Genomic DNA, 288358 nt, shown 5'->3' with positions numbered 1-288358 from the left:
TGTGTTGCAATTACTTAGTACGTTTTTCTTAATTTTTCACTTAAGCTGGTACTTAACACTAGAATTACCAGAGCCAACGAAAAAACTTGTAGATCCGGCCCACCTAAATCCCATCGCACCTCTCCGTCAATGTCTTTTGTCCTGTAAATTGCCGATAAAGACAAACAGCAAGCAGCCTACTATTCCATCCCTCCACTGCCGCATACCGTGCACAAAGTTCTCCCAGCTCATTCCTTGATTATCTGGGAGTGAAGTGCTGGAGTTTTAGAGTGGAAATAATAGTTCTTTATTTGGAACACATGCATTTCATGTGTGTTCCGTTTCTACAATAATCTGTGTAAACACATTGTTAAAACAAAAATGTTTTTCATAATTTAGTAGTAAATGACAAAATGTTGGCATAAACTATATAGTGTGTGAAACCAGAAGTCCAAAGATCAAATAAACACTTTCACAAAAGGTTCACAGATGCTACAACAGCTTCTGTGGCATAGCAGTAAGATTTGCTGACTTGTAATCAAGAGTTCCTGGTTCGATCCCGACTGACTCCTACATTTGCCATTTTCAGTAGTGAGCTTCTCTTATTGTTAACATTATACAGTACACACATACATTTGGTTTGCGTCAGATGGTGCACATTAATAGGACTTGTAAAAGTTACCTTTTTTTTTTCACTTTTATTCTCTCAGTTACGATCACATATACATACTACCGCCCCCCAGGGATCTGACGCTGTTAGGTTTTATTTGCAACTGGGAATATATGTAGATGTGAGTGATGTTTTGAGGCAATGGAACTGGACATTCTCTGATCTGGAGGGATAAAAGCTGACACACAAACGCTGGTGAATCTGCCTTCTTCGTATCTCACCGTCGCTCAATTTTTTTATTGCATGAGCAGGAACACTCAATAAAACTGAATAAAAAAAAATCAAGTTACAGTGAGATACAAAGAAGGCAGATTCACCAGCATTTGTGTGTCAGCTTTTATCCCTCCAGATCAGAGAAAGTCCAGTTCCATTGCTTCAAAACACCACTCACATCTTATTTTATTCATCCATCCATCCATTTTCGAACCCGCTGAATCCGAACACAGGGGTCTGCTGGAGCCAATCCCAGCCAACACAGGGCACAAGGCAGGAACCAATCCTGGGCAGGGTGCCAACCCACCGCAGGACACACACAAACACACCCACACACCAAGCACACACTAGGGCCAATTTAGAATCGCCAATCCACCTAACCAGCATGTCTTTGGACCGTGGGAGGAAACCGGAGTGCCTGCAGGAAACCCACGCAGACACGGGGAGAACATGCAAACTCCACGCAGTGAGGGCCCAGGAAGCGAACCCGGGTCCCCAGGTCTCCCAACTGCGAGGCAGCAGCGCTACCCACTGCGCCACCGTGCTGCCCATTTTATTTTATTCATGAGAATACTTTTACAAGTACAGTAGTCCCTCACTATATTGCGCTTCGACTTTCACGGCTTCACTCTATCGCGGATTTTATATGTAAGCATATTTAAATATATATTGCAAATTTTTCGCTGGTTCGTGGGTTTCAGTGGACAATGGGTCTTTTAATTTCTGGTACATGCTTCCTCAGTTGGTTTGCCAAGTTGATTTCATACAAGGGACACTATTGGCGGATGGCTGAGAAGCTACCCAATCAGAGCTATTACGTATAAAATAAAACTCCTCAAGTATATTGTGAGCAGGGGGGCTGTTCACACCCCTAGAGGATACGGACGCTCCTCAAAAAACGCTGAAAGACTACCTTCACATTGCTCCCTTCCTTGCTGGGCTTATTTGTGGCAGCTTTGTCGGGCGATATGCCTCCCGCACGGTGCTTCGCATACTTAAAATCCCGAACAGCACCTATTGATTTTTGATTGTTTGCTTTTCCCTCTCTCTCTCTTGCTCTGACATTCTCTGCTCCTGACGGAGAGGGTGTGAGCAGGGGGACTGTTCGCACCCCTAGAGGATACGGACGCTCATCTAAAAAATGCTGAAAGACTACCTTCACATTGCTCCCTTCCTTGCTGGGCTTACTTGCGGCTGCTTTGTCAAGCGATATGCTTCCCGCACGGTGCTTCACATACTTAAAAGCCCGAACAGTACCTGTCGGTTTTTGATTGTTTGCTTTTCTCTCTCTCTCTCTCTCTCTCTCTCTCTCTCTCTCTCTGACATTCATACTTAAAAGCCCGAACGGCACCTATCGGTTTTTGATTGTTTGCTTCTCTCTCTCTCTCTCTCTCTGACATTCATACTTAAAAGCCTGAACAGCACTTATCGGTTTTTGATTGTTTGCTTTTCTCTCTCTCTCTCTCTGACATTCTCTGCTTCTGAGGCACACTCCTTTGAAGAGGAAGATATGTTTGCATTCTTTTAATTGTGAGATGGAACTGTTATCTCTGTCTTGTCATGGAGCACATTTAAACTTTTGAAAAAGAGACAAATGTTTGTTTGCAGTGTTTGAATAAAGTTCCTGTCTCTACAACCTTCTGTGTTTCTGTGTAAATCTTTGACCCAAGTGTGACAATATAAAAATAACCATATAAACGTATGGTTTTTACTTCGTGGATTTTCACCTTTCACGGGGGGTTCTGGAACACAACCCCCGCGATCGAGGAGGGATCACTGTACTATAAATGTACACCGTCTGTTACAGACGCAAACCAAATGTATGTGTGTACTGTATAATGTTAATAATAAGAGCAGCTCACTACTGAAAACGGCAAATATAGGAGGAAGTCGGGATCGAACCGGGAACTCTTGATTACAAGTCAGCAGATCTTACCGCTATGCCACAGAAGCTGTTTTAGCACCCATGAACCTTTTGTGAAAGTGTTTATTTGATCTTTGGACTTCTGGCTGCACACATTATATAGTTAATGCCAACATTTTGTCATTTACTACTAAAATAGGAAAAACATTTCTGTTTAAACAATGTGTTTACTCAGATTATTGTAGAAACAGAACACACATGAAATGCATTTGTTCCAAATAACGATCTATTATTTCCACTCTAAAACTCCAGCACTTCACTCCCAGATAATCAAGGCATGAGCTGGGAGAACTTTGTGCATGTTCTGCGGCGGTGGGGGATGGAATAGCAGGCTGCTTGCTGCTTGTCTTTATCAGCACATTTACAGGACAAAAGACGCTGAGGGAGAGGTGCGATGGGATTTAAGGTGGGCCGGATCTACGAGTTTTTTTGTAGGCTCTGGTAATTCTAGCATTAAGTCTTCAATCTACATCAAGAATGATTTAAGATACCAAGAAGTAGGGGAAGTGATGGCGAAGGTGGTAGCGATGTGAACAGCGCCCGTACGCATGCGCTGCACGACCGCCATGCTGCACTCTGCTGAGAGTTGATTCCACAATAAAATAAAATAAAAATAAAAAGAGTAATAAAAATCATCACCCCGAAAGCGAACAGTAGAGGTCATGTAGTATATTTGCACCAAATTTTATATCCATAGGTCAAATGGTTTGCGAGCTACAGGTGATTTAAAATCCTGGACAGACAAACGGACTGCCACGGTAGCGTATTATATAAAAAGATTATTATTTCACAGGGTCTCATATGTTTTCTGACTCTAAGAGGGCCCTTTAAAATTTGTTTTGATTGGCGTTCCTCTACGTAATGTAGCTAATTCTTACGCATTCTGCCCTGCACTGGCTTCCATTACTTGGATCCAGCATGCAATGCCAAGATTCAAAGATTAGTTTGTGCAACTCCTTACTGGCAGTTAAAATATGCTAATCAGTAATCCTCACCTGACCCACAGAGCCATAATTGCAATGACCTGTACACTTTGTGACCGATGTACAACCAAATGACATTTCCTAAATGAAGCTGTAAGTTTGCACATGACTATATAGTATTACTTAGTTATCTAGTTATTTGTTCTAATGTACAAAATGTCAAATAATTATGCACTTTTACATTGCTGTGAATCTGTGTTAGCATTCACAGCTAGTTTTCAATGAAGAGAGCTGCAGTATATAGAAATAAAGTAAATTGAGTTAAAGTGAATTTACCGTAGATACTCGCGTATTAGTCGATCTCGCAGATAAGTCGAGTGTATTTTTAAGCCGAAAATTACGAAATTTCTTATGACCCATGTATAAGTCGAGGGTAAAACTTGACAGCTAGAGATAGAGGGCGACAAATAGCTGTTAATGGTGACAAAACTCACTGTCACGTCACAGGCATTCCCTCTGTGCTTGGAGAAATGCTAGACTCGTTGACAAGGCAACTAATCCTTGCGTGTGCGTGAGCTGCGAAATGTAAACAAAGGCAAGATGGCATCGACATGTCACAAGGGAGCGAAGTGAGTGCAGAAAAGAAAACACTCAGCAGACGATGTTTTGCACATTATCGCTGAGTCGGACTCTGATTTTTCAGAATCAAATTTTATTGACAGTGATCAGGAATCGAGCAAGAGAGTGAGAAGCCAGCATCAGCTGATCGAACACCAGCCGATGCCGCACAAGCTGATCGGCTGCCAGCTGAACGCATTCGCGCAGCCGATGCACCTACGGCAAGGTTCACGTGGGAGGAATCCCCAGACATTGATCCGTGGGAGCCAAACTGGCTACCGGACTTCACAAGACTGCATGGGTAGCTGTTGGACACGACAGATCACCCACTGCTGGACTACTTCAGGCTTCTCTCTCCTGATGCTGCTTTTCAGCTACTGTCAGACAAGACAAACAGGTAGGCAGAGAAATTTTTTGAATTGCGGGCTGCGCTTGCATCGCATTGATAGCGTGCGTTGCCTTGGTTCTTTTGATTCCAAATCTGGTTGCATGTGGCAGCTAATGGTACGTTTGTTATCCTAAACCTGCAAAAGCTAATGCTCAAATTCAAGTATTTCACAGTTTAAAGAATTATTTAATGAAATTAGAAAAAAAACTAGCTAATTAGCAATAGTATTGCTGGCTTATAATTATAATTATGACTGGTGACTTAACACCGTGAAGCGTTGAGTGTACAATGTCATTACCGAAATTCTATGAACAATTGTGTTGCCCCGTGGGTAAGTCAACCCTGTTTTTTTGAATGAATTTTAAGGCATAAATTTTTCGACTTATACGCGAGTATAAATGGTACATCTGTTACAGTCAATAAGTTTTTGCCAGCAACCGTTTGCCTTTTCATCAATACTGAAGGAACAATTTCAAAAGTTAAATATCTAAAGCGTTTTTCAGCCCAGTTAAGTTTGGCTGACGCTCCCCACTAAATGCTGAAAAATGCACAGGGAGTCAAGATTTATGTTAATAAGTACTGAAAGAATTTTGAAAAGATTGAAACAAGTTGCAGAAAAAATGTGACTTAAAAGAAAGATTTTACACTTTAATATTTAATAAATAACTATTTATATTTGCCTTCCAATAAATAAACTTTCATAAAGTCTTTTTCTAAAAATTTATGAAATAAAAAATTTTGAGAATAAACTCTTTGATGAAGTCTTCATGTCGTGTAATTTTCTAACCTGCTTAATGCAGACCAGGCTGGCGGGGGGGTGCTGGAGCCTATCCCAGCCAGCATTCAGTGCACAAGGCAGGAACAAACTCTCGACAAGGCACCAGATCATCACAGGATGAACAACACACACACAGCACACACTAGGGCCAATGTGACATTGCCAATTCACCTTACTGCAAGGCATCAGTGCTACCATTGTGCCAATGTACGACCCATTGTGTGACTACAAAATTTTAAAATGCTCCAACATTCAAACCAACTAACCAAGTTAACATGCACACCCGAATGTGACATCATACGTACATTTTCTTACTTATTTAGTTATACTAAATAATATGTTTTACCACTGGAGCTTCACCAAAAGTATTAGATATTACTTGTACTCATTATTCTCTGTTTTATAAAGTCCAAAATAAATTATTTTACATCTGTTATAACTATTGGTACACTAGCAGATTAGGTGAATTTTTCATTATCGTATTGTTAGCTAGTACTGTGACAGAACCAGTCTAACTATCATTCTTGTAGTTTTCTCACCATTGCTTGTAAAAGGAAAAAAAACTGCTTCATTTTAGTAGCTAAAGACTCTTCCATAGTGCTGAATTCTTGGAAATTCAATAAAGAGCAATCAAAGTAGCCTGGTCAAACCTGATACTGCTGAATCCATATCCCAAAGTACAAAGAAATTCAGGTCAGATGATCTGGTTTACTCTTAGGCTTGTTGTGCTTACTATAGAATGAAAGGACCAATTTCTCAACTCTTTTTTTCACTTTTCAATTTTAGCTTTGAATTAGGCCAGTGGTTTTGCTAAATATAGTCTGTAACGAACTGTTATTCCTGCTAGATCCAGCAGGTTTAATTTTAAACTACATTTACATTTATTTGCTTGGCAGACTCTTTTATCCAAAGCGACTTACAACAGAGGTAAACATAATCGAGAAACATTAGGCTAGGGCTTGTTTGTTCAGCAAGTGTAACAGGACAGGTAACAAAAGTTGATTGCTACAATTGAAGAGATGTAATAACTAATAATTTACAATCATAGATTACAATCAATACAACAATTAAACAATAAATTAATCAACAATATAAAATACAGTAATCCCTCCTCCATCGCGGGGGTTGCATTCCAGAACCCCCCGCGAAAGGTGAAAATCCGCGAAGTAGAAACCATATGTTTATATGGTTATTTTTATATTGTCATGCTTGGGTCACAGATTTGCACAGAAACACGGGAAATTGTAGAGAGACAGGAACTTTATTCAAACACTGCAAACAAACATTAGTCTCTTTTTCAAAAGTTTAAACTGTGCTCCATGACAAGACAGAGATGACAGTTCCGTCTCACAATTAAAAGAATGCAAATATATCTTCCTCTTTAAAGGAGTGCGCGTCAGGAGCAGATAATGTCAGACAGATAGAAAGAAGAAAGCAAACAAATCAATAGGGCTGTTTGGCTTTTAAGTATGCGAAGCACCCGGCACAAAGCTGTTGAAGGCGGCAGCTCACACCCCCTCCGTCAGGAGCAGACAAAGAGAGAGAGAGAGAGAGAGAGACAGAGAAAAACAAGCAAGCAAAAATCAATACGTGCCCTGCATGCTTTTAAGTATGCGAAGCACCCTGCAGCATGTCGCTTCACGAAGCAGCTGCACAGAAGGGAGCAACGTGAAGATAATCTTTCAGCATTTTTAGACGAGCGTCCATATCGTCTAGGTGTGCGAAGAGCCCCCCTGCTCAATCCCCCTACGCCTGGATCAGAGAATGTCAGCGCAAGAGATAGAGAGAGAGAGAGAAGTAAGTTGGGTAGCTTCTCAGCCATCTGCCAATAGCGTCCCTTGTATGAAATCAACTGGGCAAACCAACTGAGGAAGCGTGTACCAGAAATTGAAAGACCCATTGTCCGCAGAAATCCGCGAACCAGCAAAAAATCCGCGATATATATTTAAACATGCTTACATATAAAATCCGCGATAGAGTGAAACCGCAAAAGGCGAAGCGCGATATAGCGAGGGATTACTGTATAACAGAGTAAAGATATTTTTTTCTTGTTAATTCAACAGATGTTCACTGAACCAATGAGTCTTCAATTGCTTCTTAAATACATTGGGAAGTCAGTAGTAGTACGGATGGAGTTGGGCAGCTTATTCCACCAACTAGGAACTACACAGGAAAAGGAAAAGAGTCTGGATTGAAACTTGACACCATGCGGAGGTGGCATCTCTACATGCTGTTCCCTGGAGGATCTGAGTGAGTGAGCAGGTGTATAGTACTTCACCAGTGTCTCCATATACTCAGGTGCTGACCAAATGACTACTCCATAGGCAAGCATTAGGAATTTGAACTTAATGCTGGCTGCTACAAAGAACCAATTTAGCGACTTGAAGAGAGGAGTGACATGTGTCCGTTTCAGCTGGTTAAATACAAGATGGGCTGCTGCATTCTGGGTCATCTGCAGTGGCTTGATAGCACATGCGGGTACTCCTGCCAGAAGCGAGTTGCAGTAGTCCAGATACAGCAAGACCAAAGCCTGGATCAGAAGTTGTGTTGCCTGCTCTGTCAGATAAGGTCTGATCTTGTGAATGTTGTACAGCATGAATCTGCATGAACAACAGACAGTAGAAATGTGGGCAGGAAAAGATAGCTACTTATCAAACACCACCCCAGGATTGTGTACAGACTTGGCAGGTGTTAGTGACAGTGAGCCAAACTGTAGATTGATGGGGAGTTGAACAGACTGCCTGGCCAGGATCACAAGAAGCTCTGTTTTTGCCAGACTGAATTGTAGATGGTGGTCCTTCATCCAGGTTGAGATATTGGTATGGCAAGTAGAGACTCTAGCTGATACCATGTTGTCCTCTGGTGGGAACAGCAGATACAGCTGTGTATCGTCGGCATAGCATTGATAAGAGAACACCTGGGATTTGATGATGGAGCCCAGTAAGGTTGTGTACAGAAAGAAAAGTAGAGGACCCAGCACTGTTCCTTGGGGTACATCTGTGCTTGTCTGGTGTACCCTTGACAATTCTACTCGCCAGGGCACACTGTAGGATCTGCCTGAGATGTAGGACTCAAACCATCAGAGAGCATTTCCAGTGATGCCAATGTCAGATGTTGTGGATGTTGTGGTTGTCTATGTCAAAGGCTGAAGAGAGATCTAGCAGGATCAGGATTGATGACATGCTTGTAGTTCTAACAAGTTCTACCTGGTCGACCACCATTAGTAAAGTTGTCTCAGTCAAGTGTGTTCCTCTTGAAGAGGGACTGGTAGGTATCAAACAATCCATTCTGTACAAGGAAGGAAGAGACCTGGTTAGAAACAGCACGCTCAAGTGTTTTGGAAAAAAAGGAAAGGAGAGAGACAGGCCTTTAGTTTTTAAGTTGCTAACTAAATCAATTGAATTGTTCTGGCTGATGTAAAAAACAGTGCATTATTCACTAGTGCTGGACATATTATAGGTACTTAGTAACCTCTTAATATAATTGAAACAGACAAATGGAAGCTTCTAAACATAAATGTTGATCTATATAATTCCGGATAACTAAATATTTATGGGCAAAACGAACTCTGCAGATTAATTTAGAGGTCTCTGTCAGGGTGGATAAAGTTGAAAATAAGAAGCCTAATTATGTATGGTTCTCAGATAATATCTGAGTTTGTCATCAAAGAGTTTTATTAAAATCATGAACCAGCTGTGGTCATGCTCTAGGTCCAACGCCATTTTAAATCTTTTGGACACACATGGCATTGAGGGGCCGGGAAAGAGCACAGCTTGATGTCATACTCACGGAAGCTCATCATTTGCAACTTGGAAGCTGTCCAATCCACAGAGTTTTCTCCTTTGCCTAAGGGAGATGCAAGTGCTTTAATTTTAACCCTAAGGTCATTACGTTATGAGTAGCAAGCAGCAAAACCAAAGTGAATTGCCAGACTAACACCAATGGTGTCACGACCACAGATTTTCTCTGGCATAGATAGGACCAGTGGGCTGGAAGAGAGCTCAGCCTGACATTGCACACACATAAGTGCACCGCTCACAGCTTTCATTTTTCTCATTTGGCTCAGGCAGATACAAGAGCTTCTGTGTAACCTGAACTGGTAAGCTGTGCTTAGCTGGCAAGGCCACAAAGCAAATTCCTGTACTTAGATACCACCTATCTGTTATCTTTACTCACTTTGTTCAGTTTGGGTTTGCAGGGGCCAGAATCAAAATACTGTATACTGTTAGAATGTAATAAATGTTTAATTCAAAACCTAAAATTATTCAGAACCATGACAGTGTAATTATATTATGACTGTCATGTACAGTATATTAAAATAATATGGACTATGTTTAGAGATTACTTTTTTTGACTGGTACCATTATAGAAAGTTCAAAAAACTTGTTTAATTGCGAGAAAATTATAGCTGGCAAAAGTCAAGGAATAAATGAATAAGTGAGGTGATTATTCTTTGTGGAGGTTTTTTTTTTTTAAGACTGCAATGAATTATGATTTTAAAGTGTCTTTTTTGAAGGTCACCAACATGCTGAGCAGCATGTTTAATGCTGGCTTCATTTTTGTGATCAAAGATGGATATAATGTGCCGGTCTTCAACGCCTGCATCACTCAGGATGTGACAGCATACAGCACAGATCTAGTGATTAATATATGACTTGAGGAAGGAAACAGCCTTGGAGATTTCATTCATGAGTTCCTTGATATTTTTGTCCGTGTACTGGGTGTTTCTAGTCTCAGATGTCAGTGACTATATCAGAATTTCTTAATACGTGAAGTGATGGGATGAGAGGCTGTTCAGTTAAAAATGCAAATTAATCACCAGTGGGTGTTACTTTGTATATAATTTTAATAGGCATTTTCTGAACTTTTTTTCACACTGAATGCAATTGTCCATTGGGCCTTCATGTAAGGAGCATTTTTTAAATGTACTTAATCAAAATATTTGTACATTTTCAACACTATGCTAATAAATGCATATCTTAAAGAAATTATTACAAGAAACTCAGACTGCAAGTTTGTGAGACTCAGGGTGTGTGTTTCTGATATGAATGTGAACAACGGTGGAGCAACACAAGGAACAGTCCTGTCTCCTTTTCTCTTTATCTTTACTCTGTACACCTCGATGTATAAATACACCACCAGGTCATGTCACTTTCAGAAATTCTCAGATCACTCTGCACTTATGGGGTGTATTGATAAGAAGGATGAGACAGAATATAGCAATCAGGTGTTTATTTCTTGATGCAGAAAAAGTTGTCTACATCTTAACATCAGCAAAATCATGGAACTGGTTAATTACTTTTGCTGCACCAAACTGCCTCTATGTCTAATCACTATTCAGGGAGTGGATGTAGAGGTGGTGTGTTCCTACAAGTACTTTGAGGTCCACATTAATGACTGGTTGACTGATCTCAGAACACAAAAGAGCTATATAAGGAAGCACAGAGCGGGCTCTTTTTTCTTAAGACTATTTTAATGTGGGAAATGACATCCTTCACATCATCTACAACTTTGTGATGGGAAGTGCAAGTTTAAACACTGCAGTATGCTGGGCTGGTAACATCACTTTAAGAGAGGCCTACTGACACACTCAGGACCCTGTAGAGGTAGTATCAAAGGACAGAATTAAAACAAAACTGAGTGCCACTATGAAAAATGCTGTACATCCACTCTCTGACACATGTGGTGAGTGGATGGGGGTGGTACCCAGCCAGGACGCCCAGGAGGACCGGAGGAAAGCTTACGCCTCCTCCAGACCACAAGGGGGAGACCGCCCTGGTGGCTTTGGGGACCACGGGAACAGAGCTTAGAAGCTCAACCCTATAGGGGCCCATGGTCCCCACCAGGGGGCGCCCCAATGCCTAAAGAGCCTTGGTTCACAGCACTTCCACCACACCCGAAGTGCTGGGGGGATGAGGACCAGGAACACCCGGAGTGCTTCCAGGTGTGCAGCTGGTACTTCCGCCACACTTCGGAGTGCCAGTGGAAGCTAATCAGGAGGCACCTGGAGCACGTCCAGGTGTGTATAAAAGGGGCCGCCTCCCTCCATTTGATGGCTGAAGTCAGGAGGACGAGAGACTAAGTCTTGGAGGAGAGGAGTGGAGGCGGACCTGAGGAGGCAAAGGCATTATGAGGCCTGGACTTTGGGGGAGTTTTGGGGTTGTGTGTGCACTTTATTGTTGTAAACATGTATAATAAACGTGTGTTGGGTGAACCATCTGTGTCCACCTGTCTGTGTCCAGGCCAGCTTCCACACACACTAACACTGAGGACTTTCAGCCAATGAACCATTCAGCAGAAGCGTGTCAGGAAACGCGACAGGATCTACTTTATACCAAATATCAATAAGCCTGCTTAATACCTCACTGTGACTGTGACTGCCAAGTCAAAAGTTTTCTTTCTTTTTAAATTTTCTTCCTTTTTAGTCATTCTGTTGTGTATGTTCGTGTGTACATGTGTTCTGTAAAAAGACTTCCTAGCTTTGCTTTCTCCAGGTAAAAATAAAAAACAAAAACTTTAATTTTTAAATTTTTAATGGTGACTCCTGGTTGTGCTTTGCATTCGTAGGTAACTGCCTGAGATGGACAGTTTATACTTCTTTCATGCTGATTTTCAAAATTAATTGTATTTTTGGGAAGGGGAGGGGGTTGTATGTTTTCACATACTATACATTCCCTTTGTGAGGTCTTACCTTATGCCTATTGTTCTGCAGGCTTTATGAAGCAGCTATTCTATTTTCCAAAGGAGAACCATGACCTTAGAGTTGGAGGTGCTGATCCTCATCTCTGTCGCTTTACACTTTTGTCAGTGAATCATGCATGCCAAAGGTCACAGTCAGATGAGGCAAAGACGACAATATCATCTGCATTAAGCATTGATGCTAACTCAACAGAAAACTATTCCTGCAGAAACTTCCACAGCACATGCTGGAGGGCTCGGTCATATGCTTTTTCCATCTCAACAAAACACTCGCCCTCCAGCAACTGCACCAAGGGAGAAGAGCTGGTCTACTGCTCCACGGCCAGAATTGAATCTACATTGTTCCTCCTGTAACTTATGCTCAACCATCGGATCCCTAAATGTATACATTTGTCTTCTATAATCCTTGTATTATGAATAAATGTAATTCATTTGTTGATTAATAAAGAGCTTGAGTGGGACATTTATTTAATGTATGTCTATTACCAGTACAAACTACAGAATAGGTAAATTAAGATGTTTTTGTACTCCTTCTTGTATCAGCATATGTGCTGCTGGTTATTGGTATTACGCCAATTTATGCACATTGTTCATAAACTAAAATTTGTCTCTTCTCCACAGAGGTTGACAGAAAGAAGACATATAAATAGCCAAACCTAAAATTCAATGAGAATGAGAACCCACTCCTAATTGTTCACCCACCATGACACAATCTTCTTTTATTGTAAGGTAATTTATTTTTCATTTCCCTTCGAACATGTATGTCTTGTAAATGTTACTGTCAATATTCAATTGATTTCTGGGAAAAATAAATGGTTTACTGAGATGTCCAGAAGAATTATAAATCAATAATCATTTATTCTGATTTGTCCTTTTTGATACACTTACTTTAAAGGAACACTTACATTCTATTTGAGTTTCAGCATATACTGTATAATACATGATACATCAATATTTAATGTATTTAAAATAAGTTCTAAGCAAGATTAACAATGCATGTAGTCAATGTTAATTATGTAAATAAGATTTAGGGCTTGCAGTAGAGCCCTCATTTATTTTTGGGAAAGCCTGGTAAGTCAGAGTTACATATTCATTTGAATAGGTATACTTTTAAATATTTAAAGCAATCTTAGCTCATCTGCTAATGTTTTCCCAAGTCCTTGTTGCAGGCCAGTAGAAATCTGATGAATATTTGCTTATAAAAGAGAGATTCTAAACGCACTAATAAAGGATCCTCAATGGTCCTTATAAAGGACTCTTCTTCTCTCAAGTTCAACTTTGAAATTTCTGCTTCACATTTATGAAAGAGAAGATGGTCCTTTATTAAAAAGGGCATTTAATGACAATAACCTGCTGCACACAATGCTGGGATCATAGAGAGACTGTTATGCACAAGTATGACTCTTTCTACAACCTAAAAAGAAACATAACATGATTATTTTTTGCTACTTTAGAAAAACATTTTTTCTAAAGCAGCATTAACGCAGGTATGATTGCTTACTGAAAAGAATCGTCCTTTCAATAATGTAAAACTCGAAATAATTTATTACTGACCTTGACAACTGCAGAGTGAGTACAATGTTTGATACCTAACATTTTACGGGACAGTTTTAACTGCCATTCTGTAAAATGTTTTAGGGTTGCTGCCAAGGCTCCTCAAAACGGATCCACCTCCTTTATTTTACATTCTTGTCCTCCTTATCCGAGAAAAGACAAAGTGGTTCACCGGTGGCCACATCAAAAAATGTCACTTTGACTGCCTTTGCTATATTTTTTAATAGGTACACTGGATTTGGTACACTTTTTTCAATTTTTGTTCTGACTGAAGTGCCATTCACACTGTCATGCATGTCTTCATAAAATACTATAATAATCCACAAGATGGATGGCACCTAACCTAGAGACCAAGCATTGCAACACTACATTTTTCTCCTGTATATTTTGGTGATTTAGAGCCATGAACCTACATGCTAAAGCACATATTTAGCATTTAACTGCCTTATTTCCTTGAATTTCATATTTTATCAGTTATATATCCAAAAAATAGTTAAGATGACCTTTTTTCACATTCCCTAATCTGTAATACCTAGCAAGAATCTCACTAGAAAGATGCATGGCAGAAATCCTTCCATAAAAGTAGTACTGACTACTGATGTAGCATTCCCTATATTGGTTACATTAAAATATATTATACATTCATTTGTTTACTAAACCTGCTTAATTTGATGGGCAAACAATGCCTGCCCCCGTAGGTAAGGATTTAATGTAAGCCTCAAAGCAAAATACGTAGCAAAGGATGGCATAGAAAATGATAAAATGAAAATGAGTTTCATTTTTATGTTCCAAAGATGGCCAATACTTACATCAGCTTTACGTTTTTGTAAAGAATGCATTTTAAACTACAGGCTTTGGGGAGCAGTTATTATAATGGCTTTATTACACAGCACTGACAACTTTAAAATACAAACCATTAAAAAAATTGTATTGTGCTTTTTCCCACAGTTTATTGTACATTCAGAAATGAACTTACAACAAAAAGCCAGCTTTTCCATTCAATTTTGAGGTCACCAATAGAAATAAAGTGCATTACTTTATTTGCACTCTGCTTTGCACTTATGCAGACACAAATGAGTAATCCACCATTAAACTAACATATTATACCCTAACACAAATATATTTTTTTTCTAATAAATAATACAAAATACCACAGAAATGAAGGATAGCCATGCCCAATGGAACAGAAGTACAAAGTGATTTACTTTTAAAATGTGTGAAAGGGGACCTTCACCCTGAAATAAAAAGTTTCTCACCAATCGTAAGTAGTGACCAATGCAAATGCTTCATTAGTGTTTTGAAATTGTTCAGCAGAATTAAAGTCAAGCTAGGTTGTTGCCAGCATTCACAGAAACTAATATCAAATGCAAGAAAAAAGCCTTTAAATACATTTTAAATACATAAATACATGTATTTAAATACAGTACATAATACATATATTTGTAGATTTTACGCTATGTTATGAGCCAAGATTCCTAAAAGCAATAATAATTTTTATTTAAATATATGGTTACATTGTTGAAGATTACTGATCAGTGGACATTTTATAGATTCTTAATAGCAGTTACTTTTAAAAAGTTTCCCTTTCCATTATCAAAACAACCTAAGTGATTTCTTTTCAGTGTAAGAATCGTATTTTAACCTTATATTTACAAAGTTCCAGGATTTATATACCCCAAGCTCACTTTCACAATCCAATGCATGACAAGCAAATTCCAGAATGTTTGAGAATGACAACTTGGAAAATATATCACAATAGTATTGTTAATTCTGTGACCAACGTCTATAAGTACACTCCGTTTAGTTTTGTCTCCAAAATTAAAGTCTTTCTGTTAAATGTATTTTCTCACCATCATTCATAGCTACTCTCATCACCACAAATGTGCTGAATACCTTTTATACTTTGAAATCATTTGGCTAGCTGCAAGATAACTTTGGGCTGAACTTTATTGCTGTGTTTTGTGTCAGTGATATAAGTGCTCTCATACTACCTCATTCAGACTGTCTCTGTAAATTAAAATATGTGGGTCCTTTCTGCTTAGAATATGGATCACCATACATTTGCTGAAAATCGTTTGAAGTAAAAAATAGAGGAGATATACAGGATCTTGAAATATAGGAACATATGGTGCAGTCCTGTCTAGATTGTCACCAAATTTAACAGATGAGTGCTTGTGTAAGCACATTTTTAGCTAGAAAAAAGTTGGTTACAGATAAACAAAAAACTAGAGATAAATGTGTCACTGTGTTTTGTGAGCCGGATTTCAATGAATGCAAGTGAGTTTCTTTTAAATGCATATGTGATTATATTATTTTAGCAATACAGCTTACATTGTAACAGCTGTGAATGAGGACGTTTTAAAAAGGATAATACAAGATTTACTAACGTGTAGTATTGGTAAGCAAAAAATATATTCTTTAGGAAAATAAAGGTTGATAGGATGGTCAGCAGATGAAACATACTGTAATGGTCAGCAGAAACCTGTGCTCTTATTTGATTGGTTATTTTCAGAACAAAGAGACTCCTCTAAATATTTAAAAAGTGAAATAGCAAATTGAATTTCAAGCCCTACCTATGAATGGATTGAAGACATCTGCTGTAGCCCATCCCTATGAAAATTCCTCCACCCATATAATTGATGAAGCACCCAGCGGAACACCATAACATATTTTTATTGTGCCATGGGCGTCCTTCAGTTATCTGTACTGTATAGGAGTTAAGGCTGCATTTAAAATCAAGTTAAATAAATTTGTCCCTGTTTATCTGATTTTTCTTTATCCGATTTCACACCACAACATCTCCTGTTTTTTAAACTACATAATCAGTTTCCAGTTTCTTTGTTATAAGGCACATTTTATCTGACAAACCTATGAAAAAACTATGGCCATTTAGCCTTGTGATGTGTCACCTGCATGTGCAGGAGCGCTGTCTCTCTCTTTTTCTCTTTCAGCATATTCTCAAGCGTTCTGCCAATCAAAGTGCCCACATGCTCTTAGCCACCTGCTATTAGTATCATGCCTTTAACTGCTTTGTTATGGCACACTTTTGCATTTATCACTAGATATCTGCGTATCTAAGAAGCATACCACTTGGAAAAGGTTTTGCTAAGAGTACTGGAATGAAGATTCAATCCAATAGCTGAACTGCACGTTCAGGAAGAACAATGTGAGTCCTGTTCTGACTATGAAACAGTGGACCTGCACAGGTATATGAGGGATTGTGGGAATTCATCAGTCCTGACTATACTTTATAAAGTTAAAAAAAGGTTATAACCATTTACCTAGGGTGTTAAAATACAGCCAGGATAAACCTGATTACTTTGTATCTGAGTGTGATTTGGTGTGATAGGGTATGGATCAGAATCATTAAAATTTAATGCTATGTTTTGTTCCACACCTGTTATCATGAGCACTGTGTAGGGAAAAAAAGATAATTGTTAATATAATATAATAAAAAATACTAAAATATATACATGATAAAAGATAATTGTGAACTTCTCCAGGCTGGTGGTAAGGCTGTCCTGCTTGCACTGCAAGCAATCTTTGTTTCAATTTAGGAGATGGGCATCATCCCAACTGACTGGAAAATAGGTCTGTTTCTCCATCTGGAAAGGGAAGGGTGATCGCCTAGATTGCAGAAATGATGACGATAATGACATGCCAGGTAAGGTCCTTGCTAGGGTCATCTTCAATAGCATCTATGATCACTTGCTCACCTACCAGCGATGTAAGCAGTCTGGATTTACACCTAAGAAGTCTACCATCGATCACATCCTGGCACTGAGAATTCTCATGGAGTGCAAATGCGAATATCGGCAGAGTTTTTTTGCAGCCTTTGTCGATTTATGCAAAGCATTAGACTCAGTTGATCAAGCTGCCCTGTGGGACATCCTGAGACTTTGCGGGATTCCCCCGAAGTTGTTGGATATCATGGCCGGCCTGTACACTGGTACTGTGAGTGCTGTGCAGAGTGGAGGCAGAACCTCTGTGTTCTTCCCAGTTGATTCTGGGGTGTGTTCTTGCTCCTACGCTGTTCATTGCTTGTATGGACTGGGTGTTGAGCAGGGTGTGTAGCTCTCCCAATATCTGTACAAAAAGATGAAGGTCCAAGTCTTTAGATTCCTGGTGCTTCCTGTTTTGCAATATGGTTGCGAGACATGGACATTACCCAGTGACCTGAGTTGAAGACTGGACTGCTTCGGTACTGTGTTTCTTTGGAGAATTCTTGGGTACTACTGGTTTGAATTGTGTTGAATGATCGGTTGCTCACGGAATCAATCCCAAATGAGACACATTAACTGAATTGTGGGGTTAGTTACAGCACTACAGCCATGTGGCGCAATTCCCTGAGAGTGATCTGGCTCGCAGGATATTCATTGTTGAGGACCCGAGTGGCTAGACCAGGTCAAGGGGACACCCATGTAACACTTAGCTGTGGCAGATAAATGGTGATTTGCAGTGGGTGGGACTGGACTGAGTGTCTCTCTGGTGAGTTGACAACTGGGATCCCAAGCTGTTTCGTTGTGTGGTGGGTGCGGCAAAATGCTGTACCAGTGCAGGCTCCCCATCCTGACCTGACTTGGCCTGTGAATACAAGGTGCCTAAAAAAGGTTCCTGTTCAGGGTTTTCAAGCTTAGTCTCTGGGATGGAATGAAGATACAACTATACAGAAGAACCACAGATTAGAACTTTTGTTTCTTTTGATCAAATCTGAGGTGGTTTGGCCATACAGTAGGGGTGTCCTCAGTTGCCTTCCAAGGCATGCACATCATTTACAGGTTTGCAGAATGGAATGTAGAGATAAGTCCCAGTTGGCATTACAACTGAGTATCTGTGAAGAAGGAGGAAGATTTTGTTGGAAACAGATGTGCTTTAACGTGACAGCTCTGTGCATTTCCGCCAAAGCATTCACCAATACAACTGAGTGGGAAACGAAATTAATTTATCTTAAAAAAATAAAAAGTCATTTCACATACATTTTCGTAGCTAGCCTAATACAGATTTTTATTAATAGTTAGCTAAAATACAGTGAAATAAAATCAAGCAGCAGTAAATAAGAATAATGTAGGATAAACATTTACTATTAATTACTGTTTTTTTTTTCTTAGTCATTTGAAGGACCTGCTGTGAAGTGACAGTAGCTGAGTGCACGTTGGAGGAAGGAGCAGATCTTTTCATGTAGTTGTTTAAACATACGTTTTACAAAGACATTTATTCCTTTTCTGTGTTAAAACAGCTTATTATGTTACTTGGCTACTAAAAAAGTACTTTTTCCCTCAATGCTTTTGCATTTAGACACAAATTACCTAAATATTTTGATAATTAGTTTAAGTAGATGGTGTGAAAAGCAGTATGGTTAGTCTAGAGTTTTAAGAAAGCTATGTAAGGAGTTGTCTTGGCTATGCATGTTTTTGCTGGTTAGAGATTAAAACTGGTTTAAATCAATGTGTTTTAAGAAGAGGCTGTTTCTATATTAAATAACCATACCATATATATGAACTCCTGATAATGGTAAAATTGCCTTAGGAAGCGTGGCCATACTTAAGTCTACCTGTATAAGATCAGGCAAATGAGCTGATCAGAGGAGAAGAATGGGAAAGTCAAACCAACTGTCAAGACTTGCCCCGCTTGGACATCACACACACATATTGAATGTGTTGCTGATATTCTTCCAGTTACAGAACTGCAGGATAATCCAGGTGGTACGGCATGAATTGATACACTCTGGGTCTAGCTATTTGAATAATACTTACTGTAAAATCAAAACTTATTAAGTTTGCTCTCCTGCCTGTACATTTGCTCTAGTCTACTGCTGGGGGCTAAAAACTGAGTTTCTTTCTCACCTAGATCAAGCAGGGTTTCTGCAGGACTATTCCAATAGGCTACAATGACAGTCATACCTGGGAGACGGAGAGGACTGAAGGAGCTATACTGACATTTGTTAGTGGACTGTAGTCCTGGGTGTAAGTGCATTGCAAATGTGAACTGTTTATCTCCAAAGTTTGTAAGTATAGGTACTGTATGGTTGTAGGTATAGGTATTGTAAGTATATGAATAGGTGTTATGTAGTAAAATTTCACATAGGGCAAAAAGACACTGAGGCCAAGAAAAAGACCATAAATCAGGCCAGGATTTTTACTGGTCAACCCAGAAGAGGCTAACTTCAGACCAGCTTGCCCCTGTCCCAACTATCTGCTGGCTTCTGGTCTAGCAGGTCCCAAGGTTGAAAGCTGGCTTTGAAAGTACAAAAACATTATAAAGTCCCAGAATATGCAAAAATTCCTTATAAGGGAGATAAAACCTGGCTTGAAAGACAATCCCAAACTGCAATCTTTACCAACTGAGAGATGCATTAACAAAAATAATAATTAGGGAAAAAATACTCAATAAACCAAAAAAAAAACCAGAAAGGGATTTTGCTAAATAGGCAATCCAGAGCAAACAAGTGCCAATACACAATCCATTACTTAAAAAACAAATGCAGAGCAGAAATAATCAAAAAAGCCAGTATATCCAATAATAATAATAATAATACTTATTCTAAAGTTCTTCGCATGTCAATAATCACCTGCTGAGATTAAATAGCCAGAGAGAGTTCCCAGCAGCAGTACCATCAGGGTGGCCCTGCCTACTGGGGTTCAACTCACAAAGTACATAGAAGGGAAGCAGAACTGCAGTTAAAGTCTTCAACTAGTAAATCATGGACAAACAACAGAAGTTAAAAAAAAAAACATGAAAAGTAATAATTCATCAATAACAAAAACAACAATAAAATAGTAAATAAACACAAAGCCATGCTAAAAACCCTGGCAGTAACATAACTATAGGCAAAAGAAAATAGTGACAGACAATTAATCACTACACTGTTTGTCCACATTAAAAGAATCTGTGTAGGTAAGAGAATGTATGTTTTCAGCAGGGATGTCCCCAAAAGCCTTTCCACGAGGGTTTATTTCTGACATAATAAAATAGTGGAAGTCCCTTACTTATAATGTTTCTTGAAAATGTAATTTATTCAAACAAGCTTTTCATAAAAAATATATGTAGCTCACTAAAATAAAAAGATGTAAACAAGCAAAGACTACACTTGTAATATTAAGTTACTTCTGTTCCATCACTGCCTAAGCCCGCTCTTTCAATATCATCAATATTTCTCTTTGACAAGTCTTTTATTACATTATAGTAGGACAAGTAATCATCTTGATTCTCCATACAGAAGTTCAGTCAATGTGGTTGTGTTGAAGCAGTTCAAGTGGGGAACCAGAAATTAGTGTCAAGAACCTTCAAGGTCCAAGACTAGAAACACCTAAAAACTAAGATCATCTTAAATTGGGGAACCAGAATCTTTAATGGGGAATGTGTTGGAGTCAGTATCAGAAATGATACAGTATCAGAAATGATACAGTTTCCATGCTGCATGGTGTTGAACCCATATATTTTTGGGTGCATATCATCAGTGTATAGACATTTATTTTCTTGTTTAAGTTACTAATTTATGAGGATTCCACAAGATTTTCACATGAAGAGTAAGCAATTTATTTTGGTAGCAAAATAACTGAGGAAACAAGGCAGCCCTTCTAAGTGTTAGATCTTTGGGAATATGTTTTAAGCCTATACTATAATAATGATCTGATATATGATGTTGCTTTAAGTTAAAGCGTAAATGTATGAGTAAAATAAGTAGTTCCATTCAACTCTGTCAAATGCCATTTCCAGTCCTGCGATAGTAATAACTCAGGGGATTCAATTGCAGCGATGTATATATTACATTGAATATGCACTGAAGATTAGAGAAATGAGTGGGTTCATTAAGAGACAACCTAATACACAGCATTATATTCTCATGTATATTTAACAGAGAAACTGGAATGTAAGATTCACAGTTTAATGGACTTTTACTTATCTTGAGAAAGTCAGACACAGTTGCTTAACATTGAGTTTTAGGGATGGATCCTTTTACAATCAAAGAATATAACACTATTTCTGTGATTGTAATATGAAAAATGCAATATATGTAATGCTTCCTTTTAATCTCTTGTATACCAGTGACTGAAATTTATCTAAAAATGAGCCTTTTCATGGAGAGGTATAAGACTGGTGAAAGGAGATGCTCCTTTTCAAATTAAGAAATAAGATTACTCACTCTCTTATCATTCTGTGTTTTCTTGGACACATTTGATAATTTAAAAATTATTCCTTAAGGTATTTATGTTAAAAGGTAGTCATAAAATATTTAGGGTGGATTTCTTTCATTCCTTTAAGATATGGATCCTGATGTGAGATGTGATGTAAATTGTTTTTTACTAACGTGATTTTATAGTGAGTAATATTGTATAGAAAAGCTTTATTTTGCTTAATCAAACCATCCAATTAGGCCATTTTATTCCTGGTGTTTAATCATGTTATCGGATTACATAATAAGAAAAGTAACAACTAAACTCTTAGGTTCTTTTTTTATTGGGGATGGAAGAAATGTCAAAACCAGGTATTCAACTGTTATATGTAACCTTTTATCTATGTCACTACCCATCATCTTCTTTTTTCTGCTGCTCCTGTACCTAAAGTTGTCAGTCCTAGAGACCTCTAACAGTAGGGTGCTTGCTGACTGGGACTGTCTTTACTTACAAACCTTTACTTCAGCCCAGTTTTACCACCAATAGTGGACTTCAAAAGAAGCATCCTCAAGTGTCTTTAATTGACTGCGGCTAGACTAGGAATGAACAGTCAAGCTTTCATCTCACTAGTAAAAATATGGTGTTCTACAGGACTCTGGAACAAACTACTGAGACATGTAGTTGAAGCAGAAACCTTGACAAACTTTAAGAAGTACCTGGAAGAAATACTGGCTCAGCTCAGCTATTAGATAAAAAAACTGGCTTGATGGATTGAATGGTCTCCTCTCGTTTGTTCTATGTTCTACTCAGTAAATGAGAGATTCCAGTTTTTGCTACTAAATTTTTAATAAATTTGTGACTCTTTCTGAAAACATTTTCACTTTGTCATTATGAGTTATTGAGCATAAACTTAAAAATTAAATCCACAACACAATAAATTGCAGAAAGTGAAGGGGTCTGAATACTCACTAAATTCAATGTAACGGTTTTGTATAACTGGCTGCAAAATAAATAGCAAAAAGAAGGATAGATATTTCTAATCAATCAGCAAATCAATAAGGTTGTTCAAAATATAACTGCAAAATAACACTAAAATATACATATACTTAATGAGGCATGCTAATAATGCCTATTAACTTCACCAATCAGTGTGAAGTTAATATTACTGATTTATATTGATAATAACTATGAAAGACCTTTCTTGTTGCATTACAACATAAATTAAAGACAAGTCTTTAAAATGTGTATCAGCAACTACTGAGTAATCATTAATGATAAAACGAGAAATGCCATGTCTTATATAGAACCAAAGTAGGATGAGGTTAAGGGAACTGCTGTAGGTCATTCATTCAGTACCTGTATAAACATATTTGAGAAGTAAAGAAGAAAATGCAGAATTTTATACATACTGTATGTTTTTACTTTTTTATTTATGATAGCTGATTATGAGTAATGGTATTATAATATATGTAGAATATTGTTCCTTTTATCTAATAAACTTGAATAAAAACAGAAAATACAATTTGGTAAAATCAAATGAACATTACATTATATTACAAGTACAGGGAATACATGAAGTGAAAGCAAAGTAGATAGATTTGTTCCAGGAGGGAAATTTAGCTTTTTACAGAAGCTCAAGAAATTAATCTTCTTCTTCTTCTTTCAGCTGCTCCCATTAGGGGTTGCCACAGCGGATCATCTTCTTCCATATCTTTCTGTCCTCTGCATCTTGTTCTGTTACACCCTTCACCTGCATGTCCTCTCTCACCACATCCATAAACCTTTGCTTAGGCCTTCCTCTTTTCCTCTTCCCTGGCAGCTCTATCCTTAGCATCCTTCTCCCAATATACCCAGCATCTCTCCTCTGCACATGTCCAACCAACGCAATCTCGCCTCTCTGACTTTGTCTCCCAACTGTCCAACTTGAGCTGACCCTCTAATGTACTCATTTCTAATCCTGTCCATCCTCATCACACCCAATGCAAATCTTAGCATCTTTAACTCTGCCACCTCCAGCTCTGTCGCCTGCTTTCTGGTCAGTGCCACCGTCTCCTACGCATATAACATAGCTGGTCTCACTGCCGTCCTGTAGACCTTCCCTTTCACTCTTGCTGATATCCATCTGTCACAAATCTCTCCTGACACTCTTCTCCACCCATTCCACCCTGCATGCACTCTCTTTTTCACTTCTCTTCCACAATCCCCATTACTCTGTACTGTTGATCCCAAGTATTTAAACTCATCCACCTTCGCCAACTCTACTCCCTCCATCCTCACCATTCCACTGACCTCCCTCTCATTTACACACATGTATTCTGTCTTGTTCTTACTGACCTTCATTCCTCTCCTCTCTAGAGCATATCTTCACCTCTCCAGGGTATCCTCAACCTGCTCCCTACTATCGGTACAGATCACAATGTCATCAGCAAACATCATAGTCCATGGGGACTCCTGTCTAGTCTCGTCTGTCAACCTGTCAATAATGCAAATTAGAAAGGGCTCAGAGCCGATCCCTGATGTAATCCCACCAACACCTTGAATGCATCCGTCACTCCTACTGCAGACCTCACCACTGTCACACTTCCCTCGTACATATCTTGTACAACTCTTACATACTTCTCTGCCACTTCCTCATACAATACCACAGCTCCTTTCGAGGCACCATGTCATGTGCTTTCTCCAGGTCCACAAAGATGCAATGCAATTCCTTCTGGCCTTCTCTATACTTCTCCATCAACATTCTCAGAGCAAACATCGCATCTGTGGTGCTCTTTCTTGGAATGAAACCATACTGCTGCTCACTAATCATCACCTCCCTTCTTATCTTGTTTCAATACCAACTCTATAGGAGCACTCTGACCGATTACCTGATCTGAGGTGAAAGCAGCACATGTGCTGATTCTTCCCTCTGTTGGAGAATCTAGTCTACGGACAGGAAAACAACAGTACATAGCGACACTTGATGTCTATCTCTGCTTTTGATACTACATCACCATATTTGGGAAGATGCAGGCTATGGACAGGTAGCACTACACAATATACTGAGTATTTCTATACAAACTCTATAGGAGCAATCTGACCAATTACCTGATCTCAGGAAAAGGAAGCAAATGGGTTGGTTCTTTCCTCATTTGCAGAATCTAGTCAACGGAAAACAACACATATTGATACTTGGTGTCGACAGACATATAGATGAACTGTATACAGGTGTCACACCTGGCACAAACATCAATGGAGTGTACCTGGAGGCCAAAAGTCAACATCTATAGTGTCCACCGATACGTTTGAGGAATCCTTCAACAAGACATTTCCATCCAATTTGAAAAAGGCACGGGCCACCATGACAGTCCCATACTGCAGTACACAATTGGCCTGTCATCACAAAACGGATGCAAGATGTCGTTGGCATCGTTTTCTTTTTTTCCAATCAAGCTCAAGAAATGAATAAAAGGTTAATAAATAAATAAATAAATAAATATTATAACAAACAACTACTCCACACAAATACACACCAGAATTGCTAAAAAAGAAAGAAAACTTTATGAAATGGCTAAATATAAAAAGAGCAGTCACTGCAAAAGACCCGCTATTCAGCTGCAGTTGTTTCCTGATTTGAACCCTGAATATTTTCTACAGGTTGCTATTCACTACACATCCTATAATCTTTTAGTATAACCTGTCTGTCTGTAAAGTCCTGAGGAGACTGGCCCAAGCACTTTTGTTCTGCCCTGGGGTAGATATCCACCAAAGAGCTATTGCATCAGCAGCAGGATTCATCATATCATATATTTATTCCATTCCAAGAACATCTCTGAAACGTAATCACTGTGCGTACTTACGAAGTGGGTGTTTTGTCCGTATAATAAAATGTAAAAGTGATGAGTGTGTATATCTATTGCTATTGTTAAGCAATTTTACTGTATGTTATTTCATATTCATTTATTATATATCCTAAGAAAAAAGAAGCCTGCTCTGCAGATTCTCTTACAGATTCTCTTATACATGCTCCTATATGCTGCCCTTATGAGGTGAGCTCCACATACCGCAATAATCACAACAAGCATTCACCAAGATGTTATGCAATAAAGGCTATTAATGTATAGATGGCTTTTGCTATGTTTTTAAAATAATCCCTGTTGCTATGAACCGGGGTCTGTGTTGGTTACTATTTTTGATGAATATCATTAAATAAAATATGCCAATGTAAGAAATGCAAATAAGCATCCAAAGACAGGAAAATTATACAAATGTATAATGTAATTAAAATGTAATTTACTCTATTTTATACTTTAATGTGCCCACACATAAATAGCAATATATAAAAACTCAAAAAATAGAGAGGTATGAAAAAGAAAAAAAAAAAAAGAAAAATACATGGGTTTAGTACTGAAGGAAGCATTAAGTTACAGTAAAGAAATGCATAGTGTGTGTTAAATAAGGTCAGAATGACAGGCACATTTAACATGAAATGTAAATATATAGAGAGCATGCTGTTTTACTATATTGGTAGCAGAAACTGAAAAATAGAATTAACCATTGCCCAAAAAATGCCCACTAAAGCAACATGTAAAAAAACCCAGATATTTGTGGTTCAGAAAACCATAATATTAAAATTATCAAACGGCTTCTGACAGATAAAAAGGTCAGAATAAAGCAGTGGTGCAACTGGCAATGTAAACTCATGAAGTTTTTGGCATGTTATACTCATAATAATTAATGCTTTTAGATTTATTCTGTTTCTTTAAATGGTGTTTTTCAAGGATATACAGCAATCCAAGCGCAACTTGACTTATGAAGTGACCTAACTCATGCATTATGCATTGCTACATTTTAGTGGTATGTGGTATTGTTGAATGGTGTGGATTATATTCTTTCTCTTCTTCAGGTGGCCAACTGAAGACATGTACTGTATATTTCCAGAGGGCCAGACAGAAAATTATGAAATTAAATAGCTCCCCAAATTAATATTTGTTGTTTAGAGGTGTGCTCCAAAATAAATAAATCACTTTACAACACTTTACAAAAAAAACAGAAATGTGCTGTATCATAACAAACCGTTCCATCAGTTTTCTAATGCCATAAACCCTACTCATACAGTATGTTTATAATTAAGTCCAAGAAACTGAATGAGAGGCACATTTCATGTTTAAATTTTGCAAAGAATGAATTTTTTGTGAAGGAAGAAATTCCCATCACTGGCATTCATGTATGCGTTCAATGTACTTGTGAGGCTGTTAGCAATATTAGACAAATGACAAAGCATTTAAAGATGGATAATATTGGATAATGATGACAAAGTTAATCACAAAAGGCTTTGATTTTTCAGTCTGGAATTCTTTAGGTTCATACATGCAATAGTCAATATTGAATGTAAATTAATGAGATAAGAGAAGTGGTTAAAATCCACATTGAAATTTAATTGCAGAAGATCTATAAATATTTTGCCAGAAATCTACCCAGGGAGCATGTTGGACCAATCTGTCTGAAAATGACTAATGATGATTAATATTAATAGAATAAATGTTTCTCAGGATCTTGATTGACTCTTTCTGTTTTCCCATTAAATTCACCATGATAAGCGGAATTAAATATTTCAAGGTAAGTAATTTGGGATTCACAATGTGAGAAAACTGAAGATAAAAATCCATGTAAATGGAAAACTTCATAAACACATATGTCATCAAGTACAGAAACAGTAGTGTGTCATTTTAGGAGAAATAGTGGAATGTTTTAGAAAATTATCATACCAGATTCTTAAAGCCTTTAGAGAGTGGTAGATAAGTACGGTAAAGTGAGGTCCACGGCTTATTGGCATCTTTTTCAATAAATTATTGGCATCATGGTAGGAGGAGGCGTGGTAGCGTGGCACAGGTATAGTTTCATCCATAACCCTAATTGGTGCTGGGAGGTGCTAATCTACACAGCTGAGCCATGTCCCATTTTTTAAAAGGAGAAATGTGAATGCGAGAGGGAAAAAAAAAAGGACAGAGAGGCAGAGAAGGAGAGTGCAGCATTAGGGTGGAATGAGGGAGGCAGAGAGAGAATGAGCTAGCCAGCTAGACTGGAAAAAAGGGTCAGTGGTCCCACGAAGGATCAGCGTTGTAGGGACGGATCGTCTACACTGAATGTGTAGAGGAGTGGGTGCGATCAAGGTGGCGTCCTCTCCAGGGATCCGAGTTATGCTGAAGCAAGTGTGAAGGAAACCGAGAGAACAACTGATCCCTGAGCGGTCTGGTGACGCAACTCAAGGAAACCAAGATGGGGGGTCGGGATGGAGAGGACTGCGGCTGCTGAAGTCTCCACCTGAGCGAGTAATGGGTGAGCTGGGGAGACTAGGAGGGAGTTGTGCTTGGCTCATTCCAGAATGGAAGCAACACACTGAACCAATGACTGTGATGGTTTTTATTCTTATTTTAAGGATTGTTTTTAATCACATGGATTTTCATTTTTATGGATTGTTTATTTGTGAATTTTGAAGAACTGCATTTTGTTTTTAAACACTTCTGAATTGTTTTAAATAAAAACACTGAACACTTTGGCACTTGCTTCATGTGGTGTCCTCATTTGTACAGCTCATCCCAGTCATGACTATCAACAGTGTCGGGTTCAAGAGGCTCCCCAAATGAAAAGACGGAGCACAAAGCCGGACCCGCACCATCACAGTAAGTTTAAAATGCATACAGATATTTGTCTGGCTTTGTTAACAGGGAAGTTCATGGGTAGCAGTGAATTGATTTTTCTCTATTACATTTATGACAGGCTTTGACATGGTTGTTGATATCTTTGTCTAGAATGTGCCACCAAAAGTGACATTCACATCCTCATTTTCATAGTGATTCACTACTTTATCTGCTTTAGTATTTTTTATCACTGGCAGGAAAACCACAAAATTAAAGATAGTGATGAACAAAGCCTAACTAGCCTGACATTTATTAGTGGATTTTAAGCTAGTCAGGTTTTCATTGTTAATGTAAATTATGAATGGTACTTGTGCACCATCCAGCCAGGACTCAAAAAGTTCTAATGTATCTCAAATGATGCATAAATGACTGAAAATCTGTGGCAATGTCTGCAAATCACAAAATATTTATAATGAACAAAGGTGCATTTTTTTTTTATAATTTTCTATTCATCACCTTCATGAATTCTGATAATATTTCATTTTTATAAAAATAGTTGAATCAAAGACTTGATTAAACAGAGAGGAAATTGACGAGAGAGGAAAATTGTTCTTTCTGGTAAACTTTTTAGTTCCTTGTAATCAATGCATTGTCAAAAAGAACTATACACTGCTGCTCTCATCAGCAACTTAATCGAGCACACCTATTCTCAATGTAGCAAGAGTTCTAATGATTTATCTTTGGTGTTTTGGAAATTGAAGTGTATGTGATAAGAAATTTACAGCTGCATCAGCTATGAACTACTGTTTACTCATGTAAAGGGAGAACTGCTTTCATCTAATCTGACAGCTGCCAAATGTCTACCCCAACTCAAATGAACAGTCATCCATCTTTAAGACACTGCAGAATATTAGAGTTAATTTAAGAATTTGTATGACATGTGCAATATTTTCATAGGCATATTTAGTCTTAAATTGATGCTAATATTGTAAATCTTTTGGGGTTATTTTCAGGAGGATTTGTTACCATTACAATATTCTCAAAAAGTTTTTTCTAAAAACACACTTATCATTGAAGAGGTGTTTTCTTGGGTTTAAGGCTCAGGTTTATGATATACAGATTGTCGGTTTGCTTCTTTTCTCTTTGGTCTTCCCGACACCAACTGAAGTAGTTTGAAGTATTTTTGAGGTTTATAGTTGATTTAGGAAGTCTTCAGGCCCCTTCAATTTCTGCATGCTTTACTGTGTTGTAGATTTAACTTTAAATGCACAAATTTGCCATTTTGCCCATCAATCTACACCTAATAACACACAATGACAAAGTGAAAACATGTTTTCTGAAAGGTTTGCAAATTTGTTAAAAATCAAAAATGGAAATCTCTCATTTGTATAAATATTCAGACCCAGTGCGTGAAGTAGAAATCAATAAGTTCCAGTACACTCTGTTTTGTCAGCTTCTTGGTTCTCCTCCTGATGTGCTGAAAATTTTATTGATGTCTTAATCGAGTGGGAGTGCAGTCATTTGCTCTCCCTTGAAGCTACGGGTAAGTGCAGTGCCATTCGTACATTAAATTGGGATGGCCCAGTCCACTTTAGGTTCTGTTCAGACCCTTAATTCAGTATTTTGTAGACGCCCCTTTGGCTTAGGTGGGAAGCATCTGTAAATTATCATCTTCGGGTCTCTCCATATGTGTTCTATGGGTTTTAAGCCTGGGCTTTGACAGGGCTACTCAAGGACAGATGTTTGTCCAGATGCCTGTCCAGCGATGTCTTGGCTGTGTACTTCAGATTATTGTTGTGCTGAAAGTTGAACCGTCACCCCAGACTTAGGGTTGCATGGACTCTGGAGCAGGTTTTCCTCAAGGACCAGTCTCTATATTTCACTGCATTCATCCTTCCATCAATTCTGACCAGTTTCCCCATTCCTTCCAATAAGAAGCACCCCCATAGCATGATGCTGCTACCACCATGCTTCATGATAGAGATGGTATTAGGCAGGTAAGGAGCACAACCTGGTATTTGCCATACACCGTGCTTAGTGTTTTGTCCAGACAGTTTAATTTTTGGCCTCATCAGACCAGATAAACATTTTCTGATTGCTTTCAGAATCCTATAAACAGTCATATGTCTTTTACACAAGAGTGGCTTTCATCTAGGCACTTTGCCATAAATGTCGGATTGGTGAAGTGCTGCTGAGATGGTTGTCCTTCCAACAAGTTCTCCCATCTCAGCAGTGGTGGTTTGAAACTTTTTCCATTTCCCAGTTATTAAGGCTGCTGGACAACTGGTTTTATAACCTTTGCCCTGATCTATGCCTCACCACAGGCTGATCACAAAGGTCTACAGAGAGTTCCTTAGAACACATGGCTTGGTTTTTGTCCTAACATTATTTGTGGGACATTAAATACAGACTTGTCTTTTCTAAGCTAGATCCAATCAATTCAGTTTGCCAAAGGTGGTCTCCAATCATGTTCTAGACACATCTCAAGGATAATTAAAGCAAATAGGATATCCCTGACCACAGTTTGGAGTGCCACAGCAAAAAACCTGAATACTTATATAAATGACAGATTCCAGTTTTTGTTTTTTGACAAATCTGCACACCGTTATGAAAACATGTCACTTTGTCATTATGGGTTACTGATTGTGAATTGATGAGCAAAAATGGCCAGTTTTTCCATTTAAAATTAAATCTACAAAACAATAAAGTATAGAGAAAGTGAAGGGGTCTAAACACTTTCTTATTTCACTGTATGAGGACCACACTTTGTCCCTTGGAATGAGCTTTCATCTCTGACCTTAAGTATTATATTTAAGGTTTCATAGTAATAACATTACTACATTTTAAGGTTTCACCAATATTATGCTGATGCTGCACAAACAGTCTGAGCTTGAATGTACAATTTGAAGACTTAGAACTTTGTTTTCTGGATTGCATATCTATGCATTTTTATTAATTGTTTTTATAACTTCATTTATTTTTACTGTACCTGTAGATAATTTTGAATTTGCAATTGCCATAAAATTGCCATTGCCATTGATAATTATAATTATATTTTTTTTTGCCATTGCCATTGATAAATGAAATTGCCATTGCCATTGATAATTATTGTAATGTTTGACTGATTATTTCACTGTTATTTTTGGAATGCTTTAATTGGTATAGCCATTTTTTTGTGGACACATGCATCTAAAGTTTATGATCAGATCTGGGCAGGTCCCCCTGGTGCCTTCAGTGGCCAACCCCCAGTTGGGGCCACAATAGTAGTAAAATCTGTAAATTTACAAAAGAAAAATTATTATTTATTGGAGTCAAAATCACGAAATTCTATAAATATGTAAGAGAAAAATTTGTTATTATTTAACGGAGTAAAATCATGAAATGAGAATAAAATATTTACTCTCTTACCGATTCCCGTTAAACTGAGGTCCACTATGCTCGATGAGTATTTATAAGAGACTAAATAAACTATCATTTCGTTTTAACGGACTTTCTTATAAACCATGACTTTCTTGATATTTTAGTTTATAATTAAAAAATGGAATAAGAATCTGAAAATCTAACAACATCGGATTAAAGTTTAATAAATTCTGAAAAGAATGATACCAAACATATATATGTAGGTTTTAAAATAAGCTCGATTTAAAACGTGACAAAAAAGTCACATAAAATTGTTGCACAAAATCGTTGCACTTTTAGGTTTAGGATTTTATACATAGAGAGTAGATATTTATATATTTTTAAAAATGTGAATATTTATATATATTTTTTAATTAGGCTTTAGATTACATGTAATTCATGTTAAGTTAGCTGTCTAACCTTTGACGTTTTATTTTAAAGCACACCCTTCAGCAATGGTTATTTAGGTAGCATATTCTAAGTTAGTTAAGTAGCATACAAGGTTTTATTATAAAGCACACACTAATTAAACAGTGCTTAAAGTCTAAGGTTACATATGAAAAGCTACTGTTGGCCATAGTCAGATTGTTTACTGTGGTTCTGTAAGTGCTAAAAACTATAGTAAGCCATACTATCCTAAAAGTGATAGTAAGTTATAATAATACATCAGAACAAGACTGAGTTAGGCTATTAGACTAAAAGCGATGTTGGAGTCAGATTAATGGTCTACCCTCCTCTTCCATATTTGATTAGAAAACATGAGTAAAATTGGCTGAATTAGAAATAATCAATATCTGTCTAAGCTCATAACAATATAAAATGTGTGCAGATAAATACAAAAATCCAGGAAATAGAAGCGAATGGCTGATATAATACAGCTACAGAAAGATCTCCATATAAAATCAATACAGTTCTTAAAACAAGCAGGACTCCATGTAATTAGTTCTAGTCAAACTTCTCTAGACAAAGATCAGACTATGTTGGGAAAGCCAAGGTTATCTAGCTGATGCATTTATTATGTTACAACCCAAATGTAATTCTGATTGGTGCGTTTGTTTTATTTAAATTTCCAGAATCAAACAGTTCAATTTTTTTAGTCAATTGTTTTAACTTTTATTTTCAACTAGCGATTGTTAGAATTTCTATTACGTCTTGCCTAATTTTTCATTTTTGTGTTTTTTTGTTTTCCCTCACTCACATATTGCTGTTCTGTTTTTATTTTTCCTTCTCTTAGTAATTTTGCCCAAGTCTCTTACCTTCAATTTTATTCCCGGATCGTCTTGTTTTATGTTTGTTATGTAGTGCATAGTGATTTTTTTTTGAAGGTCCCACTTTTAATCAGCTGGTTATTTAAAGCACATAAAACCTGTCTGTGGGTACGAAACACAGAGCTCTGATTTAATATACCATTTTTACAACAAGTATTAATCTCCAAGGGAAGATCTTGATTTAAGTGTGGTATCCAATTTTGGGACTATGAAACAATATAATGTACAATTTGAAATCTGTAACTTTGTTTTTCAGAGAATTTGGTGAACCTAGAGTTAGGGTTCTTGGATGTTATGGTTAATTGCGCCAAAGTTATCTGCTTCTTGGTACGTCACCAGTTTACTACTGTGTTCTTCGGCTCGTCTTTTTGTTCTTCCTCCTCCCATTATACCCTTTGTGGTCTTCCTTTAATTAAGTTTTTGGATTTCCTAGCTTTAACTTTTGGTTTTACCATTTAGGACTTTGGACTTTGTAGAATTTTGGATTGAAGATCTATTCTTTTTTCCCTCTGTTTTTAAATTATGAATTATAGTCTTCAGATTTTTAAGGTCTTAAATATAAGTTATAGCCCCACCTGAAATGTAATAAATAGATTTGTAGCCACATCTTTTCTTCTGATTCATCAAAAACTGCACAGAATTACTGCATAGCTGAAGGTACAGTAGTTGCTTTTAATGATATACCTCAGAGCAGTCAATAAGTGTTATTTTACAGAAAAGAGTCAATTTATTGGGCAACCTTTCTTACATTGAACAAAACTAAAATTATTGTCAAGGAACTTCATTAAACTAGTAGCACTAAGCAAGAATATTTTCTTTTATTCTTTTACAGTGAAAAAGTCTTTCCTTTATTTATACATACTGTAGAGATTGTCCCTGCAGTCTTTCAGTCTTAAATAATATATAGTGGCTGATACTATCAGCAGAATGTTCCTAGAAAAGAAAATGCAACCCAAAAATAGAAAACATAAAAAACAATAAATATATTTGATTTAACTTAAACAAAGATGCATTAAGCCTGCAAAGGACACTTTCCTATTATGGTTCTATGGATTATAATTAGTCATATACTATATAAACGACAGATCTGTGTGTATGTGTGTATATGGAGCAGTCCACTCTGGAGCATGCACTTTTAAATTTTTTCGGTACATACATGCATGAAACACCTCCATGTTGTGCTAATGACACAGATGAAGAGACACACTATTCAAAGGAAGCAAACACCATGGCTCAGCAATGTGTAAGTGAAACACCTCAGCAATGAAGGACAAGTCTTGAAGTTTTCACTAAAAACATTGTCTATCTTGAGGTATTTTCTCGAGACAAACATTAATACGTCTTATATACCAGTGATACGACTAAGAACTAGAATTGCAAGTATTTTCTTTCAAAAGCCATTGGGGCAGCAAGCACTGGTGGGTCCACGTCCTCTTCCCTGGGTAAGTCTTAAGAGTTAGCTGACGCCTCTCCAAGTTCACCGATATAGTAAAACTGCTAGGGAGTCTTCAGGTTGTTTTTTGTCCCAAAGACCACACGCTGCTAGTGTTATACTAATCCTTTCATATGTTTCTTTGCAGTCAGATTCTTAATTAGATGTTAGTTCCTGCTTTCAAATTAAATTCTTCTGAACTGGATTGGCGCCCTGTCCAGGTGATGTTCTTGCATTGCACCCAATGATCGCAGGGATAGGCTCCAGTTGCCCTCTGACCTTGCTATGGATAAGAGGATTAGGGCAATGGATAGATGGATGGGAGGATGTATAGTTTGTTCTCTTGCGTTAGCTTTTGTCAGTTGTCTTTTCTGTGGTTTACTTTACAAAAGAGAAATAATGTGCACTGTAAACTATTTCACTTATTCATGAAATTCCTGAACCCCATGGCCTATTGCAATGCAAATCAAGAAGTAATCCCTAGAGAGGCTGCCAGTTTATCATAAGAAACAACCTAATTTGTTCATGTGTGTCACTTAAGCATAATAAAATAAAATCAATATGAAAATAGTTAGTAAGTAAAATGCAAGTTTTTAAAAGTTATAGCCAAAACACACTTTCTTAGAAAATCAGAATGCACGTTTTTGTGTTCTGTTTCTGATCTTACAGTATATGGGCAGTAAATGATTGTTTAGATAAGGCTTGTCCTGTAATTTCAATTGACTTATTTTACCTTGCAGATTTGATTTTGTTATTTTTTTAATACTGGTAGTGCTAGTCAAAACTAATGAGCCAGCATTTTTAAATTAATAAAAAAATAACTTAAACCAGAATGCATATCATGATAATTTGTAATTCAAGAAGAGATGCCTGCAGTTGTCACCACAGTCTCACAGGAGGGCAGATAAATACCAGCAATATGTAAGAATGACAGGCTGCTTTTCTTAATCAAATACAGCTTGATAATGTGTTGATGGCAACAAACCTTTATTTATGGACAAGGTGAATGAATGATGTGCTTTCAACCTGGCTTGGCAGAACCAGCGTGACTTTTTTATGCAGCTTTGTGTTATATATGTGTAGTGAGGGATATTGATTGATGAATAAGTATGTTTACTGTCAGTCCTTTGAAATCGTTTAGCATATTCCACTTTAAATTTTGATAAGTAACATGGCAAAAACTATCTTATGAAAGTATAAATATTTACATTTTGCAAGCGGAAGCTGTATTTCATTTTATGTGTATTTGTGTGTCATTTTTTTAAACGAAACAAAACATTTAGATACATTTTAATTTACAAAAACAATAAAATGGTTTACATGACAATTAACAGACGTTTCTGAGGAAAACACGTTTTTAAATTGTCTGCTAGCAAACAATATAACAAATAAATCTAAAATTTGAAGTCTTTAAAAGCTGAGCACATTATAGTTTTTTGTGAACAAATTCTGTAATATTCTTTGCAAGACTAGGCAGTACAAATATACATATTACAATGAGCATGCATTTCCTCATTTATAGAATTTTTTGTTTGTCCATGTCTAGGTGAATTTTTCTCTGGTAATTGTGTTGATTTTTTTTCTCACAATCCAAAACAAGCATGTTATGTTCATTTCTGGTGCATTTTTGTCCCTATATTAACAGTAGAATTACCAGAGCCAATGAAAAAACTCGTAAATCCGGCCCACCTTAAATCCCTTCGCACCTCTCCGTCAGCGTCTTTTGTCTTCTAAATGTGTCAATAAGCCCAAGCAGCAAGCAGCCTGCTGTACCCTCCCCACCCCCCACCCCCCCTTCCCCAATCCCGCTGCCTCAGAACGGGCAAGAAGTTCTCACAGTTCCTGCCTTGATTGATTATCTGGGAGTGAGCTTCCCAGAATTGTAGGGGGAAATAATTTGATTTGTGTTTTGTGTCTACAACAATATATGTAAACACATTGTTAAAACAGAAAAGTTTTTCATGTTTTAGTAATAAATCACAAAATGTAGACATGAACTGTATAATGTGTGAAGGCTGATGGCCAAATATCAAGTAAACACTTTCACAAAAGGTGCAAGTAAAATACAACAGCTTCTGTGGTGCTGTGGTAAAATCCGCTTACTTATAATCCGGAGGTCATGAGTTTGAAACCAGCTCCCTGGCAAATTTGCCGTTTTGAGTAGTGAGCTGCTCTTATTGTTAATATTATACAATAAAAACATACACTTGATTTATGTCTGTAAAAGCCGGTGCAAATTTACAGTAGTTGTAAAAGTTAGCGTTTTTATTTCACTTTTATTCTCTCAGTCACGATTACGATACCACACCCACCCCCGCCCCAGATCTGAATCGGTTACTTTTTATCTGAAACTAGGAATAACTAGATGTGAGTGGTGCTTTGAGATAATGGAACTGGAAATTCTCTGATCTGGAGGGATAAAAGCTGACACACAAATGCTGGTGAATCTGCCTTCTTCACATCTCACCGTCACTTGAATTTTTTTTTATTCACTTTTATTGAGTGTTCCTGCTCACTCTGAATTAGTATGCACCTTATGGTCCATGATGTCAAAGCCGCACTGACAAAAAACAGAGACATGGTTATATATGATATTTGAAATAACTCATTTAATGTCCTGTATAGTACATTTCAGAAAACATTGTGGCACTGATGCAACATTATTCATATTATTCATATTAATTTGCACGCCTTCTTGCTCTTGTAATCAGTGACCGCGTTCTTTTCTTTTTCGATCATGCCAGTGTCCACTTTTGGGTACTGTTTCTTTTGTACTCCAGGACATGCAGAGGAAAGAATAGTACAGAGAGGTCAGTTTCCGCGCTATATGCAATCATCAGATTCAAATGTTAACAATTCACACACATCCAAGGGCCGTTGTTTCTATATTTACAACATGTGTACCTGTTGCAATGTATGCACTTCTCTCTGTGCTGTGGTTACTATTACACTGAAGGGGCTGGGGGGTTTAGCGGTCTTGGAACAGAATCTTATCGATGTTGCATCCTCTTTTGTTTTATCCATTGCTATTCTTGTAAGAAGTGACAACAAAGCTCCTCTGCAAGGTGAGCCATGGTCACTCTTCTTTTCTCAGTGCCCCCCATGCATGCCTTGTACAGTACATGTGCGTTGATCGCCTTCAAGTCAAGCGTTTTATAGCACAAGCAACCGGCCACCTGCATGCTCCTGCCGCACTGAATAAGCTCACGCCTTCTGGTGCATGATGTCAGCACAGCACCGGAAAAGAAAGAAAGGGACAAATATATGTGACCTGAATAGTACCAATCAGAAAGCATCATCTCACTAATGCAATATTATTTGAAAACGAACATGTACACACATTCTGTTAAAAATGGCAGGGGTGAGTTTCTCACCTGCTGCAGTCATGCAGCCAGTGATGTGGGAGGGATGTTAAGTACTGCGTTGTCATGCACTGCAACAGGACTTTTAGACACTGCATTTATGGGCAGGTGAACCTCCTAGTGTGGAGCTGCACAAGTAGCAGTCTCTTTGCTGTCTTTCTTCCTGAACTAAAACTGCAGTTATTATTCCAGCTCTGAAGGTCGGCTTCAAGACTCTCCATCAATAGCTTAAAAGGGCGTAGCAAATGTATTGTTGGATCTGTATGCACTCTGAGTTGGATCATAGGTCTTCACCTGGTCTTCTCCTTGTCCCATTCCTGACAACTCCTGATATCAATGTTGCAGTCAATGGTACTTGCCAATACCGACCCAATAGATTTTTGGTCATTTCATTGCTTTTTTAGGTAGCTGACTATTCTTTAATGGAATGCCCCGCTTTAACCAAAGGTATTTGTTTGATATGTTACTTACCCCATGTGGTTGTATTGATGGTCAAGAAAAAATGTATATCATGTTTTCATGAAGGTTAGAGACAGCAATGTTTCTGACAGAATGGGAGCCTATGGTGATTGTGCTTTTGAACTGAAGACCCACCTCTCCCCCTCATTCATTGGACAAATCAAAAGTGTAATTTAACAATAGTTTTGCAAAAAATGCTGGTGGTTTACACATTGTGACCAGTGTGTCACAAAGTCCTTTGCCAGGTTAATGGCAGAACTTTAAAAAGCACTTGTGGAACTTTATCTTACATACTTCCAGGTGAAAGTTCATTCTTTGTTATTTTTCCGTTCCTTTGTTTACTTACTGCATGTTGTAAGATCAGCTTGTCCTTTTCTCATATCACTTTACAGTAAAGTTGTGCAATCTGATCGTGTCTTCTGCCTTTCGGACTTTATCTCACCCGCATTTCCTGGACCAGCCTGCCATACATAGGCCAGCCCTCACTTACATTGTGGATTATACAACACAAGTTACATAAGCTCACATTAGGAATCTATTATATGTGCTCTCCATTAAAACATGTAATTAAAGATTTTTCTTGGCAATCACTACAAATCACTATTTAAATATGGAACATCAGCTCATACTGCTGGAGATTTAGTGCTGATGTCATCCAAGTCCAATGCAACATTCAGCACCATTATAATACTTAAAAAGGCTGGCATAATATTTTGAATTAAGGCGCTCATCATAAAATAAAATGCATAATTATTTCCTAATTAGAAAAGTGCTAGTAAGTAGTAAAGTGTATTTTAAAGGTTTCTTTTTAAAGTTGCTGAAAAAATTTGAAAATATGTTTTTCCATTGTCTGCATTATAACAATAATCAAACACTGCTTCTGTATTTTCAGTACATTGCTTATCTCCTGAAGTGACCACTGAAAAATCTGCTTTGACTAAAATTTAAGTAGCCTTTATTATGCATTACACCTATAACCAGTCCATTTAAATAGAGAACAACTGACAAAAAGTTGACTGACTCACAGAATACAAAGAGTCACTTTTGATATTCTTGATTAAATATACTATGCAGTTTTTGTAATAAAGTAAGAGAGATAATTTTAAAGGATAAGTTTGGTATTTTTAAAGTTAATATTGAACTTATTTTTCATAATTATGTTAACTAGTTATTCACCATAGAATGAACCCTTGCATTGTTAGGTGAAGTTGTATTTTATAAATTAAAAAAATGTCTTAAACAGTAGCTAACTTTTGCAGCCTATAGGCCACCAGAAGAATCAGAATACCAAAGCCTTAAACTTACTAAACAAGATGACTTTGAAGCTGTAAAAGTTATGGTTTCAGAAAACAAGGCTCCTATTTTGTGATATGTTATAAATATTTAATTTTTGTTACAGATTCAATCTATCCTGAGAGAGCAATACATCGACTCTTATATTCATAAAAACTGGCATGGCTGTCTTCATGTAAACAAAATCCCATGTAATGGCTGTTATGACACAAATTGGAAGAACTGAGGAGAAGAATTTCATAAGTAGAGGTTTAGCACAATAATGCATTTCAGCTAAAATTGTTTGGAAATGTGTATACTTGGTATCCATCCATCAATCCATTTTCCAATCCACTGAATCCGAACACAGGGGTCTGCTGGAGCCAATCCCAGCCAACACGGGGCGCAAGGCAGGAACCAATCCTGGGCAGGGTGCCAACCCACTGCAGGACACACACACCAGGGACAATTTAGAATCGCCAATGCACCTAACCTGCATGTCTTTGGACTGTGGGAGGAAACCCACACAGACACGGGGAGAACATTGAAACTCCACGCAGGGAGGTCCTGGGAAGCGAACAGCGCTACCACTGTGCCACTGTGCTGCTCATACTCGGTATCTAAAAACAAAATAAAAAATTTTTTGGTCCCCTTTCAGTAATCCCAGTGCTCTGGGGTGGTTAATTGTAGTCCTTAAAATATTTGGAAAATTGATCTACAACTTTGTGGCAACTATTTTTCCAAGGATGACAGCTTACAGTCTAAAAAAAGTATATTCTTGATTCCCTTTATTCTTTAGAGCTCTGTTTTTTGATGTTTGATTCTGTTTTTTTCCCAGTATTTTATTCTGTTTTCTGCCAATATCTTTGTGCTGTGGCTCAACCTAGGTCTTTACCCTGGTTTACATTTATTCTCTGTGCATTTAATATTTTTATTGTTTATTATGTTTTTTTTAAGTAAAATGTTTTTCTTTGATCTTGCTTTAATTATTTAATTTACAAATATTATACTTCAACGTGTAAATTGATGATCTTGCATATCCTTTGTGGCGGGGACAGCCTGTCATCACCACTCCTGACACTCCCCTTTGGCTATTTAAGCCAGGAAAAGGGAGACCTCAGGAGTGGAACATTGAAGTTTGTGGAGTCTTGCAAGTATTGTTTTCTTATTAGAATTACTGGATTTTTCTGTGTACTTTTTGCTCTGGTTCTTGGATTCTTCTTGCAGATTGTATTTTGGAACTTGTATCCTATATAATTGTCTTTTTGGCTCTATTGAGCATTTTTGTTATATTTCTATTTCTGTTTAAATAAACATTTTGATTTTATAAAGATTATTTGGTGGATTTACCTCTTCAAGCCAATATTTTTTCAAGTTTCCTTTCCCTTGATAGAAACTTTAATATATTTTAGAACTTTTAAATACTAGTTATCCCATTTTGAGGCTTGCTGGGCCAGATGCCAACAGCTAGTATTATGGGAGCTGGCTAGGCTGGATGAGAATACTCTGAGCTGGCCAGTGAAGGTCCTAGCTTGTTCTGGTCACTACTTTAAGGTCTCAAACTATTTTCACTACGATCCTATCTCCAAATCATACGACTATGCCCATTTTACTCCCTCTATTTCCGGGTTGATTTCTTAGCCTGTAATAATAATCAAATGACCAGAACTCAATCTTTAGTGATATATTGTAACACAAACTTGGGAAACTTCAAGATAAAGAAAATATTCTACACATTACCCCAGGAGTGCTGTATAAAGCCATTAAGCTATATATATAACTTGCTTTGTTCCTAGCTGTACTCAGAGAAATTATTTCAGATTAATCATAAAACGTCTGATATACTTGCAAAACCTGAAACCAAATCTTCCATGTTGAAAAAAGTGTGAGCAACCTTATAGAATTAAACTGCAACTGAAAAGAGAAATAAACACAAAAGACTTGGTATAGACATTTTTTTAGTTTAACAGTCAAGATACAGACTTGGCTATTATACATTCATAGCTCTCAATATTATACATTCATAGCTCTCTACACTATTCACTCTAACAAAAAGATCATATACAGAAGATAGATGTTAAAGTCACTATACAGTTCTGCCCTCTTACCAACTTGGTAATCCCTGTTTAAGTGGCACCAAAAGAAAATGAAAATGTACTAAAGTATTGACCACTGCTGTAAACAAAGAACTACTGCTCTTACTGCTGGATCCTAAAACAGAACACCGACTTCAGTCAGTGAGGCTATACTGTACATGTACTGTATGTCTATGCACGGAAGGTGCGAGGTTTAGGAAGTATGTGGGGCCGTGGTAAGTCTTTGTCTGCCCGTGGTCTTTCAGAGCTGCAGGTGGAAGGACAAGGTGGTTAGCAGCCCTGGAATGTAATGCTTATCTTATCCAAACCTTGAATGAGTCCCCTTTGTGCACATATGTGACTATATATATATATATGTTTATTATTGGGTCAGTATAGGTGCACATATATTGGAGGAAAAAACAGTTAAAAAACAAGATGGTTTTGAAAAGACACCTAAACCTGACGGGCTGTTCAGATGATCATGAGAAGCTTATTCCACTGCTTGGGATAAAAAAAAAAAACAAAGGTAAAGTTCTAGTTTTAGTATGTGGGGTAAGAGCAGAGACAGTCAGAATACAGGGTTGAAGCAGAATGGATACTTCCACAAAGAATTTAAAGGAGACTAGAGAGTGGGGATTTCAAAGAGCAGAATTATGTAGGGATCTGTAGGTTAAAACAAGAGTTTTGAACTTGATCCTTACAACAACTGAAGCATTTTATTGCAAAACACAGTAAACATCATATTTGAAGTGTTAGAACCAAAGTTCAACTGAGAATCCTATAGTTTACTAAAATTATGGTTTAGAAGGGAATGGCATATCTGTCTGTAATGTTAAGATGTACACTTTCATTTCTGAATGCAATAAACACAACTTCCCTTTCACAATAAACTGCAACACCTTCCAAACATCCAACATGACAGTGTGAGATTTGACTCTTAGTGGTGTTAGACAAATGCTTAATTTGTTTTTATTGATTAGTGCATTTTTTAATTCACTGTTTATCATTGTACTCTGGCACTAGCCGTTAGCACAGTGTTTGTGTCACCACAGTGCTTTGGTGTCATGCCTGACGTGAGGCTTGTGTCTCTGCTCTTGAAGTAGTGACTGGTTTAGATAGATAGATAGATAGATAGATAGATAGATAGATAGATAGATAGATAGATAGATAGATAGATAGATAGATAGATAGATAGATAGATAGATAGATAGATACTTTATTAATCCTAAAGGTGAGTTATCAGCTTGTATGAGATGCCATTTAGGGCTTCATTTGTTCTTAACAATCTGTATACTCTATTACAACATATACTATATTCTGAAACACAGTGCATACTAAAAAGAATACATGATACAGTGAAATTCACAGACTGTATACTGAGATTTTGTCTCGAACACTGTGTATACAAATATTTAATTGTGAACTTTTATTGAATTAACTGTAATAAACTTGCTATTTGTTTAAACTTGCTTATACTGCCATGTCCTAAATGTCACCTAATAAGCGTTTTCCTGATCTGTTTGTGAAACTGTTTGATGCCTTCCTTACGGTTCTCTTTATGTTATTTTTCATGCTTTCCACTTTTTTTTTTTTTTGCTTTGTATTGACCTTGTCTTTTTTCCTTTTAGTATGTGCTTCTTAATCTTTACTATTACATGTATTTTATTTTAATATCCATCCATCCATCCATTGTCCAACTCGCTGAATCCGAACACAGGGTCACGGGGGTCTGCTGGAGCCAATCCCAGCCAACACAGGGCACAAGGCAGGAACCAATCCCAGGCAGGGTGCCAACCCACCGCAAAACACTTATTTTAATATATTTATTTTAATTAGTTTAGTTTTTGAATTTATTATGTGTGGATATGTAGCATTGTGACAAAAACATCTAATAGATAAACTGTGATTTGCCAAAGATAGCTTTTTGTAGAAAGCTACTTTTTTGATTTCTTTAAGAAAATGAAATATTTTATTTATCTCATAAACTTGCAATACATTATAATATATTTATTTCATCACAAAAATGTCATTTTGGTTTCAATAGACATCCAGAAAAAAGAATGAACCTGAAGGGTATCTTAGAAACAAAATTAATCTATCGGGCAGACGCATTCCAAAGGAGTTGAAAATGGCAGATAGCAGTTGTTGATAATTCGCCAAGAGTAAAAAAATAAGAACCAGAACAGTAAGCTAGGTAGGCGAGACAAAATTGTGTGAATCTTGTGAAGAAAGAAATAACAAGACTGAATCAATAAAGAAATCCCATTGTATTAAAAGCAGATGAATACCAAAGTCATAATGGAACTTTCAGAATGTGAGAATAAAAAGAAATGGCATTTGCCAACGTAATTAAACTATCTGCTAGACTTTTGTAATGATATGCAGTTCTCGCTAAAAAGCAAAGGTGTTGTAATGGAATAATGCAAACCTTCTGCAGATAAGCAGTGTGATCTGAAATTGTTTCTATCTCATGCGAGAGACTGATAATGTACAGGATCATCTCTCCCGCTCTTGCAACCACTCGTGCACCACTTTCTTCACGTCATCATTTGTCTTGAATTGACAACCAACCAGATGTTTTTTTAGAGATCCAAAAAGGTGGAAATCACGCAGTGCCAAATCTGGCGAATAAGGAGGATGTGGCAATACCTCAAACTTCAGTTTCTCCAGACAAGCCTTGGTGTTCTTAGTGGTGTGGGGGCCGGCGTTGTCTTGCAGCAAAAGGACTCCTTGAGACAGCAGTCCCCGCCACTTGGATCGAATAGCAGGCTTTACATTGGTCTCCAGCAAGTCACAGTAACTTGCACTATTGACTGTAGTACCTCTCGGCATGAAGTGTTCTACAATAACTCGGGTGCATGAGTGGTTGCGAGGACAAGACAAAATCTTATATTCTGCTGGAATCCAAGCACTTCCAGGCAGGTGGTGCAAGTGCATTGAGGGGGGTGGTGACTACATTAAGAAATGACATCATCAGTTTTGTTAAGGTTCATTCCATTTTCTAATAAATCCTATTTTCTAACTTTAACTTGACTCCCCCTCGTACTTTATTTGTCCCCAAGGGGAAATGCTCCACAGATATATTGTACGCCCATTATAATTGTTGCTGGAGGACAACACAATAAACCTTTTTTCTGAACTTACTGTAGGCTCTCTCACAATAAGGATCACAATCAGAATCAGAATCAGAATATCTTTATTGTCATTGTAACAAATACAATGAAATTAGGTGCAGTCCCTGCGGTGTCAAAATATAATTAAAATATAATTAAAAAAAAGATAAAGGATAAGAAGAAATAAGGTAGAACACAAACATTCAACATAAGACCTTAATTGCACATGAACACTATTGCACAAGATATCATCTATTGCACTGCCGCAATAGACGTGATTAGGTGGCATTCAGTGCCCTAATAGCAACAGGGTAGAAACTGTTATTCAGTCTATTAGTCTTTGTTTTGATGCTCCTATATCTTTTGCCTGATGGCAACAGTTGGAACATGTCATGAGTGGGGTGTGAGGAGTCTTTTAAGATATTTTCTGCCCTCCTGAGGCAGCGAGAGCTGAGCAGTTCATCTGGAGAGCGTAAAGAACAGCCGATGATCTGCTGGGCAGTCTTTACAATCTGCTGAAGTGTTGTCCTCTGCACTGTTGTGCAGCTGGAAAACCACACGCAGAGGCAGTAGCACAGATACTCTCAATAGAGCAGCGATAGAAGGACAACAGCAGTTTTTGGGGGATGTTATTTTTCCTGAGGACTCTCAGGAAATAAAGTCTCTGCTGAACCTTCTTCGCCAGCTCAGCTGTGTTCACACCTCAGGACAGGTCTTCCATGATGTGGACTCATAGGAAGCGGAAGTCTCACACCCTCTCCACACAGTTGCCTTCAATGTAGAATGGTTTGATGTCCATTTTCTTTTTCCTGAAGTCCACAACAAGCTCTTTGGTCTTACTTGTGTTCAGGAGCAGGTTGTTGTCAGTGCACCATGTTGTCAGCCACTCCATTTCGTCCCTGTAGGCTGATTCATCCTCCCCACAGATCAGCCCCACCACAGTGATGTCGTTTGCAAATTTGACGATGGTGTTGCTGTGGTGGGCAGGAGTGCAATCATGTATGTACAGCGTGAAGAGCAGGGGGCTCAGCACACACCCCTGAGGAGAGCCAGTGCTGATGCTGATGGCAGAGGAGATGTGAGGGCCCACCCTAACCCTTTGTGTTTGGTCTGTCAGGAAGCCTTTAATCCATATACAGGTGGAATACGGGAGTCCCAGGGCTAGCAGCTTGCCCATCAAGCTGTGAGGGAGGATGGTGTTAAAAGCAGAGCTAAAATCAATAAAGAGGAGATGTGCGTAGCTACCCTGGTGCTCCAGATGGGACAAGGTAGCATGGAGAGTAGCAGCAACAGCGTCCTCAGTAAAATTGGTGTGCATCAAAGGTGTGAGGGATGATGGACATGATATGACTCCGGACCAGTCCCTCAAAACACTTCATCAACACCGGGGTGATGCGCTACTGGCCGATAGTCATTCACGCAGGTAATGGGTGATTTTTTTGGTAAAGGGAGTAAGATGGAGGATTTCAGACAGGGAGGAACTGAGGCCTGGGACAGTGACAGGTTAAAGATCTTTGCAAAGACCCCAGCCAGCTGCTCTGCACAGCTCCTCAACACATGTCCAGGGACACTGTTGTGACCTGCTGCCTTCCTAGGATTGACAGCCTGGAACGAGCGTCTCACCTCGTGTTCCTCCACCCTAAGGGAGGAGGTGATGTTGTTGTGAGTTGCTGTTGCGTGTGTAACAGCAGCCTCTGGTAGTTCCATCTCAAAGCGAGCAAAGGAGTGGTTCAGTTCCTCTGCCATTGAGGTGTCACCTTCAGCAGTTCCATGGCTGGTCCTGTAGTTGGTGAAGTGCTGAACTCCCTGCCAAACCTGCCTGCTGTTATTACTGTCCAGGTGCTCCTCAATCCTTCTCCTGCAGTCCCTCTTAGCCTTTCTGATGCCTCTCTTCAGGTTGGACCGTGTCATGCTGTAGAGAGCCTTGTCACTGCACCTAAAGGCAGTGTTCCTTTCCTTTAGCAGCCTATGAACCTCTCTTGTCATCCAGGGCTTCTGGTTTGGATAGACACAGATATGTTTCTCCACTGTGACAGTGTCAATGCACGTTTTGATGTAGCACAATACACTGTCGTGTAGAGTTCCAGGTCTGGACTTTCAAAAATGTTCCAGTTAATCCTGTTGAAGCAGTCCTGTAGCTGCAGAGAGGCGTCATCAGGCCAGGTTCTGATAGATCTTTTGATGGTAAGAGTAGATTTGCAGAGATGGGTGTATGCAAGAATCATCAGCAGTGACATGTGGTCAGACTGAGCTGTTTAGCTCTATAGCCCAGCTTGATGTTTGAGTAGACCTTGTCCAGTGTTTTGGCTCCTCTAGTAGCACACTTTACGTGCTGGTGGAGTTTGTGGAGCACTGCTTTTAAATCCACGTGATTAAAGTCCCCTGTGATAATGAACACTGCATCAGGGTAACGGCTCTGTTGGCTGCTAATGCTGCTGTATAAATGTCTCATAGCCAAGTTAGCATTAGCAGCTGGTGGCATGTAAACAGCGGTGATCATTATCACATTGAACTCCCACAGTAAATAGATAGGTCTACATTTCACAGTCATATACTCCAAGTCAGGGGAGCAATGGCTATCCACTATCACTGCGTCTGTGCACCAGTTATTATTGATGTACACACACACACCCCTTCCTCTGCTCTTACTGGGGTCTCTAGTCCTGTTGTAGTGCCGTGATGTATAGCCCGTTAGCTCAATAGCCACAAACAAGCTACTGTCCTTGATCATGCGGTCTCATGCAACCTGAAGCCTCAGTTTATCCATCTTATTGACAATAGATCTGGCGTTAGCGAGGAAAAAGCTTAGAAGAGGAGGTTTGTGAGGCTGTCTCCATAGTCTAACTAGCGCGCCAGCCCTGCATCCTCGCTTCTGCTTCCTCTCTCTGCGCCGCCTTCGTCATTGGCCTCTGGGGATGGTAATCCACGGGGAGCCGGGTGTCCTGGCTATATCCGCCGGAACGCTGTGCAAGTGAATGAATTCCGCCGTAACACTCCCCTCACAGCAGACTCCGATCTTAAGAAGATCATCTCGGTTGTAGTATATGTTCGCCCAACAGGATGTAGAACGAACTAAAATCAACACAGACACAAAGCAAAACTCAGAAGGGGAGAGCACCGAGCTGCTGCAACTATGTGTGCCGCCATTGCTAAAAAAAAGCACCCCAATAAAAGACTAGCCCTACAAGTGTCAGAAATTAAAAATTTCATCCCTTTGACTCATGCAACACATCATATATTTGAATATGAAAGAAATTTACCTGATCAATTTCATTTACAGTATATGGTAGCGAATTTGAACACATCTTTAGCATGAAGTGTTATTTAAGCAATTTGTAACCAAAATGTATAGCGCAATCCTGTTCTTATTCCATATGTATGAGCTACGCACATGTTATAGTGTAGGTTTTATGAGGCTTATTACTTAGAAAAGGGAGCGCCTTTTGTAACATTCCTGTGAAAATTTGTTTTATGTAACTGTAGATCAGTCAGGAAGACTTTTTGTGAAAATGTAGTATCCTTGTGTAAAATGTGCAAAGCAAAACTGAAGCGTAATATCCAAGTTTGGCACAGTAAACCGTACCTGACCTCTCCAGTGCCCAGAGTGGTGTACAATGCCTCTTTGTATTACTGTAGCATGACAAAAAGACTCGGAGCTACAATGGGGCTCTATCAATTCTGCTGTGTCTCCTATCTGCTAAATGTAAAGAAGCCACTGGATTGACATGAATCTCTATTACTCTTGGTCCTGTTTGCAGACCATTGAGTCTGACAACAATTCACAGTTCTGAATTGCTTTATGAAAACAACAAGTATCTAGAATCCTTCACATAACAAAGTTCATGACTGTTTATTTTACTGAATTTTAAAGCCAGTTCTTTTTAATAATACTGACTTGGCATCCGAACTATTCTGTTGCTTTTCTTTCTTATGACCCTGAGTAATTCTTCATTGCTAAATTTACTCATTCTCTGACATTTTCTTTATAATAGCACTTTTAAAATCATATTTCATAATGCTTAGTTTCAACAAAGAAAAAAATGAATAACAAATTCTATGAAATGAGTGAAATATTTTTGCCTTTTGCCTGAAGCTCTCCAATGCTTATAAGAAATATCAATATCCATCTATCCTTTCATAAAACTATTTTCTAACACAATTGTAAAAGTCAACATAATGGGGAGAAAGTGCTTATCTTGCCAGCACTAGATGTAAAGTGTAAAGCAACCCAAGAATGGATGTCAGTAGATTGAAGTTTATATTATTCCTATGTGGGTCTTCATCAGACACTTTGCATTTTTTCCACATTTGTCCATAAGTTATAAATGCTTGTAAATGTTTATTCTATTTTTTTTAAATTAGAAATAGATTTTTTCCAATTTCAAGTAGTACAAAACATCAGTTACCCACTGACTTGTAACAGGTGGGCTGGGATTCTTCCAGTTAAGCAAGATAAGTCTGTATCAGGGGTCTCCAAAATACTGCTCGCGAGATACCGGTTGGTCGCAACCCCTTTCCAAGTAGCTTGAAAAAGAGTTAATGAATCCTACATAAATTTGAAAACTTGATTAGTCAAATTAGGGGTGGGTGATCTTTCCAAAAAAGTCATATCACGATCCACAATCTGAATTGTAATCTACTGTATCTTTTCAATGTGGCATACACTTAAAAAAATATCAAACTCATCAAGACCTAAGTAACACTTTATTTTAAATATCAAACAAAGTTGAATTCAATTGTCCTCTCGTTCACTAGCTAAGCGGAGTTAAGGAACATGCCCCAAAGCTGGCGAGTGAGTGAGGAAGACCCTTCCCCTCGGCCTGCTGCAAGTTTCTCGGATTTGCGCAAATAAATCGGTACCGCAAGTGAACTATGATACATAGCGAAATTAGAGAAGTCGCAAAATCAGCCGGAATGTTCAAACAAATTATAGAGAAAAACCCGATCTAAATCCGTTAAGTAGTTCTTGCGTGAAAAGCGCACAGACATACAGACAGACAGACATTGGATTTTATATATTAGATATTAGTAAACCTTCAAAATAATGGGCAGTTAAAGTCTCAACAGCATTCTCAGCATTTGTAGAGTTTAGTAGATCCAAAGAACTATACGAATCTTCACCAAGCAGCTCTGAAAATGTTTGCTTTGTTTGGGTCTACATACCTGTGTGAGTCTGCCTTTCCTGACATGAATGCCATGAAATCAAAGTTCAGAACAAGACTGACAGATGAACATTTAAATGACTCCATAAGAGTGAACCTAAGTGGCTACACTCCACCATACACCTCTCTTGTTGACTCTATGCAGTGACAGTCATCTAACTAACTAAAAAACACATCACACATGCAACTGGACATGTGAATACTCTTGTGAAGTGAAACAGTGACATTTAACAAAGTGACAAATGAATAAGCAATATCCATGTATTTGTAATTGCATTGTTTTGTTATGACATCATTCATGTTTTAATTCAAGTGTTAGATACACTTGAAAATGCATACAGACATACAAAATGCACTTGCAGGTGAACTAAATGTTTTTTGTGATGTTTTAATGCAAAATGTGAGTTGTGGACACCAACATTTTGTAAATGTTCAGGCAAAACAAGCTTATTCAGTTTATTTGGGTTGAAATAAGCTATGAGAATACACGTTAGAAAACATGAGTAGCTCTCTGGCCATTTTTATTTTGTAAAAGTAGCTCGCAGGGGAAAAAATTTGGAGATCTCTAGTCTATATACTAGTAGTGTGGTGTAGGCAGTTATAATCAATTTGTCCTCCACTTTAAGCCCATCCAGGAGTACACCAATCACTGTTATTGGGTTTGGAGAGATTGTGACCCCAAGAATGTATGATAGACATTCAAAGTTTTTGGTCCAGAATATTGTTAATCTGGTGCACACCCATAACATTTGGCCCAGTGAGGCTGGAGCTACACTGAAGTGTTCAATGTTGGATATTGCCCTGGATACATTTTAGACAATTTTAACCAACATAAATGTGCTCAATAAATGATTTCTAAGTAGAATGATGGAATGCTTTGTGCATATAGAGCTACAATATATTCTATACATGGCTGTCGCCCACTCCTTTTCTGAGATATCTCCACCATAACCTGCGATCTTTGAAAGGAAGGGACTTTAAAAAGTTTTTATATATTATTGAGATGCTGTCTCAGTCTTCAAGACTGATCAATATTTCTTCTGGAATAGAAGTGGGAAGTGAGGAAAAATGGACAGGTTCCTTTTAGCAAAGTTCCTCATTTAAAAGTAGTGAAAAAAATTGTGTTGTTTGGATGTAAAATTTGAAGCCTAATTGTTCATAAAATGCAAAGACATTATATATATATAATTCTCTAAGTTTTTTAATCCCAGACATTTTCCAAATATTAAACAATTTGTAGGTTTGGGAGAGTAGAAAAAGGTGATTATTATATAGAGGTACAACAGATAAACACTTCTCTGCCTTAAAGTGCTTCCTGCATTGGTTCCATATTCTGAGTGATTGATGGTCAATTTGATTGTTAGTATATTGACGATAATTTGTACATACTGGGGTAAAAGGCAGGGCATATAAAGAAGAATACAGCAAGACTTTATTTCTATTGCAGACCAGACGTGTGCTTATTCATCAATCTAAGTCAAATTCCAAGGCTTTATAGCTTGTATATTTGCCGCCTAGTAATAAAATTGAGTTAGGTAGTGCCATGCCCCTAACTGCTTTAGGTTGCTGTAGAGGAGGTTATAATTGAGTCTTAGCCTTGGAATTAATAAAGTATCTATCTATCTATCTATCTATCTATCTATCTATCTATCTATCTATCTATCTATCTATCTATCTATCTATCTAATTTCTTAGATAAAGATTTGTTAATGTAGATGGTATATCTAAAATAGAAAATAGAAGTTTGGGAAGGATGTTCATCTTAACAGTATGATTCTCCCTTCTAATGTGATATGGAGGGTAAACCATCTGTTCACATCTTGTTTAATTTTATCCATGCTTATAGCAAAATTCTCTTGAAAAAAATCTTTATATTTATTTGTGATTTTAAACTGATCTGCTAAAATAAGTGGGTAGGTGTCCAGTCTAATATTTTGTGCTAGAGAGTTCACTGGAAAAAGCACACTTTTATTCATATTAATTTTAAGTCCAGATGTCTTTTGAAAATGTGCTAGTTCATTAAGGACTGCTGGTACAGACGTTTGTCTGATATATTTGTCTGAGACTGGCTTAGACTTTGCTGTACCTTTAGCTACCTTATCCTTTTCCTTCTGACCCCTTGGTCTCTTAGAGTGACTAAATACAGGATATCTTGGATAGATCATAAAAAAAGCTAAATAGCACCTCTGCCAGTGGAGCACCATCTCAGACCAAATTTAAATGTTTAACATTTAATGATATTTTTATTCATGATAAGCATAAGAAATTGATCTTTTGTTTCCTGGCTTATGGTTTGGTGTCACATGTCACTCATCTTTGTGAAGCACATGTGCTTCATCACTTGGCGTCTTTAGGAAGTGATTAGAGATTCAGCTTTGTCAATTAATTATCTGTTTTCTCTCCAGCAATGTCAGTAACCAATTAAATAATTTGGTAAGACTCCTACTTTATTTTTCTTACCTTTCCCTCTTGTAGGAGGTGGGTCTCCACCTGTTACATATATCAGGGTAACTGAAGACCAGTTGCTTTAAGAAGCAGAATAATACAAGTTATTGGTAAACACAAGAATTACAGAAATATGATAATTGCATATATATCTCTCTATTATATTAAAAAAATCCTGGAATGAGACTTTTTAGCCTGGGACGAGACGTGACTTTTTCGGAGATACTTTCACGTCCCGCAAGACGAGACTTTGTGCCAAAAGATTTAACTATGCCCGGGGCCGAAAATAAAAGACAAAAAGTAGATGACAAAGTAGAACATCATAAAGAATTCAAAAACATTGGCATGATACATATGCAGAGCAGGTTAGAGATAATGAAAGTACTAAAATTCAAAAGTCTCAAAAAAGTGATAGTAAAGATTACATTAACACAAACAAATGAAAATTATTACTCGGCAAAAAGAGATTGAATATATTGTTCTGATTTAAACTTTTAAGTTGGAAACTTGTAGATCATCTAATTCATGTTATTATCAGGGAAAAGTAGTGTTTCTTCCCAATGAAGAGGTGTATCCGTGAGAGTTAAAAGATTTGTTGTTTGGTGAAAGTGAAGTGGCTGGCACGTAGCACAAGCTGGAAGGGGTTGGCAAACAGGAGGCAAAGCCCCCTAATGTTGCAATATATATATAACAGGAATAGGCTGGCTGTTTATTGGTTATGTACAATTATAATTTATGTTGTATCTTGGCACAGATACATAGTGTTATGTTACCAAGTCTTTAAAGATAATGTCCAATGTTGTGTGGAGTTGTTGCTTTGTTGCTGTTCTGAGTTCAAGTGGAAGATTCTTCTTGTGTTGGTGTGCTCTCTTTGTTGATCTAACACTGCTTATCATTTGTTTGTCTGTGGTGTGCAGTGCTTTCCTCACTTAGGCCATTTGCTGTGTCATCTGCAACTTCATAATGAAAATTATTACTCTTTCTGACACAAGAGTTTAGATTCTGAAGTAACACCGCTTCTCAGCCTTTTCAAACTACTGGCACACAGGCCAGGCTGATAAAATTGTTTTTATGTTGGCTCCACTATGTCAAGCAGGGGCTGAACTTTATACATGGGGTTATAGCCTGGCTCACCCCTTGGGATTTGGTTCTGGTTATCACAGAAGTGAATAAAGCTTTGCAGCAGCACGTACCTATCATGCAGCATAACCTGTCCAAAGCCACCAGGGGACAAAGCACGTTTGGACCAATGCTCCCTGAAATTATATCGCCAGTCTAGTCCCATCTCTATTTGCAATGCCACAAAGCCCTTCATCTCGTCTTTTGTTGTGGGTTTCCACTTTGAAAAATGAGAATGCGGAGCAAGCGCATCCCGAGATTCAAAACATTGCTCTGCATACCTGTTTGTCTCATCTGATATCAGCTGAAAAACTGCCTCAGGAAAAAACAGATTGAAGTAGTCCAGCGGCTGGTAATCCGTTGTGTCCAGCAGCAAGCCGTGCCTTCTTGTGAAGTCCGGTAGCCAGTTTGGCTCCCACAGATCAATATCTGGGTATTCCTCCCAAGCGAACCTTGCCATAGGTGCATCGGCAGCGCGAATGCTCTCAGCTGCCAGCCAATCAGCTGATGCCAGCACCTCACTCTCTTCCTCAATCTCCTGATCACTGTCAGTAAAATCCTATTCTGAAAAATCAGAGTCCGGCTTGGCGATAATGCGCAAAATATTGTCTGACGAGTATTTTCTTTTCTGCACTCGCTTCGCTCCCTCGTGAGATGTTGATGCCATCTTGCCTTTGTTTGTCTTTGTTTACATTTCGCAACTCATGCACACAAAAGGATCAGTTGCCGAGTCAATGAGTCTAACATTCCTCCAAGCAGAGAGGGAATGCCTGTGACGTGACAGTGAGTTTTGTCACCATTAACAGCTGATTGTCACCCTCTATCCTTGGATGTCGACTTTTGTCGACATTTGCCCTCAATCCCTCCTGTCAACAAAAGTCGACATCCGCCCTAAAAGAGTTAATAATAATAATGATTTCATGATTTTCTTTATTTTTTGTGTACATCAAGCAGAAAATTAAACAGCCAAACTTTTTTGTAAAATCACTGACTATGATTCACAGTGTCTGAACATTCATTAAACTGTGTACAGTTTGCTACAGCAGTTTAATTGTCAAGCATCTTACAGCATTTTTGTTAAAAAAAAACTACATATCTCTTACCATCCCCACTCTCTGCTGATTATCATATAGTTTTCTTCAAGCAAAGGAGAGAATGTTTGCTGGCTTGTTGCCACCATGTACTAACAGAAGTGTGTTTTGCAGTTAGTAAGCTTAAGGGGACATCATGCCTGCCATGTCACACCACACCACAGAACTGCTGCAGATGCCACAGGACCTTTTCATGAGAACCACTGTAATACATATGGACAAATTTAGTGTAGTGTTGTTTTTGTATTGATGTTTTTTATATTTGTAATAGTTTTTTTAGAACTGTTTTTGCTCTGCAAGATGCCTTCCTACATTTTTGATATTTCCATAAATAGTATTTCTTAAAGATCAACATTTGCAAAACATAGTCAGCAAATGTTTTCACTTTGACTCATGTTTATTAAGTTGTGTACTCAATTTCCTGTTTTTTAAAAAGTGACTGCTGCACAGATGAAACAGACTAAACAAGGAAAGCAAGGATTTAAAAAATCTGCACACATGGATAATATAGGTTTGTCATTTATATCATAACAGGCTGTAAACTAGCCAATGACAACACTGTCACTACCCCCTTCAAACGTCAAGATTTTTTTCACATACAAAACATAAATCACAAAGAAGCTCAGAAATTTCATGATTGATTTCAGAACCTTTTGTAGAGGTGAAAAATAAACAGTTGTTATTGGAAAAATGGCATCTGAAAATATTATGGGACTTACAGTACGCTGTCTACTCATTGCATTAGAAGTAGGCCCCTCTACTCCACATGCCAAGTCCATTTGTCAGTAACCTAGACTCTTGATATATGCATAATCTAAAAAATGCAAAGCTTAAACCATAATTTTATTTACACAAGGAAAACTTAGTTTAGGGAAAAATCAGAATTCTTTTTTAGGAGAATACAAAGTCAAAAAGCAACAGGTCAGTGTCAAAGTCAGATAAACAATAGTTAAAATTAAGCTTCTATTCATGACACTGGCCAAGATTTCTATCGTTTTAATTATTTTGATTACCTTTAAAAGCACTAGAAATGATTTTTTTTTCACACATTCCAACAAGTTTCAAACATTTTCCACAGTATAACTGCCCCTTCGTGTTTGCTACCTCTCTAACTTATTGTAATAATAATTTGATATAAGTTAAAATAAGAACATCTTTGTGCTTGAAGTGCTGTTTTTTGCTGTTATGTACACTCTTTAATCTCCCTGCCAGTTTTTTTCAAAGTACAAATTTGTCTGTTCTATTTTTTTTGTCATTTTTGTTTTTCACACCAAACTTTTTAATTTGTTCTTATTTCCCCACATTCAGTTATCCACTGTTTCAAAATACAAATTAAAAAAAGTTAAATTAAACATTAATAAAATTCAATTACCATGTACTTGCCTATTGAACTACATCCTGCATGAATGATCAGTTGTCCACTGTTTTTGACATTGCCTGCTCCAGCCACCCTCCTTTTTTACAGTTAGTTGCACCATAGTGTCCATGGTGTAAAAGTGCTATTGTTAGATGTTTAAGTTTTACCTTGCTTACTAAAGTCAGTTAATACCTCCCTATGGATTTGCTTATCCATATCTAGAATAGTGTAACCCATTTTATAACATCCACAGTCTACTTGTGCTTATTCGTGGCCACACACAGAAGGACAAAAAAATTCTTAGAGGCCTTTCATGAAGTAGCAATAATAGGTATGTGACAACCTTATATCTCCGGGGTCTGTATGTGTGCTGCACTAAACAGATCAATGTGTGTCTACCAGTGCAAGTGGGGCTGGTAAGTGATTGAACCCCATTTCTGAATAGCTTGGAATTGTTAACCATGAATGAGGAATTCCTAGTAAGTGCGGATCATAAGCTTGTGCTGAGTACCTGCACCTTGGTACACACTGCCCTTCACTACTACAGATTGGATGATTTAGTGAGTTTCTTAGATCGGTAATGCTGTGCTCACTCATGGCCTCTGGTGTAGACCTAGAAGATGAATTGAAATTGACTACAGAGGAAGTGAAAGTTGAAACACTTTTTCCATGGGTGAACATGCAGAAGGATCATTACTAAGCCTCAAGATACAAAAGCAGAGGTCTGGCATGTCTGACTGGCACCTTATTGCATGGCTGCCAGTTAAGAAAAAAAGCAAGTCTATTACAGTCCAGAAGTTTATTAAAATTAATGCAAATAACCTTTATTAAAATAACTGCAGTAAACTGGTTACTAAGTAGAAAGAACTTGTAGCCACTATGTCCCTTCAGGATCTGAATTTAACATACCTATTTTAGATATTTTATGCCACTCTGCTTGCACCAGGTTGTTCTAAAGTTTCCTTTCACAAAGTTAGATTTTATGTTCTTTTTTTAAGGCAGTAGAATATTTTTTCTTAGTTCAAAATTGTTCCTTTATTTCTGTTGTGGCGGACAGCCGGGTCCCATGCCCGGCAGGGACGCCCCTGCTACTTATGTTCCGGGGGAGCTGCCATGGACAGCTCAGTACCTCCCCCGGGTCGCTTGGTGGCAGCCTCCCTGGCCAACGGTGATTCTCCAACCTCCCGCAGGGCTCCATGGGAGATGGAGTCCTCCACAGCCTGGTTGGGGGCTCGGGTGGCCGCCAGGGGGAGCTGCATGGAGTCAGCAGCCAGGCTGGATGAATCTTCAGCCCCACCTGGAAGTGCAATTAGGACCAGGTGGTTAAGCACCTGGAACGCTTCCGGGTGGGCTATAAAAAGGGCCAGCCATCACCACTCAGAGAGCCAGGGTTGGGAGGAGGAAGACTATGCTTGCGGAGGAGTGGTGGTAAAAGAAAGGTTGTTGCTGTGTTGGACTAGTGCTTTCTGGGACTGTGTATTGCCTGTGGGTCATGGGGAAGACGTGTACCCACGGGTGAAGAAAAATAAAGGCTTTGTGCATTATATATGTGCCTCCGTGTCTATCTATGCTGGGTTGGGCGTAATATAGCGTCTTTGTTACACTGTTTATAAATATATGATTTTTTCTGTGGGCAAATTATGCCAAATTTTCTCAGTTTACCATAAACCCAAATGTCTCTGTATAATGTGCACTCAAGTTTCTGCATTTAATATACAACTTAATTTTTTAGCTCCTCAAAAGTGTGTTTGCTTTCTTGTCAGTATACTTTATTTTTCCATTGCTGCTGTGGATAAGACTCACCTCCTCTTTGTTTTGTATTTGTAGCAATATTCTTATTAACCTGTTTGTTGGCATTCCTTATTCCTCTTTTCAGTATGGTTCTCATGTTTACACGCTTTATAGTTAACAGTGTCATAGTTTTTCTTATGAAAGTTACAAAGCTGCCATTCTTTATTTCTTTTTTTTCATGTTTCCCCTGCTCATCCAGAGTTGATTTGTGACTTAATGTATCTGATTATTGTCATGAAATGAAACTACATTTTATGAAATTTATCTTTGAATTTACTCTACTGTTTCTCACCTAATCCTACATCTAAAACTTTATCCTGACTTTTTTCTTTTAGGCCTTTCTGTATTTGCTCATTTTTAAAGGTTGCTCTAGAAACAGGACACATTTCTTACAGTAAGATTTGAGTCACATATGCAAGCTTCTTATCTCCTCAATTTTATGTTAACTAGCATGTGAGACAGGGAGAACATCCTAGAAGACAATCATTTAAGTTATTCCCTAAGATTTTCAAATAACATTTTTGTCTTGCTTAAATTATCCAGGTCATTTGTCATGATACTGACAGTGATAACTTGATACAGCCAAGTTGCCCATGGTGGTTTTGAACCTGTACATCATCCTGATAACGTGAGGTACATGAATCTGAGACATTCTCATTAATCTTCCATCATAATGGTCTTACCGCCAGTGCTCAGTTTAAAAAGGATCTCATTACTGTATACCAACTTTTATTTTTCATAGCTGTTCTCCAGATAAACCAGGTACTCTAAATACTTGCACAATATTACCTTTTGGATTTATGTTCATAATTAGAGTCCATCTTCTATGTAGTGCTTATGTTTGACAGTGAGACATGCATCTCTCCCTTTCCAGACTAAAGCCTCCTCCCATGGCATTGTTGGGGTGCATATGACTTAATGTGCTGTACTAGCAGTCACTCTTCTAAAGTCATTTATCTATTTTTAATTTTAAGATGTTTGGAAAAGGCCTTGATTTGTTAAGTGAGATAATCTTCCATCCTAGAGAGGATCTTTTATTTTATCCCAAAATATGACAGCAAAATTGCTTGGCTGACTAATCAGTGCATCATCGAGGCCGTAACCTGCAATCTTAAATCATAAGCTGTCTTTTATCCCCTTCTATAATTTTCTGTAGCTGCTACCTAAAAACCCTGTTGTAGGACATCAGGAACCCAGAGCCATAAAACAATATCTAAATCAATTGATAATCAAAAGACAGATAATACAATTAGATCAAGAATTAAAATCACGTCTTCTGCCAGTTGCACCTGTATTAACAACATAATTAAGATCAAGAAAAAAGGTAGAAAATCATACAAAAAAATGTTTTCATTTTACAATTTTAACCATTTCCTTACAACATTCTTCTAAGAACAAAATTTGATCTCTGACTTCTGAAACCTGGCTTATTAAATCTGATGCTATACCTTTAACTGAGGAAGCACCAAATGGCTTTATATCCCTTAATAAATCAAGAGACACTGGTAAAGGAAGTGGTTCTGTGATCATTTTGTGTGAAGAAACTGCATACCTTTTGTAAAAATGTAAGTGAACTTACACTCTTATTAAGTACTCTATTAGATATTAGCATTAGAACCACCAGGCATCTTTTAGGTACTATAACTCCCAGTGCTCTGCCCAGTGACAACTGTAACTTTTCATTCTCACTAACAGCCAATCAGCCTGGCATCCTGATTGTAAATACCTACTGTCCTGCCCCTTAAAAAGTACAGATAGCCAAAAACAGTTTGAACATTTAAAAAAAAAAGAAAAAAATCTTGGCACTAAGTATCTGTTTACATATGTTTGCATTTAAAATTTTAACATTTTTTTTCCATTAAAAATAAAACTTTGCAGAATCAAAGCGCTACTGGGCCTAAGAGTGCTTTAGCATTTAACATTAGAATCCCTGAGGCTTACGATTTATTTCGTTGTCTTTGACCTCTTTAAATTTTCCTGACATATACCAAGAAGCTCGTAGCTCCTTATCACTGTGCTAATAGCCCACTTTTTGTTTACAAATGTACAGATTAGCCGAATGTAGCCTGCTACACCCTCCACCCCCCATTCAGTCAGATAAATGCATCACCCTGCTGCAATCCTAACAGTTCAAATCCATGTTGAAGTGTTTATCTGGTGATGCTTTTGTAAGGAATTATATAGGTAATGAAATACCGTGATTTGAAATACATGCATTTCATGTGTGTTCCTTGTCTACAATGATTTGTGTAAATATAGAATGACAGAGGGCGGCACGGTGGCGCAGTGGGTAGCGCTGCTGCCTCGCAGTTGGGAGACCTGGGGACCTGGGTTCGATTCCCGGGTCCTCCCTGCGTGGAGTTTGCATGTTCTCCCCGTGTCTGCGTGGGTTTCCTCCGGGCGCTCCGGTTTCCTCCCACAGTCCAAAGACATGCAGGTTAGGTGGATTGGCGATTCTAAATTGGCCCTAGTGTGTGCTTGGTGTGTGGATGTGTTTGTGTGTGTCCTGCGGTGGGTTGGCACCCTGCCCGGGATTGGTTCCTGCCTTGTGCCCTGTGTTGGCTGGGATTGGCTCCAGCAGACCCCCGTGACCCTGTGTTCGGATTCAGCGGGTTGGAAAATGGATGGATGGATGGATAGAATGACAGAGGAAATACGAGGCAACAAATGCTGAACACACAACTAAAACAGAAAATGTTTTCATATGTTATACTAGTAACATATGTCGGGAGAAGGATGCTAAGGATAGAGCTGCCAGGGAAGAGGAAAAGAGGAAGGCCTAAGAGAAGGTTTATGGATGTGGTGAGAGAGGACATGCAGGTGATGGGTGTAACAGAACAAGATGCAGAGGACAGAAAGATATGGAAGAAGATGATCCGCTGTGGCAACCCCTAATGGGAGCAGCTGAAAGAAGAAGAAGATGTTATACTAATAACGACATAATTTTGACGTGAATTTTAGGATTTATGAAAACTGAAGGCCAAATATGCAAGAAACACTGTCACAAAAGGTGTAACAAAACAAATATGCCTTTATTCAAGAAAAAGACTTGCTCAACTATCGGTCAGAACAAAGTAAAAGACGTTCACATACGTGTGTGTTTGCACATTTCATTTATAACCAGTTGTCACAGTGCTAACACTTCTCTGTTAAGGATCTGTGTAGATGGCACAGTGAATAAACTACCATTAACAACTCTGATGTAATAGGTTTGAATCCCATGTTGTCTCTGCTATTATTATTATTATCATATAATAAAAACATAAATTTAATGTGAGTTGGTAACATCCTCTGCAAATGTATGGTACTTGTAAAAGTTAGAGCTGAAGGGATACAAGCTGACATACAAAAGCAGCTCAATCATTTCTTCACGTCAGGAGTGTCCGGATCCATTAATCTGTTTGTTTCTATAAACCCTTTCTTGATGGTTTACGCAAAACAGGGGTAGGGTAAAATGTCTGAAAGAGGTCCAATGGAGATAGTGAAGAATAGAAAGAGTTGGAGCTTACCTGTGTCATAAATTAGCATGAGTGGATCATTGAAAGGGCATGGGGTAAGTTAAAGGTAAAAGAGCTGGAGAAGAGAAACATGTAAAGAGTTGTCTGATGGTTTGTTTTTGAGCCGTTGTAAATACTGTATATATTTACCATCACTTATTTTAGTTTTTTGTTGTATGTATATTGATTTTGTGTCAGTGCAGAGAAACTACATTTAAGTGCATGATATTACATTTTTTGTGTTGCTGGCACTAGAATAAAGAATTCTTTTTGAAAATTTTCCTTAATTCTGTGCTCCCACTTTCCACCACTGGTGTAGTTGGGTATGTTACTGGTGTCCAGAGTTTGAGTGTGTGCAGACGTTCCAGTTCATGAAGCATCACGATACATAATCAAATCATGTAATTTTATTCTTCCTAAATGTGTTCTAAGTTCCCTTATTTCAGACAGGGTAGTGTTTGCAAAATACCAGATAAGCCATTAGTAAACAAAACAAAAAAGAGAAATAAATACAGAAGAGATTAGTTTACAGGCTTGGCAGCAAAGGTAGTTTTTATTACATTCTTTAGGAACCTAATCTTACCTGAGATGGTCTCTAAATTAATAATTCTACTCCGTCCAGATGGACAGAGAAAGATATCTGACTGTGATGAGTTTAAGCAGCTACGTTGATATGTAAAATAGTTTTTTTCAGGCCTCACAGTGACTGACAGAACTCAATGGTAGGCTTACTGCATTTTTAAGGCTGTTGTGACAGCTGATCTTTTTTTACAAGATATAGTAACCCCACTGTTCTGGCAATTAGGAGTGACTGAAATTGAAATTCACAAAAATAAGAGCAAGGTGAAATAAGCACCAGAATGTTTGCTTAGTGGATCCTGTTCTTATTATTATTGTATCAATCTTAGCTTCCATTATGCATATTGTGTCATGGAATTGAGTGTAAAGTGATGTGTAGTTTAAGTGTGCCCAATAAATTCATATGAAAAATATTAAGATAATGTTTTTATTTTGTACTTTATTCATAGCAGAAATTTCCATATTTACTAGAGGCAGATTATCATTACAAAGCACCTGAAGATCAAACAAGTCAGTTAGAAAGGTTTTCATCACCATGATATAATGTGAGGATGTCACTCTTGGCACAATGTTAAAAGTAAGCACCAGAATCACCAGATGGCCTGTAGCATTGTGTTTCTGATTTTTGAATCCATCAGTGGTGAACGCTGAGCTAAATGGGAGTAAACAACAGGTTTCATATTGTGTAACAGCTTTGTATAAAAAATACATATAATTATAATATACTCATATATACAGTATATAATCATGATAATTAAGTGTAAACATATGTGTTCTTTATTACTTAATTCATATTTAAGTACAGCAATTGATTCCCCAATAGTATACAAACATTATATTTTAAAACCATCATCCAATGTCTTATCCTAAAAGCTTTTTTACTGAACCTTTCAGTGTGCCCTGATTTGTGCATGATAAAATATTTACAAAATCCCCCAGTGTGTATTTCATGCCTCTGGTTATGTATTTTTGCATCATGTTTGGCTTTTTAATTGCCTCCTTGAATTGCTTGGCTAAGTTTAGTTTAGAGCCAGTTTTAACCACAGGGTCCATTTTACATTCACCGTAGTCATCTCCATTCAATTAAATTAATTTTGTATATGATAAAGACTGCATTTATCAACATTATGTTTGTTTCTCATTAATCTTCTTAGTTTCAATGGTTTTCATGTTGCTTTCTAAAGTGAATAAATATGCTTTATCCTCATTTGCTACAGATGTTATCTGGCTTTTGCTTGTATAAAATACTGTACAATGTTGTACTGAAGTTCATTCAAATGGATTCTCTATTCTTTTTTAAGCCTGTCTGTTTTGCATAACTTGTGTAAACAATTATTTTAGAATAACATTGTGTTACATACACAACAAGCTATTTATTGAGCATGCACTCACAAACAATAATGGATTGTTGCTTGCATGAAAAGTTGATTATTGACAGCGAGAGTATTCAGTCATCATTAGGGAATACCCATATGTAAGGAGAATTCCATGAATTGTGCCCATTGAATAGGACTCATTTAAAATGAAAAGCCAGGCTTATTTCAGCTGGTTTCACTTCGACCAAACAGGAATTGTGCAAGTCACACTTGGCAACTATGCCAGACTGAAGATAAAGCCAAATGTAGCATTATGGCTTGAAAATTCATGCACTTTCTATTCGCTGAGAAACAAAACCTTGGAGAATGGTGTCATCATTGTATTTTTTGTCAGTGAGAGGTTTTTTTTAGAATGTCTAATATCGTTGATTGTTAGTTACACTATCATTTAAATTAAACTAATGTATTCATTACAAAAAGTAAAATTAAAAGCTCTACTATCCATCGAAACACAAAAAGCTGTAAACATATTACTTTAAAAGTATTACTGCATTAGTCAACAAAAAATAATGTAATAAAAAATGTTATAAAGGTGTATTCTATGAAACCCCCATCTCCCCAAACAACGGCTCTAATGGAAGTACTAAATTCCTGAAGGTTGACTTCCCACCCAAGAGGAACACACTAAATTCACTAAGGGGGACCACAATTAGTGGCTCGAGAAAACACTTACATGGAAAAAAATGGGTTGCAACACTAGAAAGCTTGAGAAACAATGCTATAATAGATTATGATCTTAAAATTGTAGGACATTCAAAAGGGTATTTTCAATAGTGAGCATTTTACACACCACATTCTCATATTGCAAATAAGTAATGGTAACTTATCAATTATGGAAAAGTATTATTAGATGGATGATTGTTTGTAATTGCATGGCAAAGTAAAACTACTAATTTAATAATTAAATAGCAATTGAAATATTGCAAGAAAAAGACTATTATGGAATGTCTGTATGAATGTTTATTAAAACGATCTGTGATCTCTTCAGAATGATTTCAAAAGGGTATTGAAATTTGTTATGACATGAGCCAGCTGCAATATGTTCAGCCAGTGCAAAAGCAAAAATTACTGTAATACTAGAAAATTGCAGGCAACTTTGAATAGGGACTATTAAGTTTCAGAAAATGAGAATGTTTTATTCAAAGTGTAGTATAGGCCACAAGTTTACATATGAAAAGCCTAAAATATATACAAGGATTGTATATTTATTTTCAGTATTGCAACAGGGCTCATATATGAATAAGTCATACTATAATAATTTTAAATTAAGTAAATGTGGCTTTTAACAAAAACAAACAAAAAAAACTTCATTTGGACATTTAAAGCTTGATCTTTTTTATCCCTGGTAAGTAAAACAGAAGCATTTTCTGCTTATATTGTACAATTTTTAGAGTTCATGCCTTTTATTGTTTAAAAAAGGGCATTTGTTTATTTGTTCTGCAAGAGACCAGATCTTATTTTTCCATATGTTACAAAACGCCTGGAATGCTGGGTCTGCTTTTTTGTTTAGATATACTGTATTTCTTGCTAAAGTTAAACTTTGTTATGTTGAAAAAAAGTGCTCACACATTTTTTTGGCAGAAGCTGTGAAGAGAACTGTAAAAGCTGCACAGTGTGTCTGTATTCCACGTGCTTCTGAGCCAAAGAGCAGACATGATAAGTCTTAAGAAAAGCTGCTTACTTACTGACCTGGAATATTTTTCTTAGGATGCTGTGAGCATCAATCAATAGTATTCAAATCCAATAGTTAGACCATAATGGTGTTGGTATACATGTTAGAAGAAGCTTAATTCAGTGTCATCGTATATAGAGTACATATATATATATATATATATATATATATATATTATATATGTATATTGTGACGGGCGGCCGGGTCCCATGCCCAGCCGGGACATCCCTGCTGCATATGTTCCGGGGGAGCAACCATGGGCAGCTCAATACCTCCCGCGGGATGCTTGGTGGCAGCCTCCCTGGCTGATGGCAATTCCCGAACGTCCCACAGGGCTCCATGGGAAATGGAGTCCTCCACAGCCTGGTTGGGAGCTGGGGTGGCTGCTACGGGGTGCTGCCTGGATTCCACAGTCCAGCTGGACAAATCTTCACCCCCACCCGGAAGTGCAATTGGGACCAGGTGGGCTATAAAAGGGGCCAGCCACCACCACTCAGTGGCCAGAATCAAGAGGAAGAGGATGAGGTTGCCAAGGAGGAGTGGTGGTGCAAAACGGGAGTGTTGTGGTGCTTTGAAAGTGCTTGTTGGGACTGTGTATTGCCTATGGGGTTCAAGGGGAAGTGCCCCACAGGTGAAGAAAATTAAAGTCTCTGTGTTTTTTACACGTGCCTCTGTATCAGTCTGTGCCGGGTCGGGTGCTATATAGCGTCTAATTCACACTGGCATAGTCAGCAGGATTCCGGTCCGTCCATTTGGGCCAGGACCTGCATAAAAAAATTGTGTGAAGGCCCGGCATAGCAAAGTTCAGCAGCGCGAGGCACATGCTTGACACAGCAGCATTTAGAGCACGCACCCGACACAGCTGCGGGAAAGCACGCGCAGCACAGCACGGAGAGCGCGCTCCCGCGGCTGCAGCGTGAGGCACACACCTGCACAAGCCGCAAGAGAACCACTGAGAGACCCCGAAGGACACTGCGCTGATGGGGAAGAGACGGTCCAGGCAGACTCAAAGGCCAGCTGCTAGATGCCTCCATGCCGGCCAACACCACAGGATACAATGGGAGGTAGGTGACGGGCCCTCAGTTGAGAAGCCCAGAGAATGTTGCTCTGCTTTTTCGTCCATCTGCCTCCTGTTGGTGGCCGGACGAAATGTGTCCATGGCGTGACGGTGGAGTAAGCTCAGGAGAGAGCAAGGCTGACCTGGGTCTTTTCTTTGACTCCGAATGACGTTCGGAGTACGAGAGCCCGGAGGAGCTCCCCAGCACGGTGATCCTTTCAGAGGAGCAAGGAAATCTCCCAATAGCAGGTATGGGGCTGGAGGGGGTGTGCCATTTCCCCGCCAATAAAAGAGCAGAGGCAGAGATGATGAACCTTCACCCCGAACTTGAGGAACACCCGAAGGGGCCATATATACGGTCCATCCATTTCAGCTGAAGCACTTTACCCTTTTGCCAAGCTACTAGCACACTTCACTGTAATTTAGCTCTGCCAAAGTCTTCAAGTATGCCACCACGGTTAGGACGTACTCTTCCATATGCAACAGTCTTTCATTGTGGCAAGATGTCAAATAGCTCTAGCGAAGTATAAAAATTGTCCATGATTACACAGTAACCTTGATCCAGCAGAGCATCTATCAAAGTCAGCACCGATGACATAGCAACATCGTACTGATCGTATTTCAGATCAAACTTTGTCCCTTTCCTTGTGTACAGAACCAGATTCCAAATGTATCCAGTTTTAGACTCACAAAGCTTGTAAAGCATTATGCCAAATCTTGCTCTTTTTGACGCGATGTACTATATCCATGACAGTCTGCCCTTATAAGCCATGAGACTTTCATTGATACTGATATCACAGTCCTAAATGTAAATGCTCCAAAATTTTACTTCAATCTCCTGGTATATCTCCCAAATTTTCTTCATCTTGGTTGCTGGATGGGTATTCTCATCAAAGTCTTCATTGTTGGTAAAGTGCACACATTTCATAATTAGTGAAAACTTACACTCAGACACAATTTCTCCAAAGAATGGCAGCACTGACAGCACTTTTACATCCTGAGCAATTCTTGGTTCTAATGCTTATGGAAGATGCATCTATACAGTTGACAGAGAGAAACTCGGGACTAATGCTTTTAGCATGATTTTCGCAGCCCAAATAATGCTCAGGTCTAACGCTAAGAAGGCTACAGTCATGGGTTCACACAGCTGGAACATCTTTTTTGCTTCTAATCTATTTGTGCAGATATTTCACACTTTTTCCTTCCATCAAGAAGATGGAAACGCTATGTTAATAGTAAGTTTTCTTTATTATTAATATTTCACAGGATCTCATATGTTTTCTGACTTGGAGAGGGGGAGGGCTCCATTAACACTAGAATCCCTGAACCCTACAAAAAAGTTGTAATCCCAAGCCCACCTTAAATTCCTTCGCACCTCTCCATCAGTGTCTTTTGTTTTGCAAATGTGTCGATCAGCACAAGCAGCAAGCAGCCTGCTATCCCATCCCCCTACCGACACAGTTGAAGTTCTCCAATCTCAAGTCTCCTTATCTGGGTGAGAGGTGCCTGCAGTTGTACAGGGTAAATAATATATTGTTATTTGGAATACATACATTTCATGTGTGTTCCCTGTCTACAATGATCTGGGTAAGTATAGGATGACAGGAAATGTGAGGCAAGAAATGCTGAACACAAACACATACCTAAAACAGAAACTTTTTCCATTTTATAGTAATAATGTTGTGAAGTATATAAAGTCCAAATATAACCAAAGAAAAAAAAATCATTCAATTTACATGTTGCTGTCAACAAACCCAAACCCAAATGTCAATCACAACAAAGTTGCTATGTCTTCTTGGATGGTGCAGAGTTAAAACTGCTGCTTTATAATCAAAAGGTTGCAGGTTCGAGTCCGGATACTCCTCGTTTTGAGTAGTGAGCTGCTATTATTATTATTATAAAATAATAAAAACATACATTTGATTTGAGTCTGCAACACCCAGTGTAAATTTTGGCTATTTTTAAAAGTTAGGGCTTTTTATTAATTATTCAGTTTTATTCTGTCAGTGATGTTCACGTGGTACAACAAATTTGCTTCTCCCTCTCTGAGTTGATGGCATTTATCTCCATTCTTTTCACAAGAGCAACGATGACCACAGTTGGTGCTGTGGTTGATACCTGCTCAGAACTATTTGTGTACCGGCAATCAAACATACGATGCCCTGTGACCGTTATCAGACTATTATGTGGCATTTGCACTTTGACAACAAAGACACCCGTACAGAATGTGTGAAAAATGACAGATTTGCTGTGATTTCGGACATCTGCCAACGTTTTGTTGAGAACTGTGTTTTGAGTTACAACCCAGGGCAACTTATTATTTTGCCACTGTAAAATTATGGTTAAACTGGCTAACACAGCACATTCACTATGTAAAACACTTTGGAGAATTTTAACGATCAACACTGCTACTGTGCCACAATACAAACCATTATGAACAACACAGACATACAACTTGATGACCCTAAATACCTACATTAAAAGACTAGCATATCTAATAGCACAGAGAGGTGGTTTGCAATCTTTTTTTTTTCTTGCAAATCAAATTTTGCTTATTGAAAAATATATAATATAAACCTGAAACAAAATTATTCCCAAATCCTATTCATATTTATAGGTTGGAGTGGTATCTCTGAGGCTAAGGATCTGTGCTGGTATCTGGAAGGTTGTCGGTTCAAAGCCTGTTAGTACCAGAAAGGATCCTACTCTTTTGGGCCTTTGAGCAAGACCCTTAACCTGAAATTTTGCTCCAACATGCTGCTGCACAATGACTGACCTTGTGCCAATTAACCACTGGGGATTAATAAAGTATATACTGTATATATATTGCATTATTCAGGCTGCGAAAACCATGGTAAAACCCTTTTTTGTTTTGTTTTTAGCACTTAGATTTTTATTAAAGACCAAAATGTCTTTCACCAAATACAGTGAATTAATTTCACTTGTCACTTAATAGGTTTAATTTGTTTTCCTTAATAACTGCTTAATGCAACATAAATAAAGTAACAAGTGGCTGTAAGCTAGTTTATTGTGATTTAGAGCTTAATCACAATAAATCAAACAGTGAAAATCTAATATTTTTAGATGGAAATTACTTTTATATAGTGGTAGATGCTTGTTTTTTTCAAAATTGGATCATAAATTTCAGCTGTTACATGACAAAGCAATCCAAACTAATATTGTTAAATTGTTTACAGACTTTTAGGCAGCATGTACGGTCAAATTGGTAACGATGGAATATTTCAGATGGCAAGTGTCAGATTGTGTTAGCTGCTGTTCATCCATCACTGTACACTGCTAAGAAGCCAAAAGAACTCAATGAATGTGCTCTTACTAGTAAACATTTGCTGTGGTATGCTGAAAGGAAGTGTGTGCTATTTCAGTCATCATAGGAGTGGTATTTAGACAGCCGCACAGAGATATGGTGGTTAGTAATCATGTTAGCAATTCTTGGACATGATGGAGTATACCAAAAGCAGGCAAAGATATTAAATTAAACCAGATGGCAAAAAGGTGGAGGCTGTTGACATGGCTGAAGTTAAGGCCATACAAGATTAGTTTTAGTGACATCTTGGTAAATCAGTCTATGACTAAAGGGACATTAATAAATTGTGAAAAATGTTTGTCTCTTCTGGGGTATTGTGAGCAGCTGGAATTAACATCTCGAGTAATTCCAAAACATGGGTGACAAAGAAAAGTCTCCTTTAGTTGGTTCTGTTTAAGTGGAAGGTGTCTCAGTGCCATGGCTAAAGGAATGGAAAAGATCGTGCCCAAATATACTAGAAACACTGGATATTATTGGGATTTCTTGCTTTATTTTTTCTAGCTAGTTGTGTGGAAAGCTGGAACAGTGCTTCTGGATGCCCAACCTGGGATGACAGTCCCCATTTTCACAGAGGGAACAAAAAGGATGCATTACAGCTAAAGAAAAATGGCATTCCTCCTCCTGCAAAAGCCTGTACAAGGGTGCTTAGCGCTTAGCTTTAATCAATACTTTTACAGTACATTAGATTCAAGATGAGGATTGCAGATTTTGTGCTGGCTGTGATTCATATGGCGGCTTCTTGAAACTACTCGTGCAGTCCTGTGCATGTGTATTTTGTGGATGGACCTGGAGAAGGCTCTGTAGCTTGAAGATCTGTAGAAGGTTTTGTAAGGGATATATATTGTCTGCCTTCTAGTTCATTATGGTAGAGCAAAGTCTTGAAAAGTATGAGGATTTTTTAATGTTCAATGAGAATATGTGACTGTGATCTCTAGCAATCATTGCAACAGCTTTATTCAATTAGGATGCTACTTGGTCACCATGAAATAATAATACAGTAATAAGTATTTCTGTTTGATTCTCCTAATGTAAGCAAAGCTGAAATCATAATTCTAGTATGAAAATATTTAAACTCATTATGCAAAATAAGAAAACCCTTTCAAGTATTGTATCCAATGGAAATGTTTTTTGTTTGTTTGTTTTTCTTTTAAGTGTTCTCAAACTTTTAGTGCTCTAAAACAGACTCAATATTGTGCCAAAAGATTAACAACACAGTATGATATCTAATTTTGTATGAATCTCAACAAAAAAAGTAAGTAAGTTGTTTGGAGAAACAACAGTTCAGATAATCGGAATACAGTTTCCTACTAAAAATAAAATAAACTGCATGGTCCTTTAGCAACCTCTATAATTTTACCTAGCAAATAACTGTAAAATTACAGTTGGAAATGTATGGAAATAAAGAAAAACCTTGTTTTTCTAACATCAACATTTTTATTTAAAAAAAGGAGTGGCTCAACATATTCAGAGTTTATTCTTCTATTATGCTGTTCTTCTCAGTGACAATGACTCCAGAAAATGAGAAATTATGACTGAAGAGATATTGAGGAAAAGGAAGGAAAAAACTGCCACCATATTAGGAAGTCCTCTGGAATTGTTAAGAATAATTCTTAATGGAACTGTAAGGCTACACTTTCTCCTCAGCTTTAGAAAATTTGACTTATTGAGTACTAGTTGTGTTACCCTTCTGCACCTGGAAAATTTCCTAAGACAATGGTTATACACCTGTCCTTGTCCTTGGCATAAAAAAATTGGCATAACATTGCCTTTGATTATTCTTTCTGCACCAACTGATATCATTTAAAATGGATTATTACATTTTCGGTAACACTTTAGTTCAGGTACTGCAAAAATAATGAGGTGGCTTAACTAAGACACATTTCTCTTGATATTACATAGTTAGTATAAGCCCTGTAAATCCTTCGTATTAACAAGTAATTTTACCATCATGTTAATATGCCACACAGACCATACATGAATAACCCATCTACTGAGGTTTTAGAAGTGCTATGAAGACCAAAAGAAGCTTTGGTTAAGGTCTTGTTACACAAGAATAAAAAAGTAATAGATGCATTTTCACAGCACTTATACTAAACTGTTATCATATTTTCTTATAGTACTGATAAAATATTATGAGTCAGAGCATAAACCAAATACTAAACTTTTAATAGGCTCTGGTAAGTCTCCAAAAGGTAATAATTAGATTTTTCTATTTTTAGCACATATTTCAGGTGATTCGTCACTCCATTCCAGTGCACAACAAATGGTCATTTAAAATTCATGTACCCTATAAGAATTTCTTTATTAGATTCATAATAAATGTGTGAATTATGATTATACATATTGCAATGTTTGAGCCAAAGTAAATATTTTTTTTGATCTACATGTTGAATATAAATATCTATGTTCATATCAACATGTTTTAAGGTATATTTACTAACAGCAGCTCTGTGAAGTTCTGGATGTTTACGGATATAATTAGAAACAGCAAGTTTATTGTATATATTTAGCAGCTGCAACCTGTTGCTGTTGGGGTTTCCTTTGAGCATATTTAGCCACGGGTTTTTTAATTGATTTGGTCTGAATCTGTTTGTATATTTAGTATGGAGCTTATGATTCTCTGTTTCGTTAGTATAGTTTTGAGATAATTTGGTACTTTATAATTATAATTTGATAATTTTACATCAGATAAGTAAGAGAATGCACCTACAGTAATTGCAATGTTTGGTAAAACTAATTTTGAAGTTGAGCAAGATCAATATTAGCAATAGGTTTCCTAGCAATAGGCATCAAAATGGCCTCCACATGAAGCTTTTCTGAATCGCAATCTTTTAACTGGATGACTGTTTACTCCATATATAGCAAATAATATAGCATTTCTGCAAACATCACATACACTTGTAAAACATCTGATGCAGCTAAACATTCATAAGTGTTAATATAGGTTAAGGGATATCGCATATCATTTAAAACATTAAAAAATTGTATTTGTCACCATTTCTGTTATATGAGAAAAATGTAGTATCTGGTCACTGGCTCACTACAAACTGGGCAATCTGATGCTGAATTTTCAAACCTAATGTACCAGTATCATATTTACACAATGAATAATTTCATTTACCTTTACAAATAGGTGAGGAATTATTATATTATCAATCAAAAGGAGTTCCAATTGAATTGATCAAAACCAATATACAGATTAAAACAGGCATTGTGTAAGGAAGCAACAGTTTTTTAGCAGAACATCCCTCCTTCCTTCATAGCTTCAATGTGAATTTCCCATTGGGATTAATAAAGTATCTATCTATCTATCTATCTATCTATCTATCTATCTATCTATCTATCTATCTATCTATCTATCTATCTATCTATCTATCTATCTATCTATCTATCTATCTATCTATCTATCTATCTATCTAGCTCCGTCTTCACAGGAAATGTCATTGCTGTGCTTTATTCCTGTCTAAGACATTTAGCCTTCTTCACTAGTCAGTCCATCCTATTGGTCAGTAATACTGTTTGTCTGCACCGCTAATTGTTTCTGTTAGAGACATTCATTTGCATACACTGGCATATCTCAAACAGTTGCTGAGGGGCTGCTACTCCTTGTCTTTGGCCATCTTTCAGTATTGTGCAGCACGTTAGCATAGTGTACTCGGTATAATATTACTATCAACAAATATATAAAAACCAAAGGTTGGCTAATTTTCTGTAATGCAACGAAATTTCAATCAAACCTGTCAATGTGTTAATTTTTGGGATATTTAGTTTTTATATTGTGGGGGTTGGGGTTACCCCTAAATATTGAAATATCAAAATGTCTTCTTTTAGAGGATACCTACTTTCCCTATGTATACCATCCTGCCAAATTTTAGCCTTTAAACTAAACAGATGTTGATGAGTGAGTGAGCCAACTTTGAATTATATATATACAATACAATGAAAAGGATCATTGCATAATATTGTTGTTAACTTCAGACTAATAATAATAATAGCTGTAAGATGAGTGTTTCATTTTATTATGCTGAATAGTTGTCATTATGACACATTTTAATTATATTACCATTAACATTTGCTACAATAATAAATAATCTAAAATAATAACTTCATTAATATGCTTATTGTAAAAATGTTATTATTTCATTATTATTTGAATGCTTTCAGTCTCAGCTGTTCTGTCTGAAAGCTGGAAGAGGACTAGGGGATGAAACATAGTCAATAACCAGAAACAAGATGAAACCTTTAGCGGCAAAGCCTAATCACAAATTATAAAGCAAAGTCAGACAGAAAAGTGAAAGTTAAGAAACCAACAATTTGAGAGAGAGAAATTCACACTGCATTTGTTTGAGCATTTTTTATCCAAATAGCGGATACAAATGTATTGTCATGCAGGTGTTTAAGGAGTTGCTTGGATAATATAACATGCATGGCCAGCCTTGGCAACTGAGAGCTGCGGGCCACTAACGGGAATTATAACATAGAAATGCCCATGTACGAAACAAAAGAACGTTGTGGCACCATGACATACTGTAAGTAATTGCTATGATAAGGGAGCATTATAATACAAAAGATATATGTGCAGACATGTTCTAGAATAAAACAATTATTCTGCACCTGGGCTTCAATGTATAGATATGTAATGTAGCAGATGCCCTTAAAGTAAGGCAAGTATTGCTTGGGTATTTTTTTTGTGTTTTGTTTAGATTATGAGCTTGTTTTGGAAAATGAATTGTATTCAATGTGCATTCAGTCAATTATCTATTTAGGATCATCTGAACTTATTTATCTACACTAAACTGAGAGATACGTCATATCTGTTTATAGACAGTTCATGGGCTTGTTCTATAACTTGTAGTTGTCGCCTGAATTTCTTCCTTTTGAAGCCAAAATAGATAATATTGTGTTTTAGCTCAACTCTAATGGTATTTTTGGTGCTTTCTCATATTAGTGAAACACTCTAGTCTAAAACTACATCCACAAATACATTTAGGCTGGATACCTGATTATTTTGGTGTTTTGAACATACAAGTAAATGTATAATTGCTGGCTTCCTTATGAAGATTAATGTATTTTAATTTTTTTAAATCCTAGTAAAAATTGTAATAATCTCTAACATGCTAATTATAACATCTTCTGTACTACAAAGTTAAGCAGCAGTAGTAGTAGTATCTGACCAACAATATGTTCCCACTTTCCAGAACTATGATAGCAGAATTATGAAAACATAAAACTTCATTATACTCACTAAACCATTTTCTGTATATTTTATTTTTATTTATATTTTAAAAGCTTTTTATCTTACTGATCATCAACTGACCCAGCATGTGTAATTTTGATAGCAACCAAGAACACTCAAAACCTCCAAGAGAAACTGCAGTACCACCCACAACCAGAAGGTGTGATCAAGGCACAGAATGAGCTCCTGGAGAAATTCCACCAGCAAAAGAAGAAAGCATGGCATACAACAAACCAGAAGTACAAATACTTAAATTCTGAAGAATATTAATTGTAATTTAATAGATAGGGCAAAGCCAAACAATGTATTATGATATTTGTGTTACTGTAAAAGAAAGTTAATAAACTTGTGAAAGAAAAGCTCTGGCCATTATGAGTTTATCATTCTAAATCCAGTAAGAAAGTGCAAAGCAGCATCTCACTCACACTCTCACACACATGGGGTGGAGGCTAGTGCAGAGGCTAGCTGTGAGCAAGTGAATCCCACAGTAAAAACATGAGAAGCTATAGAATGTATCCATGTTACACACATGAATTGAAAGACCAGAATTCATAAGTTACTGTATATGACTTTTGCAGTAAGAGTGAAAAAGCCAAGAGATACAATTCATAAGCTATGTGCCTCTTTCTATGGGAGAGAAAAAAATTCAATCTAATCTTTCGTAATTTAATGCTTGTGGTGTTTGTTATTGTTTTTCATATATATACTGTATATCTGTATACATATGTATCTGTACACAAACTTGCAAATTTCCATTTCCATATAAATACATTTTATTATTTTGTTTATTGCAACAAGCATGTCTGGGTTATTTGTGAAAAATATGTCTTTGGTCACTTTCGAATCACAACACATAAAGTTAAAGTGTTAATGCAGACTTTTGCCTATTTATGAGCCTTGTTCATAAATTGTACAGACCTTTGAAAGTGAAACAGCGATCCCACACTCAACCTACATTTAGCTTAGTGTCCATTATGGGGCGTCTTGTTAATTGTTTTAATAAATTACCTGCATTGCTGAAGGTAAAACTTAGATAATTAATTAACTCAGTGTGTCATACACTCCACCCTAAATTGCTTGGTTTAGAAAACAAACAACAGAGAATGTTGGTCAGTTGTTTATGCTTAATTCTGCAGGCAGTGGGGTTTAGTGGTTAAGGCTTAGGACTTCAAACCCTGAGGTTGTAGGTTCACATCCCAGTACTGACACTGTGTGACCAGGAGCAAATCACTTGACCTGCTTGTGTTCCAAGTGGAAAACCTAAAGAAATGTAACCAATTGTATCATAATTTTTTTTAAGTTGCCTTGGATAAAGGCGTTGGCCAAATAAGTAAATATAATTAAAGTTAGGACTGGGAGGTGCTATGATTCAGCAATGTGTTTCTCAGATTCTACTGTAAAATGAAAAACTGATACAATTTCTTTGTGTAGTGTCTTTTTACTATAACAGTTAGATACCTCTGTAGTTTTGAGCATAAAAAAACTATTTTGAAATTCAGTGTAGGCATTTAAAGAAAGGCCACACTGAATTTCTTTAATGTCAAAAAAATAATAAATTCCATTCAGACTTGTACAAATAAAGGGCAATTATTTTTAAAACAGAAATACAGAAAGCATATACTGTTCTGTAATTACATAGTGTGCCACAGTAGTTTGTCACCAACTACATAACCATGCTGTTAAAGAAACAGCCTTATATTTTTATATTTTTTCATGTAATAAATAAAAACATTTGCAGTCTAGATGACCTGAACGCTCAGTTTTTTGGTTGTAAAACATCTTTTGATCATATAGTCTCATAAAATGTCCAAAACTCTTCTTAGGCTATTAAAGGAGATTCTCCACAGTAGGACAATATGTATAAAAAATAACTTGAAGAACTGTATGAACTTGAAGCAAGTAATGCAGAACTTTTGGAAAAAAGGGGAAAAAAAAGAAATGGAAAGATAAACAAGATAATTTGCACTTTACTCAACCAACCTGGCTTTAATGTTCTTATAGAAAAGGGCTAATTAGATCATTTGTGAATGCTGAAACACATAACTAAATTAGTAGTGATTGTATTTCTCTGGCAGGTTTGGAAAGCTATAATTTTCTTTTGAACCTGCAAGGAAAATATATCTTTGAAAATAATGTACTTTGGATTTTTCTAAAGCTGGACTTTATATACAGGTTCAAATTATAAGACTATGAAACATCTATTTTTAAGGAATATACCTGGATGAATAAAATCCATGGAAAAACTGCATTAGTTGTTAAAAAATGCCCTTGAACTTGTTTATTTGAAATGACACTATCATTTATGACAGTAGTCACTGCTATTACTCTGTTTAAAAAACAAACATTTATAAGTGTTTGCTTTTATATCATTTATAAATTGATTATTTACTCTGAAATTCTCAATATAGCCACCGGGGGGCAAACCAGACCAACTTAGTGCCAGTTCCAAGCCCAGATAAATAGAGATGGTTAGTGACAGGAAGGGCATCTGGCTGTAAAACAATAGCCACAACCTTAACACTAGAATCCCTGAAGACTGTGAAAAAACTTGTAATCCTGGCCCACCTTACATTCCTGCTATCCCATGGCCCCCCCAGCCCCAAACCAAAACCCCCAAAATGCAGCTCAAGTCACAGAGAAGATTATCAGAGCTAAACTCTGTTTATCTGCGTGTAAGGTGCCTGGAGTTGTAGAGGGTAAAAAATATATTGTCATTTGGAATAAATACATTTCATGTAACAAATGAGAAAGGAGGAAATGGTGTAGGTATATTAGTGTCCAAAGAAATAAAAGATAGTCTTGTCAGTGTGAACAGGAAGAGTGATAGGTTGACGAGTGTCAGGCTGGGCTTTGATAAGAATGTAGTTAATGCCATTTGTGCCATTTCAAGTGGGCTGTGAGGAAGAGAAGACGGACATTTTATGAGAACAAATGGAAGAAGAGGTTAAAATGGTACAAGAAGGAGAAAAGGTGATTGTTGGTGGTGATCTAAATGGACATATGGGAAAGTATAGAGAGGTGACAGAGAGGGTACATGGAGGCTGAGAAGTAGGCGAAAGAAATGGGAAAGGGGGAAGACAGTAGATTTTGGTATAGCATCTGATTTGGTTATCGTTAACACAATTTTTTTTAAAAGAAAGTAAGTCAACTTGAGATTTACAATAGTGCAGAAAAGGAAAGCCAAATAGACTCCCGGTCAGTGTGAAATGTAACGCTCATGCACGTGTGCACTATTGTGCTGTCTCCTCTCAGAATTACGCCTCTTTGAATATTCAAAGCAATATAAATATTCCCTTAAGTACAGCATTCTGTGAAAAGACAATGGTAAAAGCACTCAGAAAAAAGCATTTCAGCGAATGCCAAGTGGAGGTAATGAAAGACGTACTATTTGTTGGTTTAAGCAGTTGTATAAACAACAAAAGGAAGTTGATCAAAAATTCAAGTTCAGAAAGTCGCATAAGTGCCTGAAATAAAAAAGAAATTGTCAGATATCAAAGTCACCAGGAAAAGGTGAGTTGTAGCCAATCGCCTGAGTCTCATATGGAAGCTTATTAGGATACAGAGAAAAGAAAAAAAATAGGGACACAGTGGAAAAGAAGCTCGAATTGTCAAATTTAATCACGTAGTTTATTTTGTCATTAACGTAGAATATCATAAAACTTCATCTTAAATCTTTTGATTTACTAATTGCTCAAATCCCATCTTAACAAAAGTAGCACGCTAAATGCTTCGTATTCTGTGTGTTCTTCTATGTACTTTGTGTACACTACTTGCTTCTTGAATGAGCTTTCTCTTACGCTGACAGGACACAAAACACATTACATTCATGATATTACAGCTCTCTGAACAATTTAAATACTAAGATGTATGCTTATTATCATTTTCATGATGAAATGAATTGAAGCATGTATTAAACATGGGGCTACAGTGGTGCAGGGGTAGTGATGAGCTGGCTCCCTGTCCAGAGATTGTTCCTGCCTCCTGCAAGATGCTTGTTGCACCGTGCGCTACCTTCGATGAAATAATTTATTGCAGCAGTTCAGAGTCTCTTTCAAACGTATTCCAATTCCCAATTCCGTAAACCCAATTCCTGTCCTTCCTTTTCTTTCTCTGAGTAACCAATCGCCGCACAATCATCTCTTTAATAAACGTCAAGCCTTCTGTAAGCTTAGAACGTAGATTCTTCAAGACTTTTAAGGAACACTGAAATATCTTTGTAGTACATATTTAATTATTCCATCCATCTATCCATCCAGGGTCATGCAGTCCCAGCAAGCATACAGCGCGAGGCAGGAACAATCCCTGAATGGGGTTCCAGTTCATCGATAGTGCTATCCACTGTGTCCAGACGTTTAATTAATAACAGTATATATTTTCAAATGAAGTTAAAAATGGATCTGTATAATGTAATATATATAATTTACTGCATTTCACCTTAAAAATCATATCAAGAGTTCCAAGAAGATAGTGCCTGGAAATCTAAATCGACTTAGAAACCAGTCATCATCATCTGTAAATACACTCTCTTTTCTGTTGAATTGAATTGAATTCCTTTATAGTTATTGTATGGTACAATGAGATTCAATATGCAAATCCTCCATAATCTTATTTTCCTATAAAATGGTAAAATAACAACAACAATAATAATAAAAATAATAATAAACGTTAAAAAAAAAACATGAAAAATATACACTATGAAAGCATAAGTGGCTCAGGTTGAGCAATTTTACAACTGTAATGCAAGTTTACAGTGAAGTAATTGTACTTTTAAGTACAAACAGTTCTACAGGGAACACTTGATGGACTGATTGAGTGCATTTAGAGTTCTTGGGATGAAACTGTTTGTGTAGGAAAGGCTCTGAAGCATTTGCCGAATGGGAGATTTTCAAAAAGACCGATACAATGGGTTAAAATACTGATGCACTGAGAGAAACAACGCTAAAGCAGCTATATTCCGTGCATCATTAGATTGTTACAAGTTGATTACAATCAGATGCCTTAAACTAAAAAACAATATACGGTTAATTTCGGTGTATTTGATAAAGCTGCGACAGGGATATGAATCAAATAAATAAATGGAAACCACACAGGAACAGTAGCACTGCTTTGACATTGGGTGCCGCCAGTTTGCAAAACTGAGCCGAAAACGTGCATACGCAATGGTTTGAGCTGGCGTGAGAATGTGCGTGGCTTTACACCAAGTTTAGTTTTTATACATTGCAATGTGAGCAATGTGGAAACGGCTGTACGTAATATTTTTGTGCATACGCACCATTTATACATGAGCCCCCAGAAGAACAAAACTAGATCAAGCAGCACCAAGGATAAAGTGGTGGAAATTAAAAAATGGAGGAGCCCACGTGGGCACGAAGAAACATGGTGGTGGAACAGAGAGAGAGTTGTAGGATGTGATAAAGGCTATAGAAGGAGGCAAAAAAGACATAGTACCAATCAGGGAGGGAGGAAGATAGAGAAATTACAGTTTAGGAGAAGAGGGAGTAGATGTGTTGTAACATCAAATGCAGAAGATCTATGAACAAGAGAGGATACCAGAGGAGAGGAGGAAAAGTGTGATTGTACCCATTAATAAGGAGAAGGGTGATATTCAGCACTGTGGAAATGGATTGAGCTGGTTAAGTTTGCAGATGATACCAAGATAGGTGGATTGGCAGATAATTTGGAATCCATTAAATCATTACAGAAGGACTTGGGCAGCATACAGGCTTAGGCAAATTTGTGGCTGGTGAAATGTAATGTCAGTAAATGTAATGTATTCATGTAGGAAGTGAAAATGTTAGGTTTGAATACACAATGAGAGGTCTGAAAATTGAGAGTACACCTTATGAGAAAGATTTAGGAGTCATAGTAGACTATCAACTTCCCGACAGTGTTCAGAAGCAATTAAGAAGGCAAACAGAATGTTAGGTTATATAGCATAATGCTTGGAGTACAAGTCCAAGGAGGTTATGCTCAAGCTTTATAATGCACTGGTGAGGCCTCATTTGGAGTACTGTGTGCAGTTTTCGACTCAAGGCTACAAAAGAACATAGTAGCACTAGAAAATGTCCATAGAAGAGTGACTAGGCTGATTCCAGGGATACAGGGGTTGAGTTATGAAGAAAGATTAAAAGAGCTGAGCCTTTTTAGTTTAAGCAAAAGAAGAATAAGAGGTGAAATGACTGAAGTGTTTAAAATTATACTGGATCGAGACTGTTATTTTAAAATCAATTCATCAAGAACATAGGGACACAGTTGGAAACTTGTTAAGGGTAAATTTCGCACAAACATTAGGAATTTTTCTTAACACAGAGAACCATAGACACTTGGAACAAGCTACTAAGTATTATGGTAGACAGTAGGACTTTAGGAACTTTCAAAAGTAGACTAATGTGTGTTTTTTTTTTTTGAAGAATTAAGTGGATAGGACTAGCAAGCTTTGTTGTGCTGAATAGACTGTTCTCATGTAGATTGTTCCAATGTTCTAGGCCGTCCTCAAGAAACTGTGACACATAGACACACACATATCTATTATTGAGATATTGGTGTTTTCAGTATCAGGGGATCCTTAAACATTGAGATCCATAGAAAACCAGAGATTGAAATTTTTGATGAATCTAAAGTTTTCGCTCCTCCCCCATGGATGATAGGTTATGATGAGGGAGGGTGCAAAGCAAAAAAGACTGAACCATGTATTTCAATAACTTGCATCGTTATATAACTTTAACAGCATGGCCAGGTGACTGTTCACCTTTAAGAAATCTTCGATCTCTGAACTTTCTAGATACACTGATTCCTGCTGAGACATCCACCCTTTTGTTACATGCTTCTTTAACTTGTGCAATGTTGTTCTCCTTGGTGTTTCATTCCAGTGATTTAGGTGACTACAGTATGCACAGAATTCAGCCACTAACATTTTTGCCCCTACCATACCTTTGGATATTACTTTTATAACTTGTTTCCAGTTAAGTTTCAGATAAAGTGTAGAATCTTTTTTTCATCCTTTTTACAGTCAAGCCTCTGCCTGTCTTTGTAGTATATTCAGATATACATGGTATGAAGGACACTGCGCTCCTCAGAGATTCACGTTTGGTCTGTCTTTTCTTTTATGGTTGGTTTTATGCATGTATTGTGGCCTTTTAATGTGTGCACTTATATAATATTAAAATTGCATTAAAGTAATTCTTTTCTTAATTCTTTTGCATTTATATAGCGCTTTTCTCACTACTCAAAGCGCTCAGCAATTGCAGGTTAAGGACCTTGCTGAAGGGCTCAACAGACCAGAATCCCTATTGGCATTTACGGGATTCGAACCGGCAACCTTCCGAGTGCCAGTGCAGATCCCTAGCCTCAGAGCCACCACTCCACACCAAAGTACAACTCTAAACTTGTCTCTTTAAATTCAGCATTTTTATTGTCTAAACTTTTTAAGTATTGGTTTAATTTTTATACTTTATTTTATAGAAAAATGTTTGTATTTTATGATGTATTGCTTTACCATTCATCGATCCATATTCTAAACCCATGTTATCCTGAGCAGAGTCGGAGCATATCCCAACAAGCACAGGGTTTAAAGCAGGAACAGCTCCTGAACATAGTTCCAGTCCATCACATGGTAAAAACACACACACAATGTAACATTGCCAGTACACCTAACCTGCATGTCTTGGACTTTGGAAGGAAAACTAGAGCATCTGGAGGAAAACTACACAGATTTGAGGAGAACATGGAAATGCCACACAAGAAGACCCAGGATATGAACTCCAGCCTCCTTGTTGTGAGGCACAAGCACTACCACTGTGCCAACCTACATAGTTTTACTTTTGATTAAATAAGTACTCTGTCATTTTGTACCTTGAAAGCATTTCTAAATAAAAGTACTTATCTTTTTTGTGATGACTTGCTCAGCTTTCTTGCCTTTGTTTTATGACAATAAATGTCAGATTCTTACTTGTAAGGCTTTTGATTTAACTTAATTTTTAATTAGAGCCCATTAATTTCTTACCAAAACAAAGAAAGTTTTTGGGCTTAGTTTTAGTTAACTCATATGTTACGATTCAGATCTCTTTATTTATTATTTTAGTTTTAAAACAGTTGCATTTAGGTTTTAATTGTTGCCTGTTTTCTTAAGCAGCCATCAGTTAGTAATGAGGTACAAATGAGAAAGAAACCACCAGCTACAGGAAACTTGTAGCTGTTCATGATTTTCATTGTTTGGTTTGATTTTTGAAATAAATGAGAGACAAGGGAAGGACCTACAAATATGTTCTGCAAAACATAGGGCATTGTTTTCAGAAAATGAAGAAACTACAATTTGATAAAATTTGCCTTGGAAAAATGAAAGCACTAGCAATCCATATAATTAAATATCAAGTTTCATTATCTTCTAGGTCTGGCCTCCAATTACAAAACTGGTTGGAATGAAAATCTGCAGCTACTAGTGTTGAGTACCCTTGATCTATATCCTTGTATAAAACTCCCAACACACTGTCTGTTGTGTCATCACGCACACTGGTTATTCATGAGCATATGCATGTGTTAGTTTTCGTGCCAGAAACGCTATACTTTCCGGAGTTTGCATGTTGCCACATGTGTTTGATTACTTGATAACTTTGGGTGCGTCTTTGATGTAAAATACATGTTTATGTCTAATAGAAATATAAAACAAGTTTTTTGTACATGGTTAAAGCTGTAACAATGTTCTACCAACATGTTTCAGACGCATATTTAATATATTTAAGTGCATTCAGTTAAATACTGTTTCTTTATTCACGTATCTGTAATTCAGGAAACAAAAATGATAGTTTCAATGCATTCAGCTGCTTATTTTCAGCGTCTCTGGTAATAACAGTATGCCATAGTGCTCTATTATTTTCTGCCATCATCTACTGACCTTTTTGGATGTTACTGGTTTGTGGTATTGTGTAGACCAGGGGTATACTAATGAATGTCTACTGCAGGGGTCTTCAACTCTGGTCCTGCATTGTAGGTTTCCATTCTATCCCTTTTCATACTTAGTGACCAGATTTTTCTGCTAATGAGTTTTTTTTGTGACAGTTTTTTAATGTTATTGTACTTATTCTATTTCAGAAACCAAACACACAAATACATATTCAGCTTTATAAGGGCATTACAACAAATCCTCCTTAGAATAGGTTCAGTGGCTAATTAACTCATTCTGCTGAAACTCTGGTCTGTTTGATCTGCCGTACTAGGCACAATGATCTGGTACTACATACCCACCAGTTTGACGCAGGCACTATTTAACGGCCTTTTACTGAATCAAGCCTTGAAGTGTCCTATAAAAATGTATTTAAAATGAATTGGCTAAGTGACATGACTTTCTCACTAAAGGTATAGCAATTCAGCTCACCAGTCTAATTCACTATACATCCTTAATGAAACTGGTCTCTGTATGTGGCATTCTTAAGAACCTTAGTGAATGTCCAAACATATCTGCTATTGATGATTAATATGTTTAAGAAATAACCAATCAGATCTTTCAGTGTTATACTGATCTAGGCTTATGTGTGTTGTAAGAGATATGTTTTAAAACAGAGTGGGATCATTTATATACTGTAGTTCTACTCAGGTTATATTTGTTGTATACTATTCAGTTAATTATCCCAAACCCTTCATGAGATTGATGACTAGATAGTGCTATGAAAAAAAAAAATGAAAGGACATTTATAATTTTCACAACATACCTGCACCAGCATTTTGCACTATGGATATGAAATTGTGTAGCAGTGCTACTGGGGATTGAAACTTCAACTCCCAGCAGTCCCTGCAGTGGCTGGAGTTAAATTTATCCGCAAGCAATTCTACTAAAGGCTGATATATCATAGATATATCATAGATTTACATAGTATAAATCACAGCACTGTAAAAGTTATTGTAAAATTATGAATGCAAGAAAATGACCAATGAGGGCAAATAGAACTCTCAATAAGAATCTAAAAATGATAAATATATGTAATATACTGTATAAACAATATTTACCCCTTCCCTCAAATGAAAAAAAGTGCTGATTTTAATAAAGATTTTTTATTTGTTTTAATGTATCTTAATACTATGTATTTTAGTTTTCTTAGAAGTAAAAACATTTTTCAATTGTAGAATATGACTTTTAAATTATCAATTAATTATGAGCAAAGCACTATCTTTTAGTTAAATGGTAAAAAGACAATAAAAGTCAGACAGGTTTGCCTGAAACTCATACTCACTTGTTTTTTTACACTTGTCCCATTTCTCCTCAGCACCAGCTCATTTATCTTTCCCTTTCAACGTTCACACCTTCTCCATCTGTCAGTTGTTTTTTACTTTAAAAGAACTTTGGCCACAACACAGTTTCTCAGCCAACAGCTTAAACACTTCAGGAAAGGTGAATTAATGGTTCAGTAGCATAAGTTAAATTTGGAGTCAAGGAGTCAAGTGTTACTTTAAAATCTCTTGTGACCCAAACCTACACTGCACTTGTGATTTCCAGGTATACTGTATGTAACAGGGTAAAGCCAGATGTAGTCTGATAAATATAAACCCTTTGGCAGCACTGTCTCAAAAACGTAGATACTAACAATGTGGCCACTGTGTAATCAAAAGGATACCAGGATTTGCTCCTGATATTTACTTGCTTTGAGACTTAAGAAGGAGGGCCATGAATGCCCTAATTTAAGGTACAAGGACAATTCAAACAAAATAGCCCTTATGGAGGTGCATCTGCAGAGTTGCCATATTTCAGTATATTGTTTCCCAGCTTCTAACTAATAGATTTGCAATTTGTAGTGCAAACAATGTCTATTAACACAATTAATTGGATTTACTTATATGCAGTATTTTGTGTGTACAAAATTATTTTTATATACAATTGTATCATTTTTGCCACTATTGCAATTTGCTTAGCCTACAGTATATACAGTTTTATAATGTTGCTGTCTTATGATGTAGACTTCAAGTTTGTGGAAATTGCATGTTTTATGAGAAAGATAAATTAATAATATGTACCTGAATTAGTTCTAGTTAATGGGAATCAATACTGTTTTAAAGAGAGAAGCAGAGAAATAAGCTAGTTAGCACCACTTTCTATTTAAGCAGCATATGAAAGACATGCAGGTTAGGTGGATTGGCGATTCTAAATTGGCCCTAGTGTGTGCTTGGTGTGTGGGTGTTTGTGTGTGTCCTGCGGTAGGTTGGCACCCTGCCCGGGATTGCTTCCTGCCTTGTGCCCTGTGTTGGCTGGGATTGGCTCCAGCAGACCCCCGTGACCCTGTGTTCAGATTCAGCGGGTTGGAAAATGGATGGATGGATGAAAACTCAGTTCTTTTCTTCTCAATTCTTAGGTACAGGATTCATGCAGTTGTTCATGATTTTCATGGGTTGGTTACATTTGGAAACAACAGCAACGCATCTCTGCAAGCAACAATGTAATGTAACACATTTATGAAAATAAAAATAGCACATGCAGTCGGGGACAACAAAAAATGTGAAAATGGTGCAAAAGAACACTAGCTTCCTTTCTGTGCTTTAGGTGGTGTCTTTCACTTAGATAGTATGATCAAGACAACATAAAGTGTTCTTTTTAAAACTTTGGATACTCTTCATCAGTATTTCCAAATCAAACAGGAGCAACTGGATGTTTAAAGCAGTTAAGTGTGGTGTTTCCTAATTACAGCAAAGTACCACTCATCTGCTTCTCTACACAGCATTCATTTGTGAAGTGGTGAGTCTTGGCACAGGGCTATCATGAAAATGAGCCTTTCAGTGGGTCATCTGGACTATAAAAATGAGTTCAATAGATAATCATACAGTGGATTTGGAAAGTACTCAGACCTCTTCACTTTTTCAACCTTTATTGTGTTGTAGATTTAATTTTAAATAGATGCACTTGTGATTTTTTGCCCATAAATCTACACTTAAATATCCATAAAGACAAAATGAAAAAAATGTTTTCAGAAAGGTTTGTAGATATATTAAATATCATAAACTTCCTCCCTCATGTTATTTTAACTGGAAACTCTATGTCCAGTATGAATCAGTATGATTAGGGATGGCTCCATGTGTGTCATTATGGCACAATCCTTCAATTTATGTGGTTAATATTGAAAATATTTTTCTTAGTTGCATAGTGATAGATTTTAAACCAGTTCCTATTAAAAAAAATTTTGCCAAAAGCATCAGCATATGTTACTTAATAAAACATTCAAAAATGTAAAAGGGGTTGAAATATATACTGCTCAAAAAAATTAAAGGCACACTTTGTAATCAGAGAATAGCATCAAGTCAATGAAACTTCTGGGATATCGATCTGGTCAGTTAAGTAGTAAAGGGGGTTGTTAATCAGTTTCAGCTGTTTTGGTGTTAATGAAATTAACAACATGGTGCATTAGAGGGGCAACAATGAGACGACCCCCAAAACAAGAATGGTTTAACAGGTGGAGACCACTGACATTTTTTCCTCCTCATCTTTTCTGACTACATTTTCGCTAGTTTTGCATTTGGCTACAGTCAGTGTCACTGCTGGTATCATGAGGTGATACCTGGACCCTACAGGTATACAACTCGGAGTCCTGCCACGTGCAAAAGTTAGCTGATGACACTGCTATCGTGGGCTGCATCAGAAGTGGGCAGGAGGAGGAGTATAGGAACCTAATCAAAGACTTTGTTAAATGGTGCGACTCAAACCACTTACACCTGAACACCAGCAAAACCAAGGAGCTGGTGGTGGATTTTAGGAGGCCCAGGCCCCTCATGGACCCCGTAATCATCAGAGGTGACTGTGTGCAGAGGGTACAGACCTATAAATACCTGGGAGTGCAACTGGATGATAAATTGGACTGGACTGCCAATATTGATGCTCTATGCAAGAGAGGACAGAGCCGACTATACTTCCTTAGAAGGCTGGCATCCTTCAACATCTGCAATAAGATGCTGCAGATGTTCTATCAGACGGTTGTGGCGAGTGCCCCCTACTATGCAGTGGTGTTCTGGGGAGGCAGCATAAAGAAGAAGGATGCCTCACTCCTGGACAAACTGGTGAGGAAGGCAGGCTCTATTGTAGGCATGGAGCTGGACAGTTTTACATCCATGGCACAGCGATGGGCACTGAGCAGGCTCCTGTCAATCATGGAGAATCCACTGCATCCACTAAACAGTATCATCTCCAGATAGAGGAGCAGCTTCAGCGAGAGACTGCTGTCACTGTCCTGCTCCACTGACAGACTGAGGAGATCGTGTCTTCCCCCACACTATGCGACTCTTCAATTCCACCGGGGGGGTAAACGTTAACATTATACAATGTTATTGTCTGTTGTACCTGCATTTTTATCACTCTTTAATTTATTGTTTTTTATCAGTATGCTGCTGCTAGTATATGTGAATTCTCCCTTGGGATTAATAAAGTATCTATCTATCTATCTATCTATCTATCTATCTATCTATCTATCTATCTATCTATCTATCTATCTATCTATCTATCTATCTATCTATCTATCGAGGTTGCACAGGTAGCCCATCTTCTCCAGGTTGGCACATCAATACGTGCCATTGCCAGAAGGTTTGCTGTGTCTCCCAGCACAGTCTCAAGGGCATGGAGGAAATTCCAGGAGACAGACAGTTACTCTAGGAGAGCTGGACAGGAACGTAGAAGGTCCTTAACCAATCAGCAGGACCGGTATCTACTCCTTTGGGCAAGGAGGAACAGGATGAGCACTGCCAGAGCCCTACAAAATGACCTCCAGCAGGCCACTGGTGTGAATGTCTCTGACCAAACAATCAGAAACAGACTTCATGAGGGTGGCCTGCTAGAGGTCATTTTGTAGGGCTCTGGCAGTGCTCATCCTGTTCCTGCCAGAGCCCTACAAAATGACCTTCAGCAGGCCACTGGTGTGAATGTTTCTGACCAAACAATCAGAAACAGACTTCATGAGGGTTGCCTGCTAGAGGTCATTTTGTAGGGCTCTGGCAGTGCTCATCCTGTTCCTGCCAGAGCCCTACAAAATGACCTTCAGCAGGCCACTGGTGTGAATGTTTCTGACCAAACAATCAGAAACAGACTTCATGAGGGTGGCCTGCTGGAGGTCATTTTGTAGGGCTCTGGCAGTGCTCATCCTGTTCATCCTTGCCTGACATCTTCTAGTGGGCCCTGTGCTCACTGCCCGGCACAGTGGAGCTCGATTGGCATTTGCCATAGAATATCAGAATTGGCAGGTCCACCAGTGGCACCCTGTGTTTTTCACAGATGAGAGCAGATTCACCCTGAGCACATGTGACAGATGTGAAAGGGTCTGGAGAAGCCATGGAGGATGTTACACTGCCTGTAACATCGTTCAGCATGACCAGTTGGGTGGTGGGTCAGTGATGGTCTGGGGAGGCATATCCATGGAGGGACGCACACACCCCTACAGGCTAGACAACGGCAACTTGATTGCCATTAGGTATTGGGATGAAATCCTTGGACCTATTGTCAGACCCTATGCTGGTGCAGTGGGTCCTGGGTTCCTCCTGGTGCACGACAATGCTCAGCCTCATGTGGCGAGAGTATGCAGGCAGTTCCTGGAGGATGAAGGAATTGATACCATTGACTGGCCCCCACACTCGCCTGACCTAAATCCAATAGAACACTTCTGGGACATTATGTTTCGGTCCATCCAAAGTCGCCAGGTTACACCTCAGACTGTCCAGGAGGTCAGCGATGCCCTGGTCCAGATCTGAAAGGAGATCATCCAGGACACCATTCATCATCTCATGAGGAGCATGAACCGACGTTGTCAGGCATGCATACAAGCATGTGGGGGCTATACAAACTACTGAGTATAATTTTGAATTGAAAAATGGACTAGCCTGCCGCATCATTTTTTTCACTTTGATTTTCGGAGTGTCTTTGAATTCAGCCCTCTGTAGGTTGATAATTTTAATTTCCATCCAATGATGTAGCATCCTCTTGTTCCCAACACATTTCCCAGCCCATATCAGTATAGATATCCAGCATGATTTTTTTCCCATTGAGATGAAATATGAAAAATTCCCACCAGTGTTTTCCTGCTGTATGCATTTCATTAAAGTCCATAAATGTCTCAGCATTATGTTTGAAAAATACAGTCAAGGTTTTAGTACATAATGCTAGTAAAAAACTAACGGATGCCTTGCCAGTAATGCGACTTCAATATAATCAGAATCATTTATTAAAAATGCGTTTATGGTATTAGCTTCCTTTCTGCAATTCTCTGTATAAGTAAATTATAATGTCTGCACTGAAATAAAAAGCGAATTGAAGTCTTTTTAATGAATGAAAGTGGCAGATCTTGATTATATGGCTTGTAAATCCCATTTTAGAAACCCCACATCTTTAACAATGTTGCTTAATTATTTTCATTCATTTATTACATAAATCTGTGAAAACAGGCATCATGGTTTTGGGTTAATTAGCAACATCATTTAAGTCATTTAAGTCATTAAGCATATTAGCAGCGATCATAATTAATACATTAAGACCAAAAAGTATTTTTAAGGGATGCTTCAGCTGCTTAGTGGAAAAAAATAGTTACTTTTATTGAATGAATTTTCATATGATTATATAAACATGAAACATTTAAAATGCAATTTATAGCTTTTTCATTTTATGTAGTGTACATGTATTTTCAACAACGGAATAAAGTATATTGTTGTAATGCATTATCACTATTATGGGTAATACTTTAATTTAGGTACTGCAAAAATGCATCTATCACTCATTTACTCTTATGAAGCAAGACCTTAAATAAGGCTTTTTTTGGTCTTCATAACACTTATGAAACATCAGTAGATAGGTTATTCATCTCTGTGCAGTGTGGCATATTGACAAGATGGTAAAATTACTTCTTAATATAAAGGATTCACAGTTCTTTTGCTAAATATGTAATATCAAGAGAAATGTGTCTCACCTCAGACCACTCCAAAGTTAGGTTTTATTAGTTGGTCACATTGCAGAGATGAATAAACACTTTACTGATGCTCTGTAAATGTCATGAAAACACAGAAGTATATGTTTTTACGTAGGAGTAAATGAGTAATAGATGCATTTTTGCTGTACCTAAACTAAGGTGTTACCAAATTATGCACATGGCTCTTTGCCCTATGTTCATGGAGCTGCCCAGTTTTGATTAGCAGATCTTTTTTCCTTTCACAAAGTTTGAGGAGATATTTGGTATAGCTGAAATTTTAAGTTATATATCTCTATATGTGAATTTGTGAATTTCCCATTGGGATTAATAAAGTATCTATCTATCTATCTATCTATCTATCTATCTATCTATCTATCTATCTATCTATCTATCTATCTATCTATGACTTTAAATTTCAGTCTCTACAAATTTTACAGATTATTTCATAGAAAAACTGCATGCTTATGAGCTGATATCTTGAAGTCAGTACTTTGCTCTAGAATCCATGCTCCTTTGCTCTGGCAATTCTAATTTTAACAGACTGTTCCCTAACAAGAAGATGTGGAAAACTGACTTCTTTGTCGCAATTTCTGGCTGAAATTTCAAGCCTTTTTACAAATTTTTGCTCTCATGGAGAACATTTTATGGAAGTCAGAGATAAAGGGATAATAAAAGGGTAAAATACGGATATATTTATATATCAAAGTGTTTGGATTCATCTCACAATACTTACAGATCCAAATGTAAGAAATGAAATCTGTATCACACTGATGAAAAATAGAAAGACCAATAATATTGCAAGGCCAGACATTTTAATGCATTGAAAAACTGATGCTTAAATGAAGATTCATATTAAATTAAAACAATGATGCCAAGCATACAACCAATCACCTGCAAATAGTGAAGTGAATGTCTTTCTGTGGCCCAGTCTCTGTCCTGGCCTTAAACGGTATGGCATGATTTGGAAAATTCTGATCCACAAAGTTTATTCTAAAATATGAAGGAGCTGGATGAATAGTCTAAGAGAAATAGGCAATAAACATACCTCAAATGAAGTACAAAGCTGATAGACTTCTTCTTCCTCGTCATCTTTTCCAACTTCACTGAGGGGATCAATGTGCTTGATCAGCCTTCTACAAACAGCATCTCCAGACCTCTTGACGTGTCACTTGATCATAAGCCTTCTCCAAATCAATAAATACATTATGCAAACCTTTCTGTTTTCCTTGATGCCTCTCTATTAGCTGCCTAAATGCAAAGACTTCATCAGTTGTTCCTGTCTCTGGCATAAATCCAAAGTGTACCTCCCATATGGTGGTCTCTTCCCTAAGCCTTGTCTCTCTCTATAACCCTTTTCCAAATTCCCGTTGTATGTGATATTAACTTTATCCCTCAATAGTTTCCACAATCCTGAACCCTTCTCCTTAAAAATGTATACAATCACACCTTTGCTCCATTCTTCTATCCTGTTTATAGATCTGCATTAGGTCACGCAACACATCTTCTGTTCAAGACTTGTAGGGGTATTGTGGAAAACGTGGCTCAATGAGATAAGTGTGTGGCTAAAAGTTTCATTTTTGACATAATGAAAGTAAGTGATAATTTATGTTTTTCTTCTTAAACATGAGTTTACAATAAAATATAGTTTGAACAGGATGTGTAAGTCATTTGCAACTCAGCAACATTTGAAAATTTTGAGAAAAAGCAGTACTGCTGTAAGTCAAGTTATAAATGGATATATTAATCAATAGTCACATGTATCTATTTGACAAATAACATATAGCAGTATGGGCTAACAGTGAATCTGTTTTTTTTTAGGAACATAAAAACATTTTAAAAATTGAACATTATCAAAGTTCTTGTTCATTAAGTGTCATTAATTTCTTCATAACTAAACACTTTTATCACATACTGTTAATAAGTGTGTTTCTTAATTCTCCTGGCTATATACATATAAGAAAATGGCTAATGAAACACACAAGTCCTTGGTGAGCTAATACCTCACCTGCACATTTAGATTTAATTTCTAGGTTGTTCGTACTGCTAGTAGTGGCAAGTGCCACCACAGGACAACAAACACAAAATGAAAAAAGCAAGTCTTACTATCAGCCAATCACAATGATTGCCACACATTTTTTCAAATTTAAGTGAACTACTCAGGGTCACACTTTGAAGCAGAGGTGAATGATGAACCAGCAACATTGTGAGTTCAAGTCCAATGCCTTAACCACTATACCATAGAGCTGAGACCAATGTAGCCTGGGTAATATTGGCAGGCAGATCATTTCAGAGTCTGGGGGCCCTATAACTAAACGCTTTGTCTCCTACAGTAGTTTTATTTATTCTTTCAGTTTTAAGACAGCCTGTAAATTGTCATCACACCGTGTTCTCCAGAGTATGCTGTTTACAACTTTATAGGTCAAAAGAAGCATCCTGAAATCTCCACTAAATTTAACATCCAGCCAATGTGGGGACTTAATATCTGGAGATAAACTTTCTAGTTGTAGTTATGGTCTTTTTGGCAGTATTTAGAATTAACCTCACAGTAGTAATTAAACCAATTTAAACAGATTGGCAGTAAAGAGTTGTTTATTTCTGCTTGGCACAATTGAACAAACTAGCTGTTCTATACTATGTATAATAATTATGTGCATTCATTTTACAGTGTTTCTATGATTACATTTAATGTGCTATAGAAATGTGATAATTAAAGGTGAAATTATTGTCAGGGATAATTTCTAAATTTAAATGAAACTAGCCAAAGTGAAGATTAATTTCTTTAAGTCAAGTGTTATCAATATTTTCGTGATGTTTAATTTTCACTTATCCATTGTTTCAACTCAACAAATCATTTAATTAATGACACAAAAGAAGAAGTGTCTTTCTCTTTTATTAATAAACACAAATCAGTGTACTTGGAATATGAGTGAAATTTATGAGGTGGGCAGTATGGAATCATAGCTGTGACATTGCCTCAAACCTACTGCACGACCCTGGGCGAGTCTACTGTATACTCCAATTGTAAAAAATAAGCTTGTAAATAAACGGAAAATATATCCTGACCTTAAAGTTAATGTTGGGTAAAGGAATAGTAATGTTTCCAAATGCGAATGACAAAGCATAGTAGAAAAAAATAATTGCTCCTGGCATTCAGCCTGACTTTGTACAAAATTCCCTCCTCGTTCCTGATCAGATAAATACATTTATAAAAAGGTAAATAAAAGGTGTCATTTTGCTTGGCTTTTCTCTATAATCCCTCTGATAAATTTATTTCCTCTTCACTTCCATTTCCTGATACAAAGCCACTGTCCCTTTGAAAAATATCTTTACTTCCTGCTACCTTTGTCCCTCCAGCAGAAAAACCTGCCCAAGCTTCTAATTGCAGCAAACAGAACAAGGATGGAGCAGACATTGAAATGAGAGTCAGAAAACAGTTTTCAGATATATTCTGCTCCACATGCAGTTAGCTGTTACTGTTATTTGTTGAACTGTGCTCCCACTTTGTCTTGTCATTTATTAATAGTCACGTCCCATACTCACAGTGGTGTTATAAATGTCTATGAAACTCACATAAAGCATGTAGGTCCCATAATAAACATTTAAACACAATACACTATATGTGTCTCACGTTTCGGTCACATCCGAAACATATCTCTAAGGTATATAAACCCCTGGGTCTGGTTAATAGTGGTACGCAGCAATTTGGACTTCTGTCTACACACTTCTCTTTGTTTCAATCCAACCGTGGAAATCACTCGCCTTGTAAGTGTCTTTTAAAGCTTTATTGTTTAATGTATAGTGTCTTCTATGTATTGCTTTGTAAATCATTATTTATTGTCTTTGGTTCTATACCTGTAAATACCTGTATGTTTCTTTTGTATATATTTCAGTTTACAACTAGGTACCTCCAGTAAAAGCCTTCAAGAAAGCTCTCCCTTGTCATTTTTATTTGGATGTGCCGAGTTGTTTAAGCTCTCTGCGGCCACGTTTCATGGACAGTGCGGAGTGAGGCAGAAAAGTTAGGGGTAGTTAGGATACTGTTTACTGTTTAGTAACAGATGTAGCAGTCAATATTTACTTAAATTGTGAGCATTGCACACATGAATGTTTTTATGCTGCATTGGTATTGATTAAGTTGATCCCGCCAAACTCTTTCAATTGAATAGTGAATCGGACTTGTGAGTGTCAAGGCTTATTAAGAGGAAATGCATTTAATATGGAATCTTGGATGCAGTTCTTTACACAGAGGGCTCTAAGAATCTGAACTATGGTGTCATGGACAATCTGACATTTAAAAAATATTTGGATTAGGTATACAGACTAATTAGCTTTTAACTATCCAAACCCATTTGATAAACTAAAGAGCCTCTTCTCATTTGTCAGGCTTCTTATGTCTTTGCATTTAGAATTGACAAAAGCTTTAGAATTATTATGGACTTATGTTATCTACATTTTTTATAACCTGCTGTGGTTAATCATTCATTTCAGGCAACATTGAAATTTGAAGGAACTATGCCATTTAAAATCGTATACACTATCCTTGCCACTATTTAGCTATTTATTAATGGAAGTGGCCTTAAAAACTGAACTAACCCCATCTATTGCTTGTTGCCTCCTTCAAGTTGAGTGTTCCTTTCACTTCTTAAGGATATCCGCAGTTGAGGTCAGGGTTCTGCTGCCTTTTCTTGGTCTATCCAGGGTAAAATCCCACCTATTCTTTTTGTGTTATCAGAATGCCAGAATGTCTCCAAAGCAGTCTTAAAGTCATTCTAACATCCTCAGACTTCTCTCGCAAACACAGTTCTTTGCTTTGATCATGTCTTTAGCTGCTGCCTTTTGGGCCTTCTTCTACCCCTCTGTATATCCTAAAAACCTCCTACTAATGCATGGAAGCACTTTCTTCAGTTTGAAAGCTTTATGGACTCCCAGACATTCACAATGACTGGCACCTATAACTGTTTTGGGCACAGCTACTTGAAACAGCATCCAACCACTAGGGTCTTGAAAAGTGTCTGTTCAGGGTCCATGTCTCTGACTTCTCCCGAGAAGGTGGAAATGTTCTTGTTGAAATGAGAGTTGAACTCATCACAAACAAATATATCCATTAGCCATTCCCAGAGAAGTATCACTACCTGTTTGGATCACCAGCACTCTATCTGATCCAGCTGACACAACTCTGATATGATGGCACAGCTATAAGCTTAGTCATTGATCATTGGTCAAATGTATTCTGGTAACAGATACACTTTTGAGCATCCTTGTATTTGAATGTGGTACTTGTCAATGACCATTCATAACTAGCACAAAGATCTACTAACAATTCATGCAGTGAATTAACATCAAGCAGTTAGCCTTCCAATCGTTTCTCTAGACATAGTCATTAATTCCATCAGCATGGAGTACCTTTTTGTGCACCAAATTCACTGTCTCCAAAAGTGAAGAATATAAAGAATAGCTGTTAAGCACACAAATGCAAACAATACTAAGCAGACTCTCCTTTCAAAGTTTATGCCACTATTGGACAAAACAGGAAAAATTCCCCCCATGATCAAGTAGTTTATTTCCACTCTCCATACCATGAGTAGAGATGCATTCAACTATATGCAGATGAGATGCTTTAATAGCTCCTGAATAAATTACAAGTCTGACAATGTACTGTAGCTACAATCCACATCCCAAAAGACAGTCTCCATTGCACATACCTGTATCTGTTTCCATCTAGCCTCTCACCTGATTCATAACCATTTCCCTGCAGTTGGAAATCCAGAAATCTTCACAGGCTCGCCCAAACTTGGCTACATGGGTTATCTAGTTTCCAGGTGCTCACCAATGAACACCACTGCTGGATTAGCTCCAGGAATGGGCTCTACTATCCCTAACTCATGAAAATTTTATTTTGATTTATTATTAGAAGAATTATGAGACTCGCATTTTAGATTACTCTTTGTCAGACTGATCCACTGGTCATTTTGTTACAAATAACGTTGTTAAAAGTTCACATCTCTAAATAACAGAAGAGATCAATGAGGCACAAAAGCATCTCCACGGATCCAGCATCACAGTCCTAGCTGTATTCTTGACAGCTTATACGTCTGTATATTTTAGCCTGAGTATAAATTAGTAGAACTGTTCTCCAATTACTTTGTTATTCTATATTTTGTCTGACCAAAGTGTTTTGGTTAGATTTTAATAGATGTGAATTTAGTAATTTAATTTTACCATCATATTGAGTAACTCTGCTTTATGCATATTCAACAGTTAATAATACCATCTGGCACACTGAATCAACTTTACACATGGCATAGTGCCATTTTTGTCATTAATTCACTTCTGTTCTCAACTGATGCCAGTAAACCCAAATGATTGTTTGTACAAGTACAAATTATTATTATTTCATTTGATTTAATTTTACAATTCTGCAGTAAATGTACGTGATAACAATCTTGAAACAGACAGAACATCTATTATTTTGAAAGAAATGTTGTTGGAATCTTTGTGTGCAAAACAGAATCATCACGGTAAAAGGGCATAGGAGACAGACTGAAATAAGGAAAGACTTTTTGGTCTTCAACCCCTTCATAATGTATGGCCACTGTATAAAATAGACATCTTTCTTCAAAATGCTCTTTACCTATGAAACATATTATTACCAAAATCTTTATTTTGGGGGATAGTTAAAAATAATTACACAAGCAAGCAATTAATTAAGATTGCTAGTTAGTGTATCGCTCAAATATAGGATAGTGGAAAGCGGCTTCTAGCAGAAAAGAAGTCAGGTCTTGTCAAATTTAGTAGGCCATGCAAGCAGTGCAGTCTCAGTTGTTTTAGAGAATTATATAGCGAACAACCTGGTTAACCATACAGATGATACTAAGTGGGTTTTTGGATACTTTCGATTCAACGAAATCATTACTGTTGAACCTGGAAAGACACGAGACCTGGGCAGATAAATGATATTTCAAAATAAACTGACCAAACTGGCTTTCTCTGCAGGAAAAGAATGCTTGATGAGGTCCTTTTAAGTAAAGATTAAAACAATGTTCAGTCACAATTATGAAAGAATCTTACAATAGTTATTTGAAATAAATTTTCATATAAACAATAATGGAAACATAATTACAATTAGTAATTAATTATACATTTAATAAACAAGAAGTATTCGTATAGCTTCTTTCTATAGCATAAAGTGAAAAGGTCAGTGACATTAGCAGATTCTCCACTAGATATCTAAATGCAAGGTGGGAACAATAACCTGTGCTTATGTGTAGTCAGCTTTTGCTAACATGCATGGCAACTAGGTAGCCATCCAAATATCTTTTATCTACTTAGATTTTATTTTTCACAATAAGACTCTGTGTTTCTGTGATTTACTGACAGTTCTAAAGTTAAATAAAACATACAAACTGTTTTTTTTTTTTAAGTTAGCCATTTTTTTACATAGCCTCAGTCCATCAGTCTGTTTCCAGATAAAATATTCTAGGCGCAAGTTTTCTTTGTTGTCCTTTACCAGCTTTTGTTAGTTCATGATACAACTCTAAAAGTCTTACTTGCAAAGCTTCTGCTTCAAAATTTAAAACAGAGCACCATAATTAAAAAGATAGTGCTGTGGTACTTTGAGCTTCAGAGAAAATAATGTGGATAGTGGGCCTTTATTTTGTGTGTGTGTTTGTGCGTGTTGTGTATGTACTGGTTTTTGAAATTATTGCTTGGTCCAAAGCCCATGTGCACATACAGACATGCACAGCATAGAGGAAATAGTGCCCTTTGTCAAAACTTTCAATTAGGATGCTATTGTTACCTCAGAGGACACAAATAATATCCTATTGCTATCAAATATAGAAATTGCAAACCAGAAGAATTCATCATGCATATTTCCAAACTTGATTCTGAATGTATTAGATTGCCTAACACATAACTTCACAGAAATAGGCTGGTCTTTCTAACAGTTTAAAAATTCCCCAAGAGAAAGATGCTAGCACATCTAATATATTAGAAATAAATATTGTAGAAATGAATACAACAGCAGGCACGCATTATCGAATATGCCAAGATAAGTGCCATATTCAAGAAAAATTCTAAGAAAGCATACTCTTCTAAACGTACCACGAATAATGCTTTAAATGAAATTTTCATTTTTAACATAAATACAATATTTTACAAAACCAGGCAACACGCATAAGCAAGTTGAACATGTTCAGAAATTTCAGAAGTTGTCAACTCCTTGTCCAGAGCTATCCAGGATAATGTATATATATATATATATATATATATATATATATATATATATATATATATATATATATATATATATATATATATATATATTATATATTTATATATGTATATATATATATATATATATGGAAGAGAAGGTCTGTGATACGGTTTGCATATTTGCAGCTGGAGATCCACAAAGGGAGAAAAATTAACCATGTATCATTAAGTAGTTTTTATTCCTGAGCTTTCAACCCCTGCCAGGGATCTTCATCAGAGGATGATGCTTATACTTACAACAATAAAAGGCAATATATAGCAAAAAATTACGTGGGGGGGAGTTGGGGGATTGGTGGATAAGTCAGTGTGACCCCCCTACTGATCACACTGACTTATCCACCTCCCCCACCCCCCCTCCATTTAATTTTTTGCTATATATTGCCTTTGATTCTTTGATCTATGATCTCTTACTCCAGTTTACGCACAAGTCACTTTATCTATTACATCAGTAAAATCAGTCATTGCATTGATGTGTGGAACTTAAATTAACTTAATTAAAAGGCAGTTAATGCATTGACATATTTCTTATTTAACTCTTTAAGGGCTGATGTTGACTTTTGTCAAAATTCAGGAGTACAGGACGATAATCAGCTGTAAACTGCAACAAAACTCGCCCTTACATTTTAGTTCAACTCTCTTTTCTTGAAGTTATGTAGCTTTGTTGATTTGACTTTGATTCCCTGCACATGAATGAGTAGTAAAGAGTAAACAGCCTCTAAAATGGCATCGACATCTGGGGGGTATTTTCTGTACGTCGCTTAAATCATCCGAGATCAGATGCCTCATCTTGGATGAGTTAATGCCGGTGAAACTCATCCAGGATAAGAAGGTTTTTCAAACGCAGCCATGTAGTAGATTAGTCTAGCTGGATCTAATCATCCGAGATGAATTGATTGAAAAGCCCATATATATTGAGTCTAGAAAGCAAGATCAGCAAGTCTTTGATAGGCTGTAACAAAATGACAAAAGAATGGGCACATTTTTTTTTCACACAAGCGGAGCAGGACCGTCTATTCGAAGGAAGAATTTCAAGATTTAATATGCACAAGGGGTAACACTGCAAAAGCAGCCTAAACCAGAAAAGACGGCTGGCAAAAAGTGGCCAACAAATTAAACGCTAAGTAGTGTGCATTGTACTTATTGAATGCAGCATTTCATTTCCTATGTGTCAGATTAATTATTATTTAATATGTCATAATTCCAGATCAAACGTGAGCACAAGGAGAATATGAGAACAGGTTAAAGTGGAGTACAAGAATATAGTTCAAACTGGTAAATATTGGTATATAACTATATAAAGAAATGTTGACATAAATAATCATATATAATATAAAAAACATTAATTTTAAAGCTAATAAGAAGGCAGACAAGCAAAAAACAGGTGGAGGTCCACGCGGTCCAGACCTAACACCTGCAGAAGAGTTGGCTCTCCAGCAAAATGCCCATCGCCCTGTTTCTAAGGGCATTCCAGGGGGAAGCTCCTCCTCAGAACCAGTGGCAGAATGCAGTGGTCACTTCATTTCAGGTAAAGGATGGTCATTGCATATATTTGTCCTCAATGTGTGCCATAGGCATGTTCCATATAGCCCTCTTTTTTTTGTTGGGTCAGTTGCAGGGAATGTCATATCCCTAGAACTTGTGTCTGACCTACGAGATATTGATGAAGGTGACATACTTGATGAAGACACTGTGTCTGATAATTTATCAGGAGGAGAGGTACATTTTCCAAATAATGTTTGATCAAACTCCACTCTGATCAGTCCCATGTGCCCCAATCACATTTGGAAACCCTGGGTAATGAGAATGTTAGGCTGATTGTGAGATTCTTCATGGAACTGTGGGTGTTTTTGCCTGTGTATTACCTACTTGCAATGGCATGAAATGCCTCTTTTATTGTCTGCACACGCAGGTGCCCAGGAAACACTATGAAAACCCGAAGGAAATATTTCAGAGCCAAACAGACTTTACGAATTGCCTGGCAAACTGCACTTTTAGATAAATGTTCCGCATCGCCTACAGTATATAAAAAAAGTGCTGCTTGCAAAAAACCTCAAAGCAATGCCTACTGTCTGTGTGGTTGTGAGAGCCCAACTTCGCCGAGTTTGACTTCGAATATAAGGTGCTAATAAATCTTTGATGTACAATATTCACCCCTGGCTAAAGCGGTATCTTTCGAAAAGAATTTCCTCCGGGAGCAATAAAGGATCTTGCCGATCGCGCAAAACCCTCTCTATATGAAATTCTCTTCTTATAATTTGCGCACCGATATCAATTGGTCGCTCATTCATGAATGGCAAAGCCATGTCTGAGCGAATTCCATGCACGGACACTGATTAAGTGTGTGAGCTAATCCTTGTTTACATAGAACAAACCTTCTCCAAGCAGGTTTGAGGATTTGGATGTACTGCTATGACAACACATCCAGCAAGAGTTTCAAAAAACCGACAGATCCAGGATCAGGCCAAATCGTCAACAATTACATCCAGCTAAACGAGTAATCCACGTACGAAAAATACCCCCCTGGTGTGACTAAAGCAAATTTGCAAAGCAAAATACTCCATGGACGTTTTACGTATTATCGCTGAATCAGACTCTGAGTTTGATGCAAGTGATCTGAAGATGGATATCGAAAATGAAGCTGAGGTACCAGCATCAGCCTATCGGGCCCCAGCTGATCATCGTGCTGAACACGTTCGTGTAGCTGATGCGCCTACAGCAGCGTTCACCTAGGAGGACCACCCCTTATGATGACAAGAGGTACAAACCATATTGCATCTCACTACACCTGCCACCGTTGCCCACCTGCTGTGCGAAGACAGAGAGGTAACCATCCCGCCATGCATTCCTGTTGACCATTGAGCCACCCCTGTGCTGCCACTGCTGCCAGAAATGCCGAAAAGGTGCCAACAGCAGCCACAGCACATAGCAACAGATGTTTTAGGTTGATTTTATGTGTGAAACCAGTGCATTGTGTGCTTTTCAGAAAACAGAGTTTTTTGGAAAAATATTCAGCCCTCAAAGAGTTAAACAGCATGTTGTATGGTTCTGTTTGTCTTATCTGCAGTATTTGTACACTGTGAGCCCTGGGTTTCATCATTTTTGTCTTTGTTTATACTTGTAAATGGTTGAGATGACTAAGTTTTCTTTGACTTTGATATTGCTTAGATCAGTGGTTCTCAAACTGTGGGGTGGGCCCCCATAGGGGGTCGCAAAGTAACAAAAAGGAGGGCGCAAAGATGTGAAAAAAAGAAAACAAGAATCGAAAATATGAAAAATACATCTATTGAAACCAAAACAAATGAACTTAAACTACATTCTGATACTAGAAAAATAAATATAGAGTTAGATAAATGTCGATAAAAGTTAAGTAGGTATAATAAAATATGCATCTGTGATATATCATTAATTAAAAAAGAACAAATTGGTATTAGTGGACTCCTTTCAAAAAAACGTTAGGGGGGCGCGATTAAAACTGTTACGAAAACTCAGGTCGCAAATACTTAAAGGTTGAGAAATGCTGGCTTAGATGTTGAAAACGCTGAGTAACATATACCCCTAAACTACTTAAACTACTATACTTCAATGGAGAAGCTTCAGTTTATGTCAATATAATGTGCCAGATTTTATTTGCCATTGCTATCTTACTTTTCACTGTTTACTGGAATAAACAATCATAATTAAGAAGAATTATAAGAGTAGAACAGAATGTTTTACTTTAATAGAACAATGGGATTTATAGTAATGGGGTGGCACGGTGGCGCAGTGGGTAGCACTGCTGCCTCGCAGTTGGGAGATCAGGGGACCTGGGTTCGATTCCCGGGCCCTCCCTGCGTGGAGTTTGCATGTTCTCCCCGTGTCTGCGTGGGTTTCCTCCGGGCGCTCCGGTTTCCTCCCACATTCCAAAGACATGCAGGTTAGGTGGATTGGCGATTCTAAATTGGCCCTAGTGTGTGGTTGGTGTGTGGGTGTGTTTGTGTGTGTCCTGCGGTGGGTTGGCACCCTGCCCAGGATTGTTTCCTGCCTTGTGCCCTGTGTTGGCTGGGATTGGCTCCAGCAGACCCCCGTGACCCTGTGTTCGGATTCAGCAGGTTGGACAATGGATGGATGGATGGATTTATAGTAATGACCCATATTTATAGTTTCCACATGCATTAAACGCATGAGATTTTTTCTGTAACATGTTGAGGTTTTGGTTCAGTGTTTTATTTCCTGTCATGTGTGATGCCACATCAGTGAGATCTTGTGGATGAAAGCTATGGCTTCTAACAGTGCCTACAGTGTGGAAAGGTACAATACAAGAATGCTATTTGCACTTTGGTACCTCCAGCATCATTACCAATACAAAAATCCGTGATGAAAAAGAAGAACACTTAGCTGTTGAGGAATATCAGATAACTGATAACCTTTAAAAAGTCAGGTTGGATATGTGAGGGATTTTTGGTTTAATTACTGCTAGAGAAACGCTTAATCAAAATCTCTCAAATCCCAAAAAACAACCCAGTATAAGTAACTTTGCATGAGTATGGAAATGTGGCCTGTGATGCAGTGGCAGCCCATAAATAGTTAGTGCCTGCCTCTTACTGTAAGCGATGCTGTTGTTGATTCCAGTTTAGTGTGAAAATGAAAGAGAAAAAAAAAAATATATATATATATATATTTTTTTTTTTTCCTCCAGTATAGGGATGTTCTATTATTAATGTTAAAATTATTATTAAAATACACTTGGTTGTTGACACAGGGTTAAATAACCTGACATTCTGCACATGTCTGCCCATATTACAAATCATCTGACTTTCTACAACTACATAATTAAGGAAGCCTGCTTTAATCATAAAGTCAGATGACACTAAATATAAATTAAAGCATTTTCAATACAACCAGAACATATCTTTTTAAAAATAAGTAAAAAATGGAAAACTGGTGAGAACTCTCTCATAATTCAATAAATAGTTGATTGACAACTGTGATGGAGTTTCTTGTGAAACTGCAAGTCCCCAACATATTCGGCAAACACTGCAACCCTCCTGAGAAGATGACACCTACGTACCAGTTTAAAACCTAAGAAATAAGTATGGATTTAGAGAAATAAAAAGACTAATTTTAAAAAAGATTTCAATTCCAAGGTAGAATTAGCAAAACTAAGATAAAAATGATTCACAACTGCAGCTCTCACAGAGGAAATACAAACATAACCAGTATTAGTGGTACATAATATTTTTACCAAGGTTATAGTTTATTTCCTTAACATTACTGCTTTTCTGGTGATTAAATAGGTTTAAATTGATATGCATTTTCTTTACGATAAAAATGAAATATTTTAATTATTGAAAACTTGCCTAAATTTTCAAATTGAATGCTATAAGTGTAAAATTGGAAGACAGCTATCAACACATATTTGCAGGATATTTCAGAGGTAATTCAAAATTTATTTACAAAAAAGTGCACTCTTTGAAGGTGTTTCTTTTTTTGTATCTGAGATAAAACTTCAAATTAAAAAAAAAAACAAATACAGACAAGTCCACCTTAGCCAGCTAAACCAAAAAGATGCCCTGCATGATGCAGGCATCTCTGGGTGTACAAAGTCTGTTCCATTTGCCAGCAAGACTAAAGGCATAGTTTCAGCCTGACATTACTGATATGGCCAATTAATCATTCCTTACCTCAAGGGCCCTGTAACTAAAGGATCTATCTGTGGGCAATGTGCACATTCTGGTTTATAAATTGTTAAGGAATCCCTAAGAAAATCACTTATATGTTAAAGTCACATACAAATATGTGACTTTAGAATTGGATTAATTGTATTTAACCTTTACAATTAAAAAAAATACAAAGGAAATTATTTAGTTGTCTTACATTAGCATTATATGATATTTTATTCAGAGGGATACCAACTCTTGTATTAATTTCTGTATATCCTTTTGTTTCAAGTGAGCAATCCTTGTCAAATATTCATTCATCCATTTGCTTACCTGTTTGACAATTTCATGGGCCCCTACAGGGTTGGGCTTCCAACCCAAGCCCAACCCGTGGTCCCCAACACAACCAGGGCGGTCACCCCCTCATGGTCTGGAGGAGACGCAAACCCTCCTTCAGTCCTCTCGGGCGTCCCGGCTGGGTTCCACCCACAGCGGCCTTCCATAATAAATATATATATATATATATACTGAGTATACTTCATACATAAAACATATGTTGTCGTACCTTGCATAACTGAATAACCTTTATGGCACAATAACAATTCAATACATTTATGGTCACTACAGTATTTGGATTTAATAATCTTCATGTGGGAAAAAGCTGACTCGCATAAATAAGTAGAGCTGAATAATGAAGTCAAGGAGGTAGCACATTTCCTCATGTTTGGGTACTTTTCTAGAAGAGCATTAAAAAGGAGGAAACCCAGCATCTGGTGATGTCCATGAGTTCAAGACTTCAGGCTGTCATTGCCAGCAAAGGGTTTTCCACCAAGTATTAGAAATGAACATTTTATTTCCAGTTATTTAATTTGCCCAATTACTTTTGAGCCCCTGAAATGAAGGGATTGTATTAAAAAAATGCTTTAGTTGCCTCATATTTTTATGCAATCGTTTTGTTCACCCCACTGAATTAAAGCTGAAAGTCTGCACTTCAACTGCATCTGAGTTGTTTCATTTAAAATTCATTGTGGTAATGTACAGAACCAAAATTAGAAAAAAGTTGTCTCTGTCCAAATATTTATGAACCTAACTGTATAAGAAAAGTACACAGAGAAACACCTTCCTACTATCCCGATTGCAATTTTGCCCATTTCAAAATGTACTCCATGTGTACTAAATCTGCATCAGTGTAGCAGTAGGCACTCGATATACCTTCCTCACTGTATTTGTGCTAACTTTTTGGTATTTGCATGTTTCTGTTACATGTAATAACATTTTTTCTTGTCAAAAAAATATGTTTTTGACAGTTTCTTTCAAAAGGTAAACATAAGACTAAGGACTTTAAACACTCATTGCCAGAAGTCTCAATGGGGCTCAAGAAACCTATACCTAACTTTGTGATACTCCACGGTAAACTTGTTGTTTTTAATAATCTTTATATATTAAAATATGCTGGTTAGAAATGAACAGTGAGCATATCAATATTTGAATACTCAGCTCATTATACATGGGAGGACAGCAGTGGAGGCCAAGTTGTAATGTCCTGTCCAGTTTCCATAAGTCCTCTCTCACAACAGAACTTTCCTCTTCTGTCTTTTGTCCTTCTGGGATATAAACAGATTTTAATCTATGATAACACAACAGATTCTAAATTGTCCCTAGTGCGTGCTTGGTGTGTGTGTGTGTGTGCGCCCTGCGGTGGCCTGGTGTCCTGCCCAGGGTTTGTTTCCTGCCTTGTGCTCTGTGTTGGCTGGGTTGGCTCCAGCAGACCCCCGTGACCCTGTAGTTAGGATATAGCCGGATGGATAATGGATGGATGGATGACACAACAACAAGTATCTCTCCTTTCCTTACCATGCATGGAGAAACTCTGTTGTCTGATAAAACTATGTAACAATTTCATGTATGAATATGTTTGTGACTCATTTTCCACAATGAAGCAGCCAGAGGCTAGCTGTCGAAGATGAAGGAAATTCCTAGAGGAATTGTAGTGAGAGAAAGTCTGTTTCTTGGAAAACAGTAGCTCAAATCACTTATTTAGATTGAAGAAGTGCTTGCCTTTCACATCAGTTTACTGCAAGTCTAAATTAAGCAGTGTTTACTTGAGATAATTTTCTCCTAGGTAATTAAGAAAGATGCTTCTTCATTAATTTCTTAAAATGAACTAGGAATTTTTGTCAACAAATGGCATTTGACTTGTGTAAACAATAAGAAGTGTTCTGTCCTCTAAATCACATTGATGTCCATAAAATAAAGATAACCATCTTGAATAAATAATATACAAATACATTTTTCATACTACCTACATTAGAAACATTTTAATGGCTGATTTAACCTTAAAAATCTTCATATTTTCAACTGTAAGAGTTATATAAAGAAAACAACTAACCTGAAAAATATTTTCCTCACCATTGTATTTCAGTTTCCAAAGGGTGTCTGCCTTAAAAATACTGTAACATGCTTTATCCACAACAAAGTAAAGGTATACATATTTTCATTGATTAAAAAATGGGCCTCCACAACTTCAATGAAAACCCCTAAAGAAAACACAAAATCAAACAACTTTTAAGCAAGTCTTGTGGCAGTTGAATACCATAAGTATAGCTGACTATACTTCCTTAGAAGGCTGGCATCTTTCAACATCTGCAATAAGATGCTGCAGATGTTCTTTCAAACAGTTGTGGCGAGCACCCTCTTCTACGCGGTGGTGTGCTGGGGAGGTAGCATAAAGAAGAGGGACACCTCACGCCTGGACAAACTGGTGAGAAAAGCAGGCTCTGTTGTAGGCACGGAGCTGGACAGTTTGACATCTGTGGCAGAGCGACAGGCGCTCAGCAGGCTCCTATCAATTATGGAGAATCCACTGCTTCCACTAAACAGTGTCATCTCCAGACAGAGGAGCAGCTTCAGTGACAGACTGCTGTCACTGTCCTGCTCCACTGGCAGACTGAGGAGATCGTTCCTGTGTGCACTGTGTTTTTATCACTCTTTAATTAATATTATTTTTATCAGTATGCTGCTGCTCGAGTATGTGAATTTCCCCTTGGGGATTAATAAAGTATCTATCTATCTATCTATCTATCTATCTATCTATCTATCTATCTATCTATCTATCTATCTATCTATCTATCTATCTATCTATCTATCTATCTATCTATCTATCTATCTATCTCTAGTGTTATGGTGAGCCCAAACTCCTTAGTGCTTGACTTATCCACTTATTGTTTTCCATAGCAAGACATTTAAATATAAGACACTTACTTGAGGCGGAGAAAACAGCAATGAAAAAATTGAAGAAAACCAAGAAAAACACATAAAAAGTCTACTAAAAATAAGAGATAAAATATATAATTTTTATTTTTCAGATTGATTCTTATACATAGCACTAGCCTTGCACATTAGTTGATGAGAAGAGGAGTCAGTCTGTTGGATACTGCTTCATTAAGTTAAAGTATAACTTAGAAATCACTGAATCACAATTACAAATGTAACTGCAAAGATGAGTCATTTTAGGTTAATTGCCAATTAGCAGTATGTGTTAGCTATAAAAGGGGTCTGACAACTAGCACTTTGATATGACTTCTTAAAGCCAACTTTTGCTAACTAAAAGAGTTTAAATGAGGCCAAATAGTCGATCATTAAATCTCTATAATGATTTCATGTGTCAATGTCTTAAAATTATGTGCCAAGCATAGCAAACATAGTCAAACTCCATTGGCAAAAAAAAAACTATCAGAGATCACTGTTAGGGATAGAATGAGATTGCGCAAGATAAATTCAACAAAAGTATGGCCTAAAAAATGACCACAGATTTGAATAACTGCGTTGGGTTGGCACCCTGCCCAGGATTGTTTCCTGCCTTGTGGCCTGTGTTGGCTGGGATTGGCTCCAGCAGACCCCCATGACCCTATGTTCGGATTCAGCGGGTTGGAAAATGGATGGATGGATGGATTTGAATAAGTACCTCTATGACAAAGCTGGAATTTATCAGAGAACAGTCATTACGAAGTTACTTGTATTCAAACACAAAGGTTAATAACCTGGTGTAAGAACTGCAAAATCTGGACCCCTTAACAATGGAAAAAGCCTAATATTGTCCTGAATTGTTGTCTTTTACTCTGTCTCCTACATCCAAATAGGTTGATGTTTGGAGAACACCAAATGATAACCACAATGTTTGCTACCATCTTTTAAATATGGGGAGAAATCCTTAATGGTATAGGCAACCCATTTGTGGTAGTCGTTACATCTTTTTATTGCTCTGTGTCACACCCCATGCAGTGGAAATTGGGGTCACCAGCCTATACTCTATGTTTCTAGTATGCGGGACCCAGCATGACCAGGATGATGGTGTAAGACAGGGAGACATGGACACAAAAGGGGTTGAGTTTTTGCAAAAATAAAGTGAGGTTTTATTTACAGGTGCACTTAAAGAAAAAAAAAAACAAAGGACACACAAAACACTTATAAATCAGAGCCCAAAAATGGTGACTATTTACAGTATTTACAGTGCTGACTGAAAGTCCCAAATGAAAAAGAGAAATGTACACAAAATAATGAAAACCCATATATATATATATATATATATATATATATATATATATATATATATATATATATATACACAAAAATAAAGCTGTCTTTCTCCACAGAAAACCAAGTCAGAAAGCTGCTCCTTCAAACATTTTACATATATAGGGTTTACCAAAAACAAGAATATTCAAAATACAGAAAAAGAGAAAAAGTGTATATACAAAAATAAACAGTGCATCATTAACCACAACCCAATAAATACCTCCACCAAAGCTAATCCAGAGATATTTAAATAAGAAGAAAAAATATTTACAAAAAGGCACAAGCCTCAGTGCTTGGTAAACTCAAGACCATATTCTACCAAGTACCTTTCTCTCTCCACGATCCGGCCAGAAGACCACCTCTTGAGGCCGGAAATTCCCTTTTGTATTCAGTGCCCTCGCCGACCAATTAAGTCGTCGAACATCATCCCTGCATGGGTACGCAATGACGTGGACATGTCTACGAAGAGTGGCATCTCTCGCCCTGCACAAGTTACTATAAGGCCAGGTTTATACTTCACGTGACGTGACGCATGCTCCAGTGGACCCTCCTGCTACGCAAGTGTTTTACTGTTTATACTTGCATGCATACAGTACTTTACGTAAATCTGGAAGAATCCACCAGGTGGCAGTCCGAGATATTACGACGTTTACAGGTTTGGCTTCGCTGTGTTGTGAATTGCCTGGAACATCCATTAAATTCCAATGACACCTCTGAAAAGGATGTTTAATAATTAAATCCATCAATCCAGGAATGTGCACATTCCAGCTAGCACTGGGCACGAGGCACAATCCCTGGACAGGACATCAGCTCATCGCAAGGTGAATACAAGCACTCACATACACTAGCATCATTTTAGTGTAACCAAATCTGCATATCTTTGGAAGGAAACCCAGCAGGAAAACATGTAAACTTCAGGAAGGGAATACTAGCGACGTGACTCCCTGCAAGACAACAGCGCTACCGCTCCGCCACCGTGTCATCCACATGTGTGTAATTATTAACAGTATTCATTATTTAAACAAAATTAATGATTTATCTGTAAAATGTAACATACACACTTTAATGCATTTCATCATGAAAGTGATATCAAGTATAAATCTAAGGATTCTGAATGTGCAGAGAGTTAGAATATCATACATTTAATGTGTCCTGTGTGGTGATCTATTGCTGTTTGCCACTTCTGTCAGGTCAGGAGGAAGCCCCAGAAGCTCATAGCGATTAACAACTGGGATGACATTTACGACGGTCTGCTTTAATGATAAAGTAAACTACAATGTTAAAGTGGACATTTCGAGATTAAAGCCAAAATGTCCACTTTAATCACAAAATAGACCTTTTCACCATGTCCTTAATTTTGTTTTCTCTGTGGCTCAAATAAAGTGCTGTACATTATGTTGCTGTTGTGAAGTTGCAAAAAAAAAAGACGGCACATAAGATGGTATGTGAGACTTTTAAAATGTATCGTGTCTGTCACAAGAACAACAAAAAACATTATAAAGGTTTGGGGCAGCCACCTGTATAATGTATCCTGGCAGCAAAAAGTATTCTCAAGGTTTGAGAGATGTTTACAAGACAGAGTCCAAAACAGAACAGACAAAATGGTGGCTTTAAAGGCTAGTGTAGGAAGTGACGTCATCAGTACCGGGACTGGAAGTGACATCATCCGAGGCGCCAAAACCAGAAGCGACATCATTAGAGGCGCCAGAACCCTGTGGGATTTCCCGAGAATGGTCTGTAAGGGATCAAGACAGACAGTTAATGCACCCCGCTGCCCCCTGGTCGGACGTGGAATTGTCATTATTCAAGCCCTTTGGTTGACTCCTACTCGCACGTGTGTGATAGTCATTGCAAGCAACGCTTGAATATAAAAGCACCATGAATGAATTTGTATGTCGGCATTTTCCTTCACCACATCAAACCATTCATCAAACATCAAAGCGCGCACATTGATCCCATAGGATCCTCAAAGCAGCTTTCTGTCACAAGTAGATAGTAAACAGAGACAAAGTGGTGCTGCAAATCATGCAAGTGTTGCATTCATTTCTGAAGGCATGCTCAGAGGACGTGTCAAATGAACGCTGGGAACGTGTGGCAGCCATGATGCATGCGCGTTCTGAGTGTGAAGTATAAATGAGCCCTAAAAGTGCAAGCAGCCGGCATGCGGGCGCATAGCTGTGCCAGCCTTTGAGATGCGACTGCACTTCTCTCCTAAAACTGAAAGTAAGCGCTTTTTTTTTCTTCCCTTCCATGAGCTACTGTCCAGACAACTTCCGATATGGGACCCTTTAATAAGCTGCAGCAAGCCGATACTAAGGCGCTTTGCACTTCGCCTTCTTCCAGCACAATGAGGTCACGGGAGGCACGCGCACAGGTGGAAGACAGACAACGCCATCCCAGCCGGTCAATGGCAGGGCTGCCTTTCCACTCTATACGAGACCCTCCGCGACACTTCCCAGAAGGTGATCATATTGTCAACGAAGACGTCCCTCTGCGCTTTGTAAAGGCAAGCTTTTATTCTTTATACTTTTTGTCCTTTTTCCTAACAAATGCCTCTCTCATAACCCTACAGAGGACACAAAACTATTTTTTTTTTATTTTTGCTGGTAATGCCAGTGAGGCACATTACCACACTCTGCATGTCTGTATTTTGGCCAAGGAACATCAGACCGTTTTACAGGACTAGGTGTACCCTATGATACAAGCACCCTTCAAAGAACTGGACGTTGTTCATCTTGAGTTCAGGTCTTCTGTGACAGCATTTCAAGATGGGCTGAAGCTGTTGTGAAGGCAAAGGCTTTGCCTTCTAATTATTAGGTTAATGAAACTTTTTACAACATATCTGTAGCATTTTGTGTCACATATGTGCCATTATTTTATATAAAGTATAATAAAACTATTATTTGGAACGTCAGTGCACATGGCTCTTGCTTCATAGCATCTGTGGCACAATGAAATGGCCTAGCCTCTTTTTTCTCATTTCAATATTGTGTTATTATAAAATGTAATATTTTATTAGGAATTTTATTTTTGTTTTAAATTTAAAGGGCCACTAAAAATGTGCAAAAGTTGGAGCAATCTATCAGCCAGCACTTAATAAAATTCACCTTTGGCAGAAATCCCAGCCTAGAAACTTTTCTTGAAAACAGCTAACAGTCTTTTTATTCTTGCTTTCATAATTCTGTTCCCCTCTCTACTTTGCCAAACCCTTAGAGTACAAAAATACTCTTAGGTTGCTTTGTATGCACTGTATGTTTGATGTTAGGCCACTGATTTTCACTATTATTCAAGTTTGGGGGCTTAATTTGTAGATGCACTTTGTGGTTGAGTTTAAGGTATGTTTAAGGTATGTTTTGGATCATTGTCTTCTTGTATTGCTCAGCATCTTTTCAGCTACAGTTTATTCACTGACTGTAGGACAATAGCTTTCGGGATTTATTGGTACTTGGTAAAGCCAATTTTTCCCTCTTCCTGCACAGCATTTCCTGTGCCATTGGTTGCCATGCAATCCAAAGTATAATAGATCCAATTCCATAATTAGATAGATAGATAGATAGATAGATAGATAGATAGATAGATAGATAGATAGATAGATAGATAGATAGATAGATAGATAGATAGATACTTTATTAATCCCGATGGGAAATTCACATTCTTCAGCAGCAGCATACTGATACAATAAATAATATTAAATTAAAGAATGATAATAATACAGGTGAAAAAAACAGACAATAACTATGTATAATGTTAAATATTAACGTTTACCCCCCCTGGTGGAATTAAAGAGTCGCATAGTTTGGGGGAGGAACGATCTCCTCAATCTGTCTGTGGAGCAGGACAGTGACAGCAGTCTGTCGCTGAAGCTGCTCTTCTGTCTGGAGATGACATTATTTAGTGGATGCAGTGGATTCTCCATAATTGATAGGAGCCTGCTGAGCGCCCTTCGCTCTGCCACAGATGTTAAACTGTCCAGCTCCATGCCAACAATAGAGCCTGCCTTCCTCACCAGTTTGTCCAGGCGTGAGGCGTCTTTCCTCTTAATGCTGCCTCCCCAGCACACCACTGCGTAGAAGAGGGCGCTCGCCACAACTGTTTGATAGAACATCTGCAGCATCTTATTGCAGATGTTGAAGGAAGCCAGCCTTCTAAGGAAGTATAACCGGCTTTGTCCTTTCTTGCACAGCGCATCAGTATTGGCAGTCCAGTCTAATTTATCATCCAGCTGCACTCCCAGATATTTATAGGTCTGCACCATCTGCACACAGTCACCTTTGATGATCACTGGGTCTATGAGGGGTCTGGGCCTCCTAAAATCCACCACCAGCTCCTTGGTTTTGCTGGTGTTCAGGTGTAGGTGGTTTGAGTCGGACCATTTAACAAAGTCATTGATTAGGTCCCTATACTCCTCCTCCAGCCCATTCCTGATACAGCCCACGATAGCAGTGTCATCAGCGAACTTTTGCACATGGCAGGACTCCGAGTTGTATTGGAAGTCCGATGTATATAGGCTGAACAGGACCGGAGAAAGTACAGTCCCTTGTGGCGCTCCTGTGTTGCTGACCACAATGTCAGACGTGCAGTTCCCAAGACGCACATACTGAGGTCTGTCTTTAAGATAGTCCACGATCCATGCCACTAGGTATGAATCTAATCCCATCTCTGTCAGCTTGTCCCTAAGGAGCAGAGGTTGGATTGTGTTGAAGGCGCTAGAGAAGTCTAGAAACATAATTCTTACAGCACCACTGCCTCTGTCCAAGTGAGAGAGGGATCGGTGTAGCATATAGATGATGGCATCTTCCGCTCCCACCTTCTCCTGATATGCAAACTGCAGAGGGTCAAGGGCGTGTTGAACCTGTGGCTTAAGGTGGTGAAGCAGCAGCCTCTCCATGGTCTTCATCACATGTGATGTCAGAGCAACAGGCCGAAAGTCATTCAGCTCACTAGGACGTGATACCTTTGGGACTGGGGTGATACAAGATGTTTTCCAAAGCCTCGGGACTCTCCCCTGTTCCAGGCTCAGGTTGAAGATGCGCTGTAGAGGACCCCCCAGCTCCGATGCACAGACCTTCAGCAGTCGTGGCGATACTCCATCTGGACCCGCTGCTTTGCTGGCACGAAGTCTCCTCAGCTCTCTGCTCACTTGCGCTGTTGTTATTATGGGTGGGGATGTTTTTCCTATGCTGGTATCAGCAGAAGGATGTGTGGAGGGTGCAGTACTCCGAGGTGAGAGTGAGAGTGGGTTAGGGTGGTCAAACCTGTTAAAAAAGTTGTTCATTTGGTTTGCTCTCTTCACGTCTCTCTCAATGGTGGTACCCCGCTTCGAGCTGCAGCCAGTGATGATCTTCATCCCATCCCACACTTCCTTCATGCTGTTATTCTGCAACTTCTGCTCCAGCTTTCTCCTGTACTGCTCCTTCGCCGCCCTGAGTTGGACTCGGAGTTCCTTCTGCACGCGCTTGAGCTCATGCTGATCACCGTCTTTAAAAGCCCTTTTCTTCTGATTCAAAAGGCCCTTGATGTCACTTGTAATCCATGGCTTGTTGTTAGCATAGCAGCGTACTGTTCTTACTGGAACTACAATGTCCATACAGAAGTTGATGTAGTCAGTAGTGCAGTCAACAACCTCCTCAATGTTCTCATTATGAGATCCCTGCAGGATATCCCAGTCTGTAGTTCCAAAAAGTTCTCTCAGAGTATTCTCAGCCTCCAGGGTCCACTTCCTGAATGATCGTGTGGTTGTAGGTAGGACTCTAACTTTTGGTTTATAGTGAGGCTGAAGCTGAACCAGGTTATGATCTCCTTTCCCAAGCGCAGGCAGCGGGGTGGCGCTGTATGCGTCTTTAACGTTTGCATACAGTAAATCAATAGTCTTATTTCCCCGGGTGTTACAGTCCACATACTGGGAGAATGCAGGCAATGTTTTGTCCAGCGTCACATGGTTAAAGTCTCCAGCGATTAGCACAAGCGCCTCAGGGTGCTGCGTTTGTAACTTAGCAACAGCGGAATGGATGATGTCACTCGCTGACTCCACGTCTGCCCGAGGAGGAATGTATACAATAACAACAATGACATGTCCAAACTCTCTGGGCAAATAGTAGGGACGTAAACTTATGGCCAACAGTTCGATATCCCTGCAGCAAGTGGAGATTTTGACGTTAACATGTCCAGAGTGACACCACCGTGTATTAACATAGAGAGCGAGTCCTCCTCCTTTGTGCTTCCCACAGGTACTTGCGTCTCTGTCCGCTCTAACTGTGCTAAACCCGGATAGCTCCACGTTGGCATCTGGGATGGTGTTATTTAGCCACGTTTCGCAGAAACACAACAAACTGCATTCTCTGTAGGTCCTTACATTTTTCACCAGCGCAGCCAGTTCGTCGATCTTATTTGAGATTGAGTTTACATTCCCCAGAATCACAGAAGGCACCGAACACTTGGAAAGGTATTCTTTTCTTCAAATGTGTTTCTTTTTTTGTCCAAATGTACCATTGGTGACTTTAGCCATAGAGTTCTTTTTTTTTTGTCAGTCTACAGTCAGGAATTTGTAGAAAGGGCCATCACAGTCGCTAAAACCCCTACACTTCCCCTCATTAGCTCAAGTGCCCTCTTTGTCTATCCGAATCTAATCAGTCACTTCCGAGCACAAGTGTGTAGTCATTTTTATTGTGAGAAACTGAGAAAAATCAGCAATAAGCAATATGCCTTGTTAAAACTAGGTGGGCTATTCTAAAGTTTTCCATATGAAAATAAAGTATGATTTCTATAATAATTATTGCTATTATTTCCACAAAAATGTACAATAAATATTTGTTTGCAATTCATGCTGCTTTTTGTAATGTTATGACATGGAAAGTCATCACCTGGAGTGTTCTCCACACAAGCAGCATATATTCACATTGATTAGAATGCAAACTTTTTTGGCTTGTTACAGTTAGCAGCTACTCAACACTTTCACAAAGTATGAAAGATTCATAAAATAATAGTTGTTCAACAGCTACTCTCCACTTTCATAAACTATTAAAGATTCATAAAACTTTTTCACTGGGCAGAGCATTTTCTTCTAATCAATTCTAGTGAATTGCAGCTAAGAAAAATACAGTAAAATGGCAGCCGTCTGTGTGAATGCATCTCCATGTCTTCATGTGTGTCTTCTTACCCAAAAATGGAGAAACAGATTTTGGCAGTACCATTCAAGCTTGGTAGGGTTGGGTCTACTGACAGAGCTGAGAGGATTTCATTCCGCATATATCTGCCCAAAGACTAGTGCCCAAGCAATGCTAGGTATAGTAAATAGAGTTTGATGATAATTTAATGTTTCCAACACTATTTCCATTGTTGAAAATCTATGCCACAATACCTGTATGAACAGCACAGAACTTTTTCCAAGCTCAGTTCAGTTAAGTTCAAACTCAGAAATATATGTAAACAAGTACAACTTTCTGATCTTCTGATTCTGTAGAGAAAGATACCACCATTAACAAAGATGAAGTCATCATTGTGATATATTAAATTTTTAGGGAGCATTTATTTTTGTTACTGAAAGATCTTCATATATATACTGTAGAATATATAAAATAATTTTACATTGTACTTCAGGGTTCTGAATCATAACAATTTTACTTTCTCCTGCTGAAAATCAGTTGCCCAAAAAGAATAGGGATCTATAGTAGCAGATGGGCAGTTTATGTGGCTTCCTGAATATCTGACATTTGGAATTTTATTAAGGAAAAAAGATTTTTGATTTGACTTTCTGTAATTTGACTCTTACTGTTCAAGTCTATTTGGTGTTTTATGTAATTACATGAGAATTACTTTATTTACTCCTTTGCCTTGATAAGATGTGTTATATTAGGAACATAAAATATTTACACAATAGAGGGGATGTCATATCTTTTCTGATAATCCTTAAATCAACAGTATGTATGGCTCAAAGATGACACTTTAGATTTAACAAATTTGAATCTTGTGTGTATATTTCCAAGCAGCATGTAAGGTAAAGCTATGTAACATGCGGAAATGACTAAAATGTTCAACATGTAGAAATGAATGCAGTGAAGATGTAGATAATAATAAACATATACCAGCAACTCCAGTCTGGACAACCCATGTACATAATGCAGATTTTAAGGCTTATGCAGATGCGTTTATAACTGTTACGCATTAATTTTTATATTGTATTCCGGCATGTAAGCTCATATGTCATTCCTTCCATCTCACTCAGCAAGGTTTCAGATATTTTTAGTATTTGTTTAGGATTGCCAGTTTTTACACATGGAAAAGCATATTTTACTTTGTCTAAAGCAACTTCAAAAAAAGTTAAAGTTAAGGTTGCTGATTTATTTTCAATGAAGACAGATTGTTTACTCAAAATATTGTGCATAACAAAGTGTTTTCTCCATACATATGTTATTTAACTCAATAAGGAGTTAAATAAGCATGCAAGTATTTATACATATAAACATACATGTTACACGTATACATGAAAGCATGTAGACATACAAGTTATTTATTCATTTTCTCACCCTTCTTTTGCACTTACAGCCATAAGTGCATCGATCTAATATTACAGTCTTCTTTTCACAAACAGAGGAAGAAGCCATTATAGCTAGTCATGCATGATTAGTAATCATGGACAAACATTTTTTTGCCAAAGTTGTAAATATTGTCCCTTGAAATTAAAAACATAGAAAAAAGTAGGCACTAATTTGTGTCTCTGATTTAAAATATAACAAATCCTCTCTTATGTAATATCTATTCTTCCCTTCTGAATCACTGCCCACCAAAAGTTCTAAGTATGTCACTAACCACAGCACTTGTTTTGTGATGACACAGCAGGTAATGTTTTCTTCTGATGACACTACCACAGCAGATTATGTTTGTGCTAGAAACGTTGTGTACCTGTATTCCTGTGCTAGTTAAACCTTCCTGAAGGTTCTCTACAGTGATATGAGAGTTTTGTTTTCATATCTGAACAATGTGTGATGAGAAGGAAATGATTTTATAGGTATTGTTTCATATTTTTCTATATCTATAAAATGGTAAAGACTGTCAAATAATTATTCGGGACTGTAACCTTAATCTTGGTCTTGACTGAAAGTTTATGATCTGATGCATTCTTTTAAGACAGAAAAATTGAGGTAAATAGCAAACTGACCTGCCTGTGTGGGTTTCTTGCAGTGAAATGAAAGTCAAATTAAATGAAATATCTGAAAGAAAAGGTGACATTTGCTGAGTATTATAAAAATCATAGAGGCAGATAATGTGACAAAGACCACCATAATAGGAAGAAAAAGAAGAGTAAAACCATCTACTGAGCATCAAGTATGGAATACAGAATGCAAGAACAATAAAGTTGTAAAATGCATGCTATAGAGATTGCGCATGTAACTACAGGGTCTAGACTGATGAGTGCCAAGTGTGAGATAAAGAATGTTGGTCTACATGTTTCACTTGTATGTGTGTATCCTGTTAACTCAAAATAATAAATAAACTTAAAGTAACAAGTGCTTGATGGTGCAGTAAGTAAGTAAAAGCAAAATATAGCCTTAAAGAATCAGGAGACCAGTCATGCTTCAGGGTTGGAGCCCTGTAGTGCAGGTGCCTCATCTTCCAAATGAAACACCTTCTACTGGAATTGCCTTGCTTTTATAGCTTGTGAACTGAAAGAGGCAGATCACTTTCCCTCAGTGGGCATCTTCCCAGAGCTGTGGGTGACACAGGGGTAGAAAAGTCAGTGATTGTGCCCCCTGATTTCTGAGAAGCCTGGAAGGTGACCCTCTGACATGCCTGTTAGTCTCTCACTTATATATATGAGATATTGTATATAATAGAATAAGTGTCAGTGTGTCTGTCATCTCTGTGTCCCTACAGTTGCTATATCTCCGTCATTCCAACCATATGGTTCATCACAAAGTTTTGTAGTAGTGAATTTTTTTATGTTGGAATGACAAATGCAATGCATTTTATTACTAAATGCATTATAAAATACACTCTAATAGATGTTGCACTCCAAACATTAACACTGAGGAATACACTGATTACTTAGATATTAACCCTAGCTAGTGTATATATATTAGTTTTTGCTTACATGTTTTTTTATGGCTGTGATGACCATAGGTAGTCACGGATACAGATGTTGCTGCACATGATGCCATTTGTCAGATGATGATTAAGATGGTGGCACAGCAGATTAGGTGTTAGGTGCTTCTTTGTGCTACTTTGATTTTATGATACTTTTTTTCATTTTGGTGATCGGTACTTCAGTCCTTTTGTTGGTATTTTAACCCTTTGATGACATGTTGTGTGCACATCTGGTCTGTTTCGTAAATGATAATCCTGCCATTTGCATTTATTCATTTCTACCAGATTGCTCACAGTTTTGTCAGACTGGTGTTTTTCTTTTGTTTTATAGCTTTTAAACTGGGTGCACTTACAAGTGTTTTTTTGTGCTGATGTTTTATTTTTTGATTTTTGTTCCTGCTGATTTGTAACACATTACAACAAATAATGCTCTAATGTCAATTGATTTACACTGCAGGGATAGTACTATGTTTATTCTTTATATGTTTAAATGATGTTGTTGAAGATTTTTACATATGCATTACTAGAAATTAATTACAACTTATTGCCATATTTCATGTGTTGAGCATACTTATGCATATAATAGTAGATCACCATACTTTAAAGATAACAATTTTTTTTTTACCTTTAGAATGCATTACAGTCTGTCTTTTATAACAAAAGCTGACCTGTATTTATAAACTTTCTTATATAACCTTACCATCAGAAGTGAAGCAACAATTTAGCCTTGCTCTAAGAGTGATTTTAAAGCTAAGTGATTCTTATTGCAGACAATCTCTCTGAAGCCTGTCAGTGCAAGAAGGGCCAGAGCTTGCTTAAGCAGACAAGCAGCTCCCATTTGAGGCTTGCTTAAAGTCAGCTCAATACTCTGAGCTGTCAGAAATATATAAACCCAACCTTTTCAATAAAGCTATTACTTTTTTTTTCAGTTGGACATATTGCACTTCTCTCATCGACCTCTTGCCAGTGGGTCTGACTGCTGTCAAAATCCTCCCAGTGCCAACTCTCAGCCTGAAACAAACATTGTAATTATGAATGTGATCTCAAAAGAAGACCTTCCACAGTATCATAGGTAGTTTGATATATTTGTGTCCATATATTACAAAAATGTTCATCTTTCCATTCCTATGGGTGACATTTCTGACATAAGTAATGTTTCATGTTAATATGATACCCTAACTGAGATATGCAGTTCTGATGGAACAAGTTTGAAAAGTGTTCATGATTCTTCAAAGATTTAGCAACTTTGGTGAAAACGTGTTATGTAAAATTGCAAATATTACATGCCAACAGCAACAGTCAGTCAAATATACACATGTGTTAATCTAACCTGCCATGTTTCCTTGGAAACTTATCAAAGGAACCTTAAGGGCATTTAAAATTGAAGGCAGTGGGAACCGATGGTGGTATCAAAAAGCTATAAATTGCTGGAATTATTGTTATTCAGTCGTTTTGGGTCTAATGTTAAAAATGAAACTGGCATTTCAAATTTTGAAATAGCATTGTCAAAAATTACATTTGATAATGCAGATGAAATAATTAAAACAATAACATAACAGCTAATCTGATACTACTGACTTTCTGGTAGTTAATTTGTTGTATAGTTTCTTTAATTTTATATTAATGAGCTTTACAATATGAATCATAATAAACAAACATATCGAGTGTTTAGGCTTTAATTAGAAAGCACCCTATACACCAGGCTCAGGCACAGATCACTGGGAGAAGATTCGGTGACTGCTTCTGGACAATCTGAAGGGAAAGAAAATTTCAGATAGTTTTAAGAGGAGCTGAAACTGTCCCTGAGGTTAATGAGATACTCACTGTTCATGTATTAACGCACACTGTCGTCTTAACTCTTCTCATTCTTTCCCAGTTGTCGTGTACTTTCCGCTTCACTTGTTGCTATACACATTTTCTTAAACTCCATGGATCATGTATGGGCAGGCATATTTACAGGTGGAAAATAGTGTTTGAATAAATAGCATCTTGTCGTAAGATAAGCTGTCAAAGGGTTTCCAACTGTGGAAAGATTCACCAAATGCTGATTGTTAACATTGCTGCTATTTTCTTTTGCTAGCAGGAGCAACATACCGTAGGCAGGTGGCTAATTTCAGCTTCTGTAGAACTTGATACATACAGTACGTGTAGCAAGCTTGACCATTTTCATTAATAGACTTAGGACTGGGTTCCTTTTTGAGTGTGACGCCACATGGATGGCTTCCCGTTATTTGCCTCAAAATGGTACCCTATCCATTTATATAGTCCAGTCTTTATTAGCATATCAGTGTATGACATTAATCATAGTATTTAAACCTGAAGGACACTCATCTTATACCTCATGTTATTATTATTCTCATCACATTTAACAAAAGTAAAAAATAAACTACAAAAAAAATGTACTTGACATTTATTCTAAATTCCCAAGACTACAATAGAATCCATTTGCAAGTGATCTCAAAAGTTGTACTTCAGTTGTGAACCCTGTGATGCGTTGGGGTGTACCAGTACATTTTCGTGTATTACTTAACATTAATATGACAGCTATTTCTAGCAGCACATTTTTTTTCTTTTTTTTAAAAATAAATTTATTTGGGGAGAAGCAGCTAGAATGCCGTAATAAATAGCTCTACAGCAGACATCTATCTGAAGCAGTGTTGCCAGGTCCACAATTTTCTCGGCCAATTGGGCAATTTTTCATTACCATCTGTGGGAAAAAAATACCTTTGTTTTTTTTGGGTTACTTTTTTAAAAACAACACAGTATTTTGGGCTATTTTTCAAACCCCTTTCTCCAACCTTATAATCATACCAATACTGTCGCTCTGAAATCTGAGGGGGAGCTGGTCTTTGATTGTATTTAGATTGTATTTGGATCTCCACCCTGCAACTTACTTGCTGGTATGTCTCTGTCATTGCTGGGTACTGGGCTAGTTTTACGTACCACTACACAATTTTTGAGGTGTCCCTGGGCTATACATTTTTTAAGGACCTGGCAACCCTGATCTGGAGGCCTGCAGAAAAAGGCTCATTTACGAATCGGTTGATGCTAAGAAAAAGAGTAGTCAGGGATTAGGTGCTGGAACAAGGATGAGAGAAAATAAAATGAGAACAGGATCCTGCTATGAGTGGTAAATGAAAATACAGTTTAACTGAGGAAAGCAACTGCTCAAGGACACATTCAAGCACGGTAAGGCACACGACAGAGTGCTCATGTTCATGTGTGAATACATGCATGCATGCATCTGGGACATATTTATAATTAAATAAATGCCACAAATGTGTCATTTTGCACTCAACTTATCAGTTGTAACTGCCACATAGGTAGATGAATGGGCGTTAGAAGTAACTGGCTGAGACTGTCGGATATAAACTGGTCGGCTTTCCACAAGGGGTTGTCTTTTTACCGGGGAAAATTTGGCAGGTTGAGGAGTATAGGAACCTAATCAAGAACTTTGTTAGATGGTGCGACTCAAACCACCTACAGCTGAACATCAGCAAAACCAAGGACCTGGTGGTGGATTTTAGGAGGCCCAGGCCCCGGTCCCTCATGGACCCCGTGATCATCAGAGGTGACTGTGTGTAGAGGGTGCAGACCTATAAATACCTGGGAGTTCAGCTGGATGATAAATTGGACTGGACTGCCAATACTGATGCTCTGTGTAAGAAAGGACAGAGCCGGCTATACTTCCTTAGAAGGCTGGCGTCCTTCAACATCTGCAATAAGATGCTGTAGATGTTCTATCAGACGGTTGTGGCGAGTGCCCTCTTCTACGCGGTGGTGTGCTGGGGAGGCAGCATAAAGAAGAGGGACGCCTCACGCCTGGACAAACCGGTGAGGAAGGCAGGCTCTATTGTAGGCACGGAGCTGGACAGTTTGACATCTGTGGCAGAGCGACGGGCGCTGAGCAGGCTCCTGTCAATCATGGAGAATCCACTGCATCCACTAAACAGTATCATCTCCAGACAGAGGAGCAGCTTCAGCGACAGACTGCTGTCACTTTCCTGCTCCACTGACAGACTGAGGAGATCGTTCCTCCCCCACACTATGCGACTCTTCAATTCCACCCGGGGGGGGGGTAAACGTTAACATTATTCAAAGTTATTGTCTGTCTGTATACCTGCATTGTTATCAATCTTTAATTTAATATTGTTCTTTATCAGTATGCTGCTGCTGGAGTATGTGAATTTCCCCTTGGGATTAATAAAGTATCTATCTATCTATCTATAACTTGAAAAAAAATTAGAAGATTACAGTAATTGATTGTGATTTTAGTGTGTTAAGCACCTTAAAGTTTTTTGGAGAGGTGGTAGTTTTCGTAAATATGTTTGGTGTGTTTTCTTTTCTTGCTATTTTTCTTCAAGAGACTTCACATTTCCTTCCTTCTGCTTAATTTTTATATTTTGCAAATATGTAAATATATCCTGCATGGACATTAATGCATTTTTGGAGAAGGGTCATTTTATTATTGATTTTTCTTTTTCTTTAATATATCTTTTCATTTTGGACTTACTCTCCCACTTTCCATTTAGTGATGAACTACTAGATGACCTTTAACCTGAACGTGTTATGATCTCACGACACTGGACATCACAATGCCTAGACGCTGTACCATTCCCTGCATTGGATATTAAAGGAATATCACTTGGATATACTATAATTTAATACCATTTTTATGGTTTGCTCTGACCTTACTTCTAAAAAATTTAGTTAAGATTTTTCTCTGTAGGATTATATTTTGTGACACTTTAGAAAGGCATATGAAACCTATAATTCTTTAAACATTCAAATCAAATTCAAATAAATGTCTTGCAATGAGTACTTTCAGAAAATAAGGTACACTTCAGTTTAATAAAGTTGCATGAATTCTTCAATATCTTCGATTTAACATGGTTAATGTTATTATCATTTTGCAAAGAGACTAACCCTTTTAATTTTTAGTGTACCCAGACTGGAAAACTTACATTTTTTATGTTTTCTGATGAACACTAATCCGTTTCACTCTAATTGCCTTTGTTTTGAGAAGAACATCTACATCATTGTATACCTAAAACCAATTTCACATATTGTAACGTTTGTGGGAGTGCTAGAAGTATTTTTGCTCAATTTCTACTTGTCTTTTAGTGGCATTTGTTGCTTTTAATGATTTGGTTTGTTTGAATTTTGACATTCATAGTGACATGGATTGATGACGTCATTAACATATCCCTTGGGAATATGTTGCCATGCCTTGTCCATTTTTATTATGGACAACATAGGACACAAAGACACTTTTCCTGGTGCTTTTTAATTGCTTTGTTCAAAACAGAAAAAGAGAAAAAGACATTTTGTTTTGTTGTCATAGATCTGAAACTTGGTTTAAGTGGGTCTGCAAATCAAAACCAAGGTGGCCTTTTCATTTGATTTTGGTTCCTGTACAGCTGGCTTTTTCATGGACTGGCAACACTCCATCTCTCTGAGCAGCTGCTATACCCTTTTGATACTTTTTGGGAGGGGGCTGCCCAATCTCTCTGCGGGTTTTCACTCAGCTAACTTTGACTATCTGGCCTTGAAATGTCTGCTTTTTATTTTTTTTTTTCAGGTAAGGCATTCATTCTTCAAGTAGAAGCCGAAATAACAAAAGTGGAATTCTTTCAGATTATTTTACCACCTTTCTGGTATTTCTTTATAAAACCTTATGTAGAAGTAATGCTACTTTTGTTTAGAATGGTGGGGGTGATGTAGAAATGTTGTGGCTTTTAATATGTATATTTTTATTCATGTGGTTGTGATATTAATTAAATCTCAGTACCATCACATTAACCTACCTAATTAAAAAGCTGTTATACCTTACATTGACCTTCTGATAGATGTGTGGTTGATATCTAAAGCATAATGCAATAGTTATTTTTGTAAATATATGATACAGAAGAGAACAAACTTCTATTCCTTGTTTAAGTCATTAGCAGGCTATCTGGTGACTGTAAACTCTTCCATTGCAAATATTTCTGTTGTCTGTGATAGCCTGGTATCATCTCAAGTTTCTTTTGTTGGTGGACGATTAGGATTAAGACTGTAATAGATAAGGTAGATAAACTGGCTTGTTATATTTTTAAAAACTGCACACATAACACCATGGATATATTTAATCAAAAATGTTGCAGCATAACTAGCACTACAATCACAGGCAAAATGAGAATCTCCCTATAAGAGCCTAAAAATATTTTGGGGGACCCCGGAAAATAAAATTTAAAAATGTGCTGTAATGTTATAAATCAGTCAGTTCCCATTAGTAGGTTTGTGAGGAAATATTGAAGAAGTTGGTAGACAGCTAATCACAGGCAGGGCAGAAATGCAACTATCCAAAGGTCTTCATATGCTGGGTGGGAGTAGACACTTGATTGCCAGCATACTGTCCAGGAAGAACTGGGAGCACATTCTTTGAAATGCCACAAGAGGACTGAAAGAAAGAGAGCAGAGACTATTATAGGCAAAAAAAAAATAGGAATCACATGCAGACATGAATGCTTGCCTTGGTCTGGGTGATGCTGTAGCATCTAACAAATGACTGTGAATACCACAAACTGTTTTACACGCTACATACAGTAATTAGCATCCGCGACAAACATGCATCTTCTTAGATGGTCCTGCAGGAACACGGAAAACGTTTCCCCGCCCACCAACACTCCTTATTCCCCGACCGGCGTCCACCGCATCCGCGACAAACATGCGTCGTCTTAGATGGTCCTGCAGGAACACGGAAGACGTTTCCCCGCCCACCAACACTCCTTTTTCCCTGGACCGCGTCTACCCTCGCTCTCTAGGCATTCACACTGCCTGCTCATGTGCCCGGACGCAAAAACTCACCGACCACCCAGTTAGTCCCTTTCGTCTGTGCTAGGAGTCCACATGCACCTCTGAGCCACGTTGACTTTTCGTTATTCTTTTCGGTTACGACACCCGACCGTGTACACCATCGAAAACCATGGGAAAGGAACAACGAAGCCCCGCCCAGAAACTCTACCCCTCCTCCCACGTGATCGGGAACGCACCTCAGAGCACTGCCCACCAACTCAAACAGCTCATCAAACACATACTCGCTTTGGTCTGTGCTGCTGTCCAGATCCAGCTGTGAGCCACGTTGACTGTTCTTTTGCCCTCCATGGCTACCGCTTCAAATGTACTTCATGGAAACAACACTTCTTTCAATGTTATAGAAATTCCTGCATCAGGTAACTGTTTGTCTCTATCAGTCGGGTTTTTTTGGAAAAATGTCATTGACAAAACTGTTGCTCTCAAACTACGCAACATTGCTGTTGGCTTTGTTTGCCAACATTGGGATAACATCGGCGACGTGGTCACAAACTGCAACAACTCACCACACAAGGACGCCCTGTCTCTCGAGGCATTCACACTGCCGGAAGACAACCATAGGATACGCAGAAAATAGCTATGTCAGTCAACACAGATCAGACACTCAGGTAAACAACACTGAATAATCAATAGTTGCAACTACTTTGCCCACCCCAACACCTCACCTGAGTCGGTTTTGTCTGTGTTCAGCAGTGTTTCCCAAACTCGGTCCTGGTGAACCCCTGTGGATGCAGGGTTTTGTTCCAACCAGATTCCTAATCACTAATGCCGGTGAAACTCATCAGGGATAAGTTGGTTTTTCAAGCGCAGCCATGTAGCAGATTAGTCTAGCAGGATGTAATAATCCGAGATGAATGCGCACCCCCGTGCTGAGTGAAAAGACAATGTATATTGAGTCTAGAAAACATGATCAGCAAGTCTTTGATAGGCTGCAACAAAATGATGAAAGAACGGGCGCATTTTTTTCACACAAGCTGGGTGGGTGGGTGTTAGTTAGTTAATCAGTTACTTGAACGATTTCAAGATTTAATATGCACAAGCAGTAACACTGCAAAAGCAGCCCAAACCAGAAAAGACGGCTGGCAAAAAGTGGCCAACAAATTAAACGCGTGTGCATTGAACTTACTGAAAGCAGCGTTATGGATTTTGCAAATGTTCATTTTTTCCCTCTGCTTAAAAAACATTAAAAAAGCGGCGTGATTATGCGGCGTATACTACGATAAGGGTTGGTATGCAGCGTGTAAAACAGTTTGCTTGTCGCGGATAATTTGCCTTTTATTTTAACACGAAGACAATTTCCTGTTAGATTTGCCTTTGCGATGACAATTAATAAGGCACAGGGCCAAACTTTCAAAAAGATGTTGTAAAAGAAAAGACACAACTGCACATAAAGGTTTGGGGTTTCCGGCCCCGTATACTGTAAAGAAGTTGCAGATTTTAGGTTATACAGTCCAGAGTACAATCACTTGTCAACTGCTGAACAACAATATGGCTTGATGGGGGAACATTTATAGAGGGGACCGGAATTAGACAGAGGAATGCTGGGTAGTGAGTAGTGGTGTATTCTGGGATAATGACGTCATCAGAGGGAAGGAAGATGCGGAAGTGGAGGAACGGGAGACGGTTCAGGGTGTCGTCGTTTCTTTCTTTCTAGGAAATAAAGAGAAAAAGGTTAGTTGCCTGTCTGTCCCGTATGGCTTTCGGGTTTCATGCTACTACCCGGGTCGTTCTGCGACTCCCCATGCGTGCGTGCGTGACAATGTGCATGTATCTACCAAAACCAGTTTTCAGTCACGGACAGTTGTATGTTGCTCTCTCCAGAGTTCCATCTTTTCATTCACTTACTGGTATGCTTGCAGGAACACGTTCAGTGAGCGAGAGAGAGAGAGCGACACACACACACATACAGGCGCTGGATGCATAAGAATAATAATACAGTGGAACCTCGAGATGCGATCACCTCTGTATACGAGAAATTCAAAATACGAGGAAAGTATGAGCGAAAAATTCAGATCTAAATACGAGCATTGGCTCGCGTAACGAGCCACGAGCCAGGCTGTGGGCATAGCTCGCGGCTTAGCGAGGGGGCGTGGTAGCAGTAGTGAGCCGCAGGGCGATCTGCGGTGTCTGCATTTCTCACCTAAGTGCACAGGTGGGAAACTGCCCACATCCATGATTGTTCCTGTGGCTGATGGGCTGCAGCTGCCATGTCCTCCCCGCATATTTACAGAAGCGCGAGCCGGTTAAGGGGGAGAAGAAGTAAAAGAAAAGAGAGGAGAGAGAACGGAGGTTTCAGGAGGAGGCAGGAATCGGCAGCAGTAGGAAGTCGGTGCGGGAGAGCGAGCGAGTGCAGGCTCGCGTGTAGCTGAACAGGCGAGCCAAACAGCTGAAGCAGGATGGTGTAGAGAAGGTCAGCTGCATTAAGAGTGTCTCGCCTGTTGCAGAGCCCGCATGGGAGAAGCAGGTGAGACGATAACAGAGAAGAAGCACCGGGGATTGTCATCTGTTTTTTAAAGACTGCTTCCTGTTGACGTTTTAATCTCGTGTTAAAGGATTGTTATTCTTCTGTATTTTAAACCTCCACTTCACAACTGTTTTAAGGATTATTTATTTAAAGATTTATTGAATGCACTTTGGACACCTGTTTTGATTCTTTTAATAATCAGTTATATTATTTACCAGTGTTATTTATTAAAGGTAGACTACAGTATATATAATTTATCAGTGTTATTTGTTAGGAAAATTGATTTTTATGTTAATATATTTGGGTTGCGGAACGGATTAACTGGATTTCCATTATTTTCAATGGGGAAGTTTGTTCTAGATACGAGAAATTCGCTATACAAGCGCAGTGCTGGAACGAATTAAACTTGTATCTAGAGGTTCCACTGTACTTCATTATATTGATATACTGGTGTTTTCAGTATTCAAAGCGCTATCCACACAGGGAGAAATCGGGAAGCGAACCCAAAATCTTCCACATTCTCCTTTCTGCAAAGCAGCAACACTACCACTGCGCTACAAGGCAGAAAAAGAATGCACCAGGCTCAATTTTGTTTTCACTTCTGTTTACAGCAATCGGATCGTAGCGTGCATTATTGCAATGTTACCTTCCTTGGTGGCTTATTACATTATGGATGTTTCACATGTTAATTTTTTCCCTGTGCTTAAAAGACATTAAAAAAGTGTTTCTCAGCTGTGACTCCGGAACAACTCATTACGCAAGCTATATTAAGCGTCAACAACGAAGACTCGCTACACCTTAATGAACAAGTGCTGAAACTTATCCCTACCAACGAAGTAACTTTCACAAGCGTGGCCTCCATCGTCACAGACGATCCCGCTTTCAGTCACGGACAATTGTATGTTGCTCTCTCCAGAGGTCCATCTTTTCATTCACTCACAGTGATATCCACAAACCCACCCCATTTGGACAGCTGTGTCGTTCAGGAAGTGTTCACCCATCAATACATAATTATGCGGCGTATGCTACACCGCGGGTTTGTGCCAGGAGATTTAACTACGCCCGGGGCCGGAAATAAGAGTAGATGACAAAGACAGCTGCTGTACAGGCTTTTAAATGTTCAAAGCGCCACACAAGAGTTAGATCATGTGGCACGGCAGCAGCAGCAGCAAGCAGGCAGCTGATTGAGCAAAGAGGAGATAAAAAAAACAATTTGTTTCCCATTGTATCACCGTTTAAGAGGGGGTTTCGGAGAAGCGACTGCGTCCCCTTGGGGTGCGTTCACCCCACCTCTTCACAACGCGAGCAGCAGAGATATGAAGTGGCTGGCACGTAGTGCAGGCCAAGGGGGTTGAGGAGCGAAGCAAGCAGGGGGAAAGCCCCCTAGTGTACATATAAATGATATACTATACAAAAAATAACGTTGAAAAATAAATCAGAATTTTCTACTGATCTTTTATACCTTAGTTGAAGCATCACTGTGTCAAATGCTTCTTTTTGTTGCTGAATTTCACAATTTTGATGAGAACGAGACATTCTTCTCAGCAATCCAAGTCACTCAGTTTCTTCAAAATTACACTACAGTACCTGTAAGTCCAGTTTTAATGGTCCCCCAAAGTACTACTATTAACTACCAAAGTACAGCGTAACTTATTTCATGTACACATAAAGAAAAATTTCTTAATGTAACACTTCAGCTGCAACTTCATTTCCTGATGTTTAACTTTAGGTAAACGGTGAGTGGACTGCTGTCTGACATCATGTTCAAATGAGACTTCTTCTGGTGTATCCATGCCCAGATATATCTCTGTCTTGTACTTTTTATCGCTTTGGTCTGTAAGAAAAATAATCCTTATTCAACCTTTGCCTTTGATGGACAAACCTTTTCCCAGTTCATCAACCAAAAGTTTGGATATATGTGCACCATAGAAACCAAATATTAAATTTACCACTCTTTCCTTTATAATTATAATTCCCTTATAAGCTCTAGCAGCCTGGTCTCTCTGCAACCACTCTCCCTGCAAGAACAGGTTTGGATTGAACTTTTGTTACACAGTGGAAAAGCCTTGCTGAAAGCCAGAATATAGAGTATAAAAGAGAGATTGTACATTAAAGCAACACATTTGTCTCTCTGAAGTAAAGAGTGAATTGATCTCCTACTCTCAGCTGAAGTATATTTATGCTAGAGTCTGGAACTTCCATATACAGCCGTACGACAAAAAAGTGCAAAAAAGCCAATAACTGAGAACTCATACAAGTAGATTCAAGGGCAATTTATTCCTACAAGTTATATGGTTTCTGAACAGTCAATCATAAGAACAAATGTTTTAACATAACAGTGTGTATAAATAATATATAAATAATAAAGAATACTTACAAATACATATGGTATATAATTGTATGTACAGATAGACAGATCAATCTAGAAGTGACTATAAAAAGTATTCACCCCCTTACATGTTTATATAACATTGCAGCACAGTGAATTTATTTTTGCTTTTTCTGACATTGATCAACAGAAAAAGATTCTTTAATGTCAAAGTGAAAACAGATCTCAGAAAGTGATTACAATATTCACTTTCTTCAAGTCTGTATTTAGTACATGTGCCTTTGGTACCAATTCCAGCCTTGAGTCTGTGTGCACAGGTCTCTCTACCAGCTTTGCATGTCTAGACACTTCCATTTTTTGTCATTCTTCCCAATTCAAATCTGCTCAAGCTTAGTTGGGTTACATGGAGGTTGAGAGTGAATAACCTTTTTCAAATCCAGCCACATATTGAGATCTGGACTCTAAGTCTGCCACTACAAGACATTAACCTTACTGATTTTTAAGCCCTCCTTGTGCAGCTTTGGCTTTATGGCTTGGGTTGTTGTCCTGCTGACTACATCAAGCTTTCCTCCAGGAATTCCCTGTATTTTGTTGCATTCATTTTACCCTCTACAAGCTTTCCAGTGCATACTAGAAAGTAGCATCCCCTCAGCATGATACTGCTACCACCAAGGTTCACGGTGGTGTTGGTGTGTTTTTGATAATATGCAGCTATTATTGTTAAAAAATTCATAGTTGTTTAAGTTTGACTGCCCTACCTTGGACTCTGTGGAATTCCTCTTTGATGGAAGTTATTTATTTCTGTGTGCAGACACCACTTGAAAGTTAGGTACAATTTTGTAATCACTCTGGTGATATGTGTGGCATCTCTAATGTTTTGAAGAAAACTGCCCTGTGCTAAAGAAAAGGGGGAGAATGTTTATGAATTTCATTGTCATCTGAAATTCTCTGGGCATGCCAAAATGTTTTATTGGGGTCTTTTGGAGTACTTTTTTTGGACAGAATTTGGTGGAGTGAATTGTTCCTTTATGGAGGGGCATGATATTTTCAATATTTTGTCATTTTTTCTCTGCTTCTTAAACAGTGCAGCTGAGATCAGCATTTCTAACAGGACATTTATAAACTTTAATCTTATGATTGGATGCTCTGCTCCTTAATTATTGAGACCTCAAAGCTTTAATCCTTCATGTTAATCCTACTTTTTGCAGGTTACTTTCAGAGCATTTGTTACCCTGCTATTTGATCTGGATTTTGTCAAAACTTTCTTTCTGGAATAGGCAAATTATGAGCTCATTCCAAAAAGCAGCATTAGAGTTCTATACATTTTTGGCCTCCCGGACACACAATTCTGGCTTAATCTGTTCCAGAAATGTGGATTTGGCTAAATCCAGTTTTTCTGGAACCGAATTAGGATGATTTCCATGAATTATGTTTTACTGTAACCAGATTTAACACTAATCCTGCTTTCTGGAACAGACCTTAGAGAAAGAGTTTTGGTTAAACAATGACACTTCTGTCCTGTTTTTGTTATGATTTATATTTGTAATTTAACACTGCTCCCTTAACCTTAATTGTGTGCTTCTGCAGGACCAAAGACTAATTTTCAATTAGTCTTCAATTCAAATAGTCTTCAGTTCGGGTGCAACTGTTATTAGGAATGTTTTTACTCTAGAGGACCATGTAAAACTCTCAATGGGATCAATTATTTTGCTATGACATCAGTGTAAGCTGCAGAGTTCTTTTTCCCAAATTTGAAAGTTTCATTGAGTTTATCACTACTGTTTGAGACTTATTATATTGAGATTGTTGGCTGTTCAGAATGTTCACTTGCATTTTTGGTGTTGCTGGCTGCCACCAATATTTTTTAGTTTCTTGATTTTTTACTTATTTGATTTTTTAACTCTCTATTTTTTGTCTTTTTTTTTAGAATACATATTTTTAGTTCTTTGGGTTTCTTTTCCCTTATTCAGTTAAATTTGTTTTTTTTTGCAAATTATTTTTTCTTTGAGTTATTGAGTAAATTCAGATTTAAATTTAATTCGTGCTAGGTGTCTGGGCTCACAATTAATTTAAAGTTTAAATAAGAATGCACTATATCTAGACAGCTCTCCTAAGGTCAGATCAGGTTAGGGAGCATGCACTGGTACAGCACATTGCTGCACCCACCACACCAATTGGCAACTCCCTCAGGCAGACACACGGTCCATCCAGCTGAAATTACTATCTATATGCTGCAGCCAGGTGTTACATGGGCATCCCTTAGCCTGGTCCAGCCACTCAGGTCATCAGAAATTAATATCGTGTGAGCTGGACCACCCTCAGGGAATCGCACCTCATGGCCGTAGTGCCAATTGACACTCCCTCAAAATGCTGGTAATGTGCCTGATTCAGTACTCCATGAGCAACCGCTTGTAAAACACAAAGTCAAACAAGTGATACCCAAGGATTCTCCAAAAACACACAGTACCAAAAGAGTCCAGTATTCATCTCAGGTAACTGGATAGCATCCATGTCTCTTAACCATATTAAAAAACAGGAAGTATCAGGACTCTAAAGACTTAGGCCTTCATCCTTTTGCAAAGTTATTGGGAGCGCCACACACCCCTTTTCAGCAACATCATGACCCCCCCATGCTCTCCTAATCCATCAATTGACTTCATGGGAAGAGTCACCAGAGATATGAATGTTGCTGCTGAGGAAAGTAAACCTCTCAATGCAGTCAACACTCTCTCTGCAGACAAAAAAGCCTATGTGTTTAGGCTGTGCCTAAGAGGTCATTAAAAGCCTGGATCTTGGTTTTTATCCAGTACACTCACAATCACAGACACTCAGACTCTAATCTCAGTCTCTTGAGAGCCTTGATCAGAGCCTCCATTGACTCCTTGAAGTTCACAGCTTTGTCAGCAAAGTCAAGATCAATGAATCTTTCATCACCAACTGTTGCCCCACAGCCACTGGATTCCATGACTTTGCTAAACACCCAGTCCATGCAAGTATTGAACAAGGTAGGAGCAAGAACACATCCCTGACAAATCCCAGAATCAACTGGGAAAAACACAGAGGTTCTGCCTCCACTCTGCACAGCACTCATAGTATCACTGTACAGGCCAGACATGACATCCAGTAACTTCAGGGCAGTTTGAACAATTGATTTGAATGCTTTATGAAAATCGACAAAGGCTGCTAAGAAACTGTTCCAATAGTTGTGTTTGTACTCGATGAGATCCCTCAGTGCCAGGATGTGGTCAATGGTAGACTTCTTAGATGTAAAACCAGACTGATCCAGTCTCTGATAGGTGAGTAAGAGATCACGGATCCTATTTAGGATGACCCTAGTAAGGACCTTACACAGCACTGAGAGCAGTGTTATCCCCTTGTACCTTTCGCAATCAACGCAATCACCCTTCCATTCCCAGATAGGGATGACAAGTCCAGATTTCCAGTCACTTGGGGAAGCAAAAGATTTCTTCCAATGCCAGTAGGACCGCCTTACCACCAGCCCAGAAAAGTTCAACTCAGATACAACTGATCTCTGCAGCCTTCCATACATTCAGCTGGTTCACTGTCTCTACAATCTGTGATATTGGGTGGTTTACAGCTAATCAGAATGTCATCTTCAAGAACCATGGACCCAGAGATATCTAACGTCCTAGCTGGACGATCAGCTTTAAACAGCTGCTGAAAGTAGCCAGCCCAGCATGTCACAACTGCAGTGTCATCCCTAAGGACCGTTCCATCACCCTCCCTAATTGTGACTCTCTGAGGAACAGATTCAGATGTGCGTAATTCTTCGATTCCTCTGTAAGCAGAAAATGGTTCACTAGACCACAGATGGTGTGTCACTTGCTCACAGATTTCTCTAACAAACACCTCAATATCTGCACTCAGAACCCTCACCGCCTTCTCAGTTCCCGGTATAGACTGAAGTTGCCTTCAAGCCATGAACTGTGATAGCTCTCAATGATATCCAGGGTGCTCTGCAAGATGAAATACCTCCTTCTGAGAACACTGGCAACACCAACACAATCCTCAGCAATGTTCAGGGTCTTGTTTCCCACATCACATTAGGATTGGCAGTTGCACCCAAGTCTGCAAGTTCCTCATGTAAACTGCATATAGACTCATTAGAAACAGCCTGATCTTGTAGTCTGGCCAAGTCCAACCTCATTCTCCTCTTAGGTGAAAGTCTACTGGACCTAAGATGAATCTTCAGAGTAGCAACAACAGGTCTGTGGGAATAATTCACAAACTGGGCACTTCTATAGGCCCTGCAGTTCTGTAGGAGCCTCCAGTGTCTGCCCACAAGGATGTGATCGATATCCTTCACCGCACCACCAGTGTTGAAGTTCCAAGTCCAATGATGCAGCTCAAAGCACTGAACTACTCAATGGACTACAGGGAACAACAAGATCCATATGACTCAGGGAAGAAAGTGTAGCCACATGATGCACCCATTGAGAGAAAGAGAGTAACAGAATAATGGCTGTGGTGGGAAAAACATCTTAGATGATCGGTTACAGCCCATTTATGGTGACTCTAAACAAGACACATTGTTGACTGTCAGTTCAGAAAACAGGAGCCAGATGCACCGTTGATTAGAGTAACTGAAATTTCCTAGAATGTGAAATTGAAAATGAAGGATTTTCAACAAAAAGTATTAAAAAGTGGAAGATATTAAATGATGAGAATACCAGAAATATTTTAAAAAACAGGTAAATATTTCCAAAAATCTAAACATAGGTAGCCCAGTGAAGTGCCGTTGAGTTCTGTAGATGTTATTTTCGTTTTTTTTTAAACCTTATTCACCTAATTTAATTTTAGTGCAGTGTTTAAAGGCTATCCTAAGAAGCTGAACCTATTGAACACTGCCCTTTTTGCTAGATATTTTAGTGATGCATAAAGCTTTCTCTAGTAAAAGAGCAGACTTGACAAAATGGAGAATCATAACCTGTTGTTGCAGAAACGTAGCTGGATGCCTCATTCTGTAACACCATCAGTGTTGCACATGAACTAGTTCAAAAGAGCGCATTCATTGAACAAGCTCATTTTTCTAAGAACGGTGAACTTAACATAACGTATTTGCAAGTGAAGAACTTGAAGTTGACATTCTGGATCTGTTTTAGCTCCAGATTAAACATTTTGCCTTACCCTGTAATGTAGGGGTGGAACCAAATCCGAATATTCGGATAAGCACAATGTTTGGATTTTTACAAATATTTATTTCATACGAATGTTTTGCCATTTATTTGTATTCAGAAGAAAATAATGTGAAATCAAATAGTCACTGTCTGTGTCTGCCTGCTTGTGTTTAAGCTGCACTCCCGCTGACATGAGCATGCGGTGAAGCTCTACTTTCGCTTTTAGGAAAACTTTGTACTTGCGAGGCCACTTTATATTTTTCCCCGTTGGACATGCAATATGTGATGCGAATTTTGACTGGCAGCGTAACAGGTTAGTTCACCTACATGCTGGTTCCACAGTCACCATTTTTGTCACACGGTTGGAAATAGAGCGGTAATTTATATATATATACTTGCATCTATTTCATTTCTTTTTTGACTGGGAGGATATTACTATATATGGCTATTTGTGTTTGTAGCTGGGTATAACTCAATAAAGTGTATTTAAATAAATAAGTCTTCATAATTATTATATTTTATTCAAGAACACTGTAATAGCCTAATATAAGGCATGCAAAATTAAAAAAAGTAAACTCATGGGTGATTTATTCTCATTCCTTAAAAAATACAAAATGAACTGAACATGAACTAGTTCAAAATTGAAATGGTGAACTATGAACGTGATTCATTGTAATCTGTGTGAACTTAACTTTGAGCTTGTGAGGTGTGAACTTGCACAACACTGACCACCACCATTTTCTGCATTCCAAGAGGACACTTTACAGTTTTGATTTTTGGGCTGAATCAAGATCCTTTTGCAGGTCTACCAGAAGTCATCATCCAATGCACTAGCATTCTGAATTTCCTCGATGTCTTAGTTTGGCAAGTTCTACTCTGTTACATTGCAATGCTTTGTAATTCAAAAAATCTTTTCAGACATAAAATAAACTTCTCTTTCTTTCAATGAAGTAGTACAGTCAGAGAGTTCATATATCAGTAAAAAATACTGGCATTCATCATATGTCTTTCTCATTGTTCACTCATAGTAGTAAAAAAAGCACAAGGATCAACCAAAAGCTTTTTTTAAGAGCTAATAACAAATACAATTACACCTGAGAAATAGTACAAAATGGTTTGGTTATCGTTATCTAAAAACAAATTTATACATTAGAAAATAGAAATGAAAAAAGATCTAGTACTTTCCAAACTTATACATTTTTAAACCAAGAGTCTAAGGAAGTGTAATAAAACTAATGTTAAACGAGTGAAAGTGAATGAGGCATAAAAAGAAATAACATTTCAGGAATGAGTAATGGAACACAGACACAATTCAGAGCATTAATAAACTGTCATTTTCACTTAAAGTAGTCATTGTCAGGAGGTTTTGCTTGACACAGTGTAAACTAGAAGTAACTAAGTCCTAGGAGGTGTTAAGAGGTGAATATAAATTAAAATTACCTATGAAGCTAACCTCTGCATCACAGTGGATTTAAATTCATGCTACAATGATAATGTTGGCACCAGCAGACCCCCGTGACCCTGTAGTTAGGATATAGCAGGTTGGATAATGGATGGATGATAATGTCTCTACTTTTCATTTCATTTACTGCACCATTTTTTGTGTTATGTTATACAGTGAACTTTTAGAAAGCCCTCCCTATACGCCTTAGCAGAAGCACTGTTCCATTTTTCACCAGTGCTACTAAGCTTTACATAACATAAATCAGCCACCTACTCATCACAGTAAAAGTCAAAGAACTAATGTTTCATAAGTATTTATTAAAACAATCGAGACACTTATCTATAGTCAAGTTTTAACGCGGCAGAGAATTGGCTTTAAAGGAAAAAATGTTGAAGACAGCAAAACAATATACACATGTATATTGTGACTTGTCAATATTTTCTTTAGAATTTACACAGGCTGCTTTTACAATTTGGTTTCCAGGTCATTTGTCAAGCTTACTTGAAGTTAGTTCTACCTGTCCTTTCTTTTTTACAGGTTGTTTTGAGGGCTGATGGCTAAATGGTTATCTAAGATGTGACCTAGTACTGGACTTAGTTCCCAGTGGACTTGAACACCTGGGAATGAGGGAGGGAGGAAGGCAGGCAGCACTGGCTTTAAGTAGGCCAGAGAGTGGGGTTAATTAGAAGAGCTTTAATTGGCAGCACTTAACAGCTGGGAAACTGAAGAGCCACACCACTCAACGAATACCAAGTTAGACAAGCTTAATCAGGCCGCTGGGTTTTATTAGCTTCTGCATGTGTCTTCCTCCAATGGATTATGCTGTTTATGTGTGTTCATGTTCAGTGGGCACTATCAAGAACAAAAAAATAAAAAAAGAATGAACTATTGAACTTAGCTTATAAAGGTCATTCACTGGCAACAGAATGTACATAATACAGTATATTTACATATTCTTTAATACAGTATATTTACATATTCTTTATGCTTCTTTTTGTGTGATATTCAGTAAATAATCTGTATACATAGCACATGTTTATGTTTGGAAATTTTTGTTTTAAAGGGTGTAAAACAAAGGATTATTTGGTTTATGGCTTTAAAGAATATTAATCAAGTCAATCATTCTTTATTTTTTAGCTTTATTTTTAAAAATTCAGTAAAAAGCATTTTGCTGTCTCTTCCACTTTAAAGGACCTAATTTCTATTAAAACTGCAAAACAGTTAGTAAAAGAGTAGTCCTGTGTGGCCGGACGATGATTTTTATACAAGAATAAAAATCTGGGGACAGCCTGTTAAAAAATTTGTAATGAATAGCTGCAGTATCCAGCATTGTAAAGGCTACAACCACGGAGCTTTTTCCTAAAAATTTACACCTAAGTTCTTCAGAACTGTAGGAGTTCAGGCAGAGAGTAAAGGAAACTGAATAAAAGACTTGATGCTAAAAGGAAATAAAAATACTAAAACTACTGCTATCCACTCAGGAGCTCAATAGTACAAGATAATTGAAACTTAATGATTAGTTTATGCATTGTAATGACAGAGGCAACAGACACACACATATGTAGACCATCGGAACTCCACGTGTTTGAGAGGTGCTTCTATTTGCTGTGTTATCTCTCTGTCATTTTGACTATTGCTTCACTATATGGGACAACAACAGTGATATGTGTCAGGACATCCAGCGTCCAGCTGCAGAATTTAAGGCTTAATCCTGGGCTATGAAGTTTAGATACCAGTGTATTGGAAATAACTGTATTAAAGGCTGAACTGAAGTCAATGAAACACACCCTGATATACGTGTTCAGCCCTTACAGATGAGCCTAGGCTTCTCTGGTTACTCAGCCCTGTGAAGTTCTGCCATGTATTCTAGCTGTTTGGGCTTTAGTCTGATCAGTTTGAAATACCATATATACTCATGTATAAGTCGTGTCTTGAAACCCAAAAAATCGATCATAAAATCAGACCCTGATTTATACGGCCATTCAAAAATGCGACACTTAGATTTTTTTTTTTTTACATCTTCTTGCCTCCTCCAATCTCGCATCAGTTTCTCAGATGCATTGAATTTTGTTGTAGCAGAACAGTTACCAATTTCTTTCACTACTTCAACGACGTTTAATTTAAAACCAGCTTCATATTTTCTTCTGATCGAATGCTCCATTGTAGATAAGGGATGCTGTTATGATAAAGGTGTATAAGGGTATGAGATACAAAAAATACAAATCAGTACAAACATTGCTTCGGAATAGTTCAGGTATTATACAATACATAGAAAAAAAAGGCAGTGTGCTCTCTCAGGTGGACATTAGCATATCATAATTCCTTGTACCAATTGCATGAGTTTTCCGCAATCGACTTATACAACCGTATACAGTAAAATCAAGTCTTGACTTATCTGTTGGAAAACTTATCCACGAGTATATACGGTAGACCAAAGTAACTAGCAAGCTAAACTATGAAGAAAACATTCATGCTGATAACAGTTGTTTAGTATAACACTTTATCTTTAATGGGTACATACTGCATTGTGGTGACTGTGATTATATTAATTATCATTTGAGTTTACACATTAGCTGTTGTGATCTTTTTGAAATTATTACAAACTAAATCTTCTTACAATTGAGCATGTATAGTTCTGTTTGACCCCAATTTGTTAGTTTCTTATTTTGGTTGCTTTTGCCTTTGCATATATCAGCTCTGCTGTATTTTTTTCTTGTTGTGTAGGAGCTAGTTAAATCTGGGCAAGTACGCACATCTGTCCATGTACAGACAAGCAAGGAAGGCAAACATTTTTTTTACATTATTTTCTTTTCCTAACATATGGATAGAAGACCAAAGCAAACCTTTGCGGACTTTGTTGTTTAGTCTTTTTGTTGTTGTTGTTTTTTCAGGCTAGCAATAGTGACTGACAGGGCTTCTTAAATATCTTTTCAATTTTTTTTTTCTCCTGGTTCTTCTAAAAATTCTTGGTGTTTCAGTAACATGCTTTGTGCATATTTATTTATTTATTTTTATGTTTACGTACCTGTTAGTCATGACACAAAATTGAAGCTAGCGATTGTGGGGTCACTATAATTGCTACATTTTTCTTCATATTCTCCATAATGACAAGTTGTTGATCTGCTTTTTTACATTTGATTATTTCTGAGTCTAAGCTGCATAGACAATGTATCAATGCACTAAAATGTGAACTTGCCAATGATGAACATTAATACACCTATAGAATGCTTCAAACTCAATTTGTCATGTTCCGTAGCCAGTTAGCCACATTTAATGTTATTTTGTGCTTTGTATAATTTATTAAGATGGCCGCCACTTCATTTTATCATGAAGGTTTATTCATGTGATGCTGAAGCATGGTCATGCCATTGACATAAAGCAGAGTACAGTCATTTTGCCTTGGAAGTTATTTTGGGAAGCTTTATCAGCTGATCTGGAAGTATTGTCAGATTTTCTGATTTTTATATTTTTGAATTGCCAAATCCTTACTTTTCTAATTCCTTTTTGAAACTTTGATTTTACATAATTATTTTCTTTGTATCTTTCAGCATTTGTGTTGCTTAGTGCTCTTGTTTTCTTTGTTTGCATAAGGGCATATGCCTTTATTAAATTTTGCAGTACTGTGATGTTTGAATGTTCATTTATTAGCTGGGTAAAATACGCAGATGCCAACCCTGGCTGTGTCAGATTTGGGGGAGGGAAGCAAGCTCTTGCAAGTGCCATGTATTTCTGACATTTAGCTTTTCATTTTCAGGCTAGTAATAGGCCTTTTTGCACTACATGCTGTTTCCTCTATTTCTACATTTTGTCTCCCTGCCGCTTCCATAAAAGAGACTCACTTTGTACAACTTTTTCTTTTTTCTAATGTGCCTGCTGGTCATAATGTGATGAGTAGCAGGCCTTTACCTGTACTCCTTCAGAGCAGGCATGTGTTGAAGCAGAAGGGGTATTTTGGCAGAGCAGTTACAGTGCAGGAATAGCATACAGACAGGTGGACTGCGAAAATGGTCTTGGACATTTGCCTGGGCAAATGTTTTTTTCCATACACCAATGAGACCTGAAAGACAGAGAGTTCATATATGTTTGACATTCTTTTGCATTTTGAACGCTCTAAAAATTCCAGATCCAGCTGAATTTTTGTGTTCTCTCCTTTTTGTTATCAAGCACATTTATAAGTTATGCCTTTGTAATATATACAAATGGATTTTGATTTAACCTTTTTTTTACTGATGGATAGTCATCATATTTGATATTCTTAAAAAGGTCAAGGTTCTATATATAGTACAGTAAATATTTTTGGCTATTGGTGATATACAGTATTCCTCTACAATTAAGAGTGATGTGGTATTAATTAAAAGATCTATCAGGCTGGTTATGCAAATTTTCCAAAGCACAGTGTAACTAGTGTACATTATTCATCCATTATCCAACCTGCTATATCCTAACTACAGGGTCATGGGGGTTTGCTGGAGCCAATCCCAGCCAACACAGGGCACAAGGCAGGAAACAAACCCTGGGCAGGGCGCCAGCCCACCGCACGGCACACACACACACACACACCAAGCACAATTTAGAATTACCAATGCACCTAACCTGCATGTCTTTGGACTGTGGGAGGAAACCAGAGTACCTGGAGGAAACCCACGCAGACACGGGGAGAACATGCAAACTCCACGCAGGGAGGACCCAGGAAACGAACACAGGTCTCATTACTGTGAGGCAGCAGCGTTACCACTGCGCCACCGTGCCACCCTAAGTACATTATATTCAAGATAATCCATCCATCCATTTTCCAACCCGCTGAATCCGAACACAGGGTCACGGGGGTCTGCTGAAGCCAATCCCAGCCAACACAGGGCACAAGGCAGGAACCAATCCCGGGCAGGGTGCCAACCCACCACAGTATTCAAGATAATGTAAATAATAAATAATAAAAGGCTGGAGATGTTAGTTTTTTGACAGACACATTGTTTTATTATAATGGTGTAGGATTTTTGATGAATAATAATCAATAAGACACCCACTTGGGAGGATGCCATAGATTAATAATCAATAAGACACCCACCTGGGAGGATGCCATAATAATGTGGGATTTGAAAAAGAAATTTTAACTTAGTGAATTAATGATCGGTTTTGCACTGGGCAATGCCAGTAATAGATTTAATAAAATGGCAAGGCTCCTACTTTATTTACTGTACCTTACCATTCTCTGTTGTATGAAGTGGGTCTCCGAGCTTTAGACTTACATAAAGGTAACTAAAGCAAACTTGTTTTAAGAAACAGAATAATATAATTTATTGATAAACACAAGAATTATAGAAGTATGATAAATGTATACATATATATTTACAGTATGTATATATATATATATTTACAGTATATATATATATATATATATATATATATATATATATATATATATATATATATATAGTGAACATTCCATTCACATACAGATGCTAAGTACACAAGTTCCAAAGCACATGTGATTTTATTATTCTATTTGCACAGTTCCAACAAGCACCAACACACTAAACTTTTTCTCCCTTTCTTTTCATCTTCTTTATCTCTCTCTTTCTTTATCCTCCAAGCTTCGTCCTCCTCCTGACTCTGGTTCCCATAGTAGTGTCTGCTGGCCCCTTATATCTACAGGGCACCCAGAAGTGCTCCAGGTGTCTGTTGATGTGTTTCCAGCAGCACTTCTGCGTGTGGAAGAAGAGTCGCTCTCCAGGGCTCAGCAGTAATTGTACCACCCCCTGGCGGCACCCATGGATCCCAACAGAGCTGTACCAAACTCCAACTTCCATGAAGCCCTGCAGGAGTCCAAGTCACCTCTCCAACCGAGTGGGGCTGCCATCTAATGTTCTGGGGGAGGTAATGCTCTTGCCACACTTGCTCCCCCAGTGCTCCCAGCATGGTGGCGTTCCGGCTGGGCAAGGGCCCCAGCTGTCCGCCACAATATATATATTTTATATATATATATATATATATATATATATATATATATATATATATACAGTGGAACCCTGGTTTGCGAGCATAATTCGTTCCGGAAACATGCTCGTAGTCCAAAGCACTCGTATATCAAAGTGAATTTCCCCATAAGAAATAATGGAAACTCGGAAGATTTGTTCCACAACCCAAAACTATTCATATAAAAATGATTAATACAAAATATAAAGTAAAAATACATAAAACAAATTAACCTGCACTTTACCTTTGAAAAGAATCCTGGCTGGTGTGAGTGAGTTTCTAAACTCTTGTGGGATTGCATCCAACAGGATGACACATGGAAAAGCAATCGCAGTCTCCCTGCGCTGTAGCAGTTCACCGTAAAAGCGAATCCGAAAAGATCGTGGACATGCTATAAGCGCCTGCCGTCGATGGGTGATACAAGGAACAAGGAACATTATAAATGCGCACGGCCCTGCCTGACTGCTGTGTCTGTGTATAGGAGGGTGGCAGATCCCGCTACTATTAATAACCGTGCTGTTGCTGTTTCAAGCTGAATAAAGCTGGTGTTGCTAAAGTACTGAGACTCAGCTTCGTGTTTTAGGGTGCAAGACGGGGACTCGCACGTCACAGCACACACACAAACACACACACACACACACACACGCACGCGCGCGCACACACTGTCACAATTCTAATGCTGTAGTAAACAGTATACACTCGTACGGATGTTGACTATATGAGTGAGACACGCCGACTCAGACGGAGAATAGGAGACGATTGCCCACAATCCCGCAGCGAGAGAGAGAAGAACCATCAGCATGTTCAGCAGACAAAGCGTATACATACTAGTCGTACTGCAAGACCTCACTCGTTTATCAAGTCAAAATTTATTACAAATTTTTGCTCGTCTTGCAAAACACTCGTAAACCAAGTTACTCGCAAACCGAGGTTCCACTGTATATATATAATAAATAAAGAGAGAGAGACATATAAGACTGGACACATACAGATTAGACAGACAAATATATAACATAGGCTGGCTGCTTATTTAGAGTATTATTACTGGTATTTAGAGTTTTGCTTTATCTTGGCACAGATAAATAGCATTATGATACCAAGTGTTTAAAGATGATGTCTGGTATTGTGAGGAGTTGTTGCTTTGTTGCTGGTCTGGGTTTAAGTGTACGATTATTCATGTGTTGGAGTGCACTCCTTGTCAGTGCTGTGCTGCTGCTTTCTCAACTTGCTTTCTGATGTTAGGCCCTTTGCTGTGCTGTCTGTAACTTAGGGAGAAGCATTACTCTTTCTGGCACAAGAGTTTAGATGCTGAAGTTCTCTTCTTCAAGTGATGGTTTCTTCTTCACCTTCAGACTGGCTTAGTGTTTAGCTTGGCAAACTGGATCTCAGCTGTCAGGCTTGCAAAGAGAAGAGTTTGATGGATTCGGCTCACAAAGAAGGAGTGGCTCATACCTTTTCTTGTTTCAAAGACCATGTTTCAGTAGGGTAGTTTGTTTTTTTACCCCACTCTGACAGAATCCTGAACTTCTATTAACTTGCCATTCTCTGCCTTCTCTTTTCTTCTTTTCACCCCTGTTGAGAGATGGGATTGAAGCTTCTCTTGATTGGATTAAAGTCATTTATAGTAACAAAATCAGCTTCTTCTAAGTGGCGAGTTGTCATCCATTAAATTATAGGTCTTTGTTCTTGCTTGCTTCCATTTCCTGCCATTTGGCAAAGAGGTCTAAAGAGGGGCCTCTGGACAGATGTCAGTGCAACTCTGATTTATACCTTTGTTATCAGTTGAAGTCTAGGCCCATCCTGGTACAAGCTGGTCACTTAATTTGTGATGCAAGTGGGAGAAGGCCCAGCTGGATGCCTTCATCCCTGATAAATCTGCTGTCTTAACAGCCTAGCAGAATGGGCAATGCCAACTTTGTCCTACAATGACTTTAAATATGTTAAAAACTCATCCTACCATGTTAAAAATTCTGTCAGAAACATAATTTAGGACAGCGGGATGTGAGTCACATCGTAAACAAAGCTGTTGTGATTGCAGGGCTCACAAAACTCAAGAAAACCTTCATCATCAAAACTATGCCCTAAGACTCAAAGAAGGTCTGAAAATGCGACAAAGGCATCACCCAGCTCCAGAAACACATAAAGGAAGAAGGGAACGGTAAACACCTCAGCACCAAAAATATTCTTGTTATAACAATAATAAAGTTTATTAAAAATACTAAAACATGTAAACAAGTAGTGCACTGATAAACAATGCAAAAAGTACATATAAAATGTTACCTCACAGAGAGAACCCAAAATCTACAAAATACAAACCCATAAGCCAAAAATCAAATCCAGAAATATGAGCAGAAGTTCATAAACTAAAGAATCAAAATAAAAAATTACAATATTCACCCCCAACTCATAGCACATGCGTATTTTAGTGAGAAGGTCATTTTAAAACCCAAGACTTCTGGGTTAGTCTGGAGGAGAAGGAACTCATGAGGGCAAGGCCCAAGAGGTGTCCCCAAAGCTACAGTGTCAAGTGGGCCCTTCCCCCTTGGTCTCAGCATATAGAAAATAAGGAACATAACTAAAACAAGTGATATTTAAAAAGGTCAAAAGGCAAACTATTAACTAAAAACAATACAATACAGAAAGGGAGAAAACAAAAGCATATTTAGATTAATAACAAAAAATTGTAAACATAAATAAACAAGAAGAAAGAGAAATAAATAAAGTCAAGGGTAAAACCCCAGTTATACCATAACAAGGGCATGAACTGTAGTAGTAACTTTAATGTAACACATTTAGTCCATTAAGCGTTCAAGTTTATATTGCCTTTTGCCTAATCTAAGTAGGATGAAATCATTCTAGTATGCAGACCCTTAAACTCTCCATGACCTTAAAAGAAGGCATCAGGTATTTCTCTCTATGTAACCTATGACAAGATGACCTTCTTATATCCGATTAACATGCTTTTAGCTACTGTATATGCTAAACACACTTTGTGTATTCATACACTATAACGGTTCTGTCTAACAAAGGATTGTTAGCACACGTTGTGATTATATGCAAGAGTGACACTTCTTGCATTGGGTGCTCCGAAGTCGTCTTTGTTAAATAAATGTCTTATGTTTTTATATTACTGGAGTCTAAAGAACCTTTTTATGCACAAATGCTGAATTGAACTGGTGATTCACATTTTTCACTACTAGAACCAGCTTTGTATTGGACACCAGACCTTCACAAAGCCAAAGTATTTGTTGTAAAATGTATTTTTCTTTTTTATATTTACTTGTTTAACTGTTTTATTATTGCCCATTGACTTTATTGGACCTTTTATTGCTATTTTAATTGCATGAGTATTTGCAAACACCCATTAAAGCATGAAAATGTCTTTATAAGTTAAAACATTAAAAATAAAATAGTGCAGCACAGTTTTGTAGTTGTTAATGCTCTTGCCTTAGAGCTGCAGGATCCCAGCACAGCCACTACACCTGTGGAGCATGCTGTCTCTAGGGATACCAAAAGAAAATAACAAATTTCTTACTTTTTTTAATGCTTATAGACACTCCAAAATGAAACACTCTGCTTAAAGCAATTTCAAAAGCTGTGAAAATTATTAAAAAATGGATTGTATGTAATTTAAAAAATATTATAGGCATAATTTAAAAGTCATCAAAGATAAATGGAAAACATCCTTCTAATGCAAGATTAACTTATTGAGGTCAATAAAATTGAATGTTTTTAATGTTGCATTTTTGGACATTCTATTTTCAAATCAAGTTTGCTGTATCCCATAGCTGTTTCTTCTAGTCATTTTCTAACCCACTTTGTCCTGAACAAGTTTGCAGGGGTCTGCTGGAGCTTATCCCAGCTAGCAAAGGAGCAAGGCAGAAACAAACCCAGAACAGGGTGCCAGTCCATCGCAGGATGAATGCACACATACATCCCAACCAGCTGCTAGGCCCAATTTAGGATCACCAGTTCACCTAACCTGCATGTCTTTGGACAGTGGGAGGAAACCAGAGCACCCTGAGGAAACCCATACAGACATGGGGAGAACATGGAAACTCCATGCAGGGAGGACCCGGGATGTGAACCCTGGTTTCCTTACTACAAAGGAAGCAGCTCTACCAATGGGCCACCGAGACGCCCAACATAACTGTTTAAACAAGTGTTATTTTAAACATTTTGAACATTTACTTGTCAAGTCATTTTCTGAATATGCTTAAATATGTGATCTTATTAGTGAATGGTTTAGCTACCCATCTAAGATGGGCTGAAATCTAAGTAACCAACATAGAACTCAATGTTAATGTTTGCAGTGCACTTTCTATTGGAATGTATTTTGTAATCTATAATAATAAAAGGCAAAGCCCTCACTGACTGACTCACTCACTGACTGACTGACTGACTGACTCATCACTAATTCTCCAACTTCCCGTGTAGGTGGAAGGCTGAAATTTGGCAGGCTCATTCCTTACAGCTTACTTACAAAAGTTAGGCAGGTTTCATTTCGAAATTCAAAGCGTAATGGTCATAACTGGAACATATTTTTTGTCCATACACTGTAATGGAGGAGGCGGAGTCACGTATCGCATCATCACGCCTCCTACGTAATCACGTGAACTAAAAACAAGGAAGAGATTTACAGCACGAGTCACACGCGGGAACGAAGGTAAATGACGTTAATTTTTGACTGTCTTTTAATACTGTGTGAGCATACATATTAACACATGTGCAATTAAACGTGTGCATTTACGGGGTGATTTCTCAGGCTTAAAAGCTCACCTTTTATCAAACGCGGGAAGAAAGGTAACTGACGTTGTTCACTGTCTTTTAATACTGTGTAACCATACATATTAACACATGTCCAATTAAACGTGTGCATTTACGGGGTGATTTCTCATGCTTAAAAGCTCGCCTTTTACTAAAAAGGTAAATGCAAAACTATTTTCAATCAGTTTATTGAAACGCTCCCGTTAAGGATTGCAATAACATATTCGCGAGATAAAAGAACGAAGTAGGGGGAAATGGAGGAACAGCCGCAAACAGCGAAGAGCAAAAAATTAATTAAACAATTGAGAACGGAGCGAGTTAAGCATACAAGCGTGTTCATAAGGGCAACAAAGCACGGTGTAAAACGTAAGTTTAAATTAAGTTAATAGAAACGCTCCCGCTGCGGATTGCAATAACATATTCGCGAGATAAAAGTTTAATGAGAAGACACGAGGTATAAACGAAGCACACGCCGTGGCGCAACGTTAGGGGCAACAGTTTCAACCATTCTATGATCTGCTTCTCGCAATTGAAAGACGGCACATGGCGGATGTTAGCCGACTTGCTGACCGCAACGTTAGGGGCTTCAACTATGGCGCTGTGCCAACACTTTGCAGACTGTACTTAAAAGACTTAAAAGACACGCCCTCCTCACTGGACAGTTAAAAACACCAATCAAACTAACGATGACATCAAGTATTACCCAATCAAAAGTACGAAAGGAGGCATCTTCATAAAATGCGTGTGGGATGATTTGCATGAGACGCTGCTTTAAAAAAAAAATGATAAAAAAAATACGGGATAAATCCCGTCCAGTATTGATTCAAAACGGGACGCGCAATTTCATTCTCAAACGCGGCACGATTCCGTATTTTAAAGGACGGGTGGCAACCCTACAGTGCCAGGTAACCACCCATACAATCAGATTGTGATTCAGACTAGGAATGCAATGAATGTAATTACCTCGATCTACATACAAGGCGAAAGTCTTGCAACATTCAAAGATGATGGTTTGGGATAATTAGTACTTATTAAGTACAACATTGAACATAAAAGCTTATGAAGCCTTGAACCGAAAAAAGCAAGATCTCAGAGATCGTAAAAAAAAAAAAGGAGGTAATGTCGTTTTACTCGCTGTAGATTTTACTCAAACATTACCAGTTATTCCACGAGGGAGACCAGCAGATGAACTCAACGCGTGTTTAAAATCCATGCTTCTCCCACGGTCGGTTATATGTCGCGTGTTCTCGGGTAGGTACACCAAAAAATTTATACATTTAAGCATGTAATGGACAAAGAAAAAATGAGGTATACCCGAAGGCACTGCAGTAGTACTCAATGTAACTTTACTTCTTAAATGTTAATGTTTTACTGTTTAATAATTTATACGCTTCTTATATATTGTTCAAATTCTTTTATGAAAATACCAGTGACAGCGCAATGCACGATAACATGGAGTAAATACACCATACGCATCTGCCCACGGCCGCCCTGGTGTGCGCAGATAGGAGTTGATTCTAAAATAAAATAAACATAAAAAGAGTAATACATTCATCACCCATAAAGCGGATAGCAGACGTGACGTATTATATGTGTACCACATTTCAAGTCAATACGTGAAACGGTTTGCAAGCTACATGTGATTTAAAATCCTGGACAGACCAACGAAAAGCCACGGTAGCAAATTATTGAAGAAGATTTTACTGTTTAATAATTTATATTTATATGAAATGTGCTTCTTATATATTACTTCATATTCTCATATGATAATGATGTTAATGTTGTTTATATTGATTTCTATGTTATTGTAAGTGCATCTATGTGTGTATATGTATGTATGTATGTATGTATGTGTATATATATATATATATATATATATATATATATATATATATATATATATATATATATATATATATATAAAAAAAATATATATATAAAAAATATATGTGTATATGTATATATAATATATCTGTATATGTGTGTATATGTGTGTGTATATGTGTATATGTATATATATATGACAGCAACACTCATAACAATGACAACACAATTACATTGACAATCATGTTACGTTATTTTTAAAATGTTTCCTTTACTTTTTCATAACCTCTTTAACACACTACTTCTCCGCTGCGAAGCGCGGGTATTTTGCTAGTACATAATAAGCTGCATTGTATTTATTATTCCAAAAGATGGTGCATTACAAACATCTGTAGTAATAAAATGCATTACTACAGATGTTTGTGATGTGACAGGTGTCAGACTGACAAATGAAATGCATTTTATTACTACAAATGTTGGTGATGCTCCATCTGTTAGAATGACAGAGACACAGCAACCTGGTGACATTAATAACAACATTAATATTTTAATTAAGTTAGATTATGTCCTAACAAGCAGAACTAGTGAATCATAGACCTTTTTGCCAAATGAGGACACATTTTGGACCAAGGTTATTATAGTTTTGCCTTTTTATATTAGTTTTTATTTCTATATTTTTTCTGACCTTACTTGGAAATTCAGTTTAGTTTTAGTTTTCCTTCATTGTGTATTTTTAGTTTTAGTTTAGTTTTTATTTCACAAAGACATTTCTATTTTATTTTTATATATATTAGTTTCAGTTTTAGTTTTAGTAATTATGGCATGGAGCGCCTATGGAGTTAGTTTTGTGTCACAATCAGACAGAACTGTACACTTAACAGATTTGGATATGAGTTTAATGTTTGTGGAAGCTTACTACACTACATGGTTTACTATCTGGTTTTGTTTTTGTCTGATAAAAACAAGCATAATCAAAACTAGACACTGAATTTGAACAATTTTACACAATTTTATCATTTTTAAAATATTTTCTCATGAAAATCACAGGGGCTTAGGAAGAATAGGGCTGTTAGACTTGAATGAGTGTGCAGACCCCACCTAGCTGTATTGAGGGAAACAAAGAACAACAAGCATGTAGTGTCAAGGTTAGGGGCAGTGAGACTTGAATAGACCACCATAAAGGACAGTAAACCCATAATGAGCAGAGCAAGAGCAGGTAATAGGAGTACGGACAGACATAAAACAACAGAGATCTCAGAGAGTCTGAGATTAAGAACAACATATACATTATCTAAACCTGTTTATCCACAGTAGGATTGCAGGAAATCTGGAGTCTACCTCAGCAGGTTTGGGTGCAAGGCAGGAAAAATCCCTGGTATGCAATATGTATGATAAGGCTGCTGTTAAGAACAAAAAGAATATGATATTTCAACTATCTATTTTGAGAGATAGAGAAAAACATTGAAAAAAGGGAGACAAATACTGTATTTTAAAATATAATTCTACCAATGGATTACTTTCACAATATCAGGTATTTTGAGTTGTGAATATGAACTGAAAAAGATAAATTAATAAATATGGAATAAATACAAAAACCCATTAGTATGTTTAGTTTTTCATCACTTGTCAGACTGTCTAACTTTGTTTGTATCTCTTTGTTGTTAAACAATGTTTTTAAAGCAAAAGTGACTGGTCAGCAACAATATGCTGATCTTGTATGATGACCTAGTCAGTCTCTCGATCAGTGCTGTTTTATTTTCAAAAACCGGGAGTGCTCTCCCCTCGATTTTCTTGTACATTCAGATATGGGGATGGACATTTGAGGAGTAAACTACAAGACAATGATTATATTTTTATATTATGTACATTAAAGAACCATCAACAACAAATCAAATTAATAATATATTGAACAATTATTATACTGTGGTGGGTTGGCACCCTGCCCAGGATTGGTTCCCTGCCTTGTGCCCTGTGTTGGCTGGGATTGGCTCCAGCAGACCCCCCGTGACCCTGTGGTCAGATTCAGCGGGTTGGAAAATGGATGGATGGATGGACAATTATTATAAAAGTAAAGTGGAACAAATCGGACTCTGCAGCTGTATAAATAAAAAAAAAATCGAGTATGTGTTCAGGTAAAGTACCACTTCCGGATGATGGATTTGGCCCAAAAGTTAATACAGATCTATAATTGTGGCGTAACAACCACATGCCGAATTTCATCCAAATATCTAGTTGCGTTTTTGAGTTATGTTGTTTATGCACAAACAGACACACACACGCATACACACACACACACACAATTCCAAAAAACAATATTGTTGGACACTGGTTAGTCTAAAACGTCAAGATTCATCAAAATATCTTGGTTGAACTTTTTCATGATTACTATACTTTGTCTATACTTTGTATATGAGAAAGTAAAAACGATTTCTCCAGTGCGAAGTGGCAGGTGAATTGCTATCAACAAAAAGCAGACACCTGAGAAATAAACTGTAACGTTACTAACTCGTGATTTTTCTGTTCATACCCTGTATGGTAAATGTTTTGTTGACAAGCACATTCTGATTTCAGCCGTTTGAATTACATCTTGATATACAACAAGCGCAAAGAAAGGCGGCACGCAAATCGCTTTCTCTTTCTCACACTTTACGCACCCGCACTCAGCTTGCTCTGTCACCGCAAATGCTGTGTGAACAGCCGCCCTCCGTCACCAGCCGCCGTTCACTGGATGAATATATGTGGGCGGCTCGTGGTGTATGACTTTCTGTTTAAGAGTTAAAACTTCATTCAAAAACAAAAACTAAAAATATTTTAGTAAATTATTATTTTATTTCAGTTAGTCTTTCCAGGTACTTTAATAGTTTCGTTTAGTTTTAGTTTTTCATTTCGGCTTTGTTAATTATTTTATTTCAGTTTACGAAAATGTTTTTATAATAATAGTTTCAGTTTTGATTTTAGTTTTCGTTAACTATAATAACCTTGTTTTGGACAAAGATGGCCCATTTCCTTACTTGCAGATTATATCCTTAATCAAAAAAATTAAAGGAAAATGAAAGTTTTTTGGAAAGTGTCCAGCAGCAACAGATAGAAATCTCCTTTTAAGTGTCCAAGCATACCCTCAAAATATCCATTTACTGAAGTGAGATGAGCCTTTTACAAATAAGTCAGAAAACAACTAAACTAAGCAAAATTTTACAACAACATGTCAACTAATGTGAACCGAGAGAAGTCTCTAAAAAATCTAACAAAAGGCAGCCACCTTCTCTCTTCTCCCTTTTCACCCAAATTAAGCACTTGGCTTTCTTTCCCCTAGTGGAGTAGACACATTCTCAAAAAACACAAAGCTAATTCATTATCACCATGTCAAGGGTGATTCCCATGGAAATCAAAAGTTGCATCGTACAGTGTCCATTTTAGGACATCCTCCTCCCTCCGAAAAAACTCCATCCTTCCTACTACCTTCGACAAAATATTCCTCCTCCCTGCGAGGAATCCCCAGTCACCCCTCCTCCCTCCTCCCTCCTCTCTCCTCTCTCCTCCCTCCTCCCTCCTCCATCCGCTCTCAGTTCTCCGCTGTCCGTTTTCCGCCATCCACCCTCCTATCTCCGTCATCCGCCTTCAGCTCTCCATCAAACCCCACACTCCCCCCGCCCCCTCATCGACATTTTCGTTAATGAAGTGACGTAATACTTCAGCTCCACCTTCTTCACAAGTTCATTAACCATGCCGCCCGCATACAAACTTAAAAGGTTTAAATAAAACAGAAATATATACCTTTATTTTTAACTTCCTTAACTTGTGGAGGGTGTATCCTGTAGCAAAGCCCTAACTTTTTTCACGAAAGCCCCTTTCAGTCAATAAGCCTTAAAAACAGGTGTAAAGATATTGACAACAAGCAACGCAAACCCACCAAGACATGGAATCGTTTAAATCAAGGCGCTGTGCTACCTTATTCCAGATCGGTCCTAAGGCGTTCGTATTTTTCAAAGCAGTTCTGGTTTCCATCTGCATCTGTAGCTGAGTTGAAAAACACCATCCCGTACTATTAGTTAACGATTAACACATTTCTATATGTATTGTAAGCATACAATACAACTGATAATATGTTGCGCTTATTTATCTGGTGTACCGACATTTTTGCGTGGTTTGTGCCCTTCAGAATGAAAAAAGTTTGCATTTACCTTTTTAATAAAAGGCGAGCTTTTAAGCCTGAAAAATCACACCGTAAATGCACACGTTTAATTGCACATGTGTTAATATGTATGCTTAAACAATATTAAAAGACACTCAACAATTAACGTCATTTACTTTCGTTCCCACGTTTGAGTCGTGCTGTAAATTCTTACTGTGAAATATAATTGACAAATAATTTGGTTAATGAACTTGTGAAGAAGGTGGAGCTGAAGTATTACGTCACTTCATTAACGAAAATGTCGATGAGGGTGCGGGGGGAGAGGGGGGTTTGATGGAGAGCTGAAGGCGGATGACGGAGATAGGAGGGTGGATGGCGGAAAACGGACATCGGAGAACTGAGAGCGGATGGAGGAGGGAGGAGAGAGGAGGGAGGAGGGAGGAGGGGTGACTGGGGATTCCTTGCAGGGAGGAGGAATATTTTATCGAAGGTAGTAGGAAGGATGGAGTTTTTTCGGAGGGAGGAGGATGTCCTAAAATGGACACTGTAGCATCGTTCTAATTAAGCAAAACACTTTAAATCCTTCTTTGCCTTTCAGCTTTGCAGAATACATGGTACTTTGGTTTAGCATAACAAGACTTTCAGGCTTCGGCTGCTTACCTGAAATCTGTAAGCTGTAACAGATCGTTCTCAGTGAAGCTGCCCATAAGGTATTTACTACAAACTGAACAAAAAATGTAAAAAAAATAAAAAATGTATAATTAAGCAACATTAGTTTGTAATATCTTATAGAATAAAAATAAAAATATCTTCACCTTCACGAACAGTGATATACAGCTTTTTCACAGAAATTGGTCAAAAACACCAAATTTTAGAAAAAGCACAAGTACATTTTAGCTATTGAACATGTGAATTATGCAACACAAGTTATGTGAGATTTTTTTTTCTTTTTTCCATTAACTTTTTTCTCTTCATTTGCTTTGTCCAGAATTAATCACCACCTGGCACCGTTGTGTTTGAATAATCAAGATGTATTTTCTCTACAAAAAACAGATTACATTTTTTTTGTGGCCCCTACTACAAACTACATGGGATAAGTAGCATTTCAAAAAATATATTTTTTGGGTAGCATATTCTTTTATGAAGTCAACAGTAACCGTATATCAAGAAAATGAGTTGGAAATCCATGGAGCTAATGCTGCAGCCACACCAGCGGGTGCAAAGACTCTGTTACTGTTACATGGTACTGTAATTACATATCCGTTTACTTTATCCTTTTACTCTTTTTTTGGTGCTATTGTATTGTCTAGAATTTGTTAAATAATAAACTGTAAGTTATTAGTAAAGATTATGGTTAACAATACAGTATTAGGAGTTATGGTGGGCGCCCAAAACCTATTCCCAGAGGTTTGCATTCCCACGGGTAATGCTCCCCTATCCCCCATGAATCTCTAGGAGTAAGACTTAAAATGAGACAATAAACATGTATTTTTCCTGTCAAAAGATACATTTACAACAAAATCTGTTCTGTGCACATCTGTAGTCTGTAGTTGCATTTTTGCTTGAAAATGTGGATAGTCGTCAACAGAAGTATCTGATGGCAGATTTTTATAGTCAACAATATCATTTACACTGAATAATCATTTCAGCCTTATCTATATTACAACCATTTCCAGAGTTAGTTTCCCATATGTATTATGTTTAATTTGGTGGTTGGTGGTATAAAATATAAGGCTTATTGTCAGTCTTTGTTCGGGTTTATTATCATATCGTATGGGAAGGTTACATCATTTATGATTTGCAAATAATTTTGGGGTATGTCATAAGCTGCTGGATAATCTGGCATCCTTTGCAGATGTTGACCTTCTAATAGTAGCTTCATAGAAGTCCAGAGTCAAACAAGACTAATATTGTATACTTTTTAAAATACATTCAGTTAAAACTGTTTTACATATTTTAAAGACTATAGATTTAACAAATCTAAGTAAGTGATTGTTACTTTTTTTTTTTTTTATAAGTAGACCCCAGCTTGGTAAGTGTTTTATCTGTAGCAAAATATTGCATGTTTATTATAGTCTTTGCATAACTATATGACTTTGATGACCATAAAATAATTATTAAACATTCTAAAGACTTTGGTCTTCAGCTCTCTACTCTATATTTTGACTTTTAATGTTCATTTCAGGACTTGCTACATCTATGCATTTCTTTTATTGTGGATTGAATGTATCAGTTGCCTTAAGCTCTTTCTGATGAAAGTTGCGCTTAATTAATATGCAGTCAAAAGGGAAGAGTAAGTAGCTGAAAAGTGTGGGAGATTCAAGAGGATAACAGCAGTGGAATAGTGTGATAAAGTGAGCAAACCCAGTGCTAGTTAAAATAGCAAGTTAGGCTGTAGGATGTTATGGTTTTCTTATTTTTGTGGCGTGCCCTGGACCTTAACATTAGGCTGACAGAAGAGAAGCCACAGTAGGGGCTCAACTGCATTATTAAACCAAGGTGCTCAGCTCAAACAAAATAATTACCTTGTGTTCTGTGTAGTACCTCGAAAAGTCATTACAATGTTTTTCTGCAAAATAAATTTACAATAAGTATGTCAAAAAGAATGTTGAAAAAGTAAAATTACTGTACAGTCTATGACTGCCAAGGAAGAAAAAGGCAGAGAAAAAAAAAAAACTAATATTAAATGCAATAAAAAGTTATTCATTCTGCTGGGTTATAGCATGGGCAGCCCAGTTCCTTTTTATAAGCCCACACTTCCTTTCTGCAAAAAAAATACCAGCAAAAAGGATTAGAAGACATATCAGAACCAAAACATAGCAAAAATCAATACTAGGAAAAAAAGAAGAATCAAATACCAAAACCAAAACACTATGCATACTCATAGTTTCTCTTAAACTCTCAATCAGGACAACCAACACACTCCAGTTTACTCTCTCAACAATTACAAATACTAAAGAAACGTTGCTCTGTTTAATATAAAGCAGTTTTAATGACAAAATACAATGCTTTCCATAACTACTCCTCACAACAATCGGTAGCCACATCCCAACATTGGAACCAACCAAATGATGGGTACCATAACCAAAACAAAATGTGCTGCTGTAATGCCAAAATGTAACAAAATATACTTAATTCCAGAAGTTACCTATAAACAAAACCCATATTAAGAAATGTTCTCCAATATCCAAAACTCCCAAAACAACACAGAGATAGATAGATAGTGTAGTGTGCGGCCAGGGCCCTTGCCCAGCTGGGATGCCTCCATGTTGGAAGGACCAGGGGAGCAAATGTGGCCATAGTGTTACCTCCCCAAGGACGCTAGATGGCAGCGGTGCCTTGGACTCAAGCAGGGCTTCATGGGAGTTGGAGTTTGGTGCAGCCCTGTTGGAATCCGCGGGTGCTGCCAGGGGGTGCTGCAGCAGGATCTGCTGAGCACTTTTGGGCTGTTCTTCTGCATCACCCGCATGTCCTGCCGGAAACTATGTCATCAAGCACCTGGAGCACTTCCGGGTGCAGTATAAAAGGAGCCTGCAGCCAGTACTTGAGGAGCCAGAGTCGGGAGGAAGAAGACAAAGCTTGACTGGAGGAGTGCAAAACAAAGAAAGAAAGAAAGAAAGAAAGAAAGAAAGAAAGAAAGAAAGAAAGAAAGAAAGAAAGAAAGAAAGAAAGAAAGAAAGAAAAAAAGAAAGAAAGAAAGAAAGAAAGAAAGAATGAAAGAAAGAAATTTGTGTTTGTGTTTTATCCTGGAAATGGTGCTGTACTTGTGGGAAATGGGGGAAGGCGTTTCCCACGAGGTAAAAAAGAAAATAAAAAAAACACGTGTGTGCCTTGAACTTGTGTCCCACGTTTGTCTACTGTATGTCAGGTTCAGGTGGCAGTGCTAGCCTGGTGGTCCACAATACATAGAACTTCATTTGTCCTCGGGGGAAAATTTGGCTTTTTACAGAAGCTCTTTAAATAAATAAATATATAAATAGGTAGAAAAGTAAATAAATTAATATACCTACACACTATGGTCTGAACACACACCAGAATGACTACAAAGCAAAAAAACGTGAAAAAGAAAGAAGTTTTGACTTGTTTGTCAGAGAGAGAGTCGTAGAAAAAAAGTGTACAAGACATGTATTGAATTTTTAAAATCACTTAACTCTTAACAGAAATAAATAGAATATTACAATTAGAAAATTGACATTGCACCGATGTCACATAAATCCCTTTGTACTGCCCCACATCTTGTTAGCTCTTATTTGTTGAACTGTGCTCCCCCTTCATCTTGTCATTTATTAACACACCAGTCAGTCACGTCCCACACTCACAGTGGTGCTATAAAAGTCTAGGAAACTCACATAAAGCACGTAGGTCCCATAATAATCATTTATCCCTTTATAAACCCCTTTATCTCTTGTTTCGGTCACGTCCGAAGCGTATCTTTTGGGTATATAAACCCCTGGGTCTGGTTAGTTGTGGTACACAGCAATTTGAACCTCTGTCTACACGCTTCATCTTTGTCTTGATCCAACCATGGAAATCACTCGCCTTGTAAGTGTCTTTTAAAGCTTCATTGTTTAATGTATACTCTCTGCTATGTATTGCTTTGTAAATCATTCTTTATCATCTTTGGTTGTCAACCTGTATATACAGTACCTGTATGTTTCTTTTGTATATATTTCAGTTTACAATGAGGTACATCCAGTAAAAGCCTTCAAGAAAGCTCTCCCCTTGTCATTTTATGTAGATGTGCCGAGTTGTTTAAGCTCTCTGCGGCCACGTTGCATGGACAGCATGGAGTGATGCAGAAAACCCTTTTTAAACTGCAAGAACAGATGTAACATTTTTAAAATGTATAAAAAATGCTTTACTTAACACAACTTCTAGTGATAAATAAAATTTATATAATGATTGTAAAAAAAATAATTTAAAAAATAGTTAACTTATCCTTCCTTTTCCAGATCAAAAAGTTTGCAGATGACATGATGGTGGTAGGTCTGATTAAGAATTATGATGTCTCCGCATACATGGAGGAGGTGGTGACAGTGCAACAATCTCTCACTCTTAATGTTGAAAAGACAAAAGAGATGATAATAAACAGGAATTTCAGCACTGCTCAGCCACCTTTCACTATCCACAGAGCTGTTGTTAAGAGGGTCAAGAACACCAAGTTCCTGGGAGTCCACATCACAGATGACCTTTCTTAGTCCCTCAACTCCAGCTCCATAGCCAAGAGGGCTCAGCAGCGTCTGTACTTTTTGTGAAGAGTTAAAAAAGAGCAAGAACCCCCAAACCTCACCGTATTCTATAGTAGTACCATTGAAAGTCTGCTCTCTAGCTGCATCACCGTCTGCTACGAGAACTGTAATGTTTCAGACTGCAACACACTAGAGTGGATAGTGAAAGAAGCTGAGAAGATTATCGGTGTGCCCCTACCTCCCCTGAAAGACATTTGCTATAACGGAGCCAGTAATATTGTGAAAGACCATTCCCACCTATTACATGGACTCTTCTCTCTTCTACAGTCAGAAATGGAAGTTTCTGCTGTGGTTCTGCAAGACTGAGTAACACTGTCACATCACAGTCACATCACAGGCCATCAGTCAAAATGTCTAGTGCCTGTTTAACCAGGTGTCATTACAATGTACTAACTCATTTTATACTTTATATGGTTATCATATTACACTTTGGACTTTTTCAACAGCATCTGCGCTTTATCTCCTCCTTACTGTTACAACAGGCACACTTATGTCCTGTTATGTGCTTTGATAACCTTCTACTTATCACTCAATGTGCTTCAATGCTGCAGATTGCCTCTGTACAATATCTTACTTGTACAGCAATATAACTTTATTCTGGAAGTTTTACATTTCTTTCACTCTACACTGTTATATGATTGTATTGTCTATTTATGGTTTGCTTCTGTCGCACCTTGCACCTTGTTGTATGTTTCTATATGTAGCTCCGGTGCTCATGGAGATACATGGTCTCATCTCACTATGTTGCTGATGACAATAAAGTAACCTTGATCTTGACCTTTAATATTTGTGCAATTCATCTACCAAAATTGTCTATTTTTTATTATACTACATTTTATTAATTTTTAATACACAAAGTAAAGCATGAACTAAAATAAGGATGCATGTAAAATACTTAAACAATAATTTTAATCAAATTATATTTTACAATTTTAACTGACAGCATCTGCCAAGTGGACTTCAACCTCTGATGTTGAGTGATTTTAGAACACTGAGGTATGACCGCTTTAAGTATCCCTTGACTTGTGCTTTTATAGATATCGAGATTCTAACCCCAGTAACCACATTTTGTAGGACATAACATGTGTCAAGCTTTAATTTAACTGTTTGCCAAACATTTCCACATCAAATTTAACTCCTGTGTCATTGCATATATAGAGATGGAGCTGTTATAGATTACTGATATTTTTCACCACTTAAAAATATACATTTTAAGTTGCCATTACAGTTTGCACATTTGCTTTAAAACCATTAGTGATATAAATTTCCATTAAAATATTATAAATGCAAGAAGAATAAAATGAGGCACTTGATCTCCATAGTGAAACCAGTATGAAGTTAATCTTTTTTTTAACTGAACTTTAATAAGCATTTTCAAGCATTTCTATTAAAGTAATTTGCAGCTTTATGTAAGTTATCGTCCTTTACAATCATCTACATGCATCTCATTAAAGTTATAAAAATAATCAATGAAAAAGAGCTATTTACTTACTGCCTTCTTTCATGCGTAACAACCAAAATAGCGGCACTCATTTTTATAAGCCATAAAAGACCTTTACCAGTGTGATGTTTCATTAAGTCACATAAGAAAATGTAAATTAAATAATGTTATACTGATGCATGAAATAGCTGGATATACTATAACTGCATGTAATTTCATCAGGTGGCTTCTGGTATGTTTATAATTAATGTTCAATTTTTCTGCATGTACCATATTGCATATGTCTATATTAAACTGCATTTCGTAAGGGTTTGTGCAGTTATGAAGATTTTCCCGACCTTCTTGAATTGTTTTTCTTGCTTCCTTCATGTGTCTTGTTCCTCCAGTTTTGATGGTATTGGAAATTTCCATGACTTTTTTTAGTCCTGGGTTCGCTTCCCAGGTCCACCCTGCGTGGAGTTTGCATGTTCTCCCCGTGTCTGCATGAGTTTCCTCCGGGTGCTCCGGTTTCCTCCCAAAGTCCAAAGACATGCAGGTTTAGGTGCATTGGTGATTCTAAATTGTCCCTAGTGTGTGCATGGTGTGTGGGTGTGTGTGTGCCCTGCAGTGGGCTGGCGCCCTGCCTGGGGTTTGTTCCTGTCTTGTGCCCTGTGTTGGCTGGGATTGGCTCCAGCAGACCCCGTGACCCTGTAGTTAGGATATAGTGGGTTGGATAATGGATGGATGGATGGATGGATGGATGGATGGATGGATGGATGGATGGATGACTTTTTTATGTGATCAAGGGTTGTTTGGAATTTAAGCTTACTAGCAACACCTGAACTGCTGTCACTAATATAAATTAGAGTAAGTCTGAGAAGAAACCCCTATGGGACTACATTGATGATGTCACCCAATTTGTGGTATTTGTCTCCTATTTGTGGTTTGTCTTAAGCTTGTTAACCAACCTATAATCCAATTTTTATAACTTAACACTGAAGCCAATAATCCAATTTTTATAACATAACACTGAAGCTAATGCCTTCTAGTTTCAGAATTATCCATCTCTATGGAAGAATACCAAAGGTCTTAAGTAAATTTTGTCATTTACTTTCATTCTGCCTAAGAGATTAGTTTAGCAGTGTCATTTTTAAAATAGCTTGTGCTACTTGTGCTATCGGCTATTTTCATAAAAGGACTTGTTTTATATGCTTCTGATTATAATTTGTACTTATTTATATGGACTAGGACTGAGACCTATTGATCTGTGATTAATGGTATAATTCTTATTCTCCCTTCTTGTGGACTACAGACACATTGGTAACTTTTTAAATGTCCAAAATTTAAAAAACTACTGAGTAAAAGACTGAACATCACCCCTACTTAAGACATAACTCCTGCTGAGTGTATAAAACAGAAATACCCTGAAAATCAGTAGTGTTGTCATTTTATTTACAATTCTACATTTAACAAAGATGATGTCCCACAATACTGCTGGTGTCACATTGTGATGGTCATATTTACTCACACATGGTTTGCTTGTTGTAAATAAATTTTAATGGATGGTTTTATCTGATGGATACTTTGTGAATTTCAAAACGCAGAGTTAAGTAGTAACAAACTTATTTTTGGTAGATTTTGAGGCATAGGTTATGTAGTGGCTGGAAACATGATAAAGAGCTTGTTTTTGTTCATAGTATCCCTTATAGTTAACGTATCATTTTAAAGTAATTCCTGCGCCTCACCATGGTTTTACATACAGGATGTTTAAATTCATGTTTGTATTAATTTAGGATATCACATTCAGCATGTATTATCTGCTCTTTTCAAAGCTACATTTTAATGCTGATTATAGTCATTAATTTTGATTAACACGAGGATCAATACGGCTTGGAAATTTTATTAACATTAATGTTCACAATGCTGACTTAAAATGGTAAATCAAATATCACTGTCTATGTGTTCTATGTCCTTTTTGCCTTTGCTTAGGACAAGAAAGGGGGACAAAATATGACAAAAGAAGTTTTCAGTGTCTTTAAAAACACCTTCAACATTATTTAACAATAACATTCAACAGTGTATGAAGGTAGCTTTGTTAACTTATTCAATGATTACTAATTGCTTTCAAATGCCATTTTTTCATCTACAGTTTCATAAACACTTACACTCTACTAATAGGAATGTAATTTTAAAAATAGATCCCTCAGACATGCTACATTAGGCAACAAAAAATTAGTCATGTAGGTCAAGATCCATTGTGTAATTGTACCATATATTGAAAAATCAAGAGTCACTTCTGAAAGGTTAATCACATTCAGAGTTCGCTGAGATTCTCTCTTAAATTAATAGTGTAATTCAAATTCAAGCAGTAGAGTAAGAAATTAAGAAATTACATTTGGGAAGCAGCGACTTCACAAGGAGTAGCAGTGAGGTGGAAATGAAAGTGGCATTTTAATGAAAACAACCACATGGTATAATTTTATTATCCTCCTGGGATATGTCACTGTGTAATTAAACCTTAACAGGTGCAAAGAATTGATAGATTTGACTTAAATGGAATTTGGAACAGCAAAGATTTTCTTCATGGCAGTTTTTTATTATACCTGGATTCATCTGCTAAATCTTCATAACATTTTTAAGGGTGAAAAGGTCCTTAATTTATTTATTTCTTTAATTTTTTATTAACTTTTTCTGTCTTGTGAAATGAAAAGTTTGCATTTAGAAAACAAAAACAAAAACAGAAATGAAACAGATGGTAAAACCAATCGATTTTCTTTAAACAAAAAAACGGAATATGTTAAAAATTAGTGCAACACATAAGCAGCAACAGGAGCAATTTAAAGTAACCGAAAAAATATTTTTAGTTACTTACCCCATGTGCTTTGTGGTGATAGCTTAGGGAAAACAATATTCTCATGTTTTCTGACATAATGGGTGTGTATGGTGAGCACAGCACACACTATGAAAATGTCCATGAAAAAATCTCCCACTACTCGTGTTGCATTAGCTATGTGTCAAGTCATTCAGTCATTTGCTCACAACAAACAAACTGCATGCATGTTTTGCTAAAATATTATCAAATAAATACTGCAACAAAATCAGAGCAAACTACGCAGAAGAAACACGCTCACACAAGACTGAGATTTTGAACTGAACATACACGGCAATTCAATCAGAAAGTTTGTTTTCTGCCTGCTCTATGAAAATGTGACATTAAAATTTTTTCTCTGCCATCATTCCAAACCACATGGGGTAAGTGCCATAAAAAGAAAATATCATTTTTGGGTGGAGGACTAATTAGCATCGAACCCCAATTTTATTTATTTATTATTTAAAGACTATATAAATCTTTAAGACATTAACACTTAATGTCAATAATTGTTGCTTTAAATATACCTAACTCACAGGCTACGGCTATGCTAAATATAACATAGGCTACAAATGTCTTCACTACTTATGTCAATGACCTTTTAAGAAAACTCTTCACAAACTACTCTGAGTGTCTGTAATCACAACAAGGTTGTCCAATTGTTGACTGGCATAAGAGCAAGCTTTGCTTTCGAATAACTATGCATAGTTGTAGCAAAGTTTCACATGACAAAGTTTACATTGTACTCATTTTCATTTCTATTTTCAAAGAAGGCTCACATAGAACTCTTTAACAATGCTGCAGTCATCACAATTTTCTTTTACTGGACCAACACCTCAGATGCAGATTACACCGCTACTGCCCCCTTTGGTGAATTATAGGGTTATAATATTAAGGAGAACATATAGAGCTAATATAGAGCCAAAATAAATACAAGTTTAATGTACAACTTGATTATTTTGACTTTCATGACTATTGTATTTGAAAATTAGAAAAATGTGACTCATTTCTAATCTTATAATAGATGTGAGAACTTTGGAGGAAGCAGAAAAATAAAGAGGTGGCAGGATTGGGATGTAGTTGAACAGACTGTTCAACTGTTCCAAAGTTCACTGGTTCGGCCACTGGCATCATGATAGGCAGGGTTTAGTAGTTTTAGGATAGGCAGAGTTTAGTAGAGCATCATGCCCTGACAAGGTCCAAGGCAGAGAACAGTGTAAACTAGTGCAACACATATGGAAGAGTGATTCTGGAGGAATTGTGTTTTGTCAGGGTGATGGGGATGAAGCAGAAACGCACATATACACATAGTAGCATTTCAGAATATGTGTCAGAACAGGAGAGAAACTTTAGTTGTAGTCAAAGGTACGTTAAGACTCCTTAGGGCTGGTTTATACTTCACGCTCAGAACGCGTATGCACACACATAATGGCTGCCACATGTTCCCAACGTTCATTTGATGTGTCCTCTAAGCATGTCTCAGAAAGTAACGTGACGTGTGTGCAAGTTGCAGTACCAGCAAAAAGTCAGCGGGCGCAGTGTGATAAACTCAGAACGTGACATCGGAGTCTCTGTTTACTATCTTTACTACTTGTGACAGTAAGCCACTTTGCAGGATCAATATGCGTGCCTAGATGTTTGACAAATGGTATGATGTGGTGAAGCAAAATGATGACATACAAATGCATTTGTGGTGCTTTTATATTCAAGCATCGCATATTCCCTATCGTAACGACACAATACATTTTAAAGGCCTCACATACCATCTTCTGTGACTTTTTTTTTTTTTTGGCAGAATGTATGGTGGTGTATTTGAGTCACAGAGAAAAAAAAAGTTAGGGACACAGTGAAAGGTGTATTTTGTGATTAAAAAGGACATTTTGGCTTAAATCTCGAAATGTCAACTTTAATCTCGTAGTTTATTTTATCATTGAAGTTAACAGTTGTTAATGTCCTCTTAAAACCGACCCAGTTGTTAATCGCTACCTGCTTCTGGGGCTTCCTCCTGCATTGACAGCAGCGGCAAGCAGCAATCGCCACACAGAACACCTTATATTTATGATATTTCAGCTGTCTGTACATTTAGAATCCTTAGATTTATACTTGATATCACTTTCATGACGAAATGCATTAAACTATATATATATATATTACATTTTACAGATAAATCACTAACTTCAATTAACTTTCATTTAACTTCAAATAATGAATACTGTTAATAATAACACATGTGGGGGTGACACAGTGTCAGAATGGTAGCGCTGCTATCTCTCAGGGAGTCACGTCCCTGGCGTTCCCTGCCTGGAGTTTGCATGTTTTTCTGGTGGATTTCCACAGTGTGTTCCAGTTTCTTTCCAAAGATATGCAGGTTTGGGGATTTGGTGATGCTAAAATGACGCTAGTGTATGTGTGTGCTTGTATTCATCTTGCAATGAGCTGATGCCGCATCCAGGGATCGTTTCTGCATTGTGCCTAATGCTAGCTGGAATGTACGCATTCCTAGATTGATGGATTTAATCCTTTTCAGAGATATTGTGGCAAGGTGTCCTCAGAACTTAATGGATGTTTCAGGCAATTCACAACACAACAAAGCGAAACCTATTCTCAACATGATGATATCTCGCACTGCCACCTGGTGGAATCTTCCAGATGGATAATAGAGCCAGGAGCATCATGGTCATCAGGCATTATTGCTAAATATAACTAGGTGTCATCTGCATAGCTGTGGTAGCTCACATTGTGCTTTGAGAAGCAGAGCACAAGAGCAACAAAGAATGGATCAAGACATGAAATCAGGAACCATAAACTATCTGCGGTCATAGCCATAAAGATTAAACACTATTTGTTAAAATCAATGCATATAATAAAAATTCAAGTCAAAAATCCATAACCAAAAAAACAGTAACTATACAATTAAAAGCAAAAGCAGCTGCATTTATATTTAAGGAGATTTGATCCATAACCTTGGTCAATACTTAACATGGGGTGCCAGCGTAAATAATGTTGCACCAATGGCAACATGTGACACAAATTCTAGGATACATACCATAGCAATGGCATGTGCCACCTAAACAACTGCACTTTTCAAAATAATGGATTCCCATCTATGCAAAATAGACCAAAATAATGCCCAAAAAACTACTGGTGATACAGCAGAGTAAGATAATAACTATAAAACTAAAAAGAGTGACTTTCAAAATAAAACAAAAATATTTGACGAAAGGAAACTTTTAACAAATTCAACAAAAAAATATGTGTATTTTTTGCTAAAATATTGTTAAAAAAATACTTGTGTAAAATTAAAGTAGTGCATGAACATGAAGTGCATTAAGTGAATTATAGCTTTTAAATTGAAGCCCTTCCTGCACCATTGTTTATTGGTCGTGAGATCTTACTTGTCAAGTTAATTCTTGGGATTTGATTTGTTCCACTTGCTCAATACTAGACCAGTTAAATCACTGGTTCACTCTTTACTGGCGACTTATATGAAAAAAAGCTACAATGTTACACTGCAATTTTTTCAAAATACTCACATGAGCAAGTCCTTTTTTCTATTAAAAACTAGAAAAATGTAACATTTCCTGTTTAAGAAATTGTAAACCAGCATCTTATGAGTCAATCGTTTAGAAACTAAAATAAGGAAACATTCCTTTAAGGACGATGTTCTAGAGAACTGGATTAAAAAAAGGCTTAAAGTTCAGTCCCCATCTTTGACTCATTGTGTGACCCAAAGCAAACTCTTTAGTCTGTTTGTGTTACAATTTATATGGTTTTAACATAACTTTTTTACATAGGTGATATGCTTTGAAAATTAAATTAATCGTAATAAATATGAAATCAACCCATTTTAGGTTTTTAAATTATTTTTTTAAAATTACCTCTTAACAAAGCCTTAAATAAATACAAAGCTTGAGGAACAATAATATAAAGTATAATTGAAATGTTGCTAAAGAGTTGTCACCAATTGTCATAGAAAAGCCTTGAAATGAAAAGAAAAAAGTTGTAAAGCGATGGGCATTAAATAACATTTTCATTTACACAAACTGCGTATACAAGCAAATGCATTGTAGAAGACATTTTTCAAAATGCAAAGGCCCATATTCAGTGGTTATTACATAGATATGTGGGTGTCTGACAAATGTTATAATTTTCAAAAAAGACAGAAAATTGTCCTTTACTATAGAACATGAAAATGAGTTAAATTATACACCTAAATAATGTACAGCTTAGTCAGAAAATTGCTGAAGAACCTTTAAATTTGTAATTTTAAATTTCACTAGAAATAATGCTCCTTTTTTAAGTAGTTCATAATACAAGAAATGTATTATAATTGTGTCAATCCTCAGTCCTGTTATGGTATAGTAACATCACTACCCAGCCAGATAATAGTGATGCCTTAGTACACAAGTTCATTCCTAGTTTGTGTGTTTAATTCAAGGGAGGGCTTTTAGTGAGAATGTCCGTATGGGAGATACATCTTAAGAAACTCAATTAACATATTATTAAGGACCATCAAGCCATTAATAAAAATAGATAACATAAGAAGGAATAAGAAAAAAAGATGTAATTTATTTAGCAAATAAATTTAGGTATAGAATTATCTCTCTTTCGGCAGTTGTCTGTAGCACAAGCAAAATGTCTCTTGAGTTAGGTGAAGCCCAAGTCACATTACACAAGTTCAAGTGGTATGAGATGTCAGATTAACTGACTGTAGTAGCTGATCTCTTCACCAAACCGTGTCAGTTTAAATGACTGAAAATTGTTACCCATGTCACACGTAGTGACTGTGTCCTGATAGTCCAGGACAGCCACGCTCACCCCTTTAATAATAGCTAACAGCATGCTGCCTCACAAAGCCTGTGCTGTATGAAAGATTAACAGCTACAGCGAGTTCAGCAGTATTCTTGGCACTTTTTTTCACTTTGTTGCGTGGCATGTAAAACACAAGACATTAGACAGACAAGCTCCACTGCTGTATGAAGTGTTAACAGATTAACAGGTAAGTCAAGTTCGATCTCGGTCTTTTTTCCATTCTGTTTTAGTATGTAAAACACAAAACTTCAGAAAGGAAGACAAGTCACTTCTCTGTTTACAAGGTTCAAAACAAGCATTACCTTATTCCTCATTGCTACATTCTATGCACTGTATTTGCAGATGAGCTTTAAATGGTTGTCAGCTCTCCTGTGAATGCAGCCTGTCTCCCAACTAAAGACAAATCAGACCTTTTGATTTAATTGTATTGAGTCGCAGACTAGATGGGCTCAGTCATTGGGCATGTCACATTAGGTGATTGACTTTATTGAGGTAGTAAGCTTACAGAAATGAAAGCTACAAATGAAAATCACTGGAAATTTGTATAATGTGACTTATGTTTAAACCTCAATTTAGTATATTCAGCACTTGGCAGTTGATACTTCTGCAGTTGCATCCTTTGTAACTCCTCACTTGATTTTTTTCTCATAATTATTACAGAGCAGTAAGAAACCTATGGGTTGTTAGCTGAGGGATTTCACCTCTAAAACTCTATTAACACTGATAATAGATAGGTTATCTAATACTTACTGTATGTCTTATAATCTACTTATTAAAATTTCTCAAGACTAACAGTTGAGGTCCATCCATCCATTATCCAACCCGCTGAATCCGAACACAGGGTCACGGGTGTCCGCTGGAGCCAATCCCAGCCAACAATCCCGGGCAGGGTGCCAGCCCACCGCAGGACACACACAAACACACCCACACACCAAGCACACACTAGGGCCAATTTAGAATCGCTAATCCACCTAACTTGCATGTCTTTGGACTGTGGGAGGAAACAGAAGCGCCCGGAGGAAACCCACACAGACACGGGGAGAACATGCAAACTCCACGCAGGGAGGACCTGGGAAGCGAACCTGGGTCTCCTAACTGTAAGGCAGCAGCGCTACCACTGCGCCACCGTGCCACCCATTAACAGTTGAGGTTTGCAATTAATTTTATTTAGTGATAACATACCCTGATAAAGAGACTGAATTTCAAAATGCATTGGTGGCCAATGTTATCATTCATTCTCCTACCATAAACCAGTAGTTTTTGACTCCAAACTCTGAGGTTTTTTGTGTGTATTTTCAATCTTTTTTTTTTCTTGTTAACATTTTTTCTATTTATAAATTATCTATACAGTATTCTTGAATGTTTTTTTCAATGGGGTGTTTTCTTTCTTTTATTTTCGATATTTTCTCTACTGCTTACAAGTCTGTCTGTTTTTGTACAATTGAACTACACATCTTCTAGTTATGATTATTTTTCTTGTTTGATACCATTTTACTATTTATTGTTATTCAAAATTCTTTTTGATCTGTATGTATTTTCTTTTGATTTATATCACACGAGGCAGCCAACAAGCCCTAAGGTGAGTGAATTCTCACGAGATAAACGGTTATTATCGAGCATTAACACCTCTCCTCTTCTCTCACCAGAACTACTGAAGAAAAGTAATGGAATATCTCACTTACCATCTGCAATTTCGGATCTACAAAATGGTGTTCTGGAAAAGACATCACTTCCACTTCTGGCTCATCAAGATGACGTCGCTTTTCTGGTCCCCACATTATGACATCACTTCCGACACAGCATAATGATGTCATTTCCGGTCCCCACATGACGACGCCACTTCCAGTCTCAGATTGATGTCATCACATACACCTTTCCTGTTGTGACATCATTTCGACTCATACTTCCTTCCAGTCACCATTTTGTCTATAAAGACCACCAGCTAGCTGCTATGTGTTGTCAAATGTCTCTGATTTTTGATCAAATCTTACTTTGATTTTCTGGCAAGTCCATTGGACATTATAAGGGGCAGTTCCCCAACTATTTTCAAGTCTGCAAGTCTCTTTATTTTTACCACAATGTATTTTCTTTGTGGTTTGGTTTATCCTATAATAATACTCTGTTGGTTTCATTATTTTTATGAGCTTATATTCATTTTTTCATATTGTGCTACATACAATTGCTTATATATTCACTCTCAAATTTTAAATTACAACGTGCTGAGTTTGTCTTATTCTTTCTAATTTCTTCTAATTTTTATGTCACGGTCTGAAAATTCAACAGAATATGTTGATTGACTTTCTGGAAACTTAATGACATTATATTTGAATGGGGTAAGAGTTTGCAAATTTATTTTGAGCATTCTAAGTCTTTGCTGTGATTTATAAACAGTGCTCTATTATTTGTTGACTTGTTTTAATAAATATGTGAGATAAACCAAAACTGGTGCTAAAAAAGAGTTCAATATTAGTTCCAGTATAATAAGCCTCAGCTACTAACCCAATGAAAACTCAAGAACATGTCTTATATACAGACCTGATGTAAAGCCATCATCAGACAGCTGCAAGTTGTACTAGTACATGTTGCCCATAGCACACATATGTGGAGGAGAATCATGTGTGTTGATTTGTATTGTAAAGACATCAGCTAATGCATCAAAAGCCCAGGCCATTGGACTTGGACCTCTGTCTCTGTGACTACCTCATGGGCTTCTTATTTTTAAGGAAATTGCAGTATATTCATCTCAGCCACCAATTGCTTTTCTACTAATTTCCCATGCAACAGTGTCCGAAAACCACCACCAAAAACAATCACGCTATGTACAACCACCTACTTATAGTAAATCAAATTGTGACAACAAACAATAATAATTTTGTAATAAAAAATGTCTGTTGTACAAATCTAACAAATGAATAATTGTCACATTAAATATATGATACAACAAACCAAAATAGAATTGTAAATGATTAATCAGTCATTCACAAATAATGTTTATTTCAGACTGAGAAAAAGTGGAGGTACTATTTCACAAAATCTTTCTGAGCTGTTGCTCATTGCCAGCCACAGCCAAGTTGACTTAATGCAAACTCATTATTCCATGCTGATGTTCACTTCAGTGCATGTGTACACATTGTCTAGTTATTGTCTAATTCTCTTAGTCCTGAACCGGGTTGCCAGCATATGGTGCAAGGCAGGAACAAACCCTGGACAGGGCACCAGTCTATTGCAGGATGAACACACACACAGTCCCACATATCAAACACTCACCAGGAACAATGTAGTATCGTCAATTCACCTAACCTGCATGTCTTTGGACTATGGGAGGAAACCACAACACCCAGAGGAAACCCATACAGACACAGGGAGAACATGCAAACTCCATGCAGGGAGGACCCAGGACACAAACCCTGGTCTCCTTAGTGCAAGGCACCAGTGCTACCAGTGAGCCACCGTACTGCCTACAGTAAGTACACACATATGTAATGCATTTGCTCAGACAGAGCTCACTGTACATGAACACGTACTTTGAAGCACAATAAAAGATGCAAAGTGAATGATACACATCAAACAGTAGTAAGCTAGAATGTGGACCGTATGTAGTAGCTGATTAATATGGAGATAGAGGACATAGTTAATTACTTATTTTCCCAGTAAAACTCTCATGCCTATGACCTGATTATCATATAGTCATTTTTAAATAAAAAATCTTAAACTGGGTTCTGTAGTTTTTGTTTTTTTTTTTTTTTTTACTTCAGTTAGACATTTTTTGCTAGCTTTCTTTCTGTAATCTCATGTACATTTATGGTGTATTTATAAAAATATTTATTATGAATATCCTGTATGTAAAATGAGTGAGAGAAAAATAAGATGCAATAAATGATGCAACAAGACCACGGTCATGCTGTCTTTCTCACAACCAGCTTTTCAACAGATCCATCTAACTTTCATGAACAAAAAAAAATATCCTGATATGTTTTACTAATGACTACCTTCCTCCACATCCCAGCATACCAGGTAGAGGTATTTTCAGATTCTTTTAATTTTTGTTTTTCTAAATCGAACACAAGTTGTTATTTTTCCTTAAACCAAAACAAAATAAAAGTGCTTCTTTTTCTCTTTTATGTTTTCCTGAAAAGCAGCATCTCCTTCTGCTTTTTCCCCAAGAAACACAGTAGCAGCAAAAATGATGAACCTGCCACAGTATTTCAGCCATAAAGTATGTGATATTTTTTAAGCAGAGCTGTCTGCTCATTTGCGGTCATCATTGATTGAGGAGTCAGTCAGGTTTTCCTTGTGAACTGTCCAGTCTTTTAAAGTGCTAGTATGCTATTGCCCCTTACTGTTAATACAGTTTAGCTTGTCCACTGAGTATTTCATTTTAAAGAAGAAAACTACTTGTTTGCAGATACAGCAATAGTGAAATGCCAGATGTTGGACATGCTGGACCATCAGTAAGTCTTAAAATACGCCTTTATAGACATTACATGAAAAAAACAAAGATAAACAAATTCCAAACATGAGTTATTTTTTTATTTAGAATGTGTAAGATGGAAGATGTGTGCAAACCAAGCGCCACTTATAATGCATATTTTTCTTGAACAGTGTTAAAAAAAATTTCCTCAGATTTTTAAAGTTATGGAGTTAAATACATAACTATGTATCTGCTCAGCACGGCTTAATCCCATCTGGACAAAACTGACGGCACTATGAGAATTGTGTTTTTTTTTTATTTATCCAGTGCCTTCAGTACCACACAGCCATTCCTGATAAGATGTAAACTCAGGAGATATGCATGGATGTGCCTATGGTGTATTGGATAACAGACTATCTGCCCACCAGCCTGCAATATGTGAGACTCAAGGACTGTGTTTCTGATGTATTGATGTGAGCAACACTGGAGCACCACAAGGAACAGTCCTGTCTCCTTTTCTCTTCACTCTGTACACTTCCAAGTATAAACATAACAGCAGGTCAGGCCACTTGCAGAAATTCTCCAATGATTCTTCACTTATGGGGTGTATTGATAAAGGGATGAGTGTAGGAGTCAGGTAGAGAAGTTTGTTCCTTGGTGCAGATGGAACTGTCTGCAACTTAACAGCAAAACTAAAGAACCGATTATTGACATTCTACACACCAAACAGATCCAGGAAGTGGATGTACAGGTGGTCCACTACTACAAGAATTTTGAGGTGCACATCAACGACAGGTTGGACTGGTCTCATAACCCAGAGGAACTACAGTATATAAGAAACAGCAAAGCATACTCTTTTTTTTCTTAGGAGACTGAACTCCTTCATTGTGTATAGCAATATCCTTTAAATATTTATAACTCTGTAATGACCAATGAGATTTTCTATGATGTGATGTGCATAGCCAGTAACAGCACTTCAAGAGTGGCCCACCAAATCAAAAACTTGATTAAGAAAGCAGGCTCAGTTATTAGATGCACTCTGAACTTGCTGGAGGTAGTAGTGGAGGAGAGAATGAAGACAAAACTGATGGCCATTATGGATAATGCTGCACATCCTGTCTCTGATACACTACCACAGTACTTTCAGCCAACAAATTGTTCAGCAGAAGTATGTCAAGAAATGTCTCTGGGGCTCCTTTATACCAATGGTGATATGCTTTTAAAATGCCTTACTCTAACTGTGACATTTTGTTTATTCTTTATCCAGCTCAGAAGTTTTCTTTCTTTTTTGTAATTCTGGTGTGCACGTTAATCTGGTTCTGGTTGTTATTGCTTGTTATAATATTTATTTATTTATTGGCTTCTGTAAAAAGATAAAAGATAAAAACACACTCGCATATGATAAATTAAAACGTATATAACTCATATTTAAATATTTTTCTCACTAATCAGCTAGATATTAGTGAATGCAGTCTCAACATGAGTAATGTGGTACCAAATGATAAAAAGTGCCTTACTACCCATTTGTTATATAATGTGTAAATGTTTAAAAGTACATTACTCAACATATGAATTATAATTTAATGACATTTATAACTATTTGAATGAACATGAACTCATGACCTGTTAAACATTACATAATGCTTGTTAATGCTTTATTAATGAAAGTTATTATATAGCGTTACCATAAACATTTTATGAAAGTGTAAATTTCATTGCTGCTAGTAGATATTGAGTTCCATTTTTTATTATTATCTTCACCTTAATTTTTTTTAAACTTCTGCATGAGGTGAATTCTAAGTGTTACCACTACCTGTAAAATCAAATCAGTCCTTTTTATGCTGCTGCCACACATAGAAACTAAAGATCAAGGACACTAGTGCACATGACAGCGAATATCAATGAATTAAATTTTGATTAGGCATTCTGAAGGCTTCATCATGTATTTTTACATAAGGAATATAAAGTATTTCACTATGTTAGGACAAATTCATGCTTTTCCTAGAAATATTTTCTCAAGATTTTTTTAATATACATATAAATGAATATGTGCCAAATTATCATACAAAAAGCAATATATCTAATAACAGAAGATATTTTGTCTTAAACCTTCATATATGAAAAATATGTTAAATTCAAGAGACAAAAAGCCATTTTGGGTGTGAAATGTGTGCAGTACACTCTTTACTTTTTTATACAAGGGAGGTCTCATATGCCTAAGGGATGTTACTCATAGAATGGGTTGCAGAGGCTTTTGTTTAATTCTCTTAGAGGTATTTAAGAAGACCATAGAATGGGAAGACCATACTTAGTATAGTTAATACTTGGTATGCACTTATCTAGGTACTTACACAAAAGTTACCATTTCTAGTTTTTCGTTGTTGTATTTTCTGCCATATCAAAAGGCAAAATGGGGAGCATACCTTAGGAAAATAAACACAAAAGGCCAGACTTGCCTTTATTTCAGATTTGAGCTCAAGCTAGGCAGCTTGGCACTAAACTCAAAAATAAGGATGACAGGGAAACTAAAAACCTCTGGGCCCAGAAAAAACAAAAACAAAGTTCCATTAGATTTAAACAATTTTTAAACAACAAAAAAAAAAAAAACAATCTAGCAAAAAATAAGTTGGAAAACCTAATGCAAACAAATCCAGAATTTCAATACAGAAGATGTTACCTTAAACCAAGGCGCTAATAGTGAGTAAATCAAAAAATATACAAAATCACAAATAGTATTGAAAAAAACAAACTCAAGGACAATGCTTTTGAACCCTTTTCAGCTTCAGCTTAAATGCTGCTGGGGTCAGTACAGTAGCTGGCCTTGCCTCCTTAGCTCCACATTTACATGTCCCATGGAATGAACTCAACATTTTAAGCACTGTGTAAATAAGTATACGTGAAAAGAAATAATATTGTGAACTATGTACAATTTTGACCCCTTCTGTGTTCTGTCCATGGGGGATCCCTTTAATGAACTGTGAAAGTATTTAAATTGAGCAGGGCATGCTGTCATTTCTTGCTTGTGTGGTACACAGGGCCTGAATTGGGCTGTTATGCTGTACCCCTCTTTCTGCTTTGCAAACCCTGGAGCTTAGACTGTGGCACATCACACTCTGACCTCTAAGGGGACACTTAGTTCTCTCCAATACTACATGTATTTTACCACCAAGGCACCCTCTATCTGTCCTGCTCTTTGAAGTTTATATAACCCAGATTGAATTTGTATTTAGTTTACCACATCACCAGGGGTTAAAAAGAAGCTGACAGAGCAGGAAGTACTGTATGTACCCAAGAAGGCCACTTGCTAACCACATTTTCATTGAATTTTGCCTAACCTTTCTTTGTAAATTTCACATCTCATTTTCCATGCAGATTGACACCTTGTCTCTTTTTTCCTGTGCAGGGCAGCTCTCATTTTTTCACTCAACGGCAGACAATTTCTCTGCACAATTACAGCATTAATTTGTACACTGGTTATCTTCTGCTTGTGCCATTCATTTGCATTAACAGCATGTCCCATTTCTCCATGAAGCAAAAAAGGATGCAGTTACTATGAATACCACACTCACTACAGCTTTCTTACTCACAAATATTGAAAAATAAAAAAACATGAGTCGGCTAATTTTTTTCTCTATAATGCCACCAATGTTCAGTAAAATCAGTAAAGGTGTTTTTGAGATTTTGGGGTGTTTAGTTTTTATATTGTAAGTTTTTTTTTACCCCTACATATTGATGTATCAAAATTTCCTTCCTTAGTGGATACCTACTAGCCTAAATGGATTACCCTGCAATAATTTAGTGTTTTAGTTAAGTGGGAAACAGTGCATATACAGTATATGCAGGAGTGGGTGCAGTTTTCAGTATGGGGGCCGGCAATTTGAGCACTTACAATATTGTACCTAAGTGCACTGTGACATTGTGACATTCTTTTGTGTTAATAAAGTTAATAAGGCTAGTGAGTTAATAAAGCTATCTTACTAAGCATAACCTGCATTTCATTTTCTATACAAACAACTGTAAACCTACTTTTGCCGTTATATAGAGATCTGCTCATTCTGCTTGAACAAAATCCCACAAATATACTGGTTTTAACAATTGCATACAGTATTAAGAGTAATGCTGGTGAGTTAGTTCAAATCTTGCTTTTAAGTTACTTTTATTCATGCAAAATAAGAGCAATAAAAAAGCCAAATCAATAAACAGTTAAGTCAGTTTAAGAGTGACTCATTTGATTTGCGAAACTAGCTGGAATTAAAACCTGCCACCAGGATGCTATCCCAGGGCTGGATAAGACACAATTCCAAAATTAGAAGCTTTCACTGACACTTATACAGCATTAATTTGTTAATTGGCTTAACCTGTATGGCGTTGTGTTGTAAAACAAATCCAAAGTGCTTACAGAAAACCAAACAGATAAGTAAAGAAAATACATGCAAATGAAACTTAGACATACAACTGACTTAAAATAAGATGAACAAAACAAAAATGGATCATATGTTAATTGATCAAATGTAAGCGTATTGTTGCCACAATCCACATTAAATGCAAAATTACAGGGAACAAGCTGGAAGCAGAAGTAAGACTTGTACATTTACTGCATTTAAAAGGATTAATAAATTATATTGATTTATTATTTTATTGTTATTATTATCATAATTATTATTATTATTCCTTTCTGTTTGATCTAATACTATAATTTCATTTAATTGATTACATTCCAAAATCTGAAAAAAATTCTCATTTGATCAATCTAGTTTGAAAAAATGCATTATAGAAAAGATACAAACACATTTTTTTTACTTTAATACTGTATATTAAATATTACTAGAGTATGAGTACTGTGCACATTACCAATATGTCTTAGTTCATTAAGAAATAACTGATTTAAGAGTATACAGTAATATGATTTTTAATTTTGCTACTTGCTGACCTTTAAAAATACAAAGTATGGACACAGTATATGAAAATATCAGTCAAAAAGAAAAAAAAACATGTGCATGGATCTCTTAAGGGTAACTTAAATGGCTTTTGGAAAAACTTCCATACTTAATTCTAGGCCCTAAGCTTTACCATCTTTAATGGACTCAGATTTGAGCTCTTTTTAACTTTTGAGGTTTCTAGTTCCTAAACATGAAAGGATGAAAGGTTATGTCATTTAAACTTTTTACTAATCACAGACTTGTCCCCAAGGTGAATATTGCAATTACTGTGAAGTTCTTAGCCTACACATATGCTAGGGTGCCAATATCTGTGTTTTGCCCATATACTTAATTCTTATAAAAATCCCTCTGATTTTCAATAAATTGTACTATCTTGATGATAAAAAGGAAAATCCAATTTAATAATAATTTGGCTCTCATCAGGGGGTTGAATATCTCCACTGAGTTAATAGAGATTCATGACAGTTTTTTTATACTTTTTGAAATATATTCTTGATGTATTTTAAAATTATGACTTTTTGCAATTAATCTATGATAAAGAGCAGAGAAAGATATGTAAGCTACCATTTCTCTTATTTTACATGACCATCATTTGAACCTAAAGATAACAAAATTATAAAAATAATGATGACGGCTTTAGTTGCAATGACATTTTTAATTACTGTATTAAATTTATGTGATAACATGATACCTTCTCTTCCCATGTTATCCTTTTTTGCATGAGTCGTCTTAACCTATTAAATATCAATGACAGCTGCCTAATAACATTTAATGATTACAAAATACAAAGCTAAAGTGTATTTTAAGAAACTAAATATCTAAAGAAGTTATGGGTTTTAAGTAAAATGTCTGTTATGCTTGTCTGTGGAAAAGACCACTTTAACAGTCCTAAGAGCTACAGAATACATTCCATTATTTTACCGTCCATCTTTATCTATATTCTAAAAGTTTAACTGAATAATTAATAAACACAATTTTTTATGTTTGCATGCAAATGCTGTATGAATAGGCTTCAGCCTCCTAGTGGCTATAGACCTGGGTTATAAGATTTTAAAGAATGGGTCGAGATAAGTATGGCTTTTAGATACTGTACCATAGAGTCACTTCAATTTATTTTGATGGATATGACAATCCCTTCATGTATCACCACCTTATGATGGTGGAGGGGTTTGTGTGTCCTAATGATCCTAGGAGCTATGTTGTTCAGGGCAATTGCCCCTGTTAGGGTCACCCAAGGAAAATTGGTCCTAGGTGAAAGGCCAAACTAAGTGAGGTTCATATTGACCTCTACAGAAATTCACAACATGGATTCAGTAACCTCGCCCAGTTAGTTTATGGGACTCCAGAGGCAGGTGACAGATACCACAGGCCAAGCAAAGCACAGCAATGGCAGTGGTGAAAGTAAAAATTCAGGTATGGGAGGGGTTCAGTGAGGCAATGGAAAATGACTATTGGTCAGCCTCAATACAATTTTGGCAAACTGTCAGGTGACTCAGGAGAGAAAAGCAGTGCTTCATCCATGTGGTTTATAGCAGTCATGAAGTGCTGCTGACCTGACATCGGGATATAGTTTATGGAGTAGAGTGAGCACTTTGAGGACCTCCTAAATTCCACTGATAGATTTCCTTTGAGAAAGCAGAGTCAGGGGACTCAGAGAAGGACTCAGCCATCACTGTAGCTGAAGTAGTTAACAACTCCTCAACAGCAGGACTCTGAGGGTAGATGATACTCACCCGGAGTTCTTAAAGGCTTTGGATGTTGTTGGACTGTCTTGGCTGATATACCTTTTCAACAGAGCCTCTAAATTGGAAAAATGGGGTGGTGGTCCTCAACTTTAAGAAAGGGGATTAAAGAATGTGTTCCAGCTTTAGGGGTATGACACTATTCAGCCTCACTGGGATGGTCCATGAAAGGTTTCTGGAAAGTTGGATCTGGCTGTTCTTTGAGCCTCGGATTCAGAAGGAACAAACAATGATGATTCTGTCCTGAACGTGGAACACTGGACCAGCTTTATATACTCACAGGAGTATGACCAGTCAGTCTATGTGTCTTTTGTGTACTTATAAAAGGCATACAACTGCGTCCCTCAGAGTATCTAGTGGGGAGTGTATGGATTACGAGGCTAACTGTTGAAGACTAATTGGTCCAAACTGCAAAAAAGCTTGGTTTCAATTGCTGCCAGAGCTGCCTTTGCCACTGATTCCATTAATAATTTTTTTGGACAGAATTTCTATGCACAGGCAAGGAGTGCAGGGTGTCCAGTTTGGTGGCCTCAGATTCACATCTTTGCTTTTTGTAGATGATGTGGTCCTGCTGGCTTCATCAGTCTGTGAATTTACACATATTCTAGGGTGGTTTGTAGCCAACTGTAAAGTGGCGATGATGAGAATTAACACCTGCAAGTCAGGCGTCATGGTTCTCTGCTGAAAAAGGCTGGAGTGTTCTCTCCAAGTTGGGAATGAGGTGCTGCCTCAAGTAGAGGAGTTAAGTATCTTGTAGTCTTGTTCAAAAGTAGGAGAAGAAGGGAACGGGAAATTGACTAGCAAATCTGAGCAGCAGCAACAGTTACACAGTTGTTGTACCAGTCAGTGGTGGTGAAGTGGGAGCTGAGCTGAAAAGTGAAGCTCTCAATATATTAGTCAATCTGTGTTTCTAACCTCACCTATGGTCAGAAGCTGTGGGTAATAATTGAAAGAACTAAATTGTAGATACAAAAGGCAAAAATTAGTTTCCTTTACATGGTGTCTAAGCTTAGCCTTAGGGATAGGGTGAGAAGCAAAGACATATAGAATCCAGTGGAGGTGGTTCAGGAATCTGATTAGGATGCCACCTATGTGCCTCCCTGTGTAGGTGTTTCTGTCATGTCCAACTTGGAGGAGATCTCAGGGTAGACCCAAGACACAGTGGACAGATTATATCTCAAGCCTTGCCTGTGAATGCCTTGGTATCCCTTCAGAGGAGTTGGAGGAGGTGGCGATGTAGTACTGGCACATAAGTAAAATATTCTTATTACAATATACTTCTTATGTGCTTTGTATTGTACATTTTTTTGTGTAGTGCTAGTCACTGCCTGGAATTATACACATTTAAAATTCAGGTGAGGGAGCTTTTCACAGGACAGAACTGTGACCTGTGAGGCGGTAATTAATGGCATTGCCCTTGGTGGGTTGGATCTGCAAGAGTCTGTCTAAAACTGTTCCAACCATTAGCCAATGACAGGTCTGACCGCCAAAATTAAACCATGGAGAAGGAAGTTCTTTGGAGGAATGACTGATATGCTTACAATTAAGGCAAATAGAGGAAGAAACGGATTCTATCAACACCGACCAAAAAAAGGGCAGAAATAACCCACCTGCTGTCAGCATGGACAAGGTTAGTGAGGTGGTTACCTGCACACCTTTTTAATACTGTCCTTATACCCTGGCTAACCAATTTTCAGACGGTGAGATCTAAAACTTTTTTGCTTTCGGATAGTGCTGACTTCAATCTTCCTTCATTCACAAAAACCTGCCTTCCATCTTCCAATGTTTTCCATGATACTCACTGACAATACAACATGGGACTCTTGTGTCAGGATTCTTGTGGAGATAAAGTCTGTCTCAAGTGTTTTGTGTATATTTATGTAGATATATATGTGGGTTACCTGATCAGGAGAATCTTTTGTGCTCTAAGTTTGTAGTTAAAAGTGGGATTGAGTGTGTTTATGGGTATTTATGTATATAGAGATGGGAAACTGATAGAGAGGCAACTACATACGATTTTATGCAGTCTGTGCTTTCTGTGAAGAAAAAGGTATGTGAATGTTCAGATATCTATATCTTTTTCTCTCGGATGTCTTAGCAAAATTGTTTTTTCTTTTGTTTTCTGTCTTTACTTAACCACAAGCTTTGGGAGGAGACATGCAGAGCGACCAGGTCCACTGTTGCAACAAGAATTTAATTCTAGATCAAATTGACAGCGTAGCATATGTGACTTTGAGTTTAGAGGGATTGTTACAGCAGGGAAAAAGGATGTCTGGGCGTCATTGCTTAGATTGCTGTCCACTCAACGTGGACCCAAATAAGAAGCAGAATAGTTTGATATGAGCAAATCTTGAGATGTGAGCAGAAATGTTGAAAATTAAATTTAATGTAAATTAATCTATGCCTTTCACATATTAAGGAAAAGTGTTAAAAATAATTTGGAACTTCTACTGCATGTTAGGTATAATTGATGCTAGTGGTGTTTGCTTCTTTTCTACATAGAGCAGTGGTTTTCCATTTCCATTCTGGGGGACCTCCATGGCTACAGGTGTTTACTATAACCAATTTTAAAATAAGTTTGATCTTAATGTGTATTTATCTGCCTACATATACAGTCATATGAAAAAGTTTGGGAACCCCTCTTATTCTTTGGATTTTTGTTTATCATTGGCTGAGCTTTCAAAGTAGCAACTTCCTTTTAATATATGACATGCCTTATGGAAACAGTAGTATCTCAGCAGTGACATTAAGTTTATTGGATTAACAGAAAATATGCAATATGCATCATAACAAAATTAGACAGGTGTATAAATTTGGGAACCCCAACAGATATATTACATCAATACTTAGTTGAGCCTCCTTTTGCAAATATAACAGCCTCTAGACGCATCCTATAGCCTTTGATGAGTGTCTGGATTCTGGATGGAGGTATTTGTGACCATTCTTCTATGCAAAATCTCTCCAGTTCAGTTACATTTGAGCATGGACAGCCTACTTCAAATCATCCCATAGATTTTCGATGATATTCGAAAGCACTGTGACGGCCATTCCAGAACATTGTACTTCTCCCTCTGCATGAATGCCTTTGTAGATTTCGAACTGTCTTTTGGGTTATTGTCTTGTTGGAATATCCAACCCCTGTGTAACTTCAACTTTGTGACTGATGCTTGAACATTATCCTGAAGAATTTGTTGATACTGGGTTGAATTCATCTGACCCTCGACTTTAACAAGGGCCCCAGTCCCTGAACTAGCCACACAGCCCCACAGCATGATGGAACCTCCACCAAATTTGACAGTAGGTAGCAGGTGTTTTTCTTGGAATGCGGTGTTGTTCTTCCGCCATGCAAAGCGCTTTTTCTTATGACAAAATAACTCAATTTTTGTCTCATCAGTCCAAAGCACTTTCTTCCAAAATGAATCTGGCTTGTCTAAATGAGCATTTGCATACAACAAGTGACTCTGTTTGTGGCCTGAGTGCAGAAAGGGCTTCTTTCTCATCACCCTGCCATACAGATGTTCTTTGTACAAATTGCGTTGAATTGTAGAACGACGTACAGATACACCCGTACAGCAAGATGTTCTTGCAGGTCTTTGGAGGTGATCTGTGGGTTGTCTGTAACCATTCTCACAATCCTGTGCATATGCTGCTCCTGTATTTTTCTTGGCCTGCCAGACCTGGGTTTAATAGCAACTGTGCCTGTGGCCTTCCATTTCCTGATTCCATTCCTTACAGTTGAAACTGACAGTTTAAACCTCTGAGATAGCTTTTTGTAGCCTTCCCCTAAACCATGATACTGAACAATCTTTGTTTTCAGATCTTTTGAGAGTTGCTTTGAGGATCCCATGCTGTCACTCTTCAGAGGAGACTCAAAGGGAAACACAACTTGCAATTGACCACCTTAAATACCTTTTCTCATGATTGGACACACCTGTCTGTGAAGTTCAAGGCTTCACGAGCTAATCCAACCAATTTGGTGTTGCAAGTAATCAGTATTGAGCAGTTACATGCATTCAAAACAAAAAAATTACAAGGGGACCCAAATTTATGCACAGTCAGTTTTTCACATTTGATTTACTTTCATACAACTAAATACTGCTTCACTAAAAATCTTCGTTCGGAAAACACCCCAGTACTCAGATGTTCCTAGGAAATGAAAGACATACCACTGTTGTCTTTTTTGTTGAAAGTAGAGTAAATTATTATGCAGGGTGAGAGGGTTCCCAAAGTTTTTCATATGACTGTATTTGTAAGAAATTCATAAGTATTGGTATTCTTTGCCATAGCTTTAAATGCTCATGTTTCTTGTCCCATTTAATTTATAATTTGCCCTTTTATGTAGAGTTTGCTCCCTTAATGCTGTGCTAAGGATTAACAATGAGCAGTGCAGACATGGGTGCAAACAGCATTACATGCTAAATGGGAGCAATTACTTTACTGCCATTTTGACTTGTCTGCTCATTAAGAAACATTTTTACAAATGAGCAGACAAGTGAAAAGGGGCACTGAAGTAATTAGTCCACTTTAGCATTCAGTGTTCTCAGCATTTGGATACAATTAAGGAAGCAAACTCTATAGAAAACAGCAAATTAAAAAAAAACTGGTAAAGGAAATCTAAGCATTTAAAGTTTTAGCCAAAATAGAGATATTACAGAATTCTGTATAATAAAATAATACGAAAGGACAGCTCACTGAACAATGTGAATAATTAAAAGTGAGAATAACAACTCAAAAGGACATGTGTTTAATCTGGATAATACAGTACTTTTTTCAGACCATATCTAAAACTGAATACAGTTTTCTTCTGCACATTACAAAAGAACAGAACAATGCCAAAGAAGATTGAGTTGAACCAGTTACATTTATTTTAGGGATACAGGATATGATATATCATATAATAGTAAAATTAATTTCACTGATAATTTCAGGTTTTGATGTGGGATTTCAGTACACAGCTAAGGAACCTCTCTTCATTTTATTGAGAGATCTCAAGCATAGTGCAATGTGCAAATTTTTGAAATTTCAAAATTTCCCATTAAAAAGCTTTGGCAAATTTGCAAACTTGTTGATTTTAAAATCTGCGAGGCATTCTGTTGTACTTGAATTATGGATTAGTTTACCAGTTCAACTTGTGCATTTTGGATTTTGCTTTTCTCCTTATTTTTTCCTCCTATATTCCAAAACATATTACCAATATAAGTTTGTAGACCAGCTCATTTCTCCTGCTGCTTGAGGTAGCAAAAAGCCACTTATCTTGTAATTTATGCAAGAAAAAAGTGTTCTGTCAGTGAATTGGCAGATAAATGTTTTGAGCAAAATGAGAGACACAATTCGAGGTTGACAGAACAAACATGAAGTCAAAACTGAAAGTAACATGCAAGTAGCGTTTGCACAAGTTATTTTGAAAGCTTTGGTATCTGCAGATTGAATAAAAAAATGACTTCTGTGTTATCCTTTTACGTTGTTGCATTGATTAAGCACAAGTCACAACTTCAGAGACCATGCCCCTAGAAACATGCGGAGGCAGACCTAATAACATGATTTTAAAATTGAGGTGATTGAGAACCTGAAGTGGTATCTAAGATGTTGCAAAACAAAGCACCAAATCTAAACAGTTATAAATTTCAAGCAATTAATACAAAAAATAAAAAATCCTCGACCAATTCTTAATGGATGCATTTTCTGCAAGAGACACTAACTTCTGCTCTACTTTCCATAATGGAGTGAAGCAGCCAAAATTTCTAGCGCAGGAGTTTAACAGAGATTTTATCTTTCCACCAGGTACTTGTTTAAAAAATGCTGTGTTTAAGAAATTTGAACTACAATTAACCATTGACCCTCTACGATCACCAACTAACACTGCCACATCAGTCAATGCCATTTTGACATCATTTGAATTGGAATCTTTTAAATCATATTGAGCCACCAGAAACATATTTGGTCAACATTTATAACTATGTAATATTGTAAAGTACTGTTAAAAGAACATATTTAATATAGACTACTAACATATGTACTTGCATTCTAGAAGCACTGTATTTTTGAACATGAGTTATTGTTACAAAAATATTTATTAAACAAAATTGTGATAGTGTAGGTAACTAAAGAAATATAAAGGTTCTAACTTTCTGACTGGTTTTCTTCAGTCTGTTGTTGTTTTGAAATGTGTAGCTTTATTAAGGTTATCTGACATTATAATTCCCATTCTTAAAGGGGCCAATCCAAATGTAGAAAATGATAGATAGTGACTCACATCTGCGTACCTAAGTTCAGTGTTATTGTTGTGGCAATCATAGAGAATCTGTCGTGTTAAAAAAGAAAATATTGTAAACCACGTTATATGAATAGAATTTTAGATTTACCACAACATGGGCAATAGCCATGATGTTATTTAGGAAAAGTCATATAAAGATGAGAGATGAAATCATTCAGAATTTAAAAACACAATGCCCACTTTCAACCTCCATGACCCTTCTACTGCTAACTGAGTTAGGAAACTTTGTGTGAGTACTGTAGTGACTTTGGTAGAATTCCATACATATGTCCATTCTTAAAATAAAGTTACCTAAAATATGCTAGACAGATGAACTTGAATTCTGTGAAGTTTAGAAAATTTGTGCAAAAAGTTTTCTCTTAGTGTGAGCTACCTGATTACCATATTAGGAGAAAATATGAAATTAAGGGGAGCAGATTCCTAATTACTATTTTATTTAATTCTAATCAATGCTCATCAATGCTAATCAATACACAGGCTCAAAGATCCATTCTTGTTCTTGATAAAGAAAACCCTCCCTGTACATGACAGTTCCCCGGATAGATAAACCTGTTAAGAAGGTTTTCATTAATGTACTTATCCATTACTCTTCTTTCTGGGTGTGACAAGATGTAATATTCCATTTGGATGGAAGGGTGCCAGAGAATATGTCAATTCTTCAATCCTAAGTGCAATGTGGGAGTAGTATTAAAGATTTATTTTTACTAAAGATGTTAGCAAACTCAACATAATCTAATGGCAAGAAAACAGTTGAATTACAAGAAATAAAAAGAGGGTGGACCTTTCTTAATGGAAAGTATTAAAACGTTCAATTCAGATAACTCCACAGAAGTGTGACAGTGTGGGCTGTGCTCCATGCTCCCTCTTCCATTTTTGGGAGCCTCTTGAACCCAACACTGTCGATAACGTAATCGAATGAGCTGGCAGAAGAGGACAAATCACACTGGGAGCGAAGGGATGGTGTAAAAGTGTCCTGTGCTTTTATTATTAACAAAGAGAACCAAAAACAGTGTCCATGGTGCAGTGCTCAAAGTGAAAAAGTGGAAGTTAAATTCAAAAACAAATCAATTTAAAACAAGGTTAAAATCAATTGGGCTGGAAGCTATTCTTTTTAAAAATCCGGTGCCTTCTCCTTTTAGCTGGCAGCTCCCCTGCTTATCCCAATGGGTACAGCTGATTTTCTACTGGTCCAGTTGCCTTCTGTCCCCTGGCTAAGTACAGCTCCCTCGCTGGACTGATACTTGGGTCCCCATTGACCAGGGCACTCACACTGGGGCTCTCCATTCCAAGCCTCCTCGATTCCCACTGCCTTCTTGGCCTTACGCGGTGAGTTATCCACACTTCTGCTCACGCCAGCTTCTCTGAACCGCTCAGCTGGAGCGACGTTTCTTACTGCCCCTTCGTGTCCCTGCCCCTTCTACTAGCTGCATGCATTCTCCAGCAAACCTGCTCTCTCATTCTCGCTCACTTCCGCACCGTTTCTTAGCACCTCCTGTCTTCTTCTCTCTTTAACCTTCGTCCATGTCTTTCCTTTTTCTCTTTCTTTCTCTTTTTCTCTTGTGGCGGCCCGTACTTATATGGCTCCATGGGCAGAGTGTCTCAATCACGCACCGCAGAAAGCCAGTGAAGCAGTTGAGAATGATCGCACCCAATTACCTCATCAACTCCCCACGAGTAAACCCATGGAGACTGACATGGCCAAATGGATTATTTAAAAACCTAGCCATTCTTTTGGAGCTGCGGACCTGCTATACCACAGGAAATCCGATTGAAAGTGTAGGAGTGCTGATAAAGCTGCAAATAACCAAGAATAATCTTTAATTCTGAAAGTTTTTGAAACATAAAATATGATTTCTTCCTTATGCAAAGACCCTTTTCATATGTGCAGCAAAGGAGTTACATAGGCTGCTGCACCAACACCAATTGGACCCACATCAACAGCTGATATTTTATTTTTACACCTTTAAAGGTATTTTTGCAGATTCGGAAGGAGACCTGCACTAATAAAGTTTTTAACGGACCCTGAGTTGACAAGTGCCAATACATCCAGTGTCTACTGTAAATGAGCACACATTAAGTGATTGTTTTTTAAAATATGCCTGGTCCATAGTTATCCATTTTTTAACCCTAAAGAAGGTGCTCATTTCTGACAATTATCAGTCCTATGCCCTTAGCTAGCAATAAACAAAATCTTTCCTTTATTCATTTGTGATGTTGATGTGAATTTATTCCCATCTTAAAATCAGACTCTCAAAGTGAATGTCTAATAGTGTTCCATAGTTACTTAGACAAAACAATATGCCTTTTATGCAGTTTTCTAAGCATTCAATTGTACACTGAGTTGATCTTGAAGCTCTAACTGCTCTATTAGTAATAAATAAAGATATGATTACATTTCCTCCATATAAGGGTTAAATTATAATCCATGTACTTTGTTGTGACTAGGACAGCCGATATTGCCAGCAGTATGAAGTGAAGATCAGAAAATGGATTTTCATATAAGAGGAGAGAGACAAGATGGGGTCTAAAAAGGGCTGGGGTAGAATACTGGAAGGCCTGAAATCAGGTAAATGACAAAACCAAAGCACGGTTTAACTCTTCCAGTTTCTCCTCATAACCCATACCTTGCAGTCCTGGAATCAGCCTAGTTGTTCTTCTGTGGACATTCTCCATCATTGCTATGTCTGTTCTTGTAATATGGAGACCAGAACTGCCCAATGTACTCCAGATGAGACTTCAATCTTGACTTAAGCATAATCTCAGTTGACATCAGGTGTATTGAATGTAACCTAACATCCTGTTAACCTATTAACCAATATAAGTACAACTCAATTAAGGTGTCTTTGCTTTATAGTCTACAGATATAACTGGAACATTCTTAAATGTAAGATACATAACACATTTATATAATTACTGCAGTAGTATATTGTTGATTGCAAGTAAACTTTAGTGGAAATAAACTGTCTAAATTATTTTGTCTAACAATACTGGTACTATGATATATATTTTTAACAAGTATAGTATTATTACACTCAATGTTGCCCTGAAAAATGAACTTTTCACTGGTAAGAAAATGTTAAAGCAATGTTTTTATAATTCTACTAGCCAACATGCGGCATAGCATACGCCGCATAATTATTTATTGATGGGTGAACACTTCCTGAAAGACACAGTTGTCCAGATAGGGTGGGTTTGAGGATACGACTGCGAGTGAATGAAAAGATGGAACTCTGCAGAGAGCAACATACAATTGTTTGTGACTGAAAACTGGTTTTGGCAGATACAGGCATATCTTTTTGAAAGTTTGGCCCTGTGCCTTATTAATTGTCATTGCAGAGGTCAATCTAACAGGAAATTGTCTGCGTGTAAAAGTAAAAGGCAAATTTGAATCTGATGGGGTCAGGGATATCTGGGGAATAAGGACAGTTTGTGAGGTAGGAGCTGCGATAGTTTTACACTCCAGTACATTGCGGTGAGTGCTAGTAACAGTCAGTCTAGTGCCATCACAGAGACTTCTTGCCGGCATGAGGTTTCTGAGAAGCATGACGACTGAACCTATTTTAATTTTGAGTTTATGCGGAGGCATGCCAGTGGGAGAATGACTGTTAAGAAATTCTTCGGGGAATGAAACTTGATCTGCGGGATCGTCTGTGACGATGGAGTCAATGCTGGTGAAAGTTACTTCGTCGATAGGGATAAGTTTCAGTACTTGTTCATTAAGGTGTAGCGAGTCTTCGTTGGTGACGCTTAATATAGCTCGCGTACTGAGTTGTTCCGGAGTCACAGTTGAGAAGTCGATGTCACCATATAGTTGTTGAATGGGATCAGAAATAAAAGGAAAACAATGTAGAGGTAATGGACATGAGAGGAGGGTTAGAGTTGGCGGGCGGGGCTCTGTCTTGCGTGCGTGGACGCAGGAGGAGGGTTAGAGTTGGCGGGCAGGGCTCTGTCGTGTGTATCCCATGACGCGGGAGGAGGTTTAGAGTTGGCAGGCGGGGCTCTGTCTTGCATGCGTGCGTATCCCATGGTCGGGCGACTTGGACTTATATAGAAAAGCAGCCGGAACCGAAAAGAACAATGAAAAGTCAACGTGGCTCAGAGGTGCATGTGGACTGTAGCAGAGACGAAAGCGACTGAGGCAGTGTTTGGTGAGGTGTTGCGTGCTGGCACATGAGCAGGCAGTGTGCATGCCTCGAGAGCGATGGTGGACTCGGGAGGAGGGTTAGAGTTGAAGGACGGGGCTCTGTCGTGCGTATCCCATAATGCGGGAGGAGGGTTAGAGTTGGTGGGCGGGGCTCTGCCGTGCGTATCCCATGGTCTTAAGAGTTGGTGGGCGGGACTCTGTGAGTTGGCGGGCGTGGCTCTGTCGTGCGTATCCCATGGTCTCTGTCTTGCGTGCCATGGTCGGCTTCTTAGTGAACTGTTGGTGGGTGGGGCTCTGTGAGTTGGTGGGCGTGGCTCTGTCTTCCGTGCGTCTTGCTTGACATGGTCTTAGTGAATTATATATATAGATGTTATGTTATATTTTGTTTTTTACTTCACAGGACATACACCAATTCTTTTCCACCCCAAAAAAGATTTCCAATTTTAAAAGACAAGTTAGGTTGATGTTACTACTTCAGAATCATGGTATATATTAATTTACTAGATGAAACCATATTCTATAGTGAAGCATTTTTTTATGTATTTCAAAAATACTTAGCCTGTTTTTGCATTTTAAAGTGGAGTTCAAAGGGTACCAGTCCAAACATGAAAACAAAAGCTTTAAAGGATACTGAATGTGTCCACTTCGAAATGGCAAATGTTTCAATTAAAGAAAATGTACTTTTTGCATTTCTTAGGCATGCTTGTGAAAACAAAAGGAAAGCTGGAAGTAATATATTTTATCACTGATTCCTAGTAGTTTGTGCTATTTTTCTTAAAGTAAGGATACTTTTCCTTGTTGATTGTCAGTAGCCGTCATGTGTGGGATTTTGACAATTTTCTGTATATTTTCTTCCTTTTGTCTCTCCAGTTCTGTTTGGCATGGCTTATTCTAAATGATCCATCCATCCATCCATCCTCTTCCGCTTATCCGAGGTCGGGTCGCGGGGGCAGCAGCTTGAGCAGAGATGCCCAGACTTCCCTCTCCCCGGCCACTTCTTCTAGCTCTTCCGGGGGAATCCCAAGGCGTTCCCAGGCCAGCCAGGAGACATAGTCCCTCCAACGTGTCCTGGGTCTTCCCCGGGACCTCCTCCCGGTTGGACATGCCCGGAACACCTCACCAGGGAGGCGTCCAGGAGACATCCTGATCAGCTGCCCGAGCCACCTCATCTGACTCCTCTCAATGCGGAGGAGCAGCGGCTCTACTCTGAGCCCCTCCCGGATGATTGAGCTTCTCATCCTATCTTTAAGGGAGAGCCCAGACACCCTGCGGAGAAAACTCATTTCAGCCACTTGTATTCGCGATCTCGTTCTTTCGGTCACTACCCATAGCTCATGACCATAGGTGAGGGTAGGAACATAGATTGACTGGTAAATTGAGAGCTTTGCCTTATGGCTCAGCTCCTTTTTCACCACGACAGACCGATGCAGAGCCCGCATCACTGCGGACGCCGCACCGATCCGCCTGTTGATCTCACGCTCCATTCTCCCCTCACTCGTGAACAAGACCCCGAGATACTTGAACTACTCCACTTGGGGCAGGATCTCGCTCCCAACCCTGAGAGGGCACTCCACCCTTTTCCGGCTGAGGACTATGGTCTCGGATTTGGAGGTGCTGATTCCCATCCCAGCCGCTTCACACTCAGCTGCGAACCGATCCAGAGAGAGCTGAAGATCACGGCCTGATGAAGCAAACAGGACAACATCATCTGCAAAAAGCAGTGACTCAATCCTGAGTCAACCAAGCCGGACCCCCTCAACACCCTGGCTGCGCCTAGAAATTCTGTCCATAAAAGTTATGAACAGAATCGGTGACAAAGGGCAGCCCTGGCGGAGTCCAACTCTCACTGGAAACGGGTTCGACTTACTGCCAGCAATGCGGACCAAGCTCTGACACCAATCGTACAGGGACCGAACAGCTCTTATCAGGGGGTCCGGTACCCCATACTCTCGGAGCACCCCCCACAGGATTCCCCGAGGGACACGGTCGAACGCCTTTTCCAAGTCCACAAAACACATGTAGACTGGTTAACTCCCATGCACCCTCCAGGACCCTGCTAAGGGTGTAGAGCTGGTCCACTGTTCCGCGACCAGGACGAAAACCACACTGTTCCTCCTGAATCAGAGGTTCGACTATCCAACGGACCCTCCTCTCCAGGACCCCCGAATAGACTTTTCCAGGGAGGCTGAGGAGTGTGATCCCTCTGTAGTTGGAACACACCCTCCGGTCCCATTTCTTAAAGACGGGGACCACCACCCCGGTCTGCCAATCCAGAGGCACTGTCCCTGATGTCCATGCGATGTTGCAGAGACGTGTCAACCAAGACAGCCCTACAACATCCAGAGCCTTGAGGAACTCCGGACGTATCTCATCCACCCCCGGGGCCCTGCCACCAAGGAGTTTTTTGACCACCTCGGTGACCTCAGTCCCAGGGATGGGGGAGCCCACCTCTGAGTCCCCAGGCTCTGCTTCCTCATTGGAAGGCATGTTAGTGGGATTGAGGAGGTCTTCGAAGTACTCACCCACCGACCCACAACGTCCCGAGTCGAGGTCAGCAGCGCACCATCCCCACCATACACAGTGTTGACACTGCACTGCTTCCCCCTCCTGAGACGCCGGACGGTGGACCAGAATCTCCTTGAAGCCGTCCGAAAGTCGTTCTCCATGGCCTCCCCAAACTCCTCCCATGCCCGAGTTTTTGCCTCAGCAACCACCGAAGCCGCATTCCGCTTGGCCTGCCGGTACCTATCAGCTGCCTCCAGAGTCCCACCAGAGTACCCATTGAACTCCAGGTGTCCTGGTGCCAAGTGCACATATGAACACCCCTATGCTTGAACATGGTGTTTGTTATGGACAATCCGTGACGAGCACAGAAGTCCAATAACAAAACACCACTTGGGTTCAGATCGGGGGGGCCATTCCTCCCAATCATGCCCTTCCAGGTCTCACTGTCATTGCCCACGTGAGCACTGAAGTCTCCCAGCAGTACGAGGGAGTCCCCATAAGGTGTGCCCTCCAGCACCCCCTCCAGGGACTCCAAAAAGGGTGGGTACTCCGAACTGCTGTTCGGTGCATACGCACAAACAACAGTTAGGACCCGTCCCCCCACCCAAAGGCGGAGGGAGGCTACCCTCTCGTCCACTGGGGTAAACACCAATGTACAGGCTCCAAGTCTGGGGGCAATAAGTATGCCCACACCCGCTCAGCGCCTCTCACCGGGGGCAACTCCAGAGTGGTAGTGAGTCCAGCCCCTCTCAAGGAGATTGCTTCCAGAGTCCAAGCTGTGCGTCGAGGTGAGCCCGACTATATCTAGCCGGAACCTCTCGACCTCGCGCACTAGCTCAGGCTCCTTCCCCTTCAGAGAGGTGACATTCCACGTCCCAAGAGCCAGCTTCTGTAGCCGAGGATCGGACCGCCAAGGTCCCCGCCTTCGGCCACTACCCAACTCACACTGCACCCAACCTCCTTGGCCCCTTCCATAGGTGGTGAGCCCATGGGAAGGGGGACCCACGTTGCCTCTTCGGGCTGTGCCTGGCCGAGCCCCATGGGTGCAAGCCCGGCCACCAGGCGCTCGCCATCGAGCCCCACCTCCAGGCCTGGCTCCAGAGGGGGGCCCGGTGACCCGCATCTGGGCGAGGGAAAACGCTGTCCAAATTTTGTATTCATCATGGAGGTTTTGATGAACCACACTTTGTCTCATCCCTCACCTAGGACCAGTTTGCCTTGGGTGGCCCTACCAGGAGCATAAAGCCCCGGACAACAGAGCTTCTAGGATCATTGGGACACGCAAACCCCTCCACCACGATAAGGTGGCGGTTCGAGGAGGGGTTGTTCTGCACAAAAGTGTGCTGATATGGCAGTAAAGCAGTCAGTAAATTACAGAGGTGGGTAGTAACGCATTACAGTTACTCCGTTACATTTACTTGAGTAACTTTTTAAAAAAATTGTACTTCTAAGAGTAGTTTTACTGCACCATACTTTTTACTTTTACTTGAGTACATTTGTGAAGAAGAAACGCTACTCTTACTCCGCTACATTGGGCAACACTCGGATCGTTACTTTTTTCCCATAATATACGTTGTATTCCAAACATGCACAGCGGAAGGCGGCCGCCGCACATTCTCTAGCTAAAACTCCCTAAACCGTTTTCCATTCATTCTCTATGGTAGTGCTAAACCACTACTGATGTGATCTATTTTCTACCACTTCCGTTTCGAGGGGCGCTGTTCTGCGCTTTTCGCTGCTCTGCCTGCCTGCAGTGTCTGCCTTCATAGACGTGCTGGGGCGTTTTTCTTTTTTATCTTAAGTAAATCGTTAAGTTTAAAATGTCAATCGCGGTTATTTCTGTTGATTAATTAATGCTTTCATTGATTATACCTAATACTGTTATCAAGCGGTCGCTATTTTTGCCTGTTGTATACAATCTATCTAGCGTCTTTCAAATCTATCTCCACTCTCACTGCCCGTTTGCCTGCGTGCAGCATGTGTCGATTGATATATGATTTAATGTATTTCTTTTTGACATAATTCTCTGAGTTGTAAAATACATATAAAATGAAACTACTATATAGCTAATACTGTTATGCATCTGTCTAGTGCCTTCTCTGTCTGCCTATTATATAAGTGCCTTCCCTATCTATCCATTTATCTAGTGCCTTTCACATGTGAATGTACTCTCACTGTCTGCTTGCCTTTCTGCAGCACCTGTCATATAGTGCCTTTCACATCTATCTATCTATCTATCTATCTATCTATCTATCTATCTATCTATCTATCTATCTATCTATCTATCTATCTATCTATCTATCTATCTATCTATCTATCTATCTATCTATCTATCTATCTATCTATCTATCCCTCTAGCTGTTTTTTTTCTCCTGACAGTTTTATATCTTCTATTATACAGTACCTTCCTAGTTTATCTATCTAGTAACTTCTCTGTCTCTGCATTATTCAGTGATCTGTCTGACAGTGTATGTCTTACAGAACTTAAAAATAAGAACAGTTATAAGGACACTTGTTCATGTTAATTGCAGTCTTAATTTATAATTTTTGTAAAAAGAGCATCCTACATCTATTATACAGTGATTGTGTCAACTGTGTCAACTATCTGCGACTGGCCAGTCAAGGTAAAGTGAGACTTCTTGTACGTGCACAAGCTGCATTTTTCTAATGTTATTTTCTATCAGCTGTGCTATTTGGAGGGCAAGTGAATATACAGTATTATACTGTCAGTGTACAGTCAGTATATCTTGTCACTGTAAGTAGTTTGCACTGTTCAAACATACATGTTACCTACTGTAGGTATTGGCTTCAAAAACTTTGTTGTGAAAAACTGAGATTTGGAACTTTGTGTTATTTTTGCATCTTTATTTTGTAAAGATGTTATTTATTTTTACTCATTTTTTATTTTATTATTTGGAAATAGTAGAATTTGCACATTATTTTATATTTTTGTCTGTCTTATTACAACATTTCTAAAAAATAAATAATTTATTATGATCAAACAGTTACTCAGTACTTGAGTAGTCTTTTCACCAAATCTCTCATGTGTAATCAAATTGTAAATTTTTATATGCAATGCTGGTACACATACTGAATCTCATATAGACACAGAGGTTTAACAACAGATGCAAACTCAAATCATTTTTTTTACCTAAATGGAATCTTCCATGCAGTCAAGTTTGCCTTTGCAAAGATCTTTCTGATAACTGTTAAAATGCAATCTTGGATGTGTAGTGACTATTTATATTACCGCATTTCTGGAGATTGTCTGGTCTATTGTGCATGTAAGTATGCTGCATTGTGCTCTAACTGACTGAAATCATGAACCACAGATCCCATGAGGTGGGTTGATTGCTGCAGGGGCTGTTATATTCTGTGTTATTATATTTTACACACTAAGTAACAGTATAGCAAATGCTGGTCAAGTGTGCACATAAGATTTCCATTTTACTTTGTAGGAATAAAGTGTGCACATAAGAATTTCCAGTTTACTTTGTAGCAATAAATCTGAACTGAACTGATTATACTACTTTGCATTTTTTTTTTTATCAAAGCCTTAAACCTTTGAAAGCGCCAAGGCCAACAGCAGGCTGATACTAAGTTCATAGTGCCAATCAATATTCAGCATTATGCATTTTGTGTGCATGATCAAAATATTGGTAAATGAAAAGGGTGGATTATTGGATTGAGCTAAAACACAATGAAACACATTAAAGTAGCACAATCAAATTATTGAATTTTACAATGCATACTCATTCACTCTTGCTGAGGATATGGTAATAAAAGAACTGAGGACAAAGTTTTTGAGTGAGAAAAGTAATTAGTATGTTTCACTGTTTCTTCCCTGTAGATATTTACTAAACCCATAATGCAATGAGATAGTTCTGAGTAGTAATTTTTAGTAGTTTTATTTCAATTTTTGATTATTTTTAATAATCTTTATATATAATACGCTACTGTGGCTGTTCATTTGTCTGTCAAGGATTTTAAATCACCTGCAGCTCACAAACCGTTTCACCTATTGACCTGAAATTTGGTACACATATACTACATGACGTCTACTAAAAAAGATGCAGACGAAGAAGAACTGCTCAGGAAGCAGCAAGTGCATCAACCTCTGAGCAAATAAATGCTAAATGTACAGAGAAAGAGTATGAAAACTATGAATGCTCAATTCAAGTGAGTTCATTGCACGTTATTGTGCAGTGTGCCATTACTGGTTATTATAGAATTATTGAACACTGCATCTGGTACTGCAACCATGTTAATATGTAATTCTGTAGTGTTATCTATGTATCCATGATTGCCATAGTCTATCACTGAAATAACTGGAGTGCTGATAGTTTTTCAGATTTGTCTATGATCTTCTTTATTATACATAGTGAAATTCCCAGTCTTCTCTGTTATCCCAGTTTGTAAGTGTAATAACCACTCAGAGTGTCATACTTACAATCACTCACAGTGGTTATTACACTTACAAACTGGGATAACAGAGAAGACTGGGAATTCAATAATGACAATAACATCACTTGGAGATGATGCAATTCAAGGTGAAAAGTATATGCTGGAGGAAACCTGGGGCTTAACATATGCTGCTGAGGGAGCCAAGCAGTGAAGTGCACAGTCAGTTTCGCTTAAAAAAAAAAAAAAAAAAATCCTTCCTAAAAAGGTCAAGGATATGCTGTTTTACAAAATGTCTGCAATCTCAAGACTACAGATCTATAACACTAGGTGTAAAAATGAACGCTTTCAATATATTTTATTACTATTTTTTACATGATTAGATGCAAAGATCAGGCACAAAAATCAATGAAATTTATAAGAAATGCTTAGCTTTAGAACAAAACTTCACGTAGACAATTAATATATGTCATGAACATGAGCAATACTTGAAAAATATGAAACATGTCCTTTAAGGTTCATAACATAGTATTTCAAAAGCTTTCCAAAACTTTAAAAAAGGTTTCAAACATTTAAGAATATGCTCATTCACAACCAGTTTAATTGGTTTGACTAACAAGAAAGAACATATTGTAATTTAACCTACAAAAAATAAGCATTCCCCTTAGTTTATGGATAATGAACAGTCTAAATATCAGAGTAATTCTAATTTTAATTGAAGAAATAGAGTCATTTTTTCCAGAATGTATTTTTTGCCTTGAAAAAATATACTTTAAATATGCATATTTGGAAACAATTCAACAAGCCAGGTAGTTGATTAATCTTTATTCACCTGCAAAATGTTTCTGTTTTTTGTAGCTTTGCCACCATGTACATATATACCATACATGCCTGATTGATTAGATAGAGCCACACTTTTCTCAGCACCATATTCCTAAGAAGATTCTTGTATAATACATATCCCTGTAGTTCATGGCACTTATCAGATGCTGGATTGCTGTGAAGCCTGAATTTAACAGATTCAGGAAAATTTAAATTCTAAACCGCAGTGCTGCACATACAAACACACTCCCACCTGGATGGATAACAAGGCAGACTGTTAAATGAGTCTTCTAAATATTTAATGTGAAATCATAATAGAAAACAGTAAAATCGCAGCCCCACAAGTGGCTATTTATGGATAAGTTATTGTTAATGTTTCACACCAAGGTAGAAAGCACTTTATCTAAATAATGTTCAGTTTCTGTACTGTCAGCTCTAATTACACAATGTAGAATTCTTTTAAGTAATGTAAATGTGGACTGTTAGTGTGCTTTCCAGAGAGTATTGAGATTAAATTTTTGCAGTTCCATGTAATTTTTCACTTTTTTCTGGAACATCAGATTTAGGAAGAGTTATGGCACTAATAGACATCAATCAATTTTTTTTAAGACTTTACATTTATTTTCTTTCACAAATACCCATTACACATGTTACTTAACTTAAAAATTGATGTAAGCCACTGGACTGATTAATTATAAGCAGTGGCATTTCTGGCATAAAAATTCTGGTTCAGCAGCACAGACCTGATTGAGAGATGCTGTCAGAAGGGACTGGGAAACCATGTAGTGTGAGTATGTGTGCACATGTGTGTGTGAGAGAGAGAGTGTGAGGGAATGAGGGAAAGAGAGGGAGTGAAACAGTAGAACTTACTAGACCTGTGCTTCTGTTTAAATCCATTGGCTTGTGTATGCAATCATGGGAAGGATCCATCCTTGGTTTGGCTAACTGAGTTGGGGAAAATGAGTGCAAATGGTGTTGCCTCTGACCACAAGTGAGAGCTGTGAGGCGTAGCCAACAGCTTGACTGTGTGAGTTGGGAGCAGGGTACAAAAACTTTATTGGAACCACATGGAATAACCATGGAAACTGGAGGAAGAAGACAGTCACTAGTACAAGTAAGTGAGGGATAGAGACACTGTGTTTCACAATGTATTAGGCTACTACCACCAGTTCTGATCAAATATCAACTGAATAAAGCCATAACAAATCACACAAAATGAAGATTTGTCAACTTATTGTCATATGGTACAACTATCAAAGGATAGTATTAAAAGATATCTCAATGTCAAGCTTAAATACTCAACATCAAAAGTGAATGCACAAAACAATTATTACTACAATTCCATTTTTTGTTCAATGGACAAGGTGATAAATTCCATTGCAAATAAATAATCAATGTTATTGAGTACAATAATGTAATGATGACAACTAATCCAAAATAGTAAGAGGTTCACATGCCCTTCAAACTACATCACACAAAATCTACCAATTATGCACTTAAAAGTGCTTTAGCCTTCAAGCCCTATGGCATAACTGAAAACTTCAGGCTGCGCAGGAGCACACATTATGAAAGGTACTCTATACCAAGAACACTGCAGGGCCAAAGAGCCTACCTAAGCAACCTGACATGAGGGTAGCTGCACCAGGCATGAGGAATATTTCATAAAAGAAATATTTTTACAGATAAGAAACTGCATTGTGCATGTGATAAAAAATGTATTTTGTTATGCACATTTTAACAATATGTTAAATTAGCATAGCAAAGTGCCAATTTATTTAAAATGGTCTTAATTGTACAATGGTAAGTCTATCTGTCTTGACTGCATGGTGCATTTACAAACTTCTATTCACTGAATATGCTTTACATCCCCCTTTCTTTGCGTTTTTTTTGTCTTTTTTCATCAGATATTACATCCCTGTTGCCGACGCTGGATGACTCACTATCTTACTGTACATCAGCCAATTGCCTTTGTGGAAACCTTTACACCCAGGAAAGGGCTTGAATGCCAGGTGGGCAGACATGTTATTGCTTTATATATAGACAGATTATGGAGGCACATTTACTACTTATTTAATTTTTGCACAAAATCGCCATCTGCTGGGAAATGAGGAAGTGCCCCACTTGCCCTTAATGTTGAATTGCCAGTAATTAAAAATTACCCTACATTTTTATAGCAAATGACATTTTTTATGTAAGCAGGGAAAACTGCCATGCAAGCCTCCAGAAACTAATGAAGAATCACTCATATAATATCCATTTTCTTTAGCTACCAAGTTAGTAAGGGGAGCAAGGTGGTATAGAGATTAGTGTTGTTGCCTCATAACTCCTGACAACTGAGTTCACATCTTGTCTGTTTGAAGTTTGCACAACTTTGTATCACATGCATGGCTTTTTATGAACATTCTTCAGTTTTCCTGCTACTTCCAAAAGATGCATAGGTTAACTTGGCAACTTTGTTGTAAAGAAGTGTGCCATGTTATGGGCTGGTTCCCCATCCTGGCTTGTTTTGTGACTTGCACCAGATATGGCTGAGAGAGTCTCTGGCTTCCCACAGTCCTGTAACTGGATTTAGTGGGTTTAAAAATGCAAACAATGTATCCTTGGATGAACCTGATTAGTTGATAAATTCTGTATGTTTCACATTGAGATAACAACTGCAATGACAACCTGCACTTTGTGTGACTTGAAAGAAACCTACATGAAACACATTTGAAGTAAAAGTATCACACTATGTTTTGCATTAGGAGAGCAAAAGCATGCTAAATTAATGGTAATATTGTTTGGTATGCTAAACATTACTAAAAATTTAACATTCTCTTCTGAATAAATTATAGCAGTTTATCTTTTAGTTGTGTGTGAAGATAAAAAAGGGAATTTCTCAAAATGTTGCAGTTCTGTAATTATAACTCCGTTCTATGCGATTTTTCAGAAATGCTTGATTGCAGGACATAGTTCACGTATTTGAAGTTTTATCCACTTATCTGTCAGTCTATGTTCAGAACCTGCTTATTACAATAAAAGATCTCATGTGTTCAGGTGTTGTTTGGTCAAACCTAGATCAAAGCAAGAAAATAAAATTGTTTAAAATCCTCCCCATGTGCAGTTTCTTGGAACTTGTTAAGTTCAAATTAGTGAGGTGTACCTCTGTATAGTGAAGACAGGAGTTTCATCAGCTTTGCAAAGCAAGTAGACAATAATGGACACAATCATAATATGTTGCTTGGCAACAGAAAGAAAATCTGGCCTGGACATACAGTAGCTGCTTCAGTCGCTTTACCCATTCTCCTAATTTATTTATGGTAAGAAAGTATTTGTATCATTTTACTGTAAATACATCAGCTATGGCTTGGATAATATCACAGATTCGCATAATCAGAGAAGATTAGTATTACATGGCTGTAATTTTGCTCAGTTTTTTGCAAGTGTGGTCTGCAGCTTTGCTTGACTGAATATCCTTCATTGTTTTCCTTCACATTCTTCTAACTGAGAGCTGAAAATATCTCTGAAGACTTCAAGCACAATGAAAACTCAGTATCAAAGTCATAACGCTTGTAAGATTTTTCATGCTTAGCTTTTTAACTCATAAACTCTCTTGACAAGTTATGTAGCAATGATGAAAGGGTTCAGCAACTTGACAAATTAACTTAATGATAATGTATTGCAACAAGATGCTGAACTGCAGGGCCAGTCTCAGCATAGCTTAGTGATTTTTATAGGCTCTTTCAGCCTTTTAAGGTCTTTGTGTCTTCATGTTCATTTCCTTTTTTTATCCTTCTTTTAATGTCATAATTTCTCAAGCTTTTTCGGTGTTATGCACTTGCTCTGCTTGCTGACAAGCCTTTAAATGACATCACAAGACATTAATCAAATAACAATAGAAGAAGAATTCAATGAACTTGGTTGCCTGCAAACATGAAAGGAATTTCTTTCATGATTCAGGCTTTTTTAATGCAGCTCCCGAGTAGTAGGATATTTACTTCCATATATTGGGTTAAATACAATCCTCCATGGTGCCACAAACAATTCAATAAATTACAGAAAATTTACAAAATTTTATAATAACTTATTAAAAATAAAAAAGAAAAGTTATATTTTATGGAACAGAAGGTCTTATTCTTTGACCCATATATGATAACTAGCAAAATACCCGCGCTTCGCAGTGGCGAAATACTGCCTGAATATTTTTATTAAGAAAAAAGTAAACATTTTTAAACTGAGGGAAAATATACAAAAAATTATTTGTTAAGGATCTCTTTGTATACGACGTTGTCAGTTCGTCCCTCCGGTTGTAATATGACCAAACTGTGCGCTGAGCTTACTCTTGAGCATGCAACATACAGTTGGCCATGTGAAAAGCAATCCTGCCTCAAATCAATGCCAACCTTTTGTAGTGTTTGTCCTTGAGACTTATTAATTGTCATTGCAAAGCACAGCCTTATTGGAAATTGAACGCGTTTGAATTGAAATGGGAGATTAGATGGCATAATGGGGATGCGAGGAATAAAAACTGTGTCACCTGAGGCACTGCCAGTAAAAATAGTTGCTTCAATTAGGTTGTTTTGTAGAGATGTGACCTGAAGTCTCGTGCCATTACAAAGTTTTGGTGGCTGTAAGTTTCTCAGTAACATTATTGGTGCCCCAACCTTCAAAATGAGATTATGCTCAGGAGTGCCTGGAGGATTTAGAGTGTTGAGAAACTCTATTGGATAATGTACCGCGTCTTCTACTTCTACAACTGAATCAACAGATTGATATGTTTTTGGTTCTGAAGGTAGTTCTTGAAGTAAAATGTATTTATAGTCGTAGTCATGTCATTTTTTGGTGTCAGGATAGCTCTCTCTCTTAACCATGACACGTCATTTTGGTGGAGATTTCGTAGATCAGGGTAAACATTTTGAAGAAGGCTTTGTAAGGTATTCACGATGAGACACAGATTTGTAGGAATATTTATTTTACGATTTTCTTGTATGAAGGTGCCATCACCTATACTCATCAGAAGAGCAGAGAACTCCTCGGCTTTTTTGTCGCCTTTCAAATGAACTCTCATGTTTATTTTTAAAGTAACAACATTGATTTGTGGCCATAGGTATGAAGATTTCAGAGATGTTTTAACTTCATCAGCGCGTGTTCCTCTGGGCACGACTGGTAGGGTTTGGCGGAAGTCTCCAGCCAGTAACACTGTCAAGCCTCCCATAAGTTTGTTGGTGTTTCGGATGTCTTGGAGGGTCCTGTCTAAAGCCTCAATACCTGCTCTGTGTGCCATAGTGCATTCATCCCAGACAATAAGCTGACAATGTCGCAGCACTTCAGCCATGTTGCTTTGCTTTGATATGTTACACATGGGGGATTCAGTATGGTTGAGGTTTAGAGGCAGCTTGAAAGCTGAATGAGCAGTTCTGCCACCCTCTAGAAGAGTTGCAGCAATGCCAGAAGAAGCCACAGCTATGGCAATGTTACATTTTGCTCGGATTTTTGCAAGGAGAAGGTTTATTAGGAATGTCTTACCAGTTCCGTCTGGAGCATCAAGGAAAAACACCGTGCCAGTGGCTGACGTAACGCTGCTCATGATTTGCTCATAAACTGACTTTTGGTCACTATTTAGCAACCGCTCATTATTTGTGACTATATTGGCTAATTGCGAGGTGCTGTAAGATGTCTCTTTCAAGTACTCGGGATTTGACGTAAGTTGTGCCAGTTCTTTTAAAGGTGAAGGCAAACCGTAATGATGAAGAGATTGACCTCCAATACCAATTACGTAGTTTTCAAGCAACTGTAGACAGTTGTTATAGATCAAATTTAACCACTGGTGGACTTCTGTTCGTATATGATCTCTTTCAGTCTGTCTCCTAATATCTTCTGCTATGCTGTCTTTATGTTTTTCCCATAGGTTTAAGGGGTTTTCCATTTGGCAGAACACCAACATGACAGCAAACAGTTCACGGATCTTTTGAGGTGAGCGAGATAGAGCAGCTTCCTGTGGAGTCTCGTCCCAGTTGATATCGTCATGTAATAAACCGAGTGCCCTGCAGGCTGACTTATAGGTCGGATGTAGGACACCATCAACTGTTCTGAGAGATTTGAAATATGTGGGACCTGTGATTTTGTTGAGCAGCAGTCGAAGATGGTAGCATTCAGAGTTATTTGGGTGTACAGTGTAGACCCGTCCCAGTACATTATCCTTTTTCACTCCCGAATGTCCTGGTACAGGGTTGCCCTGTTTCCTTCGACGAAACATGTTGTTTGCCCACACATAATATGATGGAATTTCATTATAATGAAGTTGTTTTGCAAAATCATCGTGTTTGCAAAGGTCAAAGAACGCTAAAAGGGTGGCTTGTGGTGGATTGTGTACTTTATCGGCAACGTTGCCTTCTGTGAAATAAATTCTTTGTCCGTTCTCAAGATGCACAGAAAGATGAACGACCGGAGGGAAACGTTCGTGAATGGGAAAACAGAAAATGCGCCAGGCTGCTTCAGAGCTACTAATGTAACGACCAGCTTCGTATCGAGATACTTTCGTCATTTTGATTTTGTATTGTAAATACTGCCTGGTCACTTCCCTTGTTAACATACTTGCAGATGTATTTGATTGATTTTACTGAACTGCAAAATTCGACATTGATGTGAGCATTGAAGAAGCGGGACAGCACAGGACTATAAGGGACCACCCATCTGTTGTCGATATCTACTCTTTTGATGTTAATTGTATGACCTTCATCAGCAGGTGCGCGCCGGCGGTACTGAGGGTAACCATCTTCTCCGGTCTGAGTTTCTAAGATGAATGGACGCGGGTACTTCTTGGTGCATACTCTGTTGATCATGCAGGGTGAGTTGATATTATGAGGTCCACATGGGCCGTGAATCATGGTGGATTTTACTATTTTGTGTAGGGCAGGGTCAGTCTGTGGATCAGGAATTTCCGCACGGATGACTTGATCGATGAGAGCTGGTTGAATCCTATCCTTTAGCCACAATAGAATGTGTGCATGTGGAATACCTCGCTTTTGCCACTCTATGGTGTACATGTAGCAATTTGTACAGCCGAAAATGTTACTCTTCGTGAGCAAGTCTATCATTTTGCAAAACTTGAGATGAAATACACGACTGATAAGGTCACGGCGATCGTGAGGTTTTTGACGTGGAAGGAGAATTTCAGTGATGTCAGGCCATTTAGGATTGCAAGTAAATGTGATGAATAAGTCAGGGCGGCCATAATGACGTACGTATGTCATTGCGTCTTGTGTACGCTCGTGTATATAGCAAGGTCCTCCAGTGAAGGAAGATGGTAATATCACAGCTTGACCAAGTTCTATTAAATCAGTGTCGTTTTTGTCAATAGCATCTTTTAAGTGAACGTAATTTTCAGCTCGTAGTTTTTTCTGATTTAGTCTGATATAATTTAGTCTTTCGGATTCAATTTTTGCGTACATATCAACTAAAAACTGATTTAATAAAGTTCGGAAAAAAAGGATAGTATTATCATGATGTTGTCTGATCATAAGCCGGTATGAATAGAAGTTTGCTGCAGAGACGGTTTTGTTCATAGGTAACTTACTGGTAGCATGAACTTGAGGTATAGACACAGAATAGCCGTCTTCACCATAGCAGAACATGAGAGGATATTGAAGTGCATCATAGGATCTGTGGGTTTCCTTAATGCGTTGTAATTTATTGTCTCTGGTTTTCAAGACAATATCTCTATTGTTGAACGTTTACCCAACAATGACAACACCAACTTGATGAACTGTGGGTTTATTAAATCTGCCTTTGTGTGCATGTAATGGTTTTTTGTCTGCGTGAATGACAACTTTGAAGTGTTTGTTATCATCTGAAATACTGTCCATTGTTGAGTGGAAGTCCTGGATGTAAGTGTTACAGTCATGGAGCATTTTTTGTAATTGCTTGACCAGGGGTATGTTAAGTCCAGAAAAATTAGCGCAGTGGATTTGTGCTTCCTTTTCATCGTCCCCAACGAAATAAATTTGCAAAAATTTATGTTCCTCACTCGGCAAAGGTAAAAGACTGCCAATCAAGTGATACACTTGTCCCTGAACTTTAAATGAAGGCATAAAATTTCTCTCAACGATTTGGTTAGCACCAAATGACGTCATTTGAAATGCGCTGTTGTACTTTCGAATATTGTTCAAGAAATGCTCACTTTGAGGATGTTCGCCATTTAACAGGCCCTCAAGAAGGTCAGGAAGCTTACGTAAAGGAGTGAGAGAGACTTTACCACCGTTACAGCACAATCCAGGAGACTCGCATTTCCACTTCTGAGCTTGACAATAGTTACAGTGAACATCCATGGATCCAATGTGTACTGTTTTGTCAGACTCATAATGTATGTTTGGGTCGTACGCAAATCCACAATTAGCTTTTTTGAGCCAAACCTGTTGTTTTCGTATGAGCCGCTTTTCATTATTAGGATCGTATCTAGAAACAGAAGCTCTATTAACTTGTGGATTCGCCTCCGTGTATTTAGCGACCGCGTCCCTATGAACTTGTGGATTCGCTTGCGAGTATTTAGCGACAGCATCCCTATGAACTTGTGGATGTTCTTGCGAGTATTTAGCGACAGCGTCCCTATGAACTTGTGGATGTGCTTGTGAGTATTTAGCGACAGCGTCCCTATGAAGTTGTGGATGTGCTTGCGAGTATTTAGCCACAGCGTCACTATGAACTTGTGGATTCGCTTGCGAGTATTTAGCGACAGCGTCCCTATGAACTTGTGGATGTGCTAGCGAGGATTTAGCCACAGCGTCACTATGAACTTGTGGATGTGCTTGCAAGTATTTAGCCACAGCATCACTATGAACTTGTGGATGTGCTTGCAAGTATTTAGCTACAGCGTCCCTATGAACTTGTGGATGTGCTTGCGAGTATTTAGCCACAGCGTCACTATGAACTTGTGGATGTGCTTGCGAGTATTTAGCCACAGCGTCCCTATTAACTTGTGGATGTGCTTGCGAGTATTTAGCCACAGGAAATGGGTACGTGAAGAATAAACTAAGTGTAAAATATCTACACAATAACTATAACGATCTTAACAAATGAACAATAAAACAGCGGAGAACCCGTGGATGAAATGTGCCTTATATGGCGTTCGTTTATAACACAGCGATAAAGATGTGTAAAGACCGCTTCACAAAAAAACTGCGGAGCGCCTTAGCTTCCTTGGCGAAGCAAGGAAAAAGGACGGCCTTATATCTCGTTCGTTTATAAAACTGTGGATAAGCTTTGAAAAGAATGCCTCCTTGGCAAAGCAAGGAAAGGAATTCACACACCGCAGCGAAGAACGGCTTTATATGGGCAGACAGTCAATTACGTGGGAGGCGTGGTGATTTCCGCAGCAGCCGCAGGGAGGCGTGATGATGCAAGACGCAACCGCCTCACACGGCGACCGAGCTGCCCGCTATGGCCATATACAGTATACGAAAGTAGGTTCCAGTTATGACCGTTACACGTAGAATTTCGAAATGAAACCTGCCTAACTTTTGTAAGTAAGCTGTAAGGAATGAGCCTGCCAAATTTCAGCCTTCCACCTACACGGGAAGTTGGAGAATTAGTGAGTGAGTGAGTGAGTGAGTGAGTGAGTGAGTGAGTGAGTGAGTCAGTCAGTCAGTCAGTCAGTCAGTCAGTGAGGGCTTTGCCTTTTATTAGTATAGATCATATACTGTATTTCAACCTTCTTTAACCAAAACTGTATTCCATCTATACAAGACGCTGGGGATTACAACACTTTAAAGATCTCCATATTTACAGTATAATGAATTTGCACCTCTTGAGCAAAAACATTCCAAGTTTGCACTATGAGATACAAACTTTTTCTTTTATATGCAAACTAGCCAGGTCAACTGTTGATGATAGGTAATAGAATAATTTTAAAATATTTGCTGTCTCTTGCCATAAGTGTACCTTCAGCGTCTTTCCTCTGTATTTTTGTGTTTGGAAGCAGTCTCTCCAGCGCATTCCTTTAAAGCCTGGTTCTCAGACTATATCATTATTTTAACATTATTTGCACCTTTTCTCACCTCTTGTCAAGTTTTATACTCGCTGTCTTTGAAGGCGACTCTCTCAACAACCCTCATACGTCTTTACTCTTCCTCGTGTGTCTGACACTCGCACTTACTTTTTCTTCATGCCACCATAGCCAAACTAACCAATCAGATAGCCCAGAGTGTCTGGACACAAAGACCTTAGTGTTTTATTATATAGTAGACTAGAAACTAACGCATTCTTACCAATTTTCCCCTCCTTTTGCCAATTTTTATTTCTGAGGTGATAATGCGTTGTGTAGATGATGATTTAGACAGTATGTCCAAAAATATTTTAAAATTTCAAGGCATTTCGCCTTTAGTAATGTTAGAAAATAATGGGGATGAGGTGTTTCATTTAAAATTCTACAATGTAATCATACCCAATCATAAAATCATTCTAGTCCAATATGTTCCAAACACAATATATTTCGACTAAGTATTTTTTATCAGTCACATATAGCTCAGTTTAAACTGTCCATGATATAGCCAGGACAAGATCCATCCGGTCACCAATGTCATCAAGTTATAAAACAATTCTCAATTCAATTAGCTCACCTTTTATTAGCACCATTTACAGAAGCTAGAGACAATAAAATTCTACCTCAAACTTTTCACCAACCATTAATTACCGTCTTTCCTAAACAAAATAAGGACTTGTGAATCATACAGACCAATCTCACTTCTGAATAATGATGTTAAGATGCTCTCCAAAGTCCTAGCCAGAAGAACTGAGAAAGTGCTTCCTTCGGTAATATCATAAGACCAAACTGGATTTATTAAAGGCAGACACTTAGCTTCCAATCTTCAACACCTGTGTAATGTAATATATTCACCCACAAAGTCTAACACCCCGGAGATATTATTATCGTTGGATGCAGAAAAAGCATTTGATATGGTCGAATGGAACTACCTTTTCACTACATTGGAGAAATTTGGGTTTGGCCTGAACATTTGTGCATGGATCAAACTACTGTATACCAGTCCAGAAGCTTCAGTTTGTATTAATAACATCAATTCAGACTTCTTCAAACTAGAACATGGTACTAGACAAGGGCATCCCTTGTCACCACTGCTTTATGCAATCGCCATTGAGCCACTAGCAGTTCACTGTCGAAATGCTTATGAGATAAAGGGGATTATCAGAGAAGGACTTGAATAGAAAATGTCTCTATATGCAGATGATATGGTACTGTATATATCAGATCCACAAAATACTGTACTTGTAGTCTTAACAGCACTAACAGAATTTCAAAAGACTTCTGGTCTCAGAATTAATTTGAATAAAAGTGTGCTCTTTCCAGTGAATTCTCAAGCACACAATATTAGATTGGACACCTTCCATTTTATCATCGCAGATCAGTTTAAATACTTAGGAGTAAACATCACAAGTAAATATAAAGCTCTTTATCAAAATTTTGCTGTCTGCATGGAAAAAATTAAGCAAGACTTGTATAGATGGTCTACCCTTCATCTCTCTTTAGCTGGAAGAATTAACATTGTCAAGATGAATAATCCTTCCTAAGCTTCTTTTTCTATTTCAAAACATTCCAATATACATCAATAAATCATTTTTTAAGAAATTAGATTCAACCACAACCTCATTTATTTAGAACTCAAAACATCCACATATCCAAAGGGCACCCCTTCAAAGACCTAAGGCAGAAGGTGGCATGGCTCTACCTAACTTCCAATTTTATTACTGGGCAGCAAATATACAAGCTATAAAAACCTGGACAATGACACAAATAGATGAACATACAAATACAAATTCTGGAGTACTTCTTTACATTCCTTGCTTTGTACCCCAATAAGTACAAGTCATCGCCAATATACTAACAGCCCAGTTGTGCTTCACTCACTCAGAATATGGAACCAATGTAGGAAGTATTTTAAGACAGGGGAACTTTTATCTGTGGCACCTCTGTAAGAGTACCACCTTTTTCCACCTTCTCAAACATACGCAGATTTTAATGCCTGGAAAACATTCAGAATTAAATCATTTTGAGATCTGCATATAGACAACATCTTTTCATCCTACAAACAATTACACTCCAACTTTAATTTTCCAGCAACACACTTCTTTCACTACCTTCAAATTAGAGACTTTCTTAAACAAAACCTGCCCAATTTTTTTCACCTTCCACCTACCTCTATGTTGAGAAATATATTGATCAGTCTTGAGGACTCATACAGCATCTCTGTAATATATAAAAACATTTTAAAGTCCCTCCTTTCAAATATCCTAGAGTACAGTTAGAAAAGGATTTCTCAATCAACATCTCAGAAAAGGAGTGGAAGGTAGCAATGCACAGAATTCACTCTAGCTCCATACAGTATGTGCAAAGCATAGAATTATTCAACTCCAAATTATATATCGAGCACATCTATCTTGTTTAAAATTGTCCAAAATGTTTCCAGTGCAAGATCCAACCTGCAAATGTTGCAATCAGGTTCCAGCCTCACTGGGCCACATGTTTTGGGCATGCACCAAATTAACATAATTTTGGACCAAATTCTTTAAATGCCATCAGACAGCCTCAGAGTCACAATCTCTCCTAATCCACTAACTGTTCAATATTTACTCAAATCTTTAAAAGGGTGCATTTAAAACTTCTTTGGAACTTGGCAAATACTCATTTACACAATTCAAAGGTAATGCCAGACTTTTACTTAACGTCTTTAATTTACTGGTTGTTTTACACTATGCGAAGGCCTGTGCTAGTTGGGACTTTCTATTAACATTACTTGTCTTTGGAGGTTGAATGCTGAATTTGGTTTATTTATATAACATGTTTTGCTAATTTGTCTGAGTAAGATGTGTTTTTATTTGATAATAATAAATAAATAAAATTGTGATTTAAAATATTGCAGAATGTTTCAGGGAGTGTGATGGTATTCTTTATTCTATGTACTGTAATTTTAGACAATCATCTTCTCAAATGAGAACCAGGTATTTTTTTTCAAACACTTCATCCAAGTCATCAACTCTTAACCAATAAACGTTTAACCTTTAGTTCATTTGGAAAGGAGGAATTTACTGAGTTTAGAACAATAGAACAATCCAGATGAGAACAGGCCATCCAGCCCAACAAAGCACGCCAGTCCTATCCACTTCATTCTTCCAATATAACATTAAGTGTAGTTTTGAAAAATCCCAAAGTCCTACTGTCTACCACGCAATTTGGTAACTTATCCTACATGTCTGTGGTTCTCTGTGTAAAGAAAAACTTACTAATATTTGTGTGAAATTTACCCTTAACAGGTTTCCAACTGTGTCCCCTTGTTGTTGATAAACTCATTTGAAATTAACAGTCCCGCATCACTTTACTAATTCTCATAAGATGTGAGAAAGATGTCTCATCTTACTCTTCTTTTGCTTAAACCGAAAAGGTTCAGCTCTTTTAATCTATCCTCATAATTCATCTCCTCTAGCCCTGGAACCTGCCCAGTTGCTCTTCTCTCTTATATGTCAACCTATTTTTTGGCTGGTATCATGAATGGTATCCTGCCATATAATATTCACTTCTTAATGAACACTCAATACTCCACAATCGATCTCCCTTTTCTCAAAAATTTAAACCATCAGAAAATTTGTTTTAGCTAAATAAAGCTGTTAGGTGGTTGCTCAGTATGCCAGTGGTCAGTACTGTTGGCTCTTGAAAATAACCTCTGCCTATCTATAATTTTCTAAAGATTGTTAGTTCAATCTGCAGACCAAGACTAAACAAAGAGCTGGTCAGGAACTAAGTAATGTACAGTTTACTTTTCTTAAATATGTATTCCAAGTCATCAGGTTCATTAAGCTACAGAAGAGGAAAATATCTCATTCTGTTATAACTCTCATCTCAGAAAAATGTTCAGAAGACTCAAAAAATAACAAAATGCAGTGACCAAAAGGACTGTGCATAAAAGCTCTATATTACTTCACGTGGTCCATCACATAAAAGGAGAAAAAGAAAATAACCTTGCCGCCTACAGGATTTTATTGTTCAGGTTTTGACAAAATGAATCTTAGGCAACTGCAGAAGACATGTACAATTACTGTCTTTATGCAGTGTTTGACAGTTTTGTTAGTGTAATGAAGAAACTCATCATTTTATGGCATAAAATTATTTTTGTTTGTTCTTTCTAATACCTGTAAAATGTTCTTGCAAAGTACTGTAGGATGTATGCAGTCTGTGCATGTGTTCCATAAAGCTCGGTGTTATGTGATTGACAATATACAGTATATACCACCAACAATCAGAAATTGCACTACCAATTCTAAACAGACATAAATTATATATTTTAATATTTTCCAATGAAAATATCTTCTGACACGTAATGTTAATGGTATACTAATTTCCCCTTTGGTAAATTGGATCTAAAGTAGTTAAATCATTACAGAAGTGTATCAATATCTTTCAAAACCAGTTAGAGTAAAAGCAGGCAGCCGTAACACAAAGATGCTTTATCAGTCAATTCTGAATCATTGTTCCTTATAGTGGCCTGACCAGTCCAGATTAATTCTTAACACATTTGGAACAATGAGCCATGCATAAATTCCTGGCAATGTTACAGGAAAAGTACTGAGTTATTTCTGCTTGGCTGGAATGTTTATGGTTCCAAGATGAAAAAGAGACAGACGAGGCAAAATAAATGGCCTGATGGGTAATGTTGTGGATATTCAACTGGAAAAAATGAAATTTTAGCCACATTGAGTGGAAACTGTTAATGGATGCTGGCACTCAAACTACTGAGTCTGAAGAAATATTCTGAATGAGTAGAATAGAATCTTTGCTTGAATTGCCAGTAGAGGACTGTGTCGTTATATAGTCTTTTCAAAATTACTAAACAAAACTACCACAAAGAATGCGGCATTAAATGAATAATACTGTCCAAAACTCTTACAACATAGAAGTACATTTTTTAAAGAGTCAGTAAGCCTTTACTTACTTTGACTATACTATGCAAAATTTGAATAAATGCAAATAAACACAATTGCATTTGCATTTTTAAAACAGATCAGTATTAATGTGGCCTCCGATAGAAAACAAAACTCAGGCTTTTGTATCTTACTGTAGAATTTGTCCAGGAAGTCCTGTGCTAAATTCTTTCATACTTCTTACAACATTTCCCATAATTCTTCTATTGACTTTAGTTATTTTGTGTTGTTTTCCTTTTCCAAGTGATCCCACAGAACTTCAGTTATGTTGAGGAAAGGACTCTGAAGTGGCCAATGAGCAGACTTCCATCCATGTAGGTCTTGATTGGGTTGGCAGTTTGTTTGGGGCTGTTAATGTTCTTAAAAATTAAGTTCTTGAGAATATATATTTCTCACCATTCATCATTCCATTAATCTTGAACTCTTCCTTTAAACAATTGAAATACTGTAAATATATCCCCAGAACATAGCTGCAACTATGGCGTCTGAGATACAGGCGTCTTAGTGAATTGTAATTTTAATATTTGGACTTACTTCTTCATTGGCACATTTTATAATCTTTACCATGCTGTAATGGCTTCTGCTTGGCACCTCTCTGCAACAGTGGGCTCTTTGATACAATACAGTCTACAAGACGATTTCTAGTTTGTAGTGTGTACTTTGTTGCCAGATGACTTTGCCAGATGCTAAGCATTTAAAGGAATACTCAAATCCAGAATTAAATTTCTTTAGATGTTACTTAGCCTATGTAGTGATGACCAATGAAAATTTTAATCTCATGTAGTCATGCAGAAGAGAGATATTAAAGTTTCTTTTATACTGTAATAGATGTTTATGATGACCCTCATAGAACAACAGCAAACAGTACCTAAAAGATCAATGAAAGAATGTCACACTACTTATGTTGCATAATCCACATATCAATTCATACTTTCATATGCTCACATTGTCCCAAACATATATATTTTTACTGAAATATTATTAAATAAACCACTTCTGGGAAACACTCTTGTGAGCAAAAATGGAACGCACAAAGACATGTATGAGCATTTCAATTGTAGACCAGCATCCCATCAAAACATTTATATACATACAGTATAGAGAACTGGGCTACCTTAGGATAATATAGTGGCATTCTTTAAAACTGAGTAGGTTAATTGACCTTCTTCTTTTTGAAGCATGTCGGAATCACACACGTGTGAGGCATATTCTATTCCTGATAATGTTTCACTAACATTTCTTTAACTTTTAAACTTTAGCTTTACAAATCTCTTAGTGCATACTTTTTGTTGACACCATGTGAAGTGTAATATTAGCCAATGAATAAGCTTTTACTGTGCCGATCTCATGACTGATGAATGATTACGGTCTTCAATTCAAATGCTCAAACACGTCCAAGCAATGATCCATTTTTGTTCACGATGGTGTTTTCCTGAAGCAAATTTAAAAAAAATAATACATGTGTTGGAATGTTGTGAGCATATGGATGGTTTGAAATGTGGATTAGGTGAGAATTTTTTCATAGACCTTTTGATATTGCTTACTATTGTCCTATGTTGGTCACCATAATCACTGTGGCTATGTTCACATTACTAACCTCATTATTTAATTACAATTGAAGTCAGAATTGTTCACATTCGTAAGTACAAATTATTTGAATCTACCTATAACATTAATGCAAGAAAGCTGGTTGAGTGCAGAAAAGGTTTGGAATACTATACTTTTTTCTAATCCAAAATACATATTTACAGTATTTTTGCAGTGTGTGGTTAAATATTATATTGTTATTTTTTTAGAGCCAGTATATTGTTTGTTTGGATATCTTATGTGTTTGTCAATAATCTGTCTTGACTGGAAAAATGTATATAATGCTATAAATTTATAAGTAACTTTAATGTATTGACTGTTTAGTCATTTGTATTGTGTCATCTGTAAAATAGGCACACCTAGTTGTATTTTAACCTTATATGCAAACTTGTAAAATTCTAAGGTAGGGCTTACAGATCCCTCTGCTCATGAGAGTTTTAATGCCATTCTACATCTTTAGAAAACATTTTCTGTTCCATTTGGCCATATTGAAAGTATTGCACCCAATGTACTCAAGTAGAAAATCTTGAACTGCATATTCTATTCAAATGATTTAAAAAAATATCAGTGATTAGCTGGGATTTGTGTAACGTGGATACAGACCATCAGTTGTCAGGGGAATGTCAAACTTTGTGAATAAACATTAATGATTTCCAGGGTGATTAGGATATTTGCTTTTTTATTACAGTAGAATATCCAATAATTTTCTTGCTGAAAAGTACAAAGAAAATATAATTCCTCAGAGCAAATAATAAAAAAGTTTTAAGAACACCCTTAGATCTTCTCTTTCTATATATTTAATCAAATTCCCTGTTCTGCATAAACCTCATCCTGGGACCTAATAAGCTATACAATTTTAGATGACAAAGACAAAACAGATTCTCCTTTTAAGAAATAAATCTTTTCTTTTAACACCCTGCTGGAATTTGCATCCATAGATTATGAGTACAAAAATTGTTTAAAAGTATTAAACCTCTTTTAATCATCAACCCCAGCCTGCCAGATGATGATGTGCAAATAAAACCCTCAACTGTTAAGAAGAAGGAGGAGGCTTTAGAATATACTGGATGAATGTATTGTTTTTTTTTGTTCTTTATTTCGTCTTATACGATTTCTCGTATTAGAAATTTGTTAGTTTTCGCATACCCCTTGGGATCAGAGCGCAGGGTCAACCATTGTACAGCGCCCCTGGAGCAATTACAGGTTAAGGGTCTTGCTCAAGGGCCCAGCAGAGTAGGATCTCTTTTGGCAGTGACGTGGATTCAAACCGGCAACCTTCAGGATACCAGCGCAGATCCTTAGCCTCAGAGCCACCACTCCACTGCAGCAAAAAGAAGTGCAGATTAGTGATTGTGTATTGATTTTTTTTGTGTTTACTTTGACTAATGTTTACTCAAAATTGCTTTAACTTCTCCAGACTTTTTGGCTGTTCGGAATTGGGATGATTCAGCTATGTCAAAACATAAAACATTATTGCTTTGTTTGAGATCCTTGTCATACTGTAGAAATCATTTTTACATAAGAAATATTTTAATATGATTTTAACAGTTTATTCTTGTTTACTGCTTCACATAGAAGACTCTACACAGATTTACAGCAGAATGTGTGGGGCATGGCTGCAAAGCGCCTATCTAAGAGCACTTCAGTAGCACTTCACCATTGGAAAGGGGGTTGGCTTGGCTGCATCACTGGTGGCAAGTCTTGGGTAGGATTCTGGCAATGGATTGGCTCATGGAGTTGGGTAAATGTGGCATATGGTGTTGCGAGTGAACCCAGTGTGTATGTGCAGGCTGTGGGTAAGGCAGCCAAGAATGTTAAGAGCCCTGGATGGATTGGGGTGGTGGGGAAAACCTAGGAAAATCAACTGTCCTTTAAAGGGCTTTTTACCATCAACATTTTTCAAGTGTTGATTTCATCCCTCTGTCTCATCCACAAGGAGGTTGTTAGAACACATAACAATGCTTGTTTAAATAAAAAGGTAAAAAAAGTAAAAAAGGTAAAAGCAAGTTTGTTGTTAGTTTAAGTTTAATTGTTATAGAATTTATCAATTGTAACCTATGACTGTAAATTTATTAGTGTCACACACATGCACATGAGAGGCAGTCCATGGGCTTAACGGAATGTTGTATGTAGAGATAAGAGCTGACTGGGTGCACTAATGCTGTTTCTACCCCAACTGCTCCAGTTGCCTGGAAGTCTCGTATTAGACACAGTCCTTGTTGACTATTCTTTGTTACATACCTATTTTCAATTATATGGGGTGGATCCCCCAGACCTTCTCATGCCTCTCACGTCTCTTTGTTACAATTAGTTATTACATCTTTTCACTTGTGGCAATCAACTTTAGTTACCTTTCCTACTACACTTGCTGAACAAACAGGCCCTAGCCAAATGTTAACTTGATTATGTTTTCCTCTTTTGTAAGTCACTTTGGATAAAAACATCTGCCAAATGTAAATGTAAATAATAATGCAATGCTCCATAAATTGGAGAATTATAATAAAATAAAAAAAGAAAAAGAAAATCATGTTAACAAAAGATATGACAAATTGACAATAGAGAAATTCTCCAGAATTCCAAAAGACAGTAAAGGAGTTTGGTGTCCAATTGTTGTTTATTTTTTTTCTATAACATTTCATGTGGAATTTTGTAGTTTACTTTTATTTTTGGTGCAATTATTATATTTTGTCTTTAAAACAACCTTCTTAAGGTATTTGCTATATACAAATGTTTACAGTATTTATGTACTTGACAACTTTAAAGAATAAAACCAAACAAGTACAGTTTTCATATAATAAGTTAATTAGTTTTGTGTACTTTAAACATTTTATGCATGTGCTAGAGGCATATTGATACATTACAATGGCATCTACAACCACTTTGATGCTACTTCCACATACAAAAACTCAGAATTAGAACTCTCCATACAAATGCTCACATTGTGGAAGGTATTTTATTTAAGCCGCTGAATGATACACACTTTACTTGTATGACTTTTGTCTGCTTCAAGATTTTGTCTATTGATAAAAAATTACTAAAATGTTGGAGTGGCACACTTACTTTATAGAATGAACTTGCTGCATAATATTTCCATATCCTCCATAGGAAATAGAAAATATACCTCCACAGGTTTGGTATTTGTTGTTGTTGGAATCAGAAAGATTTTTTAAATTCACTTTGATGGATTAAGCACGAGGATGAAGCAAGCACCTTAATGTTGCTTCTGTCCATACACTTCATTTTGTAGATTGATAATAGTACATATGATTGGTTTGATATTGTCAGCTTTGAACAGAACTGATATCATTTTTGTTATTTTTATTGCATTGAACGATGTAATTAACAATGTGCTCTTTCTAAAATGTCATACATACTGCCTAGCCAGATTGAATAGCTGCACTGATATATGATTTATGTTTAAAATACAGGACAAATGAGGATTTTTTTAACAATAGCTCTGGAGACCATAGTCATGTGACACATTTTGTCATTATGACACCCCTATATAACATGGCAACAGAAGGGTTCTGGCAACCTAATTTTGGTTTCTTTACATTGTTTTGCATTCTTGTCCTAATTGAATAGAAGCTAATAGGTGCTAAAGGGCCCTTACGTGTAGTCATAAGTTATTTGACCTTTTGCTTTGTATTTTCCTGCTGTTTCCTTCACCTCCTGGTCATAATTCTCTACTATTCCAAGTTATAAAGTCCCATAAACCACCAAAGAAATAGAGGCTGCTACTGATTTTCTTTTATGTAAGGAGATGACTGCTAGTTCAACTTTTCTTTTAGACCAAATGACATTTCTGACCTTAATTAGATGTGTTAATGAGTTTCAAGGGTGGATGGATGAGAGCTACTTATCTTTGAACACCAACAAAACAGAAATGTTGACTACTGGAGGGAATGATGCTGATCACAACAATATTTTGTCATTATTTAACTCAGCTGGAATCACCATCAGTTTTACTGAATCAGTCCACAATCTAGGTGTTATCTTAGAAACTAGTATTTCATTTAAAGCACACATTACAAAACCATCCAAAACATGTTTTTGTCCATCTTAAAAATGTGGGAAAATTAAGGTGTTTTCTAAATAAGTAGGACACTGAGAAATTAATTCATGTATCTATTTCAAGCAAGTTTGACTACTGCAATGTTGTGTTCACTGGCTGCTCAAATTGTTCTTTATAAAGCTTTGAGTTAACTCAAAATACTACTGCAAGAATTATTACAAGAACAAGAAAACTCTAGTTCTTAAATCCTTACACTGGCTCCCGGTTAAGTTTAGGGCAGAATTCAAAATCCTCTTTTTAAAATATAACACCTTAAATGGCCAAGGCCCTCCTTATTTGTCTGAATTTATCATTACTTACAAACAGATTGGACTTTAGGATCTCAAGATGCCAGTCTGCTTATGATTCCAAGGATTAATAAAATAACAGTGTGGAGGTTGAGCTTTTAGTTACAGGGCCCCTAAATTGTGGAATGGTTTGCCTGCTACTATAAGACGAGCCCCATCAGTCTCAGCATTTAAATCCAGAGAGAAGACTCACTGTGCATGTTGCATGACTGTTGTTAGTCATTAGTACTAAAATGTAAGTAATACAATATTTATAAACGTTTACTAACTCTCCCCTGTTCTGCTTCTCTTCTCTGTACCCTTGTGTGGTACTTGGTGCCACTGCTCTACTGCCAAGTTGTTTGCCTGCCTATGGAAAAGTCATCTCTGATAAAGGAGCACTAGAATCATTGAGTAGAACCTTTCATCAGATTGGCTAGCCCAGCACAGACTCAGCTGTGGAATGGCCGGCAGTGGGGAGGGCAGCTAGTTGACAAACATCTCTAGGACATTGACTGTGTCTGGCTTGTGTGACTCCTTTTCTGCAATATGGCTATGGTTCTGCAATTAACTGATGGACAGATCTTGCTGTTTTCATTAATGTTAAACAGTTTCTACTTTATTTTTGATGTATTTCAGCAAATCTGTATCCTCATATGGGATACTCCTGTATTTGTGAGTTTTATAATGTATTCTGTCATCTTGCCTTGTAGTTTGTACTATTGTATGTATTTCTGAGGTGGCAATGATAGATTGGCCATCTAGCTCTGTGAAGAGCATTACTTGTGTTCTGTTTTGTGTATTGTATTTACCCCATTTTTTGACACCCATTGCAGACCCAACCTACCTGGAAAGGCGTCTCTCTCTGAATTGCTTTTCCCAAGATTTCTTAAAAATTTTTGGGAGGTTTTTTTTTTTTGTTGCTGTAGCTGGGGGGCTGTCAAAAACTGTCATCTGTTTCATTTTTCAGTGATAGCCCAATGAAAAATTAACAGTTTCCTGTACTTTCAAGGTGCTCCACGAACATCTGCACTATTTTCTTGTACCCTTGCTGTTTGGTTTCATGCATTGTATCTAGTCCTCTCACACAAATCACACAGATTTAGTCAATAACAATGGTCCCTTAAATATGTTTTTAGCATCTTTGACTTTATTTACTTTTATAAGCCCCTGAGTAGTCTAAGCTAAAGGGGCATTAAAGAAGCAGGCATTTTATTCTGAGTGAAAAGTACTCAACTTCACAAATACATTTTGGTCATGTTATCTTGACTGGATCCAAAACTAAAATATGTAGTTTTTTTTAAATGCACCCACACCTCGACCATCAAAATAGTCAGGATATATCAGGCTCAAATGTTTCTCACCCTGTTCAGTTGTGAAAAATAGGATATGTTTCATACACTAAGGAACAACCAATTACATGTACTGACTGATCAATCTGGATTGAAGACAGAGGTGAAAACTTATCCAGGAATTTCAAAATCCCTCATGAAGGTTTACTTAAGTTCACAGATCTTTACCTCATTTTTATATTATGTCATATTCTTGCCTCCTTGATTGCTAAGATGCCTCATAACATAACATTCTCAAACCACCATAAAACATTGAAGGGTCTTAGGGAGGCAGCTGCACATCAGGTTGAATACAAGAGACAACCCAAAAAGGGTACAGTTTACTCAAACACACTCATTAATGCTGGGACAATTGACAGTCACCAATCAACCTAATGCATGTCTTTAAGATGAGGAAACAAAAAATACAGAGTATTCAGAGAAGCACAAACAGGATGTTCAAAATCCTTTCAGACCAATCAGGCATGAGATTTAAGCCCAGGATGATGGATTTATGAGGATTTTCACCTCATTGGTGCTCTTCTCACAAATGTGGGTAGAAGAAGTTAAAAAGTAAAGCATGGTGAAAAACTACTGACATTGGCAAACACACCTTCAGCTATGGATGGATGAAGACTGTCCAAGTGTAAAAGCCATGTCTTGAACTTAGAGGATTTACTGTAAGAATCAAAAAAATATGTTTGTATCTGAAGTGAGTAAGAGTGGGAAACATAGAAGATGCATCATACTATCGATGGAAAGACATTGGAGTGCACAGGGGCCAAAGAGTGAAAGCACAGCTAGGGTAAGACATACAATAGGCATTCCCCTATTGTGTCATTTTTTGTGGCATCTCCTGGACCTGACATCAGAGAGGAAGATGGTATGCATGTTCTCAACAATGGTGACAGTTACACAACTTGCCAGAAGCTACTGATAAATTACCTGCACTTCAGTTGCTTCAGAAGAAGAAGAGTTCGGTTTGTCTTTCATTCTATTCAAGATTGACATTGTGAATTCATGCTGCTGTTTGTTTGAAATAAAAAGAGATATGTTGAAATATTATAATGTGATAAAATACATGATTTACTAATAATATTGTAGTGACATTTGGCAGTCACTCATTTCAAGACAGCCTACCTTTAGTAAAACATCAATTACTTAACACAAGAACTCAACCGTGAAAAAAAAAAAAAGGGAGAGCACTGATAATACAAACAACATGTGAATTTAAGTCACACAATAAGTGCTTTTGGTGAGCTTCAGTGCTCAAATGGAGTGGTCAGTAATGAACCAAAAATGGGGTGGCAAGGATACACCAAGCTAGAGCATTGCCAGGGTCAGTATAATTAAATATAACGCTCTGTCATCAGATTAAGTACAAATTAATTTAAATGGATGAAAGCAGCAGATGAGAGTCTGGCATCCTGTTTCTTAAAAAATGGAGAAAATAGACATGTATGCAATAAAGCCTTTTTAATCATTTACAGTACATGCTTTTTTTTGTACATCACGCAAATGACATAAATATGATCAGTTTCTCATTCTTTCACACTGACAAATTTTCAAATGTTTGATCTCAACAAGTACTGTAATAATTGGGATTTTGTTTATCTTTAAATTTTTTGAATAAACCTTTGCCTTCACATCAGAAGATGACAGGAAGAACTGTGACAGGTAAAGTGGCAGAGAATGGATGAGAAGAAGAGATTGAGCAGAGGAGGATACGCCAGGCTTGGAGTGAAATAGGGTGAGTTCCAGAGGGTATGGTAGAGTGTGACGGGGGACAGTATTCCAGTTCCTTTACAAAGACAGTTTGGAATGAAAGAATGCAAATAATAAAACATGACATTACCAAACTAGCTTAATCTTGTTTAAGACTGTGGAACTTATTGAATATAATGAAGTTGTTATCTTTAACTCAACGATTTTAATAATCTTCAAAAATGTAATGTTCTCCAAATTGAATGTTTTTTTATCAAGTATTGTGTACTATTGTTCTAGATTTGTGAAAGACTGCGTGTGGAGGTGTGCTGTTTGCCTTTATCATTGGTACGGTCAACATGAAATGTTAAGGTTTCTTGTATAGGGAGATGGACCCATCCCAGGATCAAAGGACTGTGTGTGATTAGTCTTCAGTTCTAAGCAATGATCTGTTTTTACATTCTGTCAACTCATAAGTAAATTAAAACTTTCAAATATGTGATAGGTTCTCATTTTCCTACAAAATAGTGTCCAAATATTACTAATAATGTAATACTGGTAATATAGAAATGTTTTTTCCTGTTCTGTTGGAGGGAGTCATGATAATGCAATAGTTAGGTTAGAGCCTCTCAAACACAGCGCCTGTGACCTCAGTTGAAATACTTGCCTTTAGAACATTAGAACAATCCACACGAGAACAGGCTATTCAGCCCAATAAAGTTTTCTGTTCCTATCCACTTAAATCTTCTAAAATAACTTTGTCTAGTTTTGAAAGTCCTTAAAGTCTTACTGTCTACCACACTACTTAGTAACTTATTCCATTTGTCTATGGTTCTCTGTGTAAAGAAAAACTTATTGTTTGTGCAAAATTTACCCTTAACAAGTTTTCACCTGTGTCCCCATGTTCTTGCTGAACTCATTTTAAAATAACAGTTTCGATCCACTCTACTAATTCCCTTCATAATTTTAAACACTTCAATCATGTTTCCTCTTAAACTCTTTTTGCTTAAGCTGAAAAGGCTGAGCTCTTTTAATCTTTCCTCATAATTCATCCCCTGTAGCCCCAAAATCAGCCTAGTCACTCGTCTCTGGACTTTTTTTTAGCACTGCTATGTATTTTTATAACCTGGACAGCAAAACTGCACACAGTACTCCACATGAGGCCTCACCAGTTTGTTATAAAACTTCAGCATAATCTCCTTGGACTTGTACTCCACACATCAGGGTGTAATATAACCTAACATTCTTTTAGCCTTCTTAATGGCTTCTGAACACTGTTGGAAGGATGATAGTATAGAGCCCACTTTGACTCCTAAATCATACTTTTCATTTTCAGACCTCCCATTATGTATTCAAATTTTTACTTCCTACATGTAATACTTCACATTTACTTACATTACATTTCATCTGCCACAATTTTGCACCCATCTACACACCACATCTGAACTCCCACTTCTTTTAGTTTGATGCCCAACCTCTCACATGGCACTTTAGTAAATGCTTTCTGAAAGTCCAGATAATAAATACCATATGCTCCACTTTGATCATATCCTCTTGTTGCTTCCTCATGGAATTCCAGAATGTTGGTAAAACATGACCTTCCTCTTCTGAACCCATTCTGAATTTTTAGTAAAACTGTTGTTCTTGCCATGTGTTGCTCAATCAGATCCTTAATATTTCATTGTTAATATCTTGCCAATTGCCTCCTCAATATCTGTGTGCAGTCTGTACTTTCTCCCTTTTCTCTCTTCTTTGAGGCTGAAATATATTGTTGCATTCAAATGGAAATAAAAATGCATTTCTTACATAGACATGTACTTTAGGATCAGGAAAAAGGTTAAGAGGCACTGCCTAATTAAATTTACTTTCTATGGATTAATCATCAGGTGTTTTACATTCACTTCAAAGAGTGTTAGGTAAAAGTACAGTAAATTAAAGGTTTATATGTAAGTTATGCAGCAACTTACCTAAAAGTATGCTCTGTGGAAAGTGTGTTCATGGGTTTTTTCCATATAAGCTTTGTTGGAAGAAATGAGAGGAAAGAATAAAAATATTTTCAAACCACACCCCGTCTCCCAATGCTGATACTGTTATGAACAATGAGACAGAAAACAGTAACACCACAGAGAAACACTTCCGTTATGATGACTTACCTATCATTGTAATAAAAGCAGGCTACCTCCCCTGGACCCCTGAACGTCTATGTCAGGGATGTCAAAAAAGTTATTTAGGGCCAAAATTAACACTATACATAACAAATAAGGGCCGGAATCAGTTGTGGATTTAGACATTGTTGTGATGTGAAATTCTGCATACAAGTAGATAAATATGTCTTTATTTGTAACTTAGGCAAAGCAATGTAATATTAGTGTTACATTAGTGAGAAGCATTCATGTTTACCACCAATTGTAGGAATGGGTCTCTTTGAATTTTACGACAGGGTTTGGGGAAAATGCCTCAAAGTTTGGTAAGTGTTTCTCTGCTAAAGTCTCTCTCTCCACCCCTGCAGGAAAGCTAGGCTGCCTAACTGCCAAGCTTTACCTTAACATATGATTTTGGGGGCAGGTGTGAAGATGTTCTATTCCCCCATTGGTCTGAAGTATGGCTGTTTGGAACTGCCTTGTATCAGAAGCCTTTAAGTACCATGACGTCCTATTGGCTCTGGGGTTTGGACAGCAAGCCTATAAATTTGCTTGGTTTACCACACTCTCTTTTACCAAACTGACGAATGACCATTTCACACCATGAAATGAAAAGAACAAGACAATGAAGAGCACAGCTCGGAAGCCATATTGAGACAGGCATGCGGCCTGTTCTGACGAAAGCTGACCATAAAATGATGCCTTAACTAGAGACATTTTTAAGTCTGTGTGCCGCCAGAAACTACACATCACCATTTATCAGGTTGTATAGTTGCCAATATTGAAATGTACTTTGTTATTATTCATGAATATTATCAGTAATACATTATCTAACTTAGCTCCTGCTTATCTTTTACTATACTTAATTGCCTGAGGTTATAAATGTAGAAGGGAAGGTGGGGAGAAGTTATATGGTACAATACCTTAAAAACAGTGGTGAGTCTGGGAGATTTGAGGCTTTCTGACAAAGGCTACTTAATAATACAATATATTACTAATATATAATATAATATATATATATATATATATATATATATATATATATATATATATATATATATATATATATATATTATTATATACAGTATATATCATAACATATTACCCTACCAAGACAAAACAGACATCATGGGTCTCTATGCGTAGAACTTATTAAGGTCATATTATTCTACCAGAAATATAGAACTGATTGTAACAGACTTGAAAATGGACACTGTAACCTAACAGTGATACTTTAGATTTCAAATGCAATCTGCAATTCATATTGTTCTAGTCCAGTGGTTCTCAAACACCCTGTGGCTACAAGTTTATGTTCCAAACAAGTTTTGTTTTTTTTATTCTTGCTTGGATTGCTAGCCTAATAAAGCAAGATGTTATTTCCAATTATTTATGTTTTGGAGGCAAAGCAGAAATAATTAAACTAAGTTTGGTCATTTTTTTTTAGAATGTACCATGCATTTATATATGTTACTTTGGGTTCATTTGGTGTTCTTTGTTATCACTTAGTTTTAACAGTTTCCATTTCCAATTATTGCTAATGAGCACAGAGCTGACACTGAAGTAGGTACTGTCTTTCAGCATTCAGTGTTGGTGCGAACAAAAACATGAAGCCACATTGACTCACCAGTTGGAGACCTGCTGTTATAGTAAAGAAATTTACCCTAATTCAACATTTAATTGACTGATGAGTTCCAATCATGAAACAATCAAAAACAGAATCACAGACCCCAGTAATGCTTATATCTGTAAAATGAATGCAGCAAACACCTAACATTCTATTGTCATTTTATTATTACCATCAGATTGAACTATATTGGTTAAAGACCAATTTTGGCTGAGCTGCTTACATTGGATTAATAGACATTACTTTTAATTAAATATAAAATATTTATAAAGAATTTATAAAACGTGGTCTTTTATTTATAGATCCATTTATTCAGATATTGCAAAGTGATTACTGTTAGCTTTACTTACTTTTAGAATATAATATGAGAAAAAACTAAGATTGATCAGAATGTTAACAAAATACATGGATTCTACATTTTTTTGGTGTTATATATATTTTTACAGACATTACATATTTCAGCATCATTGGAGTCTATGGAAATTCAACAATTATTCATAGTTGATTTTGGCACATTGAAACAATTGATATTAGCAGTTGAAACGCCGTGTAAACATACACTTACATGCATTTGTTTTAAATAATTTGTAACTATTAATTATACTAAAGTCTTTACTGTTTAGATATACCTATAATTTAATTATATTACAGTTTTTACTGTTTAGATATGCCTTTAATTTCATGTTTTTTACAGATTTTTTTACGTTGTACTAATTAGTCATTTGTAACTCTTGAGGAGTTATTATAAGTAGAAATTTTACTTGTGAAGTCCTTGTTTCTTAGCAGTGTTTTACTGTATGATACAAACAGACATAATAAACACAATAGCATTTACTGTAATTCTTTTGCCTGAAACATATCAATTACTTTATCAAAATGTATATTTGCAGAGCAGAGTGTTCAATCACTGGAATTGCTGAATTTAACAAAAGTTTATGAGTTATAGTGGACACATGGAAAGGTAAATAGTTTTTGACTCTTTTACTGTAAGTGCACTGCACAACCATTTGCAAGATGCATTTTAGTAACACAACCCTTCTCGTGGGTTTTTATGTCATCACTATTAAAAGTAACAGATGCAGTGTTTGTTTCTGTATGTGCTTTTTGACACACTGTTTATCATGTGCTCACAGATGGAAAATGGAAAAATAAAACTGTTTTCCCTATGCGCTGTTGTCTTTCTCTCTTGTTTTGTTTTTCATTTTCCGATGCCTATTGTTGCATGTTGATGCTTGTTACACTTTCTATGAGGTGAGTTAAGAACTTTTCGAAATAACAGTGTACAGCAAATAGCCAAGTCTACTGGCAGAACAATACCTTTGTATTTCTGAATTGCCACAGGCTGACCAACATTTTCACATAGAGAAATAAGTTTAGTATCTTGACTAACTTCTGACATCAGCAAAACAAGGACATGTGAATGTGAAAGCCTAAAATCTTTTTTCAAAATCACAAATATATTGTTGCATTCAAATGGAAATAAAAATGGATTTCTTACACAAACATGTATTTTAGGATCAGGAAAAAGGTTAAGAGGCACTGCCTAAATAAATTAACTTTCTATGGATTAATCATGAAGTGTTTTACATTCACCTCAAAGAGTGTTGGGTATGTGAGTATTATGCTGCAAATTACCTAAAAGTATGTTCTGTGGAGTAAAGTGTAATAGATGCATTTTTTGCAGTGCCAAAATAACAATCTTTAGAAAACGTATAGTTTTTACACTTATAAAATATCTATATTATATACATATACTGTATAAATCTATAGTTTTCAGAGCTGATCAAATAGTAAGAACTGGGATGTTATTAATTACATTAAAACTTGTATTCATGTTTTTTTATCTACTTCTGTATTTACACAATACATGAATGCTAATAATTTCTTTTGATTTCCTTTTTTAGTCATGTAGATTTTTGACATAATAAAAATTCTTTAGACACCAGCCTTTTATTCAATTATCAGCATACCATCTGTGGTATAGCAGGTCCATGGCTCTGACAGAATGGCTGTTTTATAATCCGTTGGCCGTGTCAGTCTCCATGGGTGCACTAGTACAGCTGTGGGTAGTTGGTGAAGTAATTGGGGGATTTGACACACCTGCACGCGAGGGTGTGATCTTTCTCAATTGCTTCATCGGCTTCTTGCGGTGCATGGCTGAGATGCTGTGCCCATGGAGCCATATAACTACGTGTCGGCACAGGAAAAAAAGGAGAGAACATGGAAGGAACAAGTGAAAAGAGTCATAAGAACACCAGTGGGTGCAGAGGCAAGTTGAGCCAGCCAGTATAGAAAAAGGCTGCACGGTCATTTGTCCTGCGTAGGAGCAAAGGTTTGATGCTCTAGGGGTGGATCGTGCTCGCTGACTATTCTTGGAAGAGTGGGTACATCAAGGCACGACCATGTGTGCATGGCGAAATACAGGAGGACAACCGACCCTGAGTAGTCTGGCAGACGCCAAGAGAGGCAGCCAAGATGGGGGTCAGGATGGAGAGGACCACGGCTGCTGAAGTCTCCGCCAGCTGAGCAAGCGATGGGTGAGCTGGGGAGGCTTGGAAGGAGTTGTGCTTAGTTCGTTTGACCCAATGACTGTTGTTTTTTTTATTCTCATTTTTAGCCTTGTTTTTAATCACTTGGATTTTTACCCTTTTAATTGTATTTATTTTTGAGAAGCACTGCACTTTAATGGACACTAACTTTTGATTTTTTTTTTGTTTAATAAAAGCACTTGGACACTTTGCACCATCCTGTTGTCTGGAGTGTTTTGTCCCCATCTGCTGTGCTCATTCCAGTTACATTATCAACAGTATTGAGTTCAAGAGGCTCTCAAATATGGAAGAGGGAGCATGGAGCTGGACCCACACCATCACACCATTCACTTGATACTTCCTCCACCTAGAATTATCACTTGATAAATGAAATGATTGGGTTGTAAGTGTGAATGATGAAGTTCCAGTTCAATTCTGAGAGAGTTAGTCAGGTAATGTGACTACAACTAGGTCAGTCAAATAGGACATTGGATCTGAATTTCAAAAATATTCTAACTCTTCACCTTATGGGTTTCAGATGTATAGTGTAGCCCCCCAAACACTATTAGTGATATTTTATATTCAGAGAATTAGCATGGCAAATCGTAAAATAAAGATAATACTCAGAATGTAATAAGATATAATGGTACCAATCTTACAATAAATCTTTACTAACCCATTTTAGACTCATCACCACTATTGCTCTCTATGCAGTGCATTTCAGTTTAAGATGCAGCCATCATAAACTACTTTATTTTTTACATTCCTTTCCCTTTATGCTAAGATCTCAAAAGTACATTTTAATTTACATTTGAAGATGTAAACCAACATACCATACATATCTTTGCATTAATCCTTAAATTGAAATAGTATGTGTAAGTAAACTACATACTGTATATACAGTTTGACAAACAAGTAGTCTGAGCACATAAATATTTATTACCTGATTTTTTATCACCAAATTTCAGTATGTCATTTGCTATTGACTGCTAACTAAATAGAATTTGATTTATTTGTTACAATATATTTTTGAAGGAAAGAAGTACTGAACTAGAAAAAAAACCAAACATCTATTTCATGAGCAAAGACTAAGTAAAAGCTCTTGTTATCTTCAAAAGTTTGCAATTTGAGCTGCAAATGATGAATCAAGTCATGCAAGCAAAAAAAATGGTGGACTGGATGGATAACGAAAGTCTAATATAAGTTCTGTCATATATAAAGTTAATGAATTGGATCATTTTATAATTTAAAATCTTCTCTTTAAAAAATGAAAATTAAAATTTACAGAAAGCCATTGTCTAATCTACCAAATTCAAGTGAATTGGACCTTTGCAATTTCTATCTAATAAATCAAGCCTTCATTCATTCTTGTCTGGAAACTTTCATCTCAAGGTGATACAACTTAAGTGAGTGAAACAAGAAATGACAACCTAATGGGATTTTTATGTAAGATAGATGAGATTCAGCAAAGGCAACCGTCTTTGTAATTTATGATATCCTAAATATGTTTTGAGAGGTTGTGAAACCCTTCAAATAACTATAAATCTGGGTCAACTTGGAACAATTAAAACACCAAAAGTAATTTTCTTTGCAATTTTAAGCATATTACTCATACTTGAATTTTTTCAAGTGTTAACATCGAAAAAAGTTTTTTGGTATAAGTTAGTAATGGTATGGCTTGTGCCAATTCTTAAAACTTGTCAAGATTAAGAAGATTTTCTAACCTAAAGCTTTAAGCCAAAAGTGATGATCATTTATGGCAGAAGAGGTGACCCTGGGGCTAACTGAGTTAAGCAAGTGAGGAAGCGTATCGCACATTTTGCATCTGCTCTGTCTAATTTACGTGGTTTTATTCACAGGTCACTTTATTTCTACTGCCACCATGTCTGGAAAGAATATTTTTAATATTTATCTTATGTCCAAATAGGCAGGTCAGACTTATACAATAATCAAGTAGTAGAGTTTTCAGCAAAGTGAAGGACTGTCTGTAAGAAAATCTTTGTCAATATCACTACAGATCTACATTAACTTGAAATTTGTAAAAAGCATGTGCAGCCATTCTTTATACAGTATATCTTTCTTTTTTCCCTTCAGTGACTTGCCACACACATTAAATTTAATAGGTTTTAAGTGTATGTAGCAAGCTGCTTCCAAACCTTATGTCAATATACAGTACAGGGCTTGCAAATTTTGTCCGAGTCGTATGGGAGTGAATGTGTGCTGCGTCCCAGAATACTATTCATTTGAAATCATAAATGGTGATTTCAGACCGATTCAGTATACTATAGTAGTTGCTGCCACATCTCTATTTCAGATTTTCAGGGTTTCAGTCACAACCTGGGGATTGCCCATGTGTTTGCATGTTTTTGTTTTTTTTTATGCAAGTACTCTGATTTTACACCATTATCTCAGGATAAATTATGAATTGCCCCAGTGCAAGCTGATGTGTGTGACAGTGCCCTGCAATGGGGTGGTGTGATTCCATAGTTGCACATGGTGAGATTATCATCAGCTTCACATTACACTAAATTAGACTGAGCAGATTTAGGAAAATGATGGATGGATGGATAATAGACTCTAGGGGTTGTGGTCCTCTGAATACATCTCTTTTGACACCCAAAAATGGAATAATAGCATTATATATTTGAAAATGAATTCAACTCTTTTTGTGTTGTTTGTATCAGGTGGTGTTCACAGGTGTGGTAGACCAACAACATTACTGGGCTTTTAAATCAATAAACATGTAATATTTTATGTCAAACTACTCAACAGATGTTCATTTTATCTCACTTACAAACAATATAGAAAGCAAATGTCTAATATTTAATATTCACCTCTGCTATATCACACTGATCATTGAAAGTGCATTTTGATTCTTGTGATAAAAGGTGATTTTTGTGTTGAAATCAATGATAATCAAGAAATAGGTTGAATATATCTTATAAATCTTGAAAAAAATCAAATGAAACATTTTCCAGAACTATTGATGTTTATTGTTTTGAAATGTAAAAACTGAAAGGACAGAGTTTTCATACAGTGCTGATATAATGATGCCCCATGGAACACAAATTCACAGCATCTTCACAGCATCTACCCACCACATGAAGGACATAGTTTTTCTGTGTGTGCATCAATAATGCATTTTTTGCACTTGATGTATGCAAACTGTTTCTTCATGTCCTTCTTGGGTCCATGTACATTGCACTGTTTCCTCTTGCTGCTACTGGCAGCAACCTAATGATGAAAATCTGACAACTAACACATTTCTAATTGTATCTATACCTCACTCAGTATAGTACAGTATATTCATGCAACATCACTCACACTTTCTTCAGGTTCTGGATTTAGTGGTCCAGTTGTTCCAGCACCCTCCTCTTGAATCCTCCTTACAATGGTTGCAGAGGCAGGGGTCCTTGTGATGTGTTGTCTTCTTTGGATTTGAGCTCTTAGTAATTCCTTGCCCAGCTCTTGAAGAAACAGTCGTTCCAATTTTTTTTCAGTGCCATCCAGATAACCAATGAATCGTAAGCTGAGACATCCAAAATCTTGAAAATTACTACCAGTGGCCAGCGTAGGGTTCTTTCTTTGCAGATGTAGCATCTTACCAACTTATCCAAGTTATCCAATCATCCTTTTGTAGCATTGTAATCCATAATATTTCCCGTTTATGGATGGATGGGTGGATGATTGTTTGCAAGGAGAAATTAAAAACTTTACAGAAACTCATAAATATAAATATCATAATTAAACAAAACAACATCTCCCCTAACACACATAAGATCTTCTGGCTTGTATAATAGAGAGCTGCTGCTGTCAATAACAGGGTTATAGGTGGGATTAAGAGGTCAGATCATCTTAGATTGTATGATAGATTTAGAGTCATTGTGATTTTAATAGAACATGTACGACTACTTGTATTTACGAATACTAATAGACATTTCCTTATTTGAAGTCGCCAGCATTTGGAATGATTCATGACGAGGGATGTGTTGGCTGCGAATAAAAACTTATTTGAGTTGAAAGGCAAGTTCTGAGGTGGCAGCTCTGCCATTTTTATCTTTTTGTTCCTACCATTATCAGCTTTTTCTTCAGGAGTTCCTGTGCAAAGTAAAAAAAAATTCTCACATGTAAATTTGTGACATGTGTCATGTCCAGGACAACCTGCATCCCTTGATTTTTCTCAGGTGCTCCTCCATCAGGCTTCCCAGTATACACAGTACCTGAATGTTCCATGCATATGATGAAGCAGAAGCACAGGCAGCCCAGATCTCAAGTCCATATTTTGTTGGTTTAGATGGTGGCCCCTAAATGGCATAAGTTGCCCAAGGTTGTAATTCAAGGGAAGGTGTTCCACCAACTTTTTCCATGGTGACCTGATTGCAACTAGCTTATCTACTGTATTTGTCATCAGGCTGATCTGGCTACCAAAATGAATAATCCTGAAAATATTGTGAAAGTTTTGCAGAGACACTATTGCAAAGAAATGTTCTCTTCCAGGGAATCACTGGATTCCTCACTGGATCTAAAAACACCAGCAAGTATATGAAGCCCAAAGTATGCATGTAAATTTGTTTGGTCAATTTCCTTCCACCTCCCTCTAAAAACACACCACTCCTCCAAATTAAAGCAATCCAAAAATAGTGGGGTCTGGAAGAAGACCTGATGTCTTGCATACATTAATACAGGGAATTCCACTTGGTATTTGCATATTCTTCACGTGTTTGGGTTTTCTTTTGAATACATCAGTTTTCCTCTCACATTACCAGTAGCAGGCAGGTTAGTTTAACTGGCCCTGGTTACATATTTGTCACATTAGCATCAAGGCAGGGTGATTCCTTCCTTGGGCAAGAATAACATTGAATTTCATCATTTTTGACATCCACATTTCTCCCATTGACTGACAGTCATTCCTATCTTTTGCTTCAAACTCAGACACTGAAAGAAATACAGTATTTCTCATTTTCCAAATATTCATTCACCTTCCAAAGTGGGTGATTCTTTCACATTGGCTTATCTCTTTTCTGAAATTATTTCTTAAGCCAACTGTGCAGAGATTTTCTTTGCCGTCATAGTTGGTTTTTGGAAAGGAGCCACATACACAGAGCTATTCATTTGTTGTGTCCCTCCCCAATTATATTTTGGAAAAAAAAAAATAAATGATTGGTCTGGTGGGATTAGGTTTGAGGTATTTGGAAATGGTGCCCCAAAAGTGATGTTATTGCTACTTTATAGACAGCTTCAATACTTAAATTGCTCTTGGGTATTGCAGACCAGAACACTTCCATTGTAAAGTAAATTTGTATTCACAATCTATACTTGATACAAATCTGTCCCATAAAATGTTCATCAAAGAAAATGAACCAAGGACATTGAATCTCAGGTCAAAAATTTATTTATGTTTTTTTTTTAAACATTGAAAACAGATTCCTTAGACCAAAACACCACACAAGGGTTAAGCATACATGAGCTGAAAGACATCATCACTAAATGCTCCATTCCCAGTGATGAGAAGAAATTGAAGTAGTACAGAAGGTAATCAGAGACTCAGTTGATTCACAAATGTAAAAATCTTAATATGGATGGTGTCTCAATGTTTACTGTCATGGGCATAATAAGACAGATTGATCATATGAGGAATGATTAAATCTTTGGTATGTTGCAAGGCAAATTTAAAATCAGTGAGATGAAATACGAGACCGTTAAAAAAAGATGGCATTTCATGGCATTCAGTGATTAACTGATTTGGTATAAAATATTATGAAGTAAACATCTCAAGCAGGAAGAGCAGAAATAGAGACAGGGCAGTGGGAGCCATTGTAATACACGCCGGGGTAAACGACATGAGATACCTACAGTCGGAGATTCTCAAGGTAGACTTCACAGCACTAATTAAAGCCACGAAGGACAGGACCCCGGCTGCAAGAATCTTCATCTCGGGTCCCTTACCTCTGGTTAGATGATCAAACAAGTATTACAGTCGTCTGCTGGCATTAAACATCTGGCTGAAAGGCTACTGTGAAGGACAAAACATCGGGTTTGTAGACAACTGGGACCTCTACTGGGAGAGGCTGTGTTGCTTCAAGCGGGATGGTCTGCATCCTATTAGATTTGGCGCCCGGATCCTCTCCGAAAACATCTCTAAGGTAATTCGTGTTTCTTGACTCTCTATTATTACTCCTAACCATTTCTGTAATGTTTTACCAGGATATGATAATTCTATAACAAAATTTTCCTCAAAAGTGCACTGCAGTCAAACTCTAATAACTAACCTCAATGCTTGTAAAAAGTCTAGACAGTGCGGCATAAATACGAATAATTTAATTACGATTACACCTCTAGACGAACAATGTATTAAAACTATAAACACAGACTATAGATTAAATAAAAAATACACACACAGAGCGGCGTTAATACGAATAACCTAATTTCTATCTCGAATACCCATAACGCTTCTACAGTTCAGTTCTGCTATCCCAAAACATTAAATATGGATTTATTAAATGTTAGAGCATTAACCAATAACACATTTTTCCATCAAAAGTCAAGATGGAGGTAAGAATTTAGGGTTAATTATTGACTCTGACCTGAATTTTAAATCACATATTAATCAATTAAGCAATAAAGGCCTTCTACCCTGAAGACCTGCATAATAGATGAAAAGGGAAAATTCTGCTTGCCAAACTTAACCAACTTATGTCTTCAGTGTTTGTCTGTATCGTTTTTTTGCCACAATGTAATGGCTTATCTCAGAGTGTTAATTTATGACTGCATTGCGGTTGATATAGTAGTTATGGGCAAAGGTTGCCTTTATTCATAACTCAGTAACATGATGCAAATGAGGACTACACCTGGAAAACATTGGAAAACTCAGTAGTGTGATGCTATCCTAATAAACCTGCCTCTATGTACTAATGCTTGATTCACTGTGTACAGTGTTAGAACCAAAATGAATATAATGGTGTCAAAGGTGATAAACACCCATAAACCATAAAACCATCAACCACCTAACAATTCAGCTACAATGATTACTATGTTTTACCGTGTGTATATGGGTTTTAAAATCCTAGTTGTTTAAACTGTTTCGTTCTTTCAGAATGTATTGTAAAGACTGGTGAAATGAGGCCACACAGGAGTTGAAATAATTAATGAGTTCCAAAAAGTTTATTTTTTCTGTAACAGCTGGTCTCCTACCATCAGCCCCATTATCTAGTTACAAAATACATCTTAAAAATAAGAAAGCACGACTCAGCCTTCATCTGGCTGCCCTTGCCTCACTTTTCTTTTTTTTTTTTTGTTCTGGTTCTGTCTGGCCGTGCACCTTGCATTACTAATATTGCTGGAAAGTCTTTCACTGAAGCTTTCTCTTTCTCTAATTTACCCGGTGTGTGACTCACCAGTGAATGATTAACAGTAAAGCATTATAATTTCCTCATTTCTTATGTCATTAACTAAAGCAGGGATAACCAAATCCAATCCTGGAGGACTGCATTTCTCCACTTTCTTAATCAGTGACCGATTTCAGCTACAAATTAAGTTCTTCTCCCATCATTTTAATTGCTGTGTTTTTCATGACTCAGTCCTATGATTTTTTTTCTTAAATGGCATCCAAATAAAGTGAGACAACAGATGCTTAGCCAAATCAGAGCCTCAAAACCCAACCAATTTCACTCCAACTGGTTTCTTAATTAGAAAGCCAATTCTTGTGGTTAATTAAACCTGTTATTTAATTCCATGGCTTGTTGGTGTTCTAATTATGTCACAGCAGATGTTTCCAAATCTGTGGATTTTCTTTTTCCTAAGACCGCCATCAAAATGATTTGTGGACCTGAGCAGATCAGTATAACTGAGCCGTTCCCCTTTATTCATTTTTGGATATGGTATGCTAGACACAGGTTAGTTGGTCATGTGTTGGCTCGTTTTGTGTCTTATTGTTGCTTGGCTGCTCAATAAGGAGCCTTAAATGGCAAGTTCATTTAAATTACAACAAAAGAAGTTAATTAGCAGCAAAAACAGGGAACTAATTAAGAAAATAGTTTGAATGATGGGTGGGTGTGGGGGCTGGAAGTTAGAGAAAGAGTGCAAGCTATCGCTAATCTGTCCTTTTAATCCTTATAATTATAAGTGCCAACATAACAATAGGCTTCATGGTAAATTAAGGTCAAAGCTATCTTATTTTCAGTTAAGAATACAAAATGACAACAAAAGTTCAGAAGCAATATCTCCATAACTAAACAGTTAACTTTGTGAGCTGGAATGTTAAAGGTCTGAATTACGAATTAAAGAGAAAGAAAGTAGTCTCTCACCTAACCAGTCTAAATGCTAAAATAGTATTTTTACAGGAGACCCACTTATTAAGCAAGCATCAGTTTCGGCTGCACAGAGACTGGACTGGCCAAATATTCCATTTCAGCTTTACAAAGAAAACTAGAGGTGTGGGAATTCTTATACATAGAACAGTCTCATTTGCAGTATAAGATGTAATATCTGGTCCTGAAGGGAGATATGTGATTGTCATGGGTAATTTATTTAACCATAAAATGATTCTAAAAAATATCTATGCATCCAATATGGATGATAGGGACTTCATCCAAAATGTATTTGCATCCATTCCCAATGAGAACACAAAATTATAATGGCTGGGGACTTTAATTGTGTTTTAAATCCAGACCAGGATAGGTCTCCTGCTACAGGGGTAATGACATCTAACACTGCAAAGACAATTACACAGTTTGTAACTGATCACAACTTATCAGACCCCTGGAGATTTCTAAACCCAAACTCACGAGCATATTCCTTCTACTCACCAGTGCACCATTGCTAATCAAGAATTATTATTTCTTTGTAGATAACAATTTCTTGCCTGCGAATAAATTTTGTAAGTACGATGCTAATGGGTAGGGGTTGATTTGTTTTGAACCTAGTTTTGTAAAACGACTTATTTTCATGGAATGTTATTTGATTTTAATAAAATAAATAAAATTAAAAAAAATAGTTTGAATAAAAACCTGCAGCCTCTGCAGCCATTCAGAATCAGAGTTGTACACCCCGAGCTAAAATATCCCTCTCTTCAGCTCCCCAAAATACTACAAATGCCAGACCAAACATTATGCAGATCTTTTTTAAGGAGGCAGAACTAACAAACAGAATTTCAGTCTGTGTGCCAGGACAGGGAGACAAACAATGCTTTCAGGAGGTTAGGGAAAATGTAGGCTATAGCAACAATAGGTGGAAGATGAGAAGGCTTCCTCCACCTGGAATCTAGACATACTTTAGATAGATAGATAGATAGATAGATAGATAGATAGATAGATAGATAGATAGATAGATAGATAGATAGATAGATAGATAGATAGATAGATAGATACTTTATTAATCCCAATGGGAAATTCACATTCTCCAGCAGCAGCATACTGATACAATAAATAATATTAAATTAAAGAAAGATAATAATGCAGGTGAAAAACAGACAATAACTCTGTATAATGTTAAATGTTAATGCTGCTCTTCTGTCTGGAGATGATACTATTTAGTGGATGCAGTGGATTCTCCATAATTGATAGGAGCCTGCAGAGCGCCTTTCGCTCTGCCACAGATGTTAAACTGTCCAGCTCCATGCCAATAATAGAGCCTGCCTTCCTCACCAGTTTGTCCAGGCGTGAGGCGTCTTTCCTCTTAATGCTGCCTCCCCAGCACACCACTGCGTAGAAGAGGGCGCTTGCCACAACTGTCTGATAGAACATCTGCAGCATCTTATTGCAGATGTTGAAGGACGCCAGCCTTCTAAGGAAGTATAGTCGGCTCTGTCCTTTCTTACATAGAGCATCAGATCATTTATAGATATATATATATATATATTTCTTATATAGATCATCATCATTTATCCCACTTTAGTCGATTAGACTACAATACTTTCATTTGTACTGTAAATGCAGTATCCTCTAGGTGACAAACATTTTACAGGTAAGGATATTTTTTTTCTTTTTTCACCAGTACCACTTGAGGAACACACTTAGGATTGTTGACCTATCATCTTTGATTTCTAACACCTTCTTTTATAACTCATTTAGAGTCATAATTGTTCTACAGTACAAACGTTCTGTAGTAATGCTTGACAACTAAGTTCATAAGAAGTTCCAGATTGAGGCAGTGTTAGACTAGTTTTTTCTTTTTTGTAATATTTTCAAATTACTTATGTAAACCTCCGACAAGATGTTGGTGCATGCAGGCACAGTGGTTGTTACAAGTCCAAAGAATTTGGTGCAAAATGTGTTTCTATCTATCTATCTATCTATCTATCTATCTAAATGTTATTTCTTGCATGGATTACACTGCATATATTATGTGGAAATCCTGTTGACCCTATAAACTGATTTTTTTTTACCAAGGAGTTGCTTAATGAGTTTCACCACACCAAGAAGCCTCTTTATTTGGTCACTATTCAGAAAGTGGATGTAAAGGTAGTGCACTCCTGGAGGTATTTCGGGGTCCATATCAATGACAGGCTGGACTAGTCTTGTAACACAAAGGAACTATACAAGAAGGAGCAAAGGAAACTCTTTTTTTCTTAGGAGACCTAATTTTCTTAATGTGGGTAGTGACATCCCTCACATCTTCTACAACTATGTGATGGTCAGTGCAATTTTCTACTCTGTGGTATGCTAGGCTGATAACATTACTTCAAGAGAGGCCCACTGAATCAACAAGATATTTAAAAGGGCAGGCTCAGTTATGGGACACACTCTGGATCACCTGGAGGTAGTAATGAAGGAGAGAAATTAATCAAAACTGAGTGCCATTATGAACAATGCTGAACATTCTCTATCTGACACACTGAATACTTTCAGCCAAAAAGTATTCAGCAGAAGTGTGTCAAGAAATACTACTGGGGCTCCTTTATACCAGTGACATTTTCTTTCTTTTTAATTTTTTTTCTTTTTAGTCATTCTGGTGTGTGTTCAGACCATAGTGTGTATATATTTATTTATCTATCTACCTATTTATATACGGTATGTATTTATTTAAATAACTTCTGTAAAAAGCCACATTTCCCCCTGGGGACAAATCAAGATATACAAGTGCTCAGCATACAACATAACCCTAGCATTAAGGGAGCAGCCCTGGCACTCTGCGAAAATCAGGCTGTGAGAACTCGGATTCATATGAATTGACTATCGAAAGAAAAATCTACTACCATTTTAAATGATGTGAATGAAAAAAGAAGTCAGTTAAGCAAACTGGTGTCCACATGAAGACAGACATAATGAAAGACTTATCTTTTTATGGGGTCTTAGTACATCACTAGATTCAAATTGTTCTTACACATGAAAAGGCCCCATCCAAAAAAAAAAAAAAGATGGGCAAGTATCTTTTTTTTCATGGGCCTATAAACCCAAATCTAATGATTCCCCTTGAAGGAAATTGATCTGGGCCTTAGATTGTGGTGGTCTGTCTGAAAGCTGCCATTCATTCAAAGGCAAAAACTAGGCCTTATCAGTGCTGCAAAAGCAAGGGCATCAGGACACAGCTCACAGCCAAGTAACAAGTTTGCATTACCACTCAGTCCAGCATCAGAAGTGTAGGGGGTACATTCAGAAGATAGGCAGGACATAAGCCAAACTTAGTGCCTGGTCCACATTTTGCTAGTCCGAGGACATGGTAAGGGCCATTAGCACTGTGAGCATCTAATGGCTTCCAAAAAGTAGAAATGGCCTTCCAAACAGTTTGTAGACCAAAAGGATTACATATCATAAATTGAGATTATTGGCTGAGAATATTGATAGTTGCACACTAGAGTTCATCTTATAATATGCTTTCCTGCTCTGATAAGCTTTTTAGTTTGCAATTGTTGCTCTCAATATCTTTTAGACTCTGCCCCCAGTGTGCAGCTTTATGAAGCTTCTGTGGTATCAGGCCCTGGAAAAGTAAGCAAACTATGCAGCACCCTGTCAAAAATGTTCACTTCGACAAACGTGTCACCTACACTCTCCAACTGCTGGGCCCTGCTATTTCTTTTTCAAAGCTTTCTTTCGTTACCCCAAAGTGTGGATATACTGTAGGTGTCTGTTTAAGTGTTAGTGGTGGTACACATGACTCTTATTTGAGTAATGAATGTATTTGTTTTTCAGAAATAATTCTGAAAAATCAAGTATATATTGGATTGTTTTATGTCTGATCATATTCATTTGATATTGCTTGTTCTATTAATGATGTTAAAGACTGGAGCTATTGCATATGCTTATAGGTTATTAAAGTTTTGAATGGGGCCCTTATTTCATCAAAGCAGAAATGAATAAATTAGCAGAGATCAGCTACTGAAAAATTACAAGCAAGCGCATTGCAAAAGCAGGTACATTAATGGCAACATTTTGCCATTGTGTGTATTTAGTATGAACTTGAGAGTTATTATGCACTTGGGAGATTTAAAGTGCCTTATTTATGAAATGACAGAACACTTCAAAGGAAGACATAAGTGCTTCAATCAGAACAAATTCTTAAACAATGCTAATCTTCTGTAGAAACCATCCCAACTATGCCGCTTTCATAACTGCTGTCTGTTTTTCACGGGTTTAGTAGATTTCATTTGTAGCAGCTTTGTGTATGCATAGCACTACTTCAAAAAAGGTGCATCATTTTTCTAAATAACTAAAAAAATAATAGAATTGGTTGGGTAGGAAGAAAAAAAAGATTTTTGTGGAGATTTTTAAAAATAAATTATCTAATTTTGTAAAAGACTATATTACGTTTTCAAATATTGTGTGGCCTGCACAGGGCACCCAGCCACCCAACTCCGACAAAGACAAACACCAGGCACAAGTCCAAAGCACACCACGCGTTTATTTCGTGGCAAACGTTTCCCTATCGTTCCCCACAGCAGCACAGTAAAATAACAGCACTTTACAGCACGGCACTTTGTCATTCTTCTTCTTCTGTGCCCTGCGGGAATCTGTGGTGCCACAGCAACCCAGTGGCGCTGCCTTCTAGAGCCCCAGGGGAGATAATAGCTTTATTCCAACTGGCGTCCCAGCCAGGCAGGGCCCCTGGCCATACTCAACAACTGATATTTGCTCCTGTTTCCAAATCAAATTAAATAAATACTGCAAAATGGTATAACTGTTACAAAAGTGAATGGTTCTTTACCCTTTAAAAAGAATATTGTTGTAACTACTATCAGAATTACAGCCACAGCCATGTCAGAAGGACATCAGCTGTAAATTTATGGGTTTCAAAATTGTACAGTGGTTTATCTTGTTATGTAAAAGAGTATAGGCAGCATATAATGCTTCAAATTTTGGATTATCAATTAGCTGTCTAAGTTTTCTGTGGCCAAAGCCAGGCCCAACACCATGGGGGTACAGAAAGCGGCTGTTGCATCATTTCATTGAGCTTCATTTCATAATAGCTGTGGATATTCCATGTGTTACGCATTTATTTTGTATTAACATTTATACATATTGTTGTGATTCTGGCCTGTAAGGAAATATACGGGTCTGAGAGAATCTCTGAGATCCATGATAAGAAACTGCAGTAAATAGCATGGTAGGTTGGACTGGAAAAGAATGAGAGAATGGAAAGCACAGCAAGAAGAGCTCACCAAGATGGTGATTTTCTTGAGGAGTGTAAGCCCCTTTCATGGAATCTCCCATGGCCGAAGGTGGGAGTTAGTCCAAGGCCCATCAGAAAAAAGCTTAGAAATTGTCCTTGCAAGGACTACTAACTATTGTTTTTGTCAATGTGTCAGTCCTTAATCCACCACAACACAGTTGGTTACAAAACACTGAATTTGTTATTGTTGGATAAAGTCAAAGATGCAATCACATTATGTTTTGTTTGAGGACAGGTTATCAATAGCATAAATAAAATATAAATTAACTAAATATTTGATTTAAATATTCTTTGTTACAGCAGTGTTTATTAGGACTGAGTGAAGCTAAAGTTTCACTTTACTAGATGGAACAGCTACATTTTAACCAAAATACTCCTGAGAAGTACAGATACCACCCTATAGATTTTCCCCTGGTGCTTACCCTCCTTAAAAATTATGTAGAATTGATAAACATCAGACAAGTATAAAATTAGATACACGCAAAGAGATTGAAACAGATAAGTTAATTAATTTTAAGAAGACAGAATGTGTGGGACTGACTGCCTGCCTGTATACTTAAATTAGAAAATTAGATTATATATAGTATTTAACTTTTTTTTTTTTTGATAACAGTATACATGTCTAGAAATCTTATTTCTTTTAACTAAGTATCCTCCCACGACTTTTAATATTGTAACATCCCAGCCAGGTTGAAGGCCCTTGGGATTGACAGTTGGGTTTGATTGAGGCAGAGTGGAAGACTGAAAGCGGGGGTATGATTGACACTGAAAAGGGGACAAAACCCAGAATGGAAGAGATGGAGGCAGTGTTGGTGCTCTCGAGGGACAGGGTTCATGTTGTTGCATTACGAAGTTGGCATTTTTTTTCTCTCTGTTCTTTTTTTTTTTGGTTTTCTTTAATGCTGTCTCTCAGGGCCAGAACAATGAGGGATTTATAGGCAATTGTAAATCGTTCAAGTTCAAAAATGTTCATTTTTGCTGTTACAATCCGGTGATTTTTTTTTTTTTACTGTTCCAGTAAATTGTTCTGTAATCCCTACTTCGTCCATCTGTTTTTTTTTTTCTTTACGAACCTGATGTTGAGGTTGCTACAATGGTGCTAGGAAGTGGGATTCACTGATTAGGCAACCTAGATTCGAGGATGGATGGGGAAGATTGGCCAGAACCACCAAGATGGAAGAACTTCCATCAAGATGGAAAAACTTTCAGACTATGACTCGGCTGAGGCTACGAGTGGTCTGAGGCCAGTGGCTGCGACCAGTGGACAACATTATATTGCGCTGAGTGCAGAGACTGCTACACCAGTAATGCTACCAAAGTTAAAGCCTGGTCGTTTTGATGGTGCTGGTCCAAGGGAACCTTACTTGGCGCAATTTTAAGTTTTATCTGCTGCGAATGGATGGTCCCCAATGGAGCAAGTGGTACAGTTGGTGGCGGCCTTTGCTGTTACAATCCTGTAGTTTGTTTTGGTTTTTTTACTGTTCCAGTAAAATGTTCTGTAATCCCTACTTCGTCCTTCTGGGTTTTTTTTTTTCTTTTCAAACCTGTTGTGGAGGTCGCTACAATGTGTTTAACTAGTTTGAGACTTTACATAATACTTAATGACATAAGGCATGTTTCTGATGTATACCATTTATCTCTATGCTGATTGGTGAAAATTAAAATATAGTGAAATGTGCTATGTAAATGCACCTAAATGAAAAGATAGTTCTCTGTTAGATTTCTTTAGCCTTCCATGCTGCATTAACAACAGCATGTCAAACTCCACCTGTAAGTGTAAATTAATGGCATCTATGTTTGGAGTTCATATATAATGATGGCTCAAGACTCTTTTTTATTTACTAAGTATTTTCCTCAACAAGGACATAATTTATAATAAAATTAAATAATTCACTTCTCTTTTGCCACTTCCACTACTTACAATTCGCAATACGATAATTAAATAATACCTCCACAATTGCTGTTTCGATTATAAATTCAGCACATGGAACAGAACAGGAGCGGGAGGGCTGCTCTTCAATAACAAGGGGCACAAGTGGCTCAAAGTGACAAATGTTGCCAAATGGGCAGCACATGCCTACTGTTCCTCTCTACATTTTACTCAATCAAAATATTGTACATAAACACACAGTTGCATTATATCTATCTGGTCTGTCAGTTCATCAATGTTTAGGGATATGTGATCAGCCTGACTGACAACATTGTCTCCTGACTTTGTATGTTCTCTGTCAAAACATGAACTGACAGTGGCACCTTTTTCATATATTTAATAACTTTATCCATCACTACCACTCTTTTAACTTTCCATCAATGAAGGATGTTTTATGCTCATTCAGTATCCATGTAATCTGGAGTAAATTACATTTTGATCATTCTTGTTTAGTTAGTGAATGGCTGAGTATTTTTCTGATGTGATCATTACTTGCTTTTAAGGCCTCCGTTTTCCTGCACCTACAATCAGACTATGGTGGATAAGGTTCATGGAAAGTGACATGTTTCTGGATGCTTTACACAGGACTCTTTTATGATAGTGACTGGTTAATTGCATTTCAGACAGGTTGGCTGAGCACTTTGGAATGATCGCATTATAAAGACATACCTTTCATTCATTCATCGATGAAATGACAATTCACTTTATCAATTTTCCTCTTAAAACATATTGACAGAGACAATTTTGCTAGCCAACTTTTTTAATAGCTAACATTTAAAGTCATTCTTTAGTGTTATTCAGTTGTAAATCTGCCTAGGGCAGGCTGTTCACAAAAAGAAGACCTGTGAGGTAAGAGTCCTTAAGAGAATGCTGAAGGAGTTACAAGCTACAGATGCTGAGATAGGAGAGACAATGCAGACAACAGCTGTTGCTGGGTACTTTACAGTAACAGCTTTATCAGAGGGTGGTAAAGAAAAAGCTAATGTTAAAAAAATGCACACATAACATCTCAATAAGAGTTTGTTGGGACAGATAAGGGAGAATTTCAACTCAACTGGAGAAAGGTTCTGTGTTCTGATAAGACAAAATTGAGCCATTAGACTAAACACCAACTCTTCATATTATCACAAAAAACACACCGTCCCTATCATGGGATGCTGGTGGCGGCATCATACTGTGGGGATGCTTCTGTACACCTGGCCCTGGAAGAATTGTGAGGGTATAATTTAAAATGAATGTGGCAAAATACATGAAAACCTGGAGGAATACATGATTGGGAATATTGAGGAGCCGGCCCTATCAGAGAACCATAAGTCAAGGCAAGAGTATTCAAGTAGAGGAGTGGTAGGAGTGAAACGAGGAACTGAGAACACCAGTCAAGCAGCTGCATTCTGGAGGTGATGGAGAGGTCTGATTGCAGCTGAGGGAAGTCCCTGCAGAAGCTAAAAGTAAATAAGTTCTGGTTAGTGTGAACCCTAGCCTTTAGTACATCAAAATGTAGGGACTTCTAACAAGTCAAAGTGAACACGCAATTGAAAAAAAAAAATGTATTTAAGCATTTCACTATAATTTTATCATTTGTCATGACATAGTGTGAATAAATTGGAAAATAATATAGAAATGGAAAAAACATTCTTGCACATGTACTGTACCCAGAGGGAGCTCCACTGCTGTAACAACTTGAATCATGAGATGAAGTGAATACAAAGCAGAACAGAAATGGAGAATCTTGCTTTCAGAAACAGTACATTACTTACCTGTCATTTGTCAGGAAACAGCAGTGAAAACATGTTAGGCAAATTTAAAACTTTTGAGATTTAATAGAACACGGGGATCTCCTGAGACAAAATCATTTAAATTGGCACATTAATGGAAACATCTTGGGGGGAAAAAAAACTATCCAGCAGATGACGAACTGATTTGTGAGCAGGTTCATTTATTGTCAAAAGGGCAGGCAGAGGTTAAAAATACTGAAAAAGAAAAATTATCATAAAATCAAGAAATGAAATCCAAAAGTCGGGAATCAAAATTTGTGCCAAAAGAGTCTTTTACCAAATAGTAATTTGTCTTAACTGAAATAACCTGAGCATGCAGTTTATTTAAAAACTTTGACTCTGGCTACCACACAAGTCTCTTAAGGAGAGATTGTGCAATGACATGCATCATAATGATACCATTAACATGAACTGTATTGTGGCCAAGATGGAAACTGAGGCCTTGGCCAATGACACCAGAGGTAAACAGACCTGGAGTTACAAAAAGAACATAGGTGTGAAATCACAAAAGGAGAGTCGATTAAAAAGAACCAAAGATAAAACTAGAAAGATGAAAAGCTCAAGAGTCTAACCAAAATGAAACTTGGAAGTCAAAGACGAAAAATTACAACAGCAAAGGTCCAAACGAAATTATCTTTATCTAATTCATAGCAAATATTTGCTATCATCATCAATTTGTTTCAAATACTGGGATGCTTTGCAATGTGCATCACCACCTTAAATGCCAAGCACTTATGACATCATACATCATGATGACATCCTGTCAAGTGGCTAGTATCAGGCATAAAAACTATAAACAAGACAGCTGTAGTCTTCAGAAAACAACAAAAATGGCAGCATCTGTGAAATAAATGAGAAAGAAAATGGTGATGAGAAACCATAATATTATAATGTACTTTTTATATGGAAAAAAAGCCAAAAACAAAAACAAAATTGGTAAACAATAGCAACAGAAAATGCAGCTACTAATAAAATTGCTGTGGCCATCAAAAATAAGCACAAAATTGAAGTGCCCATGTTGAAAATGATCAAATTTCTTCACCATAATGATAAAAATGAATAGCCAGAAAAGAAAAGTTAATGAGCACAAAAATGTACAAAAGTAAATCCTAAAGGGGAAAAACCAGAATAATGACATGCACTTACATTTAGCATAAAATAATACAAAGAGCAAAAGATTGCCTGTTAATGAAAATAAAGACAACATTAAAAAGTCACCATAGAATTTAACTTAAAAGTTGGGAACCTCAAAGGATAAAATGAATTTAAAAAGTTAATGAATACTTAAAATCCATCATATTAGTAAATGTATATTGTGTGCTGTATTGGCAGTGCATGAGTTTAATTAATTTCAGTTTACATGTTATTAAAACATTTTAAAGATGTCCTAATATTTTGAAAGACATATTAATTAGCATATTTCAATTAACTATGCAGTTCCCTTTTCACATAACCCACCAAAGCTTTCTGAGAACAGAAGTTTAACTGCAATGTTAATAGAACTGCCAAAAGAGCACAGGAGAGTTGAATTTTAATCAGCATATGCTCTGTGTGTAGGTGTTCAAGCAATTTCAGCCTGAGAGCATTAAAGTCAGCAGAACTAAATCATCCTAAAGGGATAAATTGTTGTTTAAAACTTTATCCCATTATTTCTTAAATTGAACTGGTTAGATTACTATTCTCTTGAGGATGCAAGGCTTCCGAACTTGCCTGGGGCATACTTTTCCTTTTGTAATTATTCTTGTAGATACCCTTTTAAGAAAAGACAATGGAAATGTAACAAAAGGATTGATGTACAGGAGACACACATATGTAAGTGCCATTTTTCAGTAAAAATTCTGTTAGTGAAGAACACCTGGCCTGGCCATAAAAGGGGGTGTTCCTAGAAATGTGCTTATATATGTCGATAAATGACGTGAGTTGACATCGAGGGTTTATAGTTGGTGCTAAAAAAGTTAGCAGGCACTGAAACCAGATTAATACTTCTCAGCAATTTCAGGAATAAAAAATTACCTTTAGATCTTATATTTTGTAGTCAATTTCGGGAAGAAGATTTGTGAGCACTTTGATTATTTTAGACCTTTTACAAAGATGCAAAGCCAAGAAACTATTCTGAACAGAAACACAGGGTCTTAACCTGGGTGTAAAGAGTAGTAACATGTGTAAAGAGTAATGGGCTTCACTCCTTGTGACCCTAAAATAAATAACTGGTTAGAAAACAGATGATTAGATGGATGATCTTTGCTTATTGTGCAATGTTCATATAATTGTGTGAGCCAGGAGAGGGGTAATAAATTCATGTTTTTCAGCAAGGCCAAACAATAAATAAGAATGTCTTATAAATGGAAGACAAAGATCCTGTGTTTGAAAATAATTTAACACAAAAGAAGACTTTTTTTAAAAGATTGAAAGGAATGAGAGAAACATAACTCTATAAGACCCACTTAATTCAACTCAGGGTCATTGTGGAGAAGAAAGTTGTATGAAAAAAACATTAAAAAATGATGAGGAAAGAAATCAAAAAGGCATCCAAGAACCATAATGTCAGTTTAAAGGAAAATAAAGGGAAAAACCTAAAAACATTTAACAAACTTAAAGCTATGGAGAGAGGGACCTGAAAAAAAACTGTTTCTGGGCAGAATACCTTTTATTGACTAACTATAGCAAATAAGTGGGTTGGAAAATGGATGGATGGCTAACTAAAAAGATTACAATATGCAAGCTTTCGAGGCAACTCAGGCCCCTTCTTCAGGTAAGATGTCCATCTTCATTACATCTTGCCTGAAGAAGGGGCCTGAGTTGCCTCGAAGGCTTACATATTGTAATCTTTTTAGTTAGCCAATAAAAGGTGTCATTTTGCTTGACTTTTCACTACATTCATAATGGCTAACACGGTACAACACCCTAGTACTATGGGCAGAATACAAAAGAAAAGGTTATTTGCTGAATATTTTAATCTGCTATTGCACCCAACGTCTTTGTTATAGGTAAACATTATTGGGCCTGCCATCAACTAGGGTTTTTTGTTGTTTGTTTGTTTTCTGATGGGGGGGGGGGGGGTTATCGGCAGAAGAAATAAGTAATAAATATAATAAGAAATAAATAATAAATATAATAAGAAATAAATATGTGGGGTTTTGTCCAATAGCCACATTAGTCTGGCACATGTTATTAAAAAAGAGAAAACAGTGAAAGAACTGGTGTGTGAATGAGTTTCATATTGGTAATTTTTGGTATGCTCCATCCAAACTAAGCACAACTAGTTTTGGTGTTGTTTGACCTGTGCCCTTGTAAGACTGAAAATGGACAATCATACTTTGTACATACCTTACTTTTTGCTAGTGTGTATGGTAATGAGCCTTACTGGCATTACCAGTAAATAAATAAAATTATTTTTGTGTTCTCTGCAGTGTTAAGAGAGAGGCATTTGTTTGGAAATAAAAGAAAAAAAAGTATAAAGAAAGGAAACTTGCTTTTTTCTTTTATATAGTGTAGAGAGACGTCTTCGCTGACGATATGAGCGCCTTTTGGGGAGCGTCGCGGTGGGTCTCATGTAGACTGGAGAGACGGCCCTGCCATTAACTGGCCGGGATGGCATTGTCGGTCCTCCACTCCTGCGTGTGCCTCCCGTGACCTCATAACTCTATATGTGCAAAAGAAAGTGCGAGGCGCCTTAATATTAGTTTACCGTGGTTTAGAAAAGGGATCTCATGTTTGCATTTTGTCTGGGCAATAGCTTAGGGGAAGGAGAAAAAAATGGAAAGTGCTTACTTTCACTTCAGGCAAAAGTGCAGTCCGAGTCTCAAAAGCTGGCACAGCTATGCGCGTGCGCACCAGCTGCTCGAACGTTTATAGTATTTTTACAGGGCAGGAGACGCCACTTTTTGCAGACACGTTCACGTCATCGCGTGCCTATGGAGGGATGACGTAGAACAGTTTAATTGGTCAGCGCAAGGGTGCCGAATACAAAAGGGAATTGCGACCTCTAGAACTGGCTCTTCTGACTAGATCTTGCTAGAGGAAGGTACTTGGTAGAACAGTTATTTGAATTTACCAAGCACTACTGCTTGTGCCGTGGTTATTGTAAATATTTTTTCTTATATATATATATATATATATTTGCAGTTGGAGATCCACAAAGGGAGAAAAAACGAATCACGTATCATAAAATAGTTTTATTCCTGAGCTTTCAACCCCTGTCAGGGGTCTTCATCAGAGGATAATGCTTAGACTTACAAGAATCAAAGGCAATATATAGCAACACATTCAGTGGGGGGTGGGTGGAGGTGACTAAGTCCGTATGATCAAAGGGGGGGGGGGGGGGGTGTATCATTAAATTAAAGTGCATATGTCCTTCTTAAGTTGGCATATGCTGGGTTTATGTCCAAGTGTCTGTTGATGGCATTTTCATCTGATAGCCAAGACTCGGCCAACTCTCTGGTGCTTTTTGTACTGGCCTTAAATTTTACTTTCACGTTGTCCCAGTTGAATGTGTGTCCTGTCGATTTAGTATGTGCATATATCAAAGATAGTGCGTCCTTTCTTCTGACGGTGTTGCGATGTTCCTGTACACGTGTTGAGATTTTTTTTTGACGTTTGTCCTATGTATACAGCTGAGCAAGAATTACACGGAATACTATAAACTGCGTTTCGTGTTTCGGCTGTCGATTTCTTGTTTTTAGCATTAAACAGGACCATGCGCAGATGGTTGGTGGGTTTATGTGCTATTTTGATGCCCCACTTGGTCAGGGTGCGTGCCGTGCCTTCTGACACATTATGGTGGTACGGGAGTGAATGCCAGGTGGGGTGGGGGTTCTGATTTACGTCGCTTGTATGCTGATTCCTTTGGCACCTGCTGTGTAGACTCCGATTAATGAATGATTTTGAGTATCTGTTCGAGGTGAAAAGTTGAAACAGATAGCGTCTCTCATTAATTTTTGTTTCCTTGGTATTACAATGCGTGTGGACTCGTTTAAATAGGAACATCGCAACGCCGTCAGAAGAAAGGACGCACTATCTTTGATATATGCACATACTAAATCGACAGGACACACATTCAACTGGGACAACGTGAAAGTAAAATTTAAGGCCAGTACAAAAAGCGCCAGAGAGTTGGCCGAGTCTTGGCTATCAGATGAAAATGCCATCAACAGACACTTGGACATAAACCCAGCATATGCCAACTTAAGAAGGACATATGCACTTTAATTTAACGATACACCCCCCCCCCCCTTTGATCATACGGACTTAGTCACCTCCACCCACCCCCCACTGAATGTGTTGCTATATATTGCCTTTGATTCTTGTAAGTCTAAGCATTATCCTCTGATGAAGACCCCTGACAGGGGTTGAAAGTTCAGGAATAAAACTATTTTATGATACATGATTCGTTTTTTCTCCCTTTGTGGATCTCCAACTGCAAATATGCAAACCGTATCGCAGACCTTCTCTTCCATATATATATATATATATATATATATATATATATATATATATATATATGGATTAACTTTGGTGGAGGTATTTATTGGGTTGTGGTTATTGGTGCACTGTTTATTTTTGCATATACACTCTTTTCTGTATTTTGAATATTTTTGGGTGAATCCTGTATTATACACTGTTTGGAGGAGCAGCTTCCTGACTTGGATTACTGTGAAGGAAGACAGCTTCACATTTTGCTTTTGTGTATAAATATGGGTTACACTAGTTTGTGTGTATTTTACTTTTTCATTTGGGACTTTCAGGAAGCACTGTAAGTACTGTATATAGTCATTTCTGGGCTCCATTTAATTACTGTTTTTGTGTGTCCTTTGCGGTATTGGACTGTGTATCGATATATATAAAATCCGCAGGACATTATTTTTGTTTTCTTTAAGTGCACCTGTAAATAAAACCACTTTATTTTTCAAAAAACCCAACCTCTTTTGTGTCTCCCTGTCTTACACCATCATCCTGGTCACGCTCGGTCCCACATACTAGACACCTGGGGCCTCATGTATAACGCCGTGCGTAGAACTCACACTATAACATGGCGTAAGCACAAAAGCGGGATTGTGCATACGCACAGAAAAATCCAGATGCAGGAATCTGTGCACACGCATACTTTCACGTTCTTCCACTACATAAATCCCGATCTGCGTGAAAGTAACGCACGTGCACGCGCCTTCTGTCCCGCCCCAACTCCTCCCAGAATTACGCCTCTTTGAATATGCAAATCAATATAAAAAGCCTTCTGTGAAAAGACAATGGGAAAAGCACAGGGGAAAATATAAGAATTTCAGCGAATACCAAGTGGAGGCAAAGGAAAAACGTACTATTTGTTGGTTTAAACAGTGGTATAATCAACAAAAGGAAGTTGATCGAGTGACAGAGTGTCGGAAAAACTCGAAAGATCAAATTCACAAAGTCGCACAGTGCCCGAAGTAAAAAAGAAATCACATATCAAAGTCGCCGTGAAAAGGCAAGTTGTAGCCCACCGTCTGAGTGTTATATGAAAGCGTGTTAGGGTACAAACAAAAAACATAGGCACACAGTGGGGAAAAAAGCACGAAATGTCAACTTTAATCTCGAAATTTCCACTTTAATCACGTAGTTTATTTTGCCATTAAAGTAGAACATCATACACTTCATCTTAAAATCATTTATTTTACTAGTTTCTCAAGTAGCACGTTAAATGCTTTGTTCTGTGTTTTATCTTCTATGTGCTCTATGTGTGTGAATCACTATGTGCTTCCATTCTTTCTCTTTCTCCGACAGGACACAGAATGCATTACATTCGAGATATTACAGCTCTCTGAATAATTAAAATACTGAGATGTATACATGATATCATTTTCATGATGATAGGAATGAAAGCATGTTATTAAACATGGGAACACGGTGGCGCAGTGATTGTTCATATCTCACGCAAGAGGCTTGCTGCACCATGTGCGACCTTCGATGAAATAATTTATTACAGAAGTACTGTCTCTTTCAAACGTACTAACCTCCAATTCCTGTCCATACTTTTCTTTCTCCAATCGCCACACAATCAGCTCTGTAATTTGTAAGCTTAGAATGCCGATTCTTCAAAACTTTTAAGGAACATTGAAATATCTTCGTAGTACATGTTTAATTATTCTATTCGTCTATCCTTCCAGTGTCGCGTCAGCACCAGCAAGAATACAGCGCAAGGCAGGAGCTATCCTTGAACTAGCTATACGCTGCGGCACCGTGTCCTCACATGTTTAATTATTAACAATACAGATTATTTAAATGAAGTTAAAGTTTTATCTGTATACTATAAGCAACATATTTTGCTGCATTTCATCTTAAAAATGATATTGTCATCATATGCGCTTTATAAAGTAGCGCAGGTTGTGCAATATTATAACTGTAGTGTAAGTTTACAGTGAGGTGATTGTACTTATACGTATAAACAGTTCTACAAGGAGCATTAATGGACTGATTGAGTGCGTTTATAGTTCTTGGAATGAAACTGTTTCTGAAACGCGAGGTCCGTACAGGAAAGGCTTTGACGCTTTTTGCCGTGGTTGAGGTAGTGTGTACTTGAAACTGTATACCGATAATTCTCTTTCCGATCATCTGCTGCTGTGATTCACACTCAGATACAATGATATAAATACTCCGAGTGGTGCAGTGAGAGTAATATGGAAAAAGATGATCCGCAGTGGCAACCCTTAACGGGAGCAGCAAAAAGAAGAACAAGATGCAGTGAGCGTAACAACGCTAAAGCAGTTATGGTATTTGGAATACTATGGCTATTCCCTGGCCCATTATATTGCTACAGGTTAACTACGATCAGATGCATTACACTAATAAACAATATGCAGTTAATTTCAGTGTATTTATAAAGCCGCGTCAGGAATGTGCAGCTAAGAAAGAAAGGGTGATCACACAGGAACAGTAGTTTGACCATTCTGTGGACCATTATATTGTTACAGGTTAATTACAATCAGATGCATTAAATTTATGAACGATATGCGGTTAATTTCAGTGTATTTGATAAAGCCGCCGCCGTGGATGTGGATCTAAGAAAGAGTAACCACACAGGAACAGTAGCACTGCTTTGACGCTGGGTGCCGCCAGTCTGCAAAACCGAGCGGAGAAATTGTGTACGCCAAGGTATGAGTTACCGTGGAAATGTGCGTGGCTTTATGCCAAGTTTAGGTTTTATACATCGCGATTTGAGCGTGGAAAGGTTCGTACGCAACATTTCTGTGCGTACGCACCGTTTATACATGAGGCCCCTGGAGTGTAGGCTGGTGATTCCAATTCCCACTACACAGGGTGTCACAGTGTGCAGCAGTTAATGAAGACAATGTAAAAGTGTAAGTTGAGAAATGCATAGAACAGAAAAGACACACAAAAGAGTGTACAGTTCCCCTTGGAGCAGTAACACATACCAATGAGTGACAAAATCAATCGGCAGACGATCAAGGCAACAATGCTGCAAAGGCCATCGAAAGCTGAGTACTAAGTGCTAGGTAGTGCAAATTTTTCTGATATGAATAATTTCACCTTGCACTTTGGCCAGAGTAAAATGTAAACTCTTTGCCAGTCAAAGATTTTACATTCCTGAAAACCGTTGGATGGCACACCATCTAATTATTTTCACAAGATGGGCTCTCACACAGTGTCTAGACCAAGTCTATAGATGTCATTTTCTTTTTTTTTTTTGCAAGTTATTTGGGGCAATCTTTCCTTTGGGTTCTTCTAAAGTTGTAACGTAAGTCCATATTTTTTGTCTTTAAATAACTAATAGCCTAATAAGTATCAACTTCAGGATATTATCCCATAGACATTGTCCTATTACTTTGTGCATGCACTAGCAGGTTGGCGGGTAGACTTAGATAGGGAATTTGTGTTCACTTAAACCACAGTCCATGTATGGGTTGTGCTGGCAGTGATTATAAGCATGTATATAACTCAAAAAGATCATTCTCTAGCATCTGCCCCTGCTTTAATCCTCTTTTTTCATAAGTTACAGTTATAAAAGCCAGCACTCTAAAAAACTATAAGTTCCATACATCATATTTGACTTCTGTGACAATACTTAATTCATCTCATCATCCAAATTTCTTGATCCAATTCAGAGTTGCAAAGGACTGGAGCCTATCTTGACAGCACTGGGCACAAGTCAGGGTTCACTCACACTGGGGCCAGTTTAGAATTGCAAACCCCCTTACGTGAGGAGATAGTTGGGGTCGATATATTGAGAATTGGCACATATTGTACAGTAGTTTACTGTTATATATTGTCTATATTTAAACTATAAACTATACTTTCATGTTAATATTTAAGAATTCTACTTAATACTCAAACATTCACTATTAACTTTTTAATTTTTATTTCTGAAGTTTCATAGAAATCCTGGATAAATAAAGTAAAACAATATTCAGAATATTTTACATCAATCGAACACTACAAGCTAAAACAAACCAAAGATGTATTTTAAATTTGAATAAAAATAGTCCTTGAATAAAAAATATTTTGTTGTAGTTTAACAGTATAATAACAATAAAACAAAAATGATGCATTGCATTTGGTGTCACACCAAAGGTTCATTAAATGTATCAGTAAGTGCCAAATTGGCCAGTATCTCAGCTTAACAAACACAATCAAAATTCACGCTTTTAATCAAATAAAAGTTAGCTATCTTTCAGAGTATACAATTACACCATTTCAGCCATCTGTACTTCTTTTTCTAAACAAATCTCATAACATCAGTAGCTCATTCCCTTACTTCTGTACATTTTTTGATTAAAAAGACAAGGTACTTAATGGTAGTGGTGAGTTTTGCATTGAATTACCCCTGATTATATGATGTAGTAAGTTTTATATTGTATTGGTGCATTATACTAAGCAAATTTTGGATACATTACAGATTCCTGACCTTTTTTTGTAAATTACTCTTTCTATTGTTTAGATCCATGTGATGCATTTAATTAGATATTATTAAGTACGAAGGTTGACTAGCACTGCAACCACAGTTTGGCTCTGCTTTGTATCTTTTGTTATTTATTTGGTTACACGGTGTCAGTTATGACTTATTAGAATAATGATCACAGAACACAAAATATAAGCACAATTATACAAAATAGTGTTTATAATGTCTGACTGCATCTGTAGTTATTGCCCACACAGAGCTTAGATAAAGACATGTATCATTATTCATTGTTACTTACAATTTGAGAATTCTGAACTGCAGTTTAATAATATATATATATATATATATTGTCAAACAAGCAAGCTTTGGGTGTGTCATTCAAGTTTTGGGTCATCTTATGATATTATGTTTTCATGACGTAGTCAACTACAGAGGCATAAATAATGTTTAAATACATATTTTGTTTGATCATATATTATACTTTATCATGTCATATTTTTATTGTACTTGTATTCTTCACTTTTGATGACTTTTTGCATGCATTATGCTGTTCAGTGTTGCTGACTGGAACAAGGCAAATTTCCACTTTAGTTTCTGCTGTGTTTCTACAGTTTATAACTTAAGAAATTGTTCACAATATAAAGATGCCATTTTTAAATGGCCATTTTAAAAGGCTGGTTGAGTGGAAAAATTCCATGAGATCACACAAAGAATCCAAAGAAAGACAGAGAAGAAGGCATACTGTATATTCAAGAAGACATTTTCACATAGAACACCAGTACAAGAAAAAATTTCTCTGTGAAATGATCACTTCCATTCAAAATAATACCTTGCAATCATAATCTGATGTTTTTATTTAAACAAATATTTTTTTTTAATTTATCTATATCTTCTCAATTATTTCATAATAAGGAACAATTAAAATTAATAATCTAGCGTGCTATTCAATAGTGGTAGTGCTGAGCCTCGCAGTAAGGAGAGCAGGGTTCGCATCCCGGGTCCTCCTTGCGTGGAATTTTCTTGTTCTACCAGTGTCTGCGTGAGTTTTCTTTGGTTGCTCCAGTCTCCTCTCACAGTCCCACAAAGACATGCAAGTTTGGTGGGTTGGCAATACTAAACTGTTCCTAGTGTGGGGTTGGATGCGTGTGTGTGAGTGGTGACTGGTGCTCTAACTTTTCTCTGCCTTTTATCCTCCAGACTGATGCTTCAGACACAGGCCTGGGGGCTGTGTTGTGCAAAAGTGTCGATGGTGTTGAACACTCCGGAAACTGCTGGAACAGGAAACCAGGTATGCGGCTGTGTAGCAGGGTGCCCTGTTTAGGGTTTGTTTCTGCCTTGTGCCCTATGCTGGCTGAAACAGGCCCAGAACCCCCCACAACCCTGTTGAGGAGTAAGTGGGTTAGAATATGGCTGACTGACTGACTGACTGTTCAATGAATACAAGTATAATATGGCTAAAAAAGCCAACAAAAACACAATACATAGTCTTGGAAAATCAAAAGTGAATTTTCAGCTGAGCAGGGAGCCTGGGTGTTTGTGTCAGTGTTATTCAATGTTTTTACATTAGTTTACTATTGCACTGTGCATTCTATGGTGTAATTAACTATATTTGTGCTTAAAAAATATTTTAAAAAATATATTTACATACAGTTCGTACGGTCTGGAACGGATTAATTGTATTTACATACAATCCTATGGGGGAAATTGATTCGGTTCACGACCAATTCGGTTTACGACCAGAGGTTCCACTGTATGTAAGTGAAGTGATTAATGAGCTGGATGTATATATGGTTGTACTTTAAAGTCACAATTATAAACTTGTCAATTAACTGTAGAGTAGAAATAAAATGATTTGAGTAACATGACCTTAAAGCATGAAACAAATGAGTAAGAAAAACTTTCAAAATCTGGTAAAATAGACACCTTGTTAATTTTGCAAAATTTCTAGGCTGAAAAATGTTGATATTAAAAAGCATGGAGTCAAATGAACAGTAAATCTATGTTGTAAGAGATTGCCGGCAGTGTATCCTGGCCAATACCCCCAAGCCACCAGATGGAGCCATCCCTGCAACATGGAGGGGCCCCGAATTCCAGCAGGGTATCATGGAACTTGGAGTCTTTCGTCACAGCCCTGCTGGATAATGTGGGGGCCACCAGGGGACGCTGCAGGGAGGCCCAGGGACATGTATTTTCCTTATAGCCCAGAAGTACTTCCCAGTCAAGGGGACGGCAAGAATGATGTACTTCCGGGCTGAAGAAAAGAAGAAGTTTTCACCTGACCCGGAAGTGTTATAAAGTCACATGGACTGAGGGACAGAAACACTTCCCGGTTAAAGACTTTAAAAGGGCTGTGGGAGATCCCAGCAGTGAGCCAAGTTGGGAGGAAGGGTGACTGAGCTGCTGGGAGTGGAGGATTGATTATTGTGATTGTGTATTATTGATTATTAGTGAAGTATTGTGGAGTGGAGGGTGCTTTGTGCACTTATTTATAATAATAAATTTAAGTATTGAACTTTTATCTTGTGTCTGACGAGTGGTCTGAGGGTTCAAGGGGATGACAACACCCCCTATCTGTCACAATGTCAAAGAAAATATCTAAGTTTTGTCTGGATTCAGCAAAGTAAAACTCAAATTTTAGTTACACATTTTCAGTATTGCCTTATTATGTATGAAGCAACAACTCACTAAAAGAACTTCTTGGAAGTTAAACAATCGTCACACATGCACTGTTCAACATCAGTAAAGCAGGTCATGGATTTAAATGAAGAAATATTACTTGGTTTATAGAATATATACATATATGTGCCATTAGCCTGAGAAAGAAAGTTAGTATTGTGTTTTCAAATTACATTTCTCAATTGCAAAAAGTAATAAAGAGAAACAGCCCAATGACTGAACCCTGAGGTACATTATATATGACTGTGGATAGGGAATTCTGTCTTTATAGTTCTGAATCAACTAGACCAGAGTCAGAAAGTGTAATTATTTTGTTTTTTCGAGCCAGTGTAGAAGAATGAAACGATAAACTATGCTCACCTTGTTCACCTGCCACTGTGAAGGGGTCATTGTATGTGTTGAACATGTTGTGAACAATGAAAAAAAGCCCATTAATGGACTCCGCGAAGGCTAAGACTGCGTTTAGCACCCCTAGCGGTCACTGGCAGTATCATGTTCTTACATGCAGATTACATGGGACACCTGCGACCTTCCAACATCTGGTGGAAAAAGTGCTCCATCCTCATAATTCATATAGTGCTGCCTACCTGGATGACTTTGTCATCTATTCCGGCACCTGGAAGGAACACATACAGCAGGTCAAAGTAGTATTATGAACGCTGGGAGAAGCTGGCCTTCGTATCAACCCGAATAAATGATTTTTGGGATGAACGAAGCCACATATTTAGGCTATCTAGTGGGTTGGGGTACTGTAAAACCACAGTGTTCCAAAGTAAATGCCATTCTGAGTTGGCCCCGTCCGAAAACCAAGAGGCAGGTTCAAGCCTTTCTCTGTTTAACGGGGTACTACTGCCAGTTTGTACCTCGTTTTTCCAACAGAGCGACGCCCTTGACTAACCTAAAGAAGAGGGCCTGCAATAATATGGGATGATAACGCAGAAGCTGCATTTCATGTATTTGAAACAGGCCCTTACTTCGGCACCTATCTTAAAGGCTCCAAACTTTTCTCTGCCTTTTATCCTCCAGACGAACGCTTTGAACACAGGCCTGGGGGGCTGTGTTGAGCAAAAGTGTCGATGGTGTTGAACACTCCGGAAACTGCTGGAACAGGAAACCAGGTATGCGGCTGTGGAGTGGGAGGCCCTGCGGCAATCAAATGCGTGATTACTCAGCGGCGGTACTACCTGCTGGGTAGGGAATTCACCTTGGTCAGGGATCATGCACCTTTACAGTGGATGGCTGTGCACAAAGAGTCGAATCCTTGAGTCACAAGGTGGTTTTTAGACCTGCAGCCTTATAAGTTTTCACTCATTCACTGCCAGGGCTCTCATCATGCTAATGCTCTTTCTCGGGTTCATGACCTCTTGGTCAGGAATGCCCGACCCAATGGGTCTGGGCTGAGGGGGGGAACCTTGACATGCACATGCGCATGGAAAACACAGCTAAAAGGCTCTAAAGATGTTAATTCCTCGCCAAACCAATGGATGGAAGATTGCATTAATCCTTGCTCTTTTCCATTGGCAGACCGATCACAGGAAATTCCACTTGGGTCTGATGACGTCACTTCCGGGTCCGGTATCAAGATGTCACTTCCGGTCCTAGCTCCAAGGACGTCACTTCCGGTTCCTACCTGATGACATAAATTCCTGTCTGCCGCATATGTAACCATGTTTTCTATACTGTTTGTTCTCTTGTTATGGACTGAGTTGTATCAATTTGAACAAACCTTTTTGCAACAATTTGGCAACCAATTTCAAGTATACGGGTGGCTGCCCCCAAACCTCTTTTCCTGTGTTGGCTGAATCATTTTACAATATATATATATATATATATATATATAATTTATTTATTTATTTATTTTTTTATTGAAAGCCATCTTAGTACCAGCTCTTTATAATTGTCCTGAAAAATTTGAAGCATTACCTATGTGATTTTTTTTTTATTCCGATGTGGACGATGGACACTCACTGCAAAAAATGAAATCTAAGCAAGTAGAAAGTAATTATATCACAACAATAAATCTTGCTTTCCTTATTGTAATAATTATTGACTTCTCAAAAAATTTGTATTTACAATTATTTAGCTTTTTTAAGAAATCTTGTCAAGTAATTTTTGTTTACCCCATTGGCAGATTTCTATGCTAAATTAAAGTAAAAGAACTCCCATTTAAAGTTTTTTTGTCTGGTGTTTGAATTTTTGCAGTGCTTTAAAACAATAAAACACAAGATAGGCAAAAGTCACTCTGAATGTTTGTCTAAACACTTTTGTTTTGTTTCAAACTCCGTCCTGCAAGCTAAAAGGCGGGTGCAAACATATGAGACTCGTAACAGATATTGGAGTTGACCGACACCAAACATATTCCAGAAATTAACAAAATTGTACAAAATTATATAATGAGAAGATATATATATATACATATGTATGTATATAAAACATAAATATTGGTGGTTTGAAAGGCAAAAGTATAGGCTACAACATGTAGATAATAATCCAGCAAGTATAATCAAAGATATAATCTACAAAGTGGCATAAAATAGATAGTAGACACGGACATGGCAAAGCCAAATTAAACAGAACTGCAAATGCAGTCTTTCAATGCACTGCTAAAGTCTGATTTAATTCAAAGTATAAGCATGCCTCAAATGGGCTTACATTAAAACTATTGTAAAAGCTCCACAAATCCCGTCCTCTGTTTTTCAGTACCATCAATGACTTGATGATTGTACTCTTTACATTCGCTCCTTCTCCTGCCATGCTAAAAAAGTTCTTCATTACTAGGAAAAACTGACATTTTGCATTCATAGGATAATCATATTAGGGTAAACATGATAGGGTAAAGTGGAACCATGGGTAAATGTAAAAAATAATCATTATACTTTGATTAATTGAATTTTGATGATATTAGACTAGTTAGTTTAGCTTAAGGACCTAAATATCATTTACAGTTTATGTGTCTATAAAGTTAAAAAAATGATAATGGTGCTATTACCATTATTGTAAGCCACTTTGCATGTTAGTGGGTTAAATACTAAGCTACCCATTAACAACTACATTACCATATCATTTTGAGGTAATTAGTTTTTTCTTGTGACACAACCTTGATAATTTTATTAGAAATGTGAAATCCAATAAGCATCTTTGAGCACTGGCCATCGTATGCTGAACAATTCACAGACGTTCTGGGCTGTAAAGAATTTAAAGCCAGTATATAGCTGCTAATCATGTTTATAAGGTCATATCTGTCTGATGAATAATTTTTTATTACTTGCAGATTCAGGATAAATATTAGGACAATGAATGCTAATACCATGTGCCTTTGAAATGCGCATGTGTCGTTTTCAGGTGCTGCAAACTACATTACACCAAATTTGAAACATTTAAAATTAAAACATTTCTATCCATTATTAAGAGGAGTGTATAAATAAGGCACTGAATATGTTTGTAATTCTTAAGGTTCATGCCTAACTTTTTTGCATTGTTTTTTTGTAATGTAACAAATGTTAAACAAAAAAAAAACGTTATATGAAAATGCCATCCTGACCAAAGTATGACCTGAACCAATTTCCTCTTCATCTCACCACACATGTTGGAACTGAATCTTATATAAATTAACCTGATTTTGAATACTAGAACATTAGAATGTTAGAACGGTTGTGATGAGAACAGACCATTCAGCCCAACAAGCTCGTCAATCCTCTTCACCAATTGACCAAAACACATCAAATCGAGATCTGAAGGTCCCTGAATTTGTTCTCTCCACTATATTACTTGATAATTTATTCCATGTTTCTCAGGTTCATTTCATGCAGTAAAAGTGTACTTGTTCCAAAACGCTTTAAACGTTAACTACATTCCTGAGGTTCTCCAACTCATGTGGCTGTGGGTTTTTGTTCCAGCTAGCTTTACAATCAGTGAGTCATTTATTTCAAACTGATCACATTTAATTAACTGGCCTTTTTTCTTTTCTCTTATTCTTCATTCAAACAAGAATAGAAGTGCAAGTTTAACCTTTTTATGACTTTCACATAAATGTGTATTTTTTCTGTAACTTTAGACACTTAACACTCTTGTTGTTTCCCTATTAATCTGCCTTTATCTGTGTAGTTCTGTCCTTAATTGTATCGTTTGTAATGAGATAATAATTAACAACAAGCAGAGCTTACACAGACAAATAACAATGAATGTTGAAAGGCTGCAAATACTTCAGAGTCAGACCCACTAGCGTACTCATTAGTAATTAATAGATTAATTAAACAAAGCACCTGAACAAGCAGAAAAAAACATGAAAAAATCATGACCATGATAAAATCTCAACACAAGTTAAAAAAAATACATAAATGCTTATTATTAAAAATTTAGTTTTGTAATTTGTAAATTGGGGAAATTAACAGAACATTTCTGGAAATAAAATTACTTTTTCTTATAATGTCTAAAAAGTGTACCTTTACAAAGCTATCTCACTTTTCTTTTGATGCTTTCCTGACATTTTTGTTGTGTTAGTGAAAATGTATCTCGTCCATTAATGCATTAGTGCTTGTTTAAAAATGACCTGATAATTAGCTTAAGTAGAATATGTAATTAGTTCTGCTATGTTGCAAGCCTAAAGTATTGTTTGGCTAGGTATATTTTGTTGATAACTGCTACCATAATGCACATGCTGCGCCGTTGGCTCCCATTTATGATGTCAGAAGTGTCAGCTAATGCAACTGATTTTAAAAACATTATTTTAGCTTTATGAACTTTGTATGCACACAGGAGTCTTTCTTATAACCCCCATTTCTAAATTACACAAGCACACCACAATAGAGCCTCTTAACTCAAATGGTAGCAATGTATGAGATCTACAAACACACTTTCGAAAGAAAAAAATTAATTGTGAAGAAAGGCAAAGTTGTCTGGAGACAAGATGACTACCTCATACATAATTTAGCTTTATATGATCAGAATAAGCTAATCAGGGAGAGGAAGAAAGGACAGAAAAGTTATATCAGTAATGTTCTGAGTTACAGCTGACACTTCAAACAACACAAGAAATGGGTCTACTGGAAAAGACTAGTTGTACGAGTTCATAAGGGTGTTTCTTGCCACACTTTATTTTGCTTTACTTTTATGGTACTATCTTTTTGATTTATTATACATGAATAAAAGTATAAATTTTCTTCTGCCTTTTATGGTGCTCTGTCTATTTACTTGAGGTTACAGGAATGGAGAAGTGATAAACTACAGAACCTGACAATGTGATAAGGGTATTGGACTTGAGGTGTTCTGTTAACGTCTACAAAGTAAAGAGTATAAACAGGAATGGGGTCACCCTAGGACCCTATCACGGCAAAACAATTGAAAACAAAGAACCTTGTAAAATAAACAGGTTAATTAAGCAAGCAGTCCAATTAAAACATTAGAAAAATCTGGACGAGAACAAGCCATTCAACCCAACAATTCTTCCAAAATATCATCAAGTCTAGTTCTTAAAGTCTCTAAAGTCCTACTGTCTACCACACTACTTGGTAGCGTTTTCTATGTGTCAATGGTTCTCTGTGTGAAGAAAAACTTCCTAATATCCTAATCTGCAAAATTTACCCTAAACAAGTTTCCAACTGTGTCTCCGTGTACTTGTTGAACTCATTTTAAAGTAACAGTTTCAATCCACTGTACTAATTCCTTCCATAATTTTAAATGCTTCAATCATGTCTCCTCTTAATCTTCTTTTGCTTAAACTGGAAAGACTCGGCTCTTTTAAATCCTCATAGCTCACTCCCCGATTCAGCCTATTTGCTATTCTCTGGACTTTTTCTAGTGCTTGGTACACCAAAATTGAACACAGTGCTCCAGATGTTGTCTAACCAGTGCATTATAAAGAATGAGCATAACCTCCTTTGACTTGTACTGTACACATTCTGCTTCTTAATTGCTTCTGAGCACTATCTGGAGGATGATAGTGACAAGTCCACCAGGACTCCTAAATCCTTCTTATAGGGTGTACTTTCGATGTTCAGACCTCCAGTTGTGTATACAAACGTGTTTGCTTACTACATGTAATACCTTACATTTACTAACATTTAATTGTATCTGTAACAAACCTGTATTCTGTCCAAGTCCCTCTGTAATGATTCAATAGATTCGACATTATCTGCCAGTCCACCTAGCTTGGTATCATCTGCAAATGTAACCAGCTTGTTATTATATTCTTATCCAAATCATTTATATATATTAAGAATAGTAGCAGCCCCAGCACTGACCACTGAGGAACACTACTCTTAACATCAACCAATTCCTTGCTCCATAACCCTCTGCTTCCGGTATTCTAGCCAATTCTACACCCATCTACATACTATACTCCGAACCCCCGCTTCTTTTAGTTTGATCCCCAATAACTGAAGCTGGCTGGAAGTAAAACCTGCAGCCACATGGAGTTTGAGAACCACTGCATACTATACATCACTCTGGTACAGGATACAAAGAATACAAAAACTACCACTTTTGCATGAAAAACTGAATGAATTACTTTGCCTCTGTCCACTAATAAAAATTTTAACAACCATGCAAGCACGCTTGAAGTCACTGGTAAGATGATCAATGTATGTTATCTGCTCTGCTTGTTACAAAATGTAATTATTATGAAAACTGACGTTGCAATCATGCACATCAGAAAAATAAAAAGACATGCCTCACTTGTAACCATTATGTACTAAAGCTATATGCCTGCTTTCCAACATAATCATTCTCCTTTTCATCGTAAAATCTTAAAAAGGTGATTTTGGTCTCATTCCTAAAATCCAGATTGAAATGCCTCAGGCCCCTGAATCCCAATAAACAAAATTATACAAGAAATTAAAAGGTTTTGAGCACAAAAAGTAAATTATCACATTTTGAATTCTTCAGTAGTAACTAACCAATGTTTCATTATAGAGTGCCTTCACAATGAACACTGGTCTAATAAGTTTAAATTTTTGAAGATTTCTGTAATATGAGGTAATACAAAGTAAATGATTCTTTAAGGTTTGTGATTGACTTTGGTGCACTTGGTCTAGATTTTTGAGGTTTAAACTAGAAAGCAGTCAAGCCTTGATCATGGTAAGTGGACATTTTATATAGAAACATGAGATATTTTACCAATGAGAGAAGACTATTTAGACCATCAAGCTCATTTGGTTATTCCCAAATATCCTCAACATTTTGTAAAATCCTTTATAGTCTCTTATACAACAACTTGAACCTGTAGTTTGTTACAGATCATCATAAATCTTATGAAGCAGAAATGCGTCATTGTTTTCTTTTGGAAGGAAAAGAAAAATCCTCATTATGAGAAAATGCAGACTCCACGTACTAAGTAGTCTTGTGAAAATGTGTGGAGGCAGCACTGACCCATGTGCCACTTTGTCACTAATCTTTAAAGCAGTTTCCATTACATCGCACTGATGTCCGTAAGTACATGATTCACTCTTTAACTGAAATAATTCTGCTGAAGCAAATTTATTAAAAGCCTTTAATTCTGAAGATGCGGATTAGCTTTAGCTCTCTACATAGGCATTTCTGTTCAAAATTAATTTAAACTCTTAACCTGTTTAAGTAGAACATGATTTTTAGTTTAGGGCTACCCCTGCTCATTATTCTCAGCACAGTATGCACCTCCTTTTTCAATATTACTTATAACATGCTGTAGCCAGAATAACAATAACAAGTTTAAGGAAAAAATGTTCTTGAAGTATTCACTTATTGATTTGCCCATGCTCATCCAGGGAAAAATTAATGAACAACAATGTTAGGCTCATTTTAGATAGATAGATAGATAGATAGATAGATAGATAGATAGATAGATAGATAGATAGATAGATAGATAGATAGATAGATAGATAGATAGATAGATAGATAGATAGATAGATAGATACTTTATTAATCCCAATGGGAAATTCACATTCTTCAGCAGCAGCATACTGATACAATAAATAATATTAAATTAAAGAATGATAATAATGCAGGTGAAAAACAGACAATAACTATGTATAATGTTGAATGTTAACGTTTACCCCCCCGGGTGGAATTAAAGAGTCGCATAGTTTGGGGGAGAAACGATCTCCTCAATCTGTCAGTGGAGCAGGACAGTGACAGCAGTCTGTCGCTGAAGCTGCTCTTCTGTCTGGAGATGATACTATTAAGTGGATGCAGTGGATTCTCCATAATTGATAGGAGCCTGCTGAGCGCCCTTCGCTCTGCCACAGATGTTAAACTGTCCAGCTCCATGCCAACAATAGAGCTTGCCTTCCCCTCCCCAGCACACCACTGCGTAGAAGAGGGCGCTCGCCACAAGTGTCTGATAGAACATCTGCAGCATCTTATTGCAGATGTTGAAGGACGCCAGCCTTCTAAGGTAGTATAACCGGCTCTGTCCTTTCTTGCACAGCGCATCAGTATTGGCAGTCCAGTCTAATTTATTATCCAGCTGCACTCCCAGATATTTATAGGTCTGCACCATCTGCACACAGTCACCTTTGATGATCACTGGGTCTATGAGGGGTCTGGGCCTCCTAAAATCCACCACCAGCTCCTTGGTTTTGCTGGTGTTCAGTTGTAGGTGGTTTAAGTCGCACCATTTAACAAAGTCCTTGATGAGGTTTCTATACTCCTCCTCCAGCCCATTCCTGATGCAGCCCACGATAGCAGTGTCATCAGCAAACTTTTACACATGGCAGGACTCCGAGTTGTATTGGAAGTCCGATGTATATAGGCTGAACAGGACCAGAGAAAGTACAGTCCCCTGTGGCGCTCCTGTGTTGCTGACCACAATGTCAGACGTGCAGTTCCCAAGACGCACATACTGAGGTCTGTCTTTAAGATAGTCCACGATCCATGCCACTAGGTATGAATCTAAAATCACATACATCACACTAAAAGTTACTCATCTGCACAAGGGCTAACTTTGATTTACCAATCACATAAACCAAAACCCTTCAGTAAGTAAGAGAAAATGTATTTAGAAGAAACAGAAAAACGTGTGTGTAAAAGCCAGTCTTAGAAAGTTAATGCTTAAAGTTAAATTCATATAGTGTTTGCTTAACTCCTATAGAAGACTAGCTATTAGAATATGGTATAGTCTTTTATCCCCTGTAAGTAAATCTGAGATAGAACTTTCATGCTATAATCAGTAATACAGTTGAGTCAGTTGTTTAGAATAGGTCCCATTGCAAGCAGGGACATGAAAATGGGAAAGGCATACAGTTTTCTGACTGTTTAGAAATGGTTCAGCAGTATGAGAGAACTTAATGAAACAAACAAGATATAAGCTTTAAACAGAACTTTTCTTTTCTTGCAATGCCATTTTTTTCTGTATTTCTGTGTGAACTGTATTACTTTGAACTTTTACTAAAGTTTTTAAAACGAAGATATTTTGTCTGTGGAATCATTTCAACACATCAAGCTTTTTACCAGAATCCCATGAAGCAAATTGAAGCTGCAGAACTTTGGTCATATTGGGTAAACGCAGCTACACTGAAAAAAATGGCATGTCAGATTAAAATTTAAAAAAATATGCACATCGGTTGCCCATAATAAAATTGTTTTTATCAAAACTAATTTAATTATGCTTAACGCACTAAATTAATATATCATGAATAAATAAATTAATCTTTTTCATTCACTGTTAATTATATTATGTTAAATGAACATGTCAACAAAGCATAATATTTTAACAATTGTTTTATAAACTTTTTAAAAAATGCACCTCACCAAGTTACTTAGCTATAACCTTCTTAGGTTGTCAATTATACTTTTTAATAGACGGCCAGGAGCCCTGCCCCGCCGGGATGCCTGGAGGAAGGAGGAACTGGGACAGCGGCGCTTCTTTTCAATGGGTACCCGGCAGGTCCTTGATCCCTGGGGGACAGCACTTCCGGGACACCAGGAAGTGCTGACAAACCAGAGATGGCTTTATGCCCAGAGTGCTTCTGAGTGCAAGGGCAGCACTTCCGCCACACTGGGGAGTGCTGCCAGAAGTCGGTCATCAGGCACCTGGAGCACATCTGGGGCTGAATAAAAGGGGCCACCTCACTCCATTTGGGAGCTGCAGTCGGGAGGAAGATGACAGAGCTCAGTAGAAAGGAGTGTAGGCGGTGAAGGACCTTTTGAAGGGCTGGAGTCGGGTGGAAGTGGACGTAGCTTGGAGGAGAGGAGTGAAGGTGGTCAGGAGAAGAGGCATTATTGTGAAAGGCCTGGACTGAGGGTGATTTGGTGCAGGGGCACTGGGTTGTGCATACACACTTGTACATAAGTAAATATGAATAAACGTGTGCTTGGGTGTAAACCATCGGTGTCTGCTGTCTGTGTCCGGGCTGCTTACCACAACTTGTTCCAGTACCTATTTATAGTTCATGTTCAAAGTTATTAATAAGAAATAAACAGGTTTGCTTACACCGAAACTAGTTTTATTTGGTAAAAACAATACAAACCAACAAAAATACAAAAGATTAGTAATTAAAACCTGAAATGTACAACATTTTTTCTTTTTTTAACTGTTATTTCACTAACCTTCTGGTCTTAACCAACAACAATTACTCAAACCCACAACCTGTTGCTTCTTTGAAAGTCCCATGACTTTACCGCCAAGTTATCCAACCTCCGCTGACGATAAATCCGCTTGATGCATATTATATATATTATTTTTTTATATTATATTTCCGGTGAGAACTAAATATAACTACAGGTAAAATTCCGTTATAACAAACTCCCAGGGACCTAAAAAATATTTAGTTGTAATGAGATTCTGTATTTGTTAATATAGTGCTTTCTTTAACTTGTATCCAGGCATTTGCAATCATTTCAATAGCTTCTTTCGCGTTAATTTTAATCTCCTCCTGCCTACAAGTTATGCTGACCAGAATTTTTCTCAGCATTTCCTTGCCATAATACACTTTCAGGGTGCGAATGATGCCCAAAACCAATGGCTGAAGCGCTGCCGTGCAATTGGGTGGGAGGGATTCAACGCGAACATTATCTAAATGTGGAAGCATGTTGTGGGCTGCACAGTTATCAATCAGGAGCCGAATCATTATTTCTTCGTCATATCGTGAGGTTTCTGAACTCTTTTGAGACCCCCCCCCACTCCCCACCCAATGGGAACGACACGCTGAAGTGCATCCTGAAGCGAGATTGCAGAGTCTGTGGAAGATGAAGCGCCACAGAAGCAAATCATAAAAGATCGGTGTCGCGCTATAAGTCCCTGTCTTGCACCCCAAAACACGAGGCTTAGTCTCAGTACTTTAGCAAAACCAGCTTTATTCAGCTTGAAACAGGAACGGCAGTTATTTACTGTAGCGTGATCTGCCACTCTGCTATACACAGACACAGCAGTCAGGCAGAGTCGTGGCCAGGTCAGTGATAAAGTAATCCTGTTACAGTATCTGCATTTACAATTTACGTGCTCCTAACCTGACATCACCCCTCGAGATCTTTTCTGTTGTAAGCTGGGGGGCTGATCACACCCATACAGGTTAAAAAAAAAGACGCTGAAAGACTACCTTCATATTGCTCCCTTGCTGCTGGGCTTACTTGCGGCTGATCTATCCCGTGATCCGCGCGGTACTTGGCAGACTTAAAAGTCCAAAAGCACCCGTCAGTTGCTGATTGTTTGTTTGCCTTTCTCTATCTCTGTCCTTCCCTGCTCCCGACGCAAACTCTTTTGAAGAGGAAGATATGTTTGCATTCTTTTAATTGTGAGATGGATTTGTCATCACCGTCTTGTCAAGGAGCACGTTTAAACTTTTGAAAAAGAGACATGTTTATTTGCAGTGTCTGAATAAAGTTCCTGTCTCTACAATCTTCTGTGTTTCTGTGCAAATCTGTAACACAAGCATGACACTGTTTACTTTGGCGGAGAGACGCAGCAAAATCTGCTATTGCCCCGGAGATCGCACTTCGGGACGCTCTTCGGCTTGCTGTCCAGTTGGGGGAGGTCCCAAGAGAGTTTACAAACCTCACATTTTCTTGATCGAGTGCCACATTAATAGGAATGTTTCTTGGAACGAGAATCACTGAACCACATAAAAATGGCTTATTCGACGTTTTCAAATGCAGCAGTTCACATACGTTTGCAACCCGAGATTTTTCTACTTTTTTTGCTCTGTCTTTCAAGAAAGTTGACAGCATCGATAGCGAAATTCCGAATTCACTGGCAACGTCTTTTTTCTTTTTGCCACAATCGAGAGCTGCAAAAATGTAAAGTTTTTTTTTTCTAATATGATCTGTTATCGTTTTTTTCGTGTCTGCTGTTTCTATAGGAGGGTGACAATGAGTTAAATTCCAATGGATGTTTTTCAAATGTTGACGAGCAATAAGTAAAAAGTACAGTAATCCCTCCTCCATCGCGGGGGTTGCGTTCCAGAGCCACCCGCGAAATTAGAAAATCTGCGAAGTAGAAACCATATGTTTATATGGTTATTTTTATATTGTCATGCTTGGGTCACAGATTTGCGCAGAAACACAGGAGGTTGTAGAGAGACAGGAACGTTATTCAAACACTGCAAACAAACATTTGTCTCTTTTTCAAAAGTTTAAACTGTGCTCCATGACAAGACAGAGATGACAGTTCCGTCTCACAATTAAAAGAATGCAAACATATCTTCCTCTTCAAAGGAGTGAAGCAAACAAATAAATAGGGCTGTTTGGCTTTTTAGTATGCAAAGCACCGCGGCACAAAGCTGTTGAAGGCGGCAGCTCACACCCCCTCCGTCAGGAGCAGGGAGAGAGAGAGAGAGAGAGAGAGAGAGATAGAGTTTGTTTTTCAGTCAAAAATCAATACGTGCCCTTCGAGCTTTTAAGTATGCGAAGCACCGTGCAGCATGTCGTTCCAGGAAGCAGCTGCACAAAAGATAGCAACGTGAAGATAATCTTTCAGCATTTTTAGACGAGCCTCCGTATCGTCTAGGTGTGCGAACAGCTCCCCTGCTCAATCCCCATACGTCAGGATCACAGATAGTCAGCGCAAGAGAGAGAGAAAAGTAAGCAATCTAGCTTCTCAGCCATCTGCCAATAGCGTCCCTTGTATGAAATCAACTGGGCAAACCAACTGAGGAAGCATGTACCAGAAATTAAAAGGCCCATTGTCCGCAGAAATCCGCGAACCAGCAAAAAATACGCAATATATATTTAAATATGCTTACATATAAAATCCGCGATGGAGTGAAGCCGTGAAAGGCGAAGCGCGATATAGCGAGGGATCACTGTATCACTGAAAACGCAGGAAACAAAAAAGGCAAAAAAAAAAAAAAAAAACCAGTAGGGCCTACGAAGAAAGAAAAAAAATTAGAATGTTTCTGTTTGGGGATCATTGTGCACAACTGAGCTGCGGCCACAGAACTAACTGCTCTGTGGATGATTCATTCAGGCATTTCAAGGTCTTTTGTGCACTTCATTGTAATGAAAGTATCTACTGAATGTACTTCGTAGTAACGAGATTTCTGTAGACTCGTGTCATATGGGGAAGCTGTTGGGACCATACAAATACTTCGTTGTAATGAAAATTTTGTTGTAAAGATATTCGGTGTAATGGAATTTTACCTGTATTTTGACTTCTACCTAAATGATTAAAATTTGTATATTGTAAATCCCACAAGATTTAATAAATTAAACAAATATCGAGTTATATTCAAAAGTGGAACATAAACAATACATGTTATATAAAGTAAATGCATTTTTGTAAATGTAACAACCTGCCATTTCCCTTTTTTTCAGTGTACAATGTGTAATGTGCAAAGCCGTGATAGGATTTGGATCGAAAACTCCAAAATTGTGAGGAAACAACATTAACTACTGTTCCAATGTGTTGAGCCCTGAATGTACATTTAAACCTTGTATGATATAATCTACAATTTTATTATTTTTTTCAACTGATTTAGTGCATTGCCTGAAAGATGAAAGGTTGTTTCAAATAAAAACGCTTCTGCTTTTGCATTCTGTAGGTCAGTGCAGAACCTCTAATACAAACTACCAAACCAGTGTTAGAGTTTTTTGTGTCATCAGCAAATTTCTCACCATATCTGAGTTTATACCATTAAGGTACATTATTAAAAGCAACAGTGATTGCCTAAAGGTTTGTGGAATCATACTGATAGCTTTACCCCATCAGGAGCTTTTCTTCTTCTTTCTGTACTTGCACTAAACCAGCTTGTAATTCGCCTTTCTAAGTTACTGCTGGTGACTTCTAGTTTCAGAATTAATCTTCCGTACAGGACTATATAAAAGGCCTTTTACAATATTCTTTGAATAAATAGCACTCATATTGTATATTGTGTATACAGTTTTTAAGGAGGGTTTTTCAGCTGCAGTTTGGTCCTGTAGCAGACCTTTATTTTAATTAGTCTTAATTCATTCTTCTAATGAAAGCTGTTGTTTAAATTGTGCTTCTTTATTCCTCATTTTGGAATGTGGTGATCAAAAACTAGGTTACACTGAATTACGTTTTTAAACAGTGCTGTTTGCCATTTATTTTATCATAAGCAGCTCCAGTCTGTATTGTGTCAGTAAAGGTAGCTCATCTGCTGCAGATCTTCATTAATCGGTCAATTTTAGATGTATGCAATAGAGAGTTATGTTATAACTTGGCTTAAATTTACCTTCCTTTTAGTTCTTAGTTTTTACAGTTTTGTTTTTTTTATAAATGTTTGTTACTATTGTTAGATTTACTTATTTAATATTTATGTATTGTGTTTATGTGCTTAAAGGATACATTATTTGTTTTCTGTTGATGGAATCCAAGTGGAAGGGCTACCTTTACTTTACCACCTTCAGCCTATATAGTCTGGGGTGAGAAGAGTTCCTTGGAGTTTTATTGATGCTGGTAGAGAAAGGATCATTATTTTGAGTATATATGTGGATTTTCTGTTTTTTGTGATTTACTTGATTTTTTCTTTGGATTTAATCCCTGGATTTCAGATTGGATTTGTTCACTTTTTATTGCCTTTTGTAGGGAAATCCTTTTGCCTCATTTGTGCCTTTTTTAGTCTTTTCCTTATTCTTTCATTTTCTTTTTTTTTCATTGTTTTTGACTATCTTAAATGCTTCATATTTGGGAAGAATTGTTTAGCTTTTTTGTTTAACCCCAATGCCCTAAGGGGTTTTTGGCATTAGCTTGCCTAAATTACATGAATTACTAAAGTAAGAGAGCAGACCACTTGAAAATGTATGATTCATTTGAAGAAGATACCCTTGGGTATGTAAAAACAACATTATTATTTTTGGTTGACTTGTGTTTTTTTGCAACATACACAAACAACTTTGAAATATGGCAATGCCCTGATCACAGGATCCTATTTGCATTAATGGCTATGCCAGAGATTTTGCAGTTTTCCATCTCCCTTGTAGGGCAATTTTGAATATTTGGGACATTTAAAAGTATTTTTAAACTTTTTAAAGACAGGTCCATTTATGGGAGTAAGTCCTGTCCCTTGGCAGACCAGTGAAAATCAGGGCTTATCACTTCTGTTTGTGTTTCCATTATTCATAACAAAGAGCAAATACCCACTTTCTGTTCTTCATGAGCAGTTTTTAATAAATGTGTAAGGACTGATAAATTAAAAAAGAAATATACAAGTCATCTTAAAAAGAATACCAATGTTCAGTAAGCAGAGGTTAGACACACAGTACAGACTGGTACTTGGCCTACATATCAACAAAGCAATTTACAAACATTGTAAGTCAAGAATAGTATCCAACATTTTAAACTGCCATGAAGATTAATTAGGCATTAAAATGTCAACTACTCTAACAATAACAATACCACCTTAACTCTAACCTTCTATAATGAAATAAATGTTAGCTTAGTCCTTATCAATAAAAATTCAGTCAACTTGCCAAATACCTGACCCTTCTCAGCAATTTCTTCTTCTTCTCCTGTACAATCTGCAAAATATTTTTTAATGCCAAATTATTTTAGTTTTTCATTTATACATGCATGTGTATCAGTTTTCAAAAAATACGGAAAACAAAGAGAATTAATTCAGAATCCAGAATTATCAATGCTAGCGTTAGAGTTAGATGTTACTGCTACTGTCACCAGCCATGCTTGGTTTTTTAATAGTCTGACATTTTTGCCATTTTGTGTCTTTGCGGTGTGGCTAAGCTGATGATCTATGACTGAGTGAGAAGTTTAGTGGTTTGGGAGGGTCTCAGAGAAGAGTTGCTGCTCTTCCAGATCAAAAAAAGGCAGTTGAGGTGGTTTGAGCATGTCGTAACAATGCTCCTTGGCTGCTTCCCCTAGACCTGCCTCGAGCACATCCCACTGGGCATTGACCCTGCAGCAGACCAAGGACATGCTGGAGGGACTGTATCTCTTGGCTGACTTGGGAAAGCCTGAGAATTCCCCATTGGAATTTGTTGTTGTGGAAAGGGAAATCTGAACTGACCTGCTTGGCCTACTGCCACCCTGACCCTCAATAGCAAGAACAGATGTGAAAATGAGAAGAGATGATAATTACCATTTTTTTGTTGTAACATCTTTGCACAGTAGTCTTTGTAGTGCTTGCCTAATCAGAGCCATTTTCTACAGCCAGAACCTTCACTATGGGTTGCTGCATCCCTGAAATGGAATGCAAACTTTAATCTTGCTGTCTGTGTGGTCATCATGTCCAGGGGAACCAAAAATGTACTCCTTTTGTCCAGGTAACTATTTACGCTTTTGAATGAGTTTTTATCTTGCAGCTGTCTCACTTCATTTATACACTGTGATACCAACTGGTTGCTGGTTTGCCTGTTCACTAACACCAAAATTATACAAATTTTCTTATCAGCTGCCAAACTGGCAATGGTAAAATCATAGGAAGCAAATCAAAAGTTAAAAGAAATGGACTCATATGAAACAATTATCCAGCTAACAAGGAGATAAAGTTGGTATTCAGGATGATAGCTTGTTCATTAATAAATCAGGATTAATTTAACATTTTAGAATATAAATGTTCAGGATAACTAGACAAACTTAATGAGGGTGGATGAGTCTGCTTGAGAGCCTGTTGATCACGTCACATGAATTTCATAAGACTCCAGAAGTGAATGTTTAATGGGTTTTAAAATACTAAAAAGTGTTTTTAATTCATCTTCCTGGATGATATTAAAGATAGGATATAAGATGTTTATTGAAAAGGATTTCTTGTCACTCAATAATACACATTTAAAGAAAAAATAATGTGCAGTGTTTTTTGACTTTCAGTACATTTCTTTTCTCCGATTCCTAATGCACTCACTCCCATGGACTTCTTGATACAATGTTCAATTGTTTCCTAATGAGAAGTAAAACTTTACACCGCCTGTGAGAGCATTTTCAATTTTCTTTTTTCATGTGGTTATTAAATGCCCCAAAGATCAAAATCATTTAAGTGCCTTCATTATTTACTAGATGGATAAGAGCTGAAAGTAAAATCCTGTCCAGTAGAAAGACAGCAGATTCAAATTTATTACTCTCATATTTAACCATGTCAATTTCTGTCTCAAATTCTTACTACTTATCTTTGAGAAAGTGATAGCATAGCATGAAGTAGAGAAATGGTGCATTCAATTCCAATTAATTATTCATTTGTTTACAAGGCTCTGATCCATCTATAATTAGAAAGATATAACTTAATGTTTTGTGTCCAAAAGAAGAAAGTGCTACAATTGTACTATAAGCTGCTATCACAATGTAATTCCAATTACAAAAAAAAACAAAACATTTTTTATTGCTATGTTTTGGGAAGAAAGACTTAAACATTTTTAAATGTTTAAATTTTTTATTAATTGATTTATACTGTTTTCACTTAATAGGCTTACACTTACAGTTTTCATAGGTTGGGAAGCTTCACGTCTGCTGTATTACTATTGCCATTATTTATTTAATTGCTTCCCTATTTAAATGTTTGACAGATGCTACTAAAACTTTCTGTTATTTTATAGAGAAAAGCCAAACAAAATGACACCTTTTATTGGCTAACTAAAAAGATTACAATATGCAAGCTTTCGAGGCAACTCAGGCCCCTTCTTCAGGCAAGATGTAATACAGAAACTGGAGTTTCCTATGTTTATATACACACTCTAGGACAAGAAACGACATTGGTAAATATTTAAATGAGAAATTTTAAATGTAAAAAATTAATAGGGTTAATTTAACAAGAGAGAAAAGAACAATGTATTGTCAAGATCTTTGGATTAGATAACTGTCCAACAAAGTCTTTTGAAGTTTGTAATGAGTTTTTTCAAAACAATGTGGGTCTGTAGACAGGTTGTCTGTCATTCTGAGAGATGTAAACAATCCTCATATCTGGCCATAAAACTCTTGTCTTTATTCAATCCATGTTGTAAAGTATTAAATTTTAGCATGAGTTTAACTTCCCATTCTTTTCTCTCTTGCTGTGTTTTGAAGTTGCCCATAAGCACTGTGACTTTAAAGTCCTTCTCACAGTGTCCATGGCTGTTGAAGTGGGCTGCCACAGGAACATCTGTGTGGCCATGTTTAATGTGGAACCTGTGTAAATTCATTCTCTGGCGGAGTGTTTGTCCAGTTTCTCCCACATAGAGTGCAGTGTCAGGACATTTCATGCAGAAAATTAGGTAGACTACATTAGATGATCTGCAGGAAAATGATCCCTTGATGTGATGTTCAAGTCGGCAGTGTGGTATAACTATACGGTCTGTATCATAGATGTGGGCACATGTTTTGCATCTTTTCTGTAGGCATGGAGATGTGCCATTTTCTGTTGGTTCACTTAGGGAGCCTCGGACAATTAATTGTTGAAGGTTTGGTGGTTGTCTGTATGCCAGGAGGGGAGGTTCAGGAAATACATTTTTCAGTGTTTGGTCATTGTTTAGATAGATAGATAGATAGATAGATAGATAGATAGATAGATAGATAGATAGATAGATAGATAGATAGATAGATAGATAGATAGATAGATAGATAGATAGATAGATAGATACTTTATTAATCCCAAGTTTAGTATTGGTTGAAGTTCTTTTATAATTTTTCGAAGTGTTTCAAGATGTGGGTTGTAGGTGACAACAAGGGGGATGCGGTTCTTGTTGTCTTTGTTTTTATATTCCAGAAGGTTGTCTCTGGGTATGGCAGTAGCTCTTCTTATTTGAGTGTCTGTTGTTTTCGGGGTGTAACCTTGTCTGATGAAATCTTGTCTGAGCTCCTGCAGTTGTTGATCCCGGTCTGTTGGGTCTGAGCAAATACGATTATACCGTATTGCTTGGCTGAAAATAATGGAGTGCCTTATATGCTTGGGGTGGAAGCTATCACTTTTCAGGTAGGTCCGTCTGTCTGTCGGTTTGTGAAAAATAGAAGTTACAAGGGTGTTGTCTTTCAGTTGAATGGTGGTGTCAAGGAGGCTGACTTCTGTTTTTGAGTAATTCAGCTTCAGCTTTATGTTGGGGTGAAAACAATTATATTCATTATGAAAATGGAGGAGGCCCTTCTCACTGGCAGTCCAGATTATGAAGATGTCATCTATGTAACGGAGATACAACATTGGTTAAACTCATGCTAAAATGTAATACTTTACAACATGGATTGAATAAAGACAAGAGTTTTATGGCCAGATATGAGGATTGTTTACATCTCTCAGAATGACAGACAACCTGTCTACAGACCCACATTGTTTTGAAAAAACTCATTACAAACTTCAAAAGACTTTGTTGGACAGTTATCTTATCCAGAGATCTTGACAATACATTGTTCTTTTCTCTCTTGTTAAATTAACCCTAGCCTGAATGAATCTATTAATTTTTTACATTTAAAATTTCTCATTTAAATATTTACCAATGTCGTTTCTTGTCCTAGAGTGTGTATATAAACATAGGAAACTCCAGTTTCTGTATTACATCTTGCCTGAAGAAGGGGCCTGAGTTGCCTCAAAAGCTTGCATATTGTAATCTTTTTAGTTAGCCAATAAAAGGTGTCATTTTGTTTGGCTTTTCTCTACATTCATAATGGCTAACACGGTACAACACCCCTGTTACTTTATAAATATATATATTTTTTAATTCATTAACATTTGGAATTATGAATCACAGAGAAAATGTTCAGAAATATATTTTGTACATTTTTAATTAATTGTTTTAACACACTACTTTGATGTTCTCCCTTTGAAGCTTATTGAGACATCATTGGATAAGGCTGAAGGATTCATTAACTCTCATTTTTATTTAAGAATAGTATAAGTTGGCCAGTTTGAACATATTAGTATTGTAAATAAATTGGTCATGTGTAAATGAGTATTAGGTAGAAAGTTGTTATTAATTAAATAAACTTATAAACCATGTTTTCACAGTACAAAATGATTGCTAAATATTGTACTGGTAAACTACACACTACAGAAGATATACATTCATAAGATGTGGATGATGGCAAAGTAAAAGACCTGATCTGTGTCAAACACTGACACTGTGAACTTTGAAGTTTTACATTTATGTCTTTAAACCCATTTATTGACTGGCTATTAGTTCACAATATCAACTTATAATTAATAACTTCAGTCTAAGTAATAAGAAAATGAATGGAGGCAAAACCATTTTATCACATTCTAGTATTAATGTCTTGTAATAAAAACTGTAAATCATATTTTTCACAACATCTCAAAGCGCTGGCAAAGTGCAAATTAATACTGTGAATTTCATAGAAGAAATGATTTAACACCTCACTGTACTTTGAAAACCTAATATTATTTTCACAGAAAAGAAATCAGAAATCATTAGTGCACAATACCCAATGGAGCTCCTTCGAATGCTGAGTCTTACTTCTTTTAATATGTGCATTAGTGATTTCTCAGCACATTATGATATAAAGCATCATTGAAAACACTGTTATCATGACAAGATGAAAATTAAGAAATGTTTCTTTTTAATGAATGTACATAATTTAGTAAAAGAAGCATATTACTTTATGTGAAACTAAAAATGTATAAGCAACTTTGACTGGAGTATTACAGTTTGATAAAACATGAAAAATGTACCTATACTGGAACAAAGTACATGTACAAGTCATTACTTGATTACAGATCATCTAGTAAAGCAAAATAGTTTGTGTGCTGTATATGGAATCCAAATGAGCAGACAGCATACAATAACAGATGTACGAAATACTTCAAAGTTGTTACAGATGAACAGTACAACCTACATCAGTTTATCAGACATGATTTTGAATTTCAAAATTAGAAGTTATATATTTTTTATTAATTATGTGAAAATGATTGTAAAAAAATTAATTTCCTAACATTGTCTTACAATGCAAAACTATATTGAAATAAATTGATACCAGATTGTGTTGCTGACTATACCCAGACTCATAAAAATTGTTTTTTTTTGTTCACATACAGAAAAGTCCTGATTTTAGATTAGATTAACTTTATTAATTCTAGCTACAGAAACAAAAAAAAACAAGAATAAAAACTCACAGAACAGATAATACAGCCAATCAATCAATAAATACATAAACAAATAAAAATAAACTCAACAAGTATGTCATATGGAAGCATTAAATTGCCTGACAGAAGTGGGCAGAAACCAATAACCCTTCACAACCCCATAGGCGCTTCTTAGTACACTGTGGTTTAATGACCCTGTGGCTAAAAGTACTCCAAGAGAGCACCTCCTACAGGGGGTTTTTCATGATGGTATCCAATTTTGCCATAATCCTCTTTTCCACAGCAGCTTTCAGTGTGACCAGGGTTCACCCTGTGATGGAGCAGATTTTCCTGATATATTCATTCAGGCATTCTGTTTATTTTGAGCTCAGGTTGCTTTCCCAGGTGACTGCAGTGTAGAACACCACCCTGGCTACTATGGACTGTTAGAACATGTCCATCAGCTTGCTGCACGCATCAAAAGACCTGAGTCACCTTAGCAACCACAGTCTGCTCCGGCCCTTCTTGTACAGAGCCAATGTCTTATTGGACTAGTCCAGTTTGTTGTTTATGTGAACCCTCGGGTACCTGTAGCTCTGCACAACGTTCCCATCCTCATCCTGAATGATGACTGGTCTCAGAGGCTTCTTGACACACCGGAAGTCCACCACCAGCTCATTTGTCTTGCTGATGTGGAGTTGCAGGTTGCTGTACCTGCACCACAAGACAAAGTCCTCCACAACTTTCCAGCACTCTGACTCATCTCCATTATTAATGTAGCCTATGATAGATAAGTCAACTGAAAATTTCTGTAGACGGCAAGCACTGGTATTGTGCTGGAAGTCTGTTGTGTAAAGAGTAAACAGAAAGGGAGACAGTACAGTTCCCTGAGGTGCTCCAGTGTTACACACCAACATTTCTGACATGCAACCCCTCAGCCTCACAAATCAAATTTACAATGTGTATCATCCCAAGATTTCCAATTTGTTAATTTCTTTAATTGTTCATTCAATTTTAGTCACTTTTCAGAAGATACGAGGTATTCATTATTGAGATATGAAACACAACAAAAGTCAGCAAGTCTCTTATGAAAATAAGACACATGAAAGGATGGTAAAGGTTCTAGATGTGCTCTTCATATGGTGCAGTCTGAATTCTGCAGAAGGTGAGAGTTGTTGCTAATATGATGGTGCAAATTGTAACCTTATTCTGTTTGTTAATGACAAGTATGTTTTGTGGTTTTTCAGGTAAGGAAAATGGAAGTTTTAAGATGAGGTAGTTCAACTTTCCATGCATGCAGTTAACACTTTCACTATATTCTGTACATGTGATAATATTGACCCTATAAACCTATGGGAATTTCATTATTACCACTAAACTACACAACAAGAGTACAAGAGTGCTTGTTATACGTGCAGATGTTGAAAGGTTTGTGTTAAATATATCATGTTATAATATCTCTGTACAATATTGTGTTAAAAATATTGTTAGTTTGACAAAATGACTCCTGGGAATTATAAAAGTATACCACTTTTACCTCAGTGATCCAGCCCTGCATGGACTTTCCTCCCACATCATGAAGGAAATGCAAGTTAGGTTGATTTCAATTCCTAAACTGGCCCTAGGCAAGTGTCACCATAGATGTGTATGAGAGGGTGACTGAGGACTGTGATAGGCTGGCTCTCTGTCTGGTGCTGTTTCCTACTTTGCACCTAGTGCTGCTGGATTAGGTTCCATGACTATGAGTACATTAGGCATGTTTGAGATTTTTTAATGCTATAATAATTCCTATGATCTGCTTCGCACAAAGTATTAACACTAGAATTACCAGAGCCAACGAAAAAACTCGTAAATCCGGCCCACCTTAAATCCCTTCGCACCTCTCCGTAAGCCTCTTTTGTCTTGTAAATGTGTCAATAAGCCCAAGCATCAAGCAGCCTGCTATACCACCCCCCCATTCACCCCCACCGCCTTAGAATGCGCAAGAGTTCTCACAGTTCCTGCCTTGATTGATTATCTGGGAGTGAGCTACCCAGAATTGTAAGGGGAAATAATTTGATGTGTGCTCTGTGTCTACAACAATCTATGTAAACACATCGTTAAAACAGAAATGTTTTTCATGTTTTAGTAATGTAATGTGTGTGAATGCTGGCCCAAGGACCGTCCTTCCTACATTTACAACATGTGTACCTGTTGCAATACACACACTTCTCTATAAGCTGTTGTTCCTATTACATTGAAGGGGCGCCTGACACTGACTGACTGAGTTTGCTTTCCTGGGGGAAGCTGGTGTCTTGGAACAGAAGCTTGACGATGTTGCATCCTCTTTTGCTTTATCCATCGCCTTTTCTTGTAAGAAGCAACAACGAATTTCCTCTGCAAGGTGAGCAAGGTGGCCGGAGGAGGGATCAGGTTCCTTATCCTTGCACGGCTTCAGCCAATTCATGTGGTAAACCCGTTCACCAAATAGTGGACAAGCCCCCTTCTTTCCTTAACTTTGTAAGACCCTTGCCAATGAGCCAGTAATTTAGAGTGGGAGGTGGGCACGAGAACCATGCCTTGATCTCCAGGGTGAAATTCCCTTAGAGACGTGCCATGATCATATTGAAGAACCTGCGTTGCTTGATCCTTTTCCATGTGAGTTTTCAATGTAGATAGATAGATAGATAGATAGATAGATAGATAGATAGATAGATAGATAGATAGATAGATAGATAGATAGATAGATAGATAGATAGATAGATAGATAGATAGATAGAGGTAGATACTTTATTAATCACAAGGGGAAATTCACAATGTAGATCTAATTTTTTCCAATCTATCGCAAAACTGCGTAATATATTCCAGAATGTTTGTGGAGGGAAGTGCCTCCTGTTAACAGCCTTCTTTTAGATTTTCAAAAATTCCCAGGGTTTTCGACAGTATAATAATTCAAATGGGGAGAACCCAGTGCAGCCATGTGGGACTTCCCTATAGGCAAAAAGCATGAGGGGAGGAGCTGATCCCAGTCCCATCCATCCATCCATTTTCCAACCCGCTGAATCCTCCCATTCTAATTGACCACCTTACAGAGCATTTGTTTGAGGGTTTCGTTGAACCGCTCCACTAGACCATCGGTTTGAGGATGATATACTGAGGTCTTTGAATGCTTTATTCTAAGTAACTTGGCAACTTCCCTGAACATCCCCGAGGTAAAAGGTGTCCCTTGGTCCGTCAGGACTTCCTTAGTGACACCAACTCTTGCAAAGTCCCCTACTAGTTCCTGTGCGATAACTTTAGTGGTAGCTGAGCGCAATGGAACAGCTTTGGGAAATCGGGTAGCATAACCTACCAGGACCAATATATATTTTTGTCCTTGAGCTGAGGGTACTAGGGGTCCTACCAGATCGACTCCTATCTTTTCAAATGGGACATTAATAAGGGGAATGGGAACTAGAGGATCTCGGCCCCTCCTAGGAATTTGCTGCAATTGACTCTCCAGACAGGATGTGCAAAAACGCTGAACCTCTTCATTTATTCCCGGCCAATAGAATCTTAGCTTGATTCGCTCTAATGTTTTTTCGGTGTCCAAGTGGGCACCTAGGAGGTGAGTATCTGCTAGTTCACAAACCTGCCGCCAGTAAATTTGCGGGACTAACAACAGTGACCTTACCTCCCCCCTGGCCATTCACCAGAACAACTGTATTTTTAGTAAATTTAAGGGAATCATCATTCCATTGTTCCCTTTTAAATGAAGCCAGGGTCTGCTTAAATTGAAATTGCAACTGAGAGAGCGGATCTGCCATGACTTCAAGGGACGTGGTTTCCTCCTGTTCCACCGCCATGCTGGGTGATCACATCTCTTCGTGCGACAGTCCCAAATTCCCCACGTCACTCAGCGGTGCAGCATCGCCGCTCTCAGCCAGCTCTGTACACAGCGTGGAGACAGCTTGGGACATATTTTCTCCGTCCATTAATAGGCCCAAATGTTGGTTAGGAGTGGATAAAGTGATACCACTTTCACTATCAGACCAATTTCGCCCAAGAATCACTGGGTAAGGGGGATCAGGAAGGACCGCCACCCTACGTTTTTCAAGCCTCCCTTCATATTCAATGAAATAGAGGGCGGACCTGTATGAGCATGTATCTCTGTGAACACAGGTCAGATTGGTCTTTATTTTAAGCCACTGTCGCGGTAACACAAAACGGCGAGCAAAAATGGAGATGTTACTGCAGGTATCTATTAGTGTTGATATCTTATAGCCATTTAAAATCGCCACTCCCACATAGGAGTTTGTTAAAGGATTAGGCAGAGCAGACCACCCCACTCTCTCTGTGACAGTGCCGACCCCCTCATCACTGAACACAAGACGTGGACATGCAATTGGAGGCTTTGGCGCTCGCTCCAAAAGCCAGCTGGGTGAGACACTCAGGCAAAGTGTTCGCTAGGAAGAAGCAGGCAATATGTTCCACAACCTGCCAGGCGTTGCTACCCTTTGGCCTTAGCCAACATTTGAGTCTCCCATATAGGTTAAACACCTGATAATCTATTGACCACTCAGGGTTATATTTCCATAAGGAAACTTTCCTCACCTACTGACCCAGGGCACTCTCACCTTTTCCAGAGGCCTTGGCCTTTGTGGGTCTGGGAGGGGCAAACTCCTCCTCCGAAAGCCCATAACAAGTCTCCAGGACATCCCCCATTCAGCATTGCTCTATTCTGTAATCCCTCATCCTACTCTCCTTGTGGTCTGTATTATATACTGACCCCTGGGATGGAGCTTGCACCTGGTCCCCTCGACCCACATTACATGCCCAGCCACTCGGGTTCAGTATTTTTCCATCTGGGACTTGAAGGGTCAGACTTCTTTTTTCAGGTCCAACTCCTGATTCTTCATGGAGTCATCAAAAAACATTCTGCCGTCTACACCACTGTAAAATGATTCATCCAGCAGAGGAAAAGAGCTTTGAGGGCAGCTGGCTGTAGTTGTTAATGGGTAGCTTAGTATTTAACCCACTAACATACAAAGTGGCTTACAACAATTGTAATAGCACCATTATAATTTTTTTAACTTTGTAGACACATAAACTGTAAATGATATTTAGGTCCTTGAGCTAAACTAACTAGTCTAATATCATCAAAATTCAATTAAATCAAAGTATAATGATTATTTTTTACACTTACCTATGAAAAAAAAAAAAAAAATATATATATATATATATATATATATGTATATATATATATATATATATTGTGGAGAATCTTCCAATAAAGAACGAAACGTTAATGAAAACAAAGTGTTGGGGACCGTCCCCGCATATTGTACTGCGGACAAAGTAGCAAATAAATGATCAAAAAGAAACCAAAAAGGTAACATTTGACACTTTTTATCACACAAAATGGTGTTTTTATACAGAGATGTATTATGGGAATAGGAAATGGTTGGCAGGAGGTGATGTTGCAACAGGAAGCGGAAACAACGTCGTTTGATGAAACCGGAAGTGATGTCTTTTGGAAGTGTCAGAAATGACAACAAGTGTCAGTTCATGTGACCGGAAGTGACGTCGTGGCGGCTATTTTGGAACCTGGAAATGTTGGTAATTATTCTTCCTCGGTTTTTCTGTGGAGAGAAGAGATTCCGGTAAGTACCACGTGACAACCCTTCATCTCGCGATGTTTCACTCACCTTTAGGCTTTTTAACTGCCTCCTAATTTATAATATAAAATGATTCAGCCAACAAAGGAAAAGAGGTTTGGGGGCAGCCACCTGTATACTTGAAATTGGCTGCCAAATTGTTGCAAAAAGGTTGGTTCAAATAGACACAACTCAGTCCATAACAAGAGAACAAACAGAATAGAAAAGATAGATAGATAGATAGATAGATAGATAGATAGATAGATAGATAGATAGATAGATAGATAGATAGATAGATAGATAGATAGATAGATAGATAGATAGATAGATACTTTATTAATCCCAAGGGGAAATTCACATACTCCAGCAGCAGCAGCATACTGATAAAAAACAATAAAGAGTGATAAACATGCAGGTATAACAGAAAATAACTTTGCATAATGTTAACATTTACCCCCCCGGGTGGAATTGAAGAGTCGCATAGTGTGGGGGAGGAATGATCTCCTCAGTTTGTCAATGGAGCAGGACAGTGACAGCAGTCATGGTGGTTATATATGTGACAGACTGGAAATTATGTCATCAGGCAGGAACCGGAAGTGACGTCCTCAGAGCCGGAACTGGCAGTGACGTGGCCAGATACTTGTGATTGGTCTGCCAATGGAAAAGAGCAAGGATTAATGCACTCTGCTGTCCCCTTTTAGCTGTGTCTCATGTGCACGTACGTGACAATATATCTATATATATCTATATATACAGTGATCCCTCGCTATATTGCGCTTTGCCTTTCGCGGCTTCACTCCATCGCGGATTTTATATGTAAGCATATTTAAATATATATCGCGGATTTTTCGCTGCTTCGCGGGTTTCTGCGGACAATGGGTCTTTTAATTTCTGGTACATGCTTCCTCAGTTGGTTTGCCCAGTTGATTTCATACAAGGGACGCTATTGGCAGATGGCTGACAAGCTACCCAACTTACTTTCTCTCTCTCTCTTGCGCTAACGTAGGGGGGTGTGAGCAGGGGGGCTGTTCGCACACCTAGACGATACGGACGCTCGTCTAAAAATGCTGAAAGATTATCTTCACGTTGCTATCTTTTGTGCAGCTGCAACTGCTTCCTGAAAGGACATGCTGAACGGTGCTTCGCATACTTAAAAGCACGAAGGGCACGTATTGATTTTTTTATCTGTCTCTCTCTATCTCTCTCTATCTCTCTCTTTCTGCTCCTGACGGAGGGGGTGTGAGCTGCCGCCTTCAACAGCTTTGTGCCGTGGTGCTTCGCATACTTAAAAGCCAAACAGCACTATTGATTTGTTTGGTCCTTTGAAGAGGAAGATATGTTTGCATTCTTTTAATTGTGAGACTGAACTGTCATCTCTGTCTTGTCATGGAGCACAGTTTAAACTTTTGAAAAAGGGACAAATGTTTGTTTGCAGTGTTTGAATAACGTTCCTGTCTCTCTACAACGTCCTGTGTTTCTGCGCAAATCTGTGACCCAAGCATGACAATATAAAAATAACCATATAAACATATGGTTTCTACTTCGCGGATTTTCTTATTTCGCGGGGGTTGCGTTCCAGAGGAGGGATTACTGTATATCTATCTATCTATCTATCTATATATATATATATATATATATATATATATATATAGTAGCAGATAAGCCCTCCATCCACCTCTCGGACCCTCAGGTACCACTTCAGACACATTGTAAAAGTACAATAATGGATTTGCATAAATACATCGATACCACAAGTGAACTATGGTACTTAGTGTGACTATTTGAGACTTACTTTTCTGTTCAGGTACCCATTTCCTTTATGTAATCCGCGGATTCTCCGCTATTTTTTGTTCGTTTATTACGATTATAGTTATTTATTGATTCCCTTCTTTAGCTGACTGCCTGCTCATATAAGACGCTCCGCTTTTTTTTTTTTTTTGAACAGGTTTGATTCATCCAAGTAATCACTCAGGCTCCGTTCATTCACTTCACGTGAACCGCTCTCTCGCTTCTTATTCTTTCACTGCCTCCTCAATTGTGTAATGAATGTTTTCTTCAGCGCTCTTTCGCGCTCGTCCTTGTTTTCTACGTACTGCCTTCACAGTCAGTTCACGTGATTACGTGGGAGGCGTGATGACGCGACACGCAACTCCGTCTCCTACGCCCATCTTGCTGTCTTCCATTACAGTATATGGACAAAAAAGAGGTTCCAGTTATGACCATTACGCGTAGAATTTCGAAATGAAACCTGCCTAACTTTTGTAAGTAAGCTGTAAGGAATGAGCCTGCCAAATTTCAGCCTTCTAACTACACGGGAAGTTGGAGAATTAGTGATGAGTGAGTCAGTCAGTCAGTGAGTCAGTCAGTCAGTGAGGGCTTTGCCTTTTATTAGTATAGATAAGACTACAGACATTGTCTGTATGAAAGTTTCTGGTGCTGGCTTGCTTTTAGAGTATCAAAGAATGAACTCCCAAATTACATAACCTGTCCATATATATCATGGAGAGAATGATTATGGAGAGAGTAAAATTAGTGGTCTTTCCTTTAAATGACCGTGAATCTCACTTGTACACAGCTGTTATCCTTTTCTTGGTGACCTTTGACCAAAATCTCCTCCTTGACAGCAAGATTACCATCTTCCTTAATTTGTAAATGTTTTAATGTTATTGAATGTTTTAGCACTTATAAAAATTGGAAATAATTATAAATGTCAATTTTTTTTTATTTAAGAGAAAAAAAATTATTGTTTTGTTCAATAGTGGATTTTCTCAAAATGTTCACATTAGGCAAACTGTTGACTCTAAATAGGAGAGAACCGAGTGAATCTTGGCATCTATATTTGTGTGTACCACATTAATAACTGCAAAGAAATTCTGAAATCCAGAATATAATTAGGTAGTTATTCAATACTTTTGACAATTTTATTTTATATTTCAGGAAGACATTATAAAGGAAAGATTTTAAAGTTAGTTTGAAATAGATTACACCCCAACAAATCCTATTTATCTGTTTACTCCTGCAGTTATGCTGTTCAGTGTCATATTTTCACCACCTCCCCTGCATTAAATGTCAAACAAAGTAAAAATGACATCTTAAAAAAATAAAATAATAATTTTATTTTTGCATTTTGTTGCTCATTCACGTGATCCAAGTTATATTGTTATCAAACACTCAGGATCTGACAGACATAGCGGTGACACAATGCCATTCTACCAAGACATTTTGGACTGCTTAAATCACAGAGGAATTCCTTTAAAATGGCAAAGTCTGTCGTTTTGTGACATCCACTGATTACTTTGAAATGCCAGTTGTCTATGGCTAGTAAAGGCACTGGAATATTATAAAACAATTGCAGCAAAATGTCCTTTAAAACACAAGCAGTGCAAAATTAGGACACTGTAAGGTAAAAAAAAAAGTTTCAATATCTAAATACAGCATAATTTGAATTTATAGTGCATTATAATCAGTAAGTATTCTTTAACAATGTACTGTGGAAAACAATGACAAAACTATTAATATTTGAAGTGCTTTATTGTATATTTATTTTGGCCACCATTTGTTTTGTTGTTGTTGCACAACAATCTTCATATAGCTTTATGAAAAGTAATTCACTATTCTACAGTATTTCCAATTGCCTTTTTACATTTGTACATTAATTAACACATCATGAAACATTTTAAATGAAACAACAGCGTGATAGCTGTACAGTAGTTAGGTGCCGCCGTGAATGGCAGCCT

This window comes from Erpetoichthys calabaricus, chromosome 5 (assembly GCF_900747795.2).
Source record: "Erpetoichthys calabaricus chromosome 5, fErpCal1.3, whole genome shotgun sequence".
Taxonomy (NCBI): domain Eukaryota; kingdom Metazoa; phylum Chordata; class Cladistia; order Polypteriformes; family Polypteridae; genus Erpetoichthys; species Erpetoichthys calabaricus.
The sequence above is the reverse complement of the archived record's forward strand: the minus strand, read 5'-3'. Positions refer to the sequence as shown.